We start from the raw sequence: 217,852 nt of genomic DNA on the forward strand, positions 1-217,852 counted from the left end.
CACGAAGACACGAGACACAAGGAGTGACAAGGCTTTCATAATAAAAGCGTCAGGTTTGTCACTTTTAAGATCAGATGATTATTAACGGTACAGGTTTCCATCCTTTTGGCTTGTGACTGCTCAAAATTAAGCAATGTCAACTTGTAACCCCCACAGGAGTACATGGCCTTATTGTGGACGAGCAGTTCAACCTAAGATTATAGTAGCCAACAGAAGAAAAAAAAAAGTGTTACAAATTAAACATGTTGATTTGTCTTGGGACCCGCATGCAAGTTTTACAGATAAGCATTAATAATGGTAACAACATGTATTTAAACATAAGAGCTTAATCATGTCAGAAATGAGTCAGGCGGACCAGAATTCAAGTAATGAATAACATTAGAAATACATTAAATTGAAGCACACATTAACCTGGCAGACAGACACTTGGGTAAACATGTAAAAGATAATGTTTATAGTAAAAGATTAGTTCGTGTATCTCAAATAAGAATTTGAATTAATTCAGTGAGTATTATTTTGAAAATTTTAACCAGGAAAGCGAGGTAATGTCTTTTGACTGGTGATTCTAGCATAGTTGTGGGGAGGGGAGGGGAGGGGTATATTCGTTGGTAACCTGGAAAGTACAGATGATACAACAGCTGATAAGCAAATACGGACAAGAGAAGTTAAAACAATAATGCACAAATATGGCTTTGTTGGAACTGTACACCGAGGTAAGAGAAAAGCACCACGTTTGTATTACAATACAGATAAACCCTTAATGTTGTTTTACAGAAACATATGGAAACTTTGTCAGGGCTCAGGCAAGTTACCTAGAGGAGGCTGGACTTAAATTTAAAGTCTAAATGCTTAACTGTTTACTCAACTTTTTAAGTGTAAATCTTTAGGAATTGTTAATATACATATGAAGTATAATGCCTTTCTGTTAAATGAGAAATAAATGGTCCTCATAGTTTGTTAAGCACATGTTCACACAGGGAATAGCATTACATTTACAGTGTTATATGTTTTAACAACTATAGTAAGCACTGATAAAGTGTTAACTTGTCACCCTTAAAATCTTCTCCTAGTACAACAGAGTGTGGATACCAGATGCAGAACATGTGTGGAAATCAGCCGAGATTATGAGAGACTTTCATTTTGGGAACAATGTTCTTCAATTGCTTCTTGAAGATGGCACTGTAAGTAAAACGCGACTAATAAAACCTTGTGCAGTGGATTTATGATGGTGAAAAGTTACAGCTGACCTGCCTCTCTTTACATAACCTGTCACTGTACAGGAGTACTGCTACCCTGTTGACCCGTCAAAACCACAACTCCCTCCACTTCGCAACCCGGACATCTTGGTGGGGGAGAACGACCTCACCGCTCTCAGCTACCTGCATGAACCTGCAGTCCTGCACAATCTTAAAGTGCGATTTGTGGAGTCCAGAATCATCTACACCTACTGTGGTACTGTTGAAACAAACTGTCAAACTGTATCTAAGTACTGTTGGTTGTTGACAGTTTGTGCTTTTGGCTGAGCCTGTGCCGTTTCCTCATTTTCAGGTATTATACTGGTAGCTGTAAATCCATACAAACAGCTTCATATCTATGGAGATGCAGTCATTCATGCATACTCAGGCCAGAACATGGGAGACATGGACCCTCATATATTTGCAGTGGCTGAGGAGGCTTACAAACAGATGGCCAGGTAAATAAAAGCTGAAATTATCACATTAAGTAGAATATACAGTGTAGTTATATCACTGTACATTTTTCCTCAGAAACCACAAGAACCAGTCTATCATCGTCAGTGGTGAATCTGGAGCCGGCAAAACAGTGTCTGCTCGATACGCTATGAGGTACTTTGCTGTTGTAAGCAAATCTGGAAGTAAGACTCGAGTTGAAGACAAAGTCCTGGCATCCAATCCGATAACAGAGGTATGACTTTACTGGACCCCAGGAGCCCTGCTCACAAGGCAACACATCGCTATTCTCTCCACTAAATGATCAATGTTTCAGTACTGTGACAACACTAATATAATGCACCGAATGCATTAAGTAGGTCAACTTCTGTATGATTGATAACTTAAAAAGAGACCTGATGACCTGAGGTGACTTTCTCTCAGGCAATAGGAAACGCAAAGACCACCAGGAATGACAACAGCAGCCGTTTTGGGAAATACACAGAGATCAGCTTTGACAGGAGGTACCGGATCATCGGAGCGAACATGAGGACCTATCTCTTAGAGAAATCCAGAGTTGTTTTTCAGGTAGTGTATGAGATGAAGGAGTTGTTGTGTTATTGTTCTTATATGTATCTGATCCATAACAATTTATACTCTTGTCTTAATCAGGCAGACAACGAGCGAAACTATCACATATTCTACCAGATGTGTTCCTGTGCTCATCTGCAAGAGTTCAAGAATCTAAGACTGTGTGAGTGTTTGTACCGAGGGTTAATTCTGCAGGTTTGAGACGGAGCAAAGACTCTTCCACTGCTGTTGTGTTTAATCTGATTCACTTAGAACACACATCTAAGTCTTACAATCATACACATAATTATTGTGGGATTATTTTATTGTAGGAGCGCCTGATTATATATCCCTATCATCTGTAGTGAGTGCAGATAAGTTCTGGTACACCTGCATGGGCGGTGAGATCACTATTGAAGGTGTAGATGACCAGAAAGACATGGAGGAGACTCGACGGACCTTCTCACTGCTAGGTAAACAAACACTTCATCTGTCAGACTGTAACTTGCTTTTAGTGTGACTTTTATGTTACCTTCCTCTCTCTGCCTCTCCAGGATTGAAGGAGGACTTTCAGTCCGATGTGTTCCAAGTTTTGGCAGCCATTCTGCATTTGGGAAATGTGGAAATCCGAAACTCTGGAGATGGCAAATCATCAGTTCCTGTGAGTCTGTAATCTCTTTTGGTTTGCGAGGTTAGATTTCCAAACATTAAGCTGGTTAAATACAAAACGTGATTTACATATCTTCCAGCCCAATGATCCACACCTGGCAGTCTTCTGCGAGTTGCTGGGTGCGAGCGCAGACGGGTTGGGGCGTTGGCTGTGCCATCGGAGGATCGTCCTGGTGGCTGAGACGGTGGTGAAGCCGGTGCCCAAAGAACGGGCAGTAAATGCCAGAGATGCCCTAGCCAAGCAGATCTATGCCCATCTGTTTGACTGTATTATTAACAGGATAAACACAGCACTTCAGGTTCCAGGAAAGCAACACGCTTTCATTGGTGTTCTGGACATTTATGGGTAATGCAGATATACAACACTTTGTTCTTCAGCTGCTTGATGATTCAGGACTCTTTAGCTGCTATTTTTGATGTGATCTTTTATTTGTCCTCAGCTTTGAAACGTTTGACATCAACAGCTTTGAACAGTTTTGCATCAACTACGCAAATGAAAAGCTTCAACAGCAGTTCAACTTGGTATGCTTCACCATCGTCCAAAATCATTGCAAAAACGCTGCATACAAACCTTTATCTGCTCCGAGGGTTATTCTCTTGTCGTTCTTATTTTTAATCAGCATGTGTTCAAGCTGGAGCAAGAGGAGTACATGAAAGAGGACATCCCATGGACGTTGATAGATTTCTATGACAACCAGCCGGTCATTGACCTGATTGAAGCCAAAATGGGGATCCTGGACTTGCTTGATGAAGAATGTTTGGTAATTGAAGAGACGTGGTGTGAACTTTTACAACTAAATTTTTTAACTCTGTTTTGTTGTTGTTGTTGTTGCTGTGCCTCCAATACATATGTCTTTCTTCATTCTTCATTTCTTCACAGTTTCCTCAGGGCACTGATCAAAGCTGGCTGCAAAAACTGTTCAACTATCTTGATGCCAATCCTCTGTTTGAGAAGCCCAGGTTATCAAATGAGGCATTTGTGATTCAACACTTTGCAGACAAGGTGCAGTCTAATAGAAACCCATTTCCTGCATACTGTAGCACAGAAGTTACTCATTTTTTTAAACTGTGAGTGTTTTTCTAATAACAGGTGGAATATCAATGCAGAGGTTTTCTTGAAAAGAACAGAGACACTCTCTATGAAGAACTGGTTGACATTATGAGAGTCAGTAAGGTAATAAAAGACCCTATTTTATTTTGGCTTTTCATTTTTCAAAATATCATAGTGGCTAAAAATCAAAGTTAACAAATCAAAATGTCTGTATCATTAAAGCTAACCCGTGCAGATTTGTTTTTCTCATTATAACACATTTCTCCTGCTTGCAATTGTTATCAGTTTTCTTTTCTGGCCAACTTTTTCCAAGAGGAGAAAAGCAATGTGACCACTAAAGGTGTCAAAGTGAGGCCCGCTAGACCTGCAGTGAAACCGGCCAATAAACAGCTGAGAACCTCAGTGGGAGATAAGGTGAATATATTTACTTACTGTGGCTGCTCACTGGGGATTGAACTTCGTCACAGAAGTTTCCATAGTATTCTGTATGTGTATAGAATACAACTGAGTTTGCATCTTGTGTTTTTATCCTTTTCCATGAACTTTGTGGTTGAGTGTAGTTCTGCAGTTCCCTCTCTCTACTGATGGAAACACTGAATGCTACCACCCCTCACTATGTACGCTGCATTAAGCCCAATGATGAAAAGCTCCCATTTGAGTGAGTACTGATGAAACTGTTTTTGACACGACCCACACTGTTGTGCATGTTTGTGTCTGTGGTTTAAGTGAGTGTTTGCTTGTTTTCTGAGATATGATTCCAGGAGGGTGGTGCAGCAGCTGCGAGCCTGTGGAGTCCTTGAAACTATTCGTATCAGTGCACAGAGCTATCCATCCAGGTGATTCTCTATTACACGGTTGCATATCAGTCAAACAAAATCTCCATATGCTCAAGTTGTCATAGTAAACATGTTTTTTCTTTGTAGGTGGACATACATTGAGTTTTACAGCCGATACAGTATCCTAATGTCACACCAGGAAGGGGACCTCAGTGACAAGAAACAGACCTGCAAGAATGTGCTGCAGAGGTTGATTCAGGTTAGCTGTTTCTTTTCTTACAACAGTGTCATGCATTATTGTGCACTGCATGTTTGTGCATAACTTTGGCCTCTTGGCTTGATCTCTAGGACCCCAACCAGTACAAGTTTGGTCGGACTAAGATCTTCTTCCGAGCTGGTCAGGTAGCTTATCTCGAGAAGCTGCGTCTGGATCAACTGAGGGGAGCCTGCGTGACCATCCAGAAACATGTCCGCGGGTGGAGGCAGAGGAGGAAGTACCTGCGCATGAGAGACGCAGCCATCATCCTCCAACAGTACATCCGTGGACAGAGGACAATCCGGTTCGAGGCATTCACTTAAAGTTTTGTTGTCCTGCATTCTCTGTTGTATCTGTCAGGGTTCTGACATGTACGCCCACTTGTTTTATTTTTCAGTAAAACAGTGAGTGCTGCAACACTGAAACAGGGCTGGGCAGCAATGGCGGTCCAGAGATACTGGAGAGGTTACCGCATGAGACAGATCTTCCAGTTAGTCCGTCTGGCCTCCATCACCATCCAGGCCTTCACACGAGGTTGGATGGCCCGTAAACGGTACAAGAAGGTCTGTAAGGTTGATACATTAATCATTTGTATCATTTAGTGTGATGAAAATACAAAATGTAACCACATGTGATTCATGCACTGCTATCTCTTTGTGAATTGTCAGATGGTAGAGGAGCAGAAAGCCCTGATTCTACAGAAGTATGCCAGAGCATGGCTGGCACGGCGGCGTTTTCAAACCATGCGTCGGCTGGTGCTCAATGTACAGCTCTCCTTCAGGGTGCAGCAGCTCAGAAAGAAGATTGAAGAGCAGGTAAATATGCTACCAAGGTTACATCAGCTGTGGCTTTTATGTAGAGGACGTAACTGAATTCCTGTATCCTTACAGAACAAAGAGAACCGTGGATTGATGGAAAGACTGACAAGCTTGGCCAACTCCCACTCTCAAACCGTGGACAGACTTCAGGGTTTGGAGGCACAGCTGGAAAAATCAACCAACCAGAAGGCGTCTTTGGAGGCAAGAGAGAAGAAAGCGAAAGAAGATGCTAGCCTGGTCAGTTTTGAAGTAGATTCAATACAGTTGTTTGCGTCTTTGCAGCTTTTTGTTTGCTTATGAAGCACTTTAAAAAAAAAAAACATTTTTATTCTTCTTTCAGACAACTGCACAGCTTCAAAAGGAAATAGATGCACTGAACTTTCAAAAGCAGAACTTGGAGAACAAGTTTGAAGCTTCCACCAAAGAGGCCAAAGGTAATAGGAGTCAAGATTTCTGTGTATGCTACTCCTGTTGTGATTTGTACTAAATTTGTGACCGGTTTTACACTCTTACAGAAAGCTTTGATCAAATAAAGAGGAACCTTCTGGAAGAAAAAGAATATGAAGCCAGGCTTAGAAAGTAAGTCATGAAAATGTGCAACCTACCTCCTCTACAGCAAGAAGCAAATATTTGTTTAGCCTAAGCAGATTCTTGCTCAGCTTGTTTTACTTAGTTAATTGATGAGATGATTCTTGGCAGAATTGCAGAGAACAACATTGAGATCCAGAGACAGGACCATGAGAAGTTGGTGGTAACTCTAAAAGAGGAGATTAAGAGATTGAAAGAGGAGAGAGTCAGTCTGCAGAGAAAGATGGAGGACAGGGGCAAGTTGAGCTCTGACCTGCAGGAACAGGTCATCCAGCTCACCAAACATGTCAAGACCATTCCCGAGCTACGCAGGGAACTCAACAACCTGCAAAACCAGAGAAATAACATGGACCGAAAGATGAAGCAACAGTCGGAACAAGCAAGAGGTACAGACTTTGACTTATATACCTTAAGTTTTAAAAATGATACATCGTTATTATACATAAATAAAGACTTAATGATGATCTTGAATATCTTTCTGCAGCTAAAATGAATGATATTACGAGACAACTTCTTGGTGGCGTTGTTGAAGAGGAGGTTCTTTTGGGGTAATAAAAATTTGTCTTTCACGTAGTTGTTCTAATATATCTCATTTAGGCCTTTAATCTCACCAATTGTTTCTATGTAGGCTAACTCCAAACGACTCTGAGAAGATTTATGAAGTTGAAGATTTGCTGGCAGCATTTGATGGCCTACAGAAAGCTACCAGGTCTATTTTACTGACAGCCATAGCAATCCATTCACTTAATATCAGCGTTATTATCCAGTTTTGTTACGTGTGTGACAAACTTGTTTACTCTTGTCCCTGTTTGACACGGTTCCACCTTTGATGGCAGAATCCTAGAAAGCCACCAGAGAGAGCAGAAGGAGAGCTATGAGACCCAAGTGGAGGGTTTGAAACTGAAAGTGGATCACCTTCAAAATGAGAACAGCAAGTTGCAAAACCTGTTCCAGGAGAAAAGTAATGTCAATGAGAATATTCGCCAAGAAGTGTCCAGGCTCAGCAGCGAGAACTCAGTGCGTTATTGCATTCCTGTTTCCATTTCTCCAGATAGATCTGGTGCGGAACATACCGTGATTTGTGCTTTCTCTTGTTTCCTGTGACCCACAGGTTTTACCGGAGCTGAAACTGCAGGTCTCAGAGCTGCAGAGACAAAAACAAGAACTGGAGGCTTACATAGTGGAGCAGAGCAGAGAACTAGCAGGTAGATCTGTTGTTTTACTATTTAACAATTTCACTTCACTATGAAGCTCTTTTGCAGGTTAGTCTTTCCACTTGTTCTTTTGTTTATTTTTTTGTTTGTGTCATCCAAAAGAAAAAACTGAGGAGATCACTAACGTTCTTCAAAGAAAGATTAAAGAAGAGAGCTCACGACGCAGGTAAAAATACTTTGATTGGAGTCCGTTTTCTTGATTAAAGAAGGGATGGTCATTTCGGAGTCTGTCTGATTTTTGTTGCTTTTTAGTCACTTTGAGGAGAAAGCTGAAGAGCTGGAGGAGTTGAAGAGGGAGCTTCAAGGCAGAGTAGAGGAGCTGGAAGAGGAGAATGATCACTCAAAAAGACAGCTGCTGATGGAGAGTGAGGCCAAGAGCAAACTGAGACAGGAGACTTCACAGTTAATGGCTGAAAATATGGTGTGTGTGTGTGTGTGTGTGTGTGTGTGTGTGTGGGCGTGTGTGTGTGTGTGTGTGTGTGTGTGGGCGTGTGTGGGCATAGCGGCTTACAGTACAAGTGTGTGGATGCATGTCTTGTCCACATGAAAGCCGGTAACAAATTCTGCTTTTCTTTCAGGACTTTGAAGAGCAGCTCGACCAGAAAGATAGATTAATAAAGAAACTACAGAATAAAATAAAGAGCCTTGAAACATCACAGAAAGGTAGCACTTTGGCTTGTATACATGCAAATTATAACATTAATCCGCCTCCTCCTCCATGTTCATCACTTTGATGTTTCTCACACAGCGAAGCAAACGTCTGCTCCTGCCATGCCCAAAGATTACCTTGGCATGTTGGAGTACAAGAGAGAGGATGAATCCAGGCTCATTCAAAACATCATTCTGGGTATTCTTCCTCTGTATTATTTTATATTAACATTAATTTTGTGACATTGTCTGCCTTCCTCTATGTGTATGCTGGGAAGGCATCTGTGGTCCTCTTGATTTAAAGCAAGAAACTATTATAACTACATGAAATTTGCTATATTCTACACACAGACCTAAAGCCCAAAGGCGTGGTGGTCAGTGTGATCCCTGCGATGCCAGCTTACATCCTCTTCATGTGTGTCCGCCACGCTGACTACTTGAACGATGAAGTCAAACTCAAGTCTCTAATGACCGCGACCATCGGTGCTGTCAAAAAGGTCATCACGGTGAGGTTAATTCTCATTCTAGTAGATTTTTATCTCGACTGTAGTTTTGCTAAATAAATAATGAATATAATCCATAAACCATTATTCATAACCATATCTAAGATTAGGTAGCCAGTATGTTTGCAGCAGTTTATTTTCATTATTTCACTTTGTAAAATTGATGATGTGAAAAGAATGACGAGCCGGCAAAAATAAAATGTACAAGTTGCATGAAAAAAATAAAAATCTCACATTTATAAAAATAAAAAGCAACAGATGTGTTTTTTAATTTCAGAGTCACCACAAAGACTTTGAGATGCTGTCATTCTGGCTCTCAAACACGTATCAGCTGCTCAACTGTCTGAAGCAGTACAGCGGGGAGGAGGTCTGGATTTACCGTATTTACCCTGGTTGCAATATTGTGTTTTTTGTCTGTCAAAGATGTTGTGTACAGTAGCAGGCATATTTTTACATTCTCTTGTTTTGCCTTTTGTTCGCAAAAGGAGTTCCTGAAACAAAATACTCCTCGCCAAAAAAAGAACTGCTTGCAGAATTTTGATTTGTCTGAACACAGACAGATTCTCAGCGACCTGGCCATTCAAATCTACTATCGGTTTCTCTCGGTCATTGAAAAGACCCTCACTCCTGCAATTGGTATTTTATCATCAGTTCATCCTTTTCACATGCAGATGTTGAACCTTTAAGCAACCTAAAATGTGCTGATTTACTTTCTCGCCTAACAGTACCCGGTATGTTGGAGCACGAGAGTTTACAGGGGATTTCTAGCATGAAGCCGACGGGCGTCAGGAAGCGTTCCAACAGCATCTACGAGGACTCAGAGACATACACCATCTCCTCCATCCTTCAGCAGCTCAGTGTCTTTCACTCCACCATGAGCCAGCATGGCATGGAGCAGGGCCTCATAAAACAGGCTGTCAAGCAAATGTTTTACCTAGTTGGTGCGACCACCCTCAACAACATCATGCTCCGCAAAGATATGTGCTCCTGCAGGAAGGGAATGCAAATCAGGTTTGTGGATGTTTTTATGAGAATACAAGAGTATTTGTACGCAGACAAAAGTGAGTTTATAACTTCTCTGTTGGTTCAGGTGTAACATCAGTTACCTGGAGGAATGGCTGAAGGAGAAGGAACTGCAAAGCTCTAATGCTATAGACACTCTGAGGCCGTTATCTCAGGCTGCCTGGTTACTGCAAGTCAACAAGTCCACTGATGAAGACGCCAAGGAGATCACTGAAAAATGCCCTGAACTCAACCCCGTTCAGGTACTTTATTCATGCCACACATGCAGTATTTTTTATATAAACAAATTCAGCTTCACACTGATGTGAAACAAAACTCACATTGAAATTTGCAGATTGTCAAGATTTTGAACTCCTACACTCCCATTGATGAGTTTGAGAAAAGGGTGACGTCGTCATTTGTCCGCAAAGTTCAGGTGAGCTTGATTGTTCATTTTCAAAATGTAATGTAACAAGCTTTTCTCATTTCAAAAACACTGTAATGTCTTGTAATACTTGTTCACCTGCCATACTTGCTCTCCACTAATGATGCCAATCTGCTCCTTGTTGGCAGTCGTTACTACAAGATCGTGACGGGTCCACACAGTTGATGCTGGACTTAGACTATCGTTTCCAGGTCACGTTTCCTTTCTGCCCGTCCTCACAGGCTCTGGAGCTGCTGCAGGTCCCGAGCAGCCTTCATCTGGGTTTCCTAACCAGGATCTGACACTGCCAGCCTTTGACCTTTCACTCCTCATGACTGATTCATAGTCCGGTGGCCTGTGGCTGTATCTTATTGTTTATATGAACACATTAAATTAACAAATGAACACCATATAGTTAAAATTCAGGGCTATGGACAGGATTTTTAAATACAGAGGTCATGTTCCCCCAAAAGGAAAGATTTTTTTTTAAAATAATTTCTTTAAAAAAAAAAAAATGTATTAGTTAATTAGTCATCCACAGAAAATTAATAATTAATCATTTCAGTCATTTTTCAATAAAAAACTCTAAAAAAAAAAAAAAAAACAGCCAAACAGCTTCTCCAGTGTGGCCATTTGTTGCTTTTCTCTGTTTTATATAATTGTAAACGGAATATCATTGAGTTTTGGGCCGTTGGTCAAAACAATCCATTTAAAGACGTAAAAACATTTATTTCCCAACATCAAGGGTTAAAAAAATGTTCTGGCTTAAAAGTTGGCACATCTAAATATAGTAGATCTAAAAATACTGAAATACGAACCAATGAAATCCGACAACTAAGGACATGATCTAAGTATTGTTAGGGGTAGCTATGGCCTGTTAAAATGTGAAAGTGGAATCAATGAAACTCAACAGTATTATTTTGAATTATTAACTCAAAACATGATTATATAAACAGTTTTAATATATTTCTTTCTTTGTGTTTCTTGTAACAGTTGTTTAATATAAAAAAACATGTTTGCTGATTATAATTCCATTGAAATAAATGGTTTTATATGTTAAAGGAGAATTCCGGTCGATTCCAACCCGTAGCTCTGTTGTTTGTAAATCAGGAGTACTGTCAGTAGCGAGAAAAACGAAACCAATCGGTGCTGCCTACACCGAGTTATCCTCCTGCTAGCGTTAGCACCCAACAGGCTTAAACAGGGCAAGTTTTAAACGTGTTTTTAGCCTCTAAACATGCTCGAAATGCCATTACAAGTGCTTAGCCATGTGCAGTTATTCCTTCCAAGGGAACACAGCGAATTTGACTGCAGTAGATGTGACAGAAAGCCATAAAAGTTGTGTTAATCCATACCTCTGTTTATTTCCTGGTTTATGGTGAAGCCCACACTAGTCGAATGCCGATCTCATACAATCCAATATTCCAAAATGTATTTTTTTCCACAAAAAAACGATTTGCCGAGGTTCTTTCCATAGTAATGCGTATGTATCAACAAGCTGTAACCTGACACCACAGCGGAGCGAGCAGAGCTGCAGTTCAAGAGTTCAACAGCTAGGTAACCTAGCAACGGCAGCAGGGGGAGGAGCTCACAGAGCTGACAGACGGAGCTTGGAGTTAGATCAGGACTAATATGAGAAAATGGTTCCAGTTTGTGCCTTTCCAAATTGCGGCAACCAAATGAAGAGATGCTTGAGCTTTCACCGTCTACCCCTCCGCAACCGGGAGATTTTACAGTTGTGTGTAGCATGATTATGTATAAAACCACACACTGCACTGTACATACTTTACATTGATTGTGTCTAGATTGTGATATTGTAATTTCCTTTTTGTTGTTGAAGTAAAGACACAAAAGCACAAATGTAATGTGTACTGTTATATTATAAAACCACTGATAACAGACAGGTGCAGCAATATATTATAGAACTGTACAATGTACTTATTCTTACAATTTATTTATTCTTACAATTTACTTTACTTGTACAACACTTTTTCCTAATAGAACTGTGCAATTGCTTTGTTTATTCCTAGTAATGGCAATACCAAGTATTACTAGAAATCATATTATTAGACTCAGAAAATGTCCTCTGCCTCTTTGAATCCCGTGTAACTTCCAGTGGGGGAGGGGTACTCTTGTCTGATCACTGCTACAACACAGCTAGGCAAAGTTCTTCTGGTGCCACGGCCAAGGGGCTCTCCTCTCAGAACCCACTCCAGAATCACCCGGTAGGCCACGAGTCTGCATTGGCTGGGGGGGAGGAAGGGCGAGCTTTGGTTATTTCACTAAAGAAGTGATGCATTTACTTATAATAAATAATAATACATTTCATTTATAGAGGGCTTTTCATCGTACTCAAAGATACTTTACAGTAAAAAACAGCACATATAGCACATTAAAAACAGATAACCAACACATACAACAAGCATATTTAGAGTCACGACAGCCTGTTGTACTCACTCATTAGACAGCTGGCCATCAGGTCCGTCCGGTTTAGGCTGCTTCTTCCAATTTACTTTCAGGACAAAAAAAAAACGCTTCCAGAACATCCTTATAGATCAGATGGGGAAACCTCTGTGTATGGGCGAAACAATGTCCGTTATCTGGGGACCCATCCAGACCAGGCTGGATGAGATCCCATTCCTTACAGCACATGCTTTCTTCCTCGGTGGTCATTGCGATACAGAGTATCCACACGAGTGTGGTATATTGACAACCTATAACATTCTATACACTTTGTTTTAAGAGTTGGTATAAGGAGGATGCATGAACTTTACTCTACATTCACTGAGAACATCTGGAAATTGTTAACATGAGCAGAGGTCCCCCCAAGACAGAAGAGACCTTTTTTGGAGTTGTGCCAGATAACAGGCATTGATTGGTTAGTTATCCGTCCAATGGTATACTCACACATATCACGTCCTATGTTGATACAATGCATGGAATATATACGTTGTTCACACAAAGAAAAGGCGGAACGACTTTTTGGAAGAATTTGGGTTGGTCGTTCTCCAAGCTCTCTGCAGGAGTTTGTAAAATTGATGCTGAATCTTTGTTTGTAATAAACCTTATTATAATCAAGAACAGTGTCGGCGGATTCCTCTTCATACAGCATCACAGCATTACTATTTAAGACACTACACGAGCATCATGTACCCGCATCACGTGCAACCAGCCACAACTGTAAAATCTCCCGGTTGCGGAGGGGTAGATGGTGAAAGCTCAAGCTCAAATATCTCTTCATTTGGTTGCCGCAATTTGGAAAGGCACAAACTGAAACCATTTTCTCATATTAGTCCTGATCTAACTCCAAGCTCCGTCTGTCAGCTCTGTGAGCTCCTCCCCCTGCTGCCGTTGCTAGGTTACCTAGCTGTTGAACTCTTGAACTGCAGCTCTGCTCGCTCTGCTGTGGTGTCAGGTTACAGCTTGTTGATACATACGCGTTACTATGGAAAGAACCTCGGCAAATCGTTTTTTTGTGGAAAAAAATACATTTTGGTATATTGGATTGTATGAGATCGGCATTCGACTAGTGTGGGCTTCACCATAAACCAGGAAATAAACAGAGGTATGGATTAACACAACTTTTATGGCTTTCTGTCACATCTACTGCAGTCAAATTCGCTGTGTTCCCTTGGAAGGAATAACTGCACATGGCTAAGCACTTGTAATGGCATTTCGAGCATGTTTAGAGGCTAAAAACACGTTTAAAACTTGCCCTGTTTATGCCTGTTGGGTGCTAACGCTAGCAGGAGGATAACTCGGTGTAGGCAGCACCGATTGGTTTCGTTTTTCTCGCTACTGACAGTACTCCTGATTTACAAACAACAGAGCTACGGGTTGGAATCGACCGGAATTCTCCTTTAAAACACCAGAGTGCCATTTTTATTATCTGCTGTGTTTTTGCATTACAGACAAACAGTATTCAGTTTTCCATGTCGGCAGTATTTAAATGCATTATTGAGCAGTAGGCCTAGAGTATTAAGGCTGCTGAGGATGCAGCCCGTATGGACTAGCACCACCACCAGGATCCTCCTCCTCCTCCATCTGGAAACTGGAGGAGCATCTTCACCCTCTGACGTCATGTCAGCAGCATCAGCTGTTAGCTCTGCTTTAAGCCTTTTCGCTGCCGATCGCTGCCTGCATAAAGGAAATATATGAGATCCCCTCTAATCCCTGAAATGGCGACACAGGAGGTACAGCTGAATGAGACTCTGACCCATCTCAAAACGGAGTCGGAGACGCTAAAGTCGAAGCTGGAGGATGAAAGAGCGAAGCTGCACGATGTCGAGCGTGAGTGCAGAAAATGGAGAGGCCTCCATTCACCGCTGGTTTACAGTGTGACGGGACAAATAACAGCAAACGTCTCAGACAAATGTATTTTAGAGGGAGGTCAAATGTTGCTAGTTTTACAGGGACATGGATGTTTCTAAACTGATTATTGACCAGATTAGCTCGACGTTATCTCAGATATTGACACAGGCTGTTTGCTTCCCCATTTTACAGCCCAGTGCTTCCATTTGAATTTCTTCTATGTAGTGTTTTTTCTCCAATCATATTTTAGCTATATGGCCGGTGTTAAATAATATGTGGGAAAGAAACCTAGAAACAGGCTATTTGTAATGCATGTTTTATGGGATGCTCACAAGCTATTTGAGGACATGACAGATTAAACCAAGATTAATTCAACAATATTCCTCCATTTATCGTAGGCCTAGTGTAATCATTATTGCTGCTGGGATTATTAATCCATGGTGTATAGAGGGTTTGTACATTGTTTGTGTGTGTGTGTGTGTGTGTGTGTACACAGTACATCAGGTGGCAGAGAAGGTGGAGGGGCTTGGTCAGTTTGTTATGAAGACCCGAAGAACTCTGAAGGGACATGGCAACAAAGTTCTGTGTATGGACTGGTGTAAGGACAAGAGGAGGATCGTCAGCTCCTCACAGGTCACACACTTTATGCTCCTGAAGACTTTTATGCTTTTAGTCCTTATTTTCTACCTCACAGCTCATTGTAGAGCCAGTTTGTAATTGCATATAATCTACATTGTATGCGTTTTATTTTGTACTTGTTCTAATCTCTTTGCAGGATGGAAAAGTGATTGTGTGGGATGCTTTCACCACCAATAAGGTACCTTCAACCTAAAAGGGATTTTCCACCTTAGATTATTTTATTTAAAAGATTTTATTAGGTATTAGCATTTGGTATTTCATAAGACAAAGGCAACAAATAAGATACATTTTGTTTAACAGAAATGTTTATTTAACACAATCATTTTGTGACCCTTCAGATTTATCTTGATTTTAAACCACTGGTCTGAATCCAAGTAATAATTTTAACAAATATGCAACAAATATATGTAACAACAATAATGTATTATACATACAATTGATGTTATTGTAATAAGTAATTTAAAACATGAAAAGACAGCAGGAGACAGAGGATTTCCAAATTATGCAAAATATGCTAAGTCCCATTTTTATGAATGAGGACGGAGGGAACGGACACCAGAGATTGCTATCAGAGTTGAACATTGACCACAATAATGTCTAAAAGTGTCTTTTGCCTTTTTAAAGTTTTTGCTTTTGGACAAACTGTAACACAGCTAATGTCTCACAGCCTAAAGATTCCTGTTCTGCTCTAATTAATTAATTCAAATGAATTTGATTCATCTCACTGTTCCAGTGCGGCTCATGCAGCTTTGTCTTTTGATATTTATTAGGAGCATGCTGTGACAATGCCTTGCACCTGGGTGATGGCCTGTGCCTACGCCCCCTCTGGCTGTGCTGTGGCTTGTGGGTGAGTGTCTTACTACCTGTGATAATCCAAATGGGTGTGTCATCTGTTTGGTTTTCTGTTTTGTTTTGGTAAACAATTTTTTTTTTCTTGTCACAGGGGCCTGGATAATAAATGCTCAGTGTATCCTCTGTCTCTGGACAAGAATGAGAACTTGGCTGCGAAGAAGAAGTCAGTGGCCATGCATACAAACTACCTGTCAGCCTGCAGCTTCACCAACTCGGATATGCAGGTGAGAATATCGACCATACACAAAAACACATCCACAAAAAGCAATTGAGTGAAATATTTATAGAAAAAGAGAGATGGTAAATGTTTTCCCACAATTTTACTGACACTTTAGGTTCCTGTAAACACAGCTGCTTTTCTTTTCATTACTATTTCTCTCTCATTATTACTCAGAAATCACTGCCTTCCGTATTCCAGTGTACGGAGCTCTCCCACTCTGTTAATAATTCACAGCAGCCAGTAGCTCCTGGTTTGATGTCCTGGCCACATGATGTTTTCACACTGCAACGACTATCCATTTACAGCCGTGTGTTTGCCCACATAGACTTTTACTGATCTCCAGAACAGCCGTTATTCTTCCTCCTCATCGTCTGAGGAGTAGGTTGTTCAGTGGTGGTAGACTGCTGTCTCTGTCCTGCTCAACAGACACACTGAAGAAGAATATTCTCCCCCATTGATTGAATGCCTACCTCATTAGGCTGCTGGGCTGTCAGTCAGATACTAGGTCAATTTTTATTTATCCATAGTAATCATAATTCTTGCACTGATTTTACTTTTTAATTACTTTTTAATCACCTTACATTTGCAATCCCTACACTGTACATAGTCTATCTATCTATCTATCTATCTATCTATCTGCTTGTTTTAAAGATCCTTACTTCCAGCGGGGATGGGACATGTGCATTATGGGATGTTGAGAGTGGGCAGCTATTGCAGAGTTTCCATGGACACGCAGCAGATGTGCTCTGTCTGGACCTGGCTCCCTCCGAGACTGGAAACACATTTGTTTCAGGGGTGAGGACGCCTATCATTACATCTTATTACTGTAATATTTAAACTTCACTGAATTATTTCAAATATTTTTTCATACAATAATATGCATCATTATATATTATTGCAGGGCTGTGATAAGAAGGCCAATGTGTGGGACATGCGTTCAGGACAGTGTATTCAGTCCTTTGAAACTCATGAATCAGACATAAATAGTGTCCGGTAAGAGATTGCCAATTGTCAATTTTGAGTTCTGATATAAGTGTAGAGATACGCATATTTTCAATTAATCCATCAGTGAGAAAAATGCTATTTTTTTTAAGTCATATAAGTGTGAAATGTTATGTGTTAATATTTTTCAAATATTTTTTTTGTTTTTGTTTTCATACCACCACTGGGAGGTGCTAAAAGGCAGATATAATCAAATCCTACTGAACACAAGAGAGGTATTTGTTCCTAACTGTTTCTTCTGGTTAATAGATACTACCCCAGTGGAGATGCATTTGCATCAGGCTCAGATGATGCTACAGTAAGTAGTGAGATATTTACCACATGAAGTGCAATTGCAAACATATTGAAAACAATCTTTAACATTCAAACACTGACCTTTGTTACAGTGCCGCCTGTATGACTTAAGGGCAGACAGAGAAGTGGCTATTTATTCCAAAGAAAGCATTATATTTGGGGTCTCCAGTGTTGATTTCTCTCTCAGTGGTAAGAAATACACACTTCAGTATTAGTGCAGTTATGCAACCAAACAGCAGTTAATGATCAATCAGAGCTTAAAATGATTTCTATTGTATGTTATAGTTAAAAAGCATTTATGTTTTGTTAAATCGTTCAGGACGGCTATTGTTTGGCGGCTACAACGACTACACCATAAATGTCTGGGATGTTCTCAAAGGAACACGGGTCTCTATTCTGTTTGGACATGAGAACCGTGTCAGTACACTGCGTGTTTCCCCAGATGGGACGGCCTTCTGCACAGGTTCCTGGGACCACACTCTTCGGGTATGAGATGTCCGTTATTATTGACTGATCTGACAACTTTGCTAGGTGCAGTGACCTTTCTGGTTATATCTTGTAATGTTTGTTTTTTCCAGATCTGGGCTTAAGGATGAAGGCACTGAGAATGAAATGGTACACAGACCTACTGAAGATACACCAACTTTCTGTTTGCTAGAGAACAATCACAGAGATAAAGGCTCAGTTTTGGTTGTACATAGGTCATATCAATAGCATTGTATATACTCCAGTCTCAAGGTCATGGTAGATTTACATATTTCAGAGAGTAATTAAACCAAATAATATGTGATTAAAGGAAAATGGTACGGAGGAACTCATGGTTACAACTTAAGATGTTAAATGTATATTGCAGCAAATAACATTGGTAGTGACTAGATCAGTCTAAGATAGAAGTGACACAATAAAGTGATGTATTGTATGTGCCCACATAAAGGACATTACTTGTATATTTATTTGTTTTTCTGCACAAAAAATAATGGAGGAATGCAGCCTGTAGAAGAAAATGGGATACTGGGAAACAACATCTATCTGCAGGACAAGAGCGAGGTTTTATTTTCACTTGGCTTAACTTTCTCATGCCACAGACTGAGAAGAGTGAAATGTAAATGAGTAATCTGTAAATGAGAAATATTGGAATATCAGGGATAGTGAGGTTGAGTGTTTAGATTGGCTTGGAGAAACGAATCAATTTAAGATAGTCTGAAACCAATTAAAAATAGTAATGGATATGAAGGAGTATTGGCATATAATATTATGATTAAAAGTACAAAGTTGTAGTTTATTAAAGATGGAAATATATCTAATTGCACACCCTGTGCGCCCAACAAGCCTTGACAGTAACTCACCTGCCAATATTATTCTAATGTAAAAAAAAAAAAAAAAAGTATACATTTACAGGTAACCTGAAATACTTTATGTTCCCTCCCTATGATTTTAAAAGATGGTTTACTTCTCATCTGTTTGTTTCCAGCTGTGGAAGCCACTTCCTGCTCTATGTGCACATCCAGTCACTGCAGACACCCTGAACCTGTGGTCCCTTACTATATATCTAAACACTTATAAATATATATATAAAAAAACATGTTTAAATTCTTAGAATGTACTCCTTTTGGCTGTAATTTCATATTTACTGTAATTATTCTATTGTAGTTTAGTGTACAGTTATTAAAGGGACTGTTTATTAAAGAATTACAAACATATAAACTGAGTTTTGAATATCATGACTTTCTCATTATTGTTCTTTACCTTATCTTATTGTTTTATTTTGTTGTACTGATCTAAACTTAGCACAAAAAGTAAGGACATTTGTGTTTGGTAGATTATTTCTCCGTGGTAACAATGCTTTTTGGCAATAAATCTTATACCGTTGGAAAGCCTGTAGTTCCCTTTCAAATGGTGCCCCATTTGTAAGGAACATGCATTTGTGGGATGAGCAGCAGTACTGAGTATGTGGGTAGCACCCATGAAAAATTTGCCAAATCTTCTCTGCCACTGCCAAACAGCTTATTTTGTTGTTGCTATTGACACTTGTTTTGAGCTTCTGGTAGCCCCAGGTGCTGCCAATCAGGTGCCTGATTTAGAGATGAGATTCTGCAACCAGTGGCAGTCCCATATCTCCACAGTCTGGGACCAAACTCTGTCCTCCAATATGACAACGCTCGCCCCCACAGGGCGGGGTTTATCAGAGACTACCTGCAGAATGTGGGAGTGGAGAGGATGGAATGGCCAACCAGCAGTTCTGACATCAACCCCATTGAACACTTGTGGGATCAGCTTAGGCATGCTGTTCGTGCCAGAGTGACCAACACAACCACGTTGGCTGACTTGTGACAAATGCTGGTTGAAGAATGGGATGCAGCAGTGTGTGACCAGGCTGGTGACCAGCATGAGGAGGAGGTGCCAGGCTGTTGTGGCTGTGTATGGTTCTTCCACATGCTACTGAGGCTCCTGTTTGTGAAATGAATAAATTGTTAAATTGCCAATATGTCTTGTTTCTTCAAACTTCAATCATCCAATCCACCAAACACCAAACGAGTCAATGGCAGAATAAGCTGTTTGGCATTGGCAGAGAAGATTTGGCAAATTTTTCATGGGCGCAACCTCAGCGCTGCAGCGGCTCATCCCACAAATGCATGTTCCTTACAAATGGGGCACCATTTGAAAGGGAACTAAACAGGCTTTCCAACAGTATAAGATTTATTGCCAAAAAGCATTGTTACCACAGAGAAATAATCTACCAAACACAAATTTCCTTACTTTTTGTGCTAAGTTTATTTAGACTAAGCAGCCACTGTTTTCGTTTAAGGTTTCTAATAAAGTTTCCCAAAAAAAAAAAAAAAACAAGCGGAAGTGACATCATCACCAAGCCTTGGTCAGTCTGCTGAATCAAAACAATGGCCGACTGACAAGCTAGTATTTTACCTCTTGTGATCTTTTTTAATTAACTAACACCATTTAACAATTAACTCTCTCTGACTCCGTTTAAGAAACTCTTACTGGGATGGATACATGATTTAATAAGTGTATTTTGAAAGTACAAAACAGCTGCCAAGTTCCGCTGTTCGCCGGCAAAATGAGCGATGTTGTGGAGAAGACCCTGACAGCTCTGCCGAGCCTCCTGTCTTTAGACTCTCAGCCTGGATCTACAAAACTGTCCTCCACCTCAAAACTAGGAACCCTCATCAGAGGAATCACTGAGTTAACGTCCAAACATGTGAGTCTGTCCTTAAAAACAAACTGGAGCTTAGGTGAAATAATATGAGTCAGTTGTTGATGATGCTCTAACGTTAGCTTGCTAAGCTGTCTGTGCTAGCTAGCTAACTCAAAAAAAGGTGTGTGTGCGCTTATGTGTTTTAACACACTTATTCCGTGCAGCACTGTGCATAGTTTTAGACCGATTTACAGATGCCTATGTTGTTATCACGTCGTTATACAGAGATGGGACTATTTTTAAAACTTGTCCTGTTGGTGCGTTTATGTGCTTGTTATAAACTCAGACATCCAAGGTGTTAAAAAGTCAGCTGCCAAAATGCTTTGCATTCACAAACTGTGTTGTAGAGAAGTTAAACCTGGAAGGCAAATGTGGACGTTTTGAAAAATGGTTGCTGTTCTTCAAGTCCTTGATGTTGTAATATCCCACAAACACGTAAATGCACCATTATTAGCTAGATATAACTGATGTTCACTGTGATGCATTGCCCATCTAAAGCTTGTCTCTGCAACTTTCATTGTATACTGACATGGTATACTGTAGGCAATGGTTGAGAGTACAATATAAGTGGTTTAGTTTATTGAGACTATCTATCTGTTAAAATCCTGACATGCACTGGGGATGAAACATGTGTGGGCAGCTGTTGCAGAGTATAAATATCCTCTGTGTGTTTCCCCTTTTTCAGGAGGAGGAAAAACTTATTCAACATGAACTAACATCTATCAAAGAACAGGTGTCCTCCCCCAACACCTCCATGGTACCATTCTCCGGATTTTCCAATTTGGTCTTGTACAAGAAAGCAGATTATTCAGATAGGTCCAGTGATGCCTGACATTTTTTTTGTGTTTACTTCTTCCTTGTGGCATAATCTGATTCAGAGGCAGATGAAGGAGCTCATGGTGAGAGCGATCTACTGTGAAATGCTCGGTTATGAGGCTTCGTTCAGCTATATTCATGCCATCAAACTGGCTCAACAAGGCACTGCTCTGGAAAAAAGAGTTGGTATGTTCTTTGTGATTACTCATTCTTCAGAGTCCTTACCCAATGGCTCTGCAATACTCAGTTTGTCTCACGATCAACACATGGTGCATGATTAGTAGCTTTTTGAGTTTTTAAAGTTTATTTTTTTTAAACCTTCATTTGTCATCACAACACCTTTATTGACATAACTCCACTGCATCTTCCTACACTGCTTTGAGCAAAAAATAAGTTTGTGTTTCTGAATTGCAGGTTATCTCGCTGTGTCTTTGTTTCTTAACGAAAGTCACGAGCTGCTTCTTCTCCTTGTGAACACTGTATTAAAGGTAGGTATTACGTTTTTACAGCATCTGTCATCTGGTGTCAGCATAAGGGATGTTAATGTATTTTGTGTTTTCAGGATCTTCAGAGCACAAACCTTATTGAAGTCTGCATGGCTCTAACTGTTGTCAGCCAGATGTTCCCCAAAGATATGATTCCTGCGATCCTTCCTCTGGTCGAAGAGAAACTTAATCACCCAAAGTAAGAAATGCTCTTTGAATTACAAGTCTAATTTGTTACCACTAAGTGTTCAAGTGAATTTATTCACATGGTGAACTGAAACATGAAAAATCTGCTTGAATATTATGATTTTTGCAGAGAAATCATTCGACGAAAAGCAGTCTTGGCACTGTATAAATTCTACCTAATAGCACCGAATCAAGTTCAACACATCCACAACAAGTTTCGTAAAGCTCTGTGTGACAAGGATCCTGGTGTCATGACAGCTTCACTACACATCTACTTACAGATGATCCAGGTAATTTGTTTTTCTGGACTCTGGTTTGATCTGTTGTAGTGTAATCCAGTCTCGTCACTTTTTTTTTTTTGTTTGTTTGTTACAGGAGAATCCAGAAGGTTATAAGGACCTGACACCAAGTTTTGTCACCATACTGAAGCAAGTGGTGGGAGGAAAACTGCCCATGGATTTTAACTATCATAGTGTCCCAGCTCCATGGCTGCAAATTCAGCTTCTCAGAATATTGTCCTTACTTGGGAAAAATGACCAGAGGTAATTATTTTTTGTCCCCTGATGAATCTGGATGTTTATGGTGTCATGTCGTTGTGCTTTGTGCTCGTACATTTTGTAAGTCTGTTCTGTTTGACAGTACAAGTGAGATCATGTATGAGGTCCTCGACGAGTCTTTACGAAGAGCAGAGATGAATCATAACATCACCTACGGTATGTCAAAATTATAGTATCGGTTTCTGTAAATTAGTACATTTTAAATCATTTAAGTACTTTCTTCAACCACTGTCTTTTTATTTCCAGCAATATTATACGAGTGTGTAAAATGTATTTACACAATTCATCCCAAATCTGAACTTTTGGAAAAAGCTGCAAAGTGCATTGGCAATTTTGTTCTGTCACCAAAGATTAATCTCAAATATCTCGGTAAGATTCAAATAATAAATAATAATATAATAATGATTTGATTAAAGTCATTTCTTTACATCAAGATTTCAGATATTCACTTTCATAAATTGTTTAATTTCTTGTTACTGTAGGCTTGAAGGCCCTCACCTATGTGGTCCAGCAGGACCCTAAACTGGCCCTGCAGCATCAGATGACCATCATAGAGTGTCTCGATCATCCCGACCTCATCATCAAGCGTGAGGTGAGGCAAATACTGGTGTAGTCTGGATTTTTGCTGTGTTAGAATTGTGGGTTTACAGCATTATGGGCCTTTTTCTGTTTTCTTGTAGACACTGGAGTTGCTCTTTCGGATCACCAATGCCCAGAATGTCACAGTCATCGTTGAGAAGATGCTGGAGTTTCTGCGAATTAATAAAGATGACTACACTACCATTGACCTGGTGGGGAAGGTGGCAGAACTGGCAGAGAAATATCCTTAAATATACTTAAATTTACCTTTGGTGGCCCACTGTACCTTGACTTTACTTTCTGTGAAGCTGGGCTTTATTTTACACAACTTCCTGCTTCTGACACAGATGTAGTTAAGACAAAGTCGGTAAAACCTGGTAGAAAGTACGGTATGCAACACTGTTTTTAACAGCATAACGACATTTATGACTATCCTGTAGACTTATATTGGTTGTTCAAGGCCTTAATGATAACTCTATTGGACTGTGTTCCGTCTCTCTTTCTCAATAATAAAGCTACTGGTAAAGTTTAAATTACATTTAAATTACTTCTGGGTTGAAAAACAGAAATGCAATCCTTTTAATAGCATGCTTTTGTATTATTTATACCTGGTTTGTTCTTGTTTCCTTGTTTTTTTTCCTATGAACCATTATACATATGCACCAGACAATGAATGGTTCATTGAGACCATGAACACAGTGTTTTCAGTGGGTGGAGACATGATGCAGCCAGACATCCCAAACAGTTTCCTTAAACTGCTGTCTGAGGGTGAGATACCCGCACACTCAACTTGTTCTGTAGATGATGTTATGCTGTGTTGTAAAAGATCAGTTCAGTAATTTGATACTGATACTGATATTGATTATGATTTTGTAATGCTAATAATTTCTCTTTAATGGCCCAGGATTTGACAGCGTGGAGGAAGACAGGAAGTTGAGGCTGTTTGCTGTGGATTCATATGTTTCTCTGCTGCAAGGAGAGCCTGGCAAACTGCCACAGCGCTTCCTCCAAGTCATCAGCTGGGTGAGTGCTGTTCGCACAATGAGCAGTTTCTACAATTCTTATGTGATATTAATGAGAACAAGAAGCAGAAGAAGGAAAAGGAATACAACATTTGGTTTATAACAAACTTTACTAATTACTTTACAATATGCAGGCATTAAAAAGGACAGTCAAATGTAAGAGGAGATGAAATACAGAATGCATTTTAGAGAATATTGGTAAGAATAAATACAGGAAATAGAGTAAATCCCATAAAGAAACAATATCCGTAGTGGAAGTGTTTCAAAAGATCATAAAGAATTAGTTGGCCTGAGTTCCTCAGGTATGTAAACAAAATGAGTTACATGAAATTATACTTTCTAAATCTTTTACAGAATAATAACATTCAATGACAGTACTCATCTTTACCTGCCCTTTAAAAAGCTAACTTATGTCATACTGTGCAACATACTATGCAGTGACATTCACTGAATAACACACTGAAGTTGTTCTCCCTCCTCTGCCGTGCACAGGTCCTCGGTGAATACTCCTATTTGAGGAAGGAACTTGAAGCGGCCAGAGTCCTGAGGCTGCTGGCCAAACTGCTGGACATGAAGAACACCAGCAGTGAAACCAAGAGCTGGGTCCTCATGGCAATGACCAAGCTCTGTGAGGGCAGGACAGGTCTTTCTGTGGCCCAGGAGGTTTCTGAAACATACAGCAGCTCCCTGGACACAGTACTGAGACAGAGGGCTCAGGAGCTGCAGCACCTTAGCCAAGACTGGGAACTACAAGCCAGGGTGCTACCTCGAGACGCCGGCCATGAACCCCTGGAGGTAACATACGTACATACAAGGCTGCAGAATTACTATAATGATGTTTAAGTGTTCAGTGTGTTGTCATTGTAATGTTTACCATCAATACTTCTTAGAAACCTGGTTTACTGGAAACATGGAAACATTTAATTGGACTTTGAAAGTATGCTGCTGTTGAAACTTGAAATTTGGTGTAAGAAAACCCCCGTAAAATGATTTAGCTCTTGGAACCGCAGCAGATGATGCTCCTTTGTAGTTCCGCCTCTCCGGCAGAGTAAGTGCTCAATATCTGATGGTTGCAAAACAAAACCTGCATACACTTGCCCTCCGTGACACCCACCGTATTTATCGAAATACTGTGGATCAGCATTTCAGTAATAGTCATAGCAGCTGTTTAAGCATGTCTGAAGTAGTCTGATGGGTTGGGTTTACCACAGAACTCAGTATCAGATTGAAGTAGAGAACAATAATAATATTCTACACAAATGCTTCTTTCAGTTGTTTAAAATTTCATGTAATTTTGTTGACTTCTTTTTGGCAAAATAAAGTGGAAAAATATATGATATGAGTTATATTTGCACACACATAAAACATCTTTAGTCCTGCAGAACATTTCCAAATGATCTTCCCATCCCCATTAAAGGATAAGTTTAAACCTGCAGTTGGTGTTGATGTTGTTTTGCAGGTAGATTCCTCTCTGTCATTTCTGGATGGATTTGTGTCGGAGGCGTTGGCTGCTGGCGCTGCTCCATACAAGCCTCAACATCAACGGCAGGAGGAACTAGCTCAGGCAAAAGGTAAGAGATTGAGGCTCAGATTGTGGCAGATTTGGCAGCATGTGTACACTGCCTTGTTTTGGTTTGTTCTGACTGTGTTGTCTGCCTCAGCGTTGAGCCTGGAGCCATACGGCCTGTCCCTGCCCATAAGCATGTCCTCCTGCAGTATTGCAGACAGACAGTCTCCTACACTGTTGTCCATAAGCTCTGGTCTGTCAGGCGATAGCACCGAACTCTCACACAAAGGAGGGTACGTAGACAAACACACACACTTGTGCTGTCTGAATTAAAATAGCTTACACGCAAATGCACAGCTGGTTTAAAAATCATCAATACTTTGATTTTTGTTGTAGCTCTACAAGTCTGAAGCTGGATGGTGTAAAGAGGGTGTGGGGGAGGGAGGGCTACCTGGCACAGAGGGAACCTGTGGAGGAGTCTGCCCATGTTGAGGTTCCCAGTCCCCTCCGTTCACCCAACCACCAGGGAGAGGCTGACAGTCAGACTCCCACTCCGACACCGACCCCCGATCCCGAACAGGAGAAACAGCAGCTGGCCTCATCACTGTTTGTCGGCCTGAGCTCCCAAAGCTCTGTGTGTCTGGTAAGCTCCTGAATGCTCACTCAGACAGAGTTTGAGTCGATGTCTTCAAATTGCTTGTTGTGCCTGATCAACAGGCCAAACATTATTTTCACATAAGACAAAGAAAAGCAGCAAATCCTCACATTTGGGAAGCTGGAACCACAAAATGTTTGGCATTTTGGTTAGAAAATGACATAAGCGATTAATCAGTTATCAAAATAGCTCTACTGGCTCTGTAACTCTCAGCCATCCTGATGTGATATTGAAGCCTTTTGCAATATTCATAGTGGAACTTATAATAATGATAAAACAGATATGATACACTGTGCATTACTACAAATGCATTTATTACAACTAAAAGTTTTCCTTTAACAGATGGGGAAATCTGAGCCGACACCCCAGCGATTCAGAAGAAAAACCAAAGGTCCGGGCTCGTCCTCAGCTGTCGGCGAGCAAATATCCAACTCCCTCGTCTCTACTCCGAGCACAGTGGATAACTTGCTGTGTAACAACCTCCTGGAGTCCAACATCACCTCAGAGCTGGATGTTTCTTCACTCGAACAGACATCCCAGCTCGCTCATGGCCTCACTACTGCAAATGGCAACTGTGATGTAGAGTTAACTGACAGTGACATAAAGGGAAGTAGCCCCTCTCTCAATGGGGATAACGAGGTGGTAGCTGCTGATCCGGGTTCACATGAGGACCCAGACGGACCTAAAGACTTGTGTCTCAGTTCTCATCTTCCTGCAGAGCTCTCTGGACTCTCTCACTCAGAAATCACTCCACTGTGCTCCAAACAAAGCCTGGATCTCTCAGCCTGTCATGTGCATAAAGATGATTTCTTAGTACTAGTTGTTTTCATTTACAACTCCTCTGACTCTGACATTCAACAGATACTATTAGAGCTTGACTCAGATGAACTTGAGGTACAGTCATTTTGAAGCAGAAAATTATTAGTGAAGTCTTATGCTATCTTATTAACCTTTTGTATTAAATGGCATTTTGTCTTTTTCAGGTATCCTGTGTTTGTGACAATCGAGTGCAGGAGGCGAGAAGCCACAGTGTAGCAGTGTGTCAGTATTTCCTGACCGTGAAGAGACCTTCAGTCCATTTTAAAGTGGTTGGGATCGTATCTTACCAGTTTCCTGTTGGGACGCCTCAGTCGGTGCAGTTCTCATACAAACTGCCTCTAACCAGCTTCATCAGGTGAAATAGCTTCTTCTTTTTTCCAAGTATGGCCATGAAGAGACGATTGGTTTCTTACTGTAATTTCACATTTCCTTCAGACCTTTGACTCTGACAACAGAGGAATACGGGACAATGTGGCTAGACTTTTCTCACGATACAAAGCAGAACCTGACACTGATAAGTGACGGCCAAGAACCTCTTGCAGCCACTCTGAATATGCTGGAGAAGAAACTTCAACTTCATGTTGTGGAAGTCATAGGTAACCAGACATTTAGTTCGTATTTACACACACACACATATATACACACCTCTATACATAGTACTCAGCAAGATATTTTATTTAAGGCTGCCATGGCATAAGGGACGAAACTCCTGTCAAAGTCGGCCTGACTCCAAATTAGTTTATGGAGAAAGTGTGAAAATGTATTCTTGCCCTGAAAATAGTGGTTTCACAAAACAGTCTCAACACAAAGTCCACTTACTCACTTTTTCCAGAGCTTTTAACCGAGCTAAAGATTACCATAAGATACAATTAAAGGTTTCAACAACAAACAAAAAAACGATCAAGAGGATCTTGTGTTTAGATTATGTTAGTGTTTCACTCATTTTAAAACATTAAAACATGTTTTTTTAAGTTGTAACCACTGACTTTATTAAAGTTAATGAATTGGTTATTAATGCTTACTTACATCAGAGAAGCAGTGGAACAGATGTAATGAATAAAGAGCATCAAGCTGAAGCAAATATGCAGCCACAGTCTCTGCTTTGTCTTTTGAAATCTCTACCATATCTGTGAGATTTTACAGTCACTTTTTTGACAATCAATCTCAACTCAAGGTCCACTTACTCACTTGTTCCAGAGCTTTTGAGCTGTTTATTTTGTCATCTGCTGTCCAAGATCTATAAATGAACCCACAAGGTCAAGTCAATTTGTTTTGTTAATATTCTTGTAGGGCATCTCATAGCATGATGGATGCATGTTTTAAAAATTACATAGGTTGATATGTCTTAAGTGCAACCGGCACTCCCATGTATGTTACACTATCAGTGAGTAACCTTTATTATTTTCCCGCACAGGTATGGAAGGTATTGTAGCCTGCCAGCTCCTCCAGGATCAGCCGTGTCTCATGCACTGTCGTCTGCATGCAGGAACTCTGGCCGTGTGGCTGCGCTCTCCAGTCCCCGACCTGCCCGACTGCCTGATGTACCACTGTCAGAGAGCTTTACAGGAGCACTGAGACCCCACTGACACCACTAAGCAACATCAGCACCGGACCCTCAGCCACTGAAGAGGAAGGTACACAGAGCAGTAGTGCAGAACATCTGGTGTTGTGCATTCTCATCTTTATATTACAGTGTTTACCATTTGTTTATCTCTTCCACTATAAGTGACAACGACTTGTTTTTTTGTGTCCACGTATCCTTTATTTTTAACAGTTAAATTGGTGAAATATTTTACAGGATTACAATTGTTTAAAGTCATGGCTGGTAATAACCTCAGGGCCAAAAGATGGTGTTTTTAACCTTCTGTGGGTGTTTGATGTTTCAGAATAACAATAATGTCTTAAATTAATGACAGGACTTCATGGTGACTTTAAAACTGTAATGTTTGAAACATTGTTAGTGAGTGAAATTAATATTGAATATGATATTCTCAGTATGAAGGGAAAATCATGAATTGACTTACTTGGTTACTTTTTTCGCCCCCAGGTCTGCATGCTGAATATCAATAGAGGTCATGTCCTGCTTTCTAATGTCAGCTACACTTTCTAGGCTACAACAATCATGACAGTGAAGCCCATTTGTATTTTAATCAGACAAATACATAAACGTAATTTTTGTTCTTTTCAAGTTCATCAATACTAATTGAAGCAATTCTGAGTGAATGGAAAGAATAACTCAAATTCTTGCATTGGATTGGTTGATGTTATTTAATAGGTGTCTTTGGGAGAAGCACAGGGAAGATATTGATATATTTTAGGAGTACCAAACCCAACAAACCATTTCAGGAGAATTTAAACTACTCCCAGAGAGCTGCTTTTTAAGAAGAACCTGCTCGTCTTTACTGCTGAAGTTTCAACACAGAGAGAAAAAATCTCTACATGTTTGTCCGTTTGTCTTTAGGATTACATTATGCTGACACTAACCTCCAGCTGCAGAAGTTACACATATTTCTTACATATATGATAAGAGTATTTTGTCTTAAATATATCGATGACATGAAGATGTCCATATTGTCCGTTTGTCATTATAATGAGGAGCATTTCAGTTTTCCCTGGTGTTTCACAGGCGCTGCCTTCTGTGTGATATGATTATCTATGCACTCATGTTTCTGTCAGTGTCGGTGAGAGGTGGGTTTTTGAGTATTATATTTTTGTATCAATGCAGTATTAAAAACCTATTTATTGGATTTATATTCTTACAGAAAATATTTTATATTAATTTCTCTGAAAGAAAGAAAATCATCGTGCTCCATGTACTGTTTGATCGCGCTGTGCCAGATCTGACTTGTCTCAGCCTGTTTTATTTAATTCAACCTGAAGAGAAAGTTTACCTTTGTTCTTTGTTGCCTGTGTCCTGATTAGAGTACAGCGTGACGCTAACAATGTGTCTAAAACTCAGTTTTAACCCAACGCCTTATGTTCTAACGCCAAGGTGGCGTATTTGATTTGTGCCTGTGGTACAGAGAGAATCATTGTTTATTAGAGTGCCTGTCATTACATTCTGCTAACTTATGAATAAATCCAACACATGTAAATGAACTTGAGTTTGACTCCATGATTATTTCTTAAATAAACACAGATGTCCTGGACTTGAAGCAAAGAGGGACATTATTACAGTAGACGACATATTTTCTGATGTTCTTTATTCTTATTTGATATTTGCTACAATATTAAACAATATTTCAAATATATATTGAATGAGCATTGTTTACTTACTACATACACCAAATGTAAAAAATGTATTAGTAGCATTTGATTTGCTGCCTTTGTCACACTGTCCACATTTCCATTCACTGATACCCTAAAAAGAAGTTAACTATCTCTTTTTAACATTTATAGAGATTTAACATAAGAGAACAATATGAAATAGTGATGGGTAATAGGTTTTACCTGGATTCATCTTATCATCATACTAAGGCATATATTTGACATATTTCTAATTCTAACATTACGATTGCATAAAACACTACCCACTATACCATACTTTAACATTGCTGTTTTAACTTTGATAATGTTTAATACAGTAACCCCTATAATGCTATGAAACATACTGTATGTACGTGGTCATGATAGCAGGACTGAACTAGGAATATCATTGATGATTAACAAAATGAAAAACTAGTAGTCTCAGTTCAGGTCTTAAACAAATGCAGGTTGGCACCACATTGGGACATGCATGTCATTGTTACACATACTTTTTTGTGTGACCTCTCAATACAACAAAACTAAATCTATATCCATGTCCTCCCTGGTGTTCCATACTGTATCCCATGGGCCAGGTAATCATGCTTGCACTGCTCTGTATTGGCTAAAACCTTACAACAAATTCACTAAATGTCATTAATGTCAAAGTAGACAACACATCTGTTGGGACATCGCAAATTTAATACAAGATATAGAACTGAAAACTATTAGTTTATGGGTTTTTTTGCACATTTGTACAACCTTGGCCAGGGAATATTTCTGTATCGTTGAAATACTTGCATGTGTCTCAGTGCTGACTGTTGAGTTCATGTTGTTCGAGGGATGAAGCGCATGGCCAGGCTGTGCTCGTCCTCCATAGGCTGCTGCGACAGGTTGTTGGTCTGCCTGATGCTGTTGAGGGTGCAGCCTCGGCGAGGACACACGGTGTAACGAGACAACAGAGTGACCAGGATGGCCTTCATCATCACCATGGAGATGTGTTTGCCCACGCAGGAACGAGGCCCGCAGCCGAAGGGCTGGAAGAAACGACTGGGCACCTGCCAACCAGAGAAAGTAAACACTAAGCTGTTTTTGTCTCTAGAGCCATATATTGTTGCACAACCTTGAGCTGACTTACTGTTTGGTCAAAGTTCATCAGGCTAAACTCTTTGGGTTTTGGAAAGAATTCAGTCTTATGCATAAGACCAATGTTGAGAATGATGTTGGTTCCTTTTGTAATTTTAGTGCCTTCAATGTTGTCATCTTCCAGAGCTTTTCGCATTGTGAAATCAACCACAGGATGAAACCTCAAAGACTCATTGATGAAACTCTCCATCACTTTCAAGCTCTGATAATCAATGTTTTCACCTTTTTCACCTGGAAATGAAAAGCAGCATTTATGGATTGTAGGAACATTTTAGTTTTTAGCTGTCAAAGAGTGAAACAGAGATTAATACAGCACAAATGCACTCACTCAAGACAGTGTTCATCTCCTCCAATATCCTCAGCTCCACATCTGGGTTTTGTTTCAGCAGCATCAGCATGAAGAAGAGGCTGATGGAAAGTGTGTCAGGTGCTGCAATCACCATCTCCAGCACGCACTGCCTGACGTTATCTGCTGAAAGCTCCCCGACGTTCTGTTCAAGAGAAAACGAAGGTATGCAGAACGCAGCTAACACATGGTTACTCTGTGACACAGGTGGTATAGATGTATCAAAAGAGACAAACCTGAGCAAAGATGAGCTCTGTTGCAAAGTCAAGATCATCATCCAACTTCTCAGCCTCATTTATAATCTTTCTTTTCATTTCAAGAAGGCTCTCCATCTCATCCTGCAGCTCTTGGCTGTTGGCACAAAAAGCAACACAAAGGTTAGGTTGAAGAAATTACAAGCCAGATGTTGAGTTATTGTGATGTGTGAGGATCTTACGCTGCTCTTTTGTGCTTGTTGTACAGCCATCCGATCTTGAAGAACATCTCAGGCTTTATCAAAACTGTTTGCCAGGTCTCAAAGTAGTTTTGGATTTTCATCAGCAAGTCCTTTTCTGAGTTATGAGGAACAACAAAACAGATTTACGAGCTGCAGTGCAACAACTTGAAATGTTTGCCAGTGAACGTGCAGCTGACCGTTGAGTGGCACCCTGAGGAAAAGCCTGTTGGAGATGTCCACCACTATGGCTCTCAGCAGATTGAGAACGTCCACATGTCTGGAGGGGTCGGCCATCTCCTGCAGGCAGTCCAGGTGTTTGGCTGTGGAGCTCTCACAGATTCCCACTGTCCTCTGGAGGCCAGGGCCTGTCAGAGCTGTAAAACAACCATGAAATTCAAATGCAAGCAAGCAGTGTTTCAGTTATTGTCAGACTTCGATCTGCAGGTGTCAGAAAATAGACAAAGAGAGGTGAAATAAGGGACTACAATACTTTGACTCCATACTCTCTTGTGTAAGGTAATTGCTCACCTTTAGAAAAATATGTCCTCGCTTTTCTCCAGAGCAGGACATCACTGTTGAAAATGATACCCCTCCCTTCCATCCCAATACACTCCAGCCCTTTTTTGCTCCCGAATCTGGCTGTGTAGTGGGCGCTCCTCAGAACATGATACACTGCTGAAGACCTGCAAAAGTAGCCAGGCTTTGACTTACTACAGATTCATGGGATAAATTGTGAGTTTATTTATTTATTTTTTTTATCTCAGGAGACTTGCCTGCTCAAAATGAGGGTCTCCTCGCCATTAATCCAGACCCGGACAATGCTGCCATATTTGTTGTTGTAGTAGTTGCTCGCTGTTCCTATCCCAGTCCAGATGAATCTGCTGTAGGAGAGGATAGGACCGAGTCCTGCCAAGAAGGAAGGACCTGGCATAAAGAAGCAGGTAATGATTTAAGACATAATAGTGCTCTAATGTCCAAGAGAAAACAGAGGTCTTCCTATATGGAAATAAGTAAACTATTATGTTATTTAATCAATAATGTGAATCAGAAACCATAACTTTGGCTCTGAATTCCCTCCTTATGAAAATGTACTGTCATTATTCAAAGTACAAAAATCTTTAAAACAAATATTTGTCATGTTTCCCGTGTTATTTTTATATACTTACACATGTAGTCCCTTGTACACGTGGCTCAATCTATACAAGTTATGTATAAGTCTCTTACCTGGTATATGTGACCGGTTTGTTCGGCTCCAGGCAGTGAAGAGCAGCAGTAGCAAGAGTAGAAGCAGAAGGGCAGTGACTTCAGTGTTGACCACCTCGCGGCCGGCGGTGAGTGTCTCCAGCGGCAGCATCCCCTTCATAAACACAGACCTGAGCAGGTTTACTGTGTCCTCTGTCTGTCCTGTGCTCATAAAGCTTCTGTCTTCTTTAACCAACAGTCAAAACAAGCTAATCTAATGGTTATTGTTAAAATAGAGGAACCCTTATCTGTGTATCTGTTATTACAGGTTTATCATGGTCAGAACATTAGTCTTCTCCAAAGATATTATGTATGGTGAGTTGCAAATATTTGTGACAGAACACAACCAAATAAAAACAGGAGAGAGAGAGTTTCAATTGAATTTCATAACTAAAATCTCTGTTTCACTTTAGTGTATTACAGTTGCTTATACAGTCTCTCAATACAGGAATAAAGTCCACATAATTAAAATTTAAAATTGAGTAAAAATTCAAGGTGTGTTACAATTTTTTCAACATAGTGTATGCTTAGATGTTTCTACATTTTTATCTTTAAGAATATCTTTTTACTATTCTAAGCATTTCTTTATTAACAAATTATCAAAGAATCACACTTACTTCTCTTCTTTTCTGACTCCTGACAAGTTAGTAAGTAGTGCAGTTTGAAGAGATGCAGTTCTTCCTCCACTGGTTTTAAGGATGATCAACCTTCTCCTACCCAATAAATCGCAGTGTTTATAAATCCTCGGTTAAGCCCTCATTTTACTGGTTGCTTAGAAACACTGCTACTTTGTGGTTACATAAGTAAGCCATGTAAGTACCATTACATGGCAGAACAGCAAACATGCCAGGTAACCGTGCACATCTTAACCACAAAGCCACTTTAAAAAGAACCAAAAAGTGTTTGTTTTTTTATTCATAAGCATGCAAAACCTGCAGGTCTTTCATCCGGTGTACTCTGCATCAGTTTTTCTTAGATGGGTTTACTTCACATTTAGCTTTGTTGAAAAGAAAGAAACCCCACTGTTCAATTCATCCACCGAGGAAGCTTTTCAAGGGGAAATTAATTAGCTGGGTCAGAATGACCCATGTCAAAGGGAGTAGGGATTTACCCAGCAGTTCAAAATAGGAAACAGAAGAAAGAGAAAATGTCATCTTTATAATTTCAAGTCTTACATTTTTTTTTAGAAATAAATGTCAGTACTCCTCTACTTAAAAAATGAACATGGATGCAAAATGAAAAAGGGAAAACAATGATGAGCTGTCCTTCAAAATCAGTCCCTGAATAGCTGAAAAGAATAGCTGGTGTGCTGTTAATGAAGATGTTGGCCTCAGATTTGGGGGTTTGGGTGGGGGCTTTAATCCCAAATTGGCTGAAAAACCTGCTCTCCTCATTGTAGTGGAGACTAAACTGAGTAATTATAACTTTTTGGGAATGGAGAAACTTTAATGTTACTTGTTCAATGACACAAGTGGAGAAAAATAAATATAAATGCATAATGCAATAATAGAAAAACATGAAAAGCCATTTATTAAAAAGAGATTTCAGTACACACACCCATCCACACACTAACAGTCTTTTACTGAAAGCGCTCTGAAAGCGCTTTTGTAGATCCAAAGAATGTTCCCCTTGTTCACAACTTATTTATTCCATTTCCATGTAATTTTGTGTGGGACGGACTGGTGGCAATATTGAGAGCAAGAGCACCAAAATGATGAGAAGCACTACACTGTGCAGGATTTGTCATTCTGGTTAATGTCCATTAGCTGCTTCTAAATCAAGTGGGCCTACACATTGTAACTGTTTCCCAGAAGCTTGTTATTGCGCAATGTATCATGTGCTTCCCCCTGTAGTTACATACAGATCTTGACATGTTTATTTCAGCTCGAGCGTAGTTTCCCTCTGACGTCTCATCTGTTGGCAAGTGGTCAGATATGTGCTGTATGTGCTCGTGAATTTCAGAGCTCAGATTACGCTGCAGTGGAGGACCAGCAAGCGGACACAAATATGAAGGAGAAGAGTGGAGTTTTTCTGGCGTGGAAAGTGTTGCTGGTGGGGATGTGTGCGCTGCTGCTCCTGAGCTCAGCAGGTTTACTGTTCCTGCTGGTTCGACAGAAAGAGCTGACGGAGCAGCTGGTTAGGTTGGACACCCAGATGCAGGTGCTGTCCCAGAGCTGCAGGCTGCAGGCAGGAGTCCTGGCTGTGGAGCCTGCAGAGGCTGCAGAGCTGAAGAAGCTCCAACGCAGCAGAAGAAACCAGGAGGGAGAAGCAACACAAAGCCAAGACGAGAAGGAAATGCTGATGCTGATGACGTACTCCATGGTTCCTGTAAGCTCTTTAGAAGACACTGTGCATATCACAGACTGTTTACTGTACTTTTGTAAAAAATCATGATGTTATTATGAGACAGAACAGGGGAGAAATCAACAACTCTTTGCTGTCATCTTTGATAGACATATGTCCTCTCATTTCCCTTTTGGGATAAGAAGCATTTCCGTGTAATGCAAAGAATCCAAAAGTCTGTTGCAGACATCTGGTTTACCACTGAGTGTTTTCTGGATAAATACTTTGAGCAGGGGCGTGTGACTGCTCCTCCCTCAACTATAGTCACATCTGGTGAGAACTGGCATTTCTCCAGAGGGCACTATTGTATTTTTTGACATCACATTTATCAGTGATACACAAGTATTTTACCAAAATAAAGTCTAGTTTTATTATTGGCCTGATTGATAAAAAATCACCAATAATATTTAGGGCTGCAACTAATGCTTATTTTCATTTTAACTTTAATCTTCTGATTTAGTTGATTGATTGTTTTAGCAATGAAATGTCAGAAAATAGTATAAAATGCTTGATTAAGTTCCCAGAGCACAATGTGACGTCTTTTTAAATTGCTCGTTTTGTCCCATAAAATGTCCAAAATCGGAAGATATTCAATCTACCATCGTAGAAGACTAAGAAAAGCAGCAAACATTCACACCTAAGAACAAGTGAATTTTTGGCTTAAAAAATGACATGTGCGATTAATCGATTTACACAGTTATTTCCAGTTAATATTGTGTCAGCAATCAATTAATCAAATAATCTTTTCAGTGCTAATAATAGGAATAAAGTGAAATTAAAATAGTTGTAATCTTCTCAAAATCCTTGAGAACAAACAACACTGTTGCAGTTGATAAGATGTCTCACAAGAAAAGCAAAGGTGTTTGTATCCAAGTGATTTAAAAACCAAAATATGTAACGTTAGAAAGCTTCCAGATACAATCAACACTGACACATTTTTTTTCTTCTGTTTTCTTTATTCCAGGTCAAAGTCTTCATAGAGCTGTGTAATAGCTCCAGAGGAGTTTGTTTAACAGGTGCTCTTCAGAAATATTCTTCATTCCAGCGCTGTGGTTTTTATGGTTATTGGTGCTTCTGCTGTAGGTCTATTTGATTTGTATAAAATATTTATATTTTTTCCCCCCAGGCCCACCTGGACCACCAGGTAAAAACAGGCACTTTGATTAACTGCATCAGTTACTTAAACTAAGCTGAATTTGTTACTACAGTCTCATTATTTGCCTGTTAGGTTTGCCTGGTAGGGCTGGTTCACCAGGACCACAGGGTGTGCCAGGGCTGCAGGGGAGAAAAAGAGGAAGAAGAGGTGAGAGATCTGTTGTGTCAAAGAAATCTAATAAGACTAAAACCCTCTTTATGAGCTGTGCACCAGAACAGACAAATAAACTCAGAACAGAAGTCGGTCACAAGTTTCAAACAATCTTCCATTGTTCAGCCATGGTTACTTAATCCCACTCACTGTCTACAAGAGACTTTGCCTGTCGCTGCCACATTAGCAATGCATGGGAGATTGCTTCAGTTGGAAAAGGTTGGCTGGGCTGATTACACCTGAATGCTGGTTTCAGTGACTCTTACTGTAATGGCATCCCAGAGAAAATATAGTTAATGTGTAAAACAAATCTAAGATCGTCTGTTTACAGGTTTACAGTCCTACAGTTAAAACACGATCATCCTGCTGTTTTGTAGTTTCCATTTTCAACTTTAGCGGTTTAAACTAATGACCTGTCACTGACTAGGACCCCCTGGTGAAAAGGGAGAACCAGGACCTAAAGGAGACCCTGGGCCTCCCGGACTGAAAGGTGAGAATGACATTCTCGTTGAGGGTGAGAGATGACGACATATTTAAACCTGACATGAATAATGTGATTGACAGAGAGGGAGTCAGTCAGGCTAAAGATCACATCAGAAAAGCTGTCACCTCATTCTATGTCATTTTGTGAGTTTCTTAGATAGATAGATAGATAGATAGATAGATAGATAGATAGATAGATTGATTGATTGATTGATTGATTTTTATTGATCCCAAAGCAGCAAAATATCAGACACACAGCACACATACAGAATATACAGGAAATATTAAATGATAAATAGAATCGAATATACTTAAGGACAAACTTGAGGCTTTTTGCTAAGCTCCACTACTGGTGAGGTTTCAAGAATATCAAGATGGCCACTATTCAACACCTTATCTTGTTGTGGTTTGTAATAGACAAACAGCAACTTTTATGAACTAATCCACTATTATTTTTGGTAAAATTAATTATTTTCCAACTCCAGTTAGTGCTTTCCTGTTTTTTTTATTTCACTGTTGTTGTGAAGAGGCTATCTCATTGACCAACAGTATTGTTTATTAGGTCAGGTACATGTCTGACTTGCAGCTACGGTATGTTAATATTTGCAGGTCCTCCTGGTCCCAGGGGTCCACCAGGTCCAGCAGGCCCACCTGGTCCAATCTGTCCTGCTTGTTATTCTAATGAAGTGAGAAACAAGACCATCGGAGAACACATCCATCAAACCAACATGTTGATGGGTGAGAAGAACATCTCCACACAATCATTAATCAATAAACCAGCATGTTTTATTTTCACACCCTAAAGCTTTTGACAGAAATGACACCAAGGCCAAATCGAAAAATAAAAATTATTCAAATGATACCCCAAAATCAACTCTTTGAACTTGTCAGTTTAAAGTTTTAAAGTTTAATCCTTCATATAGAATAGTGGTGGTGCCACAAAGTAACAAAACATCCACAGAAACTTCTCTAACCACACTATGGTCAGTGGAGTAACATTAACAACAACTGCCATGCACTGGCTCACTGTGAGAATCCATGGTAAGATAATTAAACTGACCATATGGTTGTATTTTAGAGATAATAAATCAAAGGTCACCCTCCCTATAGACAAACTTATGACCAGACAACACAATCCATATATTTTTTAATTATTTGGATTTTTAGTTTTTCATTTTGTTTATTCGGTTAAATGTTTAATTATATATCTGTACATTTTACACCCAACATGAAGGTCTAAATCTAAAATAAATCAGGCATCTCCACACTGCCAGAAATACAATTCTGGCTGGGAAATTAAATAAAAATAAATAAAATGAATCGTATATTTATTGGCCTAGTCTAATCTAAAATATATTGTGTCTAAAAATACTGACAAAAAAACCCTATAAAATATGCACCAAGTGTTGGTTCTCAATAGCAGGATAGCCGTGGCCCTGATCAAATATATGCTATGCTCCATGAAGGACAAAACCATACAGTAGTGCCGCCTTTTCAAGTCTACATGGAGGGAAATATTTCAGCATAAAGTGTTGGGTATTAATATTTTGATAGTTAATTATTATTTTTAGGAAAAGTTTACCAAAGTTAACTTTCCTTTTTTACTTTTATTCTACATATTCAGATTCATCTCCTTCCCTGACCAATGTAGAAAACAGCAGCTCGACAATCAACAAGACTGGTTGGAATAAATTCAGTATTTATATATAGTGCACAACAATTACATACATTAATTATTTAGATTGTAGGCTGTTTGTGACTTAGGGCTTCAACTTCCTCTTTAATGTTATATGCTATCTAATAATACATGATGTCTTTATTTCCACAGAATCACCAACACCACACCCAGCTGATGAGGGCAGACATGTATTGAATGTTACTGACTCTGAAAAACCTCGAGACACAAGTACGGACTCTGGTAAGCAACCGTGACAGGAAAACTTCACAGTCAGGCCTGACAACATGTTCAACCTTTTATACTTTTTCATTTTCTTTTCTAGAGTCAGTAGTTCATCCAGAGTACAGCTACAGCACCTTAAATGATACCAACACAGAGAATGTCACAGAGGCACCAATTCGATTATTAACAGGTATTGACTGTTTGTTTGTTTTTAATTCAAAGTAAAAATCTAATTAAAGGGGATGCCCTACCACATCGTTAGTGTTTGTAAACATTACATAATGTTTCATTCTACAGCCCCACTTTCTACAGACCAAAACAGCTTCAATGGAAGTGCAGACATTAATGATACAACTGTGAAAAGTGGTAAGACACTATCATATTGTATATACTGTATTGACCAATTCACATGTATGTTTAGTTCAGTCAAGGCACAGATATAAAATCTAGTTAACAACCATTTTGAGTTGCAGGAAGACTTTATTTACTAATTTGAATTATTCCACTGTTGTTTCAGGAAAATCTTATTCCATACTTGTATATTTTTTCTATTTTTAGTTTTATTCTATTCTTATTTTAGTTTTTATATACCTCTTATTATTTATTCTTCTTTATTAATATTCTCTATATTTATTCTCTATTAATATTTACTATTGCTGTCTTTGTGCTGCTGTAACAACTGAGTTTCCTCTTTGGGGACCAATAAAGGTTTAACTTATCTTATAAACTTGTTTAATATTAGGTTCAGTTTAAAAAGGTATAGTTATCCAAATTCTGTTTTATTTTCTACAGAGTTAGTATCACCTCGTCCAGACTACACACATGACACGTGGGTTGAAACCAGCGCAGAGACTGTTACAGCGGCATCAATTCACTTAACAGGTAGGAGATGCTGGGACTCATTCACAAAATGTTTGGACATGCAGATTTGATTCTTAACTTCACACTGTACTAATCTTATTCAATTTCCACAGTGTTACCAACACCACATCTAGCTCATGAAGCCAGAGATGTTTCTAATGTTACTCACTCTGAGAAACTTCGAGATACAGCTAAGGAATCTGGTAAGCAACCGTTTGAGTGGCTGAAAGACTTCATTAACAGACAGGAATGTAAAAATATAACTCATGAAGTGAGTTAGTACTCTCAAAATGAATGTTATGACATAAAGATTCAACAAATGGATTGTGTTTGCTAAGGATTTTGGCATGGTTATTTGTTTTGATATTTTAAAAAATGCATGGGAGAGGACAAATTATTATTATGTTTGTATAAAATCTTGATATTTGAGAATAACCATGTCAGATTTAAAGACACTTAACACTTAAAACCAAACGTTTTTCTTTATTTACTGTATGTGGGAAGGAGACTAAATCATGTTTAGTCATGCAATCTCACTTCAACTATACAAAAAAAGTTTGATATTAAAACTGGTGGAAGTATTTAGATATTTTACTTACACAAAAGTACCAATACAACCATGCAAAAATACAAGTAAAGCCCTGTATTCAAAATCATTCTGGAGTTAAAGTACAGAAGTATTATCATAAAGTATCTGCAGAAAAGTGTTCCCAGTGACTGTGATGTTAAATTCAATAACTTTCATTTCACAAAGATGACACCCTGAACAACTCAGTGAATGTTACAGATGGACCAGTTAAATTATTCACAGGTAGGAAACACTCTGTTTTGAATTATGAGTAAAGCGATTGACCATAACTTCAAAACATTATATTTAATGTTTAATTTCATTCAACAGCTCCACTTTCTGCAGACCAAAATAGTGACGCTGTCAATAATAGTGGAACCGTTAGTGATACGCCCATGAAAAGTGGTAAGAAAATTTCTACTTATAAACAGGTATAAGACCACAGTTACAGTTTGGTACGGTTAAAGTGAATATTGAAGGTTTTATAATAGTTGTAGACTACTCACAATATCTCTCTTAGGATGAAAAAAATATGAAGAATGAAGAAAATGAAAATGCGTCATTTTTATTATTATTTCTTTAGACTTTTCATATTCACCCCGGAGAAACAACAAGCTAAATTTGACTAGCAACGAAAGATGGACTAAAACTGGTGAGTAAACTGTGAATTTAAGCTTTGAATTACACAGCAATACATTATATTATTATATGAGTTAATGATTTTTATGATATGCTGTTTTTGAGTTAAGACTTCATGTTTTTTTATAATATTTAATATGTGTAACATCTCTTCTAGTTGAATCTAATATTTCTTTCTGCAGAATCACCAACTCCACATCCAGCTGACAACAACAGAGATGTGACTGACTCTGAGAAGCTTCTACAAAACACAAACATGGAAGCTGGTAAACAACCGTTTTGAGCCGCAGGGAGACTGTAAAGACAAACTTTGACTACTGTATATGAAGAAAAAAAAATAAAAATAAACCCAATACTTTTATTTTCTAGAGTCAGTATCATTTGATCAAGACAACAGCCATGGCACCTTGAACAATACCAAAAGAGAAAATGCTACAGAGGCACCAATTCAATTATTAACAGGTAGGACAGGTAAACACTCTGTTTGGAATTATGAGTAAAGTGAATGACCATAACTTTAAAAAATTATATTTATCATTTCATTTCATTCAACAGCTCCACTTTCTGCGGACCAAAACAGTGGAACCATTAGTGATACACCCATGAAAAGTGGTAAGAAACTGTCTATTGGTATTACTATTTGTTATCAGTATTGATCAATTCACACATGTAGTTTCAGTAGTTGTTTTCTCTTCTCTCAAAAGAGGGATATTTAATATGCGTACCATCTCTTCTAGTTGAATATCTAATCTTTCTTTCTTCCTGCAGAATCACCAACTTCACAGCCAGCTGACAACAACAGAGATGTGACTGACTCTGAGAAGCTTCTAAACACAAACATGGAAGCTGGTAAAGTAAAGCCCTGCATTCAAAATCATTCTTAAGTTAGAGGTCCCATGGCATGAAAATTTCACTTTATGAGTTTTTTTAACATTAATATGAGTTCCCCCAGCCTGCCTATGGTCCCCCAGTGGCTAGAAATGGCAATAGGTGTAAACCGAGCCCTGGGTATCCTGCTCTGCCTTTGAGAAAATGAAAGCTCAGATGGGCCGATCTGGAATCCTCCCTTTATGACTTCATAAGGGGAAAGGTTACCTCCCCTTTCTCTGCTTTGCCCGCAGCCCACAGCTACCCAGAGAATTTGGCCCGCCCATGAGGAAATAGGCCTATGTCACACTTCCTGCTTCCAGAACGTGGAGTAGGGAATCAGAACTTCCAGTCAACAGTCCCTTTCTCCATAAGGATTTAGATTATCAGCCATAATGTCTAAACCATCCGAGGTAGACTGACCACGAGCTACGTGGTTGTGAAACGAAGGTTTCTGCTCCTGTAGAAGCTAGAAGTCTGTATGTAATCAACCTTGTTTTAAGAAAAACATGTTTTATCCGCGATCTTATGGAGAAAAACTACACTACCCACAATCCTAAGCATAGCAGCAACGTCTCTGATTGGTCCAACTCGCTGTTACCATAAAAACGTTTACCGAAACCGCGAACGGCTAGAGCGAGCTTCTACCATTGAAGTCTATGATATTTTCTGTACACGGTCTTCTACCTTTTGCCTTTTTTTGCCGTTTTCAAAATGTTTTTTACTTTGAGAGTGTTTATTTACAATCCGAACCACATCGTCGTAGGTGATTTCAGGCAGGTTGCGGAGAGACTTGGTCCAGCAGTATCTATCGGGCTCCGCCCTTGTAAAAAGCTAACCGGAAGAGCCGTATCCCCACTCAGAGACGTTCTTCCGGTCTTCAATTGTTGCGTGACATAGGCCTATAGAGCTACAACCACCCTCCACCTTGCCCCCCTCTCTCCTCCTCAATAGCATTTAAAGCTACAGACACAGAAATGGCACATACTAAGGAAACCTCATTGTGGGACTGGCTCTAGTGGCTGTAATTCTGCACTAAGGCTGAATTTCGGGAAAGAGACTTCAGATACAGTATTAGGGGACCACTAAGGCCTATATAAAAGCATCCAAAAAGCAGCATGTCATAGGTCCTTTAAAGTATAGAAGTATTACCAGAAAATGTGCATACAGTATCTGCAGAAAAGTGTTCCCAGTGACTGTGATGTTAAATTCAATAACTTTTATTTCCTTGAGCCAGTTTCATTTCACAAAGATGACAGCCAAGACACCCTGAACAACACAGTGAATGTTACAGACGGACCAATTAAATTATTCACAGGTAGGAAACACTCTGTGCTTTATGAGTAAAGTGAGTGACCATAACTTTAAAACATTATATTTAATGTTTCATTTCATTCAACAGCTCCACTTTCACGTCACTTTTCGGACCAAAACGGTGACACTGTCAATAACAGTGGAACCGTTGAACCCATGAAAAGTGGTAAGAAACTGTCTATTGGTATCACTATTTGTTATCAGTATTGATCAATTCACACATTTAGTTTCAGTAGTTGTTTTCTCTTATACATATTTAAATATGTAATATGTGTACCATCTCTTCTAGTTGAAAATCTAATCTAATCTTTCTTTCTGCAGAATCACCAACTTCACATCCAGCTGACAACAACAGCGATGTGACTGACTCTGAGAAGCTTCTAAACACAAACATTGAAGCTGGTAAAGGACCATTTTGAGCAGCAGGGAGACTGTAAAGACAATATTTGACTATATGAAAAAAACATGTTAAACCGAATACTTTTATTTTCTAGAGTCATCATTTCAAGATGACAGTCACAGCACATTGAACAATACCACAAGAGAAAATGCTACAGAGGCACCAAATAAGTTATTAACAAGTAGGAAACACTCTGAAATGTAAAAGTAACAATTACCTAAAAACATGTCTTTTGTATGATTTATAATGGTGTACTATAACACCATTAATGTCTTTAGGTATTTATCTATATATGTTTCCTGTCATGTTACAGCCTCACTTTCTGTAGACCTGGAGAGGAACGCCTTTAACAACAGTGGAAACATTATCCATACACCCATGAAAAGTGGTAAAAAAAAGTGTTTTGTGTCCCATATTTGGTTTTAATATTAAGTAAAAATTTGAAAAGATTTCAAAGATGTCTGTCTTATTTTTTCAAAGTCCAACTATGATCTTTAAAATGTTGATATAATTTAGTTATATTGGCTACAAACAGAATCCACTATCTTTTTCAAATTTGTAAAAATGTGAATTAACCTTTTTTCTTCTTTTATATTTAGACTCTTCATACCCACTCCAGACCAACAACCAGATCAATGTGACAACCAATGAGAGAAGAAGAAAAACTGGTCAGAACATTTTGTTAAATTATCTATCTATCTATCTATCTATCTATCTATCTATCTATCTGTCTGTCTGTATGTCTGTCTGTCTGTCTGTCTGTCTGTCTGATAACTTATTCAAATACTGAAGTACATCTTTTTTCATTTAGAGTGCAACATTAGAACTATTAAATGTCCGGAGAAAGCCATCAAAATGGAAAGCACGTTTGGAGCCTGGATGTCCGATGCATCAAGGCAGGATGAAGGTCGATACTGGTTGGCCGATCATTTTTCAGGTGATTGTTTTTACAGCAACCACAAATCTAGAAGTAATTCATCACAGAGTTGTGAGTTATTGTGGATTTAAACACTGAAACATTTCTTCCCTAGGTCGACTTTTGGTAGAGCTCAGGAACATTTCGGCATTACAGGATTCAAGCAACAAAAATATAGATGTCAGGAGGTTCTTCCAGGGCTGTGGTCATGTTGTCTACAAACAGTCATTTTACTTTCACAAAGCAGGAACAAACAGACTTATGAAGTAAGTGTTTGTGTTAAACATGTATAAGACTTTGTCCCTGCCTGATCAACTTTTTATGTCTGTGTACTCTTCTTAACTTACCAATGATCAATATTTTACAGATTTGACCTGAACACCAGTGGAACAAACACTCTGATCATGGAAAACAGCAGATATCACCAACTGACTTATCTTTTCCCCAACTCAAAGACATATTTTAAGTTTGCTGTGGATGAAAACGGACTGTGGGTCATTTTTGCATCAAATGCAGATGATGATACGATGGTTGCAAAGATTAACCCTGACACATTCATTGTGGAATTAATCATTAATACTCACTACCCTACAACTAAAGCAGGAAATGCTTTCATTGTATGTGGGGTGCTATATTTTACAGATGACAAAGACAGAAGAGTTACATACGCCTTTGATTTAAAGAAAGAGAGTCCTCTGGATGCAAGTTTTGATTTAAGGCCAGCTAACGGCACCTTGGCTATGCTGTCATATTATCCCAACAAAAAGCTTCTGTATATGTGGGATAGCAGGAGTGTGAAAATCTGCAAAGTAAAACTCAAAACAACCTAGAAATAACCACAAACCTTGTAAAATGAGTAATAAAGTTATTCTTTAAATCTTAGTTGGTTAATGTGAATTTCTTGAAACACTGACCTGATTTTGACACAGGAGGAAGTTGCTGACAGAGGTTTACAGCAGTAGGTCACACTGGATATTGTTTACAATAAATATGTTGGTAAAATTAAAGATTACCGACAACTGATGTACATCATGTACATGACCACAATGCTGGATGTACGCAGCTGCATGACATGATGAATGGTTGTGGGGAAATTTGAACATTTTTAATTTAGTTTAGATTCACAGAGCAGCAACAGTTATGCATAGTCTATTCATATTATAGTTGTGACTAAATGTTTTACCCAAATGTGTCACAATAGTCATTGTTTAGATGGATTTTCATGTTCATGGTCAAAATACATATACAAAATATTTTTTCCCAAATGTATTGTGTGATGCTGATTACCTGCATCTTTTCATTTCTATTTGCACCATCTGTTCTATTTAGCACTACTTATCATTAGTTTATGTTGTTGTTCTTGATTCGTCTGTACCTTGGCACTGTCATGAGTTTATTATTGATAAATTTGTTGTGCTTCTATTGTTGTTATTATTAATGTGTGTAGGGTGTCCTTGGGTGTCCTGAAAGGCGCCAACAAATACAATGTATTATTATTATTATTATTATTATTATTATTATTAAAGCTATGCCTGCAGAAAGGCCAAGGCTGGATTACCAGCTGGGCAAAGCAGATAGGCCCTCTAACATTAACACACTTCTGTAGCTGTATTATCATCAAGTTGGAGACCGACTACAGTGTGCAAATGTTGTATACACTTTGAAGCAGACATGGAGCAGACAATGTCCATCATCCTTCTGCTACAAAGTATAAGAACTTTATTCATCACATACACAGAGTACAATGTAGTGAAATTGAATTACTGCATTCAACCCATCTTAAAGCTTTAGTGCGTAACTTTTTGTTATTAATGAACGTCCATTACATTTAAGCCACTGCCAAATGAGTTGCTACAAAGCTAATTAAGACTATTAGCTCCACAAAACTCTCTCTGCATTTCTCAGTATGGCTATGTTCAGAAGATTGTGGCGTCCGGTGACTTTCCCGCACAGAAGCTCGAGTGAAGATAATGACCTCTTCTGAAGAGTCCATCATGTTTTTTTAATCCTTCGTGTCCTCCTTGGTTACTAGCAACTGCATGGACGAGGGGTGGGGGGCTTGTATCATGTGGATGCTCCGACAGTGTTGTTGTCATTACTTAGAATTCCTCATGGGGGTGGCGGAAACTACACACTATAGCTTTAAGAATTAGGAGCAGTGGACAGCTATATATACAGTATCCAGGGAGAACCTTGGGGTTCAGTGTCTTGCTCAGGGACATGTTGACATGTGGTGGGAAGAGCCTGGGATCGAACTGCCATTCTTGTGCGTGAAGGGACAACCACTTTACCTTAGAGCCACAGCCACCCACAAGTAGAAAGTTATCAATAAGAAAGCTTCTTGCTTATTTCTTGTTTGTTTGCTGGCTGGTGTATTTATCATCAGTGGATCTGGTCCTGCACACAGCCAATGAGCATCAGAAAGATGAGGTGCACTGAAATCTAACTAGAGGATGCCTGTGTTTGCCTGTGCACCTTTAATAGATCTTTTTCACAGCAGACATTTTGACTTGTCATATTAGAAAAAGCACAGCTGAAATTGATAACCTTAACGATAGCTCAATTCCATCAAGTGTCCCAGTAAGCTATTTCAGTGAGTCAGCATACACAATACCAGGGCCTCTCCTAAGTGGAATGCAGCCATCATTAATGGTTTTGAATACACCTGTGCTTTTCCTACTATGACATGTCAACATGTCTGCCGTGAAAAAGGTCTATCTTTAAAAAGAAAACCAGCTGGGATCAGAGAGACAACATAGCTCATATCTTGGGCTCTAAAGAAAATTATGCATTATGTTTCTTTATTTCAATTATTATGTGCAACTGTAAATGCAAAAATATGTCCAATGCCACTGATAAACTTAAAGGCCATGTTAATTTTCTAGATAATGTTGATTTAAGAAGAGGGAATTATGACCAAAGATCACATAGCAACGTATGACTGATAGGATTGTTACAGAACATGTTAAATAATCTGACTAGAACAGTTTTTTCCCTCTCTGATTTATTAGTATCTGGAGAAAAAAATGAATTGTCTACTTACACAGGATGACTTTGCTTTTTGTCCTTAAACTGCAAGGACAAGACAAGGACATGTATTGGTCATCATCAAAGCTTTATGTGTATTATCATTGTTGTTAAATTAAGTACAACAGGTTTCTGAGACTTTTCAGTTATTTCTTGTGATATCTCTGTGAATTGTTTATATGTGATGTAGACAAATGTGGTTGGCAGTAATGATAGGCATCTCCTACTCCAGTACATTATAGTTGGTTGGGTAACTAGAGCTTACTAGCATGTCTGGAATGTTGTTTTTTTAAATATATATAGTTAATTATAAACCACCATGAGCGAATCGGGCACAGAATTGTTTATTTTTACGGCCTCAAAATGCAGTTATCTTGAATACACATTTACGAGGATTACCCATAGACTGTATATTGGATTACCCAAACACAAGGAATGAGTCTGCACATTACGAGGATCATATGAACGCACCAGCAGTCATCCCTGTTTACGCCTTTTTTGGATGAACGTTACTAGCTAGATCTCATAAAATCTGGATGGGTGTTAACTACATAGACATAAGCGAAGCCGCCATATTGCTTACACCGTTTACACATTAAACCACTTCTGATAGCTATATATCTATGGCTACTGTACCCATAGAGAAGGCTAGCTAGCAGCTAGCTGGTTAACCGTAGTTCATAACAGCGTTAACATTAACGTTACATAACTTTGGGTCGTGTCCCACCAGGGAAATAGCGGCCTAGAGGAGCCAACGCATAAGTTAGCTACCACTGTAGGCACTGTGACATTAGTACGACACACTGACCTGTCAAACTTAAACAAGAGAGCGAAAGCTGCTGCAGTGACTTTGCATAATTGTTTTTCTTCCGAAGGGGCTGTGTCAGTAACGTTACGCGACTGGTTTCATCATCGTGCCCTGTGAGTAAAACTAGCAAGCTAGTTAACGTTACATGTTGCTCGTGTAGCTAGCTAATGTTAGAATGTGCGCAGCTATCTAGCTAACGCTACTTATTTGTTAAAGGGTAAAGCCACTCAGATTAACCACTGTCTGTCCAGCCAGAGGTGTTCAGGTAGCTCTGGCTTGGGCCTAGTTTAAGTAGCTAACATTGTTTATTTTGCCCTTTAGTAACTATCGTTAGATAGCAGGAGGTAATTAGGTCAGCCATGATAGCCAAATCAATTAATACATTTCAGGTGGTTTAAGAAGATTGATTTCTACAGTAGTAGGCAGCACTGGCGGACACATTCGCTAGTAAATGACCGGCTTTGCTAATGCTAACAGTGACGTTGAAGTTATGACATGTTTTAACGCTAAACGGCCTCTTCTGTTGCTACTGCTTTCTGTCAGCCACTCACTCTGTCCTCAGTACACTGTGTTAACTTTATGCTTATTTTCAGGATTTTGAGCCAAAGGAAGTTATGTCCTGTCCATGCACTTCGGCTGCCAGGTTGTTCCTAAACACTGCCCACAGAGGTAAGAATGGGCAAGTAACGTTAACGTTACACCCCTTGCTAAAGCTGCATGACATTGTGCTACTTGTTTGTGAAGTAGCTAGGTCTGCAGCTAACGCAGACCGCTGTTACAGTCAGTCACGTAATGTCAACAGCAGGTGGAAAAGTCACTGAAATTGTTCAGTAACGTTAACGTTAGGTGTAGGAAAGCTGTAGTTGGTACATCGCCCAGCCTGTCCTAGAGTTGTACAGCTGTGACTTGGCTTCTAGAGTAATACCACATAAAGCAAACATAGTGCAAGCATAGTGTTATGTAGCAATAGCTAAGCTAATTTGTTACATCAACCAGAGACCTTCACACTTGCATAATGACAAAAACACACAAACAGCTAGAGCACATATAAATACTATGGACTTTAACAATGGACGCTAACAATTATTTTCATTATCAATTAATGTGCACATTTTCCCCCTGATTAACAGATCAATGTATTAGTATTTTAAGTGTAACAAAATTGTGATAAATGGCCATCACAGTTCATCAGAGCCCAAGGTGACATCTCATTTTGTCCTACCAGTCCACAGCCCAAAGATATTCCATTTTCTATCATATATGACAAATAAAATAGGCAAATGATCACATTAGAGAAGCTGCAGAAAATGTTTGGTATTTTTGCTTCAAAAATTTATGAAATGATTAATCGAATATTAAAATATGTGCAGATACATTTTCTATTAATTGACCAATGGCTTAATCAACTTTTTTGGAATTGTTATTATTTTGCTATTTACTTGTTGCCTAATTATTATTCAGGGTAATGTATGTTGTATAGGTATTCAGAATAATTTAAAATAACATGATCATTGTAATTCATTTAAAATGTATGTTCACAAACCACAATGTTGTTAGGAATCAAAAGGGATTTTGTTGTTACAGGATTGTCCTGCTCCCGGATCCAGTTATTTTCTCTGAGTCGTCAAGGGTCTCGGGAAACTCATTTACCTCCCCAGGTACGAGTGAGGTCGTTTTCAGAGACTGCTGTCTGCTATGCCGCTAAGGATGGGACAACAAAGGACAGTGGAAGTGATGGTGGAAAGGTAATCTCTGAGGATAAATCTCATTTATAGCTCTCTTCTATGATACTAGTACTACTCTGTAAATAGAGGAGATGGTAGTAATCTGATATGTGCTGACGCCGTCGTATTTACACAGAAAAACCTCAGTGAGGGGAAGAGACTCTCTGGCTCCGGAGGATCAGGCAAGGGGGGAAGCCAGCTACGCTGCCCTAAATGTGGAGATCCCTGCACCCATGTAGAGACCTTTGTATGTGAGTAAACTTCTTAATATTCAACTACCACTTACCAAGGCATATGATCTGATGTGCATTTTAGGTGCAAAGTTTAAGAGGAGTAGGTGTAAAGGAATATGTCTGTCACAGATGTTTTAAGTTTTAACACAAAAGTGCACACTAAAAGAAGAAAATCAAATGTATAGGAAAGGTTACAAGAGAGATTCTGTCTCCAGAATATGTAACATGGCATTATACAGTGAATACTCGGCATTGTTAGTGCTAGAAGAAATATGGTTAACGTTGTTTAATACCACGTAACATGGATGAGGAGGACAAAAAAACATAGCCCTAAAGTACAGCAACGTACCTCAGCAAATTCTCATTTTTATCCCTAATTCTGTGTTGAAATGTGTTTTTTTTTTTTTTTTTTTTTTGTTATTTTAACAAAGCATTAAACCAACTTAAATTTTTTTTGTGGTACAGACTGTATTGGTGGACTAAAATAACTGAAATAACATTTTACACTACAAACAACCACAAAAAGCAATTTCCTGCCACTGTTTGTCAAAGACCTGCAAGTAAACGCTGAGGGATTGGTTTCCTTGTTGTCATCAACTGAGTTTATAAGATGCTGCTTAGAAGTGTTTGATTGTTAGATGTTGTAAACAAAACCTCTTAAACAATCAGATGCACTGTTCCTGCACTGGTTTCTTTTCTAACTTCTGAAACTGTCTGACATTGTAAAGTTTGTGTCAGTGACTGGACTGCTCACCATGAGTCACACAAGTGTCCACCCTCATTGGAAATAAAATCACCCTCCACCGTTTTCATTTTAACTTCCCTTTTTTTTTTTTTAATGCTTACTTGCTTTTACATTGTCTCTGGAATAAACTTAACAAGTTAAGAGGTTTGTGGTGTACCGTTCATATGCTGTTTATTGTAATATCCATCATGTTCTCTTGTAGCCCACAGAGCCAAGGTTGATATTGGTTTAATACTTTAATCTAAAATGTACATTTTTACATAGAATTGAAACTGAATAATACAGAAAACTCACAGACTAAGCAGAACATTAGTAGATAGTGAAATTACAATCCATTGTGTCCGTCTGCTAATGCACAAACAATCTCCGGTTTGGCTCTAGTTGTTTTTCACCTCCATGATGCATACAAGCAGCAATGTGTTGTCATCTGACAGTAACCAAGTGTCCTCTAGCAGTGACAATTCAGCTTCTAGATGTCACATTGAAGTGCATTGTAAAGAGAGAAATAAAAAACAAATGTACTATGTGAGGTAATGCTGGGCAATATGTGTACCAGACATTTATCCTGTTGCATCATGTAGATTAAGCAGCAGGTTTCCCTGTAGGTCATGGCCAGCAGCAGACCAGTTTTGGCCAAATATTCCATTTCAGCACAATGAGCAAACCTTTCATTCTAAACTGAGTTATTTTTGGTTTGATTGTCAGTCAGCTTAATGACATGCAACCTTGAAACATTGTTAAACTGTAACTGTCTCAAACGTGTCTTTCAACCAGGTTGGGAAATGTTTTAGTATTAAATGTGTTGTATGTTGTTCTTTTGTAGCATCAACACGGTTTGTCAAATGTGAGAAATGCCATCACTTTTTCGTGGTTCTGTCTGAAACGGACTCTAAGAAGGGACTAAACAAAGAGCCAGAATCTGCTGCGGAGGCAGTGAAACTGGCTTTTGCACAGAAACCTCCCCCTCCCCCCAAGAAGGTGAGAAATTGAAGCAGGAAGAGAAAATATGCTTTTAAAGGACTCTCATTTAAGTTGAACATATTTTGTTGTATTAGTCAGTCTGTTATACTGTTATGAAATGTAAACTTCTTTTTCCCCCAGATATATGCTTACCTCGACAAGTACGTTGTTGGCCAGTCTTATGCAAAAAAGGTGTTAGCAGTTGCTGTGTACAATCACTACAAGCGCATCTATAACAACATCCCTGCTGGCAGTCGACAGCAGGTGGAGGTGGAAAAACAGCCGTCTCTAACACCTCGTGGTCAGTATTACTGTTGTCTATAGATATTGCTTTATTCTGCTGCTTATTGGTGTAACTCCTTCAGTTTTACATTAGACAACTCTGTCTTTGGTATGCTTTTTTAGATTAATTTAAACTAGGGATGTCCCGATCAGGTTTTTTTGCCCTTGAGTCCGAGTCATTTGATTTTGGGTACCTACCGATACCGAGTCCCGATCCGATACTTCTATAATATTTAAATTTTATAATACCTCCAGACCGCAGACATACTCGCGCTTTCTGCTTCAAGCTGCTTCCGTGTTCTACTTTGCCGGCATTTAACCAATAGCGTCTCTGCAACAAAGTGATGTCATGCTGCACGCGTTGCTGTTTCTGTGTGGAGTCAAAAGGGTCTAACTCTGTGCCACCGCATAACTATAGATGTGTTAAAAAATAATAAGAAAATATCTATCTATCTATCTATCTATCTATCTATCTATCTAGATCGGGAGGTAACTTCCGATTGAGTCTGAAACCACGTGATCGGGCCCGATTTCTGATCACGTGATCGGATCTGGACATCCCTTATTTAAACCATTATGTACATAATCCACATGTATTAATCAGGTTTCCACTGCATTTACTTGCATAATCAATTTACTGTTGCTTTTCCACCTGTAAACCTGACCATCACTGTAGTCTGTAAATACTGTAGTCCATAAAAAAGCAAATGGAAGTTTTGAAAGACTCTAAACTATTTTCTTGTCTAAGATTAAAAGCTCCCAAGGTAAAGAAAATATTGTTATTTTGCCAATCAATTGACTTTGACAAAAGGCCCTCTGTATCTTCTGTGTTTGGACAAAAGCTATTTTACTCCTACATTGCTGAGCTTTGACCTACTGTTGGGCCCCATTTTTGTTGTCATTCTATACCAGGCCGAGAGCAGAGACAGACGGGAAATATGGGAGAGTGTGAGGGAGAATGGCATGTAGCAGGACCTGTAATTTAAAACTGAAGAGTTAAATGCTACCGTTTGGGTTCTGAATTTGTTTCTGGGATTGATCACACTATTTCAAGAAAACCAAAACAGGCTGTTTCATTTAAGCTCCTGATAAAGTAAACCCATAGGAGATGCAATCATGCAAGATTACAGTAGTAATCTTTAGCAGGAACAATTTGTTGACATGCAAGTGCTGAAACAAATCAGTTGCAGTTGTTCAAGTTGTCACATTAAAGCAATAAGATTTCTTTTACACGTTAAGATGTTGCCTAATCAAGAGCCATTTACTCATAAAATCTAAACAAATAATTGATAAGAGGTTGCAGCTGTGGCCTTTAATTATAACTTGTCTTAAATCATAGTATCAGCATTATTTGGCATTTGTTCAATACAATAATTATCACACAACTGTATGAATGATTTTGCAGGACTGTAGTCATAATGTCATAATGGTAATGATTAATGATAATCTTAATTTGAGTACTTTCATCCTCTCCCTGTAGAGCTAGAGATGAGAAGACGAGAGGATGAGTACAGGTTCACAAGTAAGTGATTAGTCCTCCTCACTGTTATCTTTATCAGAGGCCACTTTAAAAAGTCATAACACTAAAACAACATTTTCTTTCATGAGTTGCACAAATGCCAAAATGTACAGACCTCTGACTCCTCAGTTAGAGCTTTGTTCTGCGATTTCCAGGTAGATATTTCTATTAATGTGCTTATAGTCATGCTCAACCTAAATAATTAGATTATACAATGATTAATCAGTACACCAGATGATGCAGTTTATATTATTTGAGGAAATACAGCTCCAGTTATTAGACTAGTGACTACCGATTTACAGTGTCTACAAATTAGCTACAGAAACAGAAGCAACAAGATTTCTGTATGCTTAATGCGGACAATAAGATAAGGTAACGCAGTAACCCACATTCACATCTGTACTTTGGCTTTTTTCAGTCCAGCTCACCTCACTCAGTAACTCCACACTGGCACAGACTAGGGCACGCATATTTTTAGCCTGCACATGGAAATGTTTCTATGCACAGTTTGACACATACACTATCAATGAATGGTCTGTTTTATATACAATTCCTAGAGAAGTTCTTACTTTTCAGTCACAAAGCTTACCCCTGTGGCTTTGCTTATTGTTGCAGAACTGCTGCAGATTGCGGGGATCAGTCCTCATGGAAATGCTCTGGGGGCATCGTCCATGCAGCAACAGGCGAGCCAGCAGGCACCTCAGGAGAAGAGGGGCGGGGAGGTCCTGGACTCCACACACACTGAAATTAAACTGGAGAAGAGCAACATCATACTACTAGGTCCAACTGGCTCAGGTTTGTGTTGTCAACATTGTCCTAAATTGTAATATTGCACAGTAACACTCAGATCATTAGGATTTACACTAAATATGCAGTTTATTTGTAAATTCAAAATCAATTTAATTTGTCTGGCCAAACTATAATTTTTCACAGGAAAAACATTGTTGGCACAGACACTGGCACGTTGTCTGGATGTTCCCTTTGCAATATGCGATTGCACCACGCTAACTCAAGCTGGATACGTGGGAGAAGACATCGAGTCAGTTATTGCCAAACTGCTGCAAGATGCCAACTACTCAGTGGAGAAAGCACAGCAAGGTGGGCAGAGGGACTAACTTTGGGTGTAGTTTCCCATGCTAAAAATCATACCATATGTTTTTTTTTTGTTTAACACAAGAATCAAAACAAGTTGCAGCAACTGTGAATAACACAAAACATTTACTCTGTTCTGTCCTTCACCATACCATTTTTTTTTAAATTATTTTTAATCAAAGATAGACAAATCACATCTGATAGGGCTTTGAAGATTTGAGTAATGTTTTCTCACATTTTTATGGGCATTTTGAAATCAGTAAAATTGGTGTACAGTTGATTTTGTTGGAAGTATTAAAAATATATAGCTGACAGAAAACATAAAAAGGTATATGTAAATATGAAGCACAAACCCAGAGTTTAAGACCAGCCACAAACTAACTTTAGTCATATGAACATCATGACACAGTGACAAAAAGGCCTCTTTCCACCATTAGTAAACATACACTAAGACAGTAGGACAACCTGTTTGATAGCAGCAAACAGTTGATTATTTATTATCACCCTGTTATACGTTATAAATGACGGAGCTATATTTACATCATTCACACATATATACCAAGATCATTTTGCCAACAACAAAATGTAAAGTTGTGACTGATGTAATATAAACTCTATAAAACAATGCCATAACAATCTTACTACTTTACCCATGTAAAAATGTAATTTGTTTTGTTTACTTTGTTTAACAATTACTGCATTATTCAGCTACAACCTGTTTAAATGTGCACATTTATATCACATTTCAAATTTCCATTCCCTCCATGGGTAAGGAATGTGTAATTGGCTTGATCTAGTTGGACATGTTAGCAGGAAGAGGAAAGAAGCAGGAAGAAGTTAAAAAAAACAAACTGGGATTAACAAAAGTAAACATCAGTGTCATTTTTACAAGGGTGATTTTTCCACTACCCTGCAGCTGTTGAGACTCAGGAGTGTTTCCTCACATTAGACTTTTTTAACATGATTAAAAGTGAATGATGTGTAGTGTAAGATGAAGTGAAGTAAACGATAACAGTTTATTAGAGACGGGGACTGTCTCATGTAATTGCGAGAAGTGAAATTTAGGCCGTCTTGGCTCCAACTTTGTTTTTCATGTGCAGGTATTGTGTTTCTGGACGAGGTTGATAAGATTGGCAGTGTGCCTGGAATCCATCAGCTGAGAGATGTAGGAGGAGAGGGAGTCCAGCAGGTCAGTATTCAACCTGAGTTGCACTAAATAAAACTTCAATGCAGTTTGTTTGATAGACACTAATCTCAGAATACATCTTAGAAATACGCAGCAGATTTATTATTTACTTTCACTGGTTTCCTCTTGTTTTTTTTTAAAGTGCATCTGTAAAGAAAGGATGAGTTATTTTACAATATAGTGTAAATACAACAGCTGCTATGAAACCCAGTTAATAATTACCTAAGCAGTATTACAGCTTATAACATTCTAAACAGCAGAAATATTAGGGATCAGTTTATACCATTATAATTTAAATATTTAGCTAGAAAAACTGCTAAATCTGCTCAAGATAGTTTTGTTTAACTACAGAAATAGTTGTCATGACTATTCCTCAGAAAAAGAAGAGTACACAAACCAAACTCTTTAGTGCTGACAGACTGAAGAATCAGCATGAACAAACTTAAATAACTCATTGGATAGAAACCAAGCCCCTTTTTTACAATGTTGCATTTACAATGTACTGGGTTCATTCAAATTAATATTTGATATTGTCAACATGCTGTTTCATAGTAGTTAGAAAGTACTGATAAAAACATACTGAAAAAGCTTAATTCCAGAAATAGTATGTTATATTTTCTCTTCAGAGCAGTACATAAACAGCATAGTTTTTCAGCTTAGCCTAAACATTTTCCTGAGCCTTATAACCCTAAATTTACCTGCACCATGCACAAATATCTATTTTGTCAGCACTTCTTGCATTAGAGCTTAGATCGGCCCAAAAAATCAAGCCCGAACCTGCCCGAGCACGTTGCGTCCGAGACCGGCCCGGCCCGACACATTAACTGTAATTATGAGGCCGAGCCGATTTAAACCCGACACTTTTTTAATACGTGGGCCGTTATAGCTGACGTTCTCAACTACAATTCAGAGTTGTTTGAACTGCAGAAATCTGTTTAGAATAATACAACAAGGACAAAGCCTGTAAACTGCGCTGTTTGTTTATTCAGAATGGAACGGATCGCAAATGGATCTGAATGAAGAAACGTAAAAAAAAGAAACAATGAGCCCGACCGTTACATAAGCTAACTAAGTACACAAAGATCTCACCAAAAATAAAAACTTAGGACTTATGTCACAACACACTTCACACCGGCAGTAACTTAACATTATGTTAACTCTAGCTATTAGGCTATGTTTAGACGGAAACGATCTGAAGAGAAAACGCAAAAGTGGCGCTGCGTTCTCACTTTTTATTCCGCGTTTAGACGAGCGTTTTGGGGGGGAAATCTGCGTGCATATGGTGACGCAAAAATGTGTGAAATTCGATGTAGTATGCACACTAGGTGGTAGTGTGAAGCACTGCCACACAACACCACCAAGTCTGCGCGCCTGCGTAGAACCTTCCTTCTACTTCTCTCCCTGGTAGCGCGAAGCGAACAGCTGGCAATTTTGTCTGGACAGACGAGGAGGTGGAGTTATTGCTCCAAACAATGCACACATGCGACACACACACACATGCTGCACATGGCACACACACATGCAGCGCACACACGGCACACTCACACATGCAACACACACGCAACACACACACACACACGCGACACACACACACACACACACACACACACACACACACACACACACACGCACACACACTCGCACAGTGCGTTTTTACCCTTTAGACGGGTGGAGCATTTTTAAGATTTTCACTCTGGAGGGTGGTTTCACTTTTTTGTGTTTTTTTTTAAACCCCAAAAACGCCGTAACCGTCTAAACGAAAGGCACATATGATAAAATATTTTTACATTTTCACCCGTGAGCATATTTGTGTAAACAGGTCCTCAGTTGGCTAAATAAGGAAACATGGACACAACTATCACCCATCCATAACGTTAGCAGATGACTGCAACTGATTCAGCACATTACCTCTGTCTTTTTCACGTTTTTCCTCCTCCTCTTTACTTCTTATTCGACCCTGGATTCCTGAGAGATCGCGGCCTTTTTTTTGACAGAGCTGGTTTATGAACCAGATATTAATTACGGTCCGTGTCACTCATTTCTGATAACTCGCCTGCCCTCTTCCCCCATAATGAGCACAGGTAACGAGCAGCAGGGTTGTTATGCCGGGGACAACCAAGAAAATAGGTCCTTTTTAAATAGGTGGTTTAATTCTGTTTTCTTGGCTTCTTTTGTAAAATTACTAAATAATAGCATGAAAACGGTATTATATAAAAATATTAAATAATAGTTGAACACATTTTCCTTATGTTTTATTTTATTATCTTTTAACTATTCCTCACTCATTTGGGCCGTTTGCCTATATTGCCTTATGCCACGGGCCGGCCCTCTGTCTTATATTAGTTGACCTAAACTTGTGTTATGGACATTTTTTCCTTTCCCTCTGTCAGGGCTTGCTTAAACTCTTGGAGGGCACAGTCGTCAATGTTCCTGAGAAAAACTCCAGGAAACTGAGAGGAGAAACGCTGCAGGTAGACACAACAAACATTCTGTTTGTTGCGTCCGGTGCCTTCAACGGACTCGACAGAATCATCAGCAGAAGAAAGAATGAAAAGGTAAATTTAACACTGCTCATATGTACCGACTGTCAGCAGACATTTAGCCAAAGCTCCTGTTTGTCATCTTTTCTGCCTTTTTAACTTGATCCTCATTTGACAACTCTTTAGTATTTGGGTTTTGGAACTCCCTCCAACCTGGGGAAAGGGCGCCGTGCAGCGGCTGCTGCAGACCTGGCCAACACCAGCGGTGAGACGGACACTGTGGCAGAGATTGAGGAGAAGGACAGACTGCTGAAGCACGTTGAGGCCAGGGACCTGATTGAGTTTGGAATGATCCCAGAGTTTGTTGGTCGACTTCCTGTGGTCGTTCCTCTGCACAGCCTGGATGAAGAAACGCTAGTCCGAATCTTGACTGAACCACGCAATGCTGTGGTGCCCCAGTACCAGGCTCTGTTCAGCATGGACAAAGTAAGGGCTCTGATATAGTGGGTACTACAGTAGTGTTTAGCCAGGTTCAGACAGGCGACAGCACTGTGTTGAACAAACACTGCCCCATTTATTCATTTGGGACATAATGAAAACTTGTAGACCAGACCAGTATACCAGGGTTGGTGTATATATTTATATTCTAAAGTATTACCCAGGCGTCCATCCTTTATACACCTTCAGGTAATTTGGACCTCACTTTACCATTTTCCTTCATTTGAATGAGACCACTGCTTTACCTCAGTGAGGGTTCCAAGAAGGGGGCTTCAATGCAGCGTCATCTAGTCAAATACCTGCAAATGCACATTCTGGGTAGATTACTTTGTAATGTGAAATATATATACAGTATTTGTGCTGGTACATAGTTTATTGTCTCACTGGTACTTGAAAGGCAGCCCCTTTTTCTATCAGATCTACAGGAAAAGAAATGTTAGGAATGAATCTAACAAGAGGTGTCTATTTGTTTATACCTGAACGACTGGATATTTAGAATTGAAATTAATCTGTAATGTTTTTGTTTCAGTGTGAACTCAATGTGACTCCGGATGCCTTGAGGGCCATAGCCAGGATGGCCCTGGAGAGAAAAACTGGAGCTCGTGGGCTCAGATCCATAATGGTATGTGATTTATTTTTTTCTTTTGCCAAGGGTATCAAACTTAATTTTTTTGTAATGTTGATGAAACACAAGAATTAAACATGTCCTCGTTTTAAATAGGAAAAGCTCCTTCTAGAGCCCATGTTTGAGGTGCCACACTCTGACATCATGGCTGTTGAGCTGAACAAAGACATTGTCCTAGGAAAATCACAACCCAGATATATCAGGTCAGTATCTCTCCGCTCACAGGACATGGCTACATGTGTCATGTTGGAGATCAGATTCCTTCAGACCAGGGGCCTGTTTCACAAAACCAAGATAAGGGATTAAGCCGGGATTTATCAGTTATCCTGGATGATTTAAGCCTTGACTCGGTTTCACGAAAGTGGAGGCACATAAATCACCATGGAGATTTATTCTGTGCAGCTAGCCTGCTCCCGACCAGGCTAACGGCCAGGATTTATTAATCCTGGAGCCTTTTCTGATCACCCAGCAGTGGTTTTACCCTATTGTTATCAGCCTGGATTAAAATACAACAGGTGCATATTGCTGTTCATTTAAGTACAGTTATTATTTAAAGTTGTGACCATAATTGTTTTTAATAATTATTCATGTGACAGTCATTGTTACTGTTATATTTCTGTATGCAGACTGCTGTTCATATTGTTGTTAGAAGTTTGATGAATATATTACTGCAGTTGTTGAGATAATTAGAAAAGGCTGATAACATTTCAAATGTGTTTTAAATGAAGTCTGTTACTAAGGGCAACACATACAATGCTGTACATTTCTATAGTTGACTAATGCACCTTGAATTATTTTAGTTGATACATTTGTTTTGATTCTTTAACAATAAGGATCATGCTCCACTTCCATGTGCATGGTATTTGGCATTCTTAGCACACAAATTGTGTTGTCCAGTAAACTGGGACTATAATTTGGGAGGATTGTACAATTTAAAGAACATATCCTAATTGTACAATCCTCCCAAATTATAGTCTTAGTTCACTGGACCAGTAACTATCTAGTGATGTAGGCTACTGTACATTCATGTAACAACAGTGGAGAGGACACCCCAATGGTTTTTGACCTTATGTTTTGCTGGGGGGGGGAAATAACTGATGAATATACTCTGTTCCATTCATGTTTACAGTGTGCATGGGATTATCACTTAATTATCTTTATAGTTTCTAGATTTTAGAGTCCAATTTCTTCAGTGTCTTTATTTTCTATGTCCACAAGGGAGCAAGGCATATAATATGTAGAGAAGAAACTCGTCCTCTATAAAAAAAAACGCGAGAAAAAGCGTGGCAGATAATAGCGCACCGACTGAATGATAGTCTAAAAATATACATTTATGAACTACTGCTCTTAACTGAAACCATTCAATGAGTCCCTTGTCATTTGCAAAAGCAAACAGCTGTACACTTAGCATTAAAAGCGAGCAGTGGAAGTTAATATGACTTAGGAAATTTATATTTTAGCCCATGAGAGAGAGGGAGGAACAGAGTGAAAGAGAGATATTTACGCATCATACTCTAGCATTGTAGAAAATTGATCTTCATGGTAAATTTCCTGAGTAACATTATCTTCTGCTTACTTTTAAGGCAAATAGTACAACTGTTCATTTGTGCAAATGATTAGTAACCTAATCCTTGAATGGATTGATTGACGGTTTCAGTTCAGAGCAGTGGTCAGTAAATGTATATATTTAGGCTACGCATTCAGTCGGTCCGTGATCGTCTGCTACGCTTTCTCTCACTGTTTCATTACAGCGGCCGTGTTTCTTTTCTTTTTATACAAAAAAATGTGTTTCACATCATCATACTTCCACAAGAAGCTGCTGCTCACTCTGTATAAAGTATGTACAATGCGTATTCTCCATTTTGGCATCAGTAAATCTGTGATCGACCTCGCGGTCTTTTGAGGAAAGCCGTGGACGCGCATCTATCTGAATTACTTCAGCCTGGCTCGACCTAGTCGCTCCTCCTCAGCCTGGCTTGGCCTTCGTGAAACGCACCAAGCCAGGATGCACAGATTAGACTAGGTCAAGCCTCGCTTTATCAGTTATCCTGGATTTATATATTCTGCTTTTGTGAAACAGGCCCCAGCTCAGTCTCCAATGTTGTGTAGTTTGAAACCTAATCTGGAGTTTCCATTTGAATTTCAGAGCTCCAGCCAAGGAGTCTACAGAAGAGGAATACGACTCGGGCATTGAGGAAGAGAACTGGCCTCGGCAGGCGGACGCTGCTAACAACTGAACCATGTCGCTAATTTCACCCAAAGACAGTCTCTGAAATCTTTAGATCACTATGAACGTCTGGATCACAACTCTGGGTTTTACTCTAGCCCCTGACAAACTGTGGACCCTATAGTCGAGGTAATGATGGCTGGTGGTTTCCACTGAAGAGTGTTTTCTCAATGAACAAGTTAAGAGAGTAACAACCTTTGGTCCCGTGCATCAGATGTTAATTCTCTAGCGGTGCACTCACAGGGTGGACCTTTTATAAAATATTTCAATCTCTGGGGATTGTTAACATTTTTATCTATATAAAGATAATGCAATTGTATTCATGAAATTATTTGTAGCTAGTTTATTTGTTTTCTCTTTTTTTGTGGTGATGGGCTGTATTGGCAAGGGAAGCAAATGGATATTATGGGATCCTACTGACACTTGAAAAGAAGTGGAGCTGAGGAAGTGTAGATGTGACCATGTCAAGTGATGCCTGATATCATAAGGCCATAATATTCCAAGAGCACATGACTATTTTGATGTTCTTTACCACCATTGTGATAATGGTGTTCACAGTCAAACTTGGCTGTAACTGTTGAGCTACGCTGCATTTATAAACAGTTTGTATGACATGACCTCTAATTAAAGTTCACAAAAACACATTGTGAAGTGTAACGCACCTGCACACTAAACAGAGAAGGTGAAAAATGATGGTAACCTTTTTAAACAACCAGAATGGTTATTTTTCAGTGTTTTTCTTCCTCTTGTAGCCCACTCTTTAGGGAATGTATCTGTTTCTCCCAGACCTCTTTATGACAGAACTGGATCAGAAGACAGAGCAGGATTAGCAGGTCCGCCAGGTAACTTTGAAGTGTTAATGAGGTATCCTCTGAAGTTTTGTAGTAGATATCCTCCAACTTAGAGTACATGAATGAATCCTGTTTTAAAATCTGACATTCAAGCTTCATTGTACGGATTCAAATCCTAATTTGACAGAATCTTTTTCACAGTAGGCTGGATGCCGCTCCCAACCCGCTTTGTCAGACACCCCTAAGCACAACATACCTATTTTTACTTTCTTTGTGTGCCCCAGCGTTATAAACTAAACCTCACCGGTAGTGATATAATATCCTGTTACTAAATGGTATCTCAATACACACGTCTGTAATCAAGCCTAAATGCTCTCTGACTGAACCACGCTGCTATACTCTTTAAAATGCTGTTTGTGCTATAAAATAAGATTAAACTAGATCTGTTCTTCCTTTGCTTTTAAGTTTCCTTTTCTTTCAGTTAAATTTAAAAACTGCTTTTCTGTTTTCAGAGGTCTGTTACAGAACCTGTAAGCCCCCCACGTTTGTGAATCTTAAATGTATTGTGATTGTTTAAAATATATAAATAAAATGTAAATCTCTGTACAGAATTTGAATCGTTTTTTATCTTTAAACTTGTCTGCAAACCAGGAAGTACACTTTAAATGAATTTGATTGCCAGTCAGTGTGTCAAAATGTTTCTCAAACATTCTCAACACATAAGAAAAATAATGAAACAGGAAATTAATTTGATAGACATACACACTGCTGCCATGTCCCTTTATGTAATCAGCTAATCTCTGGAAAGTATGGCGCTGTTCTTTCTTACCTCAGCATTGCCTAATCCCCCCCCAAATCCTGATTGAAATTACAAAGTCACACAGTCTGAAACGTGGCTTTGAATATAGATGAAAAATTATTAAAGATTTAGTAAAAAATGATATCTTGCATTGTTAATGTATTAATAGTTAAACAATCAGAAATATATTATTTAGTATTACTCTGGTATATATTTATATGTATATAGGTTTAAATACTATTTGTACTTGTGCAGGTAGGATTACAAAAGAGGTGTCTGGGGTAGTATTGGTAAACAACTCCTCAGATGATGTCAGAGGCTTAGTGATGAAGAGGCTTATCACGTATGATGATGTCTTTGTGTTAGTCATTTACTCGCCAATGCTTCAGAGGGCTGTGGACCTGAGAGAGAACACCTGACAAAGGTTAGTATCAATAAAATGGCAATGAAGGTCTGATTCGATAACTTTAAACTCAGGAACTCTGTTTCTTCTGACGAAGGTCATTTGTTGGTGAAAATGAACACTCTGGAGGATGTCCCATTTCAGACCCTACTGGGCCCATTGGACGAGGAAGTGCAACTTGTGACGGCTCCAGACATCACTATACCAGACTGCCATCGGGTACTACGAGACACTGAGGTCACATTGAAGTGAACATTCACATTTTTTTCTAAGTTTAATTTTTGGGATGACTTCATTAGCAGTGATCTGTTTGACTGAGTGACTTTCAGATTTTTCTGATGCAAGTTATTATAAATTATTATTATTTTCTTCTCCTAGTTATTCATCAGATACATTTTTTGGAAAACATTAGGCCCAATTGCATTGAAATGTATTTTTAAAAAATACTTGTTCCTTGTAAAATTTTGCACTACTACATTCAATTTGCTACAGCCCAGATACAAAATGTCACCATATAATTAATATCCAAGATGATTATTTTGCTGCTTCAGTTTCAAGGTCCTGGTATTGTGCATGCTGGCTTACAGGGACCCTTGTATAACGGAGCCATTATGAATGTTATCAGTGCTTTTCCTACTGTGACTGGAGTCTGCTGTGTTTAGGTTCTGTTGCTGAAAATCTTTTTTGTTTGTTTTTACTGCAGTATGGATTCAACCTGGAGAAATGGATCTTAACTGGGCAGCAGCCAGACTGCCAGGCCCCCTCCTGCCCCCCCTACTGGCTGATGTTCAGCAGCCCTGAGGAGAGCTGCAGGGCCAATCACAGGAGCGGCTACCCGTGGGACCTGAACTCTCGACCCCGCAGTCACAGCCTGAACTCTGCAGACACTCGCCGGCTGCACCATCGCACTGTCAGGTTCCTCATATCTGACTCTGAGGATGAAGATGGTTACTATGAGGATAATGAAGCCTCCTCCAATGAAGATGCACCTTGCTCCATCAAGAGCAGAGAGCAGCCCCGGAGCGCTGCACCCAAAGATCCACTCTCCAGAGTCAAAGACATGTACCTTGGTCCTTCCACTCACCACAGTAAGCCTGCCTCACCTCAGAGCTTTAGAGGCTCTTTACCTTCTCTCCAAGACTGCAGACAACCTCTGCGAGCACTGGAGCAGCACAGGTCACAGCAGGCCAGCTCTGTGTCCCACGGGCAGAAGAACACCAAAAAGAGGAAGTGTTCACTGGGCAGAAGATACTCCCAGGACACACCACCTGCTCACTCTTCACCCAGGCTGCAGCAACAACGACCCTCCTCTGCAGGGCCTGTTGTCAGAAACCACAGACAGAAGGTTTTTATTTTTTCTGTCAGTGTCTCTGAGAAAAATATTTATTTCTGTTCTTACCTCTTTTTTTTCCTATTTCAATGTTATTGTCATCAGACCCTGAGGACTGGTGGCTCTCGTGGAGTTTTCTTTGACTCAGCAGCAGAGCTGGTGTCAGCACTCAGCCAGGAAGAGAGGGAGCTACTTGAAACCATCACAGAGAAGGGCTACCCTTTACGCACAGCTATTCTGGCTCTGCAGAAGACAGGCTATCATTGCCCGGAGAAGGTAGGCACCACTTTGTGTTCAGATGTTAATCTTCAACGGTTTATAAACCCTGATAATGCATAAATAAAATACTTTTCAGTTACCTTCAGTAGCTGCAGCCTTGATAATTGTAAAATGAAAACTCGCACATTACAATAAATTATCAAACCTGCATTTGTTTTGCAATTGTAATAAGTTGGCAGAGAAAATACACCAACAAAACAGATCCGTATTTACACTTATATGTGGGCTCAGATTGGTAACCAAAGGTCTTATTTATGCAAATCTAAACTTGTGACATTTGTACATTATCAAGACCCAGCATGTCATTCTCAATCCTTTGTCCTGTTTTCAACAGATCCTAAAATACCTGGTAGCCAATGGCCGTCTGTGTGAGCTAGGTTATGATGAAGCACAGGTGGAGGAGGCCTTGGAGATGTTTCAAAACTGTGAGAGCAAGGTGATTCCCGCTTACTTTCCAAAAAGGTTATAATAAAGCCACACCACAGCCATACTTTAATGTGTATTACTTAAAATTATTTTTCAGGCTGCTGAGTTCCTGCGTCTTCTGACTCAGTTTAATGAGATGGGGTTCCAGCAAAGTGCAATCAAAGAAGTGCTGCTTGTTCATGAAAATAACCGTGAGAGGGCTCTTGAAGAACTCATGACATGCATGTCTTCAACATAACATCCATTGACAGTCTGCATGGAGAAAAGAATTTTCTACATTATGTGAAATGTCCAAAAGATAGTGTGGTCAAATGGAATACTTATATTAATACTTATATATCAATAAACAGTATAAAATTAACATACTGCGTTAGGCTCAGAGTTAACAAAACCTGTGCAACTCAACCATAGGGGCTAGAATGAAAACATGCATGTATTGTTCAATTAGAAATGACAAGAATTTATTTCATAAGCATTTATTTACAGATTTTAAAAAAGCACTTAAAATATTTCGTTTCTGAAAAGCTAATTTAGCTGTCATCCCAGCTGGAGGAATAAAAGCATGGTGTGTTGGCTAGCTGCTACAGTACTAAACGTAGTGCTCTAGATATGGTTAATAATGTTCAACTTTAAAAGGCTGTAACCCCTAAAATAAAAATGTAAAATAAAAAACCTTGGTGCAAATATCATTAACTTGCAACAGTAGATACAGAGAAAACTGTAACCCTGAAATAAAGTTAAGAAGAGAGGATCAATAGAGATTCGAAATGTTCAAAGATTGAAATATTTACATTGTTTACATTAAAGCACTACACCAAACTACCGCTGAGCTGGATGACTTCCAGAGCCGCTCCTTTTACCCATCACTGATGACCGACAGTGGAGTTCAGCACTCCTGACTTCACGTTCGATTGAGAAGCCTTCGAGAGGTCTCTCTGTAAAGAGAAGTGAAACGTAACTGTCAGTATCTTCATTCATATTGAAGAGGTCAAAATACCAAATGGGTTTGTGTATTCAGTGTTGTGGCGTGGTAATATGAAATACTTATGTATATATTCGTTTTGGAAAACTATTTTTGTCATGACGTCCAGATTTCAAAGTACTGTGGTGGAAAGTTAAACTGTTGCCAGGGAACAAGTGATTGAGTCTTAAGTATGTAAGGATTTTTTTTAGGGAAGAGTGGAGGATTAAACTTTACCATTTTTATTATTTACAGCTCAAATAAAAATGATCTGGTATGTATTTGTCTACCACTATGTAAATTTTGATGCAGATTATCAGTTTCTAAATATTAACATTATGCAGCCTTGGCAGAGGTATGCATGGTTGCTTTTTAGTTGCTCCACTTAATAAATGACCTACATTGTTACTGGACAGCCAACTAAACACCAGAAGAGGGCTCAAAGATTTTTAATTAAGTTGTGTCATCATGCTAGAAATCCTTGTCATTTTACAGATGGTTGATAATCTGGCTTGTTTCAAAAGTCTAAAAAAATGACAGGATATATTTTGCAGAAAAAAACTGTCATTTTATGTAGTGTCTGTAGCAACAAAAGACATTTTCAAAAAGGGGAACTCTTTCTTCAGATTTACAAAATGTATTTTCTAAGACTTACAAGTCCAGATCAAACAGGTTTTAACCGAAATTCTGTTTTAGCCCAACAATGACGCCAAATGGCGGTTACATGGTTAGCCATACATTTACTGGGTTAGCTATATAATCCTACAGACTTGAGTGGACTTTTTTTTGTAGTGAGGGACTAACTAAACAGATGTAAAACCGCATTTACCGCAAATTCCGAATAGGACCCAGCAACAGAGTTAAAGGTGAAGGTGTGATCTTGAGTATCCTGAGACCTTAGTGTGCCACTTGGAGTGTTTCTAAGATGGGAGATGTTTTCCTTGTTTCGCTCTAGTGCACGGGGAGTCTTTCCATGTCCAGGGGTTCGCAGGCCAAGACCCTACAACAAGACCAGCTAGAATGATAATGTGCCTTTTTTCCCTACCTTTTTCATTTTACTTTATTTCAGAATATAGGACCAAAATGAGGTGCAAAAAAGGAAAACAAATTTGCACTTTACTATGAAAAAACAAAACAAACTCATGTATCACAAGTGCAGCTTTTGGTAGAATTTTTTTTTTTCAGTTACATTGTTAAGTATCATATTACAATCGACAGGGTTTTCTTATTCACAAACAGACAAGCAATATTTACATACAAGAATCATCATGAACATACATATACTCGAATATTTGGGCTCACTTTAAGAGCATCTTCACTAAAGATTTACGGAGTCTATTGCTTATCTTCAAAACATAACCACATCTGCATACAAACAAATTAATTTAGGAGTTTTTAACTGCCCTGACAAATCATCCATATGCAAGTTAAACAAAAACGGAGACATTATTGCGCCCTGCCTAACTCCATTACCATAAAGAATAGACCAGATACAGAGCTACCCAATCTAACCTTCTGTCCGACAGGCCATCAAAAACACATGCAAATTTTGTCAGTGAGATAAGTCAAAAGTGCGACAGTGAGCCTACCTTGCTGGCAGACAGAGGTGGTTTCTGGATGGAGGACTGGCACATGGTTCCACCGAGGCCTGAACTAAGGAAACTGTTAGGAGTGGAGATGGTCGAGGTGACATTGACCTAGTAGACAAGAGGGGGAAATGGGTCAACTTTTAAATCTATTCACTCGCCCAGGTTCATTTAGTGTCTCTGCACATGCAATAATCTGCAGCACCATCTTACCTTTCTTACTTTTCCAGGCGTGGGAGTCCCTGCTAACCGCCTTTTGGATGGCGTTCTCATTGAAGTTCCATATAACATGTCCTCCTGTGTCTGTTTAGTTTTCTTCATTTGCTAATTCAAAAAGTAAAAGAAAATAATTTAGTCATATCAACAACTCTTTTGTGACAGGAAATTTTAAGACTTAGTGTAGTTTTAGATCAAAGTAATAACACACCCTTTCCAGTTTCTCTTTCTCCTTTTCAGTGTGGTGGTGATCCCACTGCTGCTGCACGTACTCAAGAAATTTCTGTCCATTGACCATGAATTCCTTGCCATGCTTCTGCTCCCAAACATCAATTTGGGCTTTAAGACTCTTTTCCAGCTAGAACATTTAGGAAAGACTCATTTTTACATAATCAACATAAAAATCACATATACCAATGACAGTGGACTGTCAGTCTACATAACAGTCCAATTTCTAAAATGCCCTACAATATGTCAAAATCAGGTGCACAACAATTTGCACAGGAAATACAGACCAAGATAATTACTAGTTTTCATATCTCCATCTGTTGGCCCAAATCAGTAATGCACCAACAACCTCACAGCTGTTTCCACTCTCTGTTTATTACTAATTAGTTTAGATCAACGGAAGTACATTTCCAGGATAAATGTCCCTCACCTTCTGCTCTCTGTGTGTTGCCGTTCTCAAACTCTGTCCGCTTCGGGAAACAACAACAAATTTTGAGCTAGCAAGCTACACGTCGAAAATGGCAAGTTTTGAAGAAATTTTGGATCGTGCAACAAGGCAGGCCTGCTTGGTTCTTTCGGGAAATGATTAAGATTTACAAAGACTAGGTTTACAACATTTACAATCTAACTGGGACGTTTGGGACCGATATGAGAGGATGCTATGGACGAAGTACACACGGTGATACAATGGTGAGAGCAAATTATGTTTAACCATGTATCCAGCTAATTTAAATAGCTCACGTTAAAGTACTGTGTGAACAGTTAACCTTATTTAATATAGTACATGGGGTTTTCTTTTGCGGGGTGTAAAACAAGTTCCCTCGAGACTATTTTGCAGAGCCACCGTTGCGGCATCTGGAGCTTAGCGCCACCAAGAATGATTGTGATTGGTTAAAAGAAATGCAAACAACCCAGAGTGTTTTTCCCCCCTGAGTAAGGTCTGGCAATGTGAGACAATGCGAGACTAATTACTAATTGAATTTGACAAGTTTATTTATTTATCTATTTATTTAGAATTCCCACTTACAGCTTTTCTCACAAGCAGAAACTTAAGCTTGTGCTTTAGCTTAAATAGCAATCCCATTTTTGTATTTACTGAGCACACAGAACATGTCAATAAAAAAAACCCTTTTAAACATTTCCTTACCTTAGGCAAACTTTTCTGCAGGTCAGCTCTCTGTTTCTCTTCTTTCAGAAGGTTCCCACCTCTGTTGTTGAACCTTGAGGGGTCATTGGCCTTTTTCTGAGATGAAGGGAGCGACATACATCCACCCGTTACCACACTAAGATAAGTTTAAGTTTTAAATGCTTCCCCATTAAATCCATGAGGATAACACTTACGTCAAGTTCCAAGTACAAGGTCCAGTTCTCCTGCCATTTTGTGACTCCCTCAAAGAGTTCTCTGTGGTCCTCGTAACACTTCTTCAGGGTCCTGACCTCCGCCTCATGCAGGTTGAGAAGCTCTTCAGTAAAATCCTCTGGGGAAATAAAACATGCATTGAGACCCACACTCTCTTTGTGATGATCAACAGCATACATTTGTTGTAAAGGCATTGTCCTTTTTACAACAGAAATTCACCGTCATGATATGGAACAAATGCTTGCTGCTGTTCTTGGCTGTAAAAGCATCTCTCCCAGAAAAGGGCAATCTCCGCTCTGATGGCCCCAATGACACGGCTCATGCTCTGCATTTTCAGCACCTCTAGACGCTGGACCTCATCCTGGAGCTTGAAAGACAGATGCACATTATTTAAAATTGTAATGTAGGTGTTAGGTGAAACCACACACCAATTAATTATCTGAAATCACTTAGCATTAATCTAAATGACCACATATGGTAGATTTCTTACTGCCTCCATGTTTCTCTTCTTTGAATTGACCATATGCTCAGAAAAGGCTTCCCTCTCGTCTTGGGGAATCTCAAGTCTTTCCCACAACTCCTGGATCTTAGTCCGGAAAGCTGAACAACAGAGCTCATTCTCAGCCTTGCGTTCTTGTAACTGAAAAGAGGCATACAAATCATACATTCATTACAATATGATACAATACATGATATTGTAGACTTGAAGCTGCAGTGGGTAGAATGCAAAAAAAACGCCAGAATTTGAAGTTGAGTGAGACATCTTCCTGCAGTTTTTCCTCTCTGTCACACGGGCAATGCAACAGTCAATAGGAACACTCTCTCTCTGAAATGACCTGTGATTGACCTAAATCTCTTGTCATGGCTAGATTTTCTAAAGCCTGAAAACTGAGCCAAGAGGAGGTGCAGAAGTCTAGTTTTCTCTCAGACCACTTGAATTACAACAAAAAGAGAAATATATAGTTCTGACAGCTGTAAATCACAGCATTAGATTACCAGACATCTAGATGCAAATATTACAAAATTCACCTGACAAAGTAGTAGTTTAAGAGCATCAATGTTGTCATTTGACAGACAAAATTCCTCCTCGTCCTCACACATCACATCCATCTCAAAACTGGTCTCAGGGTGCCGCTCCAGATCATCCATGTATACGATGATCTCCTTTTTGACACTCACAAAATTATCATGACGACGTTCCTGAAAAGACAGACAGGTTACAACCATAATAAGAAAAGGCAAGTAATTAAGAAAAGCATAACGTCAGTAACACCTTCTCTTTGGTCAGATCATCCAGGTAGGCACGATACGTCTCAAGTTGCTTCAGTGATGGGACGGAGTCCTTGTCAATGCAAAATGGGGTAGTGCACATAATATCACACAGCTCAAGGTCTTTGCCAATGAGGCCCTTAAGCTCTTCCATTCTTTGCTTCTTGTGCTCCCTCATCACATCCAGACGTGTGCGGCTATTCTTCTCCATCTGCAACATGGTGCAGCCATCTTCCTCCTTCACAGAAATCCATAAAGTTAGTCCAAACATATTAGCAATTTCCCATGACAGATACAAGAAAACCACATATTCCTAAATGAGAATGTACCTCAAAGGGGGGCAGCTGAAGTTCCCTGCACAAATCATTAACTTCCTTATTATGTAACTGTATGTTTTTCAGTAATCTCTTCTTGAGCTCCCCTTCTTCCGCAATCATTAGGTCCAGCAGACCCTGCAGGATAAGAGAACCCCAAAAATTTGCCAATTTGTTAGCTCTGTCAGAACAACACACATACTTTAAATCTAATCTAAACTGATGTGGTAACGTTACTCACTTTAATGTGCTTGTGCATATCATTGGTTCTATCTAGGCGTTGTTCCTCTGGAATCCCGATTTCTTCCCAAATATCCTGCAACCTGATCAGTGCTCTGTTGAGGTAGGCAACAGACTCTGCTGCGTGGACTTCACTGGAAAGAAAAGCAATGGTGCGAGTGGGTCAGTGTTCTGGATTTAAAACACCAGTAAAAACCAGTCCAGTATTAACGTTGGCGCAAACGAGTAATTAAAAAAAAATAGGTAGCAGACTCTGTTAGTAGCACAGAGCTAACGTTAGATGCTATAAAGCTAACGTTAGCTAGCTTCCCGATGCTGTATTGTAGCATTAGTTGTAACATTAAATAATACCAGCTCATGAGTGACATGAGATTGAGACAAATGTAATTACCATTCAAAATTACTCATTGCGGCATACACATTGCATAGCGTTACGGCAAACGTTACTTCGTCCCAACGTGACACAAGCTGTGTGCGTCTGCTCACAGTAGCTAAAGCTAGCTAGCTTTATCTAAGATCGACGGGCTAGCGTTAACTAATCAGGAAATAAGTTTGCGAAGTTAACGTTAACTCAATATACCATTGTTAACGTAGCTAAAACACTGAGATTCCAATTAATTAAAATGTCATGGTAACGTTACTAACCTCACTCTCATGTTCCCACCGCAGACTTCTAAAATGTATTTTAAAAACAATATTCCTTCACGCAAAAGCGGTCTTTCAACATAAAAAAACGAACTAACATTGGCTCTCTCTACCCGTTGTCGAGTCGACGGGTTTGAAATTTGCCCCCAAACAACGTCTGAGCTCTGATTGGCTGATTAGAGTGACGTCGACGGAAGTAAACTGCTCCGTTTTTTATACACGCATGTGGCATGAACTGCTCAGCAACATCGCAAATTTGCGTTTCCTAGGATGGCGAAGGTATGACCTGCCCTACTCTGCCTCTGAGTCATATTTCTGCCTCTCAAGTTGTACTTTTCTGCTCATATATTGTAGAAGTATTCTACTTAAGTTAAATAATCCATCACAGGCGTCTATTACGATGTCATTTGTTCAACCCTTGTTTTAGGAGGTAATAGTGTTATAGCGTTCCGGTTCATATATGGACATTGGGAGCTGTGGTTGTAAGAACGGAGCTTAGCCCGGACCTCCCGGGTCCGGGTTTATTTTAATAAACACGCTCTATTTTTATGTGTTTTATGCACTCTGGCACCTTATTTACATTCAAAGTACTATCATTGAAAAATAGATATGTGTATGCCTATAGGCTAACGTTATTCCAGATTTTTTTTAATTGTGATGTTAAAAATAGTAGTAACGTTAGTATAGTGATTAAATAACACTGCTATCATATTGATTTGGAAAAAGTTAAATGTCGCCCCATAAAACAGTGATGTAGTTCATTTAGCCTACTCAAGTAGCCTACTTAACTAACGTTACAATTTTGAGGTAGCCTAACGTTACTTGTATTACAGTTCTGCGTGTCCTACACCTAGGCCTACATCTCAGAGGGAATAGTTCGTTTTGGAGCCATGATGTTTGTAAAATAAAATAAAACGCCACCTACAATCATGATGAAGAGAAACTCACTTCGATCATTCATTATCTAAATCATCAGGCAATTCATTTCTTACCCTTCCTTCTCTTTTGGAAAAATCACAAATATTGAGCTGTTTTTTCCACCTGTAGTGTAGTAGCCTACGCTCTGTTATTTCTTTTCTACTCTTCCTGCTAGTCATTCAGTGCTGACCATCAGCCACCCGCACTCGTTCTCTTAATACATCCATGGTGTTAGTTTACAGACCTGCATTTATTTTGACGGGCTATGTTACTATCGCGCATTCACACACACATGTGTTTTTTTGTCATGCTTCACAAGTGGTCTCTCTCTCGATCACACAGCATGCGCGCATAGTTTTTTAACCTGGGGCTATTCATAAAACATTCGTGGCTGTAGCCTCGGACGCCCAGGCCTAACGACGCCACAAGGCTATTGTTACACATTATTTTTTCAACAAATACCATAGACATTAGTGTGAATATATGACCGTTCAAAACGGAACAACTGTGCTTTAAAATAGGGTATATCAATCTGGCAGATCTATATATCTCACTCCTAGTTTCTTTTTCTCAGGTCTATCTGTCAGTTTCAGACCATGACCCCAGTCTATTTGGATCTGGTTCTGACTTACCAGTATTTGTTCTGAAGTTGCTCATATCTGTTTTTTAATCAGGTATGGGTTATGTAGTATATGATTTCTCATCTCCCTCTGTGTGAATGGTATACTTCATTTTAGACTTTTGAAACAAGCCAGATTATCAATCATCTAATCATCTAATCATCAGAATCAGAATCAGAAATACTTAAATAATTATTAAAGTATTTCTGATTCTGATTCATCTGTAAAATGACAAAAAGGATTTCTAGCATGATGACACAACTTAAGTTTTCCCTTTGTATGTATCTCCTCTTTCCAGGCCTGCATGGAGCACAGCAGATGGTCAAGGCCCTGCCAGTTGCCAAATGTCATAGGCTATAGGTAGGCTATAGACTCACTGACTCCACACATCTACTCTGCTTGCAACTGCATTAAAATTGTCTCCATCTATCTCACACACAGATCTCTGATACTTGTCTGTCTTGGTTGTGTGCTGTAGGCTAATTCTCTTTGTCTTTCAATCACTAGTACTAATTACTGCAGCAGTTTACTGTCTACTCTGTAGATGACATTATTGCATCTGTCTGTCTCATCTATCTATTGCTGTCCAATTTTAATAAGGCTTAAAAACAATGAGACATTAACATACACACCATGCTCTGAAATATACACACATCAGCTGTAGGCCAGAACATGTTTTGTGCTTGTGTAAAGATGGATTCAGTTCATTCTAGTAATTTGACAAAAAAATAACATAACTTAATATTTATTTAAAGTCATGTACTGTCCCTGATGTTTAATCAAACTTTAATCCTTGTACACAAACACACAAATTTACACGTACAAACTTTTGAGTCTGAAATGAAGAAGTTTATATAGCTAGAGGCAAATGCCATAGAGGATGTACACTGGCTTAACAAATAACAAATAAATAGGTAAGAAAACTTGGTAGAAAAACTAAGTGAAATTGCAAACAGGCAAAACACAATCTTTTTAGCGTAATGAAAGACAGCCTTTGTTCCCTCATCAGTGGGGATACGGACGTAAATACAGGTTTCTCAGCACTTCCTCACTGAACTGGTAGGTTAGCTTCTTCTTTACTTTTTTAATCTCTCCAGATTTACCGTAGTTCCTCAGAGCTCGAGCCATTTTTTGGTAGGTCATTTTTTTGCGGTTTCCCTTCTGAGTACCCCAGTGGCTGGCCAAAACCTCTTTGTGTTTTGTGGAGAACTGAAAGATGCCCTTGTCCTGGTCCAGCCACCAGATACTGTCACTCATGTCACCGTTTCTTAGCAAATCCAGGAGGAACTGGTACAAGCGGATTTTTTTCTTGTTGCCTGGATTGGAAAATATGAGACTCGTTCATTTAGTCTAGCAGTTATCAGTTTTCCCTATGTATGTATATGACTTTCAGTACATTAGGATTTGATGTTGGTATAATTTGCATTGGAAAACTCACTATTATCTTTCCTGAAGGAGGAATGGTTGTGGTCTTCGAGTTCATCCTCCCCTTCTGATACCTCGAGCGGGGGACTGATTCCTCTTTGTTCCTCTTCTGAGTAGTAATTTCCAGGCGAGGCAGAGGGCTGGTACGGGTAGCACAGGGATGGGTTGTAATGTGGGATCTTTAGAAGACATTTAAAGCACATCATGGTTCAAGTTTACACAGAGGAGTGATAGAGCTGCAATTTTATTTTGTTTTGCAGTTCTTTACTGTCTGACATTTTAGCTTAAACACTGTCATTGTACTAAAAGAGGAAGTAACAGCCAAAATAGAATTCAATGCTCTACAAAAGCACGTGATGTAGATGACATTTCAGTGAAAATATCCCCAACTGTCCACATAATGTACTGTATTTGTAGAGATGGAAGGGCTTCTCCTTTTTTTTTAGATTTCCATATTGTGTTGGTATTATGGTGGCAACAATACATTTGGTCCGAAGAATCCATTCTGTTTATTCAGTTCTGGAGCATGTAATCCACATTATGTATATTAACAGCAACAATGTTGTTAATCAATTGTCATTCAAGCAAAAGTCCCCCAAAATCCTTGGTTCCAGCTTTTTAATTGTGAATGCTGATTTTCTTTGTCTTCTATGATAGTAAACTGAATGTCTTTTGGTTTTAGACTGTTGGTTGGATAAATCCAGCAGTCTTTTGATTGACTCAATTTTGGCTCTGGAGAGGGCATTTTGCACAGTTTTCTGACATTTTATGGCCACAATTAATATTCATTCGTGGCAACCCTTGTTAACAATTTAATTTGCAATCATTTTCACTTTAAAAGGGAACAAACTGTGTTAAATAAGTACATAAACTTAACAATGAACAAAACCCTAGTTTTTCTTTGTGCTTTAGCTCCTGTTCTAGGGTTTATATAGACTTGACTGCTGTGGATAAATGCCTCTTCACTCTGGGGAAATACAGTGATAATATGACTTATGTAAATCACATAATGTAGTAATACTTGACATTTTGCGTCAGTGCAAAAAACATTACTGCTGCATGCTAGTAAAACGATTACATTCTGGTATTAGATTTAGGGAGCTTTTTCCTGCTGAACATTTCTTTATCAATATGCTTTTGTATCAGTATTTCAAGTCACATATGTGTAGATTATGTCTTCACACTATAGCCATCACTAATCTCTACACATACTTACTTGTGATGACACAGAGAGAGGTCCGAGTGGTGGGTCCAGGTGAAGGGGCAGAGACTCACTGCTGAAGCGGTATGGCTGAACCAGTTGAGGAGACACAGGCTGAAGCTCGATGAGGTGACTCACCGGAGAATTCTCAAAGTCCGTCGGCTGGACGCGCTCTGTGTGGAAGGTCCATCTGTGGTCTGAAAAGTGACAGAAGGTAAGGCACTCTGTTGTGTAGTGATTCGTGCTCTTTTCAACTGTGAAATCTCACCTTCATAAATCTCCCCCACATTGAGGTAAGGGTACAGCTCTGCAGGTGGTCGATAAGTCTGTGGTTCATTTGGAATGATTTCCTCTGACGCCTTTGAAGGGGAAAATTTTGATTTAGTCACAGAGAAAGTAAAAGTTTGAGTCTCTTTGTCCTGACAAAATTAAGTCAAATATGACCATCAGTTGTTACACTAAAATCACTTTTATTTATATATTCAATTTCATCTTTATTCTATTAGAACATAAAGACAGGAAAATGAATATTATAAAGTAACAGACCAGGTAGGTCAAATACATAAGTTTTACTGTATGTTAAGGGTTACTTTCCCAATTTTCACAGCAAAAAAAATCCACATCCTTAAAACACAAACAAAACTCCCAAAGGTAAGTCTTCATCTTCTTCTCTGATATTAATCAATAAATGCAATTCTAAGCCCCACATTTTAGAAAAAGATATGAAAACACAGAATAAACCATAAAATATTCTCTCAGTGTCACAAACGACGACGAGACATGAAACATTAAAGCAGCAGCACTTACAGATGATATGACATATCTATCCATCATGTAAACAAGGCAGCATGAGAATCTTTGTTCTTGAAGCTTCTGATGAATGTTAACTTTTTCTTCTTGCTTCACTAAAACACGCAACGTCCCTGAGCACTGACTTCACCAGACAAATGGGAACTGAAAGTGAGAAACAAGCTGGACCCTATGCAGCCTGCGTTCATATCACCCAATTGTCAAATCCATATGATCAGCTAGTTCCTGTTGGCCGAGTGTCATGTACAGCATGAGCCAATCGTGTTTACATGCATTTTCCTGCTTATAAGAGGTATAATTGTACAAGGATTCATAATGACACCTATTTTTTTGAGAGTAGATTATAAGCAGTTACAGCATATCTATAATTATTCAAAATATGTTTTATATGGTCCAGAGAAGTTATGTTTTCCATAACCCCTACACCAACTTAGAGGCATGTATAAATCCTCTAAAGATATTTGTGCAAACAGTCACACTGTTGAAATAGACATTATTTCTTATCACATATTCAATGGCGTGCCCTTGTATGCCTCAACTTCCCCCCTCATCAGTTCAATGCTGCAGTGATGTGACTTTAAAAAAACCCTAAACAAAATGACATTGTTATTCATTTAAACACAAATCAGGCTTGCCTACACAAATATGATTTACTTGTTGTCTTACTATCAATCACAACAAATCCCCATTACAATTAACACATGAAGGGATTTTTTTTAAAGAGTTAGGCTACTGCACACAGGAGCTGAAACCAAAAATGAAGTTTGGAATCGAGCTTGTTCCTCTTTTAGTTTGGCATCATGGTTTCAATTGAGGAAGTATTGACCATGAGAATGAAACCATTAAAAACATGACTGAAATGTCCGGAGCCACTGACTTGTTTGTGTTGTAATATTCCTGCAAGACATTATTAGCTTAAGCCTAATATGATGCTTTTTAACTGTGGTTAAACAACCACTTTTTGCCATTTAAAAAAAAAAGAAAAGAAATGTATGACTTATCTCAAAACTATACAGTGAACCAAATGGTATTCCACTGTATTGCTATGTTTGGCCCTGTGGGGATGGAAAGTTACCAGAGGCAATATGTGGGATGTGATGAAACTGTTTCCTGTAGGCCTACACCAGACAGAGAAAATGAGGCCCTCTGTGGGGTTAAATATGGCCTGTCTTTCGGTGTTTCATAACTGAACATTTAGACAGCAGCGAGTTGATACACAATATAAAAACCGGAGGGAGGGTACTTCCTCTACGACTGTGTCCAACTTCGGCCATCATTTCAGATCATGATCTACTGTAAGTGCAGGCCTGGGGCTTGGTGTGCTTTCAAATATTTGCTCTGTCTCCATCTACTGGAAAGAAATGTTGGACTGGTTAGTATCTAGGCTAGACTGAGTTCAGAAGCAGAGAGGAGACAACCAAAATAGCTCATCGAGGCCCAAATGTATGTATCCCCCGCCTCGGAATTTGGCTTATTTCGGCAGTGGTTGACACGTAAAGAAATTTGAGCTTTGGGGATTTATCTGCATTTCAGATTTCCATGTATTGCTGAATTTCCTCCCCAGTCCCAAATACTGACAGCAGCAGCCAGGAGCGGAGTCCTGGTGTCCCGCGGAATTATCACGGCACTGAGGCGAAATACGCATGGAACATGGCTGCTATGAGGACTTTAACCGCGGCAGGTCTCTTTTTGGCATTTTGCGCTTTGGGACTGATAGCAGTAGCGATCAGCACTGACAACTGGTACGAGACTGACGCGAGGAGGCACCGGGAACGCTGCAAGAATTATTCAAACAAAAGAAACGACCCCGGCTACATTTACATCTCCAACAACAACCTTCCACTTCGCATGTTGCCAAAGGAGAGAAATGTGGAGAGGAGGAGCGACGAAATGCTGTTTCGGTCTAAGCGGCACTTCTTGCCTCCTGCCCCGGCAATGGAGTCCCTTTGCAGTCGGCAATTCAACTCCACCATCACCGGACTGTGGAAAAAGTGCCACCGAGGGGGATTTGACTTGGAGATAGAGGATTTGATCTTTAAAGGTTTGGTTTTGTGGGATTATATCTTATGCTATAATGTGTTTGTGACGTGTGTGAGGCACTATCAGTAAATACTTAATGCACGAATGCGCTATCCAAGGTGCTGATGCTGCGCACAGACCCTCATGGCCTACGCAGTAGCCTACAGCGGAGGACAGTTATAATCGACGTGCTGTGTTGTTTTCCAAGACAAAAGGGCAAGCTGTAGTAACAGAAGCCTCGAGATGCCTACAATAAGCAGCTCTACAATGGTGTGAGTGGGTGGTGGTGGAAGTGGGTTGGGTGATTTGTTTTGGGAGGGGGTGGCAGCAGAGAGCCTTGTGATATCCTCTTCATCTGATCTCAGTGCTTATGTGACATCCTCTTTTTGTTGTTTACATCCACAGGATTGGTTCCGCGCTGCACACCAATAAAATACTACTACTCATCATCAGCGCTGCCCAGAAATCTGCCAATCAATCTGACAAAGACAATAAGGCAGGACGAGTGGCACGCGCTCCGTGAGTTCCCAAAACGCCTTTTCATAATCTGATGAATACATTTAGAAAAACTTGCCAGCGCCCCACCAAACACTGTTATTTATCTTGTGTTATTTTGCAGACCTCCAGAGGATGACTGCCAGTTTTGTAGGCATGGCCATATCCATCATCCTGTTCGGTTGGATCATAGGCGTGCTGGGCTGCTGCAAGGAGCATGATCTAATGCAGTATGTGGCTGGACTTCTCTTCCTCATGGGAGGTAAGATTAAAGAGCACTGCCCTGAATCACCACAGAGGGGCAGTAAGGTCTTTGTTAATGAGAGAGTAGTGAAATGATGCATCAGAGGAGAGGGAAATGGGTTGCTGTTGTTTCTGACTTTTTTTTTTTTCTTTCTCTCTGGCAGGGACATGCTGCATTATCTCCCTCTGCACATGTGTGGCTGGGATCAACTTTGAACTGTCTCGCTATCCTCGCTACATGTTTGGAATACCAGAGGACATCAGTCACGGTTATGGCTGGTCCATGTTTTGTGCTTGGGGTGGACTGGGCCTGACGTTGCTGGCTGGCTTCCTGTGTACGCTTGCTCCTTCCCTCTACCCTCCACACACACCTGTGGTGCACAAGCCCAGGCAGGAGAATGGCTGTGTGTGACAGGCGGCCGCACATCTAACAGACACCTGTCTCATCCTGAAACAGTGACGAGCCCTGCTGCACAGACAGTTACTGTATACCCAGGGACTCAGAGCAGAGAGAGCCTTCACACAGCTTGGCACAGAGAAAGCACTAGACATTGGCTCTTGCTCACATGAAGATGAAAAAGAGGTGACATTTGGCATAGACGATTTCAGTTCCTCTGGTGCTTTTGGTTCCGTCCCTCTTCATGAATGAACTGTTCAGTGTTAATTGCTTGCTCTTCAAGAGGAAAATAGTTATACACATTTTTTTCCTGTAAAATCTGCTAGTTTAAGGAGAAAAAAAGAGAAAAAGAAACACTGGCAGACAATCAACAGCACAACTTTTAAATCTGTATTTATGATCAAACTATGGATGTGAACCGTCACATTTCAAAGGGCAACTGTGTGTCATTATGTACCCATTCAAAACAAGATATGTACATGTACTTTTTGAATTGTATGCAGATGCATTTGTGTTTATTCAAGGAAAAATATGAGCATTAAGACCATACTATGTTTGAGGGAAATGTTTTGTTCTTAAGGTCTTACCCCCATCAAAATATTTTTGAAAAATAAAACAGCCTTGCAAAACTATTATTTCTTCCCATGTAACACACTGAACAGACCTCATATAAAGTTCTTTGTGGTCATCTTTTCTCTTGCATTATGACATGAGTCCACTGGTATGTCAGTAGACAGAGGTCTGCTAATGGGGTCAAAACTTCAACAGCATGATTTTTAAACAGCAGCTGTTTTATTTCTGTTAGTGTTACAAGGAGTCTGTTTTATTCAACCACTTCTGAACACTTAAATGTGCAAATGTCAGCGAGTCAGTGACCAAAACTTAGCAACAAAACTGATGAAAAACAAACAATTGAACAATAAAATAGAACAGAAAAAGTGAAGTAATTGTCTGCTGTGCATTACAGTGAAAGAAAAGCTCCTTTAATAAACATTAGTTATGAAATAAGAAATTGTTGTTAATCCCGATTACATTAACTCTCTGACAAATTTGTATTATGATTGAATACTTTTTTTTCTTCCATTGACAATATGCATTCCAGAGACTGTTAGCTGTAATTACTTTTCCACATTTATTAGAAATTAAATCTTTCTGACCATCATCACTCATTTTCTTTGGTTTCTCTGCTATTTAGCATCTCCTCTTTACTTGTGTTGCTCAGATTATATGTATTATCTTCATGGAGTTATGTGCAGCTGCAGCTTTGAAGGAAACCCCAGTTGTTGGTTAAAACCATATTGGCCACTGGAGACTTGTAAGTAAATAATCATACATTCATGATAGAATAAATGATGTGCTGTATATCATAAATGCGGAGAATTATCTGCATGTTGTGACAAGTTGAAAGATGATTTATTTGACATTTTGAAATTAAACTGCTATATTCTTGTTTTAGCACTATGCAGCAGTGATCTCTTTTTGCCTACTGCTCCTGAATTACTTGTACAACCTGCAGAGGGGAAAGAAGTAATTCTTTACTTAAGTAAAGTATCAATACCACCCTAAATGAAATTTTCCTAATTTGATATTTTAAATAAAAGTAAGTATTTGGAGTAACATATCAAAACTCATCGTAAAGAATGTTTCTTTTTGCAGTGTTGCATTGCACTTAACTGGGAACAGTGACACAGAACACCTGCACCATGTGTTTAATGAGGAGAAAATCCTCTATGTCCTATATAGCATAAAAAAAGGAATTTAATATAGTAGGCCATCTACTTTCTTCATATACTAATGGCTTATTTAAAGTCTAACTGTGTTTATGAGCTCAGTCAATGTTTTGCATGTGACCATACTAACTACAGCTGTCAGATAAATGTAGTGGAAAAGTAAAAAGTACTTATTTACCCTGAAATAGATACAAATGTAAAAATGGCCAGTGCTTCAAAAGTAAACATGAGGGTATTGTTTGAGAAAATATAGACTGCCCCAGCAGTGATGGAAAGTAACTAAGTACATTTACTTAAGTATTGTCCTTAAGTACAGTTTTTATTTCCATTTTCTGCTAATCTGTACTTCTACTCACTACATTTTGGAGGCAACTATTTTCACTCTGCCACATGTATCTGATAACTTCAGGTTTATCATTATGGAAATTATAATCAATCAATCAATCAACTAATGAATTAAGATATATTATAGATGAAGCTACCTGGCAGTATTTAAAGTTACAATCAGCTCCTGTTTTACCAGCTGCATCATTAAAGTGATGTAGACATTAATGCAAGATGAGTAGAAAGCTACACGCACACCACTTGCTTTGTCTCCTTTGTGGTGCAGGGAATTAATTCCCTAGAAGATCCATTTCAAAAAGAAAGAAAATTCCCGCACACACTTGTTACCTCTGCATTTTGTTTATTTGGTATACATTAATGCATACATAATTATAATCCAATAATATAATATATATTATTCTGAAATGGGTCATCTTACATGAATACTTTTTCTTTTGGTACTCTGAGTATATTTTTATGCTAATACTTATGTTCTTTTACTTAAGTAAAATTTTGAATGCAGGACTTTTAATTAAGTAAAAAATTGGAGTACTTCTCCACCACTGTCTGAGTAAATATTAGACTGCGAATAGAGCAGTTTAACAAACTAAGTTCAACTCAAGGTCCACTTCCTCCTTTTCAGCAGGCTTTCATCCATATCCCACGGTCCTCGTCAGAGAATGGACTTCGGTCAGTGGGAGTTTTCTCAGTTGTAATGGAATTAGTGCGCTGAAATGCATTTGAAAGCTCCTGAAAAAGCTAAGTTACCACATTTTGACCTGCTGATGAGGACCATGATAAGATGTGGTTAAAGTTTGTGGTTAAAATGATTGATTTGAGTAAAAAAAAGACATATTAAGTAAGGCGACTGGGTTGTTTATGAGAGGTTTAGGTAGCCGCTCTAAATTTTACTCACAGTGGAAATTTTAACCAAATCTTTTAATCAAATTTTGTGAGCCCTGTGCAGTGCCCCTGGAAATTAAGAGCCATACAGACATATAGGGTTTCTCTGCACATGGAGATCTTGCAGCTCTGGGTATTTTGACGGGGTTGGCTTGCACTGTGCTGAGCTACAGAGAGCTGTTTTAAAAAGGGGTCCCTCAGGGGAAGCTGGACTGTGAGGAAAACCAGACAGAGGAAATCACACCCAGTTGCGCCCATGGCAGCCCATCTGGCTTCCTCACATCTGCACAGACATGATCTCTGTAAAAAGTGGGCACGCTTATGGCAGTTACTTTGTGGTTGTTGCAGACTGGCTGGAACAAGAGCATTTTAAACAGTAGTTAAAGAGAGAAAATACACAGATTTCTACCAAAGGCATTCAAAATATTAAATGCACTGCAAATTGTGGAGGAGGTAGAGTTAATGCCTCTCAAGAATTCAAAACAACTTTCCTCCCATAAACAGCGTGTCTGAAATACGATATTGTACGTTGACACAGCAGAAGAGCAAGAAAGAATATTTCTTTAGAGATTTAAACAAGCTGTATGTCTTTTATGAGTCTATTTTTAGTCAAAATGACATCATCCAAAGTCAGATTTTCAACACAATGACATTTCATATAAACCACACATTTTACAGATCATGACAGACAAAAGAGCAGATGATGAAGACAGTGGCTGCCTTCCGACAAACATGCTTCATATTCGAGTAGATGACTACCAGATGGAAGTGGGAGGCAAAGACAGATTTTAAACGCCAATTACCCAGGGCCACTTTGACAGGACAGTCGAGACTGGCACTTGTACTGCCAACAACAAACATGGTGATGTAAAGACATGACAGCTGAAAACCTTGTTCAAAGTAAACCTCAAGCTTCAAAGGATGGAGAGTTTTTTTTTTTAAATACATCACCGTATGGCATTTTGTGTATATGCAGGAGAAAACTTATGAATATGATGCAACATGAAATACTTTTGACATCAAAATTCTTAATTGTCAAAGACACTGAAACATAGTGTCTTGCTTAAAAGTAAAAGGGGAAATTACGATATGAGATGAATAATAAGCATTTATTTGATCAGTTATAACCTACATATGTAAACAACATAATTTAAACCATACAGACAAAAATGTATAGGTATAATATTGATTCAGAGGCCGATAAATCCACTTGGAGGGCTTTTATTTTCATACTCTGGTGGCACAGAGGGCTCTGTGCAGATATAATTTATGTTCACATTTACTTTGGCATGTCTTGATGTTTGTGTTAAAGCTCCTTTTAATGACATGTTCAAAGAATGGGGATAGCCAAACGTCAGAGATATTAATTCATAAGCCACAACTTTCCAGTTGTTTGTTGAACTGGAGGGTCACACACACACACACACACACACGCACACACACGCGCGCACACACACACACACACACACACACACACACACACACACACACACACACACACACACACACACACACACACACACACACACACACACACACACAGCTTTCAATAACCACACTATGAGCCAACATAAAGATACTCTGTCTTCAGGCGGTTCAGTCTGGTACCATGACTGCGAATGATGAGAGACAGCAGCTCGTGTTTATTTTTCAGTCCCAGAGAGATGTCTGTAGTTTCCCTCAGAGCTCCCCGGATGTCACTCACTTGCTTCATTACATAGCCGTTCAGCTGTTGCTCCTCCCTTAGCTCAGTTTCTTGACTTTGTTTAAACTTCACCTCCAGCTCCAGCAGAGACTTGTCCACGTTAGAAAACGCTTCGCCGATCTGGGAGACCTCCCGCTGGAGGAACTTTCCGTAGCTGTCCTCTCCGTCCAGGTCCTGCGCCACAGTCCGGCCGATGCCCTCTAGCAGCCGAGCCGCGTCCTCCGCTTGCAGCGTGGTGATGATGAAGTCGTCCCTCACCACGGAGTCCCTCTCTTCAGAGGCCCCACATGGATACACATCCGAGAATTTAAACAGCATTTGGCAGTCCTCGGGGTCTTCAGTCTCCTCGTAATCCCCGTCCGGGACAAAGAAGTGATGGAAAGTGCCATTGGATATCTCCGGTTGGAGGGGCCCGGTGTAGGCAGCCGAGCAAAATGGCAAAGATGTGACTATGATGAGCAGCAGCGGGACAGGATCCATCATGCACCCCCTCTCTCTCTCTTTGGCGAAGAGCATCTGCACTGGCAGCCGGACCCAGCGCATAGTTTTCATCCCGACTCATGTTACACAGTCCCCCGTCACCTAAAAGGCGCAGACCGCCTGTTTAAAGCTACAGTAGGAGGGCCCCTGGTGGCCCCTGATACTCCAACCACACTTCCTAACAAAAGTCACACAGAACAATTAACTAATTAAAGCTTAATACTGTTGGGCTGTTTCTTATTGCCCTATATTATTTATATTTGAGCAGAAATTGTGTGTAGGTGTTAATTTCTTCTTTTTTTTTAACGTATCATTTTTTAAGCATGATTCATAAAACATAAATCGATAAGCTTGGCTCGTAAGTGCAAAATTAGTATTTTGTCTTTCTCATTCAATTGCATTTTAAAACAGACCGTGTGGATAGATTTTACAGCATTAGGAGATCCCTTACAAACTTAGGCCTATTGTTATTTAATTATAGTCTTTATATTAAAGGTCCAATATGTAATGTATTTACTGTAATACATCCAAAAATGACCCCAATATGTCATCAGATATTAAGGAAACATGCTAAGTTGAAATACTATCTTTTTTGACATCATTGCTAATGCCAATATTTTCTCCTTTTGAAATTTCCGGAATGTCTGTTTGTGTTTTGGCCTGTGGGTTGATATCAACTGCCCAGTTTGTCAGCCAGGCCGGGTTGCCAGATATACCTGTAAAAACGTAAACTCAGCGCGCTACAGCTGTAACATTAGTACAGCCATGAAAGCAGCAAACAAACGAACGGGATCAACGGAGATAGATTCTACATGACATTAAAAAAACGGCATGTTTCTAACAGTAGCGTGACCAGAGACGTAACAAACCCCGGGTAAATATTGGAGATGTATTTGAAAGATAAAAAAAATATGTATTTGAAAGATGGAGACAGCTTAGAGCCCAAAAGGACGCAGAGTTGGCTAATTTTACCCCTGAACAGGTAAGCATTAGCTTCAGGCTAATTTATCACAGCTACAAGTGATGGGCATTTTATGTAATTTAAACATTAGTGTACTCACATTGAATTATATAGCTAGAGTACCCGAGTTGGTTACTCGCAAAAATAATTGAGACACAGCCAGTAAAGTGATCCCGACTGGTCCTGGCTAACGCCGCTATGCTAACCCTGCTAACTGCTAACGTTACCCGGCAAGGTAGTGTTATTTTTAGTGGAAGGTAGTGTTATTTTTAGTGGAAGGTAGTGTTATTTTTAGTGGTTCCTATCGTAATTCTAAGCCGAGGAAGTGGGCCTGTCTGGCATGTGGAGAGGACGGCGAGGTTGTCGGGTTTTTAGCGGGTCCTACTGTAATTCTAAGCCCAAAAAGTGTGTCTGTCAGTTGGGTCAAAGCCCGTCTACGGAAAGCCGTTCTACTCCCTATTAAGCCCCATTGTACCTACTTTGGTTGCAGTTCCACCAGAGTTCCACTGGGGGTGATCACGGTCCAGTGCAAAATGAATGGGACCCTATGGAGCTAGACGGCTAAATTTGTCTCTTTCGCCTGATTGTCGTTGAGAAATCTCAGATTTGATTGTAGTTTTTGCAAGTTTGTGGTACAGAGCTCTGCGTGAGCACGGGCTTTTATGACGGTCAATATAGTATAGTCAGCATCTAACGTTAGCTACTCCGCTGTCTAACATTGTTGAATGCTCCGGTATCAGCCTGGCACATACCCGTCAACTATCCCGTTCTGGCCACCAAGATAAGGTGCTAAAGATCAAAAGAAATCTGGAGGTTTCATTCCTTTTAAAAGAGCAGTGAAAAAAAGGTTCTTGCATTTAAAATGAAGAAGCCAAATACACATTGAAACGGTGGCTCAGTGTGTAAATTGCTGTTTGTAAGAGCTCAATAGTTGTGGGATCAAACCTTCTGAGTAGCTTTTAGTTTTGTTACAACAATTTCACTTTTCATTATGAGGACACATTAGACTCATAACCCCCCCCCACCTCCCCCAACACGTGGCAACATAAGAGAGTGTTTAACTTAAACCATGTTGTTCCACATACAGTACTATGACTTTTTATGACTTTTTAGACATACTATACTATGACTATTTATGACTTTTTATCGATATGTTATACTATGACTTTCTTCAACATACTATGACTTTTTCGGGACTTTTTTCAACATTCTATACTATGACTTTTTATGACTTTTTTTGACATGCTATAGTATAACTTCTTTGTGATTTTTTTTTTTTTTTTACAAACTATACTATGACTTTTTCGGGACTTTTTTCGACATACTATACTATGAATTTTTTTCGACATACTATACTATGACTTTTTTTTGACACACTATAGGCTACTAATTTTATATTGACATTATATACTATAACTTCTTTCGATAAAAGTCCCGAAAAAGTTATAGTATGGACTTTTCTGGGATTTTTTTTCGGCATGCTAAAACATTTTTTTGATATACTATACTATGACTTTTTTCCGACACTATGACTTTTCATAATTCTTTTCGACATACTATAATATGACTTTTTTCGACATACTATACTATGACATTTTGGTGATTTAAAAAAAAAAAATATACTATACTACGACTTTTTATGACTTTTCGACATACTATACTATGACTTTTTTTGACTTTTCGATATACTATACTCCAACTTTTTTGTGTCTTTTGTCGATCTACTATATACTATGAGTTTTTTTCTTCTTTTTTTGACGTATATATTAAGACTTTTTATGACTCTTTATGACATACTACACTATGACTTTTTGCCGGTGTAAACAACAAATGACAAAATGAACATGTTAATTAACAGCTTCAGGAATTGCTCACCAAGTTGATGTGTTGACTCAGTAGATAATCAATGATCAAATGAAGTTAGGAGGTTGAAGGTTCAACCCTTTTAAAACACATGTCAGTCATTTAGCATTGATTTGTGCATATTATCAGGAGCTCAATTGGCATATTCAATTACCAGACATGTAACCTTCTGTCTCTTATCTATGTCAGTCACCACAAACACAACATATTTATATCTTCATATTTTCATATCAGTAACTTTTACCAATAATTGCAGTGAATTTGAAGAGTGGAGCTCTTAGTTGATGCATTTCTAGTGGATTCCCAGTCTTTGAGAGTGTAGTTAGAGCTCACTCTGATTACTTCACTCAGGTGATTACATTACTGCACGGAGGGGGAGTCCCCTGGGCTACGATCCCCTCTACTGCACATCCTGTCTTGGGTAATTACATCATCCCAGGGTGGTCTCAGATATAGCTCTCAGCATGTTAGCTAAACTCACACAAACTGAAAACATATGGCAAGCTGTAAACACAGGACTGGTTATGGCTTGGTTTGTCCTCTGTTTGATCCATCCATTCATGTCCAAACAGTGTTTGGAGCAGCAGGTGGGGAGGGGGAGAGAAGATATATATAAAGAAAAATACGTTTTGGGAATAGAGTATGAAACATCTGAAAATTAAATGATATTTGTAGTGTTTAATATTCGAGTTGTTTCTTGAACAGTTCTGACTTGAGAGTCATAGCAGTATGGAACGCCAAAAGGGTCACATTTCGTCACAATTCGCACGGCGTTTTGAACGACGTTTGTGGCGCCACCTGGCGTTTATTAAACGCCACTACACGTCTAATAAACGCCACCTGCCGTTTATTAAACGCCACCACGCGTGTGACGTCACCAGGCGTTTAATAAACGCCGCCAGATGCTTATTAGACACCTGGTGGCGTTTTGATAATCAACTCCGCCCTGTGGCTTTCACAGCCAATAGATTTGAACTCTAATCACCCAATCAGTAAAGAAGGAGGTCAGGCAACACTAATCAAGCATAGATCTCCTTTGCAGCTTGTTTGAGTAGCCCAAAGAAATGCACAACTTTGTAGTATGTTAGTTTTGTATTGCCAGACATCAGTAGGCAAATGCTGGTAAAATATGCAAGTGGCTGGTAGATTTGCTACACTCACCAGCCAAAAAAACAATGGTACTCTATTAAGTGGCTGGTGAAATGTGAACATTGACATGCCATTTGGCTGGTGGACGAAAAAGTTAAATTTGGACCCTGGTTGTAGTATGAAACCATCTATTGTGTCACTAACTGTGAATAGCTGTTAGCGTTAGTTAGCACAATTTCCATTAGCATTGCTTTTGTAGTCTACTGTTAGCTTTGCATGTGAAATAATTGAGACAAACTACCGATAATTCGCCGTGAAATAGTGGATGGACCTGCTTGCTCAGTTAATGTATTTGATTCAGGAGACGGACATTTGTGACTGTGAAAGAGAGAGGATCGGGGAAGCTCCTTGGGACCACACAGAGCGATTTTCCATCCTGCTGGTGTGATGTAGACTGTCAATGCTGTTTTCTGTTCTGGTGATCTTCCTGCTGTGGTTTCTCCGGTGCTCTGCCTGCTGCCATCGCCAAGTTCGCCTTTTTCATATATCCCCTTGGCTAGGATTCGTGAGTACTATATTGCACGTGCATTTTATTGTATTGGTAGTGTAAACAAGTGAAACGGCCGTCACAGTTTTAGGCCTCCTCGCTGCAACAGGGTTTTTTTGTTTGTATTTTGATTGCTGAGTATGAATGTGTGAGTGTGGGCCCACAGATAACTATTCAGGTTTACATGTCAAAAGGATTTATGCATTTATTTTATTGAAACCTAAGCAGAGGTAACAATAGCATACTCTGAAAGCTATATTGAGGCAACATATTTAGTGTGTCATAAAAAAGAGGGAGTTATTTATACTGGCCTCACTTGTGTTTATTTTTCTAATACACCATAAATGTGTTTTCATATTATTTTTGTACTTTAACTAAATAAATTCCCTTATCTAAAATGTGTGACTTAAGTTAAGAAAAAGGTGTGCTTGACACTCTAGTCTTTGTGTGCACTGCAGTCTCCACGTTGGGTTGTAACACGAGCAGCAGATGCGCTACCAGCTGTTTACACGAATCAGCAGTAAAAGAAAATCAAAGAATGAAAACTTCTAGCCGAGCATTGTTTGAATTATGAACGATATAATGGAAAGTTGCCCGCACAGCGCCAAATGTTAGACAGTGTATCGACTGCACGGCAGTGACAGGATCAAAGAAAACAAACGCAGATAATTTTTCCTCATGTATGCTCATTTATCTTTGTTTCAAAATCAGCCAGTCACAGGTACTCTGGGGCACAGGGATCTGTCCTCCACCATATACTCCATACAGACAGAAACTTACAAGAGAACAGGGATTTCTCTATTTTCTAAGTTTGAGTGGATGGAATGACAGATATCTTCTGTTGCTTGTACGGAAGTGAACTTTGAATGTCTGTCACTTCCACTAATGTCATCTTCTCTCTCTGTACCCTAGTGACTCCCCTCATCCGCTCCATCTACAACTTCCTGTAAGGGAGATCACATTCTCCGAAACAGTGCTGATCCAGTTCCACTTTTCCCGAGGAGGCTGCGGTGTCATCCATTGTTTTGAAAGGTGTCACTTGACTGTCAACTCTCCATCGCAGCCCTGCATGGCAGTCAAGAAAAGAACCTCCTGAACCATTCCTGTTTAACTCACCTCCACTGGACCTTGCATATTGTTTTCCATCTCAACATCAAACATATTGAACGATACTCTAAAATTTATATATAAATCGCCCAGTCCTACGTCAGCCCAAACTTACTTTTCCTGACACGTTTAACATTAACTTGTACATAATTCATCCCCATACACTGGAGTATGTCATGAGTACAGATGCCCATCAATACACTGTTGCAGGATCGGTGAATGACACCAACATATGGCACTTGAAGAAAAACTTATGTCCAGTATGTGATAACAGGACATGCTAGTCATCAATTATCAACAGTGTAGCAAGTTGTTCGTTAAGGGCTAACAGCTGGTTAACATTACGACAAAAACTATTTGTTCCGCGTATTCTCTTGTGTGTATCGCGTATCCGTCTCCTCTAGCTGTTGTGGTTGATATGACGTAGGTCCTCTAGCTTTGACCAGACGCAAAAATGGTGACAGCAAAGCACTGTGATGTCACGTGGTCCTTATAAATATATACCAGAAACTATGCACAAAGGACTACTTCACCTGTTGCTGAATTTTTGATGTTATTTAATAAATCAAATTTTTATGTCATGCTTTTGTGTTTGTCAGTACATTTTTCAGCTTAATATTTTTAGTAATGCATGGAATAAAAATAAATTAAAATGCTTAATGATTTATTATTATAACTTAATGTCCAATTGAGTCAAGATCATAAACCATAGTATTTGAATGTGTTGAGGGATCTGACACCTACTGTTCCTGTGTCAAGGTAAGTCTCCTGAAAGGTCAAATGAAGTATGAGACACGTATATTTAATTTAGTTGCTTTAGATAGAGCGCTGGTGGGTGTTTTTTGCATAAAGATATGAAAGTAGAGGAAATAATATATATTATATATAATAATATATATATATATATAGTGACCTATTCTGCCATTATAATTTTAATTTAGTTTTTATTGAGATATAACTTATCCTTATTTAACTGACTGTATGCAAGACAGCTGTGACTGTCTAAGATTGTACCAAACTAGCATTCTTTTGTAGTAAATAAGTAAACTTATTTAGGTTTGCTTGTTGCATGCACTTTACAGAAACTATTAATCCTTTTTGTCAAGATTTTCAGAGTTGTCAGATTTTCTGGTAAGCTACCCTTTGGTTCCTAGTAGTTGAATTAAGAGTACAGTATTTTTGAAAATCTGCTTACTCTTCATGTTAACCCCTCTCTTGGTCTTGTAGTAATAGACCTGTATTTGCAGCAATTAAATATCACCATATTTGAAACCCTTTTAACAATAGACCCAGATAAAATGTACGATAAAAGGCAGATGTGATGCCATTAGGTTCTTAGTGTGACAGCGCTTATTAAATTTAAGCAGGTAATAATGAAAATAGCTCCTCACCACTTTTTATTACATTTTTGGGAGGATGATTTGGATTGATTAATTAAATAAAGTATGAGCACCAAGTGCCTACTGATGTCTGGCAATACAAAACTAACATACTACAAAGTTGTGCATTTCTTTGGGCTACTCAAACAAGCTGCAAAGGAGATCTATGCTTGATTAGTGTTGCCTGACCTCCTTCTTTACTGATTGGGTGATTAGAGTTCAAATCTATTGGCTGTGAAAGCCACAGGGCGGAGTTGATTATCAAAACGCCACCAGGTGTCTAATAAGCATCTGGTGGCGTTTATTAAACGCCTGGTGACGTCACACGCGTGGTGGCGTTTATTAGACGTGTAGTGGCGTTTAATAAACGCCAGGTGGCGCCACAAACGTCGTTCAAAACGCCGTGCGAATTGTAACGAAATGTGACCCTTTTGGCGTTCCATATAGCAGACGCCTCAGACAGCAGCAGAGGGATAAAGGCAGGATTTACCTTGTCAGTAGGCAGGATACAGGTCAGCAACTGGTAAGCAGTCAGCAGGAAAACAAAACCAAGAGATCGTGCCGGCAGAAGACCAAAAACTTGCTGGGATCAAAGACTCAACACACAGGAGGGTAGATACAAGAAAACAAAGCTGGAACACTTGAGGCACAATCTGTCAGGAAACAAGTGCTAAAGGGACGATACATGTTCTGGGAGCTGATGAAGGAATTGGGAGCAGGTGTTCAGGTGGGTGTGGAGGTCAGATGATGGAGGAAATAGGCCTTTTTCAGAGCAGACATTTTGAATGTCACAGCAGGAAAAGCACATGTGTAATTCATACGTTAACAATGGCTCTGTTTCATTTCACTGTATCAGTGAGACAGCATAAACAGTGGTAGTGGCCTGAAACTATGAGCTAAATGGAATGCAGTCTGTATTAATATTATTGATGACACTGTCAAAATTTCTGACAGAAAAAAGGCCTGTATGGCAAATCTTTTAATTACAGGAGACTGCAAACAGGGTGATTAATCAGATGCAGATCATTGTGGAGATGAAATATCTGGTTCTTCATGTTCACCAGCTCACTAACTTTGTTTAACACACAACACTAGTGTACAGGTTATATAGAGCTTTTTCACTTTGAACAGCTGCCTGCTATGGCTGGATATGACTCTGATTAGAGCAGCAAGACTAAACTAAAACAGTAAAGTTGTGGGTCAGACAACCAAAACAATGAGCTGAGAGATGTGTTAAGTGAAAATTCTCTGTGGGTTTGTCACTATAAATAACCCCTTCACATCACACACATCAGTTGACCGATTGTTAATATAAAAATATTGATTTTTCAATCTTCAGGACTCTACATTTGACACAGACACAGTTTGCCCCTTCTATTGAATTTATCTTTGAAGTTTTAATCATGACCCAACAGTTCATGAGAGATTTTAAATAGGTCACCAAGGGGTCAAAAAGTAAAAAAAAAAAAAAAAAAAAAGTCAGTGCCATGGCATCTGTAGAAGTTGTATCACTGCACCGCCACATAGTGAAGTATTAACATTCAGTATGAAGTTTGGAAATATTTTGCAATTGCACTTTAGAACAATTGTGGGGGAAAATGTTTTTTATTTAACTTCAGCTTTTACTTTGGGTTACCAGACTTGAGCTTTATGTCTGTTTGAAAAATACTGTTATACTGCTAAACACACTGTTGAATAAAGGATACAAGCAAAGACAGCTTGAAGCTTTCCGGCATGCAGCCTTTCCATGTTTCTTCTTCAGTAACACACCTGAATAAATACAGCGTCTCTCAACATAAACACAGATAGAGTAAACTGAGCAGCTCGCCAAAGCAGAGCGGCCGGGTCACTACAGGGCAAAGCTGTCTGAAAGCAGATGTAGCAACAGATGTGACAACAAATAATAATTTATCAAAGTTGGGAGGGATGTTCTTGTTGATCCCCTACTGTGTGTGTGTGTGTGTGTGTGTGTGTGTGTGTGTGTGTGTGTGTGTGTGTATACAGAGGCCTGAAGGCTGCAGTTTGGACAGATGGCTTTCACATGGTGGTAATGCGTTTCCTCACAGTGCTGATCTGAGGGAGCAGGAGGGTCGAGGGCCTGCAGGCTGTGTGGGAGGCTGCAGAGATAGGCAGCAGAGTCACAGTCTCACAGTAAACCTTAATGTTCCAACATCATTTCAGACACTTTTTTACTCACTTAGTAACAGTGAAGTGTGGTTTATTTATGTAGCCCTTCAATAAAACAAGGTTCTAGAGGAATCTACCTCTCACTAATCAACAATCAATTTAAGAAAGCACCCAGAGAGCACAAACATCTGCACAATCTTGTTTAAATTTGAATAATTACCTATTTGGCCATAACCTTTGGAAAACCTTTGCTTTTGTGTCAGTTTTGTCAAATGGCAACATTTCTATGCAAGAAAATCCCATGGAATATTTAAATGAGCAAATATACTCTGTGCCAAATTTGGTAAAGATGGATAACATTTTGAGCAGATGTAGTAAAAAATGCTCAATTTGAAATGAAGGAATCATTTTAGGTAGAAAGAGAATAAATCCAAGGAAAAATAGTTCAGGACTAAAGAGCTAAACCTAAATCTGTATATCTGTGGGCAAATTAGTAGTACTTTTTCTCTCTCTCTTCCTACACACACAAACCACAGCTGAATGATGACACTTTTAGAAGCCCACACACTCACCATTGTTTAAAAGCAATAAGGTCACAAATGGAAAGTGGGAGCTTTACAAATGGATCCACTGGAAATCAACCCACTGAAAGTTACAGGTGTTAATTCAAAAGTGCAAATGAAAGTGGATGTTTTTATCATGTCCCTGCTTTTAAATGGAACAATGTTGACAAATTACTCTCTCTGCTCTCGTCTTTGACACCAACTCTGAGAGACAACGTGTGTGTTGGTCCCTCTCCTGTGGAGGCACGTTTACAGTATTTCAATCAGCCCATAATCCAGAGATCCTTCCAGGCTTAGACACTGACTGTACTATATGGATATATGCAGAATTGTCTTCACATAATGTCAGAAATATGACATAATGTGTTTAACACTTATAGAGAGCAGTTCAGTGTTTGTTCTTCGCTTTTCAGGATTTAGTCCCTCCTTACTCTGCTCATCATACTGTATGTTGTTTGCAGTGGTGTAGTCTAATGTAAGTCTAATGTAATGTAATGTAATGTTTAGCGGGTATACTGTACTATATAAATATATGGACCAGAATAGACATATCGAAGTGGGGCATCTGGGTGTCCTCCCCCAGGGAAACTTTGAGCGTCAAATACTTCATTTCCTACATTCTGATACACTTTAATGCAATTTACGGTGGAAATACCTGTATTTAGCCTATCGAAAGAAAACACATATGACAATTCAAAATATATCAAATATATAATGGAAAGTATGTTGTTATATGTTGTCATTGTGCATTTTTAAGTGGGTATATGGAAATCCTGGAGCTTTCTTAGTAGGTATATTGCGTATACCTGCGTATCACATAGACTAGGGACAGATTTGACAGCGACAGCTGCCTTCTCAGCTGCGCGCTCACAAGCTCCACGCGGGACATGACAGAGGCTGGTAGCAGAGTAATCATGGCAAGCGACTTTTGAGAGCATTTTAAGCTTTGTGGCTTTTTGCTAGACGGCGCTCTGAGCCAGACAGACACAAAGCTGACAACCTCACAGATGGATGCGGTGGAGATGGCCTCATACATACACACAGCAGACCGCTGTGGACTTGTGTCGGTTGCACGGACACGCAAGGATTTCCAGAAAAGAGGCTGCATGTGTCTAAGACAATGCACGGACCATCGTGGCTGCGCGACCGGTACAAGTCCATACAGACATTACATAGTATACACTAACACCGTGTAACGCCGATGACCTGCTGATGTTCATTCAACCCGCGCTGGACTCGTTCGTAATGAATCAGCCGTCACTCTGTGAGTAGAGAATCCATCCTGCAGTGGAGTTCAGACACTTCACTGATAAACCAGAGATTGGCTTATATGGTCAAAGATAGTTTTTGTATAAACTTAACTTAACTTCAGTCTCTGCCAGAGACCCCTGCTTTTAAAAGTAACGTAAAAGTAACAAGTAAAGTAAAAAGTTACTTTCCATAGGGGGTAACTAAGTAAAGTAACGGATTACTTTTTTAAGAAGTAACGAGTAACGAGCAAACACTACTTTTTAAAAGTAACTTCCCCAACACTGATAACAGGGCATAGCAGGGCGTGGAGCAGGACCACCGGGACAGCTGCAACCATGATTTTGGTGCCACCCTAATCCAAGGAAACATGCTGGGCGAAAAAAATACATAAGGACTCCGGGGAATAAGCTCCCCAGAGCTAAGTTAGTAACAAGCATTTCTGGGACATGGATGCACACAGATGGAAAGAGAGAGGAGAGAGAAGCTTAGTGTGTCAAAGGAAGCATAATTACTCAGGTAAACTCATCTGTCACTGCTGTTACTCATACTTCATATCTGAATCTCACCCCTTTTTCACTCAACTATACATTTACCACCATGGCTGCTGAACTGTTATCTTTACCAACCGCTCTGCAAAATGCATTATATAATTTATTATATTATTTTTTAAATATTTGTATTGCTTGAAATGGCTTGGTTCTTAAAAATGTGTATTTGGTAGGCGATTATCTACCAACATCAACATCAACACTATGATTTAAACAATAACATGTTGGTGTAGGATTTGTGCGTTTTCCTGCTCTGTTTAGTTTAAACAAGGCTTTCAAGTGCGCTGTCAGTTCATGCTTAAAACTCATCTTGGTCAGCACTCAATAAGAGAAGCCAGTAAACACTCAGATCAAATGCACTGATGAGAAATACGCCATCCTGTGAACAGAGATACATTTTTGACTTGGCAGGAGTCTGCAGACAAACAAGCAGCTCTGTGAGGCTTTACTTAGGTTCAGCGGTGCTTTGAGCTAAATGCTAACGTCAGTGCTAACATGCTGATGTTTAGCAGTAATGTTTACCATGTTTACTATCTTAGTTTAGTATGTTAACATGCTACTAATATGAATATGTTTGCAGGTATTTGGTCGTATTGGACAACTTAAAATGTTGATGGTGGTACTAAATGGAAAAGTTAAGGGGTCAGCTAAATTATTTTTAGTTAATTCGGTGGAAAACATTAATATCTACAAAATGTCATGACAATCTATCCAATAGTTGTCAAAACAAGGTCAGTGGGTTCATCCTCTGGGGACCATAAAATTAACTGCTCAAATAAATTCAGTGGAACAGATTTTTATTAACATGTTTTGTCATGTATGTTTGTGAAAACAGATATCTGTATAAAAGATTCAATTCAATACAGGTTGTGGAATAGTGAACGTCTCCCTCTTTAATGTTGGAAGCAATTTTTTGCTCCCAGCTAGTTGCTGATTTGTCAGTTTTGTGACTCCTTTGTCCCTTTGGTCATCCTTGGCTCCCTGTCCTGTTTACACCTCCTTGGATTTATGGCCACAGTCTCAGCAGCCCCACTGATTACCTTCCTAACCTGCACTGTAAATCTTTGCTATATGAATAACATCAGTCAGTTGGAGTTGCTCTAATGTCTGCAGTCTATACACGAGGGAGAGTGGTTAACATAACTGATATAAAAAACTGTGGTTGTAATTATGTCTGGAAAACCGCTCTGCTCAAAATGTGAATAATGCTGCTCCTTTTATTGGTAGACAGTCCTACAGGATTACCTTTGGCGCCCTGCAGAAAGCCCCCAACTGCTGCTGCTATGTGCAACTGAGCTGGAGAATACATTTCATGTTGAACCAGAGCATCTTTCTTTTTTCTTTAATTTTAATCATTAAAGGTACCCTGTGGATTTTTTGAAAACAAAGAATGATGGAGCGATGTTTTTAATTGTTGGTACTTGTTTAGTTTGTTCCTGTTCCTACAGTATGTCACAAAAAGAGAGAGGTAATACAGTATAATGTATCAGTTACAGTGGCCCTTTTTCTGCAGAACAAGAACTTTTGATACTTTGAGTAGATTTGCTGATAATAGGCCCCATTCTGTGGGGCTTTTGAATGCAGGCCTTTTATTTGTAGTGAAGTATTTTTACATTGTTGTAATGTTACTTTTACTTAAGGAAAGGGTTTGAGTAGGCTTCTTTTTTCACCACTGTAGGATGATAGGTGGCAGCTTGCTGTGATGCTGCAAGTTTTAGGTTTTATTTATTCCCTCTTTTCTGCAATTTGAAGTTTTTTTTTGTTTTGCCTCCATTTCAGACTTTGCCTACACTTATACTTCTTCAGCATCCGCTTTAAAGTTTTCCAGTACCACGCAACAGCTACCTCCCTTTATATGGGATGGCATCACTACAAGATAGAAATATATTTTCGTTATAGGACCCATCAGTGGCTTTTTAGGGCAGTATGTTGGTCAAAGAGGTGAAAGGAAATATCTTGGTGTGAGCATTCAACAAACACAGGAAATAATTAAAGTATCAAACCTTTGTCATCAGAGCTCAAAGTAAACCATTTTGTGTTTCTTCTGGAGTGTTTAGATTTCATGACATGAGCGAAAAAATAAGTTAGAAGTGAAGGCTGAGCAGCAGTGGCAGTAAACAGTCATAACGTAGTGGGGAAATCCTACATTTCTCAAATAGTGGGTTTGTGATAGAAACACATTATATGAACTCTCTTTGGCAAGAAGATTTGTGGTTTGTGATAATAGCAGGGGGAAAAAAGAAAACAATCTCTGCTCTCCGCTGTGCTCTGGTTTGTTCCGTCAGCAGATTTAGTTAAAACTTGGGACAGTCATGAAGATGATATCAGCCAGGCCCAGAGGCTTTGTCTGTTGTTTATATCATAACAGTAACACAAATGAAGAGAGCAGATTTAATTTAAAAGATACAATCCATGATTTATTACAGAAAAGAGTGATATCCAAATTATTTTATGTTACATTATTTTTTATACATTTCAGTATGTTTTTACATGTAAACAAGAACGAAGTAAACAATGTTATTGATACACTTCATGTCACGTATGATACCACCCTACTGTACATTTAAATTTAACATCACTGTGCTTCCTCATCAAGTACATGACTTGTTCAAGCACAATCCTATTAGGAGGCATAGCATGGAACAGAAAGCTTAATCCCTCCCTAGACTGCTATATTTGCAGAGATGTGCAAGGTCATGCCATCATTACTTATTATGCGATACCCATATTGTGCTATCGCCAACAGCAGAAGGCATTCTTTCCACCACTGTGCAGCATTTGTGTTAGTGAGAAGGTCAACCAAAGCTCTCAGAAAGGAGAAGATAACAGAAAAAAGATTAGTGGCTGGTTAAGTCAAACATCCAAGGCCAAATTCATTCATGAAATTGGTTAAACACGTCAGCTGTTAGAGGGTAAACATAATTTTAATTACCATTGAGTGTTCAAAGAGCAATCTGAGGTCAGATTATATAAATAAGTCTGGAGTCCAAGCTTTTATTTAGAAAATACTCTTTACAATTTAAAATTCTGCCACATCAAGAAACATTATGTCTTGTCCAGGCCTCCAAAAAGGATCAACACCGAAAAAGGGAGGTGATATGTTTAAGACGCTGTTAACAACTTTACAGAAAATAGGTCTGCTCAAAGCAGACGTTAGGTCATGCATACTTTACAGTACAAATGTACCAGTACATTTACATCTGTGTCTGTTCAAACTCAAGGATAACAACATGCATAGATTTCCAATGTTCACATAGCAGGGAAGATATCCTGAAAACCTGGACTAGTTTTCTAAGTATTGGAATGAGATTTAAAAATTGTGAAATAAATCATTATGATCAATTGATTGAACAAATTACTTCTTACCAACGACCTGCATCATATGTCTCCATTTTGAACTGTGTGATTTCTGATCTGCTCTAATATACTTCTGTGATTATGCAAAGAAAACTGAAACATGCTTTTAGCTGAGTGTGCACTATAGTCATGCAGATGCACTGCAGTGCAAAAATATATGTCTTAAAAGCAGGACACCTTTAATTGCATCTTAGAAAATATAAAACATTCAGAAGACACCTGAGAAATGTGGACATTACTTTGTTTATCTAAGGGTGAAAACAGGTGAACTCATACTGACAGCACAAAATAAATAGTATAAAAACATTACGTACATCATAAAATGTACAGAGAACAGCAAAATAAATACATTTTAAATAATGTACAATTCTTGTAAAATGAGAAATAAGTTTCAGTGTTGTGCAATGCATTCAGGGAAGTTATATTCTTTATCTTCAGTTGTTAGATTCATGTTTACTAAATCCTAATAACCATCATATGATCAACATGACCTGTACTGAAGCTCTTGGGCCAACGTTAAAGTTCTCATCACCTAGAACAGAGATCTTCAACAGGCGGTCCTCAGAATCAATGCAGGGGGGCCTCCAAATTATTGTTAATTTTTGAAGGTTTTTTAAAACTTAAAAAGTCTTAACATTTGTATCTTACTCACTCGGATGTATATCTTAACATGAATCCAACATATTATTATCAAATATAAATCCCCACCGCTTATTGGCCTATGGGTAAGGTAGTCACTAAGGCCATCCACAGATCATACAGTTAATCCTAAGGATCTAAACGTGTATGTTTAACAATAAAACATGACTTATGAAATCCAGCCAAACCTTATTAAGCTATTTAAATAGCTTAGTATTCTATGGACTAAAAAGGTATGTATAAAGGCTTTAGGCTGCCCTACACGTTATTGTAGGCCCAGTTAATTTTATACAATACATGTAGTAGGGGGTCCCTGCTCCGTCTCTCTTTCAGTTAAGGGGTCCTTGGCTTAAAAAACATTGAAGACCCCTGACCTAGAAAATAGAAACCCCCTCATTAATACTGCTCACTTCACAACTCTCTATCTCAACATGAATGAATCAGGAAATAGTTATGATTCAGGCTCAGCCTCACAGACGGATGCGTCGCTCATGCTGCCTGTTTCCTGAGTTCCCAGACACATGCTGCTCCATGACATCAGAACTGACCAAATAAAAGGTCATGATTATGACATTTAAAAAAAAAAAAAAAACTGATTTCTCAGTTTCACATCAGTAAAGGCCAGGAAGCAGCCAAAACTGCATCTGACCGTGTGCTTAGCAAAGGACTAGAACTGAATATGTTGGTGTACTATGTGAGCGAGAAACAGTGGTTGGATGTTCTTTGCAAGCTGAACATCCAAGCCGCAGGTATGTCTAAGTGATCCAAGTTTCAACCACGCTTCAGGGCTTCCAACAACAAATGAAAAACAGGCTGTGAGCGCAGAACGGAAGAGCAGATTTGTGGCTCCTGCATGCAAGTGTATACATTGTTCATGATGGGAGTCATGTTACAACGTATACCGTATTTCAGAGCCATTGGCTGAGATCCAAACAGGTACTGTGGTACTGTGGTGTGACTCACATCCAAAACAAATCCTTACAGGAGAGTTCAGAGAGTTTACAGAAGATCACACATTAGAACCATGAAAGAGAATATTTCTTGCACTTAAAAAAGCACGTGCAGCACAAACAGGCACTCGTGATGTTGGTGACACAATTGTGGTGCGCACAACTGTAGGCACAGTCAAATCACACTAAGTTCACATTTCCTCAACTCAAGACAGTCAAGCTCAGTAGTACCACAAACAGATAAACACACAGCTCACATCGAGTACAGACACACATGAACCAGGCATTAAGACAGGGACTTTCTCTGTCAAAAGGTACAAAACAATATTACCATGCACTTTATATAATGTCATAGAGAATTCTTTGACAAATTTTCTGAATGCTGTTATTTTTTTCTTGCCGCAAATATTAATCAGCATGCTTCAAGGGCAATATACAGTCGCTTTGCAAAAACAGTGTCCATTGTATTTTGTAGCCACATCACCAGAATCTCTTTTGCAGCAAGAAATGCTAAGTGCCACTGTACCTCTGCCACATATAAGGAAAAACACGGCCATGATGCGAGCGGCACCAAGAAGAGTCAAAGCGGAGTGCTAGCTGCCACAGAGAGAGAGTGCAGGATGGGTGCCAAAAGGGAACAGCGGTGATCTGCAGCCCTTGATCTGCATAGTAAACATTACAATTGCACAGGTTTTCCCAGTGAAGCCATGACACAGCACAGACCCAAGAGGAACCTGATGGAGGAAGCCAGGTGAGGGATGGGCCGGGGCGGGCAGGAGAGGGTCAGAGCCAGAAACTAAGAGCAGCGAATACACTGGACATGGAACAGATGGTGAGGGAGTGGTCAGGTTCAGAGCCTGAAGCCAGACAGGTTTGGGGGAGGATCTGGTTACTCAAGAGGGTGTCTTTGGTGTACAGAATCAGCCGAGTGAAGCCTCAAAGTTAAAATACATAAATAAGCAGGCAGGGGGAGGTTGTGCCTGTGAGTTGAGGGCTGTGTGGCGTGTAGTGGAGACATGGGGGTAAAAGCTAAGGCCACTCGTGGTGATAACGCCCTCCGTTCTTCTTCCTCTCCTTCTGCAGGTGCTCCAGTTCTGCTTCGTACATCATCTCCTGCATCAGGTACTTTTCCCTCCTCATACGATCGCAGAGATCCTTCGGCATGTCCGGAATGAGGTATGCTATGAAGGATTTGATCCCATACACCAGGTGCTGAGAAAAAGCATGAATCATTTATGAGTTACCTTCCACAGGACTGACACGTTTTAGTTGCCAGTATTTGCTGCACAATTGAATAAGCATGCAAAGCTTAATACGGTGTTCACCACAATAAATAACTTTATGGGCCCTGTCATGTTTATAGGTGTATGTTATGCCAGTTTTTCTCACTATACAAATCATTGCACAATGCAGTGTTGTCAGGGCAAAAACATGATGCCTTTTGTTTAGCTGGAACACCATGAAATTTAGGGGTTTATTTAGTCTTTTTTTGTGAAATTCCTCAACCTAGTGCAGCAGCAAGATTCAATTAAAGCATTAAATTCACTTAAATTGGGCTTGTGAGGTTTTAATTTAACATGGACAGCACATACATTAATAACAGGGGGATTTAGTTTTGCTGGTAAACACACACAAAAAAAAATGCTGACAGACCTCAAAGACGATGATGAAGGCCAGCCTGGCAGCCAAGACATGCCAGAACTGCAGGGTGAATTCGTACGGCACTGAGCTCCACGGCGGCGCTCTGTAGTCTCTGTACCTGCAGTATCTGAACTGGCTGCTGTTCTTCGTCTCCCACATGTCAAACACAGACAGGCTGCTGTTCATGTAGCCTCGCAAACACCTGAGGGAGGGAAGGAAAAGCTATCAGACCATAACACAAGCCGGATGTATCTTAAGCTTACACATTATATTTAGTGCTTACTCATCCTCGTGGTGGTGTCCCTTGTCAACACACGGGCCATATTTGAAGGCGTAAACAAAGCGGGGGATGTAGTCTGAGGTAATGGCGATGACAAAGGCGTTGGTGATGACTGCCAGCACACCGATACCTTCGAGGATTCCATGCCAGATACCTGACAGTCACACCAGAGGAGAATAAACATTTTTCACGACTTTATAAAATGTAAAAGAAGACATTCAGTAACATGTTTATAAACCTGCATGCCTTCATCTACAACACATTTTAACTGAAGTTCTGTGTGGCTTGCGAAGCCTTTTATAGGTGAAACAAAGTGCATTAAGCAGAAGATAATGATAAACAACTGAAAAGGAAAATTCTACCCTTCAGTTAATAATTTAATAGAATGAGTTTCAACAGCCTACTGAGATGGCGAAAGAACATTTAGTTTATATATACGCATAAACAGGCATATAACCAAATAGTTTGTGAACTGTGTTACTTAAAATACAGCATGTGTTTTGGCTGCTTTATAATACTGTACTGAGAAACATCATCTCTCTGCCTTTTTTGCATTAGTCTCTGTATGATCCGTAAATGTCCGCTTAAACCTACAAAGGAGCTTTTCTCTTTGATTCTGTGCGACTGAAATATAACATGTTCATTACAGCTGAAGAAATGTTAAATGTTTCAGGCTGGATTGTTCCTTTAATTACAGGGCAACATGCCACAAGAAGCATTTGGTCACATATTATATGGCAGTTGGAGGGTGTTTGTAATCATATGGAGAAGGCGAGGTACAGCATATGGTGTTACAGACGCAGAAGATATGGGAACATATCTATCTCCATAGGATCGAAAATATTTGTTTTCCACAATGTTTTACTGTTGGAAAAGTGGCTTTGATCTAAAAATACATCCATCAGTGTGTATGAGAGACATAGAGGGGGGTGTGGGGGCAGTCAGAAATCACACAGACCTATGTCAGTGGCTCGAGCAGGCATGGGTCTCCTCCACTGAGTGACAAACTTGTAGGCGTCAAGACGAATCTCAATGATGTTGTTAAGCAGAGCCAGGAGAGGAGCCAGCGGGAACGCCGCTACAAAGATGGTGGTGAAGCCAAACTGGAGAACTGCAGATAAAAGAACCGTTTGGATGAACTTCAGAGGATGTCCGTCTCAACTCTGGCACAAACAACGTACATACTTTGAATGTTTTTCTTCCCTCTTCAGACAAATGTAACACTCAAAAAGAGTGTAATGTTTTACCCATTTCAAGGTATTCATCCACCAGTCCATGTGCGTTCATCGGCTGCAGATTCCAGTCTTTGTCCCACTGCGGAAGCTGAGCTTTATTCTCTACATTCTGCCCTCCACCACCTACTTTCTTCATCTTTCTACGGGACCACCAGTTCTGCAGCAAGCTGAAAACGTAGCAAGTAGCTAACTGTCAACTCAAAGCATTTATTTCTGACAATTCACTAAGCACTGCAGGAAGCCTTTTACTAAGCCCCCCACAAGAGAATGTGATGTGTTTCTGCAGGAGAAAAAGCCTTTTCATATGTTAATGAGCTAAAGGACAAAAAAAAAAAATACTACACCGATATTACACAAGGTTTGTAAACTGCCAATCACTTGAATTTGCAGCAATAAGGATTAAATGTGGCATATATGGTTCATAGGGGCAGTGGTGGCCTAAAGGTTAGAGAAGAGAGCTTGTGACCGGGAGGTCGTCGGTTCAATCTCCAGACCAACAGGATAAAATCTGGGTAGGGAAAGTGAAAGAGCAGCGCCTGTCCCTCCCTCATTACCACCACTGAGTTGCCCTTGAGCAAGGCCTTTAACCTCCAACCTGTAGCTGCTCAGGGGCCAGCATATCAGACTGTGGCAGCAGCTTCCAGGTATGAGTGTAACTGTGTGAATGTGATCAGGGCGTTCCTGTAAAAGAGAGGTTGCCTCTCAGTGAACCTCCCCTGATTAAATAAAGGTTAAATAAAATTAAAAAAATAGAGAAAGACCCACATGATTATAATAAAATATTACTTACGGATAACCGAGCTCCATGAAGTTGTTCCAGATTTGTTTGAAGAACATGATGACTCCCATTTGCAGGCACAGATCAATCAAACAGCCACTCGGGTGACACTGAGGAAAAATATATTTAAATAGCTAAACTGTAACATCCATATTTCATGCCCGATAATTCAAAGCCATGAGCGAATCCTGAGATACAACTCATTCCATTCTCATTTTTTGATAATTACAATTTAAAATCCCAGTAATTATGTGGTAGATTAGTGGTTCACATAGTAATATACAGGCGGATCATTAGAAATATGAATTACGTGACAACTCTAAATATATCCTAAAACAGAAGGCAATAATCAGCCCACTTATGGGGATGCCTAATTGCACTCACCTCCTCCAGTCTCCATCGATTAAAGAGTTTATTGTATTTTCCAGGCCTGCCAGCAAACCTGAACAGATTAAGATTGGCAACATTAGCTGCAAAATTCAATCAGAGGAAAACTAATAAAGTCTGAGCATGAAAAAAAGACACTTAAAGGTGCTAATTATGTCTGATAAACCACAGCTTGGTTACATTTTCAAGTCAAAGCAGTTTTTGTAAATGCTGAAACATTAGGTCCAAAAAATAACTATACAGTGAGAAGGGAAAGGATTCTTGGCAGATGTCATGACATGGGAGTTTGAAACAAAACATCTTTGCACAATCACTCATTAAAGTCACTATAAACAGGAACTGTAGAGTTCATGGCAGCCAGCGTACCTTCCGAGAAAGAAAGCGATGTAAAATGTGGAGCTGTTCAAATTTACAAACTGGAACAGGAACATCTTCAGAGAAAAGCTGTTCTCCCACTCAGACTCCGTCCGTGGGTGCTCTGAGGAGGGAGAAACAGGGGTCATTTGGGGTGAATAGGGGAGAAAATTAATGCTTGCCAACCATCTGGGAGGCAAAAGATAATAAAGGTATAAATGCATGCAGCATGTGGACAACGCTCACCTAAATTTGTCAGCAGATAGGCCACCTTTTCATACACCTGACAAGATGATAGTACTCAGCATCAACAGGGAAAATGTTGAGGAGGATAATGATCATGAAAAAGAGAGGCAAACAGGAATTTCAGCAACAACAACAACAAAAAAAACAATAATGAAATGTTTCATGAAAGATTTGCTGTGCAGACACCCACCACGTTGAGAGACATGATGATCATAAAGTTGATGCAGACGCCGGTGCCAGAGGTGGCAAACTGCCAGTTCTTCTTCACAAAATACCAGCGGAAAGAAGCAAACTTCTCCATCGCAATGAGACGGAATACCACCACGGCAAACACGGCTGTCAGAACGAGGGAAATCTAAGCAGAGATGATAGAGAGAAGGAGGCATAAAGGAGGGGATGTTATATATGTGTGTGTGTGTGTGTGTGTGATGAACACTTCACTTGAGGTTGTAGAGGTTTTATCTTATAATGAACTACAGTGCAGCATTAAATGGAAAACTGATAAAAAATTAACCATTTAGGTAAACACTCATTATTCAAATGTAATCGTTAAACAGGAGAAATTAGGCGGTCAGAAAGGCCAAATCCAATATTTCCTCTCAATATGGTTATCATCCAGCAGGGGGAGATGTTATGCCACTGCTGGCACATCATAAACGCTTCAAAAGGTGGCACACAAATTAACAGTGATCTCACTCTGAGCCTGAATCCCAAAAGGGGAGATTATTCAAAGATCAAAGGGTTTACCATGAAGAATATTCCGGACACAGACACCATGAGCCGGCTGAGTTTGTCTGTGAAGGGCTGGAAAGGCTCGGGCTTGCCAGAGATGGGGTTGACTCTCTCCACCCCGGAGTACTTGGCTTCAAACTGAGGCCTTAGCTCCTCCTGATTCACAACACATCCAGTATTAACTATTGAACTGTGTATTCTTCTTCTTTTTATATCACATAAGCAGTGTCAGAAGAAGATGTGCTGCATGAACTAAAATTGTGAGGTAATAAAATGTTTTTTGATTTATTTGAGGATATTGCTGATGTACCTCTTCCTCCTCCCAATCGATGAGATCCCAGTCATAAGTCAGTTCTGCCCTCCTCCTTTTCCAGAACTCCAGGAATACTGTTGCTGCAGAGGGGATCAGGAATCAACCATATTATTGATCAACTTTGATATGTAACACACAGTATGACTGATAATCATGAGACTACAGAGGGCCATTCACTGTGGACACAATGCAGAACCAAAAACACCACATTGCGGCCAGACATCCTGAGTGAAACATAGGCTGCAGTGACGTGCATGGGTTATTATAGAAATTGATTACAGTCATCAGTTCACAGACTGCTTTGTTTCTGTGGAGAAGTCCAAGAAAAGTGGCAACAGCATAGGATTTACTTGTACAATATGTCAACCCCCCAAGTTGTGTCTTTGTGAGGAGAGTTCCATTTCGTGTTAAAAGAAAGACTTCAAAAGTGAGGCTTTCTGTGGGCAGAATTCACTCTGGAGGTATTGTTTCCTTTGTGTCAGACTCTATTGTGACTTGAGCTGTTGGTAATCTTTTTCTGTCAAGACTTTTCATGTATTCCGGTTTATTACAGATACATAACACCAGGGGAAAATGGCTTATATAAAGGCTGAATGTCACGCACACTTCAAAATCAACATTTATGTGGTTCAACATATGTGGAAAAATGTGTGTTAGTAGTATTAGTGCAAAGGCAGTGACAGATGGACCTCACCTCGGAGTCAGTGGAAAAGAAGAGTGCAATTATGTATGATCTATGATGGACAGCACACTGTAACACTATACTACTGATTCAGCCCTTTTGTCAGTTTTCATTAGACATACATATTATACATGTGGGATTTTGTTGCAGCCGTAGGAACGTCTAATGAAAAGTGACATGAGTATTCGATCAGTGCTGTGCAGCCTTAAAACAGCTCTTTTTTTCTTTTCTTTTTTAAAATCTGAACATATTGCATTTGTTTGGAGCTGAAACAAAGAGTCAATTAATCAATGAACAGAAAATAATCCTTAACTATTTTAATAATTGAGTTATTTTTCGAGCAAAACTGCCAAACATTACTCAGTTCCAGATGCATTTCTTCATATTTCATATTTTATAGTAGAGTGAATATTTTATGGTTTTAGACTGTGGGTGAGACCAAACAAGCAATTGCATGACATCACCATGGGCATTTGGACATTTTTACTATTTTGTGGAATCTTTCAGTCTACCCATTTAATCACGAAAATAACCAGCAGATTAATTGATACTAATTAAACTAATTGTTAGTTGTGGCCCTACGTGTGTAATTTGGTAATACATTAAAAGTAAAACTAAATTATTCCAGCGATGAAGATAAATTCGGGACACACAAAGAAATTGTGACCTTTAAAACTCCAGAATATGAATCCTCAGTCAGAAAAACTTCAACTGCTTTTAAAGATGTTGAAGTTTAATATAGCTTGACCCACTTTTGTTTCAAGAGAGAGCAAAGCAGCCTTTTCAGATGCCTACATTCGCTCCCTTGGGCTAACCAATTTTTCATCTCTACCTCGCACACACACACTTACACACAGCAGACCTAGAGTGCACTTACTCAGTGGCGCAGTACTGTTACTTTGGTCCACATTGCCAAAAGCAGGGTTCAGAGCTGCAGACCCCAGCCAGCAAGGATGGCTGGACCTCCCTTGGCTCTCTGGCTCTCCTTGGCCTTCATTTAGCCCAAATACAGAACACAATGTGCCAAGTGTTCCCTTTGGGCACAGGTGATTTTTTACCACACTGGCAGTAGATGGATCTGGCCCAGACGCTGCTCACACTCTACATTACCAAGATATTATAACTGTGGGAACCATAGTTGCAATATACCGCTATCATGGTGCAGTTCTACAGCCGAACGATACCGTCTCCCCCTGGAGAAATGTTTAATTATCCTACTAATTACATCAGGACGGCACAGGGAGTGCAAATGCAGATGTTCAATCAGAAAAACCTGCCAATGATTTATTGTACTGACAAATGTATTACAGAGTGAAGATCTTCTGTATTTGCACTGCACAGTGTTTACTGTATTGAATTCTCGGTTGAGAAGCTTAATATGTTTGGAGGAGTTGAGAGGAGAGTGGAAGCATGAGCACTGACACACTATTGTATAAATATATTTGAATTCCAAAAGGGTTTGTATCAAGCAAAGCACACAGTTGATATAATATAACAAATGTTCGCAAAATTAGGAAAAGGGGACAAAGAAAAACAGCCTCCACCTACCCCAAATAGCCATGAAGATGGCAAAGAACACAGTGCCGCCATTATCAAACAGATGGGTCACCTAGAAACACAAGCACATGAAGGGCTGCTCTGAAAACGTGCTTCCTGAAATGTTGGCATGAAACTGAATTATGACTTTGATATATTTTCAATTTCAACAGCTTCACTTTGGTCAAATGCATGTCATGACTTTGTGTCAACACCGTACTTCAGTTTCTCATCCTTGAGTTTGGGGCCTCACATGAAACATTTCTTACAGCAATAGTCAACATTTAGTGAAATAGGCTTATTTGCTTTCTTCCCGAGAGTAAGTTGTGAAAACTGATACCACTCTCAAATCTATATGGTAAATTTGAATATACAGTGAGCAGCCAATTAGCTTTGCATAAAGACTGGAAACATGGCAAAACAGCTAGCCTGGCTTAGTCCAAAGGTAACAAATCTGGCTAATAGCACCTCTTAAGCTCACTAATTAATGTGTTATATCTCGTTTATTTAATCTGTACAAAAAATGACCTGTACAAATGCTAAATAGTAATGAAAATGGTTGGACAGAGCAAGGCTAGCTGTTGGCCCATTTCCAGTCTTCATGCTAAGCTAAGCTAATCGGCTGCTGGCTGTAGCTTCATATTTAACAGACAGACATAAGAGTGGTGTTGATCTTCTGACTCAACTCTTGGCAAGTAAAGAACGTAATTAAGTGTATTTCCAAAAATGTCTAACCAAGCCTTTAAAAATATATTTTTGTTTCCATATCTTCAATAGAAACTGTATGAAATACTTTTCAAATAGATCATTATTTCAATATAATCCATTGAGACCTCCAAGATCTCTGTGATAATAGCATACTCTAACTCAAAAGACAACTTTTAAACTCTATGTGATGAGAGTTTTTGGACATAAAAATGTTTGTAACAACTTTATAACACGCTAGAAGAGACTGAGAACTGTAACATACTGAAATGTTGTGACTACGGATGAATACCAGAACAGCACTGACCTTCGCGTAGACACAACTGTCACTCAGTGTCCACGGCTCACAGGTTTCCTCACACATAGGACACATGATGGTGGTGTTGGCTTCACAAATCTCTTTACTGGTGAAGCAATAAATCACGAAAGGACAGCAACAATCAAGAATATACATGTTTTCAATTATACATTCTATATTAATATCAATACAACGGCGTAGTGTGCATCTTATATGGTATGCAGATTGTGGGAACTGACCTGACTTGGCTGGAGTCCATAGTGAAGAGACCATAGAGGAAGACAAAAACGCCAACCAGGGCGGCAGGGATCAACATGCCGGTGTACCAGCCCAACCATGCAAAGTAAAGACCGATTTTCTCACCAAAGTACCGCCTGAAAGAGAGATGGGGAAATAAAAAATGTTTATTAAACCTGGACATGTTCACTTGCAGTAATGTTGTGTGTGTAGTTAGTATACTTTGGGGCGGTTGTGGTAGCCTTATGGATAGGGAGGCTACTGGGCTGAAAGGTCACGCAGTATAATGCTGTGGTGGGAAATTAATCAATAACTGTATCTCCCTCCTAAACCATAGCTGTCAGGGTGCCCTTGAGTTAGACACTTATTTCACAACCATCATTATTTCACACATCCAGTAAAGCAGCTCAGTAGCAATTAGCTGTATCAGGCAACTGGTTCCTTGTTTCAGGATAAGGACTGATACACTAGGTTTATCACTATGAGTGAGCCATTTGCCATTGTCATTTGATAGTTATTATAAAAATATTGATTAAAGACGCTTTAAATACAATATACTGCCATAAAGTAGATCTGCTTCTTTATTTGTAACATTCCCACAATACAACTGGAGACGATGGTAACAGTTTGATGAAAATCTCTGATGGGTGACACATATATTAGAGCTGAAAGCAGGGGAAAACACCTAGTCTGGCTCTGTCTAAGTTAACAAAAACATCTGTGTACCAGCATTTCTAAAGCTCAATAATTAACATGTTATATTTTGTTTGTTTAATGTGTACAAGCTATTGTACACTGCTAAAACACAGCCACAAACTGAAGTGAATTCATCCTGAACTGTTAACGTTAACTCCATCAGTTCGGAAATATCAGACATACTGGGATGTTGGGGAACGATAAACACGTTTGTTCAGACAGCAGACTGTGATCAGAAACCTGGATATCTTTATAATTAGGGAGATGAACAACTCTTAATGTTCTATTGAAACAATACGTCCTGGATATGATCAAAGACAGAACGAGGCTCATTATCAGAACACTAGAGCTCATGTAAACATCCAAAATGTCCTCCTAAATGGCCAAAAACAGCTCATGATGCGGTGTTGATTACCTGATGAGGTCCAGAGGCTGGTATTTGTACCAGATTCCCCAGCGGGCCCAGCGCTCATACAGAAGATGCCTGTGGTTCTGGGCACCGTGCGTCTTAATTGGGTGTCTGCTCTTGTAACCACCCTGGTGAGACAAAGAGTTGGGAACTATCCATTACAGGAAGAAGTTAACAGTTTGAAAATTTGTAAATCTCAACAGCTTTTCAGCACAAATAAAAATCCTCTCACCTCATGAGGAGGAAATGCAGCCTCATATGTGTTGTTGCCCAATAACCGGTTGATACCTACAGTAGAATAAACCATGTCATGTCATAGGATGCAGAAATACCAACTACTGTAGAAAAGCACGAGGATGCCACATTAAAAATCAGTATGAGTCATGATTGAGATATGGGTCTGATTCATTTAAACCCACTCTTCCACAGTCCTAACAATGTGTTGCATTATGTGACAAGCTGTATTAAACAAGCACATTACAAGCCTAAAACACTGAATTTCAAATAGCTGCAAACACTTGAAAATAACCTTTTTCATTTTTTTACTTGGTGTAAAATCACAATAAACAGAATCAATTGGCTGCAGGCACTGTACTGTATGAAGCAGTAATGAATGAAATGTTATTTTCCACAGGACAATATGGCATTGATTTGCATTGTCATCCCTGGACTGAAACTGTAGATAGTGAGAGCAGGAGAAGAAAGGGGATTTGAAAAGGATTTTCCACTCTTGTTGCAGACCTGATCTTATTTGTTGGAAAGTAGAGTGGTCAACAGTATTAAAATAATTAACTTGAAATCTGTTCCAGCCCTTCAAGGCCAAACTTTAATCAGCAAAATATGTCAGCGGCAGACAAGATAGTAGATGTGGGAGTAGACAGGCAGTTTGGTAACTGCTGATACCAAAAAAACAGCCAGAAGGAGAGGAGCGATCAGCTACAACAGACACCAAAAGCTCAGCAGCAGCCCACATTTAATCATCCCACAGCAAAACAACAAACAAAGGCACAACCCCCCCCACTACCTTACTGTCACTGCATTAAGCCAAATTAACAGCAAAACCAGTGCCCCTGATTGTTTTAGTAGTGACATAATAAACACAAACCAACCAGCAGGAAAATACAAAGATAACAAATAAAGACTTATTGTGTCTTTTGTTCCTTTGCCACTAGCTGGCATTCATTATTTTGGGCTGATTCTGTAATGTAAGGTTAATGGTGAATAAAGCTATAAAATTAACAGAAACAAACTATTTCTAAAATATTTAGACCCTGACCCCTGCTCCTAAACAGGTCATTATGATGGATACTTGTACATTATTATATATAAATGAGCATGGAAATCCCTCGACACTAATGTGGCACTACTAGAAATATTGTTTGGTACGTAAGGAGCAAGAAGTGGTGCCTTACCCATCTTTAATTTTCCCTCCTCATACTTGGTGCGCTGCAGCACATGATGGAGGATTCTGCTTCTGGTGGAATTGGAGAAGAAGGTCTCTCTATTGTTGATAGTGAAGCTGTAACAGCACACTCCTTCAGTTATTCATCATGTAACAATATATCAATATCATCCAGTTACAGCATTTAACGAGCTGAGCACAAAACAATGCAAAGCTCATTAAAATTCAATTTGTGGTGAAAACTTTGTGTTCATTCCAGCATCATCATTTAAAAAAAAACGTCAAGGCTTCAAGTTTCGTCAAGTTTCATCAAAATGAAAATGAAAAAACAGGAAGGAATGGGGGAGAAATCTAATCATTTCATGCACATCTGTAGTATTTCTTTTTTTTGGGGCTTTTTTCCCTTTATTTCAGAGTGACAGTGGATAGACAGGAAAGGTGGGAGAGAGATGGGGGATGACACGCACCAAAGGGCCGCAGGTCGGATTCCCAGGCCGCTGCAGAGGCCTCAGCCTACATGGGGTGAACGCTCTTACTGGGTGAGCTAGAGGTCGCTCCCTGTTGTAGTATTTCGATATCTTATTTATGATCAGCTTGTCTTGATCGTGAGGGTTCTGACTCACAATTATAAAATATACAAGACTGCTGGTTTCTAATTCCACATCCAGAGCTCAGGACATGAATGGATGTGATGCATGAGAGGGGACAGAGCGATACAGAGCGGGTTAACTATCAGCTATCACTACTGATACAGACACTGGCGTTATGTGACACTGTGTTTCTGTGGTGGCATGAAGGACTGTGTACACGCCCTCCTTACTGATGCATGCGTGCTCTGCTGAAGGGGGCTGTGTAGCAGTCACTTTCTTCCAGGTCAGGCAAGGCCTCTTTGTCCAGCTTCATGGGATTTCTGGGAAGCCAACTTTTTATCTGACGACATCTCAGATGAAACCTGCTGCACAGACACACGGAGAAAACAGGATTAATAGCACAGATTAACATGAAGATTGTTTTCTTTGATTTGAAGCAGTGGCTCTGAACCTTTTTCCCTAACACAACCCTGACAAGCACATCACCTCACACCACTAAAAACAAGTTTACACACACACACACATGTACAGTACACGTACGCATTGCAGGCATCACGCTGCAGACTATATTTTTCCATTTTCAAGTTGCTCAAGACTCCTGAACCTGAGAGTCACTCAAAGTATAATTCTATTTCTTTATATTACAGTCATGATTTAAGACAAGTTCAAGTTTGAAGGCATGCACAGATTTCCTAAATTGTAGGTCCTTTAAATGTTTAATTAACTTAAGAAATAGAAACACTAATAAGAGTCTACAGCCATGCTAGCAGCTTTGTCAGTCTGTACTAAACTAAATGCTACCGCCAACATGCTAACATCCTCACAGTGTCAACGCTAACATGCTGATGTTGAGCCCGTATAATGTTTACCATGTTCACCATTGTGTTAGCATGCTAACATTTGCTAATTAGCACTAATCACAGAGCACACTCTCCAGATTTGCTGGAGAGGTTTCAGGTCAGGCTCCGCTCTGATATGGATTGAATAAATATAAATGTGAATTCTGGGTGAAAACAATCTGTAGCCAGAGAGCTTTTAGTGAACGTTGTTGTAAAGGTGACAGGTATTATAAATAAAGTTATGATATCAACCCAACGGAGCTGTCACCACCTGCACATAGCCCATTTATTCATCTTTACAGGGACGTGAGTTAGTGACAGACCATTAGTAAACACATAAAGCCTATTTACTACTCGGGTAGATTTGATCTGAGGAAATCATAATAGCCCTCATTGTTCATAATGACTAAGATCACTCTCACACAAGACTCAAAGTGCTTTGTTCTTAGTTGGACAGGTGGGCGAGTGATTCTTGTCTGTGTGATCTTTATCTGCTCGGTGTGTGTGTGTGTGTGTGTGTGTGTGTGTGTGTGTGTGTGTGTGTGTGTGTGTGTGTGTGTGTCCTCCAAGCACGACCACTATGTACATATGTTACTGTATATTAAGGTGAAATAACACTATTATCAATATTTATATTCAATATAATCCATATTGTGAACACATTCAACTTTAAGATGTGCAACTGACTACAGCATGTATTTGTGATAGTTTATTGATATAGTAAATCAATCTGCATGGTTAAAAACATTTATAAGCTTTGTTCAAAACAGAGCCAAAGGGTGGAAGCAACATGAGTCACACACCACGTTTGCAGTTTAATGTATAAAAACCAGCAGTCCTTCATGACCAGTAATATCACACTTCACTAACTGTTGCCTGTTCAAAGCTTTACAAGGGCTCATTCATCCAAAGCTTACACATAAACGTCTGCCATCATTGCTGTGGTTCAAACATCATTTCAGTTACCTCTCATCACTGGAGTGACAAACATATTAGGGTGTTTTTTATTAAGAATTTAAAGCTATAGTGTGTAGTTTCTGTCGCCTCCATGAGGAATTCTAAGTAATGACAACAACACTGTTGGCGCATCCACGTGCTACAAGCCATCCGTGATCGCGCCCCCACCCCCCCTCCTCCACAGTTGCTAGTAGCCAAAGAGAACACGGAGGATTAAAAAAACATGATGGACTCTTCAGAAAAGGTAATTATCTTCACTTGAGCTTCTGCGTGGGAAAGTCACCGGACGACACAATCTTCTGAACATAGCCATACTGAGAAATACAGAGAGTTGTGGAGCTGATAGTCTTAATTAGCTTTGTAGCAACTCATTTTGGCAATGGCTTGAATGTAACGGACGTTCCATAATATCAAAAAGTTGAACTGGTATGTATGTATGTATGTATGTATGTATGTATGTATGTATGTATGTATATATATATATATATATATATATATATATATATATATATATATGTATACAAGCGGGCACCATCTTGGGAAAACAGTCATGACCAGTCGAACGCCGAACGCCGTGCTTGAGCTATGTTACTAGTTACTGGTTGCATGGCATTCGTCGTTCAACTGGTTGTGACTGTTTTCCCAAGATGGCGCCCGCCTGTATACGTGAACAGTACTGTCTTTATAAACTATCTTTTTAATAAACTGTCTGTACACTTACAAAGTTCTCAATGCTTCGGTTTACATGTAGGGACCCTCATTATGCTACCGTGGAAGTGTGGTGCTATTTTGAGCCTTGTTAGTGGTATAGAAATAGCGATTTCTTTTTACTTTACCCGTGCCCCGATGACTAACATTATAAGCTAATTAGCGGTTTGCGATAAAACTGGTCACATTCGATTAGCATGAAAACATATCCCAGAGAATGGTCGACTTGGTACGCATGTGTTATTAACCCCTAGGTTCATTTTGTGCCTGATTTGTCCTTTAATGTAGGACCCAGGTCACTAATAAAATCTCAATTGATAAAATATGTTTTTAGGGTCTTTGAAGTAATAATCTCGAAGATTTTCATTTAAATAAATGTCTTTAAATCACTAACTATCACTGAAGTGATTGAGCCTATGGCCCACTGATAAAAGCGGTACGCTTCTGTGCATTCGCAGTATTTTGAGCTTGGTTTCTGTGGCGACATTCCTGGGAAAAATCAGAAGTGGCGCATAGACATAAATAGGCAAAGTAAAGTAATTCTGCACATTGTAATCAAAACAATACACATACGATTGTGTACTACTACAGGTTATGTTTATTAAATTAAGCCCAAAATATGTTGCTGACTAGAAATCGCTAGTATCAGCTAGTGCTAGCTAACGTCAACGTTCGGTAGCCGCTAGCTAACGTTAACGTTAGGTAGCCTAACCTGAACCCTGCCAATGGCACAATGTTTAGCTAGCCAGCTTGTGACTTTGCCTGGAACGCTACCAAGTCGTGAGTCGTGACTTGAAGTCCTAATTTACGGGCTAAAAATTGTGTCTAGAACGCAGCATCTGCTAGCGTTGCGAGAAAACAGTCACTATGGCCGAACAAACAAAGAAGAGAACGATGACTACAGACAATGAAAATTAAAAAAACAAGTGAAAGTGAGATTCAAAAACACACCTGCAATTACCGCTTCTCGCCATAGGTGGCACCAAAGGGAACGAAACAGATATTCGAGATTGTAACTTTAAAGCAAAAGAGGGTTTGTATACTACACATAATTAAAATACACATGCAGTATGTTAACCAAAGTTCAATCAAAAGATGCTGCTATAAAAAGTATTTCAGTGATATGTTGTTAGACTGTTTCTATCTGAATTCCAGTGAGATGGAAATTTGGAGTTCTGTGCAGAGCTTGGGCAACTCTTGAACATCACATCAAAGTGCGAGTGCATCTCTCTAAAAATAGTATGCTAATCAGCCTGTGCAGCTCCATTTACTTGACTGAAGTATTACAATTTTTTATAGAAAAGCACCGTCAAGTTTACAGTATTGTACTCTCAACAAAGTGCCTGACGTGCAGGATGCTGTGCTTTTTGAAAAGGTTGGAAAGTTTAATTAATCACATTAATGTAAACAAACATTGCAACAGTCTCTTGACGACTCTCTAACCATTTCAGTTATTGCTACTAGTCAGTTAGTGCTGACACAGGGGGTGACTTTCCAATTTAAAATGTAATCCCAGACCTTACACATACCGTTTATTTAGTAACAGTCTGTTTAAAGGGTTGATTAGTCCTGGACTAATTCATATTCACTCAGTGGATGGGTTTAAAAAGCACAATGACAGTTTGACTCAAACTTTCTCTGTTGGAGTTTCTCACTGAGGTGACTGATAACTTTAGTCTTAAAACAGTATCCACAGTTCACATTACGGCTCAAGCCCTGCAGCTGTGCTGCTCACGAATTTCATTAGAGGCAGTGAAGCATCCAGCTTCCTGTCCCCACAGAGCAACAGAGAAAAATAATCCAATACCTTAAATCTACTTACCTGCCCAGGGTTTTGCTCTTCCAGTCCGTAAAGTAACATTTTTTCCTTAAAGAATAAAAAAAAGAAGTCAGAAAAACTGGAAGAAGTTGCCAGCCACTGAAAAAAACTGAGCATCACACTTTACAGAGTTTAAAGCTCAATATTTTTTTATCTAACTACGGTTACCTGAAAGGCATTCGGATGTTCATCTGCTCTGCATATTTGCAAAGTGTATCCCAAGGAGCATGGACCTTCACAAACATGATGTCGTTGTTCGTCAAGGAGGGCTTTCAGAAAGAAACACAGGACTTTGAGAACTGAGTTGAGAAATCAAGGAAATGAAAGTCTTCTAAAACCAAACTTTGTTATTTGTACCTCCTTCTCCAGCATTAGACCCTCAGCCCGTAAATTCTTCTCAAAGGTGCACCTCTTTTCCACCTGTGGACTGGACTTCTTGTAAACCAGGATGTAGTCAATACGCTTTTTCCCATCTCGGAAAAACAGCCCAGAGGAAATAGCTGGTTTCTTTCCCTGAAGCAACAAGATTTCCTATATGAATTTCAGATGCAGGGATGCTAATCACAGGACTGATCATGTTTGAAGCATCTTAGAGGGTCAATAACAAAATTAACTGTGTAGACAGTGTAACAACGGGAACATTAATGGCAATAATTATGGATTACTGGGAGCGTGGTACCTGACGTGAATCTGTGCAGGCCTCTAGTTTAGCACGGGTGACAGGCTTTTGTAGCGGAAATGATTCATCTGGTTTTGTTTCACACGTCACCTCTGACTCCTCCACGTACTGATCCTTGCCATCCTCTGCTGCACACAGACAAAGTATGATCAATGAAGACAGTTATTCAACTGGTGATGCACCACAAAGTATCCTATCTGCATTAAGTCTTTTGTCATTGCTCAAGTCAATATTTTACTTAATCCAATTGCTAACATTGAAATTAGATCTGAGCTAAATCCAAGTAATTTCAATGTGGATGCCAGCTTGAGAGCAACACCTTAATGCAATTTAACAAATCCATGCACCGATGTTGAAAGAGGGCCAATCGCATTTCCTTCCTTCCTGAATCTTTACACATCCCACTAACAAACAAAATAAAGTTTTGTTAAACCCACACTCTGAGGCAAAACAAACAATAGACTATACCAAGAAATCCCTTTCTAGAAGCTCAATGTTTTGAAACCTTATCAGATTGCCTTTCTTTGCCACAAACAAGAAGTCCGCCTAATTGACGAGAAATAACTCTTTTTCAACACAACATATGGCTTTTCCATTTTCAGTGCTATGTGGTATGTATTGCCAAAGAGGAGGACAGTAGATTTAGTGGGTATAACAATCCATCTGTCTAAATCTCGTAATGCATGCATACTGTAATTGCATGACATAGTTTACACCCTATAGCTATAGAGAGATGTATCATTTCACAGCACAAGGTATGTGTGACAGCTTGGCTCATTTCTCTGATCAAATGTGTCTCTACTTCACCATCAAATAAGCTTGGCGTGACTACAGTCAGAATGTCTTTATACTGCTGTGTTGAAATCAGTGTAAGAAATCTAAATTATTCCAACAATTTTTTATTATTACAAATATGTCTGGAAAAAAACTGCATTGGTTAATTTGCTTCACTGAAATCATGGAAGCATCAAAATGTAACAGTTTCATTAAGTAACTGAAGTTAAATTAGAGTCTTAAACAATAATGTGCTGTTTTTAGTGTGGGTTAGCACATAATGGGACCTTGGACAGAAAGAATTAAGTTTGAAAGCAAAATCATTGTGACCTTTTTTATACTTTCTTTCTTGAGTTTTATTTTAATCAGCATCTTCCCTGATCCAGGCTGGGATTGGAAGAAAATCCTTATCCTTATCTTCTGTCTATTTTAAGATCACAACTGAGCAGTGAAAATCTTTAGAAATCACCATATCTTTACAGAATAGTGAAAAGCCGCCATAGCTGCTTGCTTTTTGATTTCATTATGATAAAGCTGAAATGACTCAGTCAGAACTTTGGTCAACATGGGGCGCTGTAAAGAATCCAAAAGCGTTTTCACACAGCAAGGAGCCATGGGAATCTATTAAAGCGTCTCCAGTTTAAGGTGCTGCATTACATAATTGTAGGCTACTGTAAAATGAGTACAATAACAGTAAAACTAAACATTTTGGGTTAAGTCTCCAGCAGCAGTACATTCACTTCAGACCTATCAAAACACATCTGTCAGTGTACACAGGTGGGAAGCTGGTTGGTCTGTCCTCGCTCTCCTGTCTGAACCCTCCTCAGGACAAGAGAAAACCGACCGGTTCATCAGATGTCTATTTTTAGCACGACAAAAAAAAGCCACTTTTCACCAAAATAGCAACACATCACCTTGTGCTGCCTCATTTGCATTAAAACTGCATCACTAAAGGGGTCGGGCAAAGGACGTCTCAAGGTCACAAACATGTTGAAGTGCTGCATGTGCTCGAGCCCTCACTGTCAATGGCCTCTGAAGATTCTTGAAGATATTAATAAGACTGAATAAATTCCCCTCTCCAACAGGCATTTGCATTTTTTCCAGTTCGTACTGTGATGTATTGTTTCCTTGCAACAGCTTTTCCAACACTATCTCACTGCCTCTGAAAGTGCACCAGACACATGTGACTGTGTTTTCTAAATGCGCTGTAGCATTATCACATTCTGCTCAATCAATATTGTACACTCACATTAAATGTCACTAACATGAAAATCTGTGTAGCAACCAACTCTGTTCCTGTTGAGCATAACATTCAAAACAGTCAGTGCAGAGTGCGGAGAGAATGAAACACATCATACAGAGGCAGTAACCAGTAACGATACATAAGATGCACAGAAATAAAAGTTTGCATCACAGAAATTATGTGGATTTGCTGTGAAAGGTCTTTGTATTTGCTAACAAGGTGGATAGCATCCCCGTTAATCCCACCTCAAATGGCCTACTGCTTGTAGGTATAAAAATAACTTAAACACATCATGAAAAACCACTTCAATGCTATTTAGCATTTTCCAGCCATAGGAGGCCATATGAACAAAATAATGTGCAAAACTTGCATGTGCATCTGAAAAAAACCCTGCAAAATATTTACATTTGTCTAAGGGAAACAAAACAGAGGAATAGAAGCCAATCACTTTAAAACTAATGGTAATAAAAGGTATTTAGTATATGGCAATTTTGCTAATTGGTATGAAACCTAACACGATCTTCCTTTGACACAGAATTTGCTATAATAAGTAATTTACTGCAAAGTTAAAATTATTTTCCATTAAGTCTTTGTTACTTTGACTAACCACTGCAGAAACCTCCACGGTAATCTTTAGAATCCACACATATTGAAGACACTCTCTCATGACTGAAGCATCTTATCCACTAATGGGTTTCAGAAGTCATTAGTACAAAGTAAGTTCTCTCAGCAGACTGACCTGTCTGCGGGCGCAGGAGGCTGCAGGAGGTGCTGATGCTCTGACTCAGACCCTCAACTTCTGGTTTCGGCTCCGGGCTCAGAGGCACAGACAGGAAGTGGTTGAGGTTGATTGGATGAGTCTGACTCTGGGCCAGGCAGGGCAGGCTGCGGCGAGACGGCTTCAGGCTCTTCTCCTTCAGGATCTCGCTGATGCTGGTGTGCATGCCTGAGGACGAGAGGGACAGAGGAAGAGTGGGGGTAATTTTACTAGTCGTCGCTTTAAACATTTATAGAAAAAAATGAGAGGAAAATAAAAGACCCTGAAGCTGAATTTTGAACTTTTTTTATTACATATTTATACATTTATATCATGTTTATATGACTGCATGCTTACTCTGATAAAAAAATATTTATATTTTATAGGGCTGTCAAATGATGAATTTTTTTAATTGCGATTAATCGCTGAATTTCTATAGTTAATCGTGATTAATCGCATGTTTTATCACATGATTAAAATTCTATTATTTTGCATTTCAGAACTGTTTTTAAGTACATATTAACAATGGAAAGCAATTTTCACCAGTGTATCTTGATTGGGAATCAAATGAATGCAAAGAAAGTGACTTTATGAACTTGATTTTAAGATTTGTATTTGTTTATTATTTATTTACTGTAAACAAAAGAAAAATGTGTGAATCTAGTCACACATTTGAACCTAGAGTCAATATAGCGTGCAGTAACTCCTTCACTTTGCAGCAGTTCCAGTTTGGCTGCTTTCTCCGTGTTGTACAGGCTGTGTATGCGTGCGTGAAACTACTGTCCCCCTCGACGGCAATGTATAAGACGGGTCAGAACATGCCAACCGTAGTCTTTAAGACCCAAGTCTTCTACGATGCTGACAGGTGTGCAGTTAGTTGCCACCCATTTTGCAAGAGCTGTAGTCATTTTTCATTCACAGGTCAGCAACTAGCACTCTCCAAAATAGTGCTTTGCCTGAGCCTGCTAGCATCAACCTGAGTCACGTTAACTGTACTACTATGCTTAGCTCGTAGGTGGTAGCTCAAGCTTGACGTGTTTCGGTGATATTTTAATTCGGCTTTACACAATGTGCATATGGCTTTCGACCCGTCTGGGAGGTTTGGAAAATAAAAAGCGCTATTCAGAATTTCGTTGCTGCTGTCTTTCTCCATCATGCCTGCAGCCTGCAGCAGCAGGATGTGTTACGAGGAAGTATGGCAAAGGGTCAAAATAGTAGCCTGTTAGGCACGACGCAAAGCCGGGTGAAGAGAAAATAAATGGTGGCATGTGATTAATGCGATTAAAAAAAATGAACGCGTTATGCTTGGCCCTTAATCGCATCGCCATTAACACGTTAACGCTGACAACCCTAATATTTTAGTGAGAGACACTTGCATTAAGGGATGGATTGGATGAGGCTCGGCTCTTTGGTGAAGCTCTGCTGGGACGCACGCACAAAATGAAATCTTACTTAAGTCAATAAAAACAAAAACGTATTACATAGGGAGGAGGTTGGGGTGGTGCTGCGACCTACAGCAGCTAATGGCATTGCCATGAAGGTATCGGCAAAGTAGTCAGGAAGAAATGTCAGGTCATTATGGCTGCACTGTGCATCTGCATGAGTATGACTGCATGAGGCAATACAAGTCAAAACAGCTGATGAATGAGCCAGTGATAGGGAAGCATGAAAGGGGCTTTCCACGCCACGGGTTCATTTTAAGCCATACTCAGCTTGTGAAAACAGTTGTATAATGCAGTTCTGAAGGGAGCTTTATACAGTCTAAGATAATAACCATGATGATGTCTTCAGGTTTATCTCTGACAACAAATTTATAACAGAAAACCCAAACAGACTGAGGGCCTCACGTACTAACGCTTGACTGCCTGTCGCGGGAACTGAAAATGGCAAATTGTGCTTTTCCGTGTCATGCATATGCATTCACGGGAGGGTCAAGGGGAAAGTGGGAGTTTTCCATAAAGAGATGGGAGGGAAAGCTTAAAGTGCGCCTAATTATGTATTCCGTGGTATGTACAAAAACCGCCCAATACAGCGCGCCTCTATTTTGCGGTGAAAATTCTCCGCCTCTTAAAAGCAGGTGTAAACCAGCCACAAGCGGGTTTCCTCGCATGCCTCCTGGTGAAATGGCAGCAGTAATCCAAGCAAGACGAAGACATAGGTCAAGGAGATGAGCTGAAAAGATTTTTGCCACAAGATTCACACTTTTTCAGTTGAGTGAACACAAAATCATTAAGCGTTACAGACGCCATGCAATATTACAGTTAATGGAAGAAATCAAAGATGACATTGAATCTCAGACTCAGCGTTCACATTCCAATCCAGCAGTTGTTAAACTCCTCGCTACATTACAAATATTGGCATTAGAATCATTTCAAACAGTCATAGCATCAGCAGTGGGAATATCGCAGTCTGCACTCAGCCGTATCATATCACAAGTACTTAAAGTGCCCATATTATGAAAAAATCACTTTTTCTGGGATTTGGGGTGTTATGTTTTGTCTCTGGTGCTTCCACACACATACAAACTTTGAAAAAAATCCATCCATGCTGTTTAGAGTGAGATACAGTTTCTGAATGTGTCCTGCCTTCAGTCTCTGGGTGAGCTGTTCAAAATCGGCACGGCTTGTGACGTCACAAGCCGAAACGAGCAGGCTAACCGCAACCATTAGCTCGTAGCGTTAGCATGCTAACGCTAATGCTAACACTAGCATGCTACCTCGTTTTCAGTAGCAAAGCACTGCTACAACACACACAAGTTCACCATAATCTACAAAAGAACTACTTACATGTGCGCCCTCATTTAGAAGTCTCCCAGCTAATCCTGCCTTGTAACTGACCGAAGTCAGCCTTTCTTTTACTGTCTATGGAGCTAGCTAGCTGACATGATCTACATCTGAGCTACTGGGCATGTGCAGTGCAATCAAAGATAGTACAGAAGAAGAAGAAGAAAAGAGGTCTCACTCTGTAGCTAAAACAGAGACCAGCTGAAAAGAGGATCTGCAGCAGTGAGAAAGAGTGGTGCAGTACAACAAAAATATGGTGTTTTTTGAAAATTAAACCATGTAAACCTATTCTGGTACAACCTTAAAATACAATTATGAACCTGAAAATGAGCATAATATGGCTGCTTTAATGCTTTGCTACAGCGCAATTTAGGGTTTAGTGGGCGGAGAAAGGTGCTGATTACCCGATGAACTGCAGGTTTGGTAAATACGACGTAAGCTGAAGTATCACAGCGTGCGCTTTCTGCGGGTTGGCCATGGCGCTGATAACGCTACGTTTGCAAATGTACGTACATGAGGGCCTTAGGCCCTTAAGTTTGAAAGATGTCCCGTGGGCATTAATCAGGCAGGGAGGGCTGGAGCTTGGCCCATACTAGGGACTAAAAGACAGGATGTCTCAGCCACTGCTGCATTCATTTTGACCATTCTTTTGAAAATCTGTCTCTTGTGAGTCTGCCAACTTTATGAAAGTAAAACACAAAATCACTGGAGTATCCCTTAAGTGAAGCCAATAATCTAATGCAAGTGCAACTTCAGCACTTGTGCACTAATGCAACACTCCATAAATATTCATATATTTATAAAGTAGCTACATAATATTTTTAATGCATAGTTAGGCAGTAAGAATGTTAGTAACTTGCTAAAGTAAACTCTACATGAACCCAGAACTGCTAGGTCTATTTGGCTGGTTAAAGGAGAATTCCGGCCAATTTGTACGTTAATCTTGATTGCTATAAATATGCGTGTACTTTCGTTTGAAAAAAAAACAGACCCAAATCGGTGCATGCTACACGGAGTAGCTGCAGCTACATGTACAAGCTTCCACTGAGCTAAAACAGCAGTTGTCGGGGAAAGTTTTAGAGTGCCTTTGTGCCTCTTAACAGACACAAAATGCAATTAAAATGTCTGTGCAACATTAACAGGGCTCTTACGTGACAACAAGATGCGTTTTCAACTCAGACATTGTTTTAATTCACCTACCCTGTCTCGATTCTGCTGGTAGCTAGCTCGCCCTGTTAGCTGCTAGCTGCTAGCTGCTGTCCGTAATAAGTGTGTTCAGCCAAAATATCACGCAGCAGTTCCGTGTGTTTTTGTACCTCGTCCATTTTGTGTGTGATCGATCTGGTGTTGGTGAGTAAGAGGCTTGGCAGTGTCGATTTCTGTGGTAGTTTTAGCCGCACTAGCAGGCCCAACCGGCCGGCATCCTTGCTTCTGATTTCTCCCCGCCTTCGTCGCCTCCCGCTCCCGAAAACAATCCAGTGAGCGCCCGGTGGTCTGGCTATGTCCTCCAGAGGACAGGTCATGCCTTCGCGACGAAAACTTGAAGTTTATTCCCCCTCAAAAATAGGTAATTGAGCACTGTAGTGGTTATGACCATATCAGTGACTATGTAACTACATGAAAACATTAGAGAAGGCTAGCTGTAGTCTCGCGCTGAAGTTCCGGTGTAGCAGGAAAAAGTAAACAGTGTACAGATTGCTCTGAGAAGCAAGGTCGTACCTGCTAGCGCGGCTAAGAGAAGTACTACACCGATCGACACTGCCAAGCCTCCTACTCACCAACACCAGATCGATCACACACAAAATGGATGAGCTACAAATACACAGAACTGCTGCGTGATATTTTGGCGGAACACACTTATCACAGACGGCAGCTAGCAGCTAAGAGCTAGCAGCTAACAGGGCGAGCTAGCTACCAGCAGAATCAAGACAGGGTAGGTGAATTAAAACAATGTCTGAGTTGAAAACGCATTTTGTTGTCACGTAAGGGCCCTGTTCATGTTGCACAGACATTTTAATTGCATTTTGTGTCTGTTAAGAGGCACAAAGGCACTCTAAAATCTGCCCCGACAACTGCTGTTTTAGCTCAGTGGAAGCTTGTAGACGTAGCTGCAGCTACTCCGTGTTGCATGCACCGATTTAGGTCGTTTTTTTTTCAAACGAAAGTACACGCATATTTATAGCGCTCAAGATTAACGTAAAAATTGGCCGGAATTCTCCTTTAAAGCTGCTAGTGGCATGTTTTCATAAAATTATTGCTTTTATTGTTTTGTTTTTGGTGTTTGTTGGCTGGCTTATTATTTCTATCACATCATATCTCATCTTATCTTGCAAAATATAACAACAAACCAGAGTTGCTTTTTATTTAAATAGCATAAATGTCCAATAGGCTAACAAAAAGAAGCGAGAAAAATAAAATGTAAGAAAACCTATTTACAATACTTATTAGCTCTAGTGCATGCACTGACAAGGGAGTGAGTGGGGAAAAAAGGGAGGGAGGGAGAAATCACTTCAGTCACCAACTGGTCCATCCATTTTATGGGCTACAGCGGCGATGTCTGTCCTTCATAGTGGAGTGCAGTAAAACCATCAGCGCTCCCCCTCCATCATCACACAGCTCAATACCTCAAGACAAGCCACATGATGGTGCACCACAACATTTACATACATCAGTCGCTAGTGCTGCAACCAATTTACCAAAGATACAGCATTCACGTGTACCGTTACGTAGCCCGACAGAGGTCATTTTCAAGGTTATTTGGGTAATAAAAGAGCAATATGGTGATATTGGGGCTGACAGATTGTTGAATGACTATTTCAACAATACTGTAAGGATGAATTGTGAAGAGAACCTCAAGAGGTTAATAACGATAATGAATGTCCAGCAATTGAAGCCGGTCATTGTGCCCGACCTTCACACCAGGCAGCAGCTCCCCCTCTGCAGCTCCTGACGTTTATTCATGAAATGAAGGCACTTCTCTTTCAAATGGGTACGGGACTTACTTCCCCCTCTAGTAAGGAATTCTCCCAGTAACCTTCCTGAAACAGCTGCATTGATAATTCACTCTCTGCATCCTGAGAGTCCACACTCATGAAATTGATCCCATTGGGATTCCCCAGTGCTGTCGGGTGAGAAGGGAGCCAGTTTAAGATGTGAACTTGAGGGCCCAGGGGAACCACTGATCACGCTGTTTATTTCCTGTGCAGCCCCACAGTTATGAAATTAATTAAAGTTCCCATATTATGAAAAAATCACTTTTTCAGGGATTTGGGGTGTTATGTTGTGTCTCTGGTGCTTCCACACACATACTTTGAAAAAAATCCATCCATGCTGTTTAGAGTGAGATGCAGTTTCTGAATGTGTCCTGCCTTCAGACTCTGGGTGAGCTGTTCAAAATCGGCACGGCTTGTGACGTCACAAGCCGAAACGAGCAGGCTAACCGCAACCATTAGCTCGTAGCGTTAGCATGCTAACGCTAACGCTAGCATGCTACCTCGTTTTCAATAGCAAAGCACTGCTACAACACACACAAGTTCACCATAATCTACAAAAGAACTACTTCCATGTGCGCCCTCATTTAGAAGTCTCCCAGCTAATCCTGCCTTGTAACTGACCGAAGTTGTAGAAACAGCCTTTCTTTTACTGTCTATGGAGCTAGCTAGCTGACATGATCTACATCTGAGCTACTGCACATGTGCAGTACAATCAAAGATAGTACAGAAGAAGAAGAAGAAAAGAGGTCTCACTCTGTAGCTAAAACAGAGACCAGGTGAAAAGAGGATATGCAGCAGTGAGAGCGGTGCAGTACAACACAAATGTGGTGTTTTTTGAAAATTAAACCATGTAAACCTATTCTGGTACAACCTTACAATACAATTATGAACCTGAAAATGAGCATAATATGGCTGCTTTAAAGTTTTAAGCTCCAGCTAAAAGCTATACAATGAGAATGTGTAAAATACGACAACAGTAAACTTTAAATGGATCTATTTGTGCATGTCAGAAAGTTAATCTAGTCTTTAGGCAACAAACAACAAAGCCTGATTTCCCAGTGCTTTCATTATTTCTACAGTGTACACAAGCATTCAGTTCCCCTTTGTTGCTTTTCATATTTCAATCAATTTCATTAAATCCAATACTTCAAATCAATATTGAGCAGGTTGTCAAGCTATCATTAAATAGCCATGTGCCAATTACATCTGCAATTCCATTTCAGAAACCAGAGATTATATGGTCTTGTGAGCAAGAAGGTTTGTTTCTCTCAGCAGCGAACACAGCAACAACATGCTTTATGACTGGCTGGTAAATCAGTGCAAGCTGTGAGCTTCCAGTCAAGAGGCCAGAAGCCTAAAGTGCCATAATTTCACAGTCTCTGTGGATTTGTCTGAAGAGTGGTTGCATATACCTGCCCACTTTTCTCTCCATTAAGCTAATCAATACAAAATGGCTGCTGTGTACATATATTATCAAAAAAGGTATAGCTAGTCTAGATAATTCCAACAGACATCGGCAAGGCTCAACATGTCTGAGATGATACATCACAGCAGAGCGAGCTAATGGGCCTGTAAGGGTGAGGATCGGTGGTCCCAAATGACTCTCAAATTTTTAAATAGACCCACAAATAGCCTCTGTGGCTATTAAAGATATAATAATGATTATCTGACAATCATTGCCCAGACAGTGCATTGTGTAAGTCTAGATAAGTATATAAAGGGTTCATTTAATGTGAAATCCTGTGTTTAATCTCGCTGTGCACTGGCTAAAACTGGTTCAGGAGAAAGTTAATCCTGTGTGTGTGTGTGTGTGTGTGTGTGTGTGTGTGTGTGTGTGTGTGTGTGTGTGTGTGTGTGCGCCACTTGGTATGGAGTCCGTGGACTGTTACTGTGAGTTGTGCACATAGAGGAGGGACGCAGGAGAGGAATAAAAGAAAAAAATAGATCAAGAGGCACAGGGAGTGGATGCTCACTGTGAGGTGATGATGGGGAAAAACACCTCAGAGTTTTCTCTGCATCAGCATGACACAGGGCCTTGATGACAATCCCTGTGTGTGCTCTCACAAACACCCACTCACGCTCATCTGAGGGGGAGCTGGACGAGATTCAGGAGAGGTCGTGATCCGGGATTTAAATCTCTCCTGTGCAGCTTGTCCATGACGGTCTTGTGATGGGAGATTAAAATGATTTTTTTGGTCTGTGCATGTGTGTGGATATACCACTGTGACTGCATACCTGCCTAAAAATGTTGCTGCTTGTGACAAACAGCGAAAAAAGAGGTTGTGTTTATTCGTTCGTTATGCTCCTCTTAAATATTTCTGTCATAACAAGTAAGCATTTAAACAAGCATTTAATTTAAAATCAAAGATTTAATGATCAATTGCAAGTTGTTATATACCAGATTAAGCAAAACAATGCCGTGAAAATTAGGTAAAACTGTCCAGTATGTGTGAAAAAGAAATGTTACTTTTGCTTTTAGTCTTTTTCTATTGTCCATGATCACCATGAGACAACTGTGCACAAACTTAAACGTACAATATGTAACTTTCTGCCGCTAGGGGTCTCTCAACCAAAACAATGGATTGTAAACACAGACGTTTGATGACGTAGGGATGTTGCGTGGAATTACGGGAGTTTTTATTGCTAAACGCTATCGTTGATTAGAATCTTGTATATACAGTCTATGATTAGAATGCATCTGTTCACGGACGAGTTTACCCATTCAAGTTTATTCACGTTACGTTTAGTAATGTTTATTCATGTCATGCTAATAAAATAGCTGCAGTTTACCCAACATAATTACTTGGTTTTTACTTAGTTTTTCTTGATTCAATCTGTATTGGTAGCTGGCTGACCAGTTAGCTAGTGAGCCAGCAAGCTAACATTAGCGGCTAATGTTAGCAGGTTTTACCACACTATCACAGTATATTTCACATGTCAATGTCACCTTTTGGATTTTACCGGGCGGACGGGGTTTGTTGTAACGCTAGCTAGCTAGCTACTCAACGAGGCTGAGAGACGGGTGTGGGTGGGGATTGCCGGGGGGATCTCTGCGATGGCGATGATGTTCGATGCCTGTTGTGCAGCAGCAGAACATCTCCCAGCTGCCCGATCTCCCCCTTCACTTTTCTGTAATCTCAACTATTCGTTTTGGTGCTTAACACACCTGTTGTTGGATTAATGTAGCTAGCTAACTGTAAAGACAGCTAAACGCGAAGGGGGGAGAAATTCGGCAGGGAGGAGATTTTCGGTACAAACAACGTTAGCGTTTACGGAGACGTAGCTAGCTAGCTAACATTATGGATGGCCGATGTTGTGACTAGGATGCCTGGGTCTGATATTCTCTATTTCCCAACGCTTCATTAAACTGCCGTTAGCGTCGTAAGCACCGACTGGGGCTAACGGTAACTAGCTATTGCTACATGTCCTGGCTGTGTTGTCAGCTATCATCCCGAATGATGTCTCTTTGTGCAGGGGGAGTGAAGCAGGCAGACCAGAGTGTGCTAGCTGGCTAAATTAGCATTAGATTAATTGTCTATCTATACAGCTAACGTTAACGTTACTAGTGAACTTATTCGTGGGTTAGGGCAGTGCTGCTTTTATCTATGGTCAAAACAATCATACTACTAATAACTTGATGAGCGTGTTGAACAATGTTGTAACCCTATGATGTTATCCACCAAGCATTAGCTAGCATTAATGTTAGCTAGCTACTTCAACGTCAACCAGCACATACATTGTAGTAACATTAAGCTGGATTAATATTGATGTATCAATAAATAAGGTTTCTGCTGTATTACTGTGTTGCAAAGTGGCATGTAATTAATCACAAAATGATGCAGTTTGGCAGAAAAAGCAGTGTTACCAGTATTTTTTTCTGTGACATTGTATGATTTACAATTACTCTCGAACGTAGCATCTGGGTGCCCATGTTTTGACGGAAGTTACGAGTAACTAGATGGTGAAAGGTTATGACGCCACTGACGGGCGACTAAATGAAACGTGACGTGTCTGAAAATAAAATAACAGATTTCTCTGGGTTTGCCATTTGATGGAAACATTTGGGATAGTGTAACTACACAACTCAAAAATATATATAAAATAGGTATGGTCATTTTTAGACATTTTAATGCAGAAAAGTTACATATTGTACCTTTAAGAATCGAGACAGTATCTGCAAGGATGTTGCACAAAGTAGCAAATAGAGAATTGAGGTCAGTTTCCCATCATGCCTCTGTGTTTCCTCATTCTATACCTTCAATAATTCATCCATGTTCAGCCCATAGCACTTTCAGTGTCATAGCTTTCAACTGAGGAACATCAGGACCTTTTTAAGCACAACAAACATCATTACTGCCTTCCCCTTACAGAGTGCATTTCAGGGGATCCCTGCTATAAAAGAGTGGGCAAAGAAGAAAGGTATAACACACACGTCCAAAACACTGCTGCGATGCGTTTACAAAAATGATCAGGAGGAGGCAGGACTGAGGCAGGCCGGCAGCCTCGCCAGAAACCTTCTCTAAGCAATTAGAGTGTGTTTCATCCTCCGCCTGGCACCATATCAAACAACACATAGATGGAGTGGAGTTCACAGGGAGTATTAAGAACTGTATCATAAGCAGCCACTGAATATTCAGCTTATATCTTATGTTACATGGTGAGTACTTCAGGCACACTGATAATTCTTGCTGACCAACAAGTACGAAATAAGTGATCTCTGGTAACGATCGCAGTGTTTCCCATACATAGGTTCTACTTGGGCGTACCGCCCAGGTAAATTGAGACCCGCCCAGGTAGATACAATCCGAATTAAAGTTTCTTTCCAAACAACGGTGTATTTTTTACAGCGCACACAGACCAGCTGCCTCCAGCCACCTCCCCCTCGTGAAGTTGTGTGCATGCATGACAGCGTCAACGTTGCACTTGCTCAGAGAGGCTATTGTTACATTAGTAGTAGCATGCTGCTGGTGGTCTTGCAATGGGATTAAATGTACTAATAAAACCCTAGAAACAACGCGGCCACGCTGCTGTGAAAGCTCCCCGAACGTCATTTATTAGTCTTGTTGTTACCCCTCTCCGCGGCAGTCTAGCTAGCTAGGTAATCAGAGCTAAACTGGCTCTGACTAGAGCTAACCTCTACTCAGAGCTAATGGTTGCTAACCAAGGCTTCAGTTCTCCGTGCCTGTATCCATTAACTGTATTTGTGGACCTGAGCTTGAATAAAACCCTTAATTTTATTAAATTGTCTGCAAAAAATTTTAAACTACAACTCAGAGGTGTTTGAATGACTGCTCAGATGAGATCTAGCTAAATGAGTGCCACAGGACATGTGTAGCACAGAACAGCATGTTTAGGATCCCCAAATCACGGATTAAATACACTTCAAAAAACGAACAATGAACTAACCAACAAAATTAACAAGAATTAACTTTAGATAGCCCAAGTCTTATATGATTTAACAGGAGTTAGGAGGGAACAGTATTGATATTATTGATAACATGTAACTTTCTGTATGGATCATAGTACAGTAGGCCTATTACAGGTATTTTATCTGCTGAACCGTTAACATTTGGCAAAACAAAAAAATAACTGATTTAATTGACAAAGCACAACATGGCTACACTTTTTTTTACTTTTTCTCATTTGTTTAAAATTTAATGAGCAATTTGTTGTATTTTAGCAAAATACTGAAAGCAGCAGAAATGCCGAACTGAGCAGGCTACATAATATCTGTTTATTTATCACAAGTTATATCATTATCGCGATATTCAACAACATTAGGGCATATCGCATATTTTCCTCATATCGTGCAGCCTTAATAACTATCCTGAAATTGTGTCAGATGCCGCATAGTGTCGCAATATTTTCATCTGTATCATCTTTTAGTCTAATTTGTTTAATATGTAAATAGTTTTTTCTTTATAAATTATCTGATAATGTATGTAATGTGTAGTCATTGTTTTCACCTTCGTTTGACTAGTTTAAAACCGAACTCATTATTACTAAACCCAGCCATGCCGCACCGTCACATCCTGCGCCACACACCACCGCAAGTAAATTCTCAACCTATGGGAAACACTGCGATCGCATGAATACCTCACCATCCAGGGAATGTAAAGATTAATCACAAAATGTTGAAATACAAACACTTTTGTTCCCACGAGTTCCTCTAACAAAATCTGACATGGATTGGTAGAAACAGAGGGTGAGCTAACTATACTATAGTGTATATTCAGAAACATAACAGTATACTCAAAACTATTTCAAAAACCGGAATGCAGCAACTCTAATACCGTGACTGCAGGTTTTAAGCTTTAGATTTCACGGAGAATATTAAGTATAATTAAGATTTTCTATTTAGAACAGGGAGAAATAAAGTACCAGTATTTGTTTAAATGCCCCACAACAAGAAGTCACTAACACATTTATTTTTAAAGTCACAATATATCAAATTAGTCCATTTCTGACCTTTGCACTCCCTGTGACAGTATGCACAAAGTCTTATTTTTCCACAAACAAAAACGTATTCAATCCGAATAATTTTACATAAAACTCACAAGCATTGCTACATACAGCTTTTAAATGTTTAAATCCTCTGTCAATGTTTCAATGTTTGATGTAATAATAAAATGTGAGCTCTTCTAGTTAGCTATTGAGTTAAGTCGACTTCAGTAACCATAATGACACAAACATATTGTAGCTAATGGATACAGTGTTAATATCACACAACAGCTTATTGATTTGACCTGAAACTAAAACATTGCAGCATCTAAATACAGGAGCTAGCCATTTTTAACCAATAGCGAAGAAAAACATCTTTTTATGCAGTGACAATAAATCATATTTACCCCCTCGGACATTTTTCGGTTTTATTTTTTTATAACAATGAATAACAGTGGAAGTAATTGTGATTGGACACTGAATAACACAAACTAAACTTTAATATCAAAGTAAAAACAGCCTAAAATAGCTAATAATTTGCTCCACAGACACCATTGCTAGTTGTCGTCTGTCTATCACGTGCAGCTGAGCCCGGCAGCCTGACCGTGAACACACCTCAGAGCAGCTGGCATGTTTTACCCCTGGTTTAAACGGTTCAGGACCTTATTATACAATACTGCCACAACTTCTGGGTTGCATCATTTGAGCAGATTAATTTCCCCCACTCCTTTAACGTCACACTATCATCTTATGTCCCCTGATTGCTTGTGTTTTCTATACTACGTCATAGGATTTTCCACAAAGCCTCTGCTGTGTCCCTGCGTACACACCACAGCAGGGAATATGAACTGCACTGTCTTTAGTAAACACAAGCATTTTGCTCCACCAAAATCAGTGTGTTTTGCAAACGTAATTGAACTGTACAATAACTTTGGGCTCTGGCAGAACTTCTGCCTGCATTGTTCTCATAACCTAGCAACAAAACAACTGCTGATTTTAAAGACTGTGAAGTGTTAAAGCTAGCAACTGCAACACCATACACGCACATGCAGAACAAAACAGTCTCTTTGTTTTGTCATTTTGTAATCTCTTTGTCTACCTGGCATGCTAACTTCCATAAAACTGATGTCTGCCTTATATTCTACAGCGGCCTGTTTAAATCACAGATGATACTGTATATGTGCTCTCCCCAAATCTGCCCTGAAATTATTGTCTGTATCTATAAAACCATCTGCCTGCTTGCATAAGAGGACAGGTGGCCTGCTTAGGACTGTACAACCAAAGGTACACACACACACACACACACACACACACACACACAAAGTGTTGTCAGGACAGGAGGACAGGACTCTGTCCTTCAACAGCCACTGCACACACACACACACACACACACACACACACACTATAACAATACTAATTCTTTAGAAACTATAAAAGAAGTCAGAACTACAGTACTATAATATAGGGCTGCCTGCAACTATTCTTTTTTTCTTTATCACTCAATCTGCCAAACATTTCATTCTATAAAACACCAGAAAAACAGTAAAAAATGCCCATCACAATCTACTATCACGTAAGACCAAGAAAAACAGCAGCAAATTCTTACATTTGAGAACCTGGAACCATCAACTGTTTGGCACTTTTGCTTGAAAAAATACTTTTGATGATTAATCGATTATCAAAATTGTTGCAGATTCATTTTTGTTTAAATCGACTAATCGATTAATTGTTGCAGCTCTAGAATAATAGACGTAGAAGCATGAATAAAGCTTTGCTTAAGACTGAAGTATTTGATTGTAGAACTAGGTTACATTTAAATCTCAATATGCTTAAAGCAAATACTTTCTAGCAAATATTGAGTGTTCAGTGTATCAATAAGTTTCAACAACAAGTTTATGATTATTCTGCCAAAGAAGATTTGAAACTCACTCAAATCCTGGAAAGTAATCAGATGGTTGTGAGTCATCTTTGTCCAAATGGAGCTGTATTCTAATTTTTACCAACTGAGTGATATTTTTTTTATCAAGGCAGCAAGAAGAAAAAAAACATTTATACCCTCATCTTATATTTTCTTTCATAATCAGTCCCTTTTCTAATTCTCTAATTTTCTCACCTGCAGTTAAGAAGAGAGCGGGCTTGGCTCCAGCAATGCTTGAAAAGCTTTTCACCTCTTGTGCACAGAACACAAAGCTACATTCAGCTCTAAGCATTTAATGATCTCATAGGGTTTGATTATGTTTGAGGAAGTGCAATATATTGGAATATTAGACTTTGCGAGCCAACATTCGCCCCCTTTGCCTTCAATGTAATGGTGCACTTAGCAATCACTGAAATACTGAGTGCGCCTCAGGCCTGTAGTCCGATCTTAATCTGATGTCATGTTGTGCTATGCGTTTCCTGTTTGTACCTGCACTGAAATCCAAGAAGTGGTTCACTCTGTCATATATAATATTTAAACTATATAAATAAAAAATAATTACTGCATGGAACACAATTCAAATTGTAACAATATGATTAGATGGTCATAAACATTCCAAACAAACTATTATGAATTCATGTGGTCAGTCTATATTGTGCAATAAGGTCATGGTAGAAGAAGAAAAGCTTCTTGTCAGTGTAAACCATAAGTGTAATATCTCCTTCAGCTTGTTTACACACTTAAAACCAGCAAAGAAACATGAGCTACAGCAGATAAGCTAACACCCTCTTCAGCAGGGCATCCCTCACTCATGAACTTTCTAGCTGCTCAGCTCAGCATCCTCTCATCAGAAGCCAGGGGTAGGGGATAGACCCTTTCATCCTCCTCAGACCGGTACCTCAACAAAAAGAGGTCATTGCTCCCCATAAGCCAGTGTCAGCATGAAAAGAAGTTTCTCTACCATTTTTCTAAATTTAGACAGTCAGCACATGAATAATTAACACAAAGTATTAAATAATCACTATAGTGTTCTCTAAAGAGCCCCTCTTACAGTTTAATCAATACTGGACCGCAGCAGTGAAATCAAGCTGGAATGGAAGACAGATTGATGACTTGATAGGTAGTTATTTATAGATTTGAAGAATTTGCTCCAATGTGTAGAGACCATTTATCTTTCTTTCACTGTACAGTTTGATACATAATCTGGTTATTGTCGGTTCAAAACGCAAAGATGCCAAATGGACACCAACATGAACTGGATGTCTCATATTGCTTTTTCAACCTGCTGAATCTGACTGAACCTTTAACCGCTTGAAATCTTACTTATTTTTTGGATTACTGTCAAAGCCTGAGTGAAACTATTCTGCATCCTCCTGAATAGATTTGTATGGAACAGTTTGTTTGTCTTTGTCTTTTCTTACAGCACATGCACAATAAAATGCAATCACTGCTTATACTAGCCCACTTGTACGGCTGTGAATGTTTAAGCAGATCCCCGAGAGCTGACACGACTGCCAAGACTGACAAGTTCAAGTGATACTAAAAGAACCTTTTCAAGATCTGCAATTCCTCATTTGTGAAGAACGGTCAAGTCTTGTATATGTGCAGCACTGATAAATGTAGTCATATTTAAGGTGTTAGTTATTAATATTAACGTCCATTGGAACGTAGCCTCCAACTGAACAAATATTGACCTAGGTGAATGTAACATAAACTAGTGGATAAAATATCAGCGCGCACAAGGTTCATAAACAGGCTTCATACCAAGAGAAGGCAGCAATAAGACCTCAAACTCTGCGTCACACTTACAGCAAGTAGAGGGTCCGATACCTCGGAGTACCATTTAACATCAAAAACTATTTAACTAGAGAAGAAAAGTCAACACACAGCACACTCAGCTCAAAGAAAAAGCATTAACGGACGCGAAATAATCACATTAGTGACCAACCTTTCTGCTGCTTGAAGGACTGGATGGAGCCCGAGTGGTGCACCATTGCGACGTTCAGTTGGTTTCCAGCGTTAATTGAATTCCGTATTACGAAAAGCAAAACGGCAGAATACATGGGAAACTATGGTGGGGTTGCGTGGGTGTTCTCGCAGCTCCCATCCTGCCAAACGATCTCACGAGCGATGCGCAAACCCCAGCAACACCTGTCTAAGCTCCGCATGCTCCCCCCTCTGCTCAGAACCACCACCATTCACGTCTGTTGTCATGGTGACGGGCGGTAGGGGAGGTCCTGAGATGGATACGTCCCCCTCTGTCCTGATTTACTGACTCCAAATAAACTGCGGGAAATTACCAGGGGCAGCAGATCTCAAATGGACCGACAAGGAATTGATTGCATTGATGACCATCAATGGTCAGATGCAGAAAGCTGCTTATTCTACCTTATGGCATCACGTAGTCTAATGAACTATCAACGAGGAAGAAAACAGTTCTGCTACAGAGCTAACTAAAAAATAATGCAGTCAGTGCTAGTTGAAACCATTTGGAAGGAATATGTAATGGCACCTTCACATTTCAGTAACTACTACACTAACTTTTTTTTATCGGGCCATTTTGTTGCCTTTAAGAAAAGACTGAAACTTCATTACTAAAAAATCTTTGAAAGGTCATTCTAAAAAAAAGAGCATTTGTATATACTATGCATTATTGCAACAACAACAAAAATCAAAAGGATTTCACATGCACAAGGGCCATCAGATTTTCTAAACCGATTGGACCTCATGTAAACTTACATTGCATTGCAGGCATTAAAGACTGTGAGGCTGTGAGAAAAACTCAAAACAATCAATAATATAGCTTGAAGTTCACAGCTCAGCTGTGCTGACACACTGCTGCTGTAATGGCAGGGGGATACCTCTTAAGGAACAAATATTATAAGCTACAATATCAGTCATAAAAACTGAGCAGGGTGATACAAATGGCTGCGGTAGTATAGTTTGATAGTCTAATGTTAAAATTGGTAATGTAATGCTGGCTTTATTGCACAACATAGGGACTCAGCTAAAATGATGAAGAAATTGTAATTGGTTATTGAGAGTTTTTGTAGGTTATAGATGTGGGACAATACATGTATACAATATAAAATATCATATATTTAGTTTCATTAAAAAAACAAACTTAAATAAGATATTTCTCTGTTATACCACTCTGCCTTTCTTTCTCTTGTCAGCTTGTTTTCATTTGTGGTTTATTTATTTTAGTGATGTTAACTCTAGTGCCCTGATGTGTCTCCGTTATCCCCTGCACATCACTGTTGTTTTCACAGCTTTTAATATTTATATGTGATGGAAAAAATGGAACAGTGGGCAGTTTATTATGAATCACACAGTCAATGTATGTGGTATCTAAACCTGCACCTTAGTGAGAATATGTAATCAAAACACTAGTGTCTCCTTATCGCTTTGCCTTAGGTCTTCAATTGCACAGTATGAACCAAACAGAGATCTTATTGTGGTTTATCTGCAAGGTCACTGGTCTTATCTCTATGTCAACCACACAGAGTTACAGACCAGCAGGCCTCTAATTATGATCTGAAACCCATGAGGAGGAAAGCCCTGTGTTGTTTATGAGCAGACACTGAAGTGACTGCTGTGACCTAGTCAGTTTTCAAAGGGTCACAATAACACAAGTTACAGATTGGTCTGTGGTCCTACTTTTGTGTGTCAATCTCTGTCTGCGCTGGTATTCTGGGGAGTAGTCTGGCATCTGTCATAGATGCGAATACCATCTGCTTTCTTGCAGCTCTGCACGCCTTTACTCCTCCCACTGGTGTGATGTTTATTGAGAACTGGTGGCAGGGCTGTGCGTGCCAACCCCTATAATATGTCATTGAACTACCAGGCAAATGCATTTCTTCCACTGGGTTGATAAATAAATAAGTATGCAGCTCTTATACGGTCAGTCCCATTTAAAATGTTATCTCTTCCATGCCTGCCTGCTAGTTGAGAGATGTAGGTCAGATGGCTGCTCTGCAGAGGGAGCAAGGTGTTTGGATACATAAAATACTGCCACCATGTGGTTAAAAAGATGAGCTGTCAGCACTCAGCTCCGACTAAGAACCACAAAGGGTTTTAGCATTATTCACCTCAGCCATGCATTTAAATTAACAATGATGAACTACTTTTGGCAAGATTCAGGTCTTGCAGACTCCAAACTAAATGGTCAACTTTCAGGTCATCCTTGCATCAAAACCCAAACAATAATTTTCACAATTAAAACATAACAAATACCCCAAATCTGTGATGGAAAATGCATTCCATTTACATGAAGGGAGAGACATTATTTTTTGGGGCATTTTTAGGCTTTTATTCGACAGGACAGCTGAAGACATGAAAGGGGAGAGAGAGGGGGAATGACATGCAGCAAAGGGCCGCAGGTCGGAGTCCAACACGGGCCCGCTGCCCGCTTCGAGGAGTAAACCTCTATATATGGGCTCCCCTTCTACCAACTGAGCTATCTGGGTGCCCAAGGAAGAGATATTTAATCACATTCAGAAACAATCAAAGCTGTAGGTCCTACCTTTCCGAGTATTCAACACATCTCTCATTGCATAGAAATGTTCTGTGTTCAAAGAATCAAAGAAGTCCCCACTTGCTCAAGAGGCTCCTGAATGACAAAGACCTCTAACGTCTAGGTCTACACGTACAACTGAATCACTACTGATGTCTTGCTCTGAGGCTTCGCAGCTGAGGGATCTGCTGATGAAGTTATTTCAAAAGTACAGAGCAAACAGTTTAACAGAGGGTCTAAACTGCAACATAATATTTTCATGATCAATTATTATGTCAATTATGCTTTTGATTAATCAATAAATGATTTAGTCTATAATATTTCAGGAAATAATTCAAAATGCTTATCACATTTTCCAATCGTCCAAGTTGACGTCTTTAAACTGCTTGTTTTGTCTGACAAAAAGTCTAAAATTAAAAGATATTTAATATACAATGGTACAACTGTGGTCCAACAACAGCAAGCTGGAACCAGAAAATATTTGTGTTTGGTGCTTGATAAATGGCTTTAATGATAAATTGATGGTCAAAACTTTTGCCAATTTCATTTAACTAATTGACTAAAAGATCAAGGACAGACTGCGCATGGTCCATATTCATTAAAGAATTAGCTTAAATTCTCAGTATTAACGTCATACTTTATATACACATTAAGTGCACAGAAATTTGCCCAGCAAGTATGGGCAGATCTCAGATGGATGTAATGCATTTAAAAACCTTTAGTCACAAGTGCTGCTGGCAAACTTACAGGAGAGTTGGTCGCTGTCTGTTTCTGTGTCTCCAGAGTGGCAACTGTTGGCCCAAGAGGAGCTCCAGGACACTGAATGGCTGATGGGATTGGTTGGAACATGCCTGTTGGCTCCAGAGGAGCTGGAGGCCCGACTCTCCAGCAGGGGTAGGAACATACAGTTGTCCTGAAGACATGATCCTATTAAACATAGACAAAGTGATCAAAGTGTGAGTATAAAGTACTGATATCATGTTATTAAAGAATATTTATCATTTCTTTTATCTTGAATGTCACATACTCAAACCATGATGCCAGTTTCTTAGGTTATCAGAGGGAAAATGGAATAGCTTCAATGTTCAGATCAGTAAAATTTGAAGGTCATCACAGCAGTCCAGCTCCTTACTTAGCCCGCTCGTGTTACTGCACTCATACATTTTTAAACGCATCTTTAAAATTCTTTTTTACACTGATACTTGAAACTAATGGGGAACAATAAGGCCTCTGGCTTTCCAAAACCAACTGCGTGTAACTCATCTCATCAGGTTAGATTTTTTTATTAAAACCAGTTAAAACCAGTGTGATAAAGAATACAGGCTAACCAGACACTGAATCTTAATAAATTAAACCGTTTAGGAACAAATTTGATTGATTTCTGGAACAAAAACAATGTAATCAACCATAACAATAATTTTGCAGATTACGTTTTGCAAGTAAACTCTTATTTTGTCTTGTGTTCTGAATGAAAAACGGAAATGAAATGGAAATTTCACAGTTCAAAGTCTTTTCACTGTTGATCTATTTAACTGTTTTTTTAAGTTCAATAAATGTAGCATCTTTCCAAAAGTCAATGAGTAATCGTGTTAAATAATCAAGATTTCAATACTGACCAAAATAATTGTGATTATGGGATTTTTTCCATAATCAAGCTTCCCTACCATGGAGTTTGTTTTCCAGCATTACTAGCCGAAAATCTCGACTGATTTTTGTTTCTTATTTAACAAAAGTAAAATAATGACAATTGGGATAGATTTTAATAAATGCAGTACATTTTGAGCTCATTTCCATACACGACAAACTGTCAACCAACACAATATTTTAGGTTAAATGCACCTCTAACAATATGGAAGAAGGAGAATAATCAGCATAATGAGAAGAAAAATGGCTTTATGCACATTATGAATTAATATTTACCATTTTTGCATATAGCCACTGAGTCAGTGTGTTGCAGTAATGGCTTTATTACATAATGTGGAGGCTACCATTTTGAAACCTAAACAGGTCACACTGCCTTGGTTAACCAAGTTAGCATACAACAATGCATTTTAATTTGTTTACAATGGAAAAATAACATCTACAGTCAGAGATTTTCATGTGTGCTGATGTGGGCTCCCTCCCTCATGTGTGCATTAGGCTTCATTATGACCAACAGGAAAGGCTGAAGGGCTGCAATCAGAGTCCACACAACATGACTCAGAGACATTCAGAGGTACTTAACATCTCAGAAGTTATTCTCCACAGGTTTTAATGGCGACATCTCCCTTCAAATGAGCCCACGAGAAAACAACACAACACATGGCTGACAGACATGCTAGTGTGTGCAGTTGTACGTTATTGAATGCTATACATTTTAAAGATATATGGTTTACTTTGTTACAGCAACAGCAATTATTACCAGAGGGCTGTGTAACTTAAGCCGGCAAGAATAGATAGTGTTTTAATACAAATGAAACAATATGTTTGTGTGAAAGTAGAGTTTAACCTCCCTGCGGGCTTCACTGACATACACCATTAACAGGGATTACTGCAGATCCAACACATCCTACCTAAACAACTTAATAGTGACTACTTGGAAACGTAGTAGTCTAGGTTACCAGAGCTCTGGACAACTGGTCAGGAGAAATTACTCTCCCCAAAAACCATTTTGTCCATTACAGCTGTGTCGTCTAAGTGCAGTAATATACGGTCCTGAGGATTTCAAAGAGAAGAGGTAGATCGATTGATGAGCAGGTACTTCCTGCTTGAATTTCCTGGCACATTGATTATTTATTTAAACTAATACATTTCAAAGGCTGGGTCACTTATTTCCTCTCTCAAGTAATCATGAATGTATGATGGGATGTTGAGAAAAGTGTGATGCCATTAACCATGTACAGGTATAATCTATCCAAGCATATACAATTGGAACCACAGCCAGACTGTCTGGCGAATACAATTAACACGACTAAATTGAAACTTTGCAATAAGGGCCACATACACATCTTGGGCTTATTGATAACCTTAGAAGATGGAATAATAGAAGCAATGTATGTGCACCAACACTTTGCAATATGGAAATGTCAACAGCTGATGAGAAAATGTATTTAGTTTGAGTGCAGCCAGGTAGACATCTTCTACAGCAACTTGTTAATTGAATAAAAGGAGCATCAGTGTTTATCAACTTAATACATAAGCTAGAGGGCGTGTCTATTCAGTCTGCAGGGCATTATGCTGCCGTTTTTCCATTACATGATGGCTACTCCAACCTGGTCTGTGTGCCTTACATCACTTAAACAGCTTACATTAATCAGCAGTGATCACTTAAGGCCACATAAATGTCTCCATAAAATCACAACACTCTTGTCTCCTCTAATCCAATGTGTGCAATAAAATGTTGGCTTCTTGCAGGTGAAATAAATGTTGAGATATGCCAAACTGCATTAAGTAGCAAAAAACACAATTCTAAACAATGGCCATCATTGTAAAAACAGCATGCAAAAATTGACGATTCCAAAAAAAGATCTTGTGGTTGCTACTTGCTAGAGACTATATTTTCTGCAGCTAGAAAATTAAAGTGAATATTGTTTTCCTAAAGTATCTAATGTACTAAAACTTATTTTAAGTTTCTCTGTCTAAAGTGAAAAGGTAGACAGAGAAAGAAATCTACAAATTAGTTTTTAAAATAAGATTTTCTCAATTTTCTTCACACAAAACTCTATTAGTCCACGGGGATGCACTCTTTTTGAAACAATTTCTTTGAGATCTCTGCTCTAGGTGCACTAGTCACTGAGGAGTGACCTGAAAACATTGGGTGACTGAGGGGGCACAAACTGAAGGATCAAAACCAGCTTCAACGCTTGATGATTATACAATGGTAACACTTGACCCAGCTTCCAGCAGAGCCACCACATCACAATTTGCTCCCTCTCAGAGTCTCTGCGCAACACTGAACATTACCCACATGGCTCAACACAGATGAAAACACTGTCCCATTAGCTATCAGGACATAACCACAGTTTTTGCCATTTTCATCTTTGCCTGGGGCAGTGATGATTTAGAAAAGCTAATAAAAGCCCCGGCATTCATGCATTAGATAGCTCATTAAACTGAATGTCGCTGGACATGTTTGCTGGATTTCCCTAGAAAACAGTCACGCTCTCATTTCTCCAGTCTGTGACTGAGATGTTTCAGCACAAGATTACAATGTTCTTTCCTAACATGTCAATGATAAAATGAACGCCACACACCAAATAATTTTATTCTAATTAATGACTACTTAATCTATTTCTCATACATGGAAAATGTCACAAAAGGAGTGCTCATGTGACACTTCATAAATAAATTAATCCTAAAGGATCAGTTGTCATCAAGTAGATTAACAGTTTAATACTGTTACTGAACTCTTCTGCATTCATCACTTATACATGTAGCTTTTACAGTATAATTAATATAATTATAATGGACAACTGCTAACCAAAAGTGTGCTTTTTCTCCAAATATGTTAAATTAGAGTACAGATATGTTTTTTTAAGTTGCAGAACAGAATGTGTGCCACAGAGACAAAATGTACATTGGATATTCTTAAACATGTTAAAAGAGATTCAACAGCTTATTCAAATATTGTTTTTTGTTTTTTAACATATTGACTGCACAAACACCTAATAACAAATTACAAATAAACAAGCATGGGGTAAATAACATAGTAGGCCTTTACAGATAACATATGAAATTCAGTATTCAGTAGTTATTGGTTAATTTTAGTTGTAGCCTATAGCTGCAGTTTTACGCCAATTCCTTGGTTAACTACCTCAGTGTGCCTCATTCAGAAGTGAGTTAAACCTACCTGAGGAGCTGCCAAGAGCCTGTGACACCTTGATTTCCATTGCATGTACCTGCGCCTTCAGTACAAATCCCCCATCAATAAGTTTCTGAGTGACTACTTGTACGACTACAAAAAGCTGTGCAATCTCATGAAACTGCCATTCCCACAGTGCAGCACTTTGAGCTGTGAAGTAGCCTGGGCGGTGCAGCGAGGATGGATGGGTGGAGTTTAAAGTGTTGTCGGGGTATCCGGGTACAACATTAAAACTCTCAGGTTATTGATTGTGGAGTATCGATTGGACGGAACTGCTGTATGGCGAATCACTCACTTCACATGGAGATTTTTTCTATAGTCTAAGATTGATAACAACTTATAACCAGGAGAGAACCACTCTCTGTAGGTTTTACTTCAATTTGATGACTGGCACAATCTGCTAACGTTATGTAGGTTAATTACACTTGGCCTATAGAATCGGTTAGTTTAGCCTACTTATTTTTTTATTGTAATGTTATCGGCTGGATGGCCCACATGAGCTTTCTTGCCATGTCCCGTTTACCTTTAATCTAGCCCATTAGAGTAACGTTATAGGAATCTAGGACATCTCTTTAACCGTCCCTCTGCATTTATTGTGCTAGTCGTGAGTTAGTTAGTTGGGGAGTTGCAGTCATATAAATATGGTTGCAGTACTGAGTAGTAATGGGTGTATTATATTATTATCGTTACCATGGTGAATTTTTACACTCGATTTGTCCTTCGCCACAGGGTGGTGGTGTTGAACCAGCAATCAGAGGACCAACTTGTAGTAGCCTATGCTTATCCCCACCCATCCCTTGCCACACTGAGCTACGTTCAAAATCATACAATGAACACATTTAAATTGTAACGCAATGAGGTTGCCTAAAGTGTGGCAACTACTAATTACGATTCATCATGTATAAAATACAGTAGCCTTGTAGTGCTTTGATTGCTGACATAACAGTTAACGCTAGGATTTGTGCATTTTGCTGCGTCCGAAATTCCGTACTAACCTTCAAGGTCTTTTCACACCGCCGCGCGGCAACCGCCCTGAAAACCGCCTAACGTTACATGCAAGAGCGTTTCCCAAAAAAGCAATGCGTTTTTAAAAGCGGTTCCTGCCATACGGTCGTTACCGCTAGAAGTTCGGGACGGTAAACTCTGGCCGGCAGAGCAAAATCTGCGAGCGTTTACGTTGGCCTCAACCGCTTCATACCCCCACCGCCGTGATCAAAACCGCTTCCCCCTTTGCCGCTTTCCCCTCATTGAAATGACTAGAGGCGGCGAGTTACCGCGCGGCGGTGTGAAAGCCTCTTTACGTTATTGAACATACCCTGGCATATTAGTCAGACAGTTGAACTCTGACCAAAACAAACTTCGAGGGATACATATTTGGCTTTGACGTCTGACTTTCAAACAGACATTTTCCAAATGTCGACGCGATTAAACAAGAGGTGTAAGGAGACATAATTTATTAGGTGGCTTGGAGAATAACAGGGCTTGTGTTAGCCTAAGCTAGCTGTTAGCTAGAATGCTAACGTTACTGTAGCTAAGCTAACAGAAGCCGTTAGCTGACGTTAACGGTAACGGTATGACAGACAACCAAACAGCCGCTGGGAGTAAACGTTGCTGCCTCGGTTGCCTACCCTATCAGCCCACCAATTTTAAACTGGCTTTCCAACTAGTTAGCTAGGTAGCTAGTTAGAGTAAACCGATACACTGATTCTTCGTTGCCTTTTACTGCCTGGACTAACAACTCCAGTATGGGGATGTGCTTACCATGCCTTGGTGGAGCAGCGGACGACGTTGTTGTCACTCCAGATCCAGTAGGTTATTTACTAAAACTTTTATTACCCGCTATGTCACTAGCTACATAGTCACAATGTCGCACGTGGATTGCAACAATAAAATATGAATTGAATTAATTTAATTTAACTGTGTGAATGTGATTAACGTGAATCATCTGTAGTACTGTCGGACACCAATAGGCGTTGACTGTGTTTAGCCTTTGTAAACACTAGCATGTAAAGTATGCTCGCAGGCCCAAACAGTACATTAACTAGCTAGGTATATATTAAGAAAAGACTGCCTGCTTACAGTTGGAGCTTAGAAGTTTCCTATGTGTATTTTTTCAGGACACAAGGAGACGACAATTAGCTGAGGCTGCTGAGAAAAGACAAAAAGAGGTAAGTTAACTTATAAGTGGTTGCGTGTGTTTGTTTGTGTATAATACAGTAATACACTTCGTTGAAAAAATATTAGGTACATCTAGCTAAAAGTATCTGTTTTGCAATAAATGATATCATCATTAAGGTAGGATTTATTGTGGGCTTTCATTTCGCTTTACAATTCAACAGCAAAACCCCACAGACTCCAAATTAACCAAAAAGCTCAGCCGTTATCTTAAACAGTTTAATCAAAGACTGAACATTAGAACATTTACAAATATATGATTTACTGTATGTTTGTTTAGACTGCATTGGTTTTAGCTAGATGTACCTAATAATCTGGTAACTGAATGTAGCATTACTTTGTAGCCTGCTATTACATATATACACCCCATTCAAGGTAGATGCACATGACAGTGCGCTGAGTGATTTTTTATTATACAGAAAAGCCACTTGCAAACCCCTAAGAGCCATGCTAAAGTTGTATCAAGGTAAGTTCATGTACCAGAATGAAAACTCTTCTTTGCCAAGTGAATCTTTTGGATTGGCTGATATCTCAACTTCCACGTTTCTGCTCCAAATCACTGTTTTCCCCTTTTAAATCTCCCTCACACTGACGATTCACACTTTGGCTACTGCAGATGAAAGCACTGAGCCCTAACCCACAGTCACATTTCAGTTAGCTGCTCCCTTCATTTGTCTGTATTGCCTTATTTGGCAGCTGAATGCCCCTTTGCCAGTTGTGATTGAACATGCCTTGTGCTTTTTGAAAAGTAAAATGTGTGGAAAATTATTGATTAAAATGCTTTTAAAAAACATGCACTTTTTTAAGAATGTATATATCTTATAACATATCAACAAGATTCAAGTATTTTTAAATGAAGCTATCGTCTGTTAGTGCTTGATCATATTCCACTCTCTTTTTCAGACAACGTACAGGGGTGTTAAAAATCCAGAAGCTGTCGAGAGGAAAAAGAAAAAACTGGAAGAGATTGAAAAACAGGCGATGACAACCTCTGTGTCTGGTGGTGGGGGCGGTGGGTTGAAGGTTTGTTTTGTGTTTATCCTCAAGCGGTGTGATTTCTAGAACAACTGGATGATCATTGTTTTGATGATTTTCCCTTCTTTCTTCTCTAGTGGCAAGTTGGCTGAAAATCAAGATGAAGTCTTGACTCTGAAGTCCAAAACAACATTAAATAGATGACAAGATAACTTCAAAGATGTTTGAACTGCTGTCCAGTTTTTGAATTTTTGGGTGTGCCTATTTTATAATGTTCTGAGACAAACAGCTACAGTTGTCATGGTTTCTGCCAAACAATCTGAAGTGATCACAGACAGAACAGCTGGACTTACCCCCTGGTTGCCAAGTTATACAAGCCAGTTTGGACAAATTAGGGATGACACAGACATGTGCAAGCAAATACAGATGCTACTGTAGTAGTTTTCTTTGACAATTGATAATCCAGCCTTACAGTGAACAGCATTAGATAACACAAAAGAATATGACTATAAAGTCCAGCAGTATCTCGACTATAGTCATATTAAGACAAAGCTGTCCGACACTTTTCAGCTTTTTCACTACATTGCTTTTGGTTCTCATTGTGGAGGATCTGTAAATACACATTGATCACATTACTTTTTGTATGACTTTTCCAAAAATCTGTTATGCAAATGACAAATTTCACAAGTAAAACCGAGTTATGTTTACATATATTTAAGTATGCTTTTTGTACTTGTACTTACTAGTATACAGTCAAAAAGCACCCATTTAACACTCATTTCACCTTATTTAGGGCTCTATTTGTTGGCAAGACTCATACAAACAGTGCTATAACTTGTTGATTTGTACTGAACTTGTAATGTACTTTTCACTGGTCATGAAAACCACCCAGGGGGTTTTCATGACCAGTGCAATGCACATGTCACATGGGAGTCCCTTGTTGTTGAGGAAGGCAATGCCAGGTATTGTGTTTTTGACATTGTGTCGAGAATATATTTGACAACAAAGTCTGTACTCAGTGCAACGTCATATGTGTCACTAAATTTGTGATTCAGTAAGGAAGTACATACTACATACTTGACAAAATATGCAGCAGCTACAGATTACTGCTGAATAATATATGACACTAAAACATTTTCCAACCTGTAAAAATGAAAAGGATGTGCACTAGGAAACGTCGTTAATGACTGTGAACAAGGCCTATTGCACTAGTCTTTGCCATTACTCCTTTTAAAAAAGCCCTTTTTGTTTTTTTCTCTGCACAATTTGAGTTTGTTGCATTGAATTACAATGTATGCAAAACACTGATGTGATGCCTGCTTAATTTAAATTATGTGAAATGTGTTTGTGAATTGCCGTATTACAAACAGAAGCTTTTGTTAGACATCTCTTTGCACAGTTTTTCAACATTTGGTGAATAGCCAACATGCTCGCTCACTATGTTGGGAGAGATTCATGTCAACTAAAATGGAAACAGGAAAAAACTGAAGGAAAAGAACAAGTGAAGTGTGTAGTGTACATAGTGAAGTATTTACTTTGACTTGTTTAACTGAGTGCATTTCTAAGCCTTCACTTGATCCTTAAATGCTTCCGGAGCTCTCTGCATTTTGTAGAACAGGAAATTTGCCAATGTTATTTGCTACAATAAATCACATTTCTGCTACTTTTGTGTGGATTTCATGACAATTACAGTTTTATAGAAAGATGATTCAAGTTCAGATAAGAGTTAGATTTGGTTAAAATGATCAGTGATATTTGCTAAAAACAGAACTTCCCTTAGTTGCAGTTGATTTGTTAATTAAGTATTTTTCCAGTATTGCCTATATTTAAAAAAAAGAAGAAGCATACTCCTCCCTAAAGTTTCGATTTTGGATCAGAAAAGTTACCCAGTCCAGCTGAAAATAATTACAGACTATGTAGATATTTTGAATTATGAAGATTAAAGTTTTGAGAATTTATTGAAAATGTACATCTGTAACAGAAATTGGACGGTTGTGCTTCACAGACAAGCTTGTTTGCATAGCTAGTGATCTTGATCCAACCTGCTTATTATTTTTCCAGGGGAAAAGTTCCACAAATTAATACATTGAATGATAATGTCATGAATCTATGAATTGTAAGAAACTAAACAAAGATTATCAAGCCTCAATGATGGCACTACCTCTAGGAGTCAGTAACATGCAACACATTGAAGAATTGCAGAGCCTCGTGTGAGTAAATCTACTGTATTACTATCAATCATAAATCAATGAACTAAATACTGCATCTTGTAGAGGTGATTGTCCATGTTCTTACAATAGAAATGATATAAAACAGGAGGTTTCTTAATGAGTAATTATTAAAATGATAATAGTATAAAAATGCATTTCATAGAATAGTTATTTAACATGTAAACGGTCTAAGCATTGCTTTCATTTCCTAGCCTAATAAAAAAAAATACATCATAAAGAAAAAGCCATAACATTTTAAGACCAATATTTGGTTTCTAGTGGAGGTTTGGCAGTTTTACAAAAATACTATAGAAGTATATATATAAAAGTTTCCACATATTCTTCTCTTGTCATAGTTAAAGTTCAAATTGCAACTTGAGGTGCCAACTATAGCCACTTGTGTATTCATTGTACTATAAGGCAGTTAGGATAAAGTTATCAGCCAAATGGCAAATTAAAAAAGGGAGGAAAACAATACATTGCCTTCGTGGAAAATGTTGACTTGCTTTCTACTATCACATACACCAGGTTGCCCAGGAAGACTAGCTTCTTAAGGACCCTGAAACCTCCACCACTTACTTAATTTCATTCAGAAAACAATTTTAACATGTAGAAATACAGCCAGGTAGGCCTGATCAACTAAATTGTAATTCAATTATATTGTAATGATTAACACATTATTCAGTTCTGTAAAACTAAATGAAGCACATTGTTAAGGCCTACCAGTGTGATTCCAGGCTTAATCTGCTCACAAACATCCATTTTATTGTGTCTGTAGCCATAATATGTATAAGAACAGGGATATGATATATAGCCACGTCCATTAGCGAGTTAACAATGTAAAGAGTCATCCTCTGTGTCCTTTTATGAATGGCAGGTTTCAGTCACGTCTTCACTTTTTGCTGCGGTAGTGGGCCGCCACCACCAGGTAGCTGTCAGGGGTGAGGTCCTTGATGTTGGGGGACTTGCTGCAGATGGGTGACGTCTTACCCTCCACCCGGGAGATTTGGAGCATACGACATGGGTCGTGTTTCAGCAGGTAGCTCTCAAAGGTCTCCCAACCTCCACCAACACGCACCATCACATGCTTGTTGTGCAGCATCTGCAGAAAAAAATAGGATTATAGGGTCACTTCTGACGTCGGCATTTCAAAGGAGAGCTTTACGTGGTTGTTGCTGAGCCCTTCCTTCTATAAGACTAATGTCAATTTACAGATTGAGGCTTTGGTTCTCAGGCAGAAGTTCAATGAACAGTTAAGCATGGCTTGGATGCCAGAGATTGTTGATTGATGTTGGAGGCCCCAGACTGGTTGATGTCCCTGGAGGGAAGCTTTCTCCATCTCTTACCGGCCTAATGTTGAGCAGGCTACAGACAAACAGAATGATTGATTCATCTCACTGTTTGATTTATGGAATTGCATAACAACATAACAAGACTAAGGAAGAACAGCCAGGCTGGTGGCACTGTGATACTACTTTTTTCATTGCCACAGCAATGCTTTGAACTAAATGTACACAATAAAAATGCTAACAAGCTAATGTAATCAGGTATAGTGTTTGCCATGTTCACCATCTAAATTTAACATGCTAACATTTGCTAACTAACATCAAACACAGCTGAGGCTGATAGGAATGTCATTAGTATTGCAGATATTTGGTCATAAAACCAAAGTATTGGACACACATTTTTTATTGGCACTAGATTAAAGGCAGGAATTCACCAAAGGTGTTACAATTCATCTTGAGGAGGGCATGAATGTCTGAACATAATTCCATGGTAATTCATCCAATAGTTGTTAAGATATTTCACTCAAAACCACAAATGCACTAGAATAAGTCAGCAGATGTCTAAAGTAATTTTGATCATTAAGGAACCATGACACTACAAAGTTTTGTGCCAATCCATCTTGCAGATGTTGAGATATTTCACTGGATAAGTGAAAACTTTGACCTGCTGGTGGCCTAGAGGAGTCAGGGGTCACCAATGTCATCAGGATTCTTCCTCTGGAGACCATGAGTGTCTGTACAATATTTCATAGCAGTCCATCTAATAGCTGTTGAGATATTTCAGTCTGGACCAAAGTGGTTGACTGACTGACAATCAGACAATGGCTTTTTACATTATACACTCTGTTTAACCAAGGAATTATTATGCAGTGTTTTTTCATCATTCAATCTGCAACATTTGCTTCAAAATAATGCCACCTGCCACATGGCACATTCTCAAGGTTGGGTACCAGGCAACATTGGCCATTATAATAAAGAGAAGAAGAAATAAAAGGCTCTAATATATTGGATGCTCAGACACTCATTCCCCAGAGGCTGCGCACATAAAATTGATGTCTGTCTCACTATGGAGCCTTATTACCCCTGTACCTCATTTACCCAACATTATACCTCTACTAAAAGGAGCTTGTTTACCAAATGCCCTTCTCAAAAGAAATAGTAAACAAACAGGTTATTATTAAGAATATTGGGATTGATGCTATATTTTATCTTTCAAAACACAAACAGTAGGAGAGTGATTCAGACAAATACCAAACTCAATAATTTGATAAAAAGGGTAAACTACCTCATGAGATTGTCGCCTCAGTCTGGCTAGATATGAGGCTTCCTGCCTTCCAGCAGCATAACATGCAACATTTATAAGCCTCTTAAAAGAATCAATCAAGAGGGCACTGGTGGGGCAGTGCTTCCAATCACCAGCACCAGGCCTTCAGGCTTTGTTACTGTAGATTTAATGGACCTGTGTGGTGCAGACGGGTTTAAATCACGTTGCTTTGGGACAAGACCCTTGCTGGAGCCCATTCCCTCCTCTGCAGCCCAGAGAAGGACAGAGGCCCGGGGCTGAGCTTGGACAGCACTTTTCACAAACACTGTGATGTTACTCTGCCCCCTTGTTGAGGCTACAAGCACCTCATTTATTCCAGGAGCTGAGAAGGTCAGTCTCTCAGTCATGTACAGATAATTGTGGAGTAGACTCTTATATGCGCTGCATGCCACTGCTACAAACACTGAAAAGGCCTTACTGTATTCATGCCTTTTCAGTGGAAGCAGCTGCCGGAGGGTAGAACAATCTAAGGAATTTTAATTAAAGCATTTTGACTGTGAAGAGTGCAGGCTGATCAGGCTAAATCAAGGGTCTATGCATACAGGGAGTTGTATGCTGTACAGATTGTAGATCAAGGTTTAGCTCTATTGTCATTTTACAATGTAGGATTGCACAATGAAATGCAGTTGTATCCCCCCTCCACGCTACACACACAAAACTATGTAAACAAATATTAAAATATTTTAAATTAGCATAGGCTAAAACAATAAAAATAGGCAATAAAATATAACTAAGTATGTAACAATAACACTAAAAGAAAAAATAAAAGAGGAAAACTAAATTTGTTATATAATCTTTATAAATAAAATGTACTTGTCCTGACATGTAAGGCAGACTATATACTGAAGCCTGCGTTGGACCAACACTGTGAGCTTCTCACCATTTGTCCTTGGTTGCTCAGCAACACAGTGAAGACTGAAGCATTCAGTCATCAAAAAGGCATGAAATGATGATAAATATTCAGATTTACACAGTATCTTATGTTATTCTAGCAGGAAATTAGAGTCTTATTGTCCTCACTAATATTACAAAACACCTGTGTTCATCTAAACCTTACAACAACGGAGATTTGATTGAGATTTGATATTAGTAGTTGCAATATAATGGGCTGACAGCAGAGGACATCCAAGAGTAAACTCTCTTTTGAACGTCTCCACATCCGAAAAATACCGTCAGCATGAATCACATTCTTAGAGCCGTGAATCCTGGTTGTGGGTTGCCAAGTAACCAGTATCCGAAGGGGACCAATGCTACTTCTCTAATCTGTGTTAGCCTCCATTTATCCTCCTCCAATATCCTTTATCCCTCCACTCAGAGAGAGTCGAGTAACATTTCCTGGGCTGATAGATTCAGTGTGATTATAAGATGTAATTAATGCAATGGCCCGGATGGGTGATAAAGCTTAGTAAAATATTTTTAAAGTAATAACTTCAGATCATATGAAAATGTGTGGGTGTTATTTTCCCTTTATAGCCAGTGAGCCACATTATGTTTGGCTGAAGATGGACATTGTCGGAATACCATTACCAGTAAATGAGACCTCACAGCAAAGGCGGGCTATCCAGACACAATGGGTTACTTTCATCCCAAAGCCAGCTCAAGTATCAATATACTGCCATATGCTGTGTGAATAGAGAGGGTTTTGCACTGCAGTGTGAGACCGTATTGTTATCAACCCAAAATTGATTTAAAATGAATAGAATGGGTGAAATTTCATGAGCAAAAATGCGAACTTGTGTCATATGTGTGAGGTTTTTCATCTGTCCTTGTCTTATGTTGTAAAATATATCAACCCAATAAAACAAGTAGTGTGATAAAGTACAAAAACTGAATGTCCAGTTAAGTTTATAGACACAGGCACTGCGCTTGATTATTACCCACTTTATATTATTACTACATTTCAGAGGGCAATGTTGTACTTTTTACTCAACTACATTTATCCAGCATTTGCAGTTACCAATTACTTTGCAGAATTTTTTTTTTAATTCTAACAATGTGATGCATAGCTGGACAATAAGCTAGCAAACAGTATATAAAGTAAAGTAGGGAGAAGGAGTATTTAGACTCTTTACTTTATTAAAGAAGCTACACAATGTTAAAATCCTCTATTACAAGTGAAAGTCCTCCATTCAAAATAAAAGTACAGAAGGATTATTAGCAAAATGTACGTAACAGAACACATGCAAAAGTATTGTGGGTAAAAGTATTCATGGCAGATACAGTGTTTTATTACGCATTAATGTGTATATAACATTTCATGTTGGTGCTGGTCAAAGTGGAGCTAATTTTAATTTTTTTAATGCTCTTGGATAGATGATGCTGATTATATGATTTGAATGTAAAATATGAATCTGTAAAGTCATCAGTAACTATAGCTGTCAAATAAATGTAGTGGAATAAAAAGTACAATTTTAGCCTCTAAAATGTATTAAAGCGCAAGTAAAATAAATGCATGTGTACCTCAAAATTTAACCTAAGTACAGAAGATATACTGCTAATATGAAACAAGGATTTTTTTCCCTGTGTGGTATTCTTACTTTAACTATGTAAATAATTTGGATAATTATTTTCTATTGCTGTTGAAACTGAAACCAGATGCATACATCTAAACCTTATCGTGATAAACTCACCCGGATAAAAAGCATCTTCTCCCCAACACGATATCGACCCTGTGACTGTCTCTCTACACAGAATCTGTTCAGACATCTGCAGGGGGGATCATCAGCGATATGTCTTACCTGTAACACACACAAAGATAGACATATTACAGTTTACCACTTAATATCAAAAGTAGAGGCAGAGGTTAACTACTGCTAACTTACAGCATCATCCAACAGCTTTCCTGTACTTTTCTTGCTGGAATTGACTTTGGTAGGAGTTGGAGATGGGGAAGGAGACAGGGATGGAGATAAAGAGGGAGATAGAGGAAGGGGCTGAGCTGGGGATACAGGTGATGAAGGTGGTGGAGGTGCTTTCTCTTCTTGTTCAATCTCTTTCTCCAGTTTTATAAGGCCAGGAGGCTCCACATTGTAGCTAGACCAAGGAAACAACAAGTAATGTAATTCCGTAAGTGTAGAATTAAAAGTATATGGTAAATTGGTCATAGATAAAGGCAAAATATAAAAAGCAAGACCATACCGTGATGCTATCCGTCCCAACTCTAAAAGACAGAGGCACACTTCTCGTGGCTGCTTATGAAGAACTACAGGAAGAGATTATGTTTTAGCATTGGGGAATTACAGTATAGACATTGTATGGTTTCTGGAAAAAAGGCAGTGAGTGAGGATGAGTCGCTGAGTGATGGTAAGATGCAAACAGAAATGAGCTCATGAACTTCATACATTCAGAGTTCTTCTCCTCTGCAATCCTGGTTATCCCAAATCAAATGAAAATGAATAATGTTCAGATATGGCATGCATGTATAGACTTGCTTATTTTAACCTCACAGAATATATGACCAGACAGTGAGACAAGATGTAAGTTACACGTGACACACCACACCATGCATTATAGACAAAAATATCCACTGCATGAGAGCAAACCTGGTGTTGTTACATCTACTGTTAAACTGATAAATCCATACAGAGAAATAACAGAAGAAAGAGAGAGAGACAAAGAAAGGAAGAAAGAAGTCTGTTACTGTTTTTTTCATAAGTATTTTCACAACATTTTATATCACAATTACATGTCCACCGCAGTGTTGATGAATTACTTTGCGTGTGTGTGACTTGGCCTTCAGAAATGATTTGCATAGTTGGAATTGCTTAGCGATGGTCGAGCAGCCATTAGCCAGAAGTTACAAGATTGTATGAATATTATCGGTATTTCTGTTCCTGGCAGGGTCGCTTACTGTACATCTGATTATTCCATCCAGGTATGTCTTGCGAGCATATTTCAGTGACATTACACACAAGAAATTCTTGCAATAGATTAGAGAGACATAAATAACACAGTGAGTGCGTGGATGAGGAAGAGAGCAGAATGCACCCACTCTGGGCTGAGGAAAACATTTGCATAGCACTGGCCTAGTTTCTCACTAACACCACACCCTACTGCCTGTGCTCCCTTTGTTTTATCCAGACATTTTGTGCATGAGCACAGTATTCGAGAAGCCCTCGTCCTTATTGTCAGGTAAAGCTGCTCCCAGCAGACTGCTGCCCTTGTGAGCTTTGTGTGAATGTCAGTTGAAGAGTTGAAGTGAAGACTGGAGATGTGAGTCCTTTTAGCCTCAGAGGGGAGGAGGGGGAATCAGTACAACCTGCGTGATACTCTACCTGCACAATCACACCATTCACAGGAGATAGAAATCTGAGTCCAATGCCCTGGCAGTGCCAGTCTGACAAAGAGGCTGACTGTGTTGTATCTGAAGCTTGAATAAAGACGACATTGTTTGTCCAATATTCAGATTTTCTAGTGTTCAGATTTTTAGGGCAGAAAAAGAGTACACTCACCTAAATCCTCTGACTCAAACAGACAGGTTTCTCCAACTCCAACCTTACGACACCAGGCCAGGAAGTTGGCTGTGTTGTCCCGTGCAAAAAAGGAACCGGAGGGAGCACTCTGCCGACATGGTATCCTCCGATAGGGGATACTCTGCCAGAGACATAGAGGGGTCAGTCCATGTCTTCATGTACGCTACACAGAAATTAACCTGAGATGAAGAAACTTTAATTGATGAATAGTACTAAGACACAGAACTGAGCACAAACTTTTACTTTGTGTTTGACAAAGAGAAAATAAACGTCCACCAGGGCAACTTGTGAGTTTCCATCAAAACATAGACACACTTTTTATCTACACTGATTTCTTCTCCATCTGCTGGTTTCAGCTCAGGAAAGGACCTTTCCATTCAGATCGATATGGGAGATGGCGGGTTAGAAAATCGGGGCTACTTTACCAGGCCTTCTAGGATTTGGAATCAAATTACATGCTTATGGGTTTCAGCCCCCACACGGTCTGTTCTGAGAGATTTATGCGCCGCGCTGTGGTTTTATACAGGATATGTGCGTCTGTGCTATGAGAAAGGTGCAATGAGCTCATGCTGGAAATATGCAGGCTTTTGTGGGTATTTTTCTTTTCTTTCCAGGCTCTCCTTTTGACTTTTTCTGGGATCCTTTCTGTTGTTGAATTACTTTGCATTCCTAGAGAAATAATGTCGACCACATTGCCAGTTTCGTTTGATCTAACAATCAGAATGGCTTGTTGTTATTTCTGTGGCGGCTTGCTGAATTATCTGCACCTTTACATATCTAATAATTGCACAGAAGGCACAGAACTTTTGGAAGACATTATGTTTCGAGAGACGGGAACACAATAAGGATAAGGAAGTACTTTGCTTAAATATAACATCATTTTCTTTCACTCAGGAAGATTATAAATGATTTATGTAGGTTCTCAACATATCGGCCTTCACAGCTGTACATGCACACTTTAAAGAAATAGTTCACATTTTGGGAAATATGGTAATTTGCCTTTTTTGCTGAGAATTAGATGAGAAGGAGTGGTATCAATCTTCTTATGTAACTCTCATAAGCATATTTCATATTTCATAAAATGTTAAACTTTTGCTTGTCGGTAGTATGGTAATAAATTGTAATGTTGTATCTGCAGTTGCATCTGCAGTTGATTGATGTAAACATGTGGGAAGACATGCGAGCATCTGCAAAGGGATTTATTGTTTCTCTCTGCTGGAATCACTTAGTCCCACTCCACACACAACTTATAATGAGCTTTAAAGCTGATGAAAGTTATCTTTAATGTGGTCAAATGTAACAGTAAACAACTACAGTGTATAAAATGCCATGATACGCTGATAAAGTAATAACTGTTTGATATGAATCATACATTTAAAATGACATAAGATGATCTTTCATGGCTCATTCAACTGAAAGCGCTTAATGTGAGCTGCAAGTAGCTATACACTATAAAACATTTGTTTGACTGTAAAGGTCAGGGTAGACCACTTTCTCTCTTTTTCAATCTGCCTCAGGACTCTCTTTGTGTGTTGACCTCCACGATCAATAGGTTTCTCTATTTCAGTAGATCCTCTGCCGTCCCACGGTCACTGACCTCAAGCATTTCCTCACATCTGTGCTGCTACACTCACACTGAGATCAGGAGACTTAGCGTCATCAGCACAGTAATGCCTCAGTGCAAACATCAACAACTCTCACTCAAGAGCCAACAAGAGTATTCTGCTTCCTTTTCTCTGAACAGAAACTAATCAGTGTTTCCCTCTGTCCCACTGAGCACCAGATGTCAGTTCAATGTGTAAGTAAGTATAGATACCTATAGTCACTACAGATATTAAAAAATAAGTATTCATGTCTGCAAGATAATGCTTTTGTCATATTCAGCACTAGAGACAGAAGCAATTGTATTTTTTTAACCTCTAAATTTCAGGTTTAAAGGCAATTTTTTCGAAGAAACAATTTGCACATGCAACAATTCTTCTGTGCAGGTACGTTGGAAAATATCACAAAATTGGAAAAAAGTAAAATCCCCTTCTCTGCTCTTGCTATAGCATCACCATTTTTTTTATGTTTCGGTCCCTCTGGACTACTAATCAAAAAAACTTTTAGTCAAAAGTCAACACAAATGTGCTTAATACTGTAGGTTGTCTGTATGGACGTCTATAGACTAGACACAAGTGGAAATACATAAACAATATTTTTTTCCTTTGATTTGTCAGTAATAGGCTGAAGACATCAAACCTTCTTGCAGTAGCTCAGAAGCTGATACAATCTAAGGATTTGTGCCCCTCGGTTTGTTTTCTTGAGCACTGACCCAGTAAAATATATGATTTCGACTTGCAAGGTAACCCTTTAATCTTATAAAATTAATTAAACCCTCACTCAAGGCTTACAAGTAATTAACATTTAACATAGTTTTGCCAATTCTCACAGGGGATGTGGGGCCCCATCAGTTAAAGTGTCCTTGCCAGTCTTTTTTTTTTTTTTTCCTGCTGAAGGCTTCAGGCCCCCATCCCCCATCCCACCCTTTGTGCGCTGCTTTCTGAAATTATGGAGCTCCTTGCAAAGTTGGGATTCATGGTCGCTGCTGAGCTGACAAAACCAATCAACAAGTAATATCTACAGTATGGACAGGGTGGATATCAAATATAATGTTATTTACCATTTTTATGTTTTCTCAGTGTGTGTCTGTGTTACTCTCCAAAGGTTATAATATTAACATTTTTTGAGATGGGAGGGACTCTATAAGTGTAGCTCTTATTGATCTTATTAAGGGGAACCTGATATCAGGGTTGTGCTGTTTCCTGTCTCAGGGAGAGTCAATAACATTTCAATACTGTTGTCTTCAAGCAGTCTGGTCCCATAACCCATAATCAGTATGTTTCATAATTTATGTGGCAAAACTAAACATGGATTTAAGTAAACAAAAAAAACATGTATTTCTTACAGTAGTATGTCTGGATTTCAATTTTTTTTTTTCTAATCAAACAGCAGGATTATTCAAATAGTTGAGACCATAATGATTGTCAATCAAAATGATCTAATAAAAGTTACTCTCCCCTCTCAGAATCAATCCTCCGTCGAATCATTTAAACTCAGTCAATCCAGGAACACTTTCAGCGAAGATTTGGCTTCCACATTAGTGTTTACACTGTAACCGTCATCAGGCCAGACTACTGTAATCCTTAGGTTTCTCTGTACCTTGCTGTTGCCAGAGGCAGGCAGGTCTCCATTACTTTGCCTGAACTTCTCCTGTAGTGTCTCAGCCAGCTGGCACAACAGGAAGCCATTGTCTAAGCGATCCATAAAGCTCTCAGCGGTGATTTCCAGACCTGACCAGGGGACACATAAAGAAAGCAGAGAATCCAGCAATAAATTCAACAAAAAATGCTCATTTTAAAATAAAGTTCAAGTAAATTAAATGTATTCTCCAGTCCATTCCCAGTTTAAGCTGAACCTAATGCAAAGTTATTGACTCTCAGAAACTGCTTGACTGACTGAGCTTGGCAGTGCTGCTGGGTTTAGGCAGCTCTGCAGAAGCCAAATATGCACATTTTACAACATGACTTGGGGGAATCTAGGGGGGATTTCTGGTAGTACACCGTGGGGTGGCAAAGACAAGATCACATGAAAAGGGGGCATCTGATTGTGCACATTATGCCTCATTATCCTGCACAGTTGCAGAGATAGATTGGTGATCAACATGTGGTGTCCAGTTGACTGACTTCCAGAGGACCATTCCTTCATAGTTAGATCATTGTGAATAGGAGGTGGTGGCAGGGGGGTGTCTGTGGAAAGAAACTGCAGAGATTTAAAAAAAAAAAAATCCCCTTTCTGTTTCTTATAGGAGGAGGGGTCTGGGGGTTTTGACGTTTAATGAGTTCCAAATGTTGTAATTGAGCCCACAGAAGAGAGATTGAAATCTTGAGAAATACTCAGGGAGCTCCTGTCTTATAAGCTCAAACTCTCCCTAGCTCCTCGCTATGTGAGGAAAATATATTCCAGAGGCCTCTGAGAGAAACATTTCAACTCAAATACTCACTCCTATAAATTGCTCCCATCACAACAGAAATATGACTCATCAGTATAACAAAGCATCCAGCTCCCACTCAATCATTGGACTCGTTATGCTGCACTGCTCCTCCCACCTGAAACTATAAACCCTGCTAGCATATCAGCAGCTTCTTTCTTACAATGTTAAGGTGCTGAACACTCAGGATGTAAGTTAAACCAACAAAGTGGTTGGACACTGTGTATTTACTGCAAACATTTGGATGCTCATCTTTTTTGGTACTTAATTCCTCACCACAGCAGCCCAGAGGTTTCTATCTCAGCTGGTTTCAGTGCAAAAACACAGGCCGCCAGAGATAACAGGGGAGATACTAAAGTTGTTTTAAGTTGTTCTGTGTGACAGACAAAAGGTCAGTTTCAGGAATTATACTGGCATTCAGTTGATTTGAAAAAAAATATTGTGGGACTGTGTACAGTCTGCAGGGTGTTCCATGGAGTAACTCACAGACAATGGGTGAATGAACTTAACCATATTAAGTGCAGCTACACATACTGTATGTCAAAAGCAAATTTTGAAGAAACGCTGGTGTCACTTTACTTGAAGGTATCCACATAACGTGTCATAAACATTATAAACAAGTCATAAACGTTTATGACATAACGCTTCTTTTAGTAAGTGTCATTCGTTTTTTTGTCATGACAGATGTCAAGTTATGGTTAGGGTTAGGGTTCATGTGTCATGACTGTGTCATGACAGTGTCATGTGTTCATGACAGTGTCATGTCACTCTTATGTAGATACCTTCAAGTAAAGTGTTACCAAAACGCCTCTAATAATGACATGCATCAGCAGACTGCCTCTTTTCTTAAAGACTATACACTTTTTAAGAAATCTTAAAATGCAGATACCTGAAATACTAGTGAACAGACAGTTAGCTTCTTGGAAAATCAGCGAACCATAGCTGGATTCTTATATTGTCACCTATATTCTGGCAGAGGAATTGAAATAAATTGTTTTTAGCTAACAAGTACATTGTTGCGTGGACACTGGTTGCTTACTGGTGCCACAGTTAAACCTGCAAATTGGCATTTCCCCATGCTCATATAAACCATACTGAGTTTGTCATGTGTTAACCTGAAAATTAATTTAATGCATACACTCAATTAAATTAAAGTCACTTAATTCAAATCAGATCCTCAGAGTACCTTATGCATTTGTTTTGTAACTGCACTGTTGAAGAAGTACACTGCACAGGGTGATTTATTATGCAATAGCAGCCTTGCACAAAGCTTCTACTGATGTTCCCTCTGCTGCTTATGGCTATGCATTATTCGAGAACTCTTAATGACAGCCATTATTCAATTAACATTCTACTGACTTTAAAATAGTTTGTAATGAGGATCAGATTGATTCCAGTCCCCTGCAAAAGGTGTTTACATCAGCAATGCCAGGTCAATTCATGTTGAAGATGAGGAAATTCAAAGCCAAGCTATTTTTAGGGCAGGGTGTTAAATGACTCAGCAACAACACTTTGTATTTGTCAAAGTTAGCAAGCTTTGTGGGAAATGATAATTGAGGCACTATAGTGCAACAATACGAAATATAACTATTTTAAAGCATGTGTATTGCAAGATATTCTTCCAAGAAAACCTGTTTACAACTACAACAAATACCAACAGATTAAAGTAAAGATTTCAACACCACATAGGCCCAATTTTTCGGTGTAAATCAATGTTTTACTGCTAATTGAACTGAGCCTAGATCATTTAGCCTAATATATACACTGAAATAACCCTGTGCTGACTTATGATCTACAGTTTCCATTAACGGAAATTTTAGATTGATTAAGTAGCAAAGTATTTTGGAAGGCAGAATTATTAGTATGTAGTCAGATGTGCCATGCATTTATGTGTTGCTAAAGAGTTTCCTACCAAGAATATTAGTGAGCCACAGGGCCAGGTCTTCCTTCATGGGCAGCAGACTAGCTTCATGTCGACTGGCCAGCCACTGGTGATACTGCTGCATATCTGTGAGGCCAGGGCCACTGGGCTGTTTGGGGCTCAAGGAGCTGCACATGGTTCCCTATTGATGGCCTGAGGAAGGAGAGGAGGACAAGACACACAAAGACGACACAGACAGAGATGCAATGTTAACCTTCAATGTGAGTCTGCAAAGAGAACCTCAGTGTCTATATGTACTGTATATAGGAACTCAATATGGAAATGCACACAATAAAAGTAACATCTGTGTAATACAGTACAGCAGATCTGCAAGCAATACTTCATATATGAATCTTAGAATGTCTTATAAATATCCATGGACATTTTTCAGACCATGTGTCTCCACTATTCAACATACAGCAGACACAAATAAAGAGCTCCTTCAGATTATAGATACAGTCTATCATAGAGTCCTAATCAATCCAATCCAGCAGACACTGCAGCGGGCCTGACATCACAGCCTGTAGGAGAGACTGCATTTGACATCAATATTCAGAGTGACATTTAACAGCTACTCACTGCCTGCAAAGTGAAGTCAATGAGTAAATGACACATTTCTAACAGACTTTTCCAATATGGTGCTACAGTGTGCCAAGCGTTCACCGTCTGAGCTATAATGTGAAAATCTTTCACATCTCAATCCAGTTTCACTCCATTAGTGGATTTGCTGCTGAGACAAGTGAGTAACTGACAACAACTGGGCACCTGATGTAAGACCTAGCATGAAAAGAGTGTTTGGTGGACATTATTTTCAGAATTAGGAAGAAAAAAATAGAATAAAATGGGCAACGACTCTTTAAGGATTGTTTAAAAATGGGGTTCTTTTAAAAGGTGGTTTGTGCCAGATCGTGGATTGAGCTGACAGAGACATCTAAACTGTTCTATTGTTACAGTCAGAAAATGTACATAGACGACAACATAGATGAGGATGAGGATTATTGATGGGATCTTTTGTTCCACCTCATCCTTTCTGTTTTTCTATCGCTGCTAAATGAAATGCTCAGACTTCATTAAAGAAACATAAAGTGGGCTAAATACAGTGCACATTCTGACAAGGAAATCAAGCTGTTACATTTAAAAAAGTTTTGCCTCCAGCTAAGACACAAGCAGGAACATTGTATATGTTAAATGATAGGCAAATAGCACCAGGATATGTGATGCAAATTACAAGAAGATCCTATTCAAACAAGTAAGTGAAGCTGCCATAAACAACAAGTTCATAGTCTGTGATGGCTGAAAATGTCCTCTGAATACCGAGGGAGTGTAACACAATGTGAGGAATCTGACCTTTAAAGCTGTGTAACATTTCAAGGTCCCTCTAGAGTTGGCTGTAACCAAATCACACTGTGGTGCCACACTGGACATCAGGACCTTGATGTCCAACCAAGGTCATCTTATCTTCCTGAAGACAAGAGTTCCTCGTTGCGTACACACACTAAACTCTGGAGCGCAGCACTCACACACAGGTGCTACATTCCCACAGTCCACTGTGGTGCAGGCTGACAGACAGAACAAGGGCATTGGGACAACATCATGTCTCACAATACAAGGCCCATTCATACAAGCATATTCACTAGTGTCAATAAAAACACATGTATTTGACATATCTGTCAATGGGTATCTATGTGATGTTATTTTTCAGAATCAGATTCAGAATCTGACTTTAAAGACTCAGCATTAGAATCAGAAAAACATCAACTACGTAGCCCAGAGATATTAGATTATACAGAGATAAACAAATACTACATTTCTCAGTCTGAAAAGCCTCATGACTTTAGTAAAGCTATCACAACCTACCACAGTTGGCTGCAAATCGCTCAAGGACAGGCATATGGATGGGAATTGCGACTGCTGAATCACATCAATTAGAAAAAAAACAAGAGTGGCTCTGTCTTCACCCTCGCCGCTCTTCATGCATTTCTCCTCTACTGTACAACAGTAAACTGATCTCGAGGCTGAGTTGACCATTTAAACAAGAGAACTCAGCATGTTTCTACTGCAGATAAGTACTGTGTGTGTTGTGAGTCAGTGTTGTTTTCAAGCATCAAATTGTAATCATCAGCTGTGGTCAGTAAAGTACAAAGTCTCTAGCAGAAAATATCAACAAAAGCAGAATATTTTCATTTAGGATCTAACATTAAACTGTACAATACGCCTACAGCACGTTTGTTTGTATATCCACAAAATCATATCACACATTCCAATAACTGTTCTTGTGTTTATTAGTGCACCAGTGTCATACATCCTTAGCTGTGATCTTGCAATGATTTATTAAAGACTGAATAATTTCAAAATATTATAGGCAGCCTCAGGCCTGCAATTAAAGACCCCTGTGTTGTAAACATTTTCAACAAACTGCATTTCAAACACACAACTTACTTATTCCTGCACCATACAGATATGTTGTTGGAATTTAGTGCAATAAATTGGTTTTGGATTGCGTTTCATTGGCCTCTTCAAACACTCTGCAGCACATTTCATTTACAACTGTTATAGGATTTTAAAGCTGTCTCCTTCTTTACAACAACTGTCACAAATAAAAACAGCCACAACAGACATTTAATCACTCTGGAAATAGCATCAAAGGAGGACGTCTGATGAGTTATGACTGAAATACTGCAGAGCACCCACTAATTAAAACCAACGAAATTACTGAGAGCTGCAAGTGAGGAAAATATGTCAGATTCTGTGTAATTAAAGATGCCTTGAATTACTTTTGAGAAAAATATTTTTAAAAAAAAGCAAGAACAGCCTGTTAACTGTCCTGAAGTAAGACTTAACTGAGTCCCACTTTTAAGTAGGCTATAGAATATATGACATTAAGCGCACATCCCATGCAAGGAGCTATAAAGTTACACAAGTTACACCCCCCAACCTAAAATATGCATAAAGAAATTCAAAAGACTGACATGCATTTTGCAATAGGGAAGCCAAATAAAAGCGTATTATCTGTGCTCACCCTGAGGGTTCAGTTCTTTGGTGCGCACCTTTCTCTCACTCTTGAGCTGCTGGATCCCAGTTTTCATGCTTTTCACCGCGGTGCACCGACCCACAGGTTATAGGCTCCAAACACTGAACCAATGTGGACCGGGGAGGTCTTTCTCGCTGCGCATTTGCACAAGGATTTGACTGCACACACACACACACACACACACACACACACACACACACACACACACACACACACACACACACACACACACACACACACACACACACACACACACACACACACACACACACACACACACACACACACACACACACACACACACACACACACACACACACACAGCACGCTGCTGCTGCTGCTGCTAATGGGAGGGAAGTTTGATCCTGCTGGCAATGCCTCGCTCTCTCCGCTTTGTGTTGCCTCAATATGATATTTCTGGACTGAATTCAGCAGGTCAGCTCGAAAACTAAATCCTTCGATACGCTGATTTAATGGAGTAAAAAGTACAACATTTCCCTCTGAAATGTTGTACTTTTCTAAGGAGTAGAAGTAGAAAGTGGCATGAAAAGAAAAGACTAAAAGTAGGCTACCTCAAATTTGTACTTAATTACACTACTTGAGTAAATTAGTTACATTCCACCGCTGGCCCATATGTAATCGGATCCAACTGAAAGATCCTGACGATGTCAAATCTACAATTTTGTGAATACTGAATTTGAATGACAGTTGTGTAGTCGTATAAATAAATCATCATGAAGCAGACACAATCCCCAAAACATATTATGAATGATCTGTTGTCAAAAATGCTTGAATGAAAGTTTTTTTAATCCTAGTTAGATGTGTTTTGTTTTTGTGGTATTGCAGAGATTTATTACATATGTTATAAACATTAAAAACTGTGGCTTTTATTTTGAAGGAAAATAAATTGGCCAAAGTTTAGCACTCAAGAACGCATGCGCAGTGGTAACAGCGGCACAAACAGGCAGGCGGACGAGAGAAAAGAAGACAAGTGAGTACAACAGCAAGCAACTATGTTAATTCCTACAAAATATTCCATTAATAGTGTCCCATACTGTCTTTTGTGTGTAACGTTAACGCTGGACTGGACACCATTCGTTAAAACGGATTTTGTTTTGAAACGTGCCACCGGAAGTCTTGTTTAACGTTGACTTCTGTTATTCGAATCTAACTGTTAGCTAACCTGTTGCAAACCCGCTAGCTAGCTCAATAACGTTGTCACTGCCCGATGTGAGTCGAGTGCAGATGTGAGTCGCGCATGCTCAGATTTAAACTGTTTACGGCATAACGTGTCATACTGAAATTTGTGAAATCTATAAAATAATAAACGTTTCACTTTACATACAATAACAGAAGATGGTAATCATTTCAAAAACGTTGTAGCTATCTATGACTGTTTGGTTGCTAACGTTAGCTCAAAATGCCATTAAGTGACAGCCTTTATTGTGTTTGATTGCTAACTTGTAGCCAGCTAGCTAGCAGTCATTTCAAAAACGTTTTAGCTATCTATGATTGTTTGATTGCTAAGTTAGCTCATAGACTGTGCGTTAGCTCAAAAAGCCGTTAGCATCTTGTAGGCTACTTGTCGCAAAGTGACGCATGCGCGACTCACATCTGCACTCGACTCACATCGGGCAGTGACAACGTTTAGCAGTTTTTCGGCGTCAGACCGTTTTTTGTGAATATTTAGCTAGCTAGCTAAGTTGTGTCTTTCCTCCACAGTGAGCGTCCACCACCGGCGCTCAGAGGCTGAACTCTGAACGCGGAGAGCGCCACATGGAGGCGGTGCTGAAAAACTTGGCGAGCACGGCGGAGCTTCTGGCCGTGGCGGCGCAGAGCGGTGTGGTGGAGCAGTGGGATAAACAAACTCTGTCCAGAGCTTTTCACTGGGCACGGTACTGCGAACACCTCTTTTCCAGGTTTCACAATAACCCTGCCATAAGGAGGACTATGGAGAAGCAGCTGCAGCTCACAAATCAAAGTTTGCGAGCTGTCTTCCCTGGCTACACAGAAGTCTCTTTCTCGGACATCTCCCGGTGTCAGCACTTGTTGCTTGTTGGGCTGTTGAAAAATCCTGAGCTGCCCATCTCCATCATGAAGATACTCTTTGACACTACCAAGCAGAGTGAGTATCAGGATGTTACTGGCTTCTGCAGCCACATTATTCAATGCAAATCTGCATGTAAAGTCCTGAGTCCTCTCACAGACTTGTCAGCTGTTGGTGCTGATGCTGATGTGCAGGGGGTGATGCTGATGGAGAGGTTGGGTGCTCTGCTGAGCCAAGGCACTGAAGCCTGCCAGACAGAGCATATTGTAGACTCTGTCCTCCAGGGATGTGAAGGAGCAGCAGGACATTTCTGTCTGGTCATCGCGGCAGCTCTGCTGACAACAAAAAACTCTGCTGCACAAACTGCTTCACAGGATTTTCTCTTGGACTGGCTGCAGAAAGAACACAATGTGCTGCAGCACATGTGTTCTGCATTGCCTACTACACTTATTAAAGACCTGGCCAAAGAACACCTGAAATTTAGAGATGCATACTGTGATGTGCTGAAAAAGTGGGCCTCTGATATGGAATACAGCGTAAGTGAGGGTGAATGGGCTCAAACTAGCACAAACCGAACTGTGTCCTTCCAGAGACTGACTGAGCACTTTCTGGCCTTGTTTGAGGCCTGTCCCTCTCTGAGGGAGGATGTAGAAAAAGAGCTAAATGCTTTGAAAGTTTCTGATGGGGACTTTGATGTCAGAGGTCTGAGTGTGTGGGGAGACCTCCTGTCAGCATTAAACAAGTGACTGTCAGTCTTGTGGTTTCTTTGGAGATGGAAGAAATGCTGAAATGTAGCCGAATGTAATGCGATATATAATCAAATGTAATCTGTTTATATCTATATGCAATGCTTGACCTGGGATGGGTATTAAACCTCAAAACGTTTTCATACCAAACAAAATGTGACAATAGCACAAATTATTGGAAGCTGTCAATGACTAAAAGCTGGCATCAAATGCTCGCTCAGATTCACATTTACTTCTAATCAGACAGTTGCAGTTCAGTTTCCAATTTTGTTTGTATTTTGATTAGGCAAAATTGTTGTGTGGCTGCTTGGATTAGATAACATTAAATGAAAAACATCATTGTTCATATTCTAACAGAGGAGGGTTAAAAAAAAGTAGCATTTGGTATCAGTACCAAAACTCAGGTATCATAAGTATTAGTATCGCAAAAATGTCTTTTCAGTGCAAAATACACATAAAAAGCACACAACTCTTAAATGTTAGCTATTCACAGAGGTTTCTTTTCTTATGTTATTTAAATTGTTGACTCTTTATGTTGCATTTTTTTCAACTTGTGAAATATAATGAGAATCAAAAGCACAACATACTGGATACATTTACAGGATGGAAATATGATAAAAAAAAAATGTATGTCAATATTCTAAAATGCTCACTTTAGTGGATCTGGAAGCCTTAAAATACGTTGCACTACCTTGTCTCTTTCACAGTATAGCTTAAATATTTTTGTAAAATGTATCCATCTACTTTGTAATAATGGAATTAATAGATTAAAAAAAGAGATATTTGTTAAAAATGCACAACTAGGTTTGGCCCATAGACTGGTTTGGACAGATGGTATCTCATGCTACCTTGTCATCAGTAGCAGCACGTGATCTGACTGAATTAAATTGAGTAATTGTCAGGCAGTGAATAGTTTACGCTTTTTAAATTGGTCTCTGGAGATTCAAGTCTTCTTCATTTATAGCATCATAAATCCCCCCCTTTCTACCAAATATATTATAGATGAACTGTTGAAAAATAATTATGTAGCTGCTTATTTATGAGGGCCTTGAAATTGGTTTAAAAGGACAGGGGGCTAAAAAGAAATTACAAAAAGCAAAGAAAGCAAAAGCATTGTGTAATCCAATTTACTGTTTTCTAACTGTGCCCACCTAAAATCATTTGCACTTTCTCACACACCATCTGTCAATATTGTCTCTTCACCACGAAGCAGCACTCCCTCTGAAACTAAACATTTTTATTGGCTTGATGCCAGTCATGTGACTCGACTGCCAATTCACACATTTCAGACCTCTCCCTTGTGTCAGAGCAGCTCTGCGGCGAGGGATCAGTTAGTCAGCCCAGGCGTCTTCAATCAAACCCTGCACAATAGCTGTGTGTGACATAACTCTGGCAGACAGCGGATTAGAGACCCGGCCGCCGTACGGAAGGAAACACCAACACGACCACGGCTCGTTTAACACGCCATGAAAGCAATTCACGTTGAGACAGACATGGGTCACTGAGTAAGGGGCTGCATGTACACAACCAATTTATTTCCATCCAATAAAGAACATATGCATCTGGCTGGATGTAAACCAACAATGATTGGTCCTAGGTTATAAATATATATGCAAATTCATTTAATTTAAATTTTCATCATGTTAGGTCAGAATGTGAGAAAATAAATTAAATAATTTAGGGACCTATTTCTGGATTTTATTCAGCAAATCATTTGCATCCTGTTACCAAGCAGCACATTTAGCCTTTGGGACTGAACACTGACACATTTTTTTTTTCATTTTTAGACGTTTCTCATTCTTCTTCACAGCCTTACACATAACTGGCAGAGTGGGTTAGCAGCTGTGGTGATGATTCATAAGTGTGAGTCTGACTCCATATGAGAAGCCTACAATTTAGTCCTCTCCCTTTATCTACCTATACGCAAGGAAAACACATTTTTTATTTATGTAGGATGCATGTCTGACAAGTGACGATAATAAAGAGGAAAGCCCATTTTTGTCAATCTTTTAATGCCAAAAAATCATTAGTTTTCTTGACAAGGAGCTGCGTTATTTGAATATAAAAAAAACGTCACTTTTGCAAAGGGTCCCACTTGTTAAGTATTAAGACCACCCCTTTAATATAGAACAGCTATTTACCAGTTTTTGGTCAAAAATGTGAACAAATTGCCCACTGCTCTTAACCTGCAAGGTGAAAGTATAGGGTTGTCTTATTGTATCACTTCAAACAGCAGGAGGGCGACACAGCCCCATAATATCTACCACCAGCCCACTTTAAATGTTAGCTTGGAGACATCTCTTAACTGTTCAAGTAGCAGCTAATCTCTTGGAACAGTGAGGATGTAAAATTAGAAATGAAACGCACAGTATTTCTTGCTCTCACATCTCATCCTTGACTTGTTTTTCATTCTATCCAGTGTAATATTGTTCTGTGTCAGCGTGGAGCAACAAACTGCAGGGAGACGTGCTCCGGGCGACTGTTGTTCTGCTGCTTCTAAGGGCTCTTGAAGGATAGCGTTCATTAAAACTCAGATCCAGCCCCCATCTGGTAGTGTGAATAGGGAGGCCTCTGAGGGGCGGGGTGGAGGAGCGGGTGGAGGGGTGTAGAGCCCTCCCTCGGCACGTGCCTAAGCCGCTCCAGCCTGGCCCTTGTCTGGATCACAGAGGCAGGAGGGCCCCTCCGCACACCTGTGTCTCACTCACAGGACACTGATGATCAGTGGCCACCATCATCAGGCATGCACCAACCAAGAGGGATTGATGTTTTCTTTTGGGTTTTTTGCAGTGAAGCTGTAAAAAAAAGATAGATAGAAGTGTAATGTTTCTACTGAGTCTGAAGAACAGGATGAAAGAAGTTTACATCGTCCTTTTCAGGACAACACATAAAAACTGCACAGTCAGATGCTCCAGTGAGGTGCTGTGGTTGCAGAAACACGATTGTATTGTGGCACAGAGGGAGGGGGTTACGTTGTAGTAAAGCCAGTGATTACTGTACAACGAAAAAAGAACAAAAGAAAGTAGAGCTGCAACGATTAATTGATTATGAAAATAATTGTTAGATGCTGACCTAAAGGAGAGGTTCTGTAAGTTGCAGCTATTTTCTGGTTAACGAATGCCTTTTTTCATTGTGAGGTAGAAGATTAAAACACAATAAATGTTCCCTTATCTGCATATTCTGGCATTTTATCCAGATTCCAAAGCAAAGCACTGCAAGCAATGAGAATATCATGTAAAATCTTATCAGCCTCTCATCCTTTGTCTGTGTGTGTGATACAAGCCTGATTGGAGCATGTTGTAGAGAGGAGGGTATGAAGCTGTCAATGTAATGTGAAATGGGGGAGGGGGACTGGAAGGACCTGTGATAGATTACCTCACATGCAACTGTAGGAAACCAGTTTTGTGGAGGATAAAACAATTGGATGTAGCAATCTTGCTCCTCTTCCTCTGATTATGGAAGATGCAATTCTCCCTCCACATATGTGGGGTCTGAAAATGTTGCCCTTAAAAGGCATCACTGTTTCTCTGCCTCAGGACTGTGTTAGTAGTTTGGTACTGATACATGTTTCAGTGCACAGATAAAAATAATCATAGCACACAGTTGATGTTGCTTTTGGGAGCTCAACAAGATGGAGATGTTTTACAGTGGACGCCATTTGCATATCACAAAAGGGAGTTTTTTTTTTCTAAACTGAGCAAAAAGCTTTGTGCAAAAACGAGATTTAAAAAAATTCATGAAGGGACGATTCAGAAATCCTTTTGGAAACAGCAATCTATAAAAAAAAATTTCAGTTTGCACGTGTGGCAGTGGGTGGAGAACAGAGACATATAACATGTCTAGTGAGACAGTGATTTGGGGTGTCAAGCTCTCCATTAATAAAGCAGTTAGCAAGGGAGGAGAAGAAGGCGTTTATGAATTAAATTGCCCCAAGATGGTGTAATGTCACACTGGAGGGTGCCATAAAACAGTAATTACTCCAATACTGCTTTAAAAATTTGGGTTCTAATTACCTGATCTTTTTGCATAATGAGGGAGTTGTATTTTAAATTGTAAGTTAAAGGATATTCAGGCAGCAGTGAGGAGAGATCGCTGTGTAAAATTTGGACTGTAGACTCGAGAAGGGATCAGGAGGATAATTGCAAGCATGCAGAGTCCCAGGGGAGGAGTGCAACCCTGTCATCAAACACTCATTCTGGCTGGGCCTCATCCTATTACAGTCCCCCAGGAGCCAAACTGCACCTGCCCCACAGACTGACAACTACTCAATCCCCTTTCACTTGCCCTCGCTATTACACAAACGGCACCAATAACGTCTGAGATGCTGCAAAGACAACAGAGGGTGGAGGTTGGAGGCAGGTGAATTCTGAGAGAATTCCCACCTATGAATGAAATGTCGACACACAGATTTTGTCCAATTACCGCGCGCACCAACAGGTACGTCACCGGTGCAACAGCCATGACCACTCCGGCTGGTTAGGCATGAGAAAACATGTTCCACGTGGCTGGTGACACAATTGTGTTTTCTGTCAAATTAATGTGCACCGAGAAGCAGGCGGTGGTGAGCGTTAATGGTTTACCTCAGCCAAGCAGATAATCGGAGGAGAAACTTGAGATTTATTGTAATTGCTGCCACTGCTGCTCCTGGAGGTGTTACAGACATGGAGCTGCTTCCTGTGATCGAAGCATCAGTTACAGAGCAGGGCTACTGTAGACTGCACATTAAATTGATTCAGACTGTCCATCATGTGCATAAAACCGATGGTCAACACCTTAACCCCCACCCCCACAAACTTTGTGCCTGTCTATCATTTCTTCTTAGGAGAGAGGGGAGCTGCAAATGTTTCATTTGTAAGAGGCTGCAGAGCCTTTCCCTGCATATATTCACACTGGCCTACTGAGAAGGTTGGAAAACCTACCATTTAACGACCATTTAACGGTTTCCAGTTGGTCACATTGCAACGTGATATCATGTGTAATGAATACCTTAAAGAAGCTGCTCAGACCTCTAATGATGGACTGCTCTTATATTCTGTATCTGCTCCATATGACTCATTCCCACCTGCAGAGGTTGAAAGGCCCAGTTAGAATCACTGTCTTTGATTCATCCAGACTCCCCATTCCTGCTGTATGTAGGAGCTCTGAGCGATGCATATGGATTGATGGACACCATGTCTTTCTGAATTATTTACCACCTCAGTGACAGGCTGCAGTTTGTAGGCCTCCAGAGCGGCGTGTTTGACACACTGCAGAGCAGCACAGAGGCACCACCATAAGGTAATATTACCTTGCTTGTTCACTCTGTACACCTCTGAGTTCAGATTTAACTGTGAGTCATAATCCCTCCATCAGTTCTCTCACGACTCCCTGTGTGTGGCGGTTGCTGTATAGCCTATACAATTTTCTGCACACACTATGCATGTGTGCAAACCAACATACATTATCCTATGTACATTTTTGATCTAGATATCAGTATGCCACTGTAAAACATATACACTGATATTTTTATCATGCACTACAAATGCTTGCATTTTCTATACTATTTTGATTCTCACAGATTCTTGCTTTGTTTTTGCCCTATGATTATCTCTTATTTTATTGACTTTTTTAAGGTAAGAGTAACAGGTAGAAATTTACATCTGCTATTTTCTTAATTATTTCTTTTCATAATAATTTCTTTGGTCAAATGAATATCATCCTGTCATCCCAGAACAACGTTGCATTGAACTAATGTTGCATTCAGGTTTCACCTTGTAAAGTCAGTATTTCACCTGCATTTACCCTTTGCATTTATGACTAATGGTTGCTTCTAGCACTGATAATGTAGGAATCGAACCTCATTCTGCAGCTGCACTCATTGTAAGTTACATCAGGTATTTAACTCAAATGTAAATTGACTGTCTTTGCACTATAATGAGCATTGATGTCTTTTATGTTTTAATTCAGTTTGTTTGTTCAGTGTTTTTCTAGCAAACATGAAACACAAATAACTAGAAAATACAATGACAATTACTGTACAAAGGTAGCACAACCTTCTCACCAACATTTATTCTGATTCATTAGAAGCATTTTTTGTTTTAAAAGTCCATATGCTCTAGAGTTAAACGGTATTGATTTGTCACAATTTAATGCAGAAGCTGGGTCAATAGTTGAAGATTCAATTCAATTGTATTTATAGTATCAAATCATAACTAGAGTTAGCTCAAGACACTTTACAGATAGAGTAGGTCTAGACCACACTCTATAAAAGATGTTGCATGTAACACAGTTGACCTCAGTTGTGTAGAGGACACACTGAGGAGACAGGGTAATATTCTGCATTACATTCTCACAATGCGTTTTCTTTTTCAGTTATGCCTCTGATATTTCTTTTCCTGTGCAATTCAGAGAAGTGTGAGATTAGTTTAATAGGTTCATCACACTTTGGTGCACCTACATGACACCTCTTCATCTACGCTGCATATTAAAGTCAGGACTCTTTGGGAAGACAGACAATGATCCTGAATTGTAGGAATGTAAACTACAGTAATAGCGTTAACATTGCTGTTTTCCCCTTACCAATTACCAAGCTACAGGGTCCAATACTCTCTTCTTGGACTCCAGAGACCTCAGTCATTGATTTACTAATGAGAAACGTGGAGAGAATTGGAGATGCACAACACTGATTGGAGAAGGTGGTTAACTAGTTAGGTAGTCTGGCTCCAGGCTTCCTTCAAATAAACAGCTGAATGCACTACAGAACATCACATCAACACACAAGATGAAAAGATGACGTAGAATGACAAAAACGTGACTTTTGGTTGTTTTTTATAAAATGATATGAGTATTTTTTTACAACACTTTTGACATCAACATACCTCTTCATTAAACACAATATTAGAAGCCATAAAATCACATCTATCTGTTTACATAAACTTTAGGCACAAAGCCGTAATAGCATCTTTTGGTCATCTTAAACATTCTTAAATATTCATATATTTTTAAACATCCTTGCAAATTTCATACAGCAAATGAAGAAAGTGTTCAAATGGCAAATAAAGTGGTGAAAGAGCCATCTATTATCTCATGTGGTCCACTCAAACGTGACAATATCAAAGTGTCAACAAAGTACTTTTGGTGACAATGAGAACAACCAAGAAACACCAAGAGATCACAACGACCTGGTTGTTCACATACATTACTGCATTCCTTGCTCACAAAATGCAAAAAACATGTTCTGCATCATGAGCACTAAAGCTGGATTCTCCAGACCCTAGTAATTTGTTAAAACACATACCTTAATGTTGAGCATCACATAACTCCAAAACAATTACAGTTAGATACAGCAAGCCAGTGTTACGTTACAAAACAGAATGTGATGGGTGGCGGCTGGTACACAGAATTTATTGCAGTGCACACCAAACATCAATAAACAATGTCTTCTGAGCAATCGCCTTCAAAACTTTTTTGAATTGTCTCACATCACGATTGGCACCTGATTATGAAAGTTCATTTCATTATTTAAAATGGCAGAAGACGCTTATCTAAGAACAAAGCAGTGAGCCAAATGAGGACTATCAATGACTGTGAGGCGGCTGCATCTGAAACATTGATCTGAGCAAATTCATGCAAACAAACACACACTAAAACTCTACGGTTCAACTTCACTCACGCTGTTTTTGTCTTATAGTGTATTATAGGCCTCGCTCCAGGAGGAGACCTTTTTTTGCAAGCAGACATCTCCCTGAAAAGGTACTGTCCATGAAAAATATGGCCTTTTATATTAATGTTAACACAGATCAACGACCCAAAATCCACAATAGTCTCACAGAAACAGTATACATATATATATATACAGTACATAAAACACATTTGAGAAACAGAATAGAATTTTGTTTTTAGAATACTTATAGTTTCAGTGCAATCAGAGTGGTATTTCAGAGAAAGACCCTATATGATGGTCAACTGCAGTGTTATCTGGCTTATGTTGTTCAAGTAGGTTGATGAGGTTTGGGGGCCTAAGAAGTACAACATAGGCCTGCAGTTTTCTTTGCTCTCTGTATAGTGAAGCCCTACAGTAGGTAGATGTGATGAGAGACATGAGAATCTAATGAGGATTGTTTTGCATTGCAATTAACTATTTCTTTACATTGGCTTTTTGAATCTAGTAACTGCTTTACTTGAATACACAGAATGGATTTAAATATCTAAGATAATGTTGTGCAATCCGTGATGGAGAGTCTGTTTTCTGTAAGCAGACTTTCCACAACTGTCTGGTTTAAGAGTAGCCGCGCTCAGCATACATCTTTCCGGCCGGTTCCTGTACATACTCCTCCGTCTTATCCCAGTCCTGCACCCAGCCTCCGTTGAGCTGTGCAGTGGCCCCGTAGCTTTTAGCCGGACCGCCCATCGCACCGTAACTCTGCGTAATGTCCCCCGTCTCTTCGGCAAGCTCATCCTCATCAATGAAACCACACTTCTCGTCGCTGGTTTCTTCAGGGTCAGCCCATGGCTGTTTCTCCCCAGATGCAAAGATCCCATAAAACACCACTCCCCCATAATGCACCAGGGCAGCAATGAGGAAGACATACTGCCACTCCTCCCGGGTCTAGAGACAGAAAACAGTTGCAGCCAGGCTGAGTCACTTATTTAAGCCCCTGATAATGTGTTCTCTCAACTGACTTCTTACCATGAGCAGTGAGCTCCTAAAGGTTCTGCTAAAGTTCGCAAAGCTTTGGTTTCCCATGAAAGATTCCTCTTTCTGTGTGTATCTCTGTGCTCTTCCCACTGATTTGAAGTGGGTACAGTAGTTGGAGAAAGATGATGTCATGCTATCTGTGTACCAATCAGGATTTAGAATCAAAGTCTGATGACAGTTGTGGGGTTGCCAGGCCACTGTCAATATCAAATATCGTGTCAAATATGATCAAACTACACTCAGTCCTGATGAAGCAGTTTGAGTGTTAAAGTGCTAATCCTAATCCTGTGTCCCTGTGTTTATTGTTCATTTATCTCTTGTTACATGCCAAATATATGTATTTTATATCAAAATGCCTCTCTTTTCTCTACCTTTAAAACTTTGGGGCGGTTAAATACTGTACATTTATTCAATCAAATGTGATTTGGAGCAACTAGCTAACCCCGGCCATCATATAAAGATATAAAGTGTTCAACATAAAAAGTTCCTATCTGCATTAACATTCACATCACAATATGAATAGAAATGACTCACCTTGTTCTTTGTCATGGCTCCCACTATTAAAGGGCAGACCATCCCTGACAGGGTACCCACCCCGTTGGATATACCCATGAGGATGCTGGCATAGCGAGGAGCGATGTCTAGATGGTTGACATTGAAACCTAGAGCAACAAAGAGTGAAAATTCTGAGTTTTGTGCTCTTTTGAATAACACAAAATAATTTGAACTAGAATCCATTGTTCTGAGACTCACCTGATATTGCAAATCCACTAAAACCCACTGCCAGAACTAAAAAAGAGATGGCCACCCCCTTACTGTGAGAAAAACCAACTACCAACAAGAGAGTGGCTTCCATACCGAAACCTAAAAACAACCAGAAGAGAGTAAACTGGTGAGGAATACTTCTATAATAATATGGTAACAGACAGAGAGTGGATTATCAAAGTCTCACCTCCGCAGTTCATGATTTTCCGGACCATAGTGGTGGACATGATGTTGTGGGTCCGCAGATAGTCTGCTAACTGGCCTCCTAATGGCACGACAATGGTCATGACCAAGTGAGGGAGCGCTGACACTACACCAACCTGAGAAACCATCAAAACACTTGTCTAAATCAAAAGTGACAACCACAAAGAAACTGTCAAAGCAAAACTGATTCTTCTTCTATTCTCAGACGCAATCTTTGTGTCTATTTCAATCTCTGACTGCAGCATCACAGCCGAGCAATAATTCACCTGCAGTAATCATAGCAGCACATCCTGAAGCTGAATTACACCTGCCAAACCAGCTTGATTCATGCTTCACACTCTCCAGCGAGGGTAAAGATTATGAAATTTTAAGATCAACTGGAAGCTTTGTCTGACATCTTCATTCATGGACAGCAGGATCAAAAAAGTACCAAACCACAGCACTTTCAGAAGCAATTATTGTAAAATTGCCCTGATAAAAATTATCAAAATCAGTGTTCAAATCTATTTTCTTAACCTAAGTGAAAAATTCCCAAAGGAGTAAGATTATTCCACTTATTGGTTTGTGAAAGGGCTCACTAAAAGAATTTTAACCGTGACTCAACTTAAAAAATGAGGTAATGATTCCCACATTCCATTTTCAGGTCAAATCAACATAAATGTATTCAGTAATAAGTCAAGGTAAACCATTTAAACTGTAAAAGCCAACCAGTGGTGGAAGAAGTATTCAGATCCTTTACTTAAATAAAAGTACTAATACCACACTATAAAAACAAAACAATGCCATGTGAGAGTGAACCAAAACAGTAACGTTGCGGGCCGGACAGCTAAACAATGAGCTAACACTCACTATGAAGCTCCGTAAAGCCGAGGAGCTGCAGATTCCAGAGATAATTCTCTGTACTGTAGGTCCGTCACTATGAGCAACCCCTTTCACATTGTCACATTTTCACATTGTTATTATAAAAACTATTGATTATAGCTGCTTTAATATTGAGAATCATACTTTTATAAAATTTTAAAATTAACATTTTTAGAGCACAAGAATAAATTTCAAATTACAAAATGAATGAACAACAACATTGTTATACTTTTCAGCGCCTAATAGGATAGATCAAAGCAGTGATATCAAGAAGGTCCTTAATTTGCAATTCATATCTGAGAAATCTTATCTTGTAATCTTGAACATTAGATTACATGACATTGAAAGATATTTGTTGGCTGACACTAGGCATTATTGGGTTTATTTACCTTGCTGATTTCAAAGCCAAACACCTCTTCAAAGTATGCAGGCTGGCTAATGAGAAGCAGATAAAAGGTCCAGCTCCTGCAGAAGTTGGCCACGATGATTGCATAGACGGGCATGGAGGTGAAGAATTTCCTCCAGGGGGTCTTGTATTTCTGTTAAAACAAACAGAGAATCAGTTGGTGTTGCACTTGATGTGGTGTTACAGATCAATGGATACAGATTGAGAACTAACTTCCATTGCGCCCATCAGCTGAGCACTTTCACCGATGCTCTCCTCGATGTAACGCCGCTCCTCGTCTGTGATGGTCGGGTGCTCCGCTGGGCTCTCATAGGACACCAAGACCCAGAACATGTACCAAAATATCCCAAAGCATCCTGAACAGATCATGAGAGAGATGAACATGCCAGTCATTGCAAACTGATGCTGTGCACCCAACCGTTGCTCAGACCCACAGAACTGTATTTTAAATTCTAGTGGAGATCCCAACGTTTGTTAAAGATATCAAATATGTCAGACTACATTTTGGGGAAATGTATATAAAATGATGCACAAGATATGTAGAATTGATAGAATGGTGTAGCCATAACAATGGCTGTAGCAGTAAAACTGTGTATTAAATAGAGTGTATTAAATTGAGCAAGGGTGCGAGTTAGAGCTTATGAATTGAACTTTTCATTTGTAAGAGAGAGCTTCTGTTGTTTATTCTTTGAAAAGTTGCATAGTCTCACTTTAAGGTGTTAACACAATGAAACTCACCATACAAATAGAAGACAGAGGGCCATCCAGTGTACTGGACCAGGATCCCAGCCAGAGGCATGGCTATCACTGCACCAGCATATGATCCTGAACAAGACAAAATATTATGACCAGGTAGAATTTGATCCATGCGGCTTATTCAGAGAGCAGTGTTGTCCCAGTGTGTTCAGTACACAATTACACACACATTTGAGTAGCAGTATTTTGTTATTCTAAACCTGCATTGCAGTGTATGAAGTAATATGATGATAAGTCTCTATGACACTAATGAGCCAATCACAGAAACATGAGTATGTGTGTAGATTTTGTACCACAGAAGGAGATGGTTGCCAGACGACTTCTTTCCAGCGGTGGAGCCCATTTACTCCAGATCCCGTGGCAGGCTGGATAAGTCACTCCCTGCACAGAGACAAATGACATTACAGTCACAGTTTGAACACACAAGGATCATTTTCCTTTAACTTTATTGTGTTTTTCTTCTTAATTATTTTACATCTATTTTTCCACTTTCAGTCAATAGAATTTATGCAATGTAACTGATTAATGCTGTCTGTTCTCTTTTGCCAAAGACATGCAAGACAAATTGCAGTTAATAACAAACAAACGGATGTGCATTGTACCTAACCTTTCTAATAGAGACTAATGGGTTAGGTGTGAGTCAGTGCAGATTCAGGCTGCCCACTTCATGAAAAAAACAAACTGAATTTGCTCCCATTAAATCTTCATTACACACTAAGTGGCATACAATCAACCATTGATAGACACAAATTGCTGGGGCTTGCAGTGGGAGACACCCTGAAATGCTAATGTTTAATTTGCAGTAATAAGTCGATGGGTGCTGAACACAGGCGGCTCGCTCTCTTAATGGTCATGAGCTGCTATTGAAACGACAGCGTGCAGCAAAAAACAAAATCACAAAGGAGGATGACCTTCAGTCTGATAATAGCATCTCTCGCTGAAATCTTTTCTTTTCTGTTTAGCTGTGGGAGCCGCCCACATCAAGTGGTTTTTATCTCTTTTGTTCTAGATGTTTCTATGTGAACATGGAGCTGTTTTGGCTAGGGAAACCAACATAAATAAGCCCTGCTTTCAGAGGTTTATGCTGTTTGCTGTACTGATCTGACAATTGTATACAGTATATTGAATGGAAGCTCTCTGTAATGGGTTTCATGTTCTAGTGCAAATTCAAATAGAAAGCCAAGGAGTTCAGTATGAAAAGGAATGGTCAAACTGTAAAACATGGTCAAATACAGAATGTCAGGACAATTTCATTAGGGGTTTAGTTTAGCTCTCAGCTTGATAATGAGGCATCATTTGTTGAGTCTTTTAAAGGTCAGGATCTGATGTGCAAACTGTGCATTCGTACCTCCACCAACCCTTGTAATATCCTCACAAAGATGACACATCCATAGTGCGTTCGGGCGGCAGAGGGAATGAACATGTTCAGGATGGATGTCAGCACGATGGCAGCACCGAAAACTCTGGATAAACAGTTGTGTTGGAATGATTTGCCAGAATATCATCAAAACAAGATAATCTTATTCAAGCACGATACAACATGGCAGCAATATTGATTCAAGCACTTCAAAGACATTAAAACATTAGATATGCAATAAGATATCCATACAATGTTCAAGTTAACTGTATGATACTTCACATACTGGAAGAATAAACACTGATAAGGAAGATACATCAATCATAATTGATGTCACACACACACACACACACACACAGGCAGTTATTGAGTTTCCAGGGAGTGAGCACAGGAGGTGTTTGCAGCAGAAGGGGGGCTCAGCTGACTTGGCATGATCAAGCTCTTCAAAGATTTGCATCTTCTTATGGCTTAATTTCCCTCATGAGAAACCTAGCAATCATATAATGTGGATGTACAAGGCCTTATCCCACTTTGGTTGCTTTTTATAGCATCACTCTTGTATTTACAGAATTTTCAAATAGCACATTGCACATTTGTTCTGTTCACTTTGTCTAATTGTAGCTGACTAATCAGTTGTTAGTAAAATAATGTGAAAAAGAGGCAGTATGGCCATTAAAATCATACAACAATCATTACTTAGAACTGCATTTCACACAGGGCTTTGGCTGGTGTGGTTGCCATGCCTCTGAACATAAAGGATTAGACATGGTGGTCCCATGGGAGCTCATTAACATGAGGAGGCACGCCTGGTGGGCATCAGCCAAATCCCCAGTTTATCTGCTGTAAGGTCAGGCTCCTTTATTCAAACCATGAGACCAACATCCAAATATTACACCTACATTTCCATTAGAAATATAAAAAATAGGAACATATCTACAACAGGGAGACTGATACTTAGAAATCTATTTCCTCATACCCCCACCCGCACTATTTATTCGTAGTTTATTTCCAAAAAATGGTCGCGTGCAGTTACCTGTTTGCAGCCAGTCTTGAGGAGATGTATCCTCCTGGAATCTGAGTAACTATGTAGCCCCAGAAGAAGGAGCCATGAATCATCCCCACGGTCTCTGGGCCCCAGTTGAATTTCGCTTTCTTTCAGAGAAAAATAAAGACACATTTTAATCATAAAAAAAAAAGAAAACCAATGTAACATGGTGAACTCGTTAAAATGCTTCTTATCTAAATGTGAAATACTGTCAGTGGAACATAGTGTAATAGAAAGATATCTGGATCTATTTTATGTGATGCTTTTTTTTTACCTTTGCAGCGACACAAGTGGTAAATAACGTGATCGATCACATAATTAAAGCACATAATGAGCAGATTTTTAGGAAAATTACGAATAAAAATAAAGCAACCTACACGTAGCCTATTTGCTTCTACTTTGTTACTGTAACATACATGCTCAGTACAAGAAATGCAATATAAAGTCAGTTAAGGTTCTCCAGGTGTGCTTAAAAACCTATTGATAGTCTAGGCTCTGGCCCTCATCACTTATTAAGCATGTGGAGCTCGTGCATGGGGGCGGGGGGGCGGAGTTTACAGGCACCTCTGTGATGATGATCTTGCCGTTTTCATGGATCGTGCTGTTATTGACCATGCTGACGATGGCCACACCCAAGTTACACCGGATACCGAAGGAGATGCAGAAGCCGAGCCCGCTCAGCATAGCGATGATGTATCTGCGCGGAAGCCCGAAGCATGTGCAGTCACACAGGGGCTTCTTCCGCTCCTGGTCCGCCCTGGGTCTCCCATCCTCTGTCAGCTCGATCGCATCACCTGTTTGCTGCCGCTTTTCCAACCTCCTGCACGACACGAGCCGATTATATATGCTCTTTTTTTTTTTTTTTTTAGGTTACATCCAATGTCAATATGTCGGATGTGTGGAATCAAACATGCAGGCAGATTTAGCTGCATTTAAAGGAGCGAGAACTATCAGTGGAAAATATGTGATTTCGTTGATTTTCTTCAACAAAAAAAACTGTTTATACTCGTGCATTCATTCATATGCCTCTTACAGGCTGTTTGCAGCTTATGCTACAGAGGAAATTATGCTTGCATTTTTACTTCGTGCTCTTTCAACGACAGGCCTTCTTTATTTTTTTTCTTTTAATTTGCCTCAGGCCCGTTTGGAAGCCTGCTCCCTTTTAGTTAAAGTCAAAATGCTTTTTTTTCGTTCCCTGCTGAAATTCTTCATGTTTCTGTAAAAGAAAGACTCGTTACCCTCGGAAAAATTACCTTCATACCGCATTGCAGCAATATCAGCATCATCGTTGTTTAGAGTTAATTTTGCCATTTTATTTTGTTTTTATTAGCTCTCATACGTTGGTATTTTGCTTTGGCTTTCACTTCAAATTTGTACAAAGAAATTTAAGTTAATTTAAAAAACTAAGCATTGAAATGTGAAGGCCTCATCCACTAAAATACCAGGCCTGCCACAGCTTAAATGAAACCAACAGATTTTTTTTCTTGCATAGCTTTGAACGTTTCAATGTTGCAGCTTGAAATCAAGTTCAACATCTGAAAGCCATTTAAGGAGTAAAAAAATAAACGAATGTTGTGTGATTGCACAAAATGGTCATCTAAAGTATCTGTATTTTTTTTAAAGCTCGTGTTTCCAGATGATTTGTGTAAAAATTGTTTTGTTTTTCGGCTTAATATTCAAACAAAGGCCATTTTTTTATTTGCATTTCCAATCAGAATTAATAAATAATAAAATGTTATAAATGTGAAAACTGCTCCTCTACAACCTTCTCCCTTTCTCTGATTTCAAATTGAATAGATCTGTTTGCTTTCCAGTCAGTTGTCAGTTTTCTTTTGGACTACATTTCATTTAGGTCCTTCTGACAGTATAAAGAATAAAGGAAGTCAATTGATATGAAGTCCATCGATCTTGGATTAATACAGTTAGATACATAAGGTAATAGATATCCTCCGACCTTGTGTCACGACTCGTTCTGTTTCATTAATTATTAAAAAACACCCACAGCAGCTGGTGGAGGGGATCATCCTCCAGGGAAATATCTGATCCTTAAATATTCGGGCCACACGACTCTGCTTTCAGCATCCTGTCCGTGATTCATCTCATAAAGAAGAGATTTCCCTCATGATTTCATTGTAATTCAGTAATAAGCACATTTAAAGCCAGTGCATGTTTTATCTGTGATCTTAACATCTGGACATTTTTTTTCATTTTTAATTTCTCACAACAGATTCATAGTGTCATAGAAAGACATGCAGAAATGGGAATTTCTTTCGCCTTACCTGTAAATTTTCCCGAGGGCCTTTCCTGCGATCTGTTTTATTCCCTCCTTAGTGGTAGGGGCAGCTTTCTCAGTGCCTGGCTCCATATTCAAATTATCTTAAATTTTTTATAGTACTATAACAAATGGCAGTGCTGCATTAATGAGCATATTGTTAAGATATTAATCCAAATAACGCGCTTCTGGTTTTTAAGCAGAAAACGCCTCGATGTCCTAAAAAGATGAGCCAGAAAATGGAGAAAGAGAGGGAACACGTTCAGTCTGAAAGGGCTGGTTTCACAGTCACAAAACAGCAGTCAAATAAGTCCGCTTTTGCCTTGCGCAATGTTAATCCATGCAGTGCCATCTTAAGATCCAAGCAGCGATTCGAAAACAGCAACACAGAAATTTTTTTGTATTCTTTGAGAAATCGAGGTGGAAAAAAAGTGAAAATCTTCAGCCGGTGCAGGTCAGCGGAGCTCCAGTCTAATCTGAGGTGAGGATCTCCGGTAAGGCAGCAGCCGGAGGAGGTTTCAGCACCGCGGACAGCGCACAGCTCCTCCACCTGTCAGCAGCTCCGTGCAGCGCCCCTCCTCCCTCCGCTCCCTCCTCTAATTCAATTACTACAACTGTTAACGGTGACAATAGCCAATTGCATAACCTCTCTCATTTACTTAGGTAGACTATATATAACTGAATAAAAAAGGATTTCAGGACTAGCTCCGATCACTTATAAATACCTTGCTGCAGCAGGCACAAAGCAATGACCCCCCACACACACACACACACACACACACACATCCGGTTATTTCTCGGTTTTAGTGTGACCTGCGGCGTTTACACAGTGTTAAAACTTCAAGGACACGTTTAGGCAGAAAGATTTGTTTTCACTAAAATGTATAAACTGAGCATTGTAATGTTCACTGAATAAAAGAAAGACATGCCATTCACACATGTGGAACGAGACCGTAAAGTAGCCTACAGTATGCAGTCAACCACGCAGAGGCAGTGTTGTGTAAGGAAGTTAAGGAGACCAAATCTCTGATATGAGATAAAGGAGACTGAGAAGTGCAAACCATTGTTATACAGTTTATTTATCGTATTCCAGGAATCAAAGAAAGCAGGTGATTAAACAAAGGGCATACAAACAGTTTTCTATACAGTTTAATTGTGCACAAAGAACATTATTGATTTAGCCTACATTTATTCAGCTCATTAAGATCCAGGTGCAGGTAATGCGCACACAGGTGTGACAGTAGACATCCCCTGCCTTTTCCTCACCGTCATCCTGGTCCGCTTAGATATCATTGACGCCACCTGCATGCCTGGACACTGGGAAAACATGACAGCAAAAATGCCGTAAAACTCCTTTCTGAACTGGCGGCCCATGAAGCAGCTGAACAGAGGGTTCACGCAGGTGAAGAGGCTACAGATGCACATCTCCAAGGCGAAGGCCAGGTCTGCAGGCTGCCAGGAGGCGGGATTGTCAGGGTAGACTGCCCGCATCACGATGGCCGCGTTGCGGCTCAGGTGGTAGGGCAGGTAAAACAAAGCAAAGAAAACTAGCGCTGAGCTCAGCGCCCGCCGGAGCCGCCGTTGCTTGTTGTGCGGGTCGGGGCGGCAGGGCCGGTGGCGCAGCTCTCTGACGCTGCGCAGGCCACAGTAGCAGATGGAGAGCAGCGGGAAAAGGAAGCCGATGGTGGAACAACAAATGGAAAAGGGGAGGCTCTCCCCGGTCTCACTCAGCAGTATGTACAGGGTACAGACGGTGCGGTTGCTCCCAGGGCAAGTCTGGATCAGAGTCATATTGGCAACAGGTATGCTGAGCATCAGAGTGGCCACCCATACCGCCACACACAGCAGGCAGGTCTGCCTCCGGCCCAGCAGCACCAGAGAGCGCAGCGGGTGCACAATGGCCAGGTATCGGTCCACACTGATGCAGGTGACGAAGAAGATGCTGAGGTAGAAGTAGTTGTGGTAGAACATCCTCACACCCATGCAGAGTGGCAGCCCCAGCTTCCAGTACAGTTGGCCCAGGTGGTAGTAGATGAGGTAAGGCAAGGCCAGCAGCCACGAGGTATCAGCCAGGGTCAGGTTGAAGAGGAACACCGTGCTGCGGGTCCAGCGCCGCAGGCGGTGGAGGAAAACCCAGAGGGAGAGCAGGTTGAGGGGAAGCCCGAGGATCAGCACCGTCAGGAAGAAGGACGGCATCACGTAGAGCTGGACCACCGGTAAACCTCGATGTGTGTCCAGGTCGCAGAAGGCTTCCTCAGAAGGCTGGATGTTAATGGGCACAGAGGTTCAACTTGGAGTTTACAATGCAGATCTATTACAAGAAAGTTTGTATCCTCTCTTTCCTTATCTAAAGCTTCATTGAATAGTCAACACTTGGGCTTCGGTACACAAAACATTAAATATGGACAATATTTGCCCTAATAGAAAAACATGCTTAGCTTATAAACCATCATTTGCCATAATTACAATACTCTGTTTAAATTCTGTATTTGTTGTTTCATAAATGTTATCCACACTTTCCAACCTACCTGAACCTGAGTGTTGCCCATGTCTTTGTTTAAGTGGCTTCTCGGTGTGCCAAGTGAAACAACCATGCCAACATATTTTGGTGTAAAACACACCCACCAGTGTGAACAAACACCGAATACTTATCAGTGTTCTCTTGGGCCATCTGTTATGTGGACAGAAACTTCCATGTCCTCAGCAGAGGAGCCGATGGGCTACAGTATCCTTTTTTCATGCATACACCAGAATTTGGAATGACATCCCCCATCACATCAGAACACTACCATCCATCACATATTTCAAAAAGGCATACAAACTATACCTCTCAACAGTTACACTTGCACTCACTGATTGTTCATGTATTGTCTTGCTAGCACTGTCTGTATTGTTGTTTTAGTTGTCTGTATCTGTATAGCCCATGCTAATATTCTGTACATGTGTTTTTGTCTTCATGTGTTGTAACTATGTCCTATGTTCTATATCTCTGCAGAACAGGAACCTGCTGGAAACCAGTTTTTAATCTGTAACTAAATGTTACTTTTTTAATCCTTTCCTGTTGAATAGATTTTGAAATGAAATGAAAAAGTATTGATCCAAACATGTCCAACAATTACTCAAATTAAACTGGTACTTTATTTTGGAGATTTGTCTTTGTTTACCATACATATTTGGATACAGGACAATAACAAAAATTACAGAAACAAATGAATGAAAACATTAAATTGTACTGTAACTTTAAGCATACAGTAAACAGGTTCACTTTTTTTCCAAGCATGGTAATGGTATACAATAAAATATTACTAGAGCATAACAAAAAGAAGACATAAGAAAAGAAAAGATATACAAGGAAATAAAATAAAAAAACACAAGGTATTAGATGTATTAAGGCATTAACAGGTACGAGTTTAGCTTAGTGCACAGCATGAAAAAGGCAAACTGAATCAATCTAACATTGCTCTCGGCTACGTGATCAGTCACATCTACATGCATCTCGAACAAACATAGATTTAGTTGCCTGAGTCTGTTGCACAGCCAGCCAGCTATTTTACCTAAAATTCAAATATCTCACAACAGATACTTCTCACATATTTTATGTAGGCAGCCAAATAAACATGAAATGTCCTTCATATAATTGTAAAACAAAAAGCTACAACTTTCTCCTTGTTGTCATTTAAGCATGATATAAATATTAAATTCAGACTCCCTCTTACCTACAGTACAAGTGTTATTCCATTTAAATGAACACAGATTCAAAAGACTAATTATGAATACGTAGTGTCATGACAACATTTACACTGACATGTTTATGTCTTGGTAGTCATGTTTCATTTAAGTGCTTTGTGCAAAATAAAAATAAAACAAATGTGTATCTTTCCTTCTCTACACAGACACAGCTGAGGAAAACAGAAGCACAAGAACTGGGCGAAGGCTGATGTGCTTTGTGTAGGGGAGCAAACATAGTTCAGTAGGTAGGGGCAGGCTTTTATTAGCTCCGACGTGTTGGTAAACAGAGGCACATTAAAAAGGAATCTCTTCACTCTCTCAGGGCTTAAAGCTTGTCATCTCCAGGAACAGGACTCACTGTCAACAGTCAACATGCACCAACTGCTGCTGCTGCTGCTGCCCAAAACTGGCCATTGCAGGACAAAATCTGCCCTTACTCACAGTACTAACAGCTGCACAGATTTGTCTTCATAAAAATCTAATTCACATGTCAGATTTTGGCCTGGAGAAATTGCTGGGCTGTTATGACATTAAAGCAAAAATGTGACCAGCCTATGAACATGAAAATCATTTGGTAAAATTGTGTTACATCTGTGGTGTGACCTCAATGCAAATAAACAATGCTCACATTTGTTGCATTAACTGAAAAAATAAAATAAAAAAACAACCAAGTTGAAATAAATGTACAGTATATGAAACTGGAACCCTTCATACAGCTGCACATATGAACAAGGGAAACAATCAAAACCTATAATAAGCAAGCCCTCAGTTTGTAAATATCAATTGTTATTCTAATGGCAGATAGAATCAATGATAAGGTTGTGATATAGTAAGGCATTCAGTCTTTGGTTAGTCATAGTGGCACTTAAATAAGTCTTATTAAAATAAGAGCAAGTTGTCAGGCTTAGACCCAGTGTATACGATTTTCTCTTTCTTTTCTTACAGCTGTTGATTATCATCAGCAATTTGATTACAACATAGAGTGAAAAGTCATAAATATGAGAAAGAGGTTTAAATACACGTTTCTGCATGCATGAAGACTTTGTCTTTCACCTGTGTGCACTTTCACGATCAGAAGAGGAGGGATGGCTGTGAATGGAGTAAACTGTGTGTGTGTGTGTGTGTGTGTGTGTGTGTGTGTGTGTGTGTGTGTGTGTGTTGACAAACAACACAGGCACTACAGCAAAGTGATGGTCAGTATCATAATACACAAGCAGGGCAATCTATATCATAACCATGTCCTCCCATCATGTCCAGCTGACTGACCAGCAGCTAGCTGGGCTAGAGACACTCTGACAGCATCTCATGTTTGGGTAGAGATGGATAGATCATGGGCGGGCAGGTACAATCATTATGGCCATTTTGACTGAGTTGGATTTTCAGCTTCTCCACTTCATAGTTATGGAGATACTCTTGGACGAGGTAGCGCTCTCTCTTTATTCGAGCCTTCACTTCAGAGGGAACATCAGGAATCATCCAGGCCACAAAGAACTTGACCAGAAACACAACATGCTGTGGAACAAGAAGGAACAACAGGTTAGTTTTACTTCAAGCTGGAGTCAGGAAGAGCTGCAGAAAAAACTCTGCATGGATTTGTATTATCTGAAAAAATGTGTGTGTAGTAGAATGGGGGTTATTATTACTGTAACAATCGACTACTGCCCATGGTAAAAAAGTGAGGCCCAGTTCAAGTGGTCAAAAAGTGTTGGTGGTGCTGGTGGAAGCACTGTGGCTGGGTTTTACCTCCATGATAATGATGAACGCCAGCTTGGCTGCCAGAATGTGCCAGAACTGCATTGTGTGGGTGTACTGTCTCTCGTGGCCAGGAGGGTAGCGGTAATCACGATACCTACAAAGAAGGAACATGTTTATAAAGGCTTTGAATCAATATTGTTCTTCGGTGCATTATGCAATGGAAAAGGAAGTAATAACTACACCGGTATTATCTATAAAAATGCATTACAATTATGAAAAAGTACACATACAATATTCACGACACATCATTTTAATAGTAGTGTAGTTAAATGGTGATTTAAGTCAAGTGGTTTAGCTGTATTTATGAGGCTTTTACTAAATTAGAATTCTTAGCTAAAAAAAATAAATAATTTTAAACTAAATCTTGCACCAATGTGTCCAGAAGGCACTGGACTATTTCACACCACCATGATCAGACATTTCATATATCAGTGGTGAAAAGTAACTAAGTACATGTACTTGAATACTGTACTTAAGTACAACTTTGAGGTTCTTTACTTACTTACTTTATACTTAAACTCCACTATATTTCAGAGACAAACACCAGAGGCAAACCAGTTTTACTCTAAATCACCAGTTACTTTGATTTTACATAAAAAAACATATGACTTGATGATATACTAAAATATATAATGATACATTATTATGGATTAAAGGCCCTGCAGTAAACTATTGTGGCTCATTAGACCTGCTAAGGTTGGAGAACTATCAAGAGTGATAAAGTTTTAACAACACTTTGGGTGTGGGCCATGGGTGTGCAGGGTTAACCCTTAAACTACCAAACCCAAAGTTATAAAAAGGTTCGAACTAGCTTCACTCAACTAGCTACATTACAATGTTGGTTACATTTTAAATCATCAGTAATAATAATAATAATAATAATAATAATGATATATATTGTAATATATTTAAGGGGTGATTCTGCAAAATAAATATGTACCCTTTGATACTTTAATGCTGTTAATAATTCATTTTACTTTAATCAAGTAGAATTTTGAATGGAGGGCTTTAACTTGTAACAGTATTTTTACATGATGGTATCTCTTTTTGTACTTAAGTAAAGAGTATGTCTTCCACCACTGTCATATATTAACACCGAAATGGAAACATGCCTTACAATCACACACACCTGCAGGTAGTGATGATGGAGCTGTTGAACCAGGGAGGGTTCTCCCCGTCATCAGGCTTGTTGGCCAGTGGAATTGCAGAGATATTAAACACAGACAGGCTGCTGCTTATGTAGCCTTTCATCTTCATCTCACCGTCTGGCTGGGTGTACATGTACACGAGCCGAGGTATCATATCAGAGGTGAAGGCCACAATGAACGCCTAGAGAGCAGGGAAAGAAACGGTGTACGAAAAACTAGATGTACAACTGGGATGATAATGAGCAGACACAAAGCACACATTTGTTGTCCAGCACTCACATTTGTGACCACAGAGAGTACGGCCATCCCATTGAGGATTTCTTGCCAGGCTCCGATGCTGTGGGCTTTTGCTGCCACAGGACGTCTGAACTGAGTGGTTAGCTTCCATGCATCCACTCTAACCTCAATGATGTTGTTGATAAGTGCCAGCAGGGGTGCCAGGGGAAAGGAGGCGACGAACAGCGTGATGAAACCAAACTGGATCACTGGGACACAGAGGATAGACAGTAGGATGGAAACAGCACCATCTGCAGAATGTCAGTGGACACTGCATCTATCTATCTATCTATCTATCTATCTATCTATCTATCTATCTATCTATCTAAAAAGCAGTAATTTGGGTTATTTTACTAAAAGTTCTTTAAATTTTCTCCCAGCATCACAAATAGTTTAAAATCTGTGTTTGTGTATATTCCTAAACGTTGCTGCAGTATTCTAACAGGTAATAACCAATGTTTGTCTTGGTTTTGCTTTTGGTCTGGTCTTAACTGAAACTGGACTTCACTAAAATGTTCTTGACTGCAGCCAAGCTTTCAAGTGTGTCCCTAATTCTCCCTCTTTGTGTAATGGATTGATTGTGTACTGAATGTTTACCCATTTCCAGGTACTCGTCGAAGAGGCCCAGCTGTCCAAACTCCTGCAGGTCGTGGTCCTGCTCCCAGCGGCTGTACAGACTCTCTGGGTGGCTTCGTGCCTTCCTGCTGCCCCACCAGTTCATCAGCCACCTGAAGGACACAAGGGGGCGATAGAGAGCTTTGAGGCAACATAATTCACCCTCTAACAGTCATTTGGAGGCTGTATTGAATTGAAAACAATAGCTATAAAGAACACTTTCTTTGAATGCCATAATCTTATTGATTTTGTGTTTAGATATTGCTATATTATATTACATTGATTATTTTCTAAATCAACTCACAGAATGAACTAACTGACAATTTAAAAAATCATCTTAGCAAAGATGACTCTAAAAATTGAAAAAAGTGAAAAAACACTAAATTTGGAAAAAGATAAATGATATCAAAACAAGGCCCCAGCCATGGTTGATATATCTGAGTTATGTGATTGGGCTGCAAAGCCTGTTAAGAGAGTGTGTGAAATTTAACCCCTCTGTATATGTTTCTGTTTGCAGAGGAATTATGCTTTGAATGGTCGGTTCAGTTGGAGTACTCACGGGACCAGAGCCTCCTGGATGTTGCCCCACACTTGTTTACCAGTCATCACTATCACCAGCTGGGTGGTCAACTCAATCAAACAGCCACCAGGGTCACACTGAATGTTGAGATCGAGGAGGGATGGGAAAGAAACAAACATTAACTAAAATTCAGACTCAAATTGAATTATCAGTGCTTATCTTATGCAATGTAATTTCGTTATATATCTGGTACCTCTTCATTCCTCAGGTTGCTGCCAAACATATATGCATAATTTCCAGGATAGCCGACAAACTTGCCCTTAAAGAAAGCCACGTAGAAGCAGGAGGAGTAGTAGTTGACAAACTGGAAGAGGAACATCTTCACAGTCAGTTTGTTCTCATACTCCAGGTGGGTCTTGGGAATTTCTGCCACATAGTAAAACACAATAAAACATATACTTTAAATACATCAAACAAAAAAGGAACACACTTTGGATGATAACAATTTCAAGGATCAATATGAAATGCATAATGGATACATAAAGACAGAAAAACCTAATAATATGGGACTCGCTCTCTCGCCCTGACCCTCACCCATGTCAGTGATCCAAATAGCCACTCTCTCATACATGAGGTTGAGGATCATGATGATGACAAAGTTGATGCAGGAGGCTGTGACAGAGGTGGCCAGCTGTGGCGTGATGTAGGGGCCAACCACCTGCAGGTTGCTGGTGGCACTGTCCTTCATGATGCTGGCAAAGGCTGCGTATACCGCCAGGCGGTACGCTATCACCCCAATGATGCAGGCAATGATCAATGAGATCTTTAGGACAGAGACAACAGAGACAACATGAAAGACAACTGCATGTCACAAGACAAAAGTACAGTGAGAACACCGTACCAATTGTGATGCAAGTGCAAACACCAAAGCACATGTAGATATATGAATAAAGCAAGGGGAATGATTGCCAATATAGATGTTAGGAGTAACTGTCATGCTTGAAGTTTGCAGACATTCCCGATGAAAAGAAATATTCCGTAATCTGACTTCCCATTAGCTCATTCATATGTTACAGGTTTTTACTAAAAAAAGTCCACAACGGTGATATCCTGGGCCAGTATGTTTAAAGCCGTAAGTATTTGATCTTAAATGGGTCCCATTTCTAAGAATGATATAATTTTGCCCATATTTTTTAAATTTAGAATGCCATGAATAAACAATTGTTCTGATTTGGTCTCAACTCCCAAATAATTTGAGAGAACTCCATTTTTTAGAAGTTTCATATATATAGTACAGTATATACTGGCCCTAGCCACATGATATTAGTGATGATGATGAATAGTACGGGAAAGACAAAAAGACACAGAGTGGAGGAACAGTTAGAAGAGGAAAGACATTTAGATTCATCAAGTTTACCAAAGATACTATGCTTACCCATAACAGGACAGTGGCTCCAGACAGACATGTGCGTGCACACTTGCTTGTTACGGGTAAGTATGGCTCCATTTCCTACATCATAAGCAAGCAAAGCATGGACACAGGAGTCAGTCACCCTTTGTTATATCCTGAAAAGACAGCTCTAAAAGGCCAGGTTCCTTTAATTACCACTGGCCTCAGATGCAAGGCAGAGCGATGTCGCCCAATCACAGCTCTTTGTGTGTAGGTGTCAGAGTCCAATTCTTTCATCTAGCTGTCTTCTACCGAAGACAGCCTTTTAAGATACTGATTCACTGGACAAACGTGGTACTGAAGGAAACTTAAGCCTCTGAGTCTTTCCAGAAATGTCTCCTATCCACACAAACTACACCACACCAAAACCTTTTCCTCACCAATGTGGCATTCTACATTAAGTGCCACCCTTACCCAGAGCATCACGGTGGCCCAGCACAGCAATAACTTCCCCATTATATCTGTAGAAGTCCTGTTAAGAACCCACTCCATTTCCTAAAGACGGGTGGGATGTGGTCATGGAAAATTACAGCACCGTGTTTCTGTTAATCTCACACATCTGTGTCTGTCACTATTACCAACTACGTATTCCTGATTCCCTGAAAACACACTTGGTCAATTTTACTTTAGTAATATTGTTCTTAATCAAAGAGTTTTTATAAGAGTTTTTTAGTCCAGAAACTGGCCTAATGAATGTCTGACCATACAGTATGTGTACTTGATGTAAGATACAGTGACCTAGAGTTGTACATTAGAACAGTATTATAGAGCATATTAGTATTTCATGAGCACACAAACACCTGAGTGATGCGGTTCAGCTTGCGGTTGGTGCACATGGCCTCATACTCTGGCCGAAGCTGCAGCTTCTGTTGTTCCTCCTCAAAGTCGACCAGATCCCACTCGTACTCGAGACGAGCCTGCCGCCTCTTCCAGAACTCCAGAAACAGCGTCACTGCAGCGGATAGACCCACACATCTGATTTTTCAGTGCTTTGATCACCATTCAGCTCTATTATACCAGTGTGGTGGCAGAAGTGGCAGATTTCAGCACCTCAGTAGACAAAAGGTTTATGACATTTGTGATATGGGTGAATAGGTTCTTTAAATACAGAGTGAGTAACAGTGGTCTTCAATGACAATTCATCAGCTCCCACTAGGTGGTGTACATGATTAGAAAATACAAATTGCAGAGAGCAGACATTTTTACTCACCCCAAATCCCCATAAATATGGCAAAAAACACCGTTGCCACATTGTCAAACAGGTGTGATTGCTGAAAGAAGAACATGTTTGAGAAATAGTGAGATAATAAAAAACGGATTTATTTACATTTAGCTGCAACCACCCTTCAAATGTCACATGTTGTAAAGAGAACAATTCATTATGACCAAAAACCACTCAGTCATAAAGCCAGGATGTCTCACCCATGAGGAGTTGCATGTTGAGTTGAGTTTCCAGTAGCCACATTTCTTGTCACACAGCGGGCACATGACAATATTCCCTCCAACTTCCTCACTACATATTTCTTTACTGCAGTGAAATAAGAGTAATTTTCCACAAAAAAGTACAATGACATTAGTAATAAAATAATATCTAACAAAACAATGACACCTGAAAGACCAACAAAACAGGCTCGAATTCTTGATAAAAATCACCTCCACTGGTTGTCATCGTAGGTGAGGAATCCGTAGATGAAACAAATTGTTCCAACTATTGCAGCAAACAACAGCATCTCAGTGTAGAAGCCCAGCCAAGCAAAATAAATACCTATCTTCTCCCCATAATACTTCCTGTTGAAGGGAAAAAACATTTTTGCTGTAAATTCTTTTAGTTAATGTTGAGTAACTACACATCAGATATGACTACTTTGTTTTTGAGTCTTACCTTATAAGATTGAGGGGCTGCTCCTTGAAGAAACAGAAGAATCCGGCCCAGTGTTTGTAGAGACTGTATCTGTCACTTTCACAGTTAGCATCCTTAGATCTTGTCCAGTATCTACACTGCACTCACACAGAAGACACAGTAAGATGCATAGCGTTAATGCAATATTATTCATCCTTGCAATGCAACATCCAACACGGCCTCCAACAGCATTAGTGCACATTGCATTGAAGCATCCATGTCTTTTTTTTAATTATAAAAAAGTGCCAAAAGTTCACCAAAAGAGGCTCACATCATGCAGGGGGAAGGCAGCAGTGTAGGTGCCATTGTTGAGTAATCTCTTGATCCCCTTCTTGTCTCTATCTCCACATTCATCCCTGAGGTATGAACAGCGGGACAGGATGTAGTAGACCTGGGCAGAGAGAAAAATAGAGGGACGTAGGGTTTTATTATTCAGAGGCTTGAAATATGTATGGATGAAAACATTATTATAAAGTTGCTTCTGTATTCACAACAGTTAATAATAGAGATACTATTTCATTCTTTACAAGAGACATAACCTACTGGATTTGTGTATAGGCCTGCACACGGAACTGCAGCATACTGAAGTACTTAGAGCAAATTCAGATTTGATGTCAGAAGAATGTTTTCATTTGGAGCTCATAAACAAATAAGAAAGGTCACAGAATACTTACTATCCTGTTGCGATTAGATGGGGGGAAGAACGTATCTTTGTCACCGATAAGGAAGAAGTCAGTCTTGCTCTTGTCGAAGGGAGCTGTGAAAAAGTCTGGCTCGGGGTGCATGATGTGCTCCGGCAGACGAAAGGGGGTGGACAGCCAGTTCATGGGCATCTCACTGTTGTTTGGGATGTCGTTGGCCTTGAATGGCACCTTGATCTTCAGCACGTCTGCATAGGTGGCCAACACTTCCCATGGAGCGTGGATCTTTACAAAATAAGTCTTTCCATCGTCTGACTCCTGATGATAATGACAGTGAGACAGGTGATACAGTATAATGAGTGTAGGGCTACTGATTCATAAACTAAAAAAACTAATTTAGTGATAAAAGGAGATACTTAAAAAGTGCCCTTTAAACGTTTTATGTAAAATTCATGGTTAGTTGACTTTATAGTATAAAGATAATTGGCAGTTTGCTTTTGCTGTGTTAAAAAAAGACACTTATGCACTGGTTTATAGTTTTATTACAAAAGCACTCCTATTGTTTTTTGTCTTTGTAAAAACAAGAAAAATTCTAAAAAACAGCAAAAACACAACAGCACAGATATGTTGTATGATGTACACATACATAAATGCATGTCTTTGTGGGCCACTTAATTTCCTTTCACATTAGACATAATCAAATCAATAACTGGACGCTCTTACGGATTTATCTTCGATCTCCAGCTCCAGGCCGACATTCACTAGATTGGCCTCATACAACCTCCTCCTCTCCTTTAGAAGAAAACAAAGCAATGTATATTTATTAGTTCGATATACAGTATATTCCTTTACTGCCATTGTACAACAGCGAAATCTATTGTACAACAAAATGAAGTACAGACAAACTTGATATAGCATGATATACACTGTGGATCACGTTGTATGATACACAACTGATGATATACAACTGCAATAATGTTGAATACTGCAAATGTAAGTAGATCAAGCCAAAAACAAAAACAAAACATGTAAAATGAAAGTAAACATGGAGTCACAGTCAGTTCAGCAGGTATAACAATGATGAACTACTGTTAAAATCAGTGTGGATAAGGCAGTGTCAGTTAGCACAGTATTTTCTATGGCACCTGAAATTAGGTTTAACGTTTACAGATATAAGCACAGAGAAAGGAATTGTCTATGTCAGCAAAATAATACCAAACAAAAAAAATTACCTCTTTGTTAGAGCTGTCACATTTTACAACACATGCAGATAATACACAGGAACTGGCCTCCTGTTTGCCCTTCCTCATACAGTGGAAAAAATGAGCGAGTTCCTGACCATGCCAGAGGTCTGAGTGTTGACTCACTAACAAGGCTGTGGGTAAAATGTGAGTCGGCTATGACACACTGCCTCATATGCGAGTGCTAACACAGAGATGTGAAGACTAACAGCTCAGTGTCAAACACTAGTCAAACACAAGTCTTTCAGCACCCCACACAGCTGATAAAGAGACATGCCACAAAAACACATCTGGCCAGCGACAGTACAGAACTTCTTCAAAGTTATTTCCCTAAGAAAAAAAGCCTGTAAGTAAGTCTATCTCTAGAAGTGACCATTTCAGAAAATTACTAAAGAGGATTACTGACAATATCTGAGAATAACAGTTTATCTAACTTCATCAGTGTTGTGGTATTTGGGGCATGCCGCTGACACACACTGTGAACTCTGAGGATATCCTTTAAGAAACAGATGTCACTGTTTAAATCAAGAAGTGGAAATAACACTGCTGTTCTTTTGTGTGATCTTTTAGGATTTCAATATATTTAGTTCTGGAAATACAACAATAACACTAAAGAACATTCATCAAGAAACAAAACATAAGTTATTAAATAAACATGCTTGTAGTAAGTGAACTAGGGAAATATATTGAACATACAGTGCCTAGAAGTTGTTTCTTACCTGTTTTCTCTCACCATCTTTATCGTCAACATAGGACAGGACAAAATCAATCCTGCGCACTCCGTCACGGAAGAACACAGAGTCTTTACTGTGTTTTTTTTTGTCGACCTATAATGAGATGGAATAAAGGTCACAACATTTAAACACACACACACACACACACACACACACACACACATGTACAGTATCAGCATAACACGTCTTTAGATGCATTCACCACAGCAGACCAGACAGTCAAACTATGTGTCAGTGGCTAACAGCAAAACCAAAAGAACAAGACCTCCACACCACTTCAAACTCGACTGCTTGTCTAAAACAAAAATACTGATTATCACATTTTCACTCTAAACACAAATAGCATGCTAAATGGAGGTAATCTGCTATGGTTATGATGTTTCATGTTGCTCATGTCCCTATTGATCACGTTATCAATCATGGCCATGTGGCCCCATCATCAAGACAGAAGAGTATCAATAGTGGCTATTTCTTATACTCTACAGTAATATATGTTTATACTTTACTGTAAGAGATTTTATTTTTATTTTCTTAATTTCTTATACTCTAATATATTGTATTTTGGTTTACATGTATTTTGTGTAATATTTAAAGTATTTCAGTTTTCAGCCACAGTTTGAAAATAAGAATCAATGGAATCAATAAAATTTGCATCAAAGCATTTCTGATTCTGGATCCAATTCTTTGCAAGGCAAATTTGACAACAAATGTCACTGGCATGAAAGCTACGTAGAGTAATAGGCTACAATGACAAGCAATGGTGCACTGATTCGAGTGCTGTATTTTGTATTTTGTTGTCCACTGTGTAATGGTTGATTGGAAGAGCTCATACACTTGTTTGCAGTGTTGTTTGAAGACAAAATTAGCTTTTGTTGCATATTTTAAATGTTTTGGCACGGTTAGAGCCTTTTGCAAACAAAATGTGTCATTTTGACCATGAGTGCCACTGTTTCGGCCTGTGTGTTAACTGTTTTGAAAAATGTGGAGTTTGAGTTGACTGCTGCATCAAAGCAATCAAGAAAAACTGTAAACACAACCTCAGGTTACATGTCATAGCAAAGGATATGTGGAAAGGACTACAAATTCATTGACACCACACTCCAACATTGTTGGTGCTTATTTGCTTTTCTGTAAATCCTGGAATCCAGTGTCTGAAAACACCAGTATTGGTGGCTAAAGAAATTCCAAACAAATGTCAGCCCTTCAGTGTGTGTCTCTTCAGTAGCCACAGGGCTGAAGAGAAATGAACTACACAGGAATGATTGAAGGAAGGAAAGGAAGGCATGCCTGCTTGCTGCTAGTGCTGCTTCAGCTGTTCAGAAAGCTAAAAATAACCATGTACCAGTTACTTCTGTCATCACTACATTAGCTTCCTACACTGGACTGAAGACAATTCAGAGAATGTATTAACATTTAGCATCACAAAAACTACAACATCACACTGTACTGTAGTTCCGACAAAGCTAGCCCTGTCCATCAGCACAACGCTGTGGGGGTAGGGAGGAAAGGAAGAGCACTTTACCTCCATGGCCCACTCCCTTTATGGTAATGATGCAGCAGCGGAAAGGCTTGCTGTCTGAAAAAATTGCCCTTCTCCAGGGAGTATGGTCCAGCCCTAAAAGCACTGCTTCTCTCACTCTCACTCCACTGATCGCCCAGTCACAGGAGCTCCATCCAGTCCACTCACCTCCCAGAACAAGCCCTCACTTGCTCAGAAGAAAAAGAGTGAGGGAGAGAGACAGGAGAAGGGATACTAAGGAGTCTCCTAGACATGACATCAGCACAGTGATAGCTTAGCGACTGCCAGCTAGCTAGCTAATGTAATAAGAGCACAGCATCAGGGGAAGTGATATCACTGTACTGTACAACAAAGACCATCAGGAGAGTAAAAGTCCCTCAAACATGTTGTCTAATATTTCAGATAACCAGTAAAATGTCAGCTGAAAAGCCAACTGACCATATGAAGAAAACTGCTCTGATAAGGCTGAAAACCAAAACTGATAACTGGTGCATAATCTCCCCAGTCTGACTTGACTGTTTGCAACTAATCAATTAAACAATGTGGACACCTTACCACAACAATTTATGAAGTGCAAATGGGACACTTATCAATGGATAATGCATGTAAATTGCCTCAAACAAGTATTGATATACTGTAGGTAAGACAGCTGTCTTTAGCTGTACAGCTGAATCTACCACCCTGATTCCTACTGTACTAACTTGAAGAAGAATTTGTGTCTACGTGTTTTTACAGTTATCTTAGCCTAAATGATGCATAAGTTCTAAGATAACCACTGGTCTGCATTACCTCCCAGACTATATTGGACCATTTTGACCATAGCAGGGTGGATGCTTTCTTTAACTGGGACGTTGCTGCAAAAACTCTCTAATTTGCTGTAATTACAGATCAGACATATGGAATCAGTGCATCTGCTGGGACTTGCTTCTGCTTAGTAAAGCTGGTAGAGGCCACAGAGCTCTATACTTTTACCAACTAACCCCTAACTACTGGGTATTTAAACAAGTGTATGTCTTTTATCTTAATTAAGAAGAGTAAATGTAGAACATGGTTTAAGATAAATAGGCTACTAGTTTCAGGGAGGGGTTTCTTTAAAATATTACTTTCAAAGCATTTCTTTTTTGGGGCTAAATAAGTTTGGAACAGAACTTCAATGGAAGTGGTCACCTCTTTGATCTTAAATATATCACAGCTGCTACATTGTCACTGATATTAGTGCCACAAAAGCTAATGGTGAGGGTTAATTTTTTTTTGCTATATTATTTCAACAATATGAAGGATTTTTTTTAAACATAGTTATGTACTGTTAGCCAAATGTAGTAAATGGTTGCCTCTAGATCTCTGGATTATACGGTAGCTATATTTCATAATTGCAATCCTTAGGACTTCACTAAACACAGAGAAGATTGTGTTTTTCTCCAGAGCTAAAAAAGGAAAAATGAATACTGTGATTCCCAGATTTGCAGAAAACATTGTATCTGGTTCAGTGAGCCTCCCGAAAAGTTTCAGGCAACTGAAACTTTTTGTAGGGAGGAGAACCATACACTCAGCTTTTGTTTCCAGTTTTCATTATAGAGGCAATTTATAGATGTGCAGCTGCCTCCCCTCTTCTTGACTCCTTCATGTGATCTTCCACTCGGCTAAATCATAGCCTTTAGTTGGAGCCAGAATTTTAGGAAAGCTTACTGCAAGTTATTTTTCTTAAAGATTAGTTGCCGTTAAAAAGGGTAATGATTCAACTTTTCATTTAAATGGGTTACACACTGTTTCAAAAGAATAAGCCTACAGTACAGTACATTATATGGTTAGCCACAGCAAAGTCCAGTCCTGTCATGAGCACAGGGCAGGGTCATGATTACAGTATAGACTGTATACATTTAAATTACAGGAACACACATAAATGCACACACACAAAAACAGCTAGGCAAATAAAATGACGAATACGATATACAGTGCATGTTCGAGGCACTATGTGTGTGAGTGCAAGTGTGCTTTAAGTGTATTTTAATTATGCTGTAACACCACCAGGCTGTTGATTTCTCTTCAGTGAAGCAGATGATTATCACAGGTGAGAACAAAGCAAGTGAAAAGGCATTTTCCATTTTTAATGAACTCTTATGATACATCAACACAGTTTCCATTAATCTCTGCAGAAAAAAACATGCTCTCCAGAAGCCAGCATCAGCTCTCTGCCAAAACATGTGTATAGATTTCAACTCTGATGCCCAAGCTATATTCTCTGAATATTTAGTGCCGGTGGAGAAACACTGAACAGACATTTCTCAAGAAAGAAATAAAGGCTGGCGGGCAGACATATGCATAAAGTCGCATCACATCATAAGCCTGTTTTACCATGCCATACCCTGGAACGAAACTTCAGGAATAGTGCCTGCTTTCTCGACAGCTGTGGAGGAACCAAGTGGACAGTGAGAGAAAGCCTAACGGCACAACAAATTCAACAACATACAGCTAAAACTGTAGCAGCAACCTTACAGACAGAGGTGATCAAATTGTCAGACACTCCGCACTTGCATTACGTTTACACATCGTTATAGATTATGTTTAACACTCATAAAACCATCAAAACCACTAAATGTTATAAGTCAGCCATGATCAGAGTCCGGTTTTGCTCAGTTACAGGTTTGAGTTCGGAGATGAAGTGAGACACAAGACACAAACACGCAGACACTGACACAGCGGCATGCATCTGTGTCCTCGAACTGGTGTCTTACCCCAGTCAAAGCATTGATTCGCTCTAAGGTCTCAGCCTCAAACTGTGGACTGTCACTGTGGTCAGAGGGGGCCAGCGAGGCCAGGCTGTTGTTGAGAGACTCACAGGTCTCTACACACACATCAGGCGTTAAATGGGACTTTAAGTACAGTGTGAAAGAGGGAGAATAGACAGGAGCATACAGGTTATCTCTGACTCTCTCATGACATTTACAGGTTGTAAACTATTATGATTGGATTGGAAAAATGGATGTAATCTCAAAACTGAGACTATAAATTATGGGCTCTACTAACATAGACAAGTTAACCCTTCTACCACATGTTGGCTGTTGATTGGTGGAGGATTCACAATAAGAAAAGCAGTGTGACTAATGGGTAGCTGGTATAAATTCAAACCATCCAAGAATTTGCCAACTATTCTGAGGCACTTGCAAACATGTATAATGACGTGGGATGTTAAAAAATTATGATTTGGAATTTGTATGAAAATAAAACTCTCTCTCAGACTGTCCACAATCAAGGCAAAATAAGTTGCTTTACAGAAATGTGTGTATGAAGGTGTGAGTGTAAGCATGTGGTGAGTTTTGTGTTTACCGGTGATTGTCCCTGCTGGAGGGATCCTGTGCTGGACGAGGCATGTTGGTGGTAGCCATTTATACCGTCTGCAAGACAGTAACATAAGGAACACTAGATTAAGAATAGAATTGCCAATGTTTATAAGGGCAGTATTCTTTATCCATTGTATAATAATAACAACAAGCAGCATAATGAATCTCAGACAGGCAGGTTGGTGGCAGTAAAGTTTCAGGCTTATGAACAAGCTGCCTCAGTTAAGAAGGCAGCAATGACAGACGGCCAATGTTGTGGTCTATATTTGTACAGCATTTTGTGGCAGCGCTCCCAATGGCCAGACAGCATGACTTAACAGGATCACTGTGAAAGAATACACACAGCCATGTTGCTGTGCTGTGATTCTACCACTACAGGAGTGACTGCAGGATACGAGACTGAGAAGTCTGGTAAAACCCCCTTAATGAGATTGAAAATGAAAGCTGCCTGTATGAGAAACATGTCGTAACCATACTAAAGTTCTGCTTTCACCTGACATTCATTGCCTCTCAAAAGCAGTTAAAACCTTCTGACAAAGAAATTGACATGAACAAGTAGCAGGGCAGATGGAAAAGCAAGGCAAATATCAAGTGCTGTTGGCACCACTATCGCCAAAAACATAAAGCAGAAGAAGGTTTCAGCCTCTATGTTTAAATAGAAATCCTAATTGATGGGTCTCTCTGAGGTTATAATTAGTCTGGACTCAACACAGAAAATGTGCTTACACAGACCTGAAACAAGCATTTGAACCTTGTGCTATGTAAACCTTCGCTGTCTCTACGTTATTACACACCAAGTCAGAAAAGTATAAGTAAGTGGTTCAAAACTAAAATAAATGACATTTTCCAGTACTGGAATACAGCACCTTTTCCCACTGGAGATCTTTAGTTTTTTATATTGTTGTACTAAATCACTGTTTTTCACTTAAGCTTTACTTAAATGACTAAAGTGATTGCTAATGTCTTACAGTAACAATGTAACAACTAAGAAATTCATTATTAGTTATTTGTTATTTAGAATAAGTACAGTACAAGTTACAGCACATTTAAAGCTAAAACACATAGCCAACCTTTTATGCCAGACTTTTATAGTGTTTTAACAACAACGTTAAATCCAACTTCTTATTTCATCTTCCTTAAAAACAGTTATGATATTGACTTTGGTGGATGGATTGCTGTCATTTATTTAAAAAAAAAAAAACATCTTTCACAACATATTAGAATGCCTCTCAGCATAATTTTGCACAGTTGGACACAGTATTAGAGCACTTAGTGTAAGCCTCTCAGCTAAGCCAACAGTATTTTTCTACCTAGCTAAGAAGCCTCCACAGTTAAGGCTTTGTTCAAGAAAGAGCAGCTGATCTTTTCCACAGTGGAAATGCCACATGGTTGCTTCTGTCTCTTTCTTTTATTACCACAGCCTCCCAACAGACTCCAGATTCTAAACTGTATGTACATCTGTTATTTACACAAACAAACTTATTTTACAACTCAGCTATACTGATAATAAAAGGGACATGCATTATAAAACAGCAACAACAAATACAGCTGGTGTATTGATATAACAAGAGATATGAGAACTACTCTTTAGTAGCCTATGCCTATCTGTATAGTTGTATTGAATTTTGCGTCCGTAGTTTTTCAGTGTTACCACTGCTGTCTAGCAAGGGTGTTAACGAAAATTCACCAGCCTCACTGCTATATTTGTATATAAACACAGTGGGTGTGGGTGTCTGATTTCCTGTGAAAGGAAGCCATTGGTTGTCTGTCATATTGGTGTAAGTTTCAGGTACACACATATATGCATACACCTGCTTTAACAGGCCAGTTCACACAGACAATGCTAGATAAATGAAATCCATATTTGCAGTAAGGGTGAGCATTGACGCAATGACAAGCGACAATCCAAGTTAGTCTGAATCTACATGGTCAAACCACAACCCTAAATAGTCTGGGAATTTGCACATAGTTCCAAACTATATAGTTAAATGTGGTTTGAATCTGGCCCAATGTCATACAATAGGAATACTGTATATATTTTCAGTTGTAACGGTTCTTAGAAGTTATAAAGAGGCTGTTTTCCATCAGCAGTCACAATTGTAGAATATATGTAGCTCTATATTAAAATAATTAAGAATTACTGTAATGTTGTGGAGCTGCTATAACTTGATTTGTGGATAACACCGCATTCGCTGTTCTCTCAACACCATAAACACACAATACCAAAGTAACACTATAGATGATCCTGCAGTGATCTGATATTATTCTGTCTATGCTGCAGACGAAACACAACACTATTACATCGACTCATACAGATAAGGGTTGCTGAAGGGCATCCAGTGTGAATCATCTTCCATTCAGCGACACCATAATGGCAAAAAAAAAAAAAAGCGTTTGTTCAAATTTTACATTTAGCCAGAAGCAGAGATCGATGGGCGCCTGTAAGTGACAACGTGTTTCCAGTAAGCAGGCCAGCTGTCAGAGGCATGGTTGGCTATAAGTCACTGCTGCTCCCATAGAAAGAAAGTCAGAGAGCTGGTTAGTGTTAAAGGGGAAATGTGCAGGGTGGGTACATTTTAAAATAGTTGAGCAAGTTACTTAAATTCATTTTCAAATGTCCTGTGTATTAAGTGAAGGTGGTACAGGTTGTTACTGGCACATAAACACTGTAATTTATCAGTTGTCCCAGGAAGATAGTGACGCAATTCTAACTTAAAATGTGTTGTTTACCTTTGTTGTCAATTGAGAAATATCATGGTTATGTTATGTTGTTATGGCCGTTAGACCGTTTCAGTTCGTGTAAGCTGTGTCCAATATCAATGTCACAAAGAGTAATGTTTAAAGGGTTTTAGTTTTAGTAATATAATGTAATATTTGTTAGTATAGTCCTGGAAAATATTAGCCTATATTTTAAAGTTCTTCTTAACAGACTGGGGAATACCAATCTCAGTTTAGTCTTAAATGATTTCCCAGTAGGAAACTCTAATGAAGCACAACACAAGTCATGGCAACATTTGGAATGTGAAAACTACGAATCCCCATAGCCTGAGGGCAGACCAGGCTGAGGCAGGGTTTACCTAACGTTACTCACCATTGAAAGAGTCTGTTGGGCTCATCTCAATTAAACTGTCCCCTCCCGTTTTCCCCGTTATTCTGTGCATGTTGAGTTTCTCGTGTACCAAAGCCGTGCTTAGTTATCGGTCCTCATGTACACCAAGATTTCCCCAGCCAGACGATACCGCTTTTCTACGCTTGAACTCCGAACCGAGCTCCTTCGCAGTAGTCCTCTTCAGAGACGCCTCGCCTAACGTAACGTTAGTTAAGTCCACCAGGCTGTTAGCCAGTGTTCCCTCCTTCACCCACTGACGGCAGCAAGTATATCGGCAGACTGCTGCATCACTTCAGCATGAAGGGAGGTATAAGGGGAGTGGCTCCACACCACAAGCCAATGTGCCTGCCTGGGGGGTGTACTCAAATTTCTTTTCTTTTTTTTTAGATGTTAGCTACCGCTAGACCTGTACTGAACGAACACAAATGCATAGTCCACATAATATGAAATATTAACCCAGGGCTCTCAAGTTTTGAAGACAGGCAAGAGTGACAGTCTAAACCCCCCCCGTCAGGGGTCAAAGAGGGGGGGCGGGTTGGACGGATCGCGGGAATGGGGGTGTTTATTATTGTTAGTGTTTCTTTTTTGTTATTAATAATTGCTCAGACTTGCAGAAGAAAAGATTTGACACGTCACTGACAATTCAACCAAATACAAAGTATTTATTCCATTTCCACATGGTGACTAATGATGCGGGGGTCTGGGGCCCCCCCCCCAGAAAATTTTGAGCATTAAACAGTTCATTTCCTGCATTCTGGTGAATTTGTATGCACCTATTTCTACCTTTATCTGAATCAATTTATGCTAGAAATATCTTTATGTAAAGGGAAACATAGATTATAATCCAAATATAAAAACATAATGGAATATATTGCAATAAGGCTCTCGGGCATTGCTTGTGACATTTTTGTATTAATACAGCTGTTAAAATTATATTTTATTCTCCTTGATGTACACAATGCTTATAATAGCTGTAAAAAATGTAAGATAAGATTCAACTTTGCACCCTGAACCCAATTTGTTTCTTTGTAAAACACCAACGTTAAAAGTAAGTAGTACTACCTTGAAGTTATATGACTTCACCAGATGCATTTATGTTTTAGCGACATTGCGTCGTAATTTCCCAATTCAGAATTAACACGTCCCCAAAATGTAAGTCTCACAGACAAGATATGGTATGTTCAACATGAATTTGAATTCATGAATACAAAACTGATTTTGTATCATTTTAATGTAACTATCATAACCACATTCGCTTAAAAGATTGTTTGTGTTTAATGTGGTGAAAGATGGCAATTTAAAAAAGATAACATAGCAGCAAGTAGTTTAGCTAATTATATTAAATATACAAACATTTTTAAACCTTATGTGATCAGTGTTAAAAAAGAAAAGAAAAAAAAATGTAAGATGAGATTCAACTTTGCACCCCGACCCAAATTTGTTTCTTTGTAAAACACCAACATTAAAAGTAAGTAGTACTACCTTGCATTTTACTCTGGTCTCATGTTATCTGCATTTCAACCTGAGCTCAATTATTTATAATAATAATTAATTATACAACGCAATATGCAACTGACAACTATGTATGTATGTATTTGAATGACCGACAAATGATATATCACTTAAGAGCAGAAACTAAGAATTTAAGACCACAATTTTTTATCCTGTAAAAGTATCACTGAAAAGACCCTGAAGGGTGTTGGAACGGCAACTATGATTACATCAAAACTCTCTCAAACAAGGTTCTTGTTATTTACTAGAAAAGAGAGTATTTAAGAAAACTATAAGCGATAGTTAAAAAAGAAAAAGATATAGGAAGCTTGGCCCTCTAAGCGAACAGCTATTTTATTTACGAATTCGTATATCCAAATGTGATATTGTTCGACTTTGTATTTCTATTATTGTTATACAATGTTCTGTCTTTTTCATATCTACAACATCTATCAGTGTTGGAAGATCTCTCTTGGAGTAGACTAGTTTCTCCCTTTGACAGAGCAAGGGCCTCTAGCTTGCAGTTGTCAGCTAAGGTCAAAGGTCAACCTCTGCTCTGCAGCGCTTACACACACACACACACACACACACACACACACACACACACACACACACACACACACAGTTGTTTTATTTTCTGTTTTTCTGTTTCCTTGACCCATTTTTTAGTCTTGAGTACTTAATACAAGAAACAAATTAACAACATCAGTTAGTTGCAAGGATGTATAATACAAATTACTCTCTCTCTTTCTCTCCTATATTGAGTAGTCAGGTCAGTCTTTACCTAAGCACCTTTATGCTTTGTACAACTTGACATTAATGTAACTTTAAATAAAAGCCTCATACTACTACTTTATGTGAAATGTCCAAATAGTTATGAGACAAACTGCTGATTCTAGTTTTAGTGATATATAATTCAGACCTGGGTAGCTTAAGTTGACTGACATTCGATAAAATTACCAACCAGTTGTTGATGGAATGCACAATGCAACAGGCAACTTTCCCTTCTGTGACATGCTACCACAGGTCAGTCTTTACCTAAACACCTTTATGCTATGTACAACTCGACATTAATGCGTAACAACTACCTTTTTAACCAGCTTTATCTTATTATCTTGTATGAACTTTTAGAAATAGTAACATATCAATTGGCAATTTTCCTTGCAATAGCTACTGCTAATGCTTGCTCTTGAGGCAACCACTATAATAGTTGGGGCTTCGTAAAGTACAGAGTTTGGTCTAGACCTACTCTATCTGTAAAGTGTCTCGAGATAACTCTTGTTATGATTTGATACTATAAATAAAATTGAATTGAATTGAAATTGAATTGAATTGAATTGAATTGAATTGAATTGAATTGAATCATATATGCTGCATGAAAACGCGAGCCATAGCAAGGGGCCTCTAGGTCAACCTCTGCTCTGCTGAACATACACACACACACACACACACACACACACACACACACACACACACACACACACACACACACACAGACACCAGTGGTATGTCAACAGCTATACATTTATGTCCACATACGTTCTCGCTTAGTAGTTATCTTTAGATTGGATATGTCATTAGATTAAATGCCCGTAGGAAAATAATTTCCAAACACAACCAGAACCACTCAAGCTAAAAAGCATTGAGGGTTAAAAGCCACATGTCCCACTGTAGCCTTTCATCTCACTATATACACAGTTTGGTTTTATTTGTTAGCCCTGTGTTAACCTTGTTAAGCTGTAAATGTAGCAATTCTTCTCTCACTTTCATAAGGAAAATTGTAGGGTATATCTATCCAATTACAAATGCAAAGTACCGCTTATTAAACAAGAACAAGAAAATATATGAATGGATTTAAACACCAGTGCAGCCAAACACTATGAACAATCTTCATTTAGACAACACACACCGGCACTCAGAACATACTGAAAGTAAAAACACTAGCATCAAACACCAATACAGAAACTAGAAACTTTTAATATTTACAGTTTGGATAATTTAACTGATTTCACACAAATCAATATTTTCTTTAAAGAAAAATATTTCACCTTAATTCATTTTATTTTATAACATACTAGTTTTTTAGGTAAACAAGAAGGAATGAAAATCATCTGTTTGCGTCAATAGATAGATTTCTTTTTTTTTTTTTTTTTTTAGTAATGTATGTACATACTGGAAAAACGAGAATTGATTATTTTGGAGGTGGTGCTTCCGGTTCCGGTGATATGGCAACAGCTTGATTGAGCTCGCTTATTCCTACCCCCAAAAGTAATTTTGTACTTTGTTTATCCTACATCTAAAGAGGAAAATATGCCAGGCAGCAAAAACTAGTTATGAACGAGTTATGAACCTTCGCTACACATAAGGAGACTAATAAGTATTAGCCAAAGAAGAAAACGGCAAACAAACAAATTGCCGGGGACGCAAGCAGCATGGCTGACTTAAGTGAAATATACAAATTGTTTTGTTTTCGTTCAGCAGAGCAGAGGTTGACCTAGAGGCCCCTTGCTATGGCTCGCGTTTTCATGCAGCATATATGATATGTTACTATTTCTAAAAGTTCATACAAGATAATAAGATAAAGCTGGTTAAAAAGGTAGTTGTTACGCATTAATGTCGAGTTGTACATAGCATAAAGGTGTTTAGGTAAAGACTGACCTGTGGTAGCATGTCACAGAAGGGAAAGTTGCCTGTTGCATTGTGCATTCCATCAACAACTGGTTGGTAATTTTATCGAATGTCAGTCAACTTAAGCTACCCAGGTCTGAATTATATATCACTAAAACTAGAATCAGCAGTTTGTCTCATAACTATTTGGACATTTCACATAAAGTAGTAGTATGAGGCTTTTATTTAAAGTTACATTAATGTCAAGTTGTACAAAGCATAAAGGTGTTTAGGTAAAGACTGACCTGACTACTCAATATAGGAGAGAAAGAGAGTAATTTGTATTATACATCCTTGCAACTAACTGATGTTGTTAATTTGTTTCTTGTATTAAGTACTTAAGACTAAAAAATGGGTCAAGGAAACAGAAAAACAGAAAATAAAACAACTGTGTGTGTGTGTGTGTGTGTGTGTGTGTGTGTGTGTGTGTGTGTAAGCGCTGCAGAGCAGAGGTTGACCTTTGACCTTAGCTGACAACTGCAAGCTAGAGGCCCTTGCTCTGTCAAAGGGAGAAACTAGTCTACTCCAAGAGAGATCTTCCAACACTGATAGATGTTGTAGATATGAAAAAGACAGAACATTGTATAACAATAATAGAAATACAAAGTCGAACAATATCACATTTGGATATACGAATTCGTAAATAAAATAGCTGTTCGCTTAGAGGGCCAAGCTTCCTATATCTTTTTCTTTTTTAACTATCGCTTATAGTTTTCTTAAATACTCTCTTTTCTAGTAAATAACAAGAACCTTGTTTGAGAGAGTTTTGATGTAATCATAGTTGCCGTTCCAACACCCTTCAGGGTCTTTTCAGTGATACTTTTACAGGATAAAAAATTGTGGTCTTAAATTCTTAGTTTCTGCTCTTAAGTGATATATCATTTGTCGGTCATTCAAATACATACATACATAGTTGTCAGTTGCATATTGCGTTGTATAATTAATTATTATTATAAATAATTGAGCTCAGGTTGAAATGCAGATAACATGAGACCAGAGTAAAATGCAAGGTAGTACTACTTACTTTTAATGTTGGTGTTTTACAAAGAAACAAATTTGGTTCGGGGTGCAAAGTTGAATCTCATCTTACATTTTTTTTCTTTTCTTTTTTAACACTGATCACATAAGGTTTAAAAATGTTTGTATATTTAATATAATTAGCTAAACTACTTGCTGCTATGTTATCTTTTTTAAATTGCCATCTTTCACCACATTAAACACAAACAATCTTTTAAGCGAATGTGGTTATGATAGTTACATTAAAATGATACAAAATCAGTTTTGTATTCATGAATTCAAATTCATGTTGAACATACCATATCTTGTCTGTGAGACTTACATTTTGGGGACGTGTTAATTCTGAATTGGGAAATTACGACGCAATGTCGCTAAAACATAAATGCATCTGGTGAAGTCATATAACTTCAAGGTAGTACTACTTACTTTTAACGTTGGTGTTTTACAAAGAAACAAATTGGGTTCAGGGTGCAAAGTTGAATCTTATCTTACATTTTTTACAGCTATTATAAGCATTGTGTACATCAAGGAGAATAAAATATAATTTTAACAGCTGTATTAATACAAAAATGTCACAAGCACATATTTTTTAACGTTTGTATATTTAATATAATTAGCTTAACTATTTGCTGCTACGTTATCTTTTTTAAATTGACATCTTTCACCACATCAAACACAACCAATCTTTTAAGTCAATGTCAATGTTTGTCATTGTGAATTGTCAATGTCAATCAATACAAATCTGTTTTGCTAGTTACATTAAAATGATACAAAATAAATTTTGTATTCACAAGTTAAAATTCATATGCATGTGTGGGCGAACATTAGTGGTTCACATGCACAGGCGACAACATGACAACATGTACTGTGTCTGTGTGTGTGTGTGTGTGTGTGTGTGTGTGTGTGTGTGCGCGCGTGTGTTTCATGTGTATAATGGTACACAAGCACAAGAAAGTTGTAGGAGTGTGTGTATGGATGAATATTATACTCTTTCCCATTAATTTCCTACATTTTGACCGTAAACAAAAAAAGTGTGACTAAGTTGAATAAATCACTCAAAATTCAAAGAAAGTAGTCACAATGAATGTTATGTGTTCAAATGCCATGTGTGATTTTGTGTGATCTGATGGAAAATACCATATTTATGGTACAGGGAATGTTGATCTTTTTTTTTTTGTTTTTTTTTTTTGACTTCTCACTGGTTAGCTCATTTGAACTGAAAACGTAATTTCCGGTAGAGTGTTCGGGCATGGGAAAAATAGGTGTGGAGGGAAAAGGGGAGTGAACACAGATCCCCGGGCCAGAACGAAGCAGGCACAGCCAGATGAGTATGGAGCAGCGGAGGACGCAGGAGGGCAGAGGACAATGTGAGCCAGACATACCAACCAGAGCTAAGCATGCACAGACATACGATCAATATGTCTAACTAAATAATGTAACGCCTGTGTGTGTGTGTGTGTGGGTGGGTGTGGGTGTGTGTGTGTGGGTGTGTGGGTGGGTGGAGATGCATTGACCTTTGGGGCTTAGGCCCATTCACGCTTATTAGAGCTACTTCCTTAGCCTGTTGTAAGAGGAGCCTTGCATTTTTGAACATTCCTTTTTTACAACCCAGTCTTACCCACTCTCTGGGCTCACAGTTATATGTATAACTGCTTCAAATAGTGTAAAGATACTTCATTCTTGCTCATTGGTTCATTTAAAAACACGCAATTTCCTGTCTTGATGCATTAATACGCAGTTTCCGGTCTCCTCCCTGGTAATATCCGGTCTGAGGCACGCCCTCTTTCTGGAAGGTTCCGGATTGCGTCAGAAACATCTGGCAGATGTAAATCACGTTTTTGACAGCTCGTGACCTCTTGACCTGCCGGTCATCAATCAATCTGCATATTTGAGTGACAGAAGCAGCAGTCTATTACTCTCTATTCTGTATTGCTTATTTATTCTCCTGTAGATCGACTTTTCTAATTATATCTGAGTCACCACATATGTAGCCTAGGCATCATTTACTCTTCCCTCCTCTTTTGCATTTTTTGTTGAGGAAGTAACCTCCTTAAAAGGTGACAATTATTCACCTCAATGATACATTAATTCATTTTAATTTATTAATAAACCCCTGGACTGTAATATTGTTAAGTTTGAGCAAGATTTCTGCTCATGTTGAAAACTTTGTGCACATTCAAAATATATCATGTCGTGATATTTTGAGAAAAATAAAGTTATAATAGTCACTATATTTCAGAAAATAATGTACCTGCACTATAGTCTGCTGTGCGTTACGTGATTGCTCTGCTGATACGGTAGATCTCAGACCGTCTGACAGACACAGTGCCCCGTTTGGGTCTCTGGTCTCTGAATGAGCGAACGTTTAGGGAAGTGTCTGTACGCTGCTCTATGCTTTTTTTTCATTGGTTGTTGCGTTAAATCTTACCCAGATACAATAGTGCTATTTTCTGATTGGCTATTGTGTAGGCGCTTTCTTTTTTTTGATTGGCTGATACGTGGCAGGCTCAACAAAGAACGCCAGGGGAGACGCGCTTGATTCCTGCCGGTTCCATAATGAGAGCGGCGCGCCAGAGAAATTTTGGGCGCTGCAGCATGTTAAATAGGTTATATTATAAATAGTTTTTCCGCGTGAGAAATACAATGTGTGGCGGGAGTGCGTGACAAAAGACCGAAATGAGTGACTGTCACGCTCAATCCATGCGCTCAATGCGTGACACTTCAGAGCCCTGTTAACCTAAATATTAACCTAACACTTAGCTAGCTAGCCTACATGCAAAACAGCAAAGAATTAAGCTAATGTGTTAGCTAACGAAGAAGTTAGAGGCTTTCCTCCATGGACTTCCTGTATGACTTCATTAGTGTTTGCACCAGTACTTAGAAAATAAAATAAAACATAGCTGGGTCAACGGTCGTCTGTTTTCAAGTTAAACCAGAGGTTCATTATTGCTTTACGTGAGTGTTGTTGTTGCCATGCTCACCAGCCGTTTGAGATTTGACACCTTTCATGATGACCTAATTAAATTTAATTAGAAGCAAATGTAATAAAACAAGTAGCCTATATTCTGGGTTATCTTTGTGGCACTGTTCAAAGCAGGAATT

At 39.4% G+C, this 217,852-nt stretch overlaps 18 protein-coding genes across 49 annotated transcripts; 9 read left to right on the forward strand and 9 right to left on the reverse strand.

The window, feature by feature from the left end:
* The first annotated feature begins 589 nt into the window (after positions 1-589).
* Positions 590-10,745, forward strand: myo5c (myosin VC). Its single transcript, XM_031282939.2, has 40 exons — positions 590-713; positions 1,071-1,181; positions 1,281-1,452; positions 1,549-1,693; positions 1,767-1,923; positions 2,112-2,255; positions 2,340-2,421; positions 2,603-2,710; positions 2,792-2,898; positions 2,987-3,252; positions 3,347-3,428; positions 3,527-3,667; positions 3,787-3,909; positions 3,997-4,080; positions 4,243-4,371; positions 4,518-4,615; positions 4,707-4,793; positions 4,881-4,992; positions 5,082-5,293; positions 5,387-5,552; positions 5,658-5,804; positions 5,880-6,044; positions 6,148-6,241; positions 6,323-6,386; positions 6,507-6,781; positions 6,880-6,943; positions 7,024-7,104; positions 7,232-7,412; positions 7,507-7,600; positions 7,712-7,775; positions 7,862-8,030; positions 8,188-8,272; positions 8,358-8,456; positions 8,609-8,763; positions 9,038-9,127; positions 9,246-9,396; positions 9,486-9,771; positions 9,851-10,025; positions 10,118-10,198; positions 10,336-10,745. The coding sequence occupies exons 1-40, from the start codon at positions 687-689 to the stop codon at positions 10,486-10,488; spliced, it is 5,226 nt and encodes a 1,741-aa protein (XP_031138799.1). The 5' UTR covers positions 590-686; the 3' UTR covers positions 10,489-10,745.
* Positions 10,746-14,189: 3,444 nt separating this feature from the next.
* Positions 14,190-18,503, forward strand: gnb5a (guanine nucleotide binding protein (G protein), beta 5a). The gene is made up of 11 exons (XM_031283006.2): positions 14,190-14,476; positions 14,994-15,130; positions 15,273-15,314; positions 15,907-15,983; positions 16,080-16,212; positions 16,860-17,003; positions 17,110-17,201; positions 17,460-17,508; positions 17,597-17,693; positions 17,824-17,990; positions 18,083-18,503. Exons 1-11 carry the CDS (start codon positions 14,341-14,343, stop codon positions 18,092-18,094), a joined length of 1,086 nt encoding a protein of 361 aa, XP_031138866.1. The 5' UTR covers positions 14,190-14,340; the 3' UTR covers positions 18,095-18,503.
* Positions 18,504-20,367: 1,864 nt separating this feature from the next.
* Positions 20,368-30,440, forward strand: ap4e1 (adaptor related protein complex 4 subunit epsilon 1). The gene is made up of 21 exons (XM_031282941.2): positions 20,368-20,718; positions 21,401-21,472; positions 21,594-21,717; positions 21,946-22,019; positions 22,094-22,215; positions 22,333-22,492; positions 22,578-22,744; positions 22,842-22,915; positions 23,006-23,128; positions 23,242-23,351; positions 23,440-23,579; positions 23,994-24,106; positions 24,243-24,361; positions 24,853-25,155; positions 25,820-25,931; positions 26,022-26,160; positions 26,264-26,510; positions 26,865-27,416; positions 27,506-27,696; positions 27,777-27,937; positions 28,756-30,440. Exons 1-21 carry the CDS (start codon positions 20,578-20,580, stop codon positions 28,914-28,916), a joined length of 3,405 nt encoding a protein of 1,134 aa, XP_031138801.1. The 5' UTR covers positions 20,368-20,577; the 3' UTR covers positions 28,917-30,440.
* Positions 30,441-31,403: 963 nt separating this feature from the next.
* LOC116038508 (aromatase) lies at positions 31,404-34,551 on the reverse strand. The gene is made up of 10 exons (XM_031282990.2): positions 34,372-34,551; positions 33,737-33,885; positions 33,286-33,436; positions 33,041-33,195; positions 32,710-32,886; positions 32,513-32,627; positions 32,313-32,427; positions 32,059-32,221; positions 31,723-31,961; positions 31,404-31,642 (listed from the first exon to the last, which is right to left on the reverse strand). Exons 2-10 carry the CDS (start codon positions 33,873-33,875, stop codon positions 31,412-31,414), a joined length of 1,485 nt encoding a protein of 494 aa, XP_031138850.1. The 5' UTR covers positions 33,876-33,885; positions 34,372-34,551; the 3' UTR covers positions 31,404-31,411.
* A 1,067-nt stretch (positions 34,552-35,618) lies between these two features.
* Positions 35,619-46,771, forward strand: LOC116038492 (gliomedin-like). Of its 8 annotated transcripts, none has more exons than XM_036002799.1 (24): positions 35,621-36,082; positions 37,062-37,113; positions 37,224-37,241; positions 37,326-37,400; positions 37,831-37,893; positions 38,496-38,624; positions 39,511-39,567; positions 39,715-39,804; positions 39,887-39,976; positions 40,084-40,152; positions 40,579-40,668; positions 40,752-40,850; positions 42,224-42,316; positions 42,410-42,466; positions 42,623-42,703; positions 43,953-44,039; positions 44,124-44,201; positions 44,357-44,437; positions 44,530-44,616; positions 44,749-44,823; positions 45,035-45,103; positions 45,247-45,372; positions 45,467-45,617; positions 45,719-46,771. In XM_036002799.1, the coding sequence occupies exons 1-24, from the start codon at positions 35,762-35,764 to the stop codon at positions 46,179-46,181; spliced, it is 2,601 nt and encodes an 866-aa protein (XP_035858692.1). In that variant the 5' UTR covers positions 35,621-35,761; the 3' UTR covers positions 46,182-46,771. The 8 variants fall into 8 exon arrangements, with proteins under 8 accessions (XP_035858697.1, XP_035858692.1, XP_031138814.1 ...); XM_031282954.2 differs by having other exon boundaries at positions 40,761-40,850; XM_031282955.2 differs by having other exon boundaries at positions 35,622-36,082; positions 39,715-39,792.
* Positions 46,772-48,919: 2,148 nt separating this feature from the next.
* clpxb (caseinolytic mitochondrial matrix peptidase chaperone subunit Xb) lies at positions 48,920-64,154 on the forward strand. 4 transcript variants are annotated; one of them, XM_036002811.1, is made up of 16 exons: positions 48,921-49,269; positions 49,479-49,486; positions 49,779-49,855; positions 50,771-50,931; positions 51,047-51,161; positions 52,712-52,866; positions 52,990-53,149; positions 54,611-54,652; positions 55,265-55,444; positions 55,583-55,747; positions 56,842-56,930; positions 59,318-59,482; positions 59,594-59,893; positions 60,435-60,527; positions 60,627-60,733; positions 62,677-64,154. In XM_036002811.1, the coding sequence occupies exons 3-16, from the start codon at positions 49,801-49,803 to the stop codon at positions 62,765-62,767; spliced, it is 1,878 nt and encodes a 625-aa protein (XP_035858704.1). In that variant the 5' UTR covers positions 48,921-49,269; positions 49,479-49,486; positions 49,779-49,800; the 3' UTR covers positions 62,768-64,154. The 4 variants fall into 4 exon arrangements, with proteins under 4 accessions (XP_031138831.1, XP_035858704.1, XP_031138829.1 ...); XM_031282969.2 differs by lacking the exon at positions 49,479-49,486 and having other exon boundaries at positions 48,921-49,299; positions 49,780-49,855; XM_031282970.1 differs by lacking the exons at positions 48,921-49,269; positions 49,479-49,486 and adding an exon at positions 49,385-49,403 and having other exon boundaries at positions 49,780-49,855.
* A 492-nt stretch (positions 64,155-64,646) lies between these two features.
* On the forward strand, positions 64,647-67,112 carry LOC116038513 (ubiquitin-associated protein 1-like). Of its 2 annotated transcripts, XM_031283005.2 has the most exons (6): positions 64,647-64,771; positions 64,848-64,987; positions 65,454-66,095; positions 66,186-66,356; positions 66,694-66,795; positions 66,883-67,112. In XM_031283005.2, the coding sequence occupies exons 2-6, from the start codon at positions 64,865-64,867 to the stop codon at positions 67,021-67,023; spliced, it is 1,179 nt and encodes a 392-aa protein (XP_031138865.1). In that variant the 5' UTR covers positions 64,647-64,771; positions 64,848-64,864; the 3' UTR covers positions 67,024-67,112. The 2 variants fall into 2 exon arrangements, with proteins under 2 accessions (XP_031138865.1, XP_035858709.1); XM_036002816.1 differs by having other exon boundaries at positions 64,715-64,987.
* A 133-nt stretch (positions 67,113-67,245) lies between these two features.
* Positions 67,246-90,996, reverse strand: LOC116038501 (protein regulator of cytokinesis 1-like). 5 transcript variants are annotated; one of them, XM_031282975.1, is made up of 16 exons: positions 90,992-90,996; positions 77,505-77,508; positions 73,605-73,697; positions 72,961-73,093; positions 72,735-72,857; positions 72,410-72,643; positions 72,166-72,336; positions 71,627-71,776; positions 71,356-71,503; positions 71,118-71,254; positions 70,924-71,019; positions 69,760-69,906; positions 69,546-69,656; positions 69,336-69,443; positions 68,576-68,746; positions 67,246-67,720 (listed from the first exon to the last, which is right to left on the reverse strand). In XM_031282975.1, the coding sequence occupies exons 3-16, from the start codon at positions 73,613-73,615 to the stop codon at positions 67,649-67,651; spliced, it is 1,812 nt and encodes a 603-aa protein (XP_031138835.1). In that variant the 5' UTR covers positions 73,616-73,697; positions 77,505-77,508; positions 90,992-90,996; the 3' UTR covers positions 67,246-67,648. The 5 variants fall into 5 exon arrangements, with proteins under 5 accessions (XP_031138835.1, XP_031138833.1, XP_031138836.1 ...); XM_031282973.2 differs by lacking the exons at positions 77,505-77,508; positions 90,992-90,996 and having other exon boundaries at positions 73,605-73,789; XM_031282976.2 differs by lacking the exons at positions 77,505-77,508; positions 90,992-90,996 and having other exon boundaries at positions 68,643-68,746; positions 73,351-73,615.
* spi1a (Spi-1 proto-oncogene a) lies at positions 75,872-78,778 on the reverse strand. The gene is made up of 5 exons (XM_036002818.1): positions 78,576-78,778; positions 78,037-78,127; positions 77,784-77,965; positions 76,581-76,746; positions 75,872-76,458 (listed from the first exon to the last, which is right to left on the reverse strand). The coding sequence occupies exons 1-5, from the start codon at positions 78,600-78,602 to the stop codon at positions 76,148-76,150; spliced, it is 777 nt and encodes a 258-aa protein (XP_035858711.1). The 5' UTR covers positions 78,603-78,778; the 3' UTR covers positions 75,872-76,147.
* si:ch211-87j1.4 (transmembrane protein 178B) lies at positions 80,229-83,133 on the forward strand. Its single transcript, XM_031283016.2, has 4 exons — positions 80,229-80,619; positions 81,003-81,116; positions 81,217-81,354; positions 81,500-83,133. The coding sequence occupies exons 1-4, from the start codon at positions 80,229-80,231 to the stop codon at positions 81,745-81,747; spliced, it is 891 nt and encodes a 296-aa protein (XP_031138876.1). The 3' UTR covers positions 81,748-83,133.
* fibina (fin bud initiation factor a) lies at positions 84,240-87,055 on the reverse strand. The gene is made up of 2 exons (XM_036002819.1): positions 86,233-87,055; positions 84,240-86,168 (listed from the first exon to the last, which is right to left on the reverse strand). Exon 1 carries the CDS (start codon positions 86,944-86,946, stop codon positions 86,248-86,250), a length of 699 nt encoding a protein of 232 aa, XP_035858712.1. The 5' UTR covers positions 86,947-87,055; the 3' UTR covers positions 84,240-86,168; positions 86,233-86,247.
* ano3 (anoctamin 3) lies at positions 84,856-143,146 on the reverse strand. Of its 8 annotated transcripts, XM_036002794.1 has the most exons (27): positions 142,951-143,107; positions 123,535-123,741; positions 120,779-120,906; positions 120,457-120,612; positions 120,268-120,368; positions 120,103-120,147; positions 116,007-116,141; positions 115,197-115,303; positions 114,017-114,072; positions 113,791-113,912; positions 112,682-112,816; positions 112,452-112,548; positions 111,452-111,512; positions 109,219-109,301; positions 108,924-109,064; positions 108,367-108,531; positions 108,177-108,213; positions 107,943-108,054; positions 107,574-107,631; positions 107,202-107,299; positions 106,424-106,578; positions 106,135-106,287; positions 105,180-105,330; positions 104,909-105,098; positions 103,860-104,467; positions 102,206-102,211; positions 84,856-84,866 (listed from the first exon to the last, which is right to left on the reverse strand). In XM_036002794.1, the coding sequence occupies exons 1-25, from the start codon at positions 143,105-143,107 to the stop codon at positions 104,285-104,287; spliced, it is 3,033 nt and encodes a 1,010-aa protein (XP_035858687.1). In that variant the 3' UTR covers positions 84,856-84,866; positions 102,206-102,211; positions 103,860-104,284. The 8 variants fall into 8 exon arrangements, with proteins under 8 accessions (XP_035858687.1, XP_035858688.1, XP_031138805.1 ...); XM_036002795.1 differs by lacking the exons at positions 84,856-84,866; positions 102,206-102,211 and adding an exon at positions 98,228-98,245; XM_031282945.2 differs by lacking the exon at positions 84,856-84,866 and having other exon boundaries at positions 100,700-104,467; positions 120,779-120,903; positions 142,951-143,146.
* A 5,084-nt stretch (positions 143,147-148,230) lies between these two features.
* On the forward strand, positions 148,231-151,856 carry LOC116038530 (small VCP interacting protein). 2 transcript variants are annotated; one of them, XR_004897781.1, is made up of 5 exons: positions 148,239-148,851; positions 149,161-149,211; positions 150,122-150,241; positions 150,331-150,542; positions 150,576-151,856. XR_004897781.1 is itself a non-coding variant. In XM_031283029.2 (4 exons), exons 1-4 carry the CDS (start codon positions 148,789-148,791, stop codon positions 150,343-150,345), a joined length of 249 nt encoding a protein of 82 aa, XP_031138889.1. In that variant the 5' UTR covers positions 148,231-148,788; the 3' UTR covers positions 150,346-151,856. The 2 variants fall into 2 exon arrangements, 1 of the variants encoding a protein (XP_031138889.1); XM_031283029.2 differs by having other exon boundaries at positions 148,231-148,851; positions 150,331-151,856.
* Positions 151,857-152,116: 260 nt separating this feature from the next.
* On the reverse strand, positions 152,117-168,722 carry LOC116038516 (growth arrest-specific protein 2). 3 transcript variants are annotated; one of them, XM_031283010.2, is made up of 8 exons: positions 168,456-168,722; positions 165,428-165,589; positions 162,687-162,817; positions 159,465-159,606; positions 158,152-158,215; positions 157,836-158,046; positions 157,644-157,751; positions 152,117-153,505 (listed from the first exon to the last, which is right to left on the reverse strand). In XM_031283010.2, exons 2-8 carry the CDS (start codon positions 165,570-165,572, stop codon positions 153,296-153,298), a joined length of 1,011 nt encoding a protein of 336 aa, XP_031138870.1. In that variant the 5' UTR covers positions 165,573-165,589; positions 168,456-168,722; the 3' UTR covers positions 152,117-153,295. The 3 variants fall into 3 exon arrangements, with proteins under 3 accessions (XP_031138870.1, XP_031138871.1, XP_031138872.1); XM_031283011.2 differs by having other exon boundaries at positions 168,484-168,683; XM_031283012.2 differs by lacking the exon at positions 168,456-168,722 and adding an exon at positions 167,294-167,381.
* Positions 168,723-169,371: 649 nt separating this feature from the next.
* On the forward strand, positions 169,372-172,028 carry fancf (FA complementation group F). 2 transcript variants are annotated; one of them, XM_031283008.2, is made up of 2 exons: positions 169,372-169,459; positions 170,186-172,028. In XM_031283008.2, exon 2 carries the CDS (start codon positions 170,244-170,246, stop codon positions 171,258-171,260), a length of 1,017 nt encoding a protein of 338 aa, XP_031138868.1. In that variant the 5' UTR covers positions 169,372-169,459; positions 170,186-170,243; the 3' UTR covers positions 171,261-172,028. The 2 variants fall into 2 exon arrangements, with proteins under 2 accessions (XP_031138868.1, XP_031138869.1); XM_031283009.2 differs by having other exon boundaries at positions 169,392-169,458; positions 170,190-172,028.
* Positions 172,029-178,047: 6,019 nt separating this feature from the next.
* slc17a6a (solute carrier family 17 member 6a) lies at positions 178,048-188,320 on the reverse strand. Its single transcript, XM_031282980.2, has 12 exons — positions 187,608-188,320; positions 185,893-186,148; positions 185,317-185,435; positions 184,275-184,389; positions 183,220-183,307; positions 182,909-182,995; positions 182,384-182,526; positions 182,154-182,303; positions 180,887-181,019; positions 180,688-180,798; positions 180,469-180,596; positions 178,048-179,844 (listed from the first exon to the last, which is right to left on the reverse strand). Exons 1-12 carry the CDS (start codon positions 187,691-187,693, stop codon positions 179,515-179,517), a joined length of 1,746 nt encoding a protein of 581 aa, XP_031138840.1. The 5' UTR covers positions 187,694-188,320; the 3' UTR covers positions 178,048-179,514.
* A 353-nt stretch (positions 188,321-188,673) lies between these two features.
* Positions 188,674-190,417, reverse strand: LOC116038517 (P2Y purinoceptor 4-like). The gene is made up of 2 exons (XM_031283015.2): positions 190,129-190,417; positions 188,674-189,862 (listed from the first exon to the last, which is right to left on the reverse strand). Exons 1-2 carry the CDS (start codon positions 190,192-190,194, stop codon positions 188,801-188,803), a joined length of 1,128 nt encoding a protein of 375 aa, XP_031138875.2. The 5' UTR covers positions 190,195-190,417; the 3' UTR covers positions 188,674-188,800.
* Positions 190,418-190,693: 276 nt separating this feature from the next.
* ano5a (anoctamin 5a) lies at positions 190,694-209,846 on the reverse strand. 6 transcript variants are annotated; one of them, XM_031282950.2, is made up of 22 exons: positions 209,558-209,846; positions 206,453-206,520; positions 205,861-205,998; positions 205,491-205,532; positions 201,595-201,702; positions 200,358-200,426; positions 199,668-199,952; positions 199,265-199,384; positions 198,976-199,091; positions 198,747-198,881; positions 198,516-198,621; positions 198,304-198,364; positions 197,894-198,045; positions 197,079-197,153; positions 196,238-196,466; positions 195,897-196,069; positions 195,683-195,780; positions 195,106-195,236; positions 194,512-194,717; positions 194,214-194,413; positions 193,073-193,178; positions 190,694-192,841 (listed from the first exon to the last, which is right to left on the reverse strand). In XM_031282950.2, the coding sequence occupies exons 1-22, from the start codon at positions 209,625-209,627 to the stop codon at positions 192,611-192,613; spliced, it is 2,919 nt and encodes a 972-aa protein (XP_031138810.1). In that variant the 5' UTR covers positions 209,628-209,846; the 3' UTR covers positions 190,694-192,610. The 6 variants fall into 6 exon arrangements, with proteins under 6 accessions (XP_031138810.1, XP_031138809.1, XP_031138811.1 ...); XM_031282949.2 differs by lacking the exon at positions 197,079-197,153 and adding an exon at positions 197,508-197,588 and having other exon boundaries at positions 209,558-209,627; XM_031282951.2 differs by lacking the exons at positions 197,079-197,153; positions 205,491-205,532 and adding an exon at positions 197,508-197,588.
* Between the last annotated feature and the right edge of the window lie 8,006 nt (positions 209,847-217,852).

This window comes from Sander lucioperca, chromosome 7 (assembly GCF_008315115.2).
Source record: "Sander lucioperca isolate FBNREF2018 chromosome 7, SLUC_FBN_1.2, whole genome shotgun sequence".
Lineage (NCBI taxonomy): Eukaryota > Metazoa > Chordata > Actinopteri > Perciformes > Percidae > Sander > Sander lucioperca.

Coding starts and splice junctions, on each gene's coding strand:
- myo5c (XM_031282939.2), top strand. CDS start 687: ATGGCTTTGTTGGAACTGTACACCGAG. Junction 2,256..2,339: donor AATCCAGAGTTGTTTTTCAG/GTAGTGTATGAG, acceptor TGTCTTAATCAG/GCAGACAACGAGCGAAACTA. Junction 7,413..7,506: donor GGCTCAGCAGCGAGAACTCA/GTGCGTTATTGC, acceptor TGTGACCCACAG/GTTTTACCGGAGCTGAAACT.
- gnb5a (XM_031283006.2), top strand. CDS start 14,341: ATGAGATCCCCTCTAATCCCTGAAATGGCGACACAGGAGGTACAGCTG. Junction 16,213..16,859: donor TCACCAACTCGGATATGCAG/GTGAGAATATCG, acceptor CTTGTTTTAAAG/ATCCTTACTTCCAGCGGGGA. Junction 17,004..17,109: donor GAAACACATTTGTTTCAGGG/GTGAGGACGCCT, acceptor ATATTATTGCAG/GGCTGTGATAAGAAGGCCAA.
- ap4e1 (XM_031282941.2), top strand. CDS start 20,578: ATGAGCGATGTTGTGGAGAAGACCCTGACAGCTCTGCCGAGCCTCCTG. Junction 21,473..21,593: donor CCTCCCCCAACACCTCCATG/GTACCATTCTCC, acceptor AATCTGATTCAG/AGGCAGATGAAGGAGCTCAT. Junction 22,916..23,005: donor GAATCATAACATCACCTACG/GTATGTCAAAAT, acceptor TTTTATTTCCAG/CAATATTATACGAGTGTGTA.
- LOC116038508 (XM_031282990.2), bottom strand. CDS start 33,875: ATGAAGGGGATGCTGCCGCTGGAGACACTCACCGCCGGCCGCGAGGTG. Junction 31,962..32,058: donor GGAGATGAACACTGTCTTGA/GTGAGTGCATTT, acceptor TTTCATTTCCAG/GTGAAAAAGGTGAAAACATT. Junction 31,643..31,722: donor TGATGAACTTTGACCAAACA/GTAAGTCAGCTC, acceptor TCTGGTTGGCAG/GTGCCCAGTCGTTTCTTCCA.
- LOC116038492 (XM_036002799.1), top strand. CDS start 35,762: ATGAAGGAGAAGAGTGGAGTTTTTCTGGCGTGGAAAGTGTTGCTGGTG. Junction 39,977..40,083: donor ACCAATTCGATTATTAACAG/GTATTGACTGTT, acceptor TTCATTCTACAG/CCCCACTTTCTACAGACCAA. Junction 44,824..45,034: donor CCATACACCCATGAAAAGTG/GTAAAAAAAAGT, acceptor TTTTATATTTAG/ACTCTTCATACCCACTCCAG.
- clpxb (XM_031282969.2), top strand. CDS start 49,801: ATGTCCTGTCCATGCACTTCGGCTGCCAGGTTGTTCCTAAACACTGCC. Junction 51,162..52,711: donor CCATGTAGAGACCTTTGTAT/GTGAGTAAACTT, acceptor GTTCTTTTGTAG/CATCAACACGGTTTGTCAAA. Junction 55,748..56,841: donor AGTGGAGAAAGCACAGCAAG/GTGGGCAGAGGG, acceptor TTTCATGTGCAG/GTATTGTGTTTCTGGACGAG.
- LOC116038513 (XM_031283005.2), top strand. CDS start 64,865: ATGAACACTCTGGAGGATGTCCCATTTCAGACCCTACTGGGCCCATTG. Junction 66,096..66,185: donor TCAGAAACCACAGACAGAAG/GTTTTTATTTTT, acceptor TATTGTCATCAG/ACCCTGAGGACTGGTGGCTC. Junction 66,357..66,693: donor GCTATCATTGCCCGGAGAAG/GTAGGCACCACT, acceptor TGTTTTCAACAG/ATCCTAAAATACCTGGTAGC.
- LOC116038501 (XM_031282972.2), bottom strand. Junction 72,644..72,734: donor TTCAGCTGCCCCCCTTTGAG/GTACATTCTCAT, acceptor ATTTCTGTGAAG/GAGGAAGATGGCTGCACCAT. Junction 68,747..69,335: donor CACCTCTGTCTGCCAGCAAG/GTAGGCTCACTG, acceptor GTCTTGTTGTAG/GGTCTTGGCCTGCGAACCCC.
- spi1a (XM_036002818.1), bottom strand. CDS start 78,602: ATGATGGATAGATATGTCATATCATCT. Junction 78,128..78,575: donor ATAGATATGTCATATCATCT/GTAAGTGCTGCT, acceptor TCCCCTTCAAAG/GCGTCAGAGGAAATCATTCC. Junction 76,459..76,580: donor CTCCTTCAGGAAAGATAATA/GTGAGTTTTCCA, acceptor TTTCCAATCCAG/GCAACAAGAAAAAAATCCGC.
- si:ch211-87j1.4 (XM_031283016.2), top strand. CDS start 80,229: ATGGCTGCTATGAGGACTTTAACCGCGGCAGGTCTCTTTTTGGCATTT. Junction 81,117..81,216: donor GGACGAGTGGCACGCGCTCC/GTGAGTTCCCAA, acceptor GTTATTTTGCAG/ACCTCCAGAGGATGACTGCC. Junction 81,355..81,499: donor ACTTCTCTTCCTCATGGGAG/GTAAGATTAAAG, acceptor TCTCTCTGGCAG/GGACATGCTGCATTATCTCC.
- fibina (XM_036002819.1), bottom strand. CDS start 86,946: ATGAAAACTATGCGCTGGGTCCGGCTGCCAGTGCAGATGCTCTTCGCC.
- ano3 (XM_036002794.1), bottom strand. CDS start 143,107: ATGTTCCTACCCCTGCTGGAGAGTCGGGCCTCCAGCTCCTCTGGAGCC. Junction 113,913..114,016: donor CTGCATTTCCTCCTCATGAG/GTGAGAGGATTT, acceptor TTGTCTCACCAG/GGTGGTTACAAGAGCAGACA. Junction 106,579..107,201: donor TTCATGGAGCTCGGTTATCC/GTAAGTAATATT, acceptor CTACGTTTTCAG/CTTGCTGCAGAACTGGTGGT.
- LOC116038530 (XM_031283029.2), top strand. CDS start 148,789: ATGGGGATGTGCTTACCATGCCTTGGTGGAGCAGCGGACGACGTTGTT. Junction 148,852..149,160: donor TTGTTGTCACTCCAGATCCA/GTAGGTTATTTA, acceptor GTATTTTTTCAG/GACACAAGGAGACGACAATT. Junction 149,212..150,121: donor CTGAGAAAAGACAAAAAGAG/GTAAGTTAACTT, acceptor TCTCTTTTTCAG/ACAACGTACAGGGGTGTTAA.
- LOC116038516 (XM_031283010.2), bottom strand. CDS start 165,572: ATGTGCAGCTCCTTGAGCCCCAAACAGCCCAGTGGCCCTGGCCTCACA. Junction 158,216..159,464: donor GTTTGAGTCAGAGGATTTAG/GTGAGTGTACTC, acceptor CTCTTCCTGTAG/TTCTTCATAAGCAGCCACGA. Junction 158,047..158,151: donor TTGGGACGGATAGCATCACG/GTATGGTCTTGC, acceptor TCCTTGGTCTAG/CTACAATGTGGAGCCTCCTG.
- fancf (XM_031283008.2), top strand. CDS start 170,244: ATGGAGGCGGTGCTGAAAAACTTGGCGAGCACGGCGGAGCTTCTGGCC.
- slc17a6a (XM_031282980.2), bottom strand. CDS start 187,693: ATGGAGCCAGGCACTGAGAAAGCTGCCCCTACCACTAAGGAGGGAATA. Junction 185,436..185,892: donor GCAAGATCATCATCACAGAG/GTGCCTGTAAAC, acceptor TTTCTCTGAAAG/AAAGCGAAATTCAACTGGGG. Junction 183,308..184,274: donor TATTACAAGGGTTGGTGGAG/GTACGAATGCAC, acceptor GTCTCTGTGCAG/GGAGTGACTTATCCAGCCTG.
- LOC116038517 (XM_031283015.2), bottom strand. CDS start 190,194: ATGGTTGTTTCACTTGGCACACCGAGAAGCCACTTAAACAAAGACATG. Junction 189,863..190,128: donor TGGGCAACACTCAGGTTCAG/GTAGGTTGGAAA, acceptor ATTAACATCCAG/CCTTCTGAGGAAGCCTTCTG.
- ano5a (XM_031282949.2), bottom strand. CDS start 209,627: ATGCACAGAATAACGGGGAAAACGGGAGGGGACAGTTTAATTGAGATG. Junction 196,467..197,507: donor GGGCCACCGTGATGCTCTGG/GTAAGGGTGGCA, acceptor TCTGTCCTAAAG/ATCTCATTGATCATTGCCTG. Junction 196,070..196,237: donor TATTTGGATCACTGACATGG/GTGAGGGTCAGG, acceptor ACTATGTGGCAG/AAATTCCCAAGACCCACCTG.